The sequence below is a fragment of the Notamacropus eugenii genome, chromosome 5, assembly GCF_028372415.1.
Source record: "Notamacropus eugenii isolate mMacEug1 chromosome 5, mMacEug1.pri_v2, whole genome shotgun sequence".
Lineage (NCBI taxonomy): Eukaryota > Metazoa > Chordata > Mammalia > Diprotodontia > Macropodidae > Notamacropus > Notamacropus eugenii.
The window spans coordinates 106,131,558-106,419,915 of record NC_092876.1 but is presented as its reverse complement, the minus strand read 5'-3'; the positions used below and the strand labels follow the sequence as shown (position 1 = coordinate 106,419,915).

The following is a 288,358-nucleotide window of genomic DNA, read 5'->3' as shown; positions in this document are numbered from 1 at the left end:
TAAACGAAGAGACAGAAACCTGGAGAAGGTAAGGGGCTAACAAAGTCTGGACTTGAATCCAGGTGTTTCTAACAGTGCCTCCCTATATCATCCTGCTTCCGTTTTCATACCAAGGATTTTTTTTTAAAAAATCTTGGTAAGTGGGCTAAAGCAAGCAGCCTAAAGGAGCATAATACAGTATTTGAATTCATTTGTTGTCCATATCTATCTTCTCATATCTTTGGTTTAGTCCTGTTGAGGGCCAGATTGGAGTGCGGTTGACAAGATCAGGATAGACCTTCCGGGGAAACTGTTTTTTGAGACTGTTGCTCATTATCATCTGGAATGGCTCTCCATGCCCCCCAGATGTTGCTGTCCCTGTGAGATAAACAAGAGAATTATGGAAAACAAGGGATATGTAAAATAGATGCCCTCTAGGCTCACAGTCTGATTAAATCAGTCTTATCAGACTGATTAAATCACTAGGGCAGGAGACAAGCAGAATGTCACGTAGGCTTGCTGTTGGACCCTCAGATCAACAAACGGAGTTGGTCCATCTTCTCCCGCCTCCCGTGTCTTTCTTCTAAACCACATCACCAAGCCGTGTAGGGACGCAGGCCATCTGCTACATAGTCCCCATAAGAAAAATTAGAAAATAAATCAGTTGTGAGTTATGTAGCACATATGGATGTGAACTCAAATGTGTGTTTGCTTGCTAGGAAAAATTCCCTAGATCCACAATTCACCCAATCAATCTTCCCTTTTTTTTTTGCTTTCCAAAGCCCATATTACCATGATAGCAAATCTCTGATCTACCATGTCTGATCAAGTCTCTGCAGGTATGGGGAGGTGCTTAACTTTGTTCTCATTAGTTAGTGGTATGATTTTATAAGGTCTCGCAGTCAGAAAAAGGGTTGGAGTCCAGGCTCTCACACCTTCTAGTTATGTGATCCTGGGCAAGTCACTTTGAGTGTTTATTTGTAAAATGGGGAGTTCCAACTTTTAATTTGTGATTCCAAATCACTCCACCTCTCTTCATATTAAAAATAGGAAGTGATGCAAAACATTTCTACATTAGTCACATTAAAAAAAAAAAGCAAGAGAATTAAAGGAAAAAATATGGTACAATCTACTCTGAATCTGTCAGTTCTCTATGTGGATAGAATTTTTCATAATGAGTCCTTTGAAGCTGTGCCCTCTTCCCTAGTGATGTGGCACCCTGGAGGAGAATGTACCCCATTTATGGGGGCATACTGTTATTTTATTTGCTATGATGATCAATTATTTTTAAAAAACATTATTGGATCCTCTGCTTGGCTTGGTAAAAGTAAACATAGCATTAGAAGCTTTCAAATTATGGTTTTGAGTGGATGCTTATCCACAAAGTACCTAGGTGGTTTTCTGGGGTGCCATTGTGAAAGGAGGTTTGGGTTGCTACATTAAGATGGTCATTAGGGAAGAAAACATTTTTTTTAAATTTTTTAACAAAATAAGTTAATTTGTGCATTTGCAAGCACTTCTAGTCAAATGTTTAGGAAAAGAGGTGCTGTTATGCAAAATTAGGTTTTATATTTTCTCTGAATTTCAACAACCATAGTCTCATTACCCCTGTTTCCATTATCATGCATAAACAAGAAATGACTTGGGGGTATTCTTGATGCTGGGACCCTTAAAAATGATACCTAACAATAGAACTGTGGCTCTCATGGAGAAAGAGAAATATCCTTTGCCAAAAAGAAGTAATGTACATCAATCATATGGGCTTGACCTAGTTCTCATTCGGTTTCACTCTCCCATTCAGCTGGTACAGATCCACCTTGGTTTGGAGTCTGTCACAGAATGTGAACACTGTCAAATCTGTTTGAATCTAAACTTATGCTTAGCAATACTGTGGGAAGTATTGTCAGTCCTTTTGAAAGGTGCGTTGGATATGTAATATGCTGACAGGCTGAAGGCAGTATTATTCCTCAGCAGAGGAATCAACCTGGCATTCATGGTCAAGGCTTTTTTTTTTATTACTTTGTCTGGAAAAGTTCTCCTTTCATGTGACAAGTAAATTTAGAACTCCTGCTTTATAAGTTTTTATTGTCTCAGGAATCTGTACATATTGAAGGCACATGCATGAGCACACATATACACACAGAAGAAAATAAAAAGACAACTGGGGACAACTTACTGGTCATAAAAATGATTTGGTTTTAAAAATCATTCCAGACATTGCAATGGGGGAGAACAGGCTTCAGATGATGGCAAAAAGCAAAAAGTATTTCCAGACAAATGGAGGCCGTAACTTTTTCAATATGACATGAATATAAATCACATAAGACAGGGAAATGTGAATGGATGGTGACCTGCATTCCTGATGATAATATTCTCATTGATGAGACCTACTAGAGGCCTGGAGTATGACAAAGCCCATCCTCTATGATAGAAATCCATCATGGAAATAGCCACAACTTATTTGTGATGTTGTTTTCCAGTGACTAGAAGTTCTGCTAGAAATGTCACAGGTCACCCCCCTGTTAGGGAGCTTCCCTTCTCTATCAGAGAAGTGCCCAACCTAGAGAACTTTTCCCCAATATGCCCATAGCAAAGTCCATGCTTAGCAGGTATGCTGAAGTCACACTGGGTCATACTACCGTATGAAGCCCCATGGAATGAGGACAGGGAAAACAATGGCAACCTTGGGCACTGGAAACACTTCCTCATCAAAGGGCACCAGTGAAGGCCCCATGGTAATCTGCTGCTCCTGGTTTACCACAGCATAAGTGACCCTTCCCTGCAATTCCTGTAGCTGTTCATCTAGCCTATGTATTATTTCTATCAGGTTCTTTTAGAACTCTGAGATGGGGAGAGAGTTAAGAGTTCACAGTGGAGGTATTACAGTCAGGATCCCATGATCTCTGAGAAAGCCATCTGAATGAGAACAAAGAAAGGCTTAGGAGGATTGCCGTAAATGCAGCTGCTGCTGACGTTATGATACAGTGACATCCTCGCAAAGCTCTTTAAAGTGCCTAAGATCTCAAACAACTTTATCCCATACCCTGGCATACAGATGCACCCACTACAGGGGAATAAAACCCACAGGGAATGTCACTCATGACTCAGCCCTTGAGGCTGCAAAGCCTAGCCACAAAGAGGTCCCATTCTCTTGTTCTCCCTCTCCCCACAAAAATGCAGTATTACCATCACAGCATGACGGATCAGTCTAAAAAACTGCCCAGAAATTCTGCCTAGGTTTCTCCTTCTTTTATTTCTTGTCTGCAGGCATCTTCAGCATTGAGGCAGATACTGGTGTCTTTGCTAAAACTACTGGCAACAGCTACTGTCTTCCCTGTCTCACAAACCAGCTGCTCTGATTTCCAAACTGTGAAAAAATTAACATCAAATTGTGCTCTTTCCATGAAAGTTTTAATTTAAAATTTTGTCTCTTTATTAATTGAAAAATAAATGTAAATCACTGGAGAAGAAACCCTTCCTTTTTGGGTATCCCTGGAATGCAGGAGCTTCTTGGGAAGTACTTCCAATTTTGATCATCCTTTAATAATTTTTATTCTTCAATTTTAGGGCAAATATGAAATAACAGGAGAGCCATATACCATCGTATGACATGAAATAATCAACTTTAATAACATGTCATTTATAAAAATTAAGTTACTACACTTATTTGAACTAGCAACATTAATCCTATTTTTACCCCAGGAAACTAATTTTTGTTTGGATCTCTCTGTTAGGTTTAAACAGTAGAGAAGAATCAGAGAAATAAAATAATTATTCAGGTAATTGGCTACTACAGAAGCTGAATTTTTATATGAAATCTCCAGGGAATTGTGCCTGAGTAGAGTTCTGTTTTGTGGGCTTTAAATCTTTTTATATTTCAAATAATTCAGTGGCATAGATTTCTGGACCACTAGTTTTCAAAATGTAATTCTGTAGTTGGAAAAAAAAATAATAGCCCTTCAAACTAAACCCTGACTTAAATAATACAAATTTCTAACACTGAAGTGAGAAAAAAATCAACCATAAATCTTCTAATGGAATTTATTATTATATAATTCTATATTATTATGTAGAATTATTTATATAATTCTATATTATTATACAGAATTATAATTGTATTAGAATAGACTTTGAACCTGCTTTAATCTCTTCTACTCTTTGGCTATTCATAAAGCCTCACAGAAAAGCTATACATATATGTATATATATATGATTTTCTCAACTCCCATATCCACCAAGGAATCATAAAACATATAGTATATAGGATTGAGACTTTGATGGGCTACTGAGTTTCTTCAAGCAAAATTCTACTGTTCATCTAACTGAATCTACATTCACCCATCAAGATTCTCGAAGGTCGCAAGTGAATCAATGTTACCGACCCACTCACTTCTCTTATTTTCCAAGATGCGGGTCTGTTTTTCCTCCAGATGTGGAGACTATTGGGGGCTCAACCGTACCACTCAGGCATAGAAAATGCCAGGACTGTTTTCCCATTGCTTCCCAAAAGATGATATTGGGGAGGGAAGGGCACCAAAACCCAGATTCAAGGATCAAAGCCACAGAAGAACATATAGTATATAGACAGGATTGAGACTTCGATAGGCCACTGAGTTTCTTCCAACAAGATGTCAACATGTCATCCACAAGGTCACAAAACAAGGCTCACTCTAGGTTCAATTCTTTAGGAATCACAACCCATATCCACTTCAAAACTACTGGGCATGTCTATCTGGCTCTACCTATAAATCACTCTCACTGAGTCACCACCATGCTATATTATCCCTCATCCATTATCTCATCACTCATGACTCATCCTAATACACTTGCCTCATAATGCTCAGTCACTGACAACAATGCTAACTCTTCAAACTGATGAAAACACTTATCTATCTCATCCATGCTCTGTTCTCCATATACTCCAGATTCTATTCGTAATATGCTCAATCACAAATATGACGGGTCAGATCTCTCACTGCTAATTCTTTCCTCCAACATGTCTTCTCTTTGTATGCTATGGTCATGCCTGAAAAGTGCAACCACTGATAGAACATTATTCAACAATCCTCAAGCACCAGAAGGTGTGATTTATGCCTAAGGAGGGAAGTATATACTCAATGAAGAGATTTAGGTAGGAGGGGAATTTCACCCAAAGTTTAAATGGAAGAAGAAATTCCCTGACACATCACTCAACTGAAATTGCTATCTCCGGAGTTACTAATGTTCTCTTAAATGTCAGTCACACACAGAGCTGAGACAATCTCAGATAATTATCATTTGGGGCAGTGACTGAAGTGATAGATGTATGACATTTAGTCACAGAGAGATTACACTGCATGACTATGAGTCAGGTCTGAGTGCGTGAGCATGTACTTGGGTGTGGAGCCTCAGAAATGACTCTGGATTTGAGGGGGAGAACGAATAATTGGGGGTTGGAAGCCAGGGGTGTAGGACCCCTATAAGAAAAGAAGAATCCTTAAAGTAGGGGGCTTGAAACTTGATCTATGAGAGTATGGAACAAGAGGGTACAGGCTATTGTGTTCCATACGTCCCTCAAGCCTTGAGATTGGATGTGGTTCTGCACCCAGCACCATGCCACACATTCTGTTCTCCAGGGAGCAATGAGGAAAGAACCTGTCTACATCAAAACTGTAGTTTTGTCTCATTAATGATAGTCTCCAAATTGGAAAAAAAATAATAGTACCGAGCTGTGTGGATGCAGACTCAGTGAATAGCTAGGGAGCAAGGGATTAAGACCTGAGTTCAAAATCCAGCCTCAGTTACTTATCAATTGTGTCACCCTGGGCCATTCACTGTCTGCCTCAGTTTGCCCACATGTAAAGTGGGGAAATAAAAGCATCTCCCCCTACAGGGCTGCTCTAAGACTCAATAACTTGAAAGCTACTTTGCAAACCTTAAACACTATTATAAATGGTATTATTAAAGAGCACATTCAAAATCAAAATTTAAGCCCTCTGATTCCAAGCAATGTTCTTCTCATCAGCCTGCCTTTTCAGGGTCCTTTTTGTTCTAAAATGCTACATGACTGTTTAGTTTTAGAGTTGGTAAATGGATTTTTATGAAATATCCTTCACACAATATATAAAGATGGAGTTAACAAGCAACAAAAATATATTAAACTTGACACCCATACAGCTGGAAAAAAAAAAACTTTAATTTCCTAAAATGAATGTGCACTTACCTCTCCCATTACCACTAAACATTTAAGTTTATGAGATTATGCCAAAAAAATTTCTTTGCTCATCTAAGGGAGTGTTTCATTTTTAAGTTATCTCAAGTGTTCCCTGGGAAAGAATGGGAATCTAGAAGTTGAGAAAACTCTGATACAAAGTGTCATTTTCAGTACTGCATGTTTGGTGGAAGATAGTTTTGAGAAATTTTTGAGGGAAGGTTTTCAAAAGGATGCTTTTTATAACTGAGAGTAACATTGTAAAGAAAGAAGATGTAGACAGACACAAAGTGGCACAGTACAAGCCTTGGGTCACCTCTGGGGGCCTCTTTAAGAAGCTGTGACTGCTTTTGTGCGAACTACTTCACAGGCTTGTTGGTTAGCTCAAGTGACATGATTACAAAGGGACCTTCTAGCAATAAAACACTACATAAGTGAAAGCTAAGACAACTTTCAAATGTGACTTTCTACCTTTTCCCTCTCATCACCGAAGAGGCAGGAGATTATGGATTGCAAAAATTGTCAGACACAGTTTAGCTTTGCTGAACTGCTTTTTAAATTTTTGTTACAAGGCATTAATTAGCTTCACTGGACAAAAAAGAGGGGAGGGATATAATGGAAAGTAAACTGATGTAAGAAGTATAGACAATTTTTCTTAAAATGAATATGCCCTTTATGTATTAATAATATGAAGTCACAAATTAATATGTGAACTGAGTTCAACTCCTTCATAAATTTTCTATAGTATATTTAAGATTTTAGAAGACCTCAAATTATTAACACTGCAGTATTGGTGCTTAATAAACATTTTGCCAGATTTTCCCATCAAATGAATCAAAGTCCTATTATAAACCTTCAGCACTAGGTTATATTAAGTGGTATATATGTGTGCATGTACAGAATTCTGCTCTCTGCTTTGTCAGAGCAAAAGCAAGTAGTGGCATGGATAGTCCCATTTTACAGTCCCAAGGTTCCCCATCCCCTTGGGACAGTCAGTACTATGCAGAGAAGAGTGTTGATGCTCTAGGATTCTGGAGACCTGGAATCTAATATTAGCTCCGCCTGAGCTCTTACAGGCTGGTGCAAACTACTTCTACCACTCTGGGTCTCCATATCTTCATTTGTGAAAGGTAGGAGACCAAAAAAGGTGACTACCATTTTTCTTTAACCTACTCTGCATCTAGTTTGTTAAACCACAGTGATTTTGCCTTAGAGAGCAAAGAACAAAATCTAGGTGGCATCAGGAAAGACTCACTTCCCTCTACTATAAAGATATAGGATTAGAGCTGGGGCAAGGGACTTGATGCTATAGATGAAGACTGTAGACTAGAGAAATGAAACAACTTCATGAAAACCATCCAGCTAATCAGGGGCAGAGGCAGGATTCAAACGTGGGGTACTTTGACTTCACTCAGTGCTCTTTCCATTGTACCAACCTATACCAAACTCTTGGATAAATGTCTCCTAGCACACAAGGGAAAACTGGGTTCGTCATATGTATCTCACAAATTAAAAAGAATATGTTTTCAGCAGTGAGTTGTGATACTGAATTTCACCTTATCCATTATTCATTTTATTGTTCATTGCAGAAAAACAAGACATTGAAATAAAATATTCCAGAAGAGGTCACTACGATTTACAGTTCAAGTGTAAAGCTTCATCCTAATTTTCTGTTGTGTTTTGCCAGTGTGCACTACATCATTGATCAATCCATAATTACTCTGAGAATAGAATAATGCAGCACGGTGGTCTTCATAAATATTTCTTGTGTTCAGTTCTGCTTTTTCACATTCAACATAATAATGTTTGACAGTCATTAAAAATATATAATTCTATTATCTCTTACATAAAGCAAATACAAAGCAGTGAAACACACAAATTAAACATAAATTTAACATTCATGAAAAAGAGTAACTTTTATACTGAATAGACATGCTGGAAAAAACTAGGGATTAATGTGACATATTTGTTACTTCATTCTGTACACAAAAAGGATACTATAAAAGAAGGTGAGATGACTGCAGACAAGACAGTACTTCTCTTTTTAACAAGGTACAAACTTCCGAATGAATAAAATCACAACTGACTTAATCCCTATGACTCAAGCCAAGCATTTCAGGTAAGAAATAAATTTCCTTTCTAAATGTCATGAGCATCCAAATTTTCATTTAATCCTGTCTGTGAATTTCCATTTATACATATAAGAATCAAAATGTCCAAAATGCAGATTTTTCACATCACAAAACACAACCTAGTATTTTAAAATCACAATTCTGTTGTTGTGTTTAAGTTATTGGTTCCTTAGATAACTTCACAAACATTTATTAAAAACAGAGAATGTACTTCCTATGGATCAAGTGAGGCTTTATTAAGATGGTAGTAAATGTTTTGGGGGGATATCGTAGGGGTAGAAGTTTTCAATGCAAGTATATTCAGAAGATTTGCTGTTCAAATAATATTTTTTCAAAACCAGTTGGAGGAATATGATAAAAGTCACTGAACTGGCAATCCAAAATTGCACTGTCATCAACTAAAGGAAAGAAACAGATATTAAATTAGAACAGTTTATTTTACTATAGTTTAAACGTAATACAGTATAAATAACTGACATAAAATATTATTTCCTATGATGACAATATTAGCAGGAAACAAAAGGTATGGGATCTGTTTTGATTTGGAGATAATCTTTAGGAACATATAAGAGCAGAACCACAAAACCTTTGCACATACCAATTAATATTCTAATCTGTAGTATCAAATAAACTTATAAACTTAACTTTCTTAAACATTTTTAAACCCTTTAATTGATATCTTTTTTATATCACCATCATTTCCCAAAATATAAACTTATTTTCAAAAATCATGTTTAAACTGGCTGTGGCTAGTGGTGGCTAAAAACAAAAGGATTCTCCTTTGTGGACTGTAGCTGAGTGAGTCTAATTTTATAACATCTATGGTAATGAAAAGACAAAACAAGGATAAAGGTGCAATAGGGAAAGTGACATAAAAGTGGGCAGGAGAGGTTGGTAAGCATTTTCAACCGCAGGAAAAGGTATATGGTTTGCACACAGGAAAACCTGCCTTCAGCATAAGTTAGAATTGAATATATGACAAAGTCATGTGCATCCTGGTGGAGTTCTAAGACCCAAGATTACATTTTCTACGTGGTCCCTTTTGATATCTTCCCACACTTCCAACACTTGAAATGAAGTTCAGGAGTGCACATGGTTTATACTACTTCTATTACTCAGAATGAAATGTCAGTGGAAACAACTGAGATGAATTATATATTATATAAATTACACTATACATGTGTTAAAAATACTTCTAAGCATTCACTTGTAAGCCACAGATGTTCACACAATTGAGAGGGTAATCCACCTCTTTCTAAAAATTGAAATAACTTGTAAATTTTTAAAAAATTTCTACTACTACATAAATTACTGTCACAAGTTACAGCTGTGTCATGTTCACTGAGTTAGAGCAGTCCTAGAATGCGAAAAGACCTTAAATAATCCCTGTCCGTTTGCCTTTGACACACATTCTAGATGGAGAGGCTGAGAAAGTTTACTTTCAAAAGCAAAGGTTTGAGTTTTATGATAGAGAGTAGTTAGGAAGAAGCAATTACATATTTTTCCCTGGGACAGAAATCTACATTTCAATGAACATGGATGGCACATAAAAAAAAAAAGGAACATGGTGAAGCGGCTAAGTTCAAGTCCTGACTGACATATCAGAGCTATGTGGCCCTAAGCAAGTCATTGAGCCTTCCAATCAATCAATTAATCAGCACTTATTAATGTTTACTGTGTACCACAGAGGAGGCAGCTGGGTGGCTCAGCGAATAGAGCTCAGGGTTGGGAGTCAGGAAGACCTGAGTTCAAATCTGGCATGAGACCCTTACTACTTTTAAAGTTTTCAGTGTCATGATCCCAGTACAAAGAGTGCATACTTTAAAAGAAGTCTTCTTAAAAAAAAAGGCAGGGGGGGTGTCTATGGGGAGAGTTTTGTTTTGGATGAAGGTTCGTTTTTCTCTAATAAGTGGGCTATTGTAATTTTTAAAACCTCACACATTAACAAAGCACAGTGCCTGGCATATAAGTAGGTGCTTCATAAACGCTTGTTGGCTGATTCACCTACTACCCAACTTGTTGTTTTCTTTTTAATTAATTTGTTTTCAGTTTTCAACAATCACTTCCATAAGTTTTGAATTTTCTCCTCCTCCCTCCCCAAGATGGCATGTAATCTTATATGGATTCTACACATACATTTTTATTAAACACATTTTCACATTAGTCATGTTGCACAGAAGAATTAAAATGAATGGGAAAAACCACAAGAAAAAAAAACAAAACATAACACAGGAGAAAAGAGTCTGCTTTATTCTGCATTCTGATTCCATGTTTCTTTCTCTGGATGTGGATGGCATTTTGCCTCAAGAGTCCTTTGGGAATGTTTTAGGTCCTTGCATTACTGTGAAGGGCTAAGTCTACCAGAAAAATTCCTCGCACCCAGCTTGTTTATGCAGGGGTCAACTGATATTTAATTAGTTGCATACAACTGTTTCATAGGTTCTTACACAGAATTAGAGCTGGAAGGGATTTCAGAAGCCATAGAACACAATCCTCTCATTTTACAAATGAGGAAACAGGTCCAGGAGGGTTAAATGACTTGCCCAGTGTCATTAAGCTAGTCTGAGAAAAGGTTTGAATACAGGTCTTCCTGCCTCCAATTCCAGAGCTGTAGCCACTCCAAACTGTGTCTCTTTGTGACCATTTTGGGTAAGATTAAGAATTCTGAAATATTACCAGGCCAATAACATAAATGTAAACTCTTTGCCTTTAGGGAAAACTTTGCAAAGGGATTTTCATTTAATCTACTCCTCTCTTAAAATACCCATTGAGACAACACTGACAATACGAAGGGGACTCATAGAGCAGAAATTATATCTAAGACAAACCCCCTCCCCCCCAAAAAACCCAACAAAACCCTCCACGTCTCTTTTCAAGATGAAAGCTTGGGCTAAATTACTAATAGAGTAGGTCACTGCTCTTCAAATCAGAAGGTTCCAGGGAGAATGCTGAGGGATCATTAATTATACTAATTTAATCTAATGAAGTAAAACTCCTTGTGAAGCACTGCATGCTTACACTATGATTTTGTTCCATCATGCTAAGGCAAAGATTTATTTTTTTCCCATCGATTCTCTTGGCACCCCCTACTTCCTTGTCTAGATTGCTGCCCTCCTCCCTCCCCATCTTTTCTTCCATTGTATTCGCACACACACTTTAGAGCCCAACAGAACATCGCTCCATCCTGGGAGTCTTCCTTGAGCTTCCTTGTGGATAATGACTTCAAAGAATCACAGACCTGGAGTCTGGAAAGGGACCTCAGAGGCCACTGAGATGAGAAAGCTGAGGTCCGGTGAGGGTGACAGGCCCAACTTCACACATGTACTAAGGATCAGAGGTAGGATTTGAACCCTGCTCAGCCGGTTTGTTTTGTAAAATATTATGTATGTGTCATATGTTGCTGCTAGACTTAAGTTCCACAAGGGCAGGGGCCAGAGGCTAGAAAACCCTTTGTATTTCACCAAGCATCCAGGGTAACACTGCTTACACTTTACAGTATATAAAAGTTTGTTAATTTCTGAAATGGGAACAGCAGCATAATTCATATGAGAACATGATAGTTCATGTCAGAAACATTATGATAAACATGAATTTCCTGAGGATTATATTTTAGTGTTAATTCAATTAACACTTAGTGAGAAAGGCATTGTGTCATGTCCCTCCTGAGCTGCAAGATGAACCAGACACTGTCTCTGTGCTCAAGAAGTCTGTGGTCTGCTCAGGAGATATGGACCATGGACCAGAAGAGAGGCATGAACAAAGTGCTGGGGAAGGCCACAGAAGACAGAGATGTTTCCAGTGAGATGGTCTGGGAAAGGTTTTATGCAGGAGTTAGGATTCAAAAAATTGAATGAATAGGATTTAATAGGCAGAAACAAAATGGACATTTCTGAGGAAAGAAGTAAGTAAAGGCAAAGATATGGGGAAATACTGAGTGTGTTCAGGGAAGGCCAAGTAATTGGCTAAAATACAAGTTATATGAAAAAGTGTGAACTGATGCTGAAAAGTTAGGTTGAGCCCAGTAGCAGAATGAATGTCACTGTAAAGAGTATGAACTTAAATCGCCAATTATCAACTGGAAGTCACTGATGATTTTTGAGTAGAGAAATGACTTGGCCAGAGCTGCAGATGAAGAACTTCAATGTAGCAGTGGTATATATGATCAGCTGAGAGGGAAAGACTAGTTAGGAGGTGAAAGCAATGGTCCAAGTGAGAGCTGATGAGGTCTAAACTGCAGTTCAGGCAATGTTACAGAAAAGTGAAGAGGGAGCAAGTGACCAAAGAGACGCATCCCAGGATATGGGCTATCTGGATGTAGAGACCACAGCTGTTAGTGAATGAAAACTATGAGGTTTCTGAGCCTGAGGACTGGGAAAATGTCTTGTCTTGGTCAGGTAAGTAACAATAATATTAACCTTCATTATTATTATTAAAGTGCCTAAGATAAGACATTAAACACTGGCGAACTTTCACTTACACTGTTTCATTTGATCCTCAAAAAAGTCCTGTGAGGCAGGTGGGGGAAAACATGGCAATTTTACAAAGAGTGTGACAGTGAAGTGCAGAGGAGTCTGGTGAATTGTCCAAGGTTATACAACTAGCTGTGGCATAACAGGATGTGAAGCCCAGACTCATCTATGCTATGAATTCATATAGCACATGGGAAAACATTATGTACCTTTGCTGAAAAACTGTTACATTCTTTAAAATTAAGTTTAACTTGTATGAATTTCAACTTGTGCATCTGAACTTGGCTTTATTAATATTCACTGTCATGCCTTTTTCATAACTGGTCATGAAAAAAATACTTGGAATCAGTCCAAGGGGTTCAAGACGGCTTCCACCTTCTGAGATAACAAATAAGAGTGCAAAAAAATGGATGATGTGAAGCTCGTGTACTAACTGAAGTTGGTTAGGAGGAGAGGCCCAACATCCGGAAAGGGGGCTAGAACAGAGCTATGTTCACAGCTGATAGAGCACTGATAGCCATGCTTTAATAAGATAAGAAGCAATTTAATTCGAGCCAACGATGACAAATAAGTCAAACACAGAATTAGAGTGATTTAAAGTTAGAAAGGACAGTAGATATCATTAAATTGAATTCCTTCATTTTACAGATCAGAAAATTGAGGCCCCCCCAAAATTCAGTGACTTATCCAAGGTCAGAGGAACAGACTGACTCTCAAACAAGAGCTCCTTCCACTACTCTTTATTACCTTGGGTTGGAAAACAGGGACAAAAACTAAACACTCAAATAGTTTACTCACAGCACACTTTTGTTTCCTCCAGATGGCCCACTACAATATCTGTTTTAGCTTTCATAACTAAGCCAAGAATCATGGCTTCAAAATGACAGTCATCAAGACTCTTGCAATTCTAAGAACTGCCCTTCAATGTCATAAGAAATAACATATCACTAAGTGGTCCATTCTTCCCATTCTCAAGCAGACAATGGCACCAAAGAACATTCAGGGAACATGAGAGGGGAAGGAATGAGGAGCATGGTAGGTTTCTCCCATTATTTTAACCTCAGAAGGTTAGGAACTCTCAGTCTTTCCGATGCTTACTTAATCTGCCATAATGCTAAAATCTGTGTTTCTAAAACCTTTTGGAACCTATTTGAATTCTAAGTTCCACAAGGTACAGTCCCTCCAATTTCATGATAACCTCAATTGATGCTGTTTAATTAATGACTACAATTCATTTTTAAAATATTACCCATTTAAAGCTATGGTTTCTATAACAAGGTTCCATCTTTAGTGCTGAATGGAAGGAAGGAATGAGGAAGAGGCAAAGAGGCAGTTTTCCTAGTCAGTGATTTAAAAAAAATTCTGAGGTGCATATCTATACAGTCTATCTGTATTTTCCATCAGTAACTCAGTGAAAGAACAGATGTGACACTAAAGTTTTAAACTATAGAGGAGAAGTCACTTCAAGAGGGATAGAGATTCCTAGGAAATAGATTTCTGAAAACTCAATAACAAATGATTCCAATGAATTCTGGGTAGTATATTTTTCGAAAGACAATGATAAGATGGAATGACAAGACTGATGTGAATACATCTATCTGGGTGTCTTGCAAATCTAATAAAATGGCAAGGATAGGAGAAGGAGAAAGCTAGGCCCAAGAGAAGAGATGTAATGAAGAATGAAGAGTAGTTGGGACACCTAGAAGTTCATTAAAGAGAAAGAATCCCAGAAATTAGTCAGTAGTTAAACAGTCTGTCTCAAATGTCTACACAGAAATGCAACAAGAGAAAGCAGGTCCTAAAGGAGTCAGATTTTATTTCACAAGTTCCACTTGAGTCAGCGGAGTGAAACCCATGACTGCACTACATATGCTTCTGAGTAAATGCACCTTATTCAAAAGAAAAAAGGCAGGGGTATCATATATTTGAAATGCATATTAAATATATATTAAAGGACATTTAACTAAACCCAGGAACCAGAAAGGGGGAAACTTGGTGGAGAGCACTTGGGTAAAGCTCAACGGAGGGAGAAACAGAAGCAATTTTGTCTTCACAGTATTCTACAGACTACCAGGACATAAAAGAGAAATAAAGAAATTATTCAGAAAACAGATCACATGTCTGACACAGAGGCATGATATAACAGTGATGGGGGTGGGGAGCGTCAGACATATTTTGGAGCTCTAACTCTGCTAAAAGTATTTTTATTGATAGACTTTTATCTTTCAAAAAGCAGAGGAAGAAACAAGGGGTAATCCTATTTTGGATCTAATACTCACCAAAATGGAGAAATTGGATGGCTCTATAGGATGAAGAAAGGGAAAATGATAGAGGGGAAAATTCAGGCAATGTAGAAGCAAAAGACATTAATTTTAAAAAGAAATTGTTGCTAATCTACAAATAATAGGAGGGTAATCATTCCATCCTAAAGTTTGTGATGGAGAAAAAAATCAGGCATAGTCTTACATGTACTCAACATTTTAGGGAAATGGATTTCATAGGTTAAGAGGAAGAACAGAGACTAAATGGACTAAAATTCAACAAGAGAAATTAGTGTAGGAGGGATGGGAAACTCAAGAATGAAATTTTGAAGACACAATGTGAAAATTCTGAGGAGGAAAAATGGGAGTTTGTCTGAAGATACAAATATGGATGTATAGGAAACTCATCAATCATATTAGACTTTTAAAAGAAATATACATCAGATAGAAGCTAAAGCAGATATCAGATAAACATAATTTATAAAATTATGATTGATATGGCTCTGTAAAAATAGTGCTAGGAATGCCACCACTCAGAATGAATTGAACCTGGTGGGGAAAGCTGAGGATAATAAAAGGACAGGTTTTTTGTTTTTAAGCCATAATGGGGTAAAGAGAAGGATCAGAAAAGGGACAGGTCTGATTCTTGGTGTGCTAACTGATAATAAGACAGAAAAGGCAGAGCTGTTCAATTCCTTATTTGTTGTTTCTAGAGGCGGCAGCCAGAATTGGTTGAGTCCAGGGTAGATGAAAGATTGGAAAGAAATGGGGATATTTCACCTGGAAGAGAGAAGACTGGGGACACACACAAGATAGCTGTCCTCAAATATTTAAATTTATCTTGTGGTAGAGAGACTACAGTCGTTCTGTGTGGCCTCAGAGGGTAGTATTAGGAAATGCAAGGAAATTTCAAAGATGCGAAGTTTGGCTTGAGGTCTAACAACTTCCTAACAATCAGAGCTATCCAAAAGTAAAATGGGCTGCCTTGGGAGGCGGCAAATTGCCTCTCATTGGAAGTCTTCAAGTAAAGACTTGACCACTTGTTTGACTGTAGTGGAGATTCATTTGATGGGTATAGGATCAGTTGGAGGAATTTGGAAACACTTGAAAAGTTGTTGCAAAGAAAGGGAACTTAGACTTAACTAGTTCAGTCTCAGAAGACAGAATGAGGGCTAATGAACAGAACTGCGGAGAGGAAAATTTCAGCTCAGTAAAAGGATGAATGTGTCCAGTAGAAATGTTTAAAACAGAAATAGGATGCCTCAGGAACAGTATGCACCCTGACACTGGAAGCTTTGAAGCTGAAGCTGGCTGACCACTTGTTAGTGACAGAGTTCATACTTCAGGAAAGAGGTTATGATTCTAAAGCAAAAGAATTTTACAGTATCCCGAGGTGCCTTTTTTCTTTATGTCTCTCCCCCCTTATGTCCTCCAGTGTAAGTAAGAGGGAAAGGGAAAGAGGTGGGAGATGGAGAAAGGGAGAGGGATGAGGGGGGAAAAGGGGGGAAAGAGGGAGGGGATAGGAAAGGGAGAGCATGAAGAGAGAATGAGGAGGGGGAAGGGAAAAGGGAGAGGATAAAAAAGAAGGAGAAAGGAGAAAAGAAAAGAATCCTTCACTCTGAGCACACTCAGGTCAATGGAAGGACCATAAATGCCTGAAGTGATGACAATGTTCCTGCATGCGTGAAGTCTAGATAAGTAAGAAAGCCACAGACAGTACATGGACAACCACATTCGTAGAAATAGTGAACTTTGTCACCTAAATTCACTACTGCCTGTCACCTCCTGATCTACTGAAGTGAACCAAGAATCCAACAAGCTAAGCACAAAAACCAATTTCCCTTGCTGTCCAATACAAAATAACAATGTAATCTAACATTCAATTTCATAGTTGCTCCAAGAAAAATTTATATACAGTGTCCCAAAAGTCTTAGTGAAGTTAAAGAACTAAGATTTTTGGGATGCCCTATATTTACTCTCAAGGAGATTATTTGGTAATTACAGCTTGTCTATGTGAAAATTCCACCCCCAGTTCCAAAAAAAAAATCCTTTGTTCTGAGCTTGGCCCAAATTACTGTGCAAAACTAGGTCCTATTAAACAGCTATTCTATTCTTCCTAATAATTTAATAAAATGTCTTTAAACTCTAAAAATAAGAAAAGACTATTAGGTATTAAGTATGGGGATCTGATTATAAATTTAAGCACAATTATTATACTTGGCAAATATTATGAGAATTATTTATTTTTAATCTACAGAGAAAACAAATTCAGAAAAAATGAAATCCTTTAAATGCTTATCAACATGTTCTACTGAATATTCTACACAACTCATACATATTAAATACAACTGTTGTGAAAATTAATGTGACTGCTAAACAAAAGGGGCAGGTAGGTGACACAGCAGACAGAGCACCAAGGCTAGAATCAGGAAGATCTAATTTCAAATCTGGTCTCAGACACTTACTGCATGACCCTGGGCAAGTCACTTAACTGTCTGCCGCAGTTTCCTTACCTGTAAAATGAGCTGGAGAAGGAAATGGCAAACCACTCCAGTATTTTTACCAAGAAAACCCCAAATGGGTCATGAAGAGCTGGACATGATTGAAATGACTCAACAACAACAAAATGCTGAAAGAAAATTTAAATTCTTAGCTTACCATATACAACAGGATATACTGTCCCTCGTATACCTGATGCTGGACAGTGCATATTCTTTCCGTTCAAATAAACATTCAATTCTACATGGTCATACGTAATACCCTAGAGAGTAAAGAAGAAATTTTTAAAGTCTTTTAATGCACAATAGTTAATAAACAATAGATCTAACAAGCATATCCTTTATAATCAAGCTGAAAATGGTGGAATATATTTTCCCATCATCACCACAAAAAATGCATGTTCCAGAAAACACACTAGATCCTTTGTTGGAGGGAGGCACAGAAATACAAAAACTAGGCAAGAAAGAGTCACATGACCAAAGGGTTTATCACTAATGCTTTCATTAAGGATTAAAAAGTCTGAGAATAAATTTAGCTACTTGAATACAACAACTTGATTACATTAAAACTGGTTTAAAATACAAAACAACCATAATAGTTATCAAATATCCAATTTAAATTGTAGCAAAGTAGCTATATAAAGTGAATTTTTAGTGCTTTTTACTCTTAAAAAATGACACAAGTAATAAACAAGTAAATTTAATTCAAGCTGAAAATTATTGCTTTCCATAAATAAAAACTGACTTCCAGCGGGCAATGCTCATTGTGGCTGTCACCACTGTAGTTTATCAACTCAGTGTTTTCAAAGTGTTACAAATGCTTCTGTGCTCCTCAATTTGTTATACTAGTATACACATTGATGGTTCTTTTTGCTTAGAGGCAATGTAGAGTAGTGGAAAGTGAAGGGCACTAAGACCTAGGGGAGATAGCTAAAATTCAACTTCAGGCATTTCCTACCTGTGTAGCCCAAGGCAAATCACTGACACAATTTTCTCCTATATAAAATTTGGTTGATAATAATTGAATAATTTTCCTCAAAAGGTGATCATGAAAAAAGTACTTTGTAAAATTTAAGACATCATGTGAAAATGAATTAAAATTATGAACAAAGGATCACAGTTTTAGAACTGGAAGGCATCTTATAGGACATCTAGTCCAACATTTTATGTTGATAAGGAAAATGAGGCCAAGGGAGATACCTAGAGTCACACAGGTAGTAACTATCAGAGCTGGAATTTGAACTCAGGTCTTTTGAAATTAGTATTCGTTTCAAAGAGGTCAGCTATATTACAAAGCTTATGTAGATCAAAGTAAGCTGGGATAATTCTAAAGTTATGAAAAGAGAAAAAACAGGAATAGTTCAGAAGATGAAAGGAAAAAATTAAACTTTATCTTAAACCTTATTTCCAGAAAAACTATAGTCATAGGAGTAACTAAAAAGTATTTTCTAAGTAAATTCATTTCAAATGACGTACATAAAAAAGATATTTTTATTGACCTGATAAATGTAGATTAAGTACATTTGTGGAAAAAAGTTTTAGCTTTTTTCAAAACCCTTATGCTTCTTAAATGTTTCTTTTATTAAAAGAAAAGTTTTACAAGTTATGTTTTTATTAGCACGAATTTCTTGTAATTGGAAAGAGGTGCTGTTCCTTTTAAAAGAAAAAGGTATGTTCCCCTTTAAAAACAAGTCATTTATCTCCTCTGGAGAGAAGAACTAATTGATAAAAGGACCAACTGTCTTCAGAATACAAATACCAGATGGGAGTCGGGGCAGGAATGGAAATCTGCTTGGCAAACCACGAGGAAGAATCCTCACCATGGGGCCTCACAGCCTTTCTCTCCAAATTACACATTGGCAGTTGTCTTGTGTATGGAAGGTACCCTACAGCACCAAGAGCTGATGCCATGGCCTCACCAACCTTCTGCCTAATCCAGACCTTATACCAAGGACTAGCAGCCAGAGGAAAAGGGATCTGTGATTTATGCCACCCGTGGAATCTAACTCCAAGTGAAGAGACTCAAGATACTCAAAAGTATGGTAGAAAGAAGTGTTATTATTCATATCTTGGAGTAGGCAGTGCCTGCTTAGTGAAAAATGAATTGTCTCAGTACTATAATGAGAAAGTATTAAATTTTGCTCTATATTGCGTATGATCTATTTTAATGTGATTCATTAGTACTAGTAATTAGTGATATCCAGTCACACAACTTTTTTTTAAGTAAAGCATTCTACTTTTATATAAAAATCACAATTGAATGGAAAAGTACACTATTCTTTTAACATGTATAAGAAGCATAACTGTTTAGAATGAGGCCATAACAAAAACCACTGCCCACATGGTGGCAGCACTGCCTAACTGTAGGCAAAGTAACTAAGAAGAAATAAACACAATCAGGAGGGCTGGCCTCACAAACTCAAATTTATAAAGTGAGAACAGATACTACACCACCAAAGGAAAAAGGGGAATAAGGATGTGAGAAACATACTTCTGAGTCGAAGCCAATTCTTTTAAAAAACATTATGATTATTTTTCAATTAACAAGCATTTATTTACTCTCACTTCTCTCCAAAATAAAAACAAAACCTTTCTATTTATCTAAACCAGTTCTCTGTCTATAAGCATTATGACACTGACATCACTGACAAAAATGAGTTCCACTTGATATGCTTCAGATTCATCAATTACATAGAAATTTTGGGTGAAAATTTTACAAAAATACACATTATAAATAAAATTCTCTAAACTAAAACTGAAAACACATTTTTAGAATAAAACTTACACCTTCAAAAATTATACATAAGACAGAAAACAATAAGCCTAAGGAACTTCACCTTGAGTACCTATAGCAGAGTACTTCAGATTGAACACTGTAGAAATAAATTTCTGAAATTCACTTGGACAGATACAAAAAGCTGTTTTCTTGAACTTGATGCAGAACAAAGTATAAAAGCTAAAACATCATCCACATATGAAAATGTTTTTCTGGCCCTGCAATCCATTCTACTTTTCCTATGCTACTGTTCGCAATTTGGTAAAATTTGTTCTTAACTATTACAAATGTCTAGGCTATGAAGATGAAGTTACCATAACATGGAAGGATAACAAGTAACAAATGTTTTAGTCTTCTAATTCCTTGACTCTTCATATACTTCATCTTCATTGCCCCTCCTTTTATCCAAACTGGCACAAAAGCTCAAGGTCTGATTTGATCATGTTGACTAGCTCATTAATAGTTGGCTAAATCTGGCAGTTTGTGATGTCAGTCAGCACAACTTCAGAACTTGACTTTCATGGCAAGGGAGTAAGGACAGGAGGGCAAGACTAAGTTAAGGATGAGGTTCAATGAGTCAACAAAGAAAAACATTTGTTACTTGTTATCCTTTCTTATGTTTTAACTTCATCTTTGTAGTCTAAACAGGTTGACAGTATCCATTTAACTTCAAGATTGTCTCCTAAAAAATAACCAATTGAGAAAGGATGTTCCATGCTGTGGACATCTGGCAATGATCTAAATAAATGAAACCCAAACACAGGGCCAATTACTGTTTAACATTTAAATGGGGAAACTGGGAAAAGCAGATATTTAGAAATGGTTAAAACCTTCAATCTCTTTAAAAAAAAATCTTTTTCTATCTTTTTTTCCTTAAAAAAAAAAAAAAGAATTTGAAAGCCTTTACAAGACTTAAAAACAGCTTTTAAAAACAGCAAAATGGAGGCAACAGCATCTACTTTAAACTGGTTTCCATACTTTGTTCTATTTCTGATTCTTTCTTAGATTTATTTTACTGGTAAACTTTGTCTCATTTACTAAATGTTTCTATCAAGCTAATATTTATGACTTTAGTAGAGCACAAAATACAAAGCTCTTAAATCTTTCCTAAACAAGTGTTCCTGTTCTGGAAGTCTGCACCTAAGAGCTCCAAACTAGAAAATAATCTATGCCAAATATTAAGAAGAATAGCTGTAAAGGAGAGACAACAGTAATAATACTTTATAGTGTGAGCTTGCATTTGGAACAAAACAATTGTAAATATAGTCAAGTTTTGAAATCACAATTCTGTCTTTACACAATTCTGAAAATTTGATGAAGGGAATTTTAATCCCATGAATATCAATTTCTCTGGTAAGCTGGTATGATTCTCTAAAAGATGTTGATTAAGTAAAATCTTGTAGATAGAAATTAAGCAAAATCATTTATTTCTTACACAAGTTCCCAGTCTCGGAAGTACTTCTGATGACACCCTAAGCCAAGGGTCAGTAACTTCTGTAAAATCTTATGGCAAGGTTCTGCTCCTTTCCTTCAAGAACGCCAGAGATAGGACTATTTAATACATGTCAGAGACTGCCACTGATCCTCTCAATCACCCACGGCCAGGAGTGATCTTAAAGGCAACAGGGAGCTTATCAGGGAAAGAACCAACAGGACAGTGACTATTTTTGGCACAGGTGCCATAGGCTGCTAGACTCTATCACTGACATTCAAATATAATCTCCTCAGACAAAAACATGAACTGTCTTAAAAGTGATCCAAATATAACTACTTAGAAAACAAATTTCATAAGGAAACTCACCACCACATCTCCCTCCTGTGGAAGACTGTTTGCAGGCAACCTATTCTTCTCCTCATTGTTGTGGTAGAGGGCTCCGTCATTCCTCATCACAAGGCTATGAACGTCTCGGCCAAGTGGAATCTGATTCAAATTAACTTTCTGAGTTGCAACTCCAATGCCCCAGATCCCTAAGGATATAATATTGAAATTATCTCAATGAACTGAAGAATAAAGATGTGGAAATGGGTCAAATTTTCAGGTGCATTCATTTTGAAAGAAATAATATCTTGAAAAATTAAACAATATATTATCTCAAATACCAATAAACATATTCACTAAAAAAAATTAGAAAAGAAAAACCTTTGTATTATGGTTGAAAACAATGATTTTCAACCTTTCAGTTTAAAATAATTTCGCAAATTTCCATGATAGTACCTGCACCTACATTATATATAATATTAGAATTAAAATGAAGACCAAAATGATGATGCTTAACTTTTTACAGGAGCAAAGAACTGGAAACAGTGGATGTTCATTGACTGAGAAATGGTTAAAAAGTTTTTTGGCATATAGATATGATAGAATTGTGCTGAACTGTAAGAAATTATGAATATGTAGAATACAGAGAATTATATTAATTGAAATAATTACAGAAGCAGAAAGAAACAATGCACACAGTGATTCAATGAATACAGTAATATTGTCAACGTAAAGAACAACAAAATATTTAAAAAGAATACTGTCAATTTATAATGACCAAGAAGCTTAACTCTACAGAACAGACAGAAAGCTGCATTTCCCTTCTTTCTTTGTAAAGGCAGGGGGCTGTGAGTGTCAAACACTGCACATAATGTCGACATTTTTGCTGAAGTTTTTTTTTCCTCTTTTCTTCTTCTTTTTTTTTAACCAGGGATAGCTTTCTGGGAGATGGGAAGAAATGTACCAGGAAATGAAGCAGACAGAAAAATAAACTGTATCCTTGACAATTTAAGTAAAAATAAATGACAATGCCTAGTTCTTACATGGCTTTGAAAACTCCTCACAATAATTCTGAAGGCCCCACAGGTCCATGGTCAACAGAGTCGGAATCAATGGTTTAGTAAATGTAAAGAACCAAGCACTCAGATCAATTAAAAAAAACCGGAATTGTTTCAAGTTCTGCCCCCTCTGATCCTCAGTTCCCATCTCACCTTCTCCTACTGTACACAGAAAAATAATATTGGCCACCCATCAATATCACCTCACCACTGAAATCTGACCCCAATGCTTCACTGCATTAGAGAGGAGCTGAATTCTTACAACATTAAGTACATACTCTCTTAGCAGGGTCTATCAAACTGTCAAGGGCCAGAAAAGGATCCTTTATGTCTAAAATCTAAGAATAAATCTCAATTTGGAGAGGTTCGATAGGCCAGAGGCTGGAGACAGGTTGTTTACAGCTACAGCAATTCACAAAGAGAATCTACTGCAATTTGTGAGCAGTTACACTTCTGTCAGGGCAGAGCACTCAGTGAACAAAACCACAAATGCTTAGAGTATCAAAATAAGCATTAATATACCAGGAGGAAGAAAGTGAATGACAAAGTTCATGACACAGAATTATACCTATTATATGTATTATCTTGAACGTAACTGAGTTTAAAAATATTTTATCAGTTACATGCTATCTGAATACATACTGAATGTTTCCAAAATAAGTGTTGGCTTCAAGTAAGTAAAAGGTATTTTGGAGTTAGGAGGAGCCAAGATGGTAAAGGCAAAGACTAGCCTGAGCTCTCCCAAATTACCCTCCAAACAACTTTAAAATAACATATTAAAATGAATTCTGGAGTAGCAGAACTAACAAAAAGACTGAGTGAAAACAATTTTCTAGCCTAAGACAACTTGGAAAGTCAGAAGGAAAGGTCTTTTCACTGAGGTGAGAGTGGAGGAAAGTCCAGCACAAGCCACCCTTGGCAAGCCAGCAGTAGACTCTGGGAGCAACTAAGCCCTAGAGCCCTCAACCCATAGACAATAAGGGGGACCAACAATCGATCAGAAGGAGATTACAGGGGACCCTTTGCTGGTACTGGGTATGAAACTGTTGCATTGCCCATATACAGTTCCAGATCACAGTCCCAGAACAAGGAGGGGCAAGAGTGAAACTCCTGGACACAGTTCCAGGCCAGAAAAGAGGTCATTGCTTGCAGACCAAAGTGCAGGTCGGAATAGCAGTGAGCAAACCTCTCCTTAGATCACACTACTTTGGAGAAATCAAAAAATTATAGGCCCCCCAAAAATAACTCTGAAAATAGCAGTACAAAAAACCTGAAATTTGGGATAATGCCCCCTACACACTGGGAGCAGAGTCCAACTTTAAAATAAAGCTCAAAGTCAAGAGAAAGGCTGGAAAAATGACCAAAAAACAAAAAAAGGAACATGACCATCGAAAGTTACTGTGGCAATAAGGAAGATCAAGACACAAACTTAATAGAAAACAATGAAGTCAAAACAGCAACATGCAAAGCCTCAAAGAAAAATATGGATTGGTCATGGGCCCAAAAGGAATTCCAGAAAGAGCTCAAAAAGATTTTAAAAATCAAATAAGAGACACAGGAAAAACTGGGAAAAGAAATGAGTGATGCAAGAAAGTTATGAAAAGAAAGTCAACAGCTTGGAAGAACAAGAAAATGCTGAAGAAAATAATACATAAAAAGTAGAATTGGCCAAATGGTAAAAGAGGTATAAAAATTCACTGAAGACAAGAACTCCTTAAAAAGTAGAATTGCCAAATGGAAAAAGAGAAAGAAGTACAAAAGCTCAATGAAGAAAATAGCTCCTTAAAATGTACAACTAGGTAACTGGAAACTAATGACTCCACAACTCCAGGAGACACCAAGAAACAATAAAACAAAATCAAAAGAATTGCAAAATATTAGAAAATGTGAACTCTCCCATTTGAAAAACAAATGGAAAATAGATTGAGGAGAGATACTTTAAGAATTATTGAACTACCTGAAAGCCATGATAAAAAAATAAAGCACCTAGACATCATCTTTTAAGAACCTGTCAAGGAGAACTACCCAAATATCCTTGAACCAAAGGGTAAAACAGAATTGAAAGAATCCACCAATCGCTTCCTGAAAGAAGTCCCAAAAGGAAAATTCCCAGAAACATTATAGTCCAAATTCCAGGAGCCAAATTCCTCCCAGAACAAGGAGAAAATACTGCAAGCAACCAAAAAGAAATAATTCAAATACTGTGGAGCCACAGTCAGGATAACACAACATTTAGCAGCTTCTGCATTAAAGGATCATATTCTGGAAGGTAAAGGAGCTAGAATTACAACCAAGAATCATCTACCCAGTAGTAGATTTACCCAGTAAAAGGTTAAAATGTTTGCATTCCCTTATAGGAAGATGATACTTGTAACCCCTAAGAACTTTATCATTATTAGGACAGTTAGGAGTACATGTAGACAGAGGGTAGAGAAATAAGTTGATTATGATAGCACGAAATACAGAAACACAGAATTAAGGGGAAAGAAAGAGGAATATGCTGGGAGAAGAGGGAAGAGAGAGGTAGAATGGGGTAAATTATTGCACATAAAGGAAATACCAAAGAGCTTTTACAATGGAAGGGAAGATTGGGAGAGGGGGCATGCTTGAAACTTACTCTCATCAGAATTATCTGAAAGAGGAAATGATATACACAATCACACTCAGATCTGGAAATCTATCTTACCTTACAGGGAAGCAGGAGGAGAGGAGGAAAAGAAAAGAAGAGTAGCTGATAGAAGGGAAGGTGGACAGAAGTCAAACACTTTTGTGGAGAGACAGGGCAAAAGTAAAAAGAGAAGCATACGCTGGGGAGGGGGGAACAGGATGGAGGGAAATACAGTTAGTAATCATAACTGTGAAAGATGAATGGGATGAACTCACCCATAAAACAGAAGCAGATAGCAGAGAGGATTAAAAACCAGAATCCTACAATATGTTGTTTAAAATCCCCCCTAAACCACTCCCCCCCCCCACCTTAACACAGAAAGACAGAGTTAAAATAATGGGCTAGAGCAGAATCTATTTTGCTTCAGCTGAAGCAAAAAAAAGTAGAGGTAGTGATCATTATTTTTGACAAAGCAAAAGTAAAAATGGATCTAATTAAAAGAGATAAGCAGGGAAGTAAAAGGCATAATGGTACAAGTGTATGTTCATCCTTCATTACCAAAGAAGATCATGCCATCAGAGAAATGATGATGTGACTTGCACTTGACTTTGAGGGAGGGCTGTGCAGGCCACCAGCCTCACTTCTCCTCCACAGCCATCTGAATCCAGTGACCAGATATTCATCAGGATGACTGGAGATGACCCAGGATGAGGCAATTGGGCTTAAGTGACTTGCCCAACTTCATACAGCTAGTGAGTGTCAAGAGCAGACTGAGGTGAGATATGAACTCAGGTCCTCCTGACTCCTGCACTGGTGCTCTATCCACTGCACCACCTAGCTGCCTACTTATAGTACAAGTAGCCAACTGATGAAAGAAAACCTAAAAAATAAATGATGTCTAGATTTAGAATTATTTTATACACACTAAGAATTCCATATTTTATTGTGACACAAATGCACTGCTAACAGAGTTGTGAACTGATTCAAACATTCCAGAGCAATTCAGAACTATGCCTATAGGGCTATGAAACTGTATATACCCTCTGACCCAGAAATATCACTAGGTCTATATCCCAAAAAGATAAAAATTTTTCTTAAAAAAAGGAAAATGACCTATATGTACAAAAATATTTACAGCCAATTTTTGTGTGGTGGCTGAGATTTGGAAATTGAGGAAATTGGAAATAATCAACTGGGGAATAGCTAAACAATTTTTGGTATATGATTGTCATGGAATTCTATTGTGCTATAAGAAATAATGAGTAGGATCCTTTCAAAAAAACCTGGAAAGACTTATATAAACTGATGCAATATAAAGGGAAGAGAGCCAGGAGACCAGTCTACATAGTAAAAACAATATTGTACAGAGATCAACCATGAAAGACTTAGCCATTCTCAGCAATACAAAGATCCAAGATAATCCCAAAAGACTTATGATGAAAAATGTTATCCACCTCCAGAGAAAGAACTTACAGAACTTAAATTCAAACTAAATTCAAAGCACACTTTTTTACTTCACTTTTTGTGCATTTGGAGGGCGGGGTCTGTATTTATTTTTTCACACCATGACTAATATTTCAGAAATGTTTTACATGACTGCACATGTATAACCTATATCAATTTGCTTGCCTTTTCAATGAGGTAGGATGGGAGAGAGGGAGAGAATCTGCAACTTAAAATCTGCAAAAAAAGAATGTTAAAAATTGTTTTTACATGTAATTGGAAAAAAAAACTTTTAAAATTAAAAAAAGAATTCCATATTTTAAAATAACTTTTGAAAACAAACATCAGAGAAATACTCTCTCTTTATATATGCAGTTTGTGACTGGGAGCAGAATTATGTAACATGTGATCAAAGATCTAATTCAAATGTATAAAAGAGGTTGAAGAGAACTTAAAGACTAATAGAAAAAAAAATAATCATGCTGCCTTTCTCCAAGTACAATACTGTTGTAAGTCACTGTAGCCACAATGAAAATTATTTGGGTAAAAGCTGTTATAAATTTTAAAAAGCTGTACCCTAGATTGAGAAATGAGGTTGAAGTTTTCCAAATTCTGTCATAACCCTAAACTGACCATGTAGGGTATTTTAACAAAAGAGTTGCAGCAAGTTAAGTCCCACTTAGGTTCACAAGAGTCATTTTATTCAGTGACAGAACTGTGACATTACCTCATCTGTAAAAGAGGACTATTTCATACCCTATGGTTGTGAAGAAATCATTTTGTAAATCTGATGTCCCTTTCCTTTACCACATGCCTAATCAAAGAAAATGATCAATGTATTCACCCTATAGCCCCCCCAATCCTCTATTGCCTATATTGATAATTACTGTCAGTATGTAGGGTCTTTCATGTAATACAACTTAACCAACCTGTGGACTGGATTTTGAATTCAAAGTAGCTTTTGTTCTGATGCAAAGGTGCATTGGCTAAACAACCTCCTGTCCCACATATCCTTCTTCCATTTTTGACAATGACAACATCTGTTCCTAAATAAAAGTACAAACTTGTTAGTCATTTAAAAACATTAAACAATTATGCTTTCCATTTCAATCAGCCATTAGAAAAAACAATTCTATGTTTTGAAAAGATAGAAAACACACCCATTTGAAATTTTATATGTAAGTCACTTGATAGAAACTAAAATATTATTTAATTTTGATCACATAAAATAAATGAGATTCTCCCTAAATTATATTAATACTTAGAAACTCTTCTGGAGTAAAAATAACCTATATAAACCCAGTTGTTGGCCAATCTTTTAACTAATTTAATTTAAACTAATACATGTAGCTTAGAAAAAACAATGCTAAGGCTTGTGCTGTTAATGAGCCTAATTTTTCAAGCCAATAGTTACACTGGATAGTTTAGAGACAAATATGCTTTAGACATCTGTGCCACTAAACATTCAAAGAAAATCATATCACTCAGCAAATTTTCATTAAGCTAGCTGTTAATTACAGAATATAGCAAATGAGCAGCTGAACATCCTGGTAATTCCATCATTAAATGTACTTTGCTCTTTTAAAAATATGTATTTTAGCTTAAAATATATCATGTAGAAGGTGGATCTGGACAACATTAAATTCTGGTAATGAAGCTTTTTCATTGTTAAACGATGTAAATTCTTTAAATCTTGATTGAGAAAAGCATGTATATCAGGGAATAAGAAGAGAATTGATCAAAAAAATTGATTAAAAAAACAATTTTTTTAATTAAAAAAATTGATAAAACTACTTTTAAAAATGTGACACTGGCAACCATAGTGTGCGAGGAAGTTTTCTGGTAGACTCAGTACTTCACTGAAATGCAAGGACTTAAAAAACTTCCCATGGACTCTTGAGGCAAAACACCTTCCACATGCAGAGAAAGAACTATGGAATTGGATTTTCTTTTGTATTATGTTTTATTTTGTTTTATGGTTTCTCCCATTCATTTTAATTCTTCTATGCAACATGTATTTAATAGGAATGTACGTGTAGAACCTATACAAGATTGTACGCTGTCTCAGGAAAGGAGTGGGGAGACGGGGGATTGAGGGGGAGGGAAGGGAGAAAAATCTAAGATATATGGAAGTGATTGTTGAACAATGAAAACAAATTTAAAAAATTTAATTTTTTTAAAAAAATGTGATGCTGCTGATGTGAGGAGAAAATGGACACCACTCAATGTCGACGGAATGTTGCCACAATTTTGGATCTGGTAATATCGTTACATTATCACTAGCTTAGCAGGATTTGGACATGTCAATTCTTGATGTGACTCCTCCTAAAAACTAGCAGGGCGAAGTAGGCAACAATGCTAATAACAAAAACAGAATCAGCTCTCTGAGTCATTACAGAGGCAGTATGGTACAGTGGAAACAAGGGACTGAGAGTCAGAGGATCTGGGTTCAAATCTTGTTTCTGTAACTATTATCTTATTTTACCATGGATAAGTCACTTAACCTCTGTAGGCCCTAGTTTCCTTATCAGTAAAATTTTGGTGAGGGAGATTGATATATTATTTAAGAGAGTTTGTCAAAGATTATATCATTTTTATCACAAACAACGGCTAACTGCTTTCTAGTGAGCAACATTCTAAGTTTTACTTTAATAGCTAGATGACTTTAGATTGCTAAAATCTCTTCTATCTCTTAAATCAATGAACCTATGAATACTTAAATATTTGGAACTGTGATGTCATACTTTCCCCTCCAATGATGCACACCCAAACTTCTGCATGCCTTCTCATCCTATGAACATCTTATGTGGGTATCCTCCATACATCTCAGGAAACTCATCAGGCGTCCTCCAGCTAGTTCTTCTGGTACTCCATGGATACCAGTGTATACACAAAGGATGCTCACATATCAACAAAAATGCACAGGACAGTGATGGCAGAGGTACTACTCTCTTTTAAATTATACAAAACTAAGAACAGTGTTTACTAGAGATACATTAGCACCTATTGTCTCCAATAAACATTCTAAAAATTCCAGTATCACTGACAAATTCTCCAGTAAACAGCTGGTTGTTCTAAATGTTTCTTGTTTCAGATGAGTATCTCACCCCCACTCCCAATATGGGATGCTATACTGGCACTTTAAAGAATACCTCAAAAGAAACTGCCTAGCATAGATCCAATGAGGACTCCATTTTATGGCATTTCTTTCCTTGAAGTAATAAAAAGATCTAATTACAACATGGTCTCTCCTATATATTTCAAAGCATAAACTCTAGGAAAGGTGAGTTAATATTGATGTTCCAGTGGCAAACATCATCAGACATTTCAGTGCCTAGTGGGGGGAAGTAAGGGAGAAAAATATCAACAAGACTGGGAAATAAGCAGAAGACTTCTAAATTACTTTTAAGAGTAACTGACAAAGACTTGTTGGAAATTAAGAATTTTGTCTCTGTAATGTTTAATTTAAGGAGTCGGATATCTCATAGGTCTACTGTAGATAGTGAGATATGTAGTTCTATATAAGATGTAGTAAATCTAAGATGCAGAAATATATTTAGTTAAATCCACATAAAGATAACTGCATTTGAATTCATGAAAGTGGATAAACTACTTAAGGGATTAAATAGAAAACTATAAAAGAGCTGAACATAAAGGATGGAGTCTTGAGATACAACCACAACAACAGCTATGGGTAAGCTTCCATCGGTAATGGCTCAGAGAAAGATGAGCTATTTCAAAGGGTGCATTAAGAGAAAGGTGAAGCGAGGTTTAGTGGATACAACGTTACAAAAACCTTAAGAGTGGGAGAATTAAATTAAAAGATGTGGGGAGAAGGTTGCATGAAGACAGTCAAAGTAAACAGGGAAAAAGGAAGCTATGAGAATGAACAGAGTGGAAAATAAATGGAGGGCTCTGAAGAAAGGCTAATAGTAAAGAAATCAGGTAGGAAAATGGTTTCTATTATGAATACACCAATTTTTTCAGCTTTCCACATTAAAATCCTTAGAAGGAAAGAACACCATCTTCTGGGATTATTCTGCATATTCCAAAAACTCTAATTTTCTTGTATATATCTTGGTTGTTTGCATTCTGTCTCCCATGAGACAGTAAGCTTCCTGCGGGCAGGGAGGATTTACAAGTGCCTTCTCTTCACTGATTGTCGTGTGTGTCTGTGTGTCTGTGTGTGTGTGTCTGTGTGTGTGTGTGTCTGTGTGTGTGTGTGTCTGTGTGTGTGTGTGTGTGTGTCTGTGTGTGTCTGTGTATGAGCAAGCACTGTCCTGTGCGCAGCTCACTCCACACACAGGTAAGGCCACCTGACCGGCAGGGCAAAGACTATTAACCCTTTGAAAGCCCGCCCCCAGGTCTCGGTCCCAGCCCCGACCTCCGACCCCCACACCTGCCACCAGCGCCGGACCCCGGGGGACAACCGGGAGCCTTTCCCGACCGCAGGCGGGGGGCGCACGGAGCACCTGGGGGAGGGGGGACAGGGCCAGCCCCCCGACCCAAAAAGGAGATGGGGGCAGGAGCGCGGGCCGGCCTTCCTTACCCATGTGCTGCGTGTCCAGCTGCACGGCCGGCATCTCCTTCAGCGGGATGTGGCCGGTCCCGGAGTCGCCGCAGCAGCGCAGGCAGCAGAAGACCGAGGCCGCCATCGCGCCGGGGCCGCCTCCGCAGGGGGCCGGGGCCAGGGCCGCCGCCCGGGCCGGGTGCAGGAGCAGGCGCAGGTTCAAGCTCCGGCTCAAGCTCCGGCTCTGGCTCAGGCACCGGAGACGCCGCCCCCCCTTCCCGACCCCCGCCCGCCAATCACTTCGCCAGGGACTCCCTCCTCGCACCGCGGGACAGCGACCCCGCGGGCTCGGAGGAAGCAGCGCAGACGACGCTCAGAAGGGAGATTCGCCCAGCGGCCGCGCCCACACGCACGGGAGCGCGTTGGAATGGGAAGGGCGGGCCAACGCGAGGAGGGGCGGGGCCGCGGAGGGGCGGGGCCGCGGAGGGATCTGTCAGCCAGTAGGCCGAAGCCGCGGAGGGCTGACGGAGCGGACCCTTTCGCGCAGCCGCCCAGTCACTGCGCGCCCTGGCGCATTAATTGTTGGGGATTCGTGGGCCGGCGGCGCGCGCTCCTTAGGGGTTGGGCGGTGCGTGGGCGGGCCACGCGTGCCCGCTCCCCTCCCCCCACCCTGTATATGGGTGGGCTTCATTGCCCGAAGGGTTGCTCCTCTTGGTCTAATCTCCCTGGGGTAGCACGTAAAATCTCATTAAAATTTATTCGTGGGAAGCCTGAGGATAAGGACGGACGGACGGAGACGGGGTTTCTCTTAAAGCCCACCTGTCCTCTCCCCCTTCCCACTCCTCTTCCCAGGGGTGGAGCCCCCCAAAGCGGGGGAGAGACATGCGAGATGTTGCCTCTCCTAACCTCCCCGCAAAAGCCCCAGGGGGGGCGGAAGCCTAGAAAGGCAAGGGGAGGAAGGCAAGCCTGCGTCCAGCTCCCTGCGTGTGCCCAGCACGCCCCGACCGGATAGCGCCCACCTTCACGTACGGCGGAGCGAAGGGTCCGGTTAGAGAGAAAGAGCGCCGGTTAATCAGTTAGGAAATGGTAAACCAAAGGAAGGTCCGGAGACCGGGAGCGACGGGACAAACCGCGGAACCGCGGCTGCGCTTGGTGAAACGAGCCCGGAATGCCGCCTTGTCCGAACCGGTGAAACCGGGCGCGAAGTGAACAGCAGGGGTTCTGGGGAGTGGCGGGGGGACGCTGAGCGGGAAGGCAGGATGGGGACTCAGAAGAAGGAGTATTTGGAGTGGAGGCGGGGGCGTGAATCCCCGTGACCGTGGGCCAGAGCCTGATAAACCCTGTGTAAAATGGAGGGCCCGGGCTAGGTGCAGAGCAGCGCCGAGGGGACCCAGATCCGTGTCTCCGAGGGGGGCGAGCCCTCCGTCACTGACAGCAGTACGCAGCCACCCACCCAGCCGTGGGCAAGCTGGGCTTCAAGATAAATCGCGAATCGCCTTCGGAGAGTCGCCTTTCCTTCGTGGCAACCCTCCACGCGCTGCTCCCGGATTTGCCCTTGGGGGCCAAGCGGACCGAGAAGAGGTCGCCCCATTCGGAGCCCCAGCTTCATCCTACTCTGTAGAGAAAACTCCTGCTAGTCGGTTAGAGGGCGTTTGTGTGCCAGTGTAGACCTTCCTTCTCATGGTTTCTGAAAACTCGCCCCCAGCCCCAGTCTCAGGCAGGAAGTCTCTCGCGTGGAGACCTCGACACCTTGACCTAGGACAAGGCTAGACCAGAGCAGCCAGCCGAGATGACGACACCCCAAACTAACTGGCAGCTACGTGAGGAGGAGAGGTGCTTGGGTTTGTTTTAACTGCTTTTTATTCCTGGAAGAGATTTTCCCCTGTCCTCCCATCTGTCTGTTTTGCAGGATGTCTGCAAGAGGGAGATAAGCCGCGTAGGACCCCTCCCATCAGCACACCTGGGAGCTGACGGTTCCTGACTGCTGGGTCTGTCGGGCTTGGCAGCGTAGAAGAAGCAGCCGCCCACTGAGAGAGCTCAGAGTTTCCTAACTCCCATCCTCCACATCTAGAGGAGCTGGTTCCGACAGCGACGTCACCACGTCTGCTTTTCCTGGATGAATCTCCAGGGTCTCTGGGATCAAGGGTCTGTTGGCTACTTGCTATGGTCAAAGTGGACCTTAAAGATTAATCAGGTCTGCCCCCTGAGCCCTGGTACATTCAAATGAGTCTGAACTTAAAGGAGAGGAGGGGATTAAGGAAGCAGCGTTTCCTTGCAAGGACCTATTTCATCTTATCATTTATGGGTACTGAAGGAACTTTCTTGAGAATAAGAGAATTTTTCTTAGAGTTAAGTTTATTCTGCCTGTTCCCTGGTCTATTATTATCTCTTTATGCATATGTTGAGCTACTGAAAATGATTCAAAAAAGCTTTGACTTTTTTTGCTGGCCTTTAGAGCTGTCAGATTCCATAGACTTAGTCATCAAAACAAGTTATTAGGTAAACAAGCGGTTAGGAAATTAGTCTGCCCCCCAAAAACTCCATTCAGGGTAATCAGTGCCCTTGTATTGGGGACGTTACTGTTACAGAAAGCCTTGGAATTACTGCTTTTTCAGAATTAGATTAATTGTGCTGAATGTTTTCACCAGGTAACCTAATTCCAAGCATTTGACTTTTGCAACATTAGTGCACTCTCTTAAAAGTGTCCTTGGCTCAAAATGAAAGCTTACATTTTTAAACTCTCCCTCTGATTTACCCCACATATCCACTCTGTTACAGTATCTTAGTTGTTTCTATCTTACAGCTTCTCTCCTATAAGTCACCTTTCTTCAAATGCAACCCTATTCCTGGTTGCTCATGACTTTTCAACTGGATTTATGCAATAGTCTTCTAACTGTTCTCCAGGTCTCAATCCCTTACCCACTCCAATCCATTTTCCACTCACTGCCAATGTGGTTTTTCTAAAATACAGAGCTGTCCACGTAACCCTACCCCACCCCTTAATGAGTTCCAGTGGCTCCCTATTGTCTCCAAGACAAACTTCTTTGGCATTTTAAGCTCTCTGTAACCTGGACCCTTCTTACTTTTCCAGCCTTTTTAACACTTTATTGTCTCTCATTTTCCAGTAACACTGGCTTACTTTCTTCCTGAGACAAGACACATTCCATCCCCCATCTCCAAATCTTTGATGTTCCTCCTGCAGAAAATGTTCTTCCCTGACTCTTCTGCCTCTTAGTCTCCCTGACTTCCTTCAAGACTTAGCTGAAATCCCACCTGCTGCAAGAGGCCTTTCACAGTCCTCCCAAGAAGCTAAAGCTAATGCCTTTCCTTCTGAGTTCTTTTCATTAACTCCATAATGTATCTTATAACCATCTAGTTTATATCAAAGGTGTTAAATTCAACAATAGGGGTTATCTGTGACTGCAAAACTCCCTGATGAACCAGATTAAAATATAATTGGAAAAGTTTAACAAAATAAATAAAAATCCAACAGATAATGTTAATTTGTGGTTTTCCAAGTTGATATACAGCCTGCAGGGTTCAGTTTCTATATGATTTCACTGGTTGGCATGGTATAGATACCACTGTTATGTGTTGTCTATGCCATCAAAATGTGTTCCTGGACAGCAGGTATTGTGTTTTTACCTTTATGTCCCCAGTGCCAGTACATAGGAAATTCTTAGTAAATGCTTCTTGATTTAAACTAATTTACCCAATGCATCAAAGATGACCCGATTTAAAGAGTAATAAGATGAAACAAATCATTACAACTACCAATATTTGTACCAAACAAAGCACATTCTCACATTGAATGTTTCTGAAAATTCATGTCTTATTTTGTATCTTGAGTCCATCCCCTCTGTGTCTATAGCATACTTCATCATCAGTCCTGTAAAATCACAGTTGGTCATTGCTTTGATAAGTTTTTAAGCCTTAACATTTTGTTATGTTATATAACTTGTTCTCCTGGTTCTGATCATTTTACTGTGCATAAGGTCATATAGGTCTCCCTAGGTTCTTCTGAAAATGCCTATTTTGTGATTTGTTACGGCACAACAACATTCCATTCCATTAATGTGCCATGATTTGTAAGCCATTCCCCACTGGATGACACCCATTAGTTTCCAGTTATCTGCTGCTGCAAAAATATAATAAATCTGTACCTAAGGGTCCTTTTCTTGATGTCCTTGGGGGTACAAACCTAGTAGTGTTACTTTGGGGATGAAAGAAAATGTACAGTTTAATGACTTTGGGTCATAGTTCCAAACTGCTTTCTGGAATGGCTGGACCAAATTACAGTTCCACCAGTAATGCATTAGAACTCCTGTTTTTCCACAGTCCTTTAATATATGGTATTATCCTTTACTATCCATCTCTACCAATCTGATAGATATGACCTGTCATAGAGTTTCATAAATTTAGACTTGGAAGGAACCTCAAAAGTAATCTAGTCCAATCACTTCATTTTATAGATGTGAAAGGTGTGGTTGGAGGGAGTAAGTGACTTTGCCTAATGGTCCACAAGTAGCAAGTGACAGAACTGGAACTGGAACCTGCATCCTCTGACTCCTAAGCCAACTCTCTTTTCCATTGTACCATGTTGTACAGAAGTGCCATAACCTCCTCTGGTTAGAAAAAGCAATTGGCAACATTTTTGGTGGCAAAGCACAATAAACAAAATTAGTATCTAAAGAGTAGGAAATGGCTACATGAACGATAGAATACAATTGTGGTAGACTGTTATTGCTCTATATGAAATGACAAAAGAAAGACGGAAAGTCTAGTATGAACTGATGCAAAACAAAGTAAGCACAAACAGGAAAATGGTATAAACAAGGACTACAGTAATGTCATAAAGAGCAATAACAAAAGACAACTGAACTCCAAATAAATGCAGTAATCACAAACTAATCCAGAAGAGATAAAAATTAATCTGGAGATCAAAGTATGCTGCTTATGACAGATGTAAACAGATGGCTATGGAACTGGTTTGTTTTGTTTGTTTTTCTTTGTTAAAAGGGATGACAAGACTATTGTTGTGATAAAAAAAAGACATTAAAAAACTTTTAAAAATAATAACCATCAAGACATTACCTTCCTAAGCTCTATCTTCACTGTAGCAACTAAGGTGTACTGTGAAAGTATGAAGCAAACAAAATGAATTAGCTTTTGAAAATGGCATCCTGATTTTTAGTAGACACATAGTCAATGATCGCTTAAGTTTCATATATTCATAATATTTTATTCTCTAACCCCTTTATTATTATTGTCAGAACAACTGTCTTCTCTCATAAAAATGCAGAGTTAAATTCACAGTCTATCACAGCTATCACCTTCCATAAGAGTAAAAAATAAGGCCAGTGAAGACTTGCTCCCTAATAGCTAAGTAAACCACTGCTTTACACTCTGCTCATTTATGTTAAATGCAATAGCAGCCTATGACTATTAAAATAAAGAATATAATCTTGCTTGCCTTTGTGACATGTACTAGGAACCTGAGAATCGATCAAGCAACAATGAGGAGCGTGTGTTTCAAATGTTAACATCTTACTCATTATTTTCTCTTCTGCTTTTTGTCATTTTTGGTAGATGACAGACATCTTTTGATGAACTTTTAACAACAGTATGCTTGAGTCATCCAAAAAATGGATTCTTTCTTAGAAATTCACTTAGAAATTCAATTCATATTATTAAACCAAATTTGTTCTTCAGAATAATCAGAACCGAAATTTTGATCCCACCAGAAGGAATCCTGGAGGTATTCATGTAGTTGTGCTTTACAGTGTGGACATCAGAAATGCACAAGATAAGAAAAAAATTCATAATTTTCACTGCTTTGAAATAATTCCTGTATTGTTAGGAGTTGCCAGATCTCATAGTTTCTACCTCCTCAATGTCTTTTGCTTCTATTCATGCTTCTCACACAATTGTCACCCTCGTTCAGGTCCTCATGGCCTCTCATCTAAACGATTGTTATGACCTCATAATGTAATGCCAGTTTGATACCCATAGCAGCTGCTATGAATATGCATACGTATTTCCAGGGTAGATTCACAAAATATAATAAACTCTCTTCTTCAAAGGCAAAGCCAAAATGTTTATTTAGAACATCCTTGTTCTAAGGTATTCATCACCAATCCAGAGAGCAGCTGGTATCTTAAGCATTCTCTCTGTTAGGCCTCCCCTCAAGTCCCCTAGGCAAGATTCCTCCCTCAGACCATTCTCGCTTTCTTCTCTCTTCCCAACATTGTATTTAAATTAAAAATTCCTTTGGGCAACCTCCTCTCACAATGGGCTCCATTTGACTCAGGATATATCACAGCTGCGAGCTAGGCCAGAGCTCAAAGCAGGTCATATAGGCCTATTAATGGACAGGGAAGATCTTCCTATTCCATTAACATTACACATAATTGGTCTCCCTGCCTCAAGCCCCTCCCCTGTCCAAACCATCCTCCACATAGATGCCAAAGTAAATTTCCTTAAATGCAAGAACTTTTCCCCTAGACACCCCCATACCCCCTCAATAAACTCTAGTATGAATCTCATTACTCTAGAATCAAATACGAACTCCTGTTTGGCATGGAAAAGCCTTTCACGAACTGACACTAATATACCATTCCAGACTTATTAATATTACTCTTTTTCACTTACTCCACAGTACAGCCAAATTGTTTTTCTTACTGTTGTAAGAAACTCCATCTCTCATCTCTGTGTCTTTTCATTGGCTGTCACCAGCCCTTCTATGTTATCTTTATCTCTGTTACCTAATCTCTTGTTTTCTTTATGGCTGAACTCCATTGCCACCTTTTAACATGAAGTCTCTCCTGATTACCCTAGCTACAAATATCTTTGTTCTCCCAAATTATCTTGTATTTATTTGTACATTCATATATATGTAATATACATTCACACACACATTTGTGTGAGAGAGATCTCCCTTTATAGTATATAAACTCTTTGAGGGATGGGCTTTCACTTTTGACTTTGTATCTCTAGCACCTAGTACAGTGACTGGTACAGTTAAGTGATCAATTACTATTGTTTTGAATTGCTTATGAATTCCATATTCCTTTATTAGTGGGTTTTTGTTTTTGCTTTTGAGATCACAGGATAAAAGTGTAACGTCTTCTCCAGGACTACTTTCCCTACCTGCACTTGAATTGGCCAGCCTGGTCTCCAGAGGGCAGCTGCTACTATAACTAGGGTTTTAAGGTAACTTTGAGGATATAGGCTTCTAGAACTGTGGCTCATGAGCCCCCTTTAGTACACTTGCCACTAATAATCAGCCAGACTTCGGCAAGAACAGTAGATACAAAAATATTCCTCGCAGAAGCCTGAAGCACATTCATTCACAAATATACACAGGGCCCAAAGGGAAGGTAAGAACATAGAAGGTATAAAAGTAGCGAGGAACATGTCTGAAGAACAGATGGTGACAAAGGGGTAATCCATAACTTCTTGTTATAGAAGTTATTTTTTCCCTTAATGAAGTTTCCCTTATGTGTAGCTCTCTGTTAGGTTTTGGGGATTGGTGCCTTTGTAGAATTCATAGCTGGGACTTCCATTTGCCACAAGAGGTCATTCTTCCTGAAGCTGCCTTTCCTTGAATGTCTAAAGCCAAATTAAAAAACAAACCAAACTCACACAGTACCTTTAGCACAAGCTGTTAGAAAAAAATCTAACATTCTAAAGATCTACCTTGGTTTCTATTCTTTCACTGTTGGGGTCCCTTATGTCTACCCTTAACTGCCTGGTTTTATTCATAAATAGTTACAGAACTGAGTATCATTTGCTCAGTTACGTTGTCATTTCCAAGAAGCCATTCAATACCCAGTAGTTCTTTTTCCATCTTTTCTCCACATGCATAAAATTGGATGACCAGAGGATGCCCAGTCAACTTGGGGTTTACTAGCTAGATCCTCTTCTTTCTTCTCCTCTCCTCGCTTCCCCTCTCCTCTCCTCGCCTCCCCTCCCTCCTTTTTCCCCTCCCTTCCTTCCTTCCTTCCTTCTTTCTTTCCTTCCTTCCTTCCTTCCCTTCCCTTCCCAATAGGCCTTGGCCTAAAGGGGCCAAGGTCTCCCATTGCATCCTGGGCCAACTCCAGCCATCCCAATGAATATCTGGTCACTGGATCCAGATGGCTCTGGAGGAGAAGTGAGGCTGGTGACCTTGCATAGCCCTTCCTCACTCAAAGCAAAGTCAGGTGCAAGTCATGTCATCATTTCTCTGCTGGCATGGTCTTCTTCAAAAACAAAGGATGAATATAATCACTCCCAGATGGATTACTAGTTTCTTCTAATCCAGTCTCTCAGATAAAGTGGTCAGTAAGAGGGAGATGAAGAGGGCTCTGTCTCCCCCTCTTTCCTTTTGTCTGTGTCTCTGTCTCTTGTCACTCTCTTTCTGTGGGAGGAGTAATTGAGCTAAGAGGCAACCTGAGATTTACATTTTTAATTATGGCTTCTTAAACCTCATTACTTTATTAAGTACAATGAAGCCTAGATTAACTAGTGTTCAAGAGAGAAAGAGATACTTCAGTGAAGTAAATATTTTGATTTAATTACATTTAACAAGAACACTTTTTGTATCAATTTCTAAAATTGTAAACTTTTCTAAAATATATTAGTGTACTTTCCTGGCCTAGTAAATAAATGTTTATTTTTTCCTTGATGTCTCAGGATCTTACAGTGCTTTGTGAGTAATGGCTCTATATAGACAATAATTCTTATCTCCCCATATTATAAGCATTCTATAAATGTGCAGTAAGGACTAAATATTCCCTGCCACCACAACTTAGTTTAGTCTGCTTCTAACTAAAACACTGGTTTCTTATCCAGGGTCTCTTTCTACTTAAAATGAGTACAGTTAGTTGAACTATAGATTTTGATCTGGGTATGACTTCAAAGGTGATCTACTCTAATACCTTCATTTTATGGATGAAGAAACAAAAGTACAGGAAAGTTAGGACACTTGCCCAAATTCACATAGATAGTAACTAACAGATCTAGCATTCCAACCTGCGTTTTATGATTCCAAATTCAACACTCTATTATATGCTACATTGTTGTATTTTCTATTTGTATTTTCTACTCTATTTTGTACTTTTCTTGTATTTTCTAATTCAATCAATAAACAATTATTGAAGGTCTGCTGTATACAAGGCACTATATTTGATGTTAAAGGGAGCATATAACCCCTTTCTGCCCTAAAACACACTTTCCAATATACTATATTTCATAAATTCATCTAGAAATTTGAGATTAGCTCTTAGATACAAAGCAATTCTATCAAAGGGTGCCCTGAACATGGACATTCTCCACAACCAAGCTCTTGATTTTCTGCTCTTACTACCAAGGCTTCAACTTTCAACCTCTAAGCAGATGATTCTCAAGACTCTATGTGTGTATGTATAAAATGTTTAGGCATAGCTTGATCTGGATAATTTCACTACCTAAATGGGCTAACTCTATTAACTGAAAATTTTATTTATCATCAATTTACAAATATGTACTATTGAGTGAAAAGCTATTGGGTGAAAGCTATTGGTTAAAATAATATAGGGATTCTCAAAAGTCTTAGTCTGGTTTTAAGCTAGTAGAGCTTTAAAAAGACTCACTAGCTAATCTTTTTTTAGTAATAATGCTTAAAATGGCTAGTGATGCATAAAACTGCACTAAGACTTTTGGGATATCCTTGTATTATTCACCAGAGAGTAGATCTCAGGTCTCAGGTATTTGGCTACCTGGTGGCATGTTGCATAAAGTACTGAACTTGGAGTCAGGAATACCTGAATCCAAATTCTGCCACAGACACTTATTGGCTGTGGGACCCTGGGCAAGTCACCTTAATCTTACTAAACCTCAGTTTTCCCATCTCTAAAATCAGATAATAAAAATAGCACCTACCTCACAGAGCTATTGTGAGGATAATATGAGATTTTATCAAAAAGCACTTTGTAAAATTTAAATGCTACTGGGAGTTATGCTGTGCAGAGTCTAATGGTGTCTGTATCATACTTCAAGGAGGCAGCATCATCCTGCTTACAGAGATGGGAACCTTCGAGTAACAGTGCCATAGATAAGTTGGTCTCCCAGTGTTCCCAGAAGTTTTCAAGGAAAGACTTGTCAGAAAGTTATGGGGGAGGGGGGATGTCTTCAGATGGCCTTTTATATCCCTTCTAAATCTGAGATCCTGTGATTCACATGGGAGAAGCTTCATAACAAAGTAATATAGAAGTACATTAAAGCTCAACATAAGGAAAAACTTTCTAACAATTAGAGCTGCTTATAAGTACAATGAGTTTCCTTAGGAGGCAAAGAGTTCCTCCTTGATGAAGGTCTTCAAGCAAAGTCTGGATAACAAATCTGAATGTCCAACATACTGTAGAAGGAATTCTTTCTCAATTCTTTGTCTCCTTGAACCAAAGAGTCAATGGAATTTCTTCTAACTCTGAGACAGTATGAGCAAGTGTATACTTGAATTTATGGGATTCTCTGAGAATACTCCTGTTGGGACTTGGACTTGAATAGATCTGGGATATATCAGATAGAAAACAGATGAGATATGGAAACTAAGATAGAATTGCTGAGGCAGGGCAGGTGATCAAGAAAGGTTCCAGAAGTTGGCACTATGAGGCAGTATTCAGATAAGCAGGTACAACATAGCACTGGAGTCTGGTAGCAGGCAATAATCAGGGGTCCAGGGAGTTCTAGCCATAGGGAACAGGGAAATGTGACAACAAACAAGTGGAGCACAGTGTCAGAGAAGTGCGGAAGAAGACAGCCATTGAGGCTATAGTTCAGTGAATTATCATTCCCAGGACGACTACGATGTGTCCTTTATCCTGAAAGAGTTAGAAAACTAAGCTAGGACCCAATTACTGTAAGTAAGTTATAAGGACGGAATTTGTTCATAAGGAATAAGGCAAAAACTTGGTTCCTGGAATGGGGATACAGAGTCAGAGGAGAACCAACAATTAGGCAGATTTGAAGCTGAGGTGTCTCCTACTATGGATCCCAGAATTCTTACACTTGTCTCTCCTTAAGGCTATATTGGTGCCAAAACCTATGACAGGTTTTCATCCTGAAAGTAGGAATTGAGTAGCTAAAATTATGCGGAGGGGTGGAGAGAAGAAGCCAGACTAATCATTACATTTCTGTTAACAAGGATGTCAGTGTGGCACAGAAATGATGGCCCATTTAGCCACAACACCTCCCAGAACATGAGAGCCTTATTAATTTTCTTCGTAGTAAAGTTTTAATGCTCTATGGGTTAAATGCAGATTCTGTTGATCATTTAAATGATTATATTTGTGAGAGTCTTTGACTTGCCTAACTCCTAGCTTCTTCTCAAATCTTGGATCCATGTTTTGCTCAGACTTCTACTCATTGCAAAAAGAAATCCTAAATGGCTGGTAAAAGTACAGTGACGTAGTGGTAACTGGAAGATCTAATGCCTTCTCTGCTGCTACCTACTGCTAGCTATGTGGGCAAGTTACTTCACAACAGCAGGCCTCAGTTTCCTCTTCTATAAAATAAAGAGATTAGCTTATAGCATCTCTGAAGTTTCCCTCTAACTTGAAGTTCCATGAAAATTATAATTTGTATCTGAAATGGCTGCTCAGTTGAAACAGTACATTAAATAAGAACTCTGAAGCTTCTACTTTATAGCACCTATGTGAGAGATTCAAGCAGATGCTGTTCTAGAGTTCAATAGTTTGAGAATGTCTTTGACGTTCAAACATATGATTGGTTTTCTGGGACTGTTTTAAAAGGCTCTTGGGAGAAAGAAATTGGATTATCCCTCCTTCTGGGACACCACCACAGGAGAGGAAATACATGAGCAAGGTCTAGGAATTTGGGATATTCATTACTCACCTACCAGTTTTCTCTGCAACCCTGTAAACTTACGTCAGGAAACATGCTAAGCTTAGGAGTGACCTTTTACCCTGGAAAAGGATTGACAGTACATGGTGGTGAGATTGAAGATCAGTTGCAGAGGGTGGAGATGGAGATTTGCTTCTTTTTTTCCTCTCCCACTCAACTGTTAAAGGGAGCTCAATGCCAAGCTTTTATTTCTGTCAAGCTGACGGACAATTTCTTCCTAGTCCTTCCTCCCTTTGGGAGAGGGTGGAGATTAGGAGAAAATGGTTTTATTCCTATTGCACAAAGCTGGGTTGTTGTTTTTTTTGTGAACTCTTTCCTCAATTGTTTATTATTATTACTATTGCTTATAAATGTTCCTTTCTCCTTTATATAAAAGAAAAATAAGGTGTCCAGCTTGTCTGGTGTCAGCCATTGTCTGGTATGCTTAATGACAGCAGTAGGCAGATATTTCAGAAGAGGTTTAGATCTCTCTAGAGAACCAGAAAATATATACCTACTTCAACATGCCTGAGGCATGGGGGCTAGGGTGGGGGTGAAGAGAGAAGAGCAAACACTGATGCCATGGAAATTCTAGAGCTTACTGATATCAAACTCCTAGGCAAGTATAATTTTCCATAAACAGGACAACCTAAAATCAGAGAGAGAATAAAATAGATATATGCCTTTAGATTTAACCGAGATAAGCCCTTGAGGCTAAAGGAATCTAAACCTAAGCAGGACCAGCCCACCTAAAAGAGTGATTGTGCTATTTGTGGAGAAGCCATTCCTTAAATATGCTATTAGAGACACAAAACCCTATAAGAAGGAACCAACCAAAATCCTTATAAACCTTATGAGGAATGACATCTGTGATTCAGCCTACAGTCATTTTCTTAAATTAACTTTGGTTTTGGCTTACAGTTCCTTTGGAAATTGGCACATCTAATGGGGGTCTCTAAAGATATGCTAAAAAATTTATGGCAAACAGATTCTGAATAGAGAATTTCTGAAGTCTATACCTTTCCTCAAAATTCTTCTTTACCTCAAAAGTCACAGTTTTATGGAACCTTTTCATGATTTTCAATTAACATGTCATGTTATGACACACAATCTCGTGTCTGTCTCATTTTGTTAACTAAGGTGACTAATAAGTTCCATGTGGTGTACCACAGTGTTATACATTAATCTTTTTAAAAAAACTGAACAATTTTCCAAACTGTGATTGAAACAACACTGCATAACAGTGATGGAGGCATTCTAAGATAGTATGTCAGTTATATATAGCACTAACTAAAACAGTGGCAGAAATATTCCAAGGACTTCAGTTAAAACTATTCATTATTTTTTGTTAACTGTCAAAGATGCTTTTAGGATCCTGCCTGCTCAGCTGTTCTTGACATCATAATTAAGAGCTGACAACTTCTTGCTATTTGAAATGGAGGGCTGGGATAGAATAATACCTCTTTTTTTCCCCTCCCTTGGATTCAGTCTATTAAACAGATCTCCAGAAAGAGTAACTCCATTGGATTGAGAAGGTAGCTTTCTATTGTGAATAGGGCAGGACTCGCTTGCTGGCTTGTCCTTTGGAAGTTAAGAAACTTTTACTGACTTTCAGGTCAAGGAAGAGCTTGGAATGTGAAAAAATAAGGTATTATTTCCTTACCTCAGTGGGGAGGAGCTTAGGACCTGAATTCTAGCATATGAATTGATTTGACTTAACATATGAAGGTATAAGACACAGGTCTTCTGGAATCATCACAGCTAACTCTTTCCTCTTGGTTGGTCACAGGTATCTCTTGACTTAGCGATCATTCATTTTTCTGTTTGGTGGTTAGAAGCTTTTTAGATCATTTTCTTTACTTCTGGTGGGCTAGGAGAGCAGAGCTTTTTTTCTTTGTCCTGGTTAGCTACTTTTTTTTCTTTCTAGTGAGCCAAAAAGTATTTCTTGCTTCTGACTGTTCCACGCTTATCAGGTGGCTGCATCGCAGTCTCCTCTGGGCCTTGAACAAATAGATCAATTGCTAAGCCATTTCTATTCACCTCTCAAGAATAATTGTCTTATATTTTTTGTATTAGTTAAGAATCTTTACTCATTATGAGTCATTTCTGATCAGTTTGGATGTTTGTACCAAGCAGAAAATTTGAACATTTTGAGGTCTCTAGTAATTCTGTTTTGGGAAATATATACTGAAAGTAGTATCAACACTCCTCTCCCCACTGAGAAGAACTCTCAGTTAAAATGCTTTCACTGAATATAAATTCTTCGAGCATTTGCATTGTTTTGCCTTTGTATTTATGTCCCTGGTACCTACCATAGTGCCCAACACATAGTGGACACTTAATAAGTTTATAATCCTTTTACCTATTATTATAAACATCTGAGAACAACTTAAATTTCCAATAGTGGGGAAAATGGTTGAATAATTTGTGGTGCATTAATATAATGAAATACAAATGTAGTGGGGCATTGGAGAACAATGGCTATGGATATAAATAAAGTCCCTGATGCCCGTGTCTACATAAGCCCCTTGGAGCTGTGGTAACTAACAATCTGTACCTGAAAAGGCACAGGTCCCTTCCTTTCATTCTAGAATCAATCCATCAGCATACTTTTAATAAGTATCTGTTATGTGTCAGACACTATGCCAAGTGTTAGAGATACATATACAAAGAATGAAACAATCCCTACTGTCAAGAAGCTTACATTCTCCTTCAGTGGAGATAAATGTATACATATATACATACATAGAAAATAGAGAAAAATCCACAAATAATAGTTAATTAATTGGTTCAATTCAAGGTAATTAGGGAGGGAGGACAATAGCAGTTGGGAAGGGCAGGAAAGACTTCATGTGGAAGGTAATAAATGAGTTGTGTCTTGAATGAAGAAAGGGAATATATGAAATAAAGGTTAATAGGAAGTGCCTACCAGGCATGGGGGTCACCTGTTACAAAGGCATGGAGTTGGGAAATGATGTGTCATGTGTGAGGAACAGAAAGAATGCCAATCTGACTGGGTCATGCAATGGCAAGCCTGGGTGACTGAAATTTTAATGGTGCTCCTAATAGAACTGAGAACAGAAGTCACTTTGGGTTTGAAGGATAATGAAATTATTTTTTTTATACAAGTAGAATTTAAGAAGCCTATGAGACATCTAGTTTGAAATATCTATTAGGAAACTGGTGATTTAGAAGGTGGATTTAGGAGCTCAGGAGAGAGACTAGGGTTGACTGTATAGACCTGCGAGTCATTTATGTAGATATGATGAATAAACCCTTGGGAGCAGTTGAGTCATTAAGCAAAATCCTGTAGAGAGAGGAAAGGTCCCAGGATGGAGTCACAGTTAGGAGCACGATATGGATGATGAGTTAGCAAAGTAGACAGAAGAGAGGTCAGATGGGTAGGAAGAAAATGAGAAGGGTGTAGTACCATGAAAACCCAGAGAGGAGTGAGTATCCTAGAGGAAAAGGTGATTTACATTGATAACCGCAATCAAGAAGTCAAGAAGCATGAGAACAGTTGAGTTGGGTGATGAGGTCAGAAATCAGATTGTAAATTGTTGAGGAGTCAAGTGAGAGGACAGTGGAGGCAACAAGTGTAGATTACTTTTTCTTGGGAATATGTCCAAAATGGAAAGGGGAGTTAGAGGATGGTAGCTTGAGGGGAAGGTAGGCTCTGCTAAGGTATTTTTTTTTTTTTTAAGATGGAAGAGGCATGGCCTTGTTTAAAGGCCAAGGAGCTGGTAGAAAGGGAGTGACTAAAAATATGAGAGATCATAGATTCTTAGCTAGAAGGGTCCTCACATATCTACTCTTCCACCTCCTTCATTTTACAGATGAAAAAACTAAAAGAGAGAGATTAAATTACTTGTCCACAGTCAAACAGATAGGATGTAAACACCAGTCTTCTGATTCCAGATCCAGAGCTCTGTCTATAGCACAAGGTTGCCTCTGAGATCTGGAAACCATGAGAATACCAGCACTGTATTTAAAAGATATTATTATTTTATTTCCTAGACCTACAAGTAAACCTTCCACAACAGTTTTTGAAGTAACTCTTAAGAGAGGCTCATTTCAAAGAGAATTCCCAAATGCTGAGTTTGACACATTAGAAGACTGTTTCCAAGTTACAATAATTCCCATTAGCTTTACCATCTCAAATTTTAAACTTGAGCTCTTTGAACTTAGAGCAGCCAGATGGCACAGTGGATAGAGTGCTGGACCTCCAATCAGGAAGACTCATCTTCCTGAATCCAAATCTGGCCTCAGACACTTACTAGCTGTGTGACCCTGGAAAAGTCATTTAACCCTCTTTACCTCAGTTCCTGTAAAATGAGTTGGAGAAGGAAATGGCAAACCATTCTAGTATGTTTGCCAAGAAAACCCCAAAATGGGGTCACAGAGAGTTGGACACAAGTGAAAAAAATGACAACTCAGAACTTAACCACGGGGCCCTGTTATTTCAGCTCTATGTCTAGATTACACTACAAATTTCACTTAGTCTATCTTCCTTTGACTAATTCTTTCTGACTGTGTTAGAATATACTCAGGACTGATGAATGTGAGGTAAGCCCAGAAGTTGGTTTTCTCTGCAGGTCTCATCTTTTTCTGTCCAAAATCAACACCTTCATCTGTTCACACACAGCAAGGGAGCATAAAATCAGAACAGAGGACAAAATAGCATACATTCGGAGCTGAGGTTATAAAAATGTTTACTAGCACTAAATTGTTAAATCCTTTATACTTTCTTACTTTTTTTTAGGTTTTTTTTTTTGTTGTTCTGGTTCAGCATGGATTTTATTTCTTTTGAATTATAACAAGAATAAAGTGAAAATACTTGCTCACAGAAATATGTGGTAGAAAATTGTAGAATAATGCTTATTCACTGATGAAGTCAGTGTTGTGAGAAAGTCTAAGCTTTTAGGAGTTAAAATCAACCAATCTTTCTGGACTTTCTGGTCCTTCCAGGACCATTCCTTTTTTTAAGTCTTGCAGGCCACTAGACAAAATACCTTTGTCTTTATCTTCCACTTTGCTGACCAAGCTCCCTAGAAAAAAAATCATATCTAACTATGACACCAGTTTTTTGTTTTGGTCTCATAGCTATACTGCTCCAATCCAACATAACATTTTAGGTTTTTATAAAAATTACTCAATTAGACAGTAAGTCATTATTACGTAATGGAAAGATCATTAATATTGGAGTCAGAAACCATGGGTTTTAATCTGGACTCTGCCAGCAATAGGTTATGTATAATTTACCTTTTGACATCTCACACCCTTCACTGGTAAAGTGAGAACGTTAGACTCAGGGATTCTTCAAGTTTTTTTTTGGTGTCAGGGACACTTTTGGCATTCTAATGATGCCTATAGACACCTTCTCAGCATAATGTTTTAAGATGTATAAACATAAAATACATATGAATGTAAAGGAAATAAATTATATTGTAATACAAGTATTAAAATTAAAAGAAATAAATACATAGGTTCAGAAATCCTAATTCTATTATTTCCTACTCTTATTTTGTTTAATTCAGGACATAGTCCTGACCTCCTTCTCCCCATTTCTTACCTTCCTATTTTTGTCCAGCCCAGAAAGAGCAAGCACTGTCATTGGTTATTATTTGACTGAATATTGGAAAGAGTAAAGTCAAATTGATGAGAGTAGCAACATGATTTGGGGCATCAGAGAAATATTTAAAGGGACTCCAGATGTCGTCTAGGTAGGCCAGCTCATGACTGAACAGGAATTCCCTCTAAAACATATTTGACAAGTGACCATTCCTCCTTCACTTGCAGACCTCAAATGAGGTCTTCTCAAAAGAGAGGGAACCCAATGACTCCCATGATAGATTATTTCTCTTGGATAGCCTTAATTGCTAGGAAAATTCCTCTGATATTTTTTTGACCACCACCTCCCTCCGTCTTCCCTCCCTTCTTTCAGCCCCCTTCCCTTTTAATCCCCTTTTCCCTTCTACTTCTTCCCTTCCTTTTATCCTCCCTTTCCTTTTCTTTCCCACTTCCTCTCCTACTGCCTATAGAGCTAGTTGTATTTCTATACTTAACTGAGTTTGTTGTAACCTCCTTGAATCCAATCAGATGAGAGTGCCTCTCAAACAATGCTTATCTCCCTCCCCTCTTTCCTTCTACTCTAATATACTTTTGTGCCTCTTCCTGTGATAGAACTTATTTTTTTCTGCCTCCTCCTTTTCACATCTCCCATTACAATCCCTTCACACCCTTAAATCACATTTGTTATCACACCATTTAATTTATACCCATTCCCTCTATCTATGTATATCCCTTTTATATTTCATAATAAATATACAATTCTCAAGATTAACAAGTATCATCTTCTCTTATAGGAATGTAAACAGTTTGCCCATATTGTGTAACAAGTTTCCTTTCCCCCCTGTTTACCTTTCCATGTCTCTCTTGAGACCTGCATTTGAAGATCGAATTTTCTATTGAGTTCTGGCCTTTTTATCAGGAAGATCTGGAAATCCCTTATTTCATTGAATGTCCATCTCCTTAACTGAAATATTATGCTCAACTTTGCTGGGTAATTGATCCTTGGTTGTAGTCCCAGCTCCTTTGCCTTATGGAATATTGTATTCCAATTCCTTCTGTCTTTTCATATAGAAGCTGCAAGGTCCTGTGTGATCCTGATTGTAACTCCTCGATATTTGAATTGTTTCTTTCTGGCTGCCTGCAGTATTTTCTCCTTCACTTGATATTTCTGGAATTTAGCTATGATATTCCTCGGTGTTTTTAGTTTGTGGTCCCTTTCAGAAGGTGAACAGTGGATTCTTTCGATGATGTTTTGCCCACTAGGTCTAGGACTTCTGGGCAATTTTCCTTGATGATTTCTTGGATAATATTGTCCAGGCTCTTTTTGTCATCATGACTTTCTGGTGGACCAATAATCCTTAGATTTTCTCTCTTGGATCTATTTTCCAGGTCAGTTGTTTTTCCAGTTAGATATTTTACATTTTCTTTTATCTTTTCATTCTTTAGTTTCTGTTTGACTGATTCTTGATGTCTCATAGATTCATTAGCTTCTACTTGCCCAATTCTAATTTTTATCAAATTGTTTTCTTCAGTTAACTTTTGCATCTCCATTTCTATCTGTCCAGTTGTTCCTTTTAAGGGATTATTTTCTCCAGTTGGGTTTTGTACTTCCTTTTCCACTTGTCCAGTTGTCCTTTTAAATTCTTCTGTGATTTCTTTTTCCATATTTTTAAAGTCATTGGTCAATTTTTCTTCTATTTTTCTAACTTGACTTTTAAAATCCTTCTTGAGCTCTTGCAAGGATGCTCTTTGTGCTTCAGACCAGTTCATATTCCCTTCCGAAGTTTTAGGTGAGAGTACAGTCTCTTTGACCTCTTTGGTATTTGTGCTTTGGTCCTTGTTCCCATAGAAAGATTCTATGGTCTTTTCTTTTCTGCTTTGCTTTTTACTCAAGACAGTCACCCTTTTCCTGGCTTTTAAAGTAGATCTCTGCATCTTGGGCTCTGTTCCACAGTTCTTGTGCTTTAAACTTGAGACTTTGTGTGTTGTGGCCTCTGGTTCTTTCAGCTAGAAGCTAAAATGCTGCAGCTTACCTGGTGCTGAGCTGGCTGGTGTTAGAAAGCAGAGGCCAAGTGAGGTCTTTTGGGGTTTCCCCAAAATTACCTTGGAGCTAGCTCATTAAGTGTGGGGGAGGGGTGGTCTGGCCACAGGAGGTCTCCTCTGCTGAGCTAGAGCATAGGCAAGCTCAGCGCTTGGTGATCCCGTCTGTGCTAGTGTCTTCCCAATTCCCCTGGGGTGCTGAAGCACACCTAGGGTCCCAGTGTTGGCAGTTGCTGGCTTCACCTGCCTGGGGCTCAGGATCTTCTCCTAGTTTGTTGAGGTGGGGCTGTCTGGGACAGCTGTGATCCTGCACTGGGCCACTTCAGCCACAGCAAGAGGGATGCTCCTTAGTGATCTTCTTAGCCTCACGGGCTAAGATTCTGTTTACCCCTTCTCCTGCTCCCACTGTTCCAGGGTTTTTCCCAGGGAGATATTCTCTGGGCTCGTAAAGGTAAACAAGGGGAGGGAGGTAGCAATTACCAATCACTCCACCATCTTGGCTCCCAGAACCGAAAGTCCTATACTTCCTTATTTTTGATAACTGACTGTCCCTCATGCCTAGAATTCTTTTCCTCATCTCTATATCTTGGCTTCCCTAACTTCCTTCACATCACAGGAAAAAAACAAACAACCCAACATAGCCTTTTCCTGATCCCCCTTAATGCTAGGACCTACCTCTGTTGCTTCCCTCCAATTTACCCAGTATATATCCTATTTGTATATAGTTATTTGCATATCATCTCCCCCATTAGTCTGTGAGCTCCTTGGGAAGAGGAATTGTCCTTTGCTTTTCTTTGTATTTCCAGTGCCTACTACATGGTTGGTGATTAATAAATGCTTGCCTGACTAATCTCCTAGGCTCTTTCTTTCCTGGATCTGTTTAGTTATTTTGACCAACCACTTGTAGTCCTTTGCTTTCCCAGGTCATTGCTGTCTATTGGATGTGTCTAGATCAGCTAATCTCCCTATCCAAGCCCCTCCTGCTGGTATATATATTCCTGTCTTTTAAGTCTCAGCTCACAGTGGGAGTTGGATCCTTTTACAAAAATTTATAAACCACTTTAACTCAACGTCTGGCAGGCAAATAATCATTTGATGATGCACTGCAGCTTGCTTTTGAGTCTTCTTGGCTTGTATTCCATGATTCACAGTCATGTATTATCACTTGGTGAATAATTGGCACTAAAAAAAAGATGAGTTTTTATTAGTCATTTGACAATTTCCTAAATGTAATCCAGCCATGTCTCTTCTTCTTACTTAATTCTGGGCTATTTTATAATCTGTCTGAAGGATTTGTCCAAGTTACATTTATTGATGTGACAGGCTAGTTGTCTAGCCCTGCTCTAGATCTTTTTTGGGGGGAGTGGGGAGATATTATGGTATGTTCTAGAATTAGTATGACATAATTAGTTCTACAATTAGTATGATACTAATAATAGCTTTTACATAGGACTTTAGAGTTCACAAAGCATTTCACAAACATTATATCATTTTACTCTCTCAACAGCCCTGAGACGTAGGTGCTATTGTTATTCCCATTTGACAGATGAGAAAACTGAGGCAGACAGAGTTTAAGTGACTTCCCTCAGGTTCCTCAACTGTAAAATAGGGATAACAGTAGTAACTACCTCCCAGGTTGTTGTGAGGATAAAATTTACCAAAAAAATTTGTAAAGCACAAGGTAGAGTGCCTATTACATAGTCAAAGTTTAATGAATACTTATTTTCTTTCTTTCTTTTCTCTCTCCCTCCCTCCCTTTTTTCCTGTTATTACTCAGTAGATTGTTGAACAAATGTTTCCATGATCATATATCTTGTCATAAAGATTTTTATGTATTAACGTATACAAGGGGAATATCTTATCTGAGGAAAGCCTTTAAGTCTTCATTTTGTTATATATTCACTCAGTAGTCAAATGCTTGCTTACTTTGTTTCTAATATTTTTATCTATATCTTATTCTAACAAGAATTTCCTCCCTCTACTTCCTCTCTACTCATCTCTTTGCAATATGACTGTACCCACTACTCTGCTGAAACAGTTTTCCCCAAGGTCAGTAATATCTTCCTTATCAGGAAATTCAATGTCCATTTTCTTATACTTATTCTCCTTGACCTCTCTGTAGTATTTGATACTGTTGACCAATCCTTCCTTCTCAGATATTTTTTCTTCCCTCAGGTTCTGTGAAATTACACTCTCATGAGATTGTTTCTATTTTCTATTTGTTGCCTAATTATCTTTTTCTCACCCTTTAAATTTCTGAGTCTACAATTTGTCATTTTATCTTCCATCCTTCTGATTCTCCCCCTTAGTGATCTCATCTACCACATTAATTATCATCTTTGTAAAGTGAATCTAACATCTATATTTCTACCAACAATATCTGCCCAGAGTTCCATCTTCATATGTCCAACTGTCTCCATTTCTATGTGGTTGCCTTGGGGTATCTTAAATTCAACATATCTAAGGTACCCACATGAACAGCTCATGTCACCCTCCTACAACCTCTCTATTTCTGTTCACGAGCGCAGTTAGTCTCCCAGGCTCATCTCTGGGGCTTCGATTGTTCTTCCTTCTTTAACCTACCAGATCTAACCCACTGCTTATTGTTTTAATCTACCTCATAAATCTTCCCTTCTGCTTTCATTTCCATCTCCTTAAAGCCAATGACTAGATGAACCTTCAATTGGCAGTGGGATTCATTTGCATTCCAAAAGGCTTAAAAGCATTAATCTAGTTAATCCCCTTTAAGTGTTTAGGTACAGTAAAAGAGATGTGGCATAGGGTTCCGTGTTCCAATTACAGAAGCAGTACCTGATATAAAGCAAAATTAAGGGCTTGCCAAATGGAGATCAAATATTGATTACAAAATCCTTAAATTAATAATAATAACTTTAAGATTTACAAAGCATTTTTTCATTATATTACATCATTTTATTCTTATAGCAACACTATGGGAATAGATAATACACATATTATTAGTGATTAGTAATATGAATAATTAGTAATTAATAATATGAAAAAATTTCAAAACTTCCATTTTGAGGAAAGGCCCAGGCCAGTTTTCCAGCATTTCTCTTCTGACTCTCTGAACTTCACCACCGTGCCCTCACATAGGTGTCCCTTCCCCCAGCCTTTTCATCTTCCTTTTAAATATTTTCTCCTGTCAGAACATAGGCTGATTGAGGGCAGGGACTGCTTTTATTTATTTATTTATTTTTTGTTTTGGCTTACATTTGTGTCCTCAGAGTTCATCACAGTGCTGGCACATAGCAAGTGCTTAATGTTTATTGACTGAAAGAACAGGTAAATAAAAGGGAATTTCTCCCCTTCCCCATAATCCACACTGTTTGTACATTTGTGAATGAGGAATACGGGGTGGAAAGGGCTTTTGCTGGGAGCTGTGCATTTAGATTTTGGTTTAAGAATAATCTGGGTGCAGAGATATGCACCTAAGTAATTAATTACTCTCATGCATAAAGTCATAAACCCAAGGGAGGGGCTCTTGAGGCTCTTGAGAGGGAATCTGGCTAGTCATGTTTTCTGAGATATTATTTACTTTCAAGCAGAAGGAACGAACTAGTCTCTGAAGTCATCTGTATATTCCCAACTCTCTTACTCTTGCCAATCAAAACACATCTACAGCTATAATTCTTATTCTGCAGGAAACTGGAATTCTTATATTCACCTATAAGCCAAGACCCACCCACACTAAATACCAATGATAAAAGATGCCAAAGAACAAGCTCCCAGGATGGTCTTCATATTTAAATTGCTGGTGCTATTGTCTTGTCACACAACCTAATAATATTCTCAGTGTTGAAAAGGACCTTAGAGGCGGTTTGTCCAAATCTGTAACTCATGAGTCATCCACTCTATAATATTCAGTCATTTAGACTCCTCCTGAAGACCTGCTGTGAGGAAGAAGCTTCTCCTTCCCAAGGCAGCCCATTCCCTTGGGAAATTATTGCTAGTGAGCAAATGAACTTAAAAATAAAAATCTAAAAGTGAGACAGTTCTTATATTCAGGGTATATTCAAGGATACAACACAAAAAGGACTGTTCAGGGAAGGGATGTTTGGTCTGGGGAGTCACAGGGATTTTGAGAAAATTCTAAGACTACAGATAGTCATGTCCTTTCCAGTAGCAGTTGTAGTACTGATAAGGTTAGTTCTTAGAGCAGGAGAAAAAGGGAAAAGGGGGAGCATTGCCCAGAGCAAATGGCAAGATGTCAGGTTGGTCCCAGTTTCAAGATAGGTGGATGGATAAGACATAAAGCATGGTCTGAGACTGGCTAGGTATAATAGATTAGGTGAATTTTCACCTATCCACCAATCAAAACAGCTTAACCCCAGATAGGCCACAACTCTGAAACTGAGTAGATTAAGGAGATAGGGAAAATAGTCTCTATAGGTGAGATTCCAGATGGAGAATGTTCCAGTTAGGGAGATGGGAATTAGAAACATTTTGGGGAGTTACACATTACAATAATAAAAGCTGGCACTGATATTACACTTAAAGGTTTATAAAGCAGTTTACATGCATTATTATCTCACTTGACTTTATTACAAGATCACAGATTTAAAGTTGGAAGGGGTCTCAGAGGCAATGGAGTCCAACCTCCTCATTTTATAGATAAGGAAACTGAAGTTCAGAAAGGTTCAGTGACTTGCCCAAGGTGATACTGGTAGCCAAGTCAAGTCAGCACTCACTGAAGTGCCTCCTGTGTGCTAGGCACTGTGTGCTAAGAGCTCAGGATGCAAAGAAAGGCAAAAAACAGCCCTGACTCTCAAGGAGCTCATAGTCTAATGGGGAAACAACTATGTACCAACAAGTTATTGAGAGTATAAATGGAGATAATCTTGGAAGAAAGCATTAAAGGGGGATCAGAAAAAGCTTCCTGTAGAGGATGGGATTTTAGCTGGGATGCAAAGGAATCCAGGGAGACCAAGAGGCAGAAATGAGGGGGGACAGAATGCCAGGCATGGAGGCTAGTCAGCGAAAATGCCCAGAGTTGAGATATTGGAGTGGTTTGATTAAAGCACAGCAAGAAGGTCAGTGTTTCTGGATCAGAGTACATCATGGGCTGGGGGAAGGGAGTTTGAGAAGTATTAAAAAAACATGCACACACATATGTAGGTGTGACCTAGGTATGAAAGTCTTTGGATGCCAAATAGAAGATTTTATGTTTGATCATGAGGATGATATGGAGTCATCGAAGTCTGTTGAATGGAGAAGTGGCACGGTCTGACCTGTGCTTTAGGGAGATCATCTGCAGCTGACTGGAGTTGGGAGAGACTCGAGGCGGGGAGACTAACTGGAAGGCTATTGTAATAGTGCAGGAATGAGGTTATGAGAACATGGACGGGGAGGGGGGATTGGGAGGGTGGAAGACAACATATACAAAAGTAATTTACTATTATCACTACTATAATTTACTATTACTAAGGGAGAATGAACAGGATTTGGCAATAGATTGGATATAGGAGATGAAAGAATCCAAGATGACCTAGGTTGAAAACTTGGTTGACCAGGTGGATGATAGGTCTATTGACAATAAGAGGAAGGTCTGGGAGGAAGGATAATAAGTTCAGTTTGGGATTTTTAATTTAAAATGTCTACAGGAAATTCAACTCAAGATTTCCAATAGGCAGTTGGAGATACGAGACTGGAGGTTAGAACTGGATAAGCAGATTTGGGGATCGTCAGCACAGAGGTCATAGTGAGAGGAAGAATTTAAACTCAGATGGTCTGATTCCAAATCCAGCACTCTTTCTGCTATACCACGCTGCCTCCCTAAAAAGTTTCTGGAAGAAGGCCGTTGGGGCATGGAGGTTGTTTAAAGCTCACCTGCTGTACTTAACTTCTGGTTCTGGAACACTGACTTGTGAAACTTGGTTTTACTTCACTCTCTGTTATAACTTCTGGCTCCCCTGATTTGCTTATTCTTGTCAAGGCTTTGCCTTGTCCTCTTAGTTCTTATGCCAAAGCCTACCTTTGAGCATGGTTTTGAAACTCCTAGTTTCAGCTTTGACCTCCTGATTTCAACAGTGTTGGCTGTCTTCTTAATCTTTGATTGGTGATAAATTCTGGGGAACAACTCCTACATAACTGGTCTTATATGCAGATCTCTGCCCAAACTATCCTATCATCTTGAATCTCATCCTCTATCCAATTCCCCACCACCATGGACTAATCTGATGATCTTCTTGGCATTTAGCACCTGATGTAGCATACTCAGAATTCTAGAGTGTTGATATAAGGATGAGACAATGGTGCCGGAAAGAAGGGTTTAGATTTTTAGAGAACTGGGCATCTTTAGGGTTAATGTTGAATCTATACAAAAATTATGGGCTTCATTTGAACCAAAAGGTTTTTTGGAATGAATAGTTTCAAAGGTGATAGCAATTTTAAAATTAAAAAGAAAAATCAGGTAAGAGCTGATGAGTTCAAAATGCCAGACCTTGAAAAAAATGGTCAGAACAGAATTCAGATACACTCAAGGAAAATAAGGATGATAAAGCAACTTATTCATCAAATTGCATTTTTAAAAACTGTGTGGGAAGTAGCAGAAAAGACAAGTCAGAACATAAGCTGTTTATAGATAGATAGAGGCATATCTGCATATAACTGCACATTTACCTATTGAGAAACAGAGTGCCAAGAAAGAGACAGATACAAAGAAAATTCAATAGAAATCTGGCTTCTAAGTGAGAGGTGGAGAAGGAGGGAGTAGAGAAGAGAGAGGGAAAGGGAAAGGGAGAAGAAGAGGAAAAGGGAGGAGAGAGAGAGAAGGAGAAGGAGACACAGAAAGACAGACAGAGAGAGAGAAAAAGAGAGAGAGAGAGAGAGACAGAGAGAGAGAGAGATTTTCAGGTATCAAAAATGTGAGAATTGATTTTGCCAGCATGATGCATATTTATGATCAGATTCAATTAATTAGTTTTATTTACTAGGGGTGGACTATAAGAATAGATTATGAATACATATAAAATACTTTTTTTTAAAGGAGAGGTGCTCTTCAAAGTAGGAAATCCTTGGTTCAAGTCTTGCCTCTGACACATATTGTCCCTGGGCAATTCATTTAATCTCTTAGTGTTCTAGGTAATTCTCTAAGATGATTCGTTATTTCAAGAAAGTGCTGACTTGCATTGGTAGAGGTGCTCCCTGCACCAATAATATCACAGGTCTTTCTCTTTGTCTCTCTTATGCACACACACATACACACACACACACAATGGGTGACCTGAGATACTTGATGCATATATGGTTGTTACTGAGGAATAACTAGGTGACACAGTGTATAGAGTGCTGTGCCTGGAGTCAGAAAGACCTGAGTTCCAATCTAGCCTCAGACACTTCCTAGCTGTGTGACCCTGGAAAAGTCACTTACCCCTGTCTGCCTCAGTTTCCTCATCTGTAAAATGAGCTAGAGAAGGAAATGGCAAACCTCTCCAGTGTCTTTGACAACAAAACCCTAAATGGGGTCAAGAAGAATCAGATATGCCTGACCAACAATAAACACCTTGAGGAAGAAATAGAGCCAAAGAAGTCTCAGAGAAAAGGCAACTAATATAAAGGGATAGGAGGGTCTCTATTAAAAAAAAAAAAAAAGTTAAACCTCTTCAGTCCAGAATGTGACAGTGCATAAAATCACAGATAGAATTATTCACTAAATTATTCATTAAAAATCCCCAGAATACTCTTAGGGAGCACATTAGATGACTGAAAGATGGGAATTGAGGATATGAAATGACAAGATATTTCTAGCCTTGCTTAAGGTATAATAAACAATGAAAGCCTACGGAACCAATTATTATGCTTTTATACTTAGTGTTATGAAGTGGAAAGCGTCAGAGCTGGAGTCAAGAATCGCTTGGTTCAAATTCTAGCTCTAAAAATGGTTAGACTGTGATCATAGGAAAGTGATCTAATATATATGAGCCTCAGGCAACTCTTTCTATTAAGTTGAGAAAGAGAATATGAAGACCAACAAAGTCACAGATTTTTTTAAGCATTACCACTAAAATATAAGTTGCCATAGATTAATCTATTTATAGGCTATTAATTAACAAAGCTACCATCACATCTGGAGTTAACAATAGAAAGCAAGAATCCTAGAAATCAAACTGCAAAAAAGATACTAACAGCATCATAAAATATTTAATTTTTATACTGTCAGTGATGCCTGGGTGATTCATAGCATTATTATACCATTCATTTTATATTTTGTTTATTACTCCCCCAAGAAATCCTTTCCCCTTCAAATTTATTATATTTTAACTAATGTACTTGTGCTTTCTGGTCCACACCCCATTATGTAATTACAACACTGTAAAAATAAATAAAAGCTAAAGCGATTTATTATTTTAACTGTAGATTATTGATTTCCAGGGAAGAACAGTGTATGTGTTCTCTTTCCCCTTGGGGAGCCAAAATAAATAAATGCTGTTCTGTGAAAGACTTGGTTTTAGTTACTAGCTTCCCTAGTCTTTATATCTCTTATATTTTGCTTTGTTTAATGAACAACTCTAAAATAAAAGTTTAAAGTTAATTTTAGTCCTCACTGACGCCTTATGGATACCAACTTTTTGTATCAGAATACACCGCATGGTCTACTCCCATTCCAGATCTCAGGTGACAGATAAATGACTTTTCTTTGTCCAAGTGTTTGTGCCTGTCTCTTGTCTTTGTTTTTCTCTCTTTTGCATAAATATTGTGAAAGTCTATGACACATATATATTATGACAAATTCTCTGACTATCTAGTATCACCTCAGAAACTGTCTGGAAAGCAATAGTTGAACATTTAATCATTTGCTGCATAGTTACAAATGTTATTATTTCTATTGACAGTGAGACCAAACAGTTGTCAAAAAATCCTGTTGCCCCACCCTTCACTGAGTTATTTCAATTCTACATAACTGGTTTAGTGATTTTGAATTATATGTGTTTGGTATAATTCAAATGTATTCTTTTAAAGATTACAGTCACTAACATTCACAAACACACACGCTGTACACACATGTTTTAACTAAAGAGCAAGCTGTGGTGTATATCCCTAGCAAAGATCCATGAGTAAAATCATACATTAGAACTCAACTGGAAATTATGTTCTGAAACCACTCTTTAAAGCAGAAGTTTTTACATTTTTGTGTGTGCCCTGGACCCCTTTGGCAGTCTAGTGAAGCCTGTGGACATTTTCTCAGAATAATGGCTTGGGGTTTTTTATAGGTAATTAAGGTTAAGTGACTTACTCGTCCAGGGTCACAAAGCTAGAAAGTGTCTGAGGCCAGATTTGAACTCAGTTCCTACTGACTTTGGGGTCCGGTGCTCTACCTACTATGCCACCTACCTGCCCCTGGATAAGTTTTAAATGAATACAATAGAATACATAGAATTACAGAGGAAACCAAAGTTTGGTAAAAATAAGATGCAATTTTTTCCTGTCCAAGTTCACAAATCCTCTGAAATCTATCTATGGACCCCCAGATTAAGAACTTGTGCCTTAAATCAGGATGTGAAAGTGCTATCTAAGCTTCTTGTAATATGAAACATTCTAGTACACTAATGGCAGTTCATCAGAAACCTATATTTGGAACTTGAAGGGTCCTGAGAAACATATTCTGCCCTCCTCATCCTCTTCATTTTACAAGTGGGTTCTTGGAGGTTTAGAGGGTTGAAGTGACTCAACTTTATACAAGAGCAGAGCCATAATTCAAACCTGCGTCATCTGAGAAGAAATCTAGCACTGTACCAAGCCATTCAAACACTGATATTCACTGACAGGCACAGGTTTTTGTTTGTTAAAAGCCTGGAATAATTAAAATTATCAGTAGAAGTGTAGTCTGGAGGCCCATTAATAAATTGACTACGTGGGATTCCCTGAGGCTCATTAGTCAAACGCTGTGCTAAGTTATTGACAAAAAGCCAAATAAGTACTTAAGTAGTAAAGGCAGGATTTGAACTCAGGTCTTAGGACTCCATACCCAATACCCTTTCCACAGTACCACACTACCACACACATCACCTCTCACCTGGGCCTGCATTTTGTGCTTATCTGGACTTGTATCATCTTCTTGGACTTTAAATTGCACAAGCTTTGTGTCTTTAATGTTGACTGTTATTTAACACTTGGGCCAGTGCTCTACAAAGAAAACACCAAGTGATGGATGATTGCATTGAATTAGTCTGACTTCTTGATCTTTATGAACAGAAAACTGAACCACTTTGAGCTGAAAGTGACTTTCTCAGGATCATGTGGCAATCTGGTGGCCTGGCTGACTCTTAGACTGGTACTCTTTCCAATTTTTGTTGCCTTTTGGGGGTATCTTCTAAGATTGTTTTCCTTCATGATTTCCTCCTCTCTTACATTTTGCCCCATCATATATTTGAAATCGAGGGAGTATTTTCCTTGTATAATCTCAAGCACTTCCCCTCCCCGCTCTTTCTGCCCAGACAGCAACTGGGCAGCTAGCAGGAAATGTTCTAAATGGAAATGGTTTTGTCTTCACTGGAGCAGACAAAGGGTTAATTTAAAGAAGACACTGCCAGTGTCTGAAATAGAAGAGGCAGAAAGAGTCTGACTGGAACTGTGAACTGACCCAGCTATTGTGGAGATCAATCTGGAATTATGCCTAAACTGCTGTAAAATTATGTATACTCTGACCCAGAAATACACTAGTAAGTCTGTTTCCCAAGGTGCTCAGGGAAAAAGGAAAATCACTTATATGTTCTAAAATATTTATATCAAATCTCTTCCTGGTGGGAAAGAACTGGAAATTGCAGGAATGCCCATCATTTGGGGAATGACTAAACAAGCTGTGGTATATGCTTGCGATGGAATACTACTACGTTGATTTTAGAAAAACATGGAAAGACTTTCATGAAATAGTGCAGAGTCAAGTGAGCAGAACCCAGAAAATGTCATATACAGTAACAGCAATATTGGAAATAATTGTGAACCACCAAGATATTCTGAGTACTATAAATACTCAAATCAACTGCAAAGGACCTAAGAAGGAAGACACCATCTGTCTCTAGAGAAAGAATTGATAAATAGAACTATGTATAGTATGGTTTTACATATATTTATAAATGCATCAAATAGTGGCCTTCTCTAATGCAGGGTGGGGAAGGAGGGAAGGAGACAGTTTGGAACTTAAAATGTAGCAAAATAAATCAAATTAATTTAAAAAAAAAGAACCTATCTACAAAAATAAGAAAAGAAATCTGGCTCAATTTGAAAACCATTAATATGAAAATCATTTGATGGATAAATTCAATTAAGAAATCTAACAAAAGCTGGTGAACAATCAAATTGTGGTCAGTCCTATTGCCAAAGTACCCAAGGTCATGAAGGTACGTTTATTCCTTCCTTCATCCATCCATCCATTTATTTTATTTATTCATTCATGTATCTTTCAATCTATTTATCTTTCTACTTTGAATAAGTTGTATCATAAAATATCTGAACTGCAAGAAATTTTAGATAGCATCCAATCTAGTACTTTCATTTTATAGATGAAAAACACTGAGACCCAGAGCATTGCCGCAAGAGAAGGGCTACGAGTGCAACCCAGCACTCTTTCCTTTGGGGGAGGAGATATTAACAATGTCCAAAGGTCGAAATGCAGATGTTGTCGGAGTCATTTTTCTTTGCTGATTCCTGAAAGCTTTTCTCAAATGCTTCTGTGATATCTGTTGTATCTGTCTTGCAAAATGTATTCCTCCTTGGCCTATTGGTACCTAGGTTGCAATTTGACAGTCAAATATTAATAATTTATGAAGTACCACTTCTGTCATGATGGTGATGACCACTACTATTACTGAATACTCAAAAACCTAAAGTGAGTTACAATTTATCTTTTTTCACCCAAAGTCCTTTCAGCTTAGTAAACTGTAGCTCAGTTTTTTCCACTGCTAATAACCAAGCCCTCAGAGAAACAAATGGGGAGGATGGCATTGAGGGAAGGGAAAAGAAAATATTTACAGCTAAGTGAGAGTAACCATGCACTTGACACCAAACAAATGGCCAGCAGAGGCCACTCTTGCATCAACAGAAATTGGTCTTTCCTCCTCCAGTGGTTTTCTTGATCTTTGCCCTTTGCCAGGAAATATAAGAAGGTTTAAACTCAGACTTGGATAAACCAGGTGGGAACTATAAATTGTACAGGGAGGATATTTACTCAAACAAATGAGAACAACCAATAATTTACTTAAAGAATTCTAAACCATGACCACTCTTAAAGTCAAATCAAATTCTTCAGAGACCTAACTAGTCTTTCATACAATGTCAAGTAGACTCCTCAAATGGGTAGGGTGTGTGTTCATGGAAATTATTTTTTCCTTTGTAAAGAAATGGATTTATGTGACTTGATAGTTATTATGGAAATTGTACTCTTCATGGATCAGATCTTGACCTTTAAGCTTATATAATTTTCCTTAAAGGAAAAAAAAACCAAATTTTAATAATGAATGTTTATGATTCAGAATTTACTAACAACAAAAACAAAAAACCAAAAAAAAAAAAAACCCCAATGCCTTAAGTGTAGTTTTTAAATGTATGGATTTTTGTAAAATAAATGAATCAATTCTGTGATACTAACAATGGTATTAGAATAGAATAGAAAAGAATAGAAAATAGAAAAATAATTGAAAAAATAGGGGAAAAAAAGAATAGAAAATAGAAAACAATGCAATAAACTAACCTTGGCATAGACCTGAGAGCCAGAAAGCCCCAAGTTGTGATTTTGGCACAGTTTCTGATTCCCAACATGCTGTGCAACTTGCCTTGTCTATCTCATTTTATTTTAAAAAATCAGACCAAAGAAAGAAAAAAGAAAAGAAAAAAAGAGGAAAGGAAAAAAAGACATATCAGTGTTTATAGGGATTTCAACAAAATGAAAAGTTATCTTAATGTTCAATGTATTTGCTAAAACATAGGAAAGTCATGTCAGGCAGTCAAGAATCATTTATTGTGTTTACTAAATGCTAGGCACTGTGTTAAGCAATGGGGATACAAAAAAAGAGGCAAAAACAGTCCTTACCAAAGGAGCTCAGATTCTAATGGGTCACAGAAACATGAAAATAACCAAGTATATACATACAAGATTTAGACCAAATAGACAGAAGTTAATCTCAGACGAAGAAGGCACCAGCAGTTGGGGTAGGCAGACTGAAAAATGCCTCTTGCAGGAGGTAGGACTTGAGTAGAATTTTGAAGGAAACCTGGGAAATTAAGAGGTATAGATGAGGAAGGAGAATATGAGGGATCACCAGGGCGAAGGCACAGATAAGAAGGATGGAGGGTGGAACAGGAATAGTGGCTGGATCAGAGAGTTCATGAAGGGTAGGAGAAAGAAAAGAAGGGACTAAGTGGTGAAGAAATTGAAATGCCAAACACAGAACTTGATACTTGATCACAGAGCCAATAGGAAGGCACTGGAGCTTACTAATAGTCGGATGACATGGTAAGACCTGTACTTTAGAAAAATGACTTTGGCAGCTGATAAGAGGAGGGATTGGAGGCAGACAGTCTTGGGACAGAGAAACCAAGTAGGAGGCTGTTGCAATAGTTCAGAGAAGGGGTAATGAAGGCCTGAACTAGTGGTTGCCTATGTGTGAATGAACTAGAAGGTATCTTAGAGGTTATCCACTACTATTTTAATTTTATTTAGAAATTCCCTCTAAAAATCATTGGCAAGTGATTATCTGACTTCTGCTTAAGCACTTCCAGTGGTGGTGAGCTCCCTAATTCACAAGGCAAGTCATTCCATTTCTAGATATATTTAATTGTTGGATGTGTATAAAATTCTCACAAGAAGAGAAAGAGACAGATGGAGGGAATGTCCACTATTCATTGTGCACATTGTTAGTATATGAGTTTCTGAGCATCACCAGTATCTTTGGATCTTGGGTTGAAATCCACCTTTCTGTAATTTCAGTCTATTATGAGTCTATTTAATTTTGCTCTCTAATATTATAATAAATGCTTAAGCCCTCTTTTAGGTGACATCTTGAAATACTTGAAAACTGCTATTGTATCTTCCCTACGCTTTCTCTATTATTACTTTTTCACAGCAAACACAAGCAAAAACATGTGTGCAAAACAGTCAACTTTTGTTGTGAATTTAATTTATAAATGTACCTAGACAGACCTTTTCAACCCTGTAGAAAAAAAATTTTTAAGTGAAGAATTTTGGCCCACATGTAAACCACAACTAGTGAGATAGCAATCAATAGAATTTCTGAAATTCTCTTTGAATCTTTAATGTTTGTCTCATTAAAATGGAGTTTAAGGAAGCTACTATTTCAAGTGTTTTAAGCCCCAGTGCACACTGGTAAACAACAGTTGATTCTTCAGAAGTTTAAAATGATAGGAAACACAAGATGAACTGTTCTGAATCAAGGATCCTTAAAAGACAGAACTCTGAGTCCCCAGAGATTGCTTCAGTTCCAATATCACAGTGATCATGAAAAAAAAGCTGTGTGACTGCTCTGTTCCTCTCTGTGTTCCATTAATAGAACACATAACACAGAATTTCTCTGGTCAAGTTTTTGTACAGTCCATTTCCCCTAGCCTTTTCCAGGGGAAGTGAAAAAAAGGAGAAAATTAGCTCACTCTTTATACTTTACACATTTAATAGTTTTATCTGAATATTTACACATGTTCATGAATAATTCTAAAGTATGTTGGCATCATACAATTTTTTTTACCTGGTTTGTACACAATAAATCTTTAATATGTATATATGTCCCACTTCTAGACCTATGTCCCAAAGAGATCAAAGAAAGAGGAAAAAGATAGACATACAAAAATGCTTTTAGCAGCTCTTTTTGTAGCAGCAAAACATCAGGAAGCTAAGGGTTTTATTGTTGAGACTTTTTCAACTGTGTTCGAGTCTTCATGACCCCATTTGGGGTTTTCTTGGCAAAGATACTGCTGGAGTGGTTTGCCATTTCCTCCTCCAGCTCATTGAGAAACTGAGGCAAACTGGGTGAAGTGACTTGTCCAGGGTCACACAGCTGGTGAGTGTCTGAGGCCAGATTTGAACTCGGGAAGATGAGTCTTCCTGACTACCAGGCATGATACTCTATGTACTATGGCACCACCTAGCTGCCCTGGAAACTAAGGGAGTGCCTACCCATTGGGGAGTGGCTAAACAAATTATTGTATATGAATAGACTGGCATATTCCTATGCCATCAGACATGACTAAATGAGCAGTTTTACAGGCAAATGGGAAGAATTCTATAAACTGCTAAGAGTAAAGTGAGCAGGATGAGGAGAAAAAATGTCACCATGACAACACTGCAAATAAAAACTACTTTGAAAGGCCTGAGAACTGATCAATGCAGTGGTAAACCTTGATTGCAGAGGAAACAACCACCCCATCTCCTGCCAAAGGGGCCATGGATTCGAAATGCAGAATGAAATATATATTTTTGGAGATGGTCAGTGAAGAATTTGTTTTAGGGTATATTGTTCATGTGTGTGGGGGGGTGAAGAGTGGGAGGGAGAAGAAATAGAAAAAAATAATAAAATTAAATTTTGTGGGAAAACATTGTCAGCATTTATATCAGCCTGTAGGCTGCTTTATAGTGTTAACCCCTAGAAGCCTGGGACCAAGGCTCTTTAAATCACTTTGTGTAGCACCTAGTAAATACAAATGGGAGTTCATATTTGATGGTGGTAGTGGTGATAGGGATGACAGTGACCAAAACCAGCTCTGGAAAATCTACAGAGTAGACAGTGCTCATTTTTAGCATTTGTCCCTATTCCCACCCTACTTGTAGAACCTCCCCTACCTTTAGCAGCAAGTTTACTAGAACCCCTTTATCCCATTTATAAACAGTCCTCCACCAGACTTGTACTTTACTGGTAATATTCCCTACCTTATCAGTTCTAATGACTCATTTCTAGAAGGTGTTTCATTAGATAATCTGATAAACTATAGTCAATAAACTAATGCGTGTAAACAAGGATGGTTTTAGGATAAGAATTTCAGAACCATGGGGAAGACAAGTTTATTGACGTTTCAATCTCTTTTAAATGCAGTTATTCACTTTAAGCTACTTCTGGTCATGAAGTATGAAGTAGTTTTAATTTCTGTTTTCAACTAGGTTTTGTTGGAAGAGAGGGAGAGACCGATCCCTACTGAAAGCCTCTGAGGAATCCCAGGTTGAAGGGGTGAGCAGGAAGAATGAAGAACAGGGAAACTAACGAGAATGTTTCCTAGTTTTGTCTTTGGGCAGAACAAGCCAGTCCAAAGTGAAACCAATTTGTGCATATAAACTTGTATTGGTCTTATTCAAGGATTTATACATTTGAGTCCTTTGATTAAAATTGTCTTCTTGCTTCCATGCTCTATACTTGCTACATAGCAGACTAGCTAGTTTGGATCTAAATCATAAAATTTGGAGCTGCAAGAGGCTTTAGAGGCTATTTAATCTAACCCCCTCATATTACTATTACTATTTATTTGCAAGTTTTACTGATGTTTTGCCATCACAGTCATTTCCAGATATTCCTTCACCTGTCAACAGTGAGCTTTCCTTTAAAAAAAAAAAAAAAAGGAAACCAGTTAAGGAAAAGTAACGAACAGAGCAACTGAATCTAATACCATTCCTTCCTCTTTACAGTCAAAAGCAGTGGTGTATTTTCTTATTTCTTCCTCAGGGTCAGGATTGGTCATTAAAATTGTGTCTGTCCTTCCTTCTTGAAGAGGACCATGACATCAAGGAGATGACAACATGACTTGCAATTGACTTTGAGGAAGGAGGGCTGTGCAAGGTCACCAGCCTCACTTACTCTTCTGCAGCCATCTGGGTCCAGGTATTTATTCATCAGGACGAGTAGAGATGGCCCAGGATGCAAACGGGACACTCTGAAGACCCTGGCGTTTTTAGACCAAGGTCTTTTCAGGTTTCTACTTTTTAGTGAGCCTTAAGCCCAATTCACTCTGAAGCTCAAAGGTTGGACAATAGGTCCCTGCCCCTCCTAGCATAGAATAAATGTAAATGCTAAATAGTAACTATTTCTCTTTTGGCCAGGAACCCTGAGGGTCTTCCCCTCCCAGTTTGATTTTTTTTTTTATTAAAGGGGCCATCCCTTGCTTAACTACTTAAAGATGCCTATTTGTTAAAATTATGTAGTAATCCAAACCCCTCATTTTACAAAAGAAAAGACTGAGGCCCAGAGAAGTTAAATTACTCACTTAAGATCACATAGGTAGCAACTAATAGAAGTGAGATTTTCATTCACATTCTCTGTTTTCACCACTCCTTTCTGATCATCCTTGCTTCCATTTGCTCAAGGTATGACACAACGTTTCTTCTCCGTCAACGCAGTACAGTAATGATAAGACTGATATTATAAGAGTCTGGCACATCTCTTCTCTAATGGGCATTGCTTATCCATATTGGTTCAGTGCAAAGCATAGGTGTTCAGTTTTATGTGCAAAAGTACACAAAACATTTGTTGAATCAATAGAATATTATAAATTATACTATGAAGAAGTGTTATGTGTCATAACAGAAGGCAATGAAGCGAAAAAGCACATTTTTCTTTGTGTAATGCATTTAGGTACCTGTAATATCTAGCCACTCAGAATCAAATATCGCTAAGAAGTACTACTATATTTTATGTAAATTAATGCTTTCCCATTAAAAGACAGTGTTCAACATTTCAGCATCTCCCAGCCACTAAGAACCATAGAGAATCTTGAGGGCCCAATCAATTTAAACAAGATATACAAAGGGAAGACAAAGTTTAAAAAAAAAATTTATTTACATAAATTGAATCCTAGAAAACATGCATAAGAGCAGCATAAAAATGGTTTTTTAAACTGTGGAGTTATTTACAAGAATTCATCAACATTACTGTCTTTGGAGATCAAAGGGAACAATGACAGTGAACTCAAAGACAGAAAGACCTTAAAACAAGTTACATAGTCTTCTCTTTAACCAATGCAGCTACACAGTGTTTATTCTTTAGTATCTGGATATATCAGTCAGTCAACAAGCATTATGTTAAGTAACTACTATGTGCCTGGCACTATGCTCTACCCTGGAGATACAAGGAAAGGTAAAAAGCAGTCAGTCTTTGCTCTCAAGGAGCTCACACTCTATTGGAGCAAACGATACGCATACAACTACATTCAGACAGGATATATACAAGATAAATGGGAGATAATCAGAACAGGAAAGGCACTAGTGTTAAGGGGATCAAGAAAGATTTCTTATAGCAGGTCCTTTCGGTCAAACTAGCATTGATTTGGGAGTCAGAAAACCTAAGTTTAAGTCCGGGCTTGGACACTTAATAGATGTTTGACCCCAGGTAGATTCTTGAATCCCCCATGCCCGATTTTCCTTATCTGTAAAATGGGTCTAATAATACTTGCATTTTCTGCCTCACATGGTGTTGTGAGGAAAGCTCTTTGTAAACCTTAAAGCTCCATGTAAACATGAGTAATTGTTGCTGTTGCTGGGAAACCCACAAAGTTCTATCAATGGAAGTGTTCAGTAGCTGGCTGAAGGAAGTCTCTTTCCCCAAAGTGAGAAGTTCAATCACTGTCAGTAACTTTATCTAGGTCATCTGAAATGCAATTTCCAGAAGACTGGAGTAATTGACATTGCTGAATATTCTCAGAACTGTAATTAGTCACTATTAAAAGGACTAAATGGAGAGATTATAGATTGCAGAAGACAGTTGGGTTTCACAGCTCCAAAGGCATATACTTTTAAGACATAGTTAATAATACCTGATCATTGTACAGTGGTTTGTAGTTGATGAAGAGCTTTATTTAGCACAGAGTATTTTATCTAAGCCTTACATTTGAACTAAGCTGAGTAAGTAGATCACACAGTACTTTATAAATAGGGAAACTGAGGTTCCAATTGGTTTTTGAATGACCTGTCCAAAGTTACACAATAAGTAAAGTCGGGACTAGAAAACTCAAGTCTTCAGACTCTTAGTTTAGTGGTTTTTCTAGGACGTATTAATTCATGTGCAGTGTAAGCACTAATATGATACAAAAACTGAGGTTTTCTGGAACTTAAGTTTTCCATAATAACAAAAAATTTATACACATTTTCTATTGGAGAAATTTAAGGACACATGCAATCCTCCATTAAAGTTTTTATATAAATTCACAATTTTTTGAACAACATCTTTAAGGTGCTAAACAATTTAATGTAATTTATCATATATTTTCAAAATCAAGTAAAAGAAGTTTCCTTATTTAAATACTGTACACTGTCATCAGGTTTATTTTTCCTAAAATTTTACTTTCATCATGCCATTACCATGTCAAGTCAAGAAGCATTTAAGTCCTACTATGGGTCAGGAACTGTTCTAAATACTGGGTATTTAAGGAAAAGCAAAACCAGTCCCAGTCCTCAAGGAACTCAAAATCAGAGACAGTACACAAAAAACAAAAAAACAAATAAAAAAACTCAAAGCAACTAGGTACAAAAAAGATAAGTATATATGGGATAAATGAGAGATAATGAACAAAGGGAAGGGAAATTCAGAAAGACTTCTTGGAAAAGGGAAGGAAGATTTTAGCTAAGACTTGAAGGAAGCTTGGAAATCTGGGAGGTGAGTGACTTCTCTAAATTCAACGCTTTAGCTTGTCATTCAAATTCTTTTATAATTTGACTTCAACCCAATTTCCCCAATTAAGAACCTTCATCTATAGCTAGGGTTCTCATCATTTAGGGCTTTGTCATTTTCCAGAATATGTTGAGCTCATTCCTGCCTCTTGAGTCTTTGCTCCTGCTGTGTTCCCTGTCTGGTACACTCTCCCTTTTCCCATTCTGTGGTGGTGGGAACAGAAAAATAGGAATGGTTTCCCCTGTACAGAAGTGCTATCATTCAGTATAACTATTCTGTATATCATTCTGTATATATTTCATTCTGTTCTACTTCACCTCCAGATTTGCTGGCCCAGGCAAAAGTCTTAACAAAAGTGACCAGCAGACACCAACTTTCTAGTAGTTTCAGTGCCTTCGGTGGTCAGGAGGATTTTGTGACTTGTACTTTCTGCTTTGGAGAGCTTCTGGTCACAACATAAAAGTTAAACTTGCAATTTCCAAACCTAGGGCAAAATCTTCATTCACCATCTTCCCCCTGCTCCATACTCTAGGGAAGGAATCAGATGTTACTTATTCTATAAATTTCCATTTCTGGCTCACTTCTGTTCTTATTATTCCATTTAAGCCTCTCTATAACGTTGTAAGTTGCAGGTATTACAGGTATTATTATCTCCATTTAAGAGATTAGAAAAATTGAGGCTCAGAGAGGTTAAGTAGCACTCATGCCTACACACACACAAACAAATGTTACCAGTAGGATTTGAATTCAAGTCCAGTTTGCTAGGCTGTAGTCTATACCATATCTGCTAATCTGCTTTCTCTTTCAACTATGCTACTGGAAATAGGCTGTACATCCAAATGTATGTAATCAGCTCACTTTCCTACTTATACAACACATGGAAATCTTCTCTGGCCATCCTCCTGAATATTCGGTAGAAGCCAGAGAACATAGGAGAAGAGAGTTCTTCCTTCCACCTGTTCCTAGGCTTGATAAGCAGTCCCCATCCAACAGCATATGTACTCTTGGATTCTGTTTCCAGTAAATGCTATGTATTTTGTTTAGTAGTTTTCTAGGGATTTTTAGTACAGCTCATATTTCTTTAGAAAAAGATAATTATCTGAATTTAGGCTAGTCTCTGGAATACAATTTAGGTCCCCCATATGAATCAATACCTAGCTATTATCAGTAGTAGCAGCAGATTTGATTGAGGTAAAAGTTCATTAGTTACTTAATCATTTAACAAATATTTACTAAGACCCTATCACATACTAGGGGCTACAGATAATACAATGACAAAACAAAAGAATTCCTGCTCTTGAACAGCTCCTATTCCATGGGAGACAGAGGAAGGGAAATAAAATATGTTACGTGTATAAGTAAATTTTTAAAATGTATGAAATAAATTAAAGGTAATTAAAAGGAAAGCACTAGCAGCTTGAGGACCATTCTTTAACCAAGACTTGAAAGAAGCTGGGGATTCTAAGAGGCAGATGTGAGGAAGGAGTTCATTCTGCGCATGGATGACAACTGTGCAAAAGAATGGAGATAGGAGATGGCTGTGTGTGAGACACAGTGAGTAGAGGCCAGTTTCGACTGGACCATAGTGGTCAGCATATAACAAGTCTGTACAGCAGGCTGGAGAGATTCTGGCAATCTGGAATCAGGGAGATAGATGCATTCAAAGTCAACCTCAGATTTCCTAGGTAAGTCACTCTGTCTGCCTCAATTTCCTTATCTATAAAATGGGAATCATAATAGCACCTACATCTCAGGGTTGTTGTGAGGGTCAAATTAGTATTTGTAAAGTGCTCCGTAAACCTTAAAGTGCTAGATAAATGCTAGTTATTATTTTAGAAGAGACAGATGTGATGTTGTAGAAGACAAACACGTAAGACCAGTCTCTGACACACTCTGGCTGGATGACCTTTGGTCAGTCTCTTAACCTCACAATGCCAGAGAAAGTTAGTTCTCTATGACCACGAGTTATAGAGCTGATGTGGTTGGTAAAGGGGGTTCTAATTGTTATGAGAGATATCTCCTCTCTGAGTTCTTGTGGTGCGTAAATGCTACCAAATGTTTTTTTACTACAATGCAGAAATTATGAAAGTAAAAACCTAGGTTTTCATATTATGCTCAAGCATAGATTCAGGCTTCAGAGAAAACCTGAAGAATCATGAGGGTTCCGACAAGGCTTCTTATAGGCAAAATTACATAAGAATGACAGGGAAAGAATTCTTTTGCATCTTGCAATCTTGTGTATTCCTCTTAAACCATAAAAGTTAAAGAAAAGATAGAATCATAATCTTATGCTTTCCTCAATGTCATGAAAGTTGAATAAACTTGGTTAAATAGAGTCATAATCTTATTCATCCCCTAAAGAAACAAATGTCAGCAAACAAATTCGATAGGTAAACTAAGTCAGGTTACAGATTAAATAAAATTTAGAGGATTTATAAATAGATTAAGGAGGAGGATTTACATACATGTTGCCAAGGAGTCAGATATAATTGAGATTCTTCCTCTGCTTCTTATCTAAAGAATATTTTAGGCTCTTAATTTATATATCCCATAGGACAGCTTTTGTTTAGGTGAGGTTAATATTAAAACAAACTTATAGTTAACCAAAAATACAGGAGGATTGGCCTCGTATCCCAAATAATAATAAAGGGAAATAAATTCCCATAACATAATCTAGTTGCTTAATCTAGTTCTTTATATCAATGAAATCACAGATCTGATCCCCAAACTTCATTTTAAACTTAAAAGTATTTTTAAATGTTTCTTTTGTTTTTATTTTCTATGAGTGATATTTCATTTAAGATGAACACTTAGAAATTCAATTGAGTCTCCATTAAGCATTACTGTACATAAGGTGGAGGGCTAGGAGCTGAGACTAGATAAGAAGCGAAGACACAGGCTGTTGGGACTGGAAGCTCAATTCCGTGTGGACAGTCTCGGGCAGGTAAAAGTGGGACTTCTAAATCTTAGAGTCTTACGAGGCCCTCCATGAACAGCGGGGGTTCGAGAAGGTCAGACCGAGCTAGCTCGGCTAGCTCGGGTATTTCCGCCTCTCCCCCGGAGATACCTGATGGGTGGAGTCTCCCTGCCCTCGAGGTCGTCCCGGATTGGAGCACACCTAGTTACCTAACAGCACGGTATTGAGATGCAAACTGTGTGGCTGAAGATTAAGTAGGATTGAGGAAACCTAAAAGGCTCTCTTAGCACGTGTGGAGCCAAAGAGAAAAGTAGGGCTCCGCTTCTTTTCTTTCCTCTCTCCCCTCCCCCTCTCTCCCCGCTTGTACTTCTACTTCCATTCCCTTAAGCTTAGCCTTCTTAGGAAATCTCCCCCTCTTCGTCCTAAGAAAGAAGACCCCCTGCACTTGTAACCGAAACCCTGTAATAAAGCTCAACCCCTGTTTGACTCTGGAACGTCCTTTCTCTCATATGTGCATCCGGCGTGGCCAGCCGAAGACCTGGACAGGTAAGAAAGACTCGGGTAGCCCAATACAGGCCTCTAGGCTTGCCAACAGGCCCCATTTATAATCTAATAGAGGGGAAAATAAGCATCTAAATGACTGATTAAAGGGAGAGTTTGATAAGTGCAAAGGGAGAAATGCAAGAAAAGTACAATGAGTCATTTGAAGAGAAAAGATCATTTTTACCTAGGAGAATTAGAGAAGTCAGGCTTCCGAGAGTAACGTTGAAGATGGGCCTTGAAGGAAAGAGGAGTTTGGAACTGTATCAACTATGCTACGGGGAAGTAGGCTGCAAAAGCAAACTTTAAATGTATGTAAGATTGGATTGTGGGCAGGGAAGGGGAGAGGCTGTGCATGGAGTGGTAGGGTAAACAAAAAAAGGCCTGGAGAAAGGGGAAGGCAGAATAAGAATGGGGAATGAAGAGGTATCCCCATTCTGGTTAGAACATAGAGTACATCAGGGGGCCCTACCTGGAGATAAGGCCATTGTTACTTTGGAACCAGACTGTCCTACCCCTGAAAGCTCTGCAGCAGAGGAATGACTTGATTCTCTGAGTGTTAGGAATGTGACTCTGGCATTGGCATGCAGGAGGAATTGGAAAAGGGACATACTGATGATAGGAAGACTATTTGGGAAGCTATTCAGGTCAATTCTTTGTTACAAGAGAGTGTTCTAATCAGGGAAGGAGAGGAGTCACTAGAAAGTAATAATGATGTTTGAAAAAACAAAGCATCAGAACATTTAAAAAGTAACAGTAAAGAGAAAATGAGGACTGTGAAATAAGGTGCTAAAGATGGGAGTGTAGAGGAGGGGTCAGATGCAAGAGGTATTGCATTGATGGGATTAGGTATGGGGATCAATCAATCAGCTAGCATTTATTAAGCACTGACCTAAACATTAAAATTATTTTAAAAAAACATTACATTATTAAACACTGATTTGTACCAGGCACTGCTCTAAACACTAGGGAAACAAGAAAGTCAAAAAACAGTTCCTGCTTTCAAGGAGCTTACAGTCTAAGTGGAGAGACAATAAACAAAGAATTATGCATAAACATACAAGATAAACTGAGGATAGTCTCAGAGGTAAATCACTAAAATTAAGGACTGGCAAAGTTTCTTGCAGAAGTTGGGACCCAAGGGAAGCTAGAAAGCAGGAAATGATGAAGGAGAGAGTTTAAGGAATGTGAAACAGACTATGAAAGCATGAGAGGAATAGTAAGGAAGTCGGTGTCACTGGATCTCAGAATACATATGGAGGAGTAAAGTATAAGTGTAGTGTAGTGTAGTGTAGTATAGTGTAGCATAGTATATAGTACGGTACGATACAGTATAGTATAGTATAAGAAGATGGGAAAAGTAGGAAGGAGCCAAAGGATTTTAAAGCCAAACAGGATTTTGTATTTGATCCTGAAGATAATAAGGAGCCACTAGAGTTTATTGAATAGAGGTGTCACATGGTCAGGTTAGGAAGATCAGTTTGATAGCTGGGATGGAAGTTGAATTTGAGTGGGAGAGAGACTTGAGACAGGAGACTACTCAAGAGGCTATTTCAATAGTCCAGATGTGACATAATGACGGCCTGCACCAGGGTGGTGGCAGTGCCAGAGGGGAGAAGGGGGCATATATGAGAGATGTTATGAAGGTAGAAACCACAGAACTTGATAGATGATTGAATATTAGGGATGAGTGAGGAGTCAAAGGTGACACATAGGTTGTGAGTGTGGGTGCCTGGGAAAATGATTACTAGAAAATGAGGAAAAGGGAAGAGTTTAAGAGAGAAAGATAATGGAAATGCTGGAAATGTTGAACTTAAGATGTCTGTGGGACTTCTGGTTTGTGATATCCAGTAGGCAGTTGGAGATATGAGACTGCAGGCCAGCTGAAAGGTTAAGGCTAGACAATTAGATCTGAGAATCATCTGAATAGGGATGATAAGTGAAAACATGAGAACTTCTGAGGTTACCAAGGAAACAATGTGGTGAAGAGGGTCCAGAACAGAGCCTTGGGAGAAACCCAGGGTTAGTTGGTGTAATATGGATGAAGATTTAGCAAAAAACAGAGAAGGAATGGTGATACAGGTACGAGGAGAACTTAGAAAGGGCAGCTTCACAAAAACCTAAAGAGACTCATCAAAGGTTGCAGAGAGGTCAAGAAGGATGAGGACTGAGAAAAGGTCATTAGATTTGACAAGAGCACATTAGTAACTTTGGAGGGAACCATTTTAGTTGAATGATGAGGTTGGAAACCAGACTTCAAAAAGTTAAAGAGTGAGAAGGGGGGAAAATGGAGGTACCTATTATAGATGGCCTCAAGTTTATACACAAAAGGGAGGAGAGATATAGGATAGTAGAGATGGAAGAATCAAGTGAACATTTTTTGACGATAGGGAGACATGGGCATGCTTGTAGGCAATAGAAAAGCAACCAGAAGACAGAGATTGAAGATTCATGAGAGAGAAGGAATGATAGAGGGGGCAATCTGTAGGAGAATGAGAAGCCAGCAAGATACATGATTGCTTTTGGGGAAATAGGAGGAGAATACAATAGGAATTGAGAATACAATGTTACTGAAACCAAGGGAAGAAAGTTTCTGGAAGAAGGGAGTGGTGTACTGTATCAAATGGTGCAGAGAAGTCAAAGGGACATTGGACTTGTCCTTGGCTTGTCCTCAACCTCTCTGCAGCCTGTGATGCTTTGATCCCCATCTTCTCTCTGGGTTTTTGAAACACTACTCTCTCCTGGTTCTCTTCCTATCTATGAGCTCACTCCTCAATCTCCTTTGCTGGATCTTAATCCAGGTCAGGCTGTTTAACTATAGGTGGAAAGGAATTCAATTCACTCCAAACTACTAAAATTCAGTCTTCTGTAGAAAGCCTTTTCCAGTCCCTCTTAATTCTAGTGCCTTCCCTCTTTTAACCATTCCCTCTTTTTTCTTTATGTAGCTTGTTATTACACATGTGTGCATTTCTCTCCCATTAGACTGTGAGTTTCTTGAGGGCAGGGACCAACGTTTGCTTCTTTTTTGGAACCTCAGCATTTAGCATAGGGTCTGATCATACATAGCAGGTGCTTAATAAGTGTTTATTGATTGACTGCTAGTGACCTTAGAACTATTTTAGTAGGACTAGGAATGGAATTCAGGTTACAAGGGGTGGAGGAACGAGTGGTAAGGATATGGAATGCATAAACGCAAATTACTCTCTCAATGACAATTTTCACTGATATCAAGGATACTTTTAAGCAGTTGTAAAAGGTAAGATAACTGGTCTTCAGACATTATAGTTCTATAGTGTTCCTCCCCTACAGAAATTCTACTCATCCTTTCAGGATCATATCAAATAATACGTCCTTTGTTATCTCTTTTGTGTACCTTTCCAACGGCACTTGTCACATTTTGCCTTCTTCCATCTCTGGAAGTCGGGGGGAAGGAGAATCATCCCCCCCTCCCCTCCTTAAATGAAGACTAGTCCCTACCATGGAAGTCAGACGTCAGAACCAAGAAAGGGGGGGATGCAGGACGGGGGCTTCGCGCGGAGTTAGGGGGGCTTAGGCAGCTCGTCTCTTGCTTCCTCTGTCCCTTTCCTCCCCTTTCAAGAGTACCATCCGTTCATTCCCGAGAAGGAATTTTACTGTTTCTGCTCCTTGGACCTCACTCTGCCCTGGGGAGTGACTGGCTCGGGGGACCGAGCTTCCCCCCAGTTGTCAGCCGGATCAGCCTCCCCGTAGACTGGGCGGACCCTCCTCTGCGGGGCCCAGCCCGGCGGCTTCTCCTCGGATGGGGGCGCCGCAGTGAGGGCGGGGCGCCCCCTGCCCGCTCCCGGGTGGTCTGGAGAGATGCGGGGGAAGCGGCGTGAAGGGTTGGGCTTTTTTTTTTGTTCCTAAAAATAAAACGAACAAAAAAAAAAGTACAACAATCCAAACCCGACCGTCTCGGAGCCGTCGTCTGATGGGGAGACTCTTTCTGCGCCTCCTCTTCAAGGGATCTCGATGCCCGGCCTCATCGTGCCCGGCCCCTTCATGCCCGGCCTCGGGGCCCGGGGGTGTCCTCCCCCGTCTCCCAGCCCAGGAGGGCCCAGGTACCTTCCCTCTCCTAGCTCGGCACGGCGGCGGCCCGAGCACCCGGGCTGGCCCCGGGACAGAGAAGGGGGGAGGGGAGGGAGCGGGGAGGGAGGAGGGGAAGGGGGAGGGGAAGAGGAAGGGGGGAGGGAGCGGGGAGGGGAAGAGGAAGGGGGTAGGGAGCGGGGAGGGAGGAGGGGAAGGGGGAGGGGAGGGGGGAGGGGAAGGGGGAGGGGAGGGGGGAGGGGAAGGGGGAGGGGAGGGGGGAGGGGAAGGGGGAGGGGAGAGGGAGCGGGCAGGGGGAGGAGGAGGGCGAGGCCCGGAGAGGCACCCGCCCCGCCCCCCACGGCCCTCCCACCCTCGGGACTGGCGAGGGAGGCGGAACAAAGGCGAGGAGCCTGGGCTGTGGCGGCTGGGGCTGCGGAGCCAGAGGAGGGAGGCCGAAGGGCGGGCCGGCCACCAGGCCGGAGGGCGGGCCGGCCACCGGGCCAGCCTCCCCGCGAGTCCATTTTGTGACTGAAGCAGCCCCGTGCCGGGGAAGTGCGGCCGCGCCACTCGGGCAGCTCGAGCCCCGGCCGCTGCTGCAGCCGCCGACACACGCACCCCACAGGCAGCCGCAGGTCGGTCCGGGGAGAAGGGCCGGGTTCGGGCGTGGGCCTCCAAGACCGGGACAGGGCGGGGGGGGGGGGGGGGGGGGGGGGGGGGGGGGGCTGTGGCCAGGGCCCGGGGGCTTAGCCTGGCGCCTGGCCCGCCCCCGGCAGCGCCCCTCCACATAGCCGAACAGGGCCTGGGAGGGCCGAGGCTGGCCAGGGCACGGGCAGGGCGGTCGGATACAGAAGGAAGGGCTGGAAAACCTGTGGAGGTGGGAGAACACCAATGGAGAGCAAGTCCGGCGTCTGGCTCTGCCTGCGTCCCGGCTCCAACAGGCTGCCTGTCTGCGGAGCGGGCTGAGTACCCCCGGGGCTTAGTGGAGGGCCCGGGCGCCCTTCCTCGCGGGACGCCCTCCTGGGAATGGCTGGCCGGCCGCCTGGGAATGGGGTCGGGCCGCTCTCCGAGGTGGCGGGTGTGCCGGCTTTGGAAAGAACAAAAGTAGCCGCTCTCCCAGGCCCAGGCCCCCACTCTTCCCTCCTCCCACCCGCAGCCCCGGCCCTTTCCGCCCGGGTCACTCCTGCCGGGTGCCTGTCCGCGGCCCTTTCTGCTCTTCTCGTTTTGTGATTCGAGCAGCGGACTGCTCCTGTTTCTTGCCTTTTGGATGCAGAGGGAGAGAGCTTCGGTTAACAGTAACTGGAATCATAGATTTAAAGGTGAAAGAGAGCTTAGAAGCCATCTCATCCAACCCTTCATTTTACACATGAGGAAACTGAAGCACATTCAGTTAATTGTCACATGGAGAGCTTGGACCTCGGACTACAAATTTAGTGCTTTTTGAGACCTGTCCTCCTAAGATACTTTTTACAGCTTATCTGGGCTTTCTTGTACAGCAGATTCTAAAACACTCCAAGTGTCTCGAATAAGATTGGCTTTGTAGCTGTTTTTTTTGTTTTTTTTAACTTTCTCCGACTTCCAGGTTTACCTTTCTTATCTCCTTCCTCCACTGCATCTTAGTTCTGGGTTGATCTGTGGTCATTATAATAATATTAGCTTACCCTCAACATGGGTACAAAACACTTTGCAAGGTTACTAATATCATTAATAATAATGCTAATAATAACTATATTTTCATAGTATATATGGATAAAAGCACCTTATACATACAGTAGTTCATTTGATCCTTATAATAACCTTATATACTAGGTTAGACCAGACCTTGTGTGGTTTAGGGAAGGTTTTGAATTTGCAATCACTACACCCTCTTTCCTATATACTTGAAGATATAATTATTGTTCGTTAGAAGACACGTATCACTATTATCCATATGTCACTGAACATAATTTTCAAACCTTAAAAGTATGGACATTTGTAAAATTAATGGTAAACATTCTTTTTTCCTTCCTCCCTTGCATTTTGTGGAGGAGCAGTTAAGTCTTCTATCCTCGGTCCAGTGCTCTGAGTAGTTACTGCCATAATTTATCCTTTACTTAGGCACATTTCTCTCTGTCTGGCTTTGGAGAACTTGTCAATTAACTGGTTATGTTGCTTTTTTCTTTTTCACTCTTTCTTTCTTATTAATTTCCCTTGCCCTCCCCTTAAAAAAAAAAAAAGGGTTCCTATCAGCTGACTGGATTCACCCTACCTGTCTACCTGCTCTTATTTTCTGCTGTAATACCAGGTTGTTCTCTTTAGTTTCCACCCACTGTTATTTTCTTCTGTCGCTGGTCTTTTTATCACAGAACTTTTCCCCAAAATGTCTCATAGTCATTTCTGCCCTCTACTATAGTGCCCATTTTTGTCCCTTCTGTAAATCACAGCTCAAGAGTAAATTTTCTAGAACTGTACCTTAAATAATGCTTCCCATTCTCCAAGTCATCCTAAAGTCACATAAGTTTAAAGCTGGAAGGGACCTTAGAGATAATCTGTAGAGTCCAGTGATCTGAGTGCCTAGTCCATTTGCGATATGCCAGTAACAGTGCTGAACTAGCTGGCAAGTTGTAGAACCTAGATTCATAGGATCTCAACATTGGAAAACTGGAAGGGATTTTAGGAGCAATCCTGACCCAAAGAAGCAAGAATCCTCTCTCCATTAAACTGATAAATGGTCACTCAGTCTTTGAAGACTTTCAATGAGAGGGAATCCACCAACTTCCTGGGGTAGTCCATCAGTTTGGAGTAAATAAAAGTTTTTCCTTATAGTAAGGCTGAATTTGCTTCATTCAGCTTCTCCTTATTCCTAGTTTTATCCTTTGGGGCCAAGAAAGACTAATCCTATCCCTCTACCAGCAGATTGTAAGCTCCTTAAAGACAGGAACATTTTTTTTTTTAAATTCTAGGGCCAAGAATGTAGTTGGTGCTTAATAAATTATTGAATTGAATTAAATTCTTTGACAATTCTTCAAAAACATGAAGACAGCTATTTCTCTTCTGCACTCCCCTGCCAGGGTCTTGTCTTCTATAGGCTAATCCAGAGGTGGGGAACCTTCAGCCTTGTGGCCACATTTTAAGGCCTTTTGACAGAGTCTAAGTTTCATAAAACAAATCCTTTTATTAAGAAGATTTGTTCTGTGAAATTTGAATTCAGCCTTACTAAAATGAGGCAGCCAGAGCTGATGAGATCCATTCAGGGTAGAATTCAGCAGGATGGTCACATCACTAGTCCTGGGCATCATGCCTCTTAATGCAGTGCAAAATCACATTATAATTTTTTTTTGCTGTTATATATGTTGACAATAGAGCTTATAGTCAGATTGGCCAATATTATCTGGCTTCTTTTCCCTCATCTTATTTTATGAAACTGACTTTTTCTTAAATTCAAGAGTAGGACTTTATATTTATCCCTACTAAATTTCATGTTACTAGGTTTGGTCAAAAGCTATAGAGTGACTGTCAAGATCTTTACAAGTTTTGACTCTGGTCCGTTGTATTATATAAATTATATATCAAATATATCTTAGCTCCTTGTTGTCTTCAAATGTTTAAGTATATCCTCCAAGCCTTTATCTAAGACATTGACAGAAAAGTTAAATGGCATAGGGCCAAATACAGCTTTCTGAGTTCCAGCTTATCTGTAACTAATTTTTCCTTGGGTAAGTCACTTGACCTATCAAAAAATAAAATGAAATTTATTGCACCTTTAAAAAAATCAGATCTTTTATTTCATTGGTGTTGGGAACTCATACTAATGCAGTTTACAAGTACTCCATAGCTTTTAGTTTTAGAAACTTCCTTAGGGGCACTGAGAGGTTAAGGACATGTCACACAACTAATATGTGTTAAGAGACAGGACTGGAACTTAGGTCTTCCCTCCTCCAAAGATAGTGCTCTAGCCAATACATTGGAGTTCATAAGTTACCGTTTTTGAATTGGATTTGATCATAAGATCATAAATGTAGGTCTAGAGAGGGATTGAGTTGTCTAGTTCAGCTCTCTCATTTTGTAGATGAGGACACTGAAGTACTGAGGTTAAGGGAATTACCTGAGGTTCCATAGGTAGTAAGTACCTGAGCTGAGGTTTGAATTCAGTTCTTCAACTCCAGATCTTGTGCACACTGTAGTATGCCACACCCCCTGCCTCGCTTTGAGCACTGGATCTGCCAGAATACCAAATTGTCTGATTTTGATTTTCATGCTACAAAGATTTGATAGTTTTTGTCATATTGTTTTAGAAGGGTGATCCTCTCATCTAAGAGATGTGAAACAAGAACTCAAATTTTGTGTATAGCCTTGCACTTCTTCAATATTTAACTAATGATAGATATTCCTTGCCTGCAGAATAGTCGCCTTAGCTGAGTGCTTTGTACATGATAGATGTTTAATAAATAATTGATTGATTACAGTTGGTCATAAAGCCATTCTTTGTAGTGTGAACTTTCTTTTTCCATCGACTTTAATTATAGTGTTAGATACATTTCTAGGGAAAAGCTGAGTTGGAAGTTGTGGGTAAGGACAGTTTAACAGAGCACAGTAAAGCCTGTCGATTAGTAAACCACTTCTCCTTTCTTGCATTTTGCTGTGCCTTCCCAATACTGGTCTCAGGTCTGTCTCTCTGTCTCTCTCTCTCCCTCCCTTTTCTCTCTCTCTTTTCCTTTTCTCTCTCTCTTTTCTTCTTTTCTCTCTCTCTCTTTCCCTTTTCTCTCTCTTTCCCTTTTCTCTCCCTTCCCTCCCCCCCCCCGCTCTCTTTGTCTCTCTCTCTTTTTCCTCCCTCTCTTCCTCATTCCTTATACGTCTCCCTCTGTCTTTGTGTGTTTATACACACATGTAAATGTAAATATACACATGTCCATATACATTTCTGTGTATTTGTATATGTATACATATAGAAATGCTTCAGAATTTACAAAGTGCTTTCCTCATAGCTATGAGGCAGGTTATATTATATAACCATTATATTTGGAGGCTACGGAAGGTTAAGTGGCTTGTCATCTAGCCGTAAAGTTGAGACATAAATGGATATCTGCTCATGCTAACTCTAGCTATCTTGCATTGAACTACACTACTGTCCTGATAGATATATTGACTAGTATTTTACAAAGAGCTTATACACATTTGCTTGCCATGCCAAAGTTACCTCAAATGTTAGGTGTAATTTTGGTGGTTAATACTTCTCTGTATCCTAAAATGTCTATTAAGCATTTATTTACAATAAGGACCAAGATGGTAACAAAGGAAGCTGTTAATCTACTGTAATAATAACTGTTAGTTATAAGTATTTTTGAAAGCTATCTTATCTGCCTCACATCTGAGTTTATAGTACTTAATCATCTTATCTACTTGTTATAATTTATTTGTATTTTATTTATCTCTGTTAATGTCTTATCTCTTAGCAAGTTGTAAACTCATTGCAAAGGACTGTTTCTTATTTGCTTTTCTATCTTTCATGGCTTCTGTCACTCTGAGTTGCACATAGTGTTTAATACATGTTTGTGGAATGAATAAATGAATGGTTGCTTCAAATGCAAAGCAAGCCCATGGAAACCACAACATCATAGGTTAAAATTGGTTACATGGATTCCTCTCTTATCAAAAAAATTATAATATAGTCATGGGGAAGAAAATGTATTTGCCTGTTTTACCTTAACCCATTTAAACTTTAATTGCAAGAAAAAAAGTAACTGGAAAATATAGAACTCTATTCATAAAACCTTTGTGGAAATCTGTAATTTTAACCTGAATTCATAGTAAACAAGCTAAAACTTTAGACATTCTCTATGAGCAGGTTAGGATAAAGATTTAGTGGTTAGTTGATAAGGGTTATGGGGTGTGGAGAAGTGAAAATATCTTTGTTATAGCCTGTCATTTTGTCTATGTATGCTTTCCATGGACTGGATCAATAATTTCTTCAGACTTTACACATCTTGACAGGACTGTAAAACCTTTTTCTCTTTCTCACAAATCTCATAACGTATATGTAAATTATTAGAGACACCTGACCCATTTGATACCTTTACCCTGAGCCTCCTTTTCTAGATTCATAGGATAACATTCTGAATGACTTTTATCAAGTTACACTGGAAAAGGAAGAGAAAAGAAATAAAGGAAGGGAAGAAAGATTTAAGAAGCAAAGTAGAGGAAGGTTGGGAATGGGAGAAAAGCAAAAGACTAAATGAAGCTGCCCTGGAAGAATGAGGCAATAGGATTGTGAAAAACAGGAAGATAGGGGATAAAAAGGGATAGACAAGAAAAGAGAGGAACTGAGCAGCAAATCCTAGGAGATGAGACCTATCAGTTGAGTGTTTACATAGTCAGAAAAAGTTAGTTTTATTGTTATTTTTAAATAACATTCCCAAGTGTTAATGAACTCTTAACCATAAATCATTTTCTCTCTCCATGCTTACCAGTTACTGACTTTATTCCTAAATCATCTGATTAAACTCAGCCTGTTTAGGGAGATCTTTTTAAGTATTCTAGATATTAGTATTCAGTTTGAAACAAGTTACTAGACTGTGAATGCAGAGACAGAAACAAGTGTTAAAGTGCTTACTTTGTAAAGTAACCCTAAAAATCATTATTTAGAGTAGGATCATAGCTTCAGAGCTGAAAGAGATCCTTATTTTACAGAGTAGTTATGACTTGCCAAGGTCACTTAGGGACTAAGTGAAAGAGTCAGATTTGAGCTAAAGTGCTCAGACTCCAAATTTAGTGGGATTTTTTTCCTCTTTCCATTATACCAGCTTGTAAAATACATCTAGAATTCTCTAGCCCAGTCATATTGTATTTCTGGAACTTAAGAGTAGGTGATTCTTCCATGTTACCTTTTCCTTAGCCCTTTGTATTTGAATTTTGTCAGAAATGTCTTGGTAATGTTAACTAGTATTCATTCTGGGAGAGGCCGTGTGGTGGAGTGGATAGAGAATTGGCCTAAAGCCAGGAAGACCTTAGTTCTTGCAAGTCCTACCTTTGACACATACTGTCTGTGTTTCCTGGGTCAAGTCACTTAAATCTCTCAGTGCTCACTTACCTAAGATTATTAAGATTATTACCTAAGAGAAGGTGGTAAAGGTACAATAGTAGAGGAATGTTTTCATTGGCAGTTCCTGGTACCAATGAAGTCACAAGTTTGGTTTCTATCCCAGGTACTATATTTTCACTCTAAAACTATACTAGAAAAAAAATGAAGTGAGCAGCTATCTGGCATAGATGTATATGCAGAACTTTTAGCGACTATTTGCACTGGATATTTAAAAAAATCAGTGCTGTACTCTAACATGCTCTTCTGATTCCTTTTAATGAAATGAACTTTTGAGTTGTGACCTCCTCTGACACTTGATAACTCACTCTTTGTTCAGTTTTTATTTGTATTTGTACCTTTCTTTTAAATTTAATTAAACTATTTGACAAACATATTACTCTTTTCTCCAGGCTGTTCAATAAAAATTTTGATTTTATCTGAGCTAATAATATTTTTGAAGACATTTTGGAGGTTGGAGGAGGCTATGCCAGCCAGGTCTTCCCAAAATGGAAAAGCTCTGTGTGTGAACATGTAATGTGGATTGTGTATTTGTCACCTGGCAACTGAATTATTTAAAATTTGAGAAGTTCATCATTTGAAAGTTGGGCACAAGGTCTTATTTTGGCTTTATCAACTTACAAAGACTGTTTAATGTGGTTTGGAGAGGTTGTGAATCAGTTGAGGGAATAGTATTTTGAAGAACTTAAGTATTGAAGTGTTAATAACATAACCTTTTTAGAAGCTAAAGCACTATCATATTCTATAATACCATTTTATTCTTTAAAGAATCAAGTTGGGTGTGTTTTATTGCCATGTTTCCATTTTGTGGAAAAGGAAATTCAGAGTATAAATGGCTTGTTACATAGGTAGTTAACTATTACAGCCAAGACTAGAACTCAAATCTTAATCTATAATTTTGTTTTATTTAAGACAATATAGTCTTAAAGTAAAAATGTAACCTGAAAAAAGGCAGCACTTCTACAGTTTGTGAAGCCATTATGCTTCACTAGTACTCATCATGGTTGGCTCACATTTTTTATGATTTTACTTTTTTGGGGGTTACGGGGGCGGGAGTGGGGGATGCTGCAGCATAGAAGCTAGTGGATAGAGGGCTGGACCTGGAGTTAGGAAGACTTGAGTTCAAATATGACCTCAGGCTTTATTAGCTGTGACTGTGGGCAACTCACTTAATCTCTGTCTCTCTGTTTCCTCATCTGTAAAATGGGGATAATAATAGCATTGCCTCATAGAGTTGTGGAGATCAAATGAGATAATCATGAGACACTTGGTATGGTATCTGGCATATAGTAAGCACTATATAAATATAAGGAAATTGTTATTAGCCTCTTAACGGTGATGAAAAGTGTTTTTAATAATCATTATGAATAAATCTAACCCTAAAGTAGAGTAAGCTGAGCCCTGCTTCCAAATAAGATTGATTAGGATGCCTGGAAATAGTGTTAGATAAAAAGAGAGGTGGAAATTTAGAATTATGCTAAAAGGTTATTTAAGTGATCATACCTTTTGATTCAGAGATTTCCCTATGAGGCACATATCTCAAGAAGGACAAATATAAAAAGGCCTGTGTACACCAAAATATTTCTAGAAGCATTTTTTGTGGTACCAATGAATTGTAGACAAGTTGGTATCCATTAATTGGTGAATGGCTAAACAAATTAAAGCACATGCATGTAATGGAATATAAGAAATAACAACTAATGAAGATTTCAGAGAAACATGGGAAGGTTTATAAGAACTCATGCAGAATGAAGTAGGCAGAACCAGGAAAATATTATGAATTGACGACAACATTCTAAATGGAAAGAATAGAACAAAAACTGAACACTATAATTATTATAACCAAGCTTGACCCCAGAAATTAGGACCTCTCCCCTTCATTGTAGAGGTGAGGGAATTCGGGTGTAGACTCTTTTACATATTATTAGACATTTGATATACTGGTTGGTTGTACTGATTTTCTCTTTTTAAATCTTTGTTACAAGAGTTGGCTCTCTGAGCAGAGGACAGGGAAGGTATATATTTGGAAGTGAGTATGGGATAAAAACAAGGCATCAGTAAATTTTTTTTTTTTAAATCAGAATAGTTTCCTCATCTGCAAAAGAGAGATCATAATCCTTGTTACCAGATTGTTGGACAGGTGTTGGAGAAGTAGTTTAAGATCCTTGAATTAAGGAAATGGGCACTTGAAGTACAGAATATCTTAATGGCCTAGAAATCTTTGCAAACTGAATCTAAGCAAGGATGAATCTCTTATGATTTCATTTTTAGTCTTCAAACATTTACCAAGCACTTGCTATGTGTGAAGCATTGACTTGGGCTTTTTAAAGAAAAACAACAGTAATATCTAGCAGTTACAGTTCTTTAAAATTTGTAAAGCATCTTGAAAATATTTCATTTTTATCACAAAAATGCTTGCAGGTGATCCTGACCATTGTACAGATGAGGAAACTGAGGCTGACAAAAGTTAAAAAGACGTGTCCAGGATTATAGTGTATGATGTCTGGGGTAAGATTTGAACTCGGTCTTATAACTCCAGATCCAGAGCTCTAGACAATGTACCATCTAGATGCCTCTTTTATTTTCCTAATGATAGGAGAAAATTACGGATGATATGCGACTTTATAATGCTGTCATTCTACTTAAGATAGTAATTGTTTTTATAGTGGTATTAAATCTCTTCTGTAGATAAAGAGAAAAATCAACTACTCTTATAATTAATATGAGTAATCTTGACTGGATATATGCTTGTTTCTATTATGAGTTAAATTAGTTTTAAAAATCACCAATAAAATAAGGAAATAACTATCCTAGCAGGCCCAGGTCTGGTACTGGCATTTACTTCTCTTCTACTTTTCTATCCCGTTCTACCCCCAAGGGGAATTTTGATTCATGACTTGATTGTGGTATTAAGTCAAGTCAAGGAAATGTAAAGCATTGTTTCTTGGGAACTATAGTGCGTTTATATTCATATTCAATATACAGAGACACTTATTCTATTAGCACTTCTTTGGTGCTAACAACTTTCTATAAAATCTTAATTTTTTCTTGAAAATAACAGTAGCAAGGAATTGAGATTAAAATTTTCTGTAAAGAAGTAGTAGGCATATGGGTAAATTCTATTCAGCTTTTTGAATTACTGATGCAAAGAAGGTTAAAAAAATTTGTAATGGGTGGTTAAATATTACATTTATATGTGTGTATACTAAGTAGAGCTGTGGAGTTATCTTCCCAATAGTAATAATAAAACTATGGTTGATTAAGGCCTCTTGTTTTTCATTCTTATATTTTTCTTTCTGGCAGCTTTCTCACTCGTAAACACCAGATTTTCTTGAGTTTTCTTTGTTCACAATGTAATTTAATTTCCTTTGGTTAAAGTGCCTCTCTATGCCTTATTTGTATGCTGAGAGTAACTCCTGTTTCCTTGGCTAAGTACAGAGTTCTTTTCTTCTCTATACCTCATTTAATTTGTACACCTGGATGTAACCCTTGGGAAATACTGGACTGGCTAGTGGGAATGATGACCAAGGAAAGATTCTTTTTCATCTATAACAGTTCTCATTCCATTATTCCCAACCCCTCTATAACCATAGTTTTAGTGCCATGTTTGGAGACTATCTTCTCATAATAAAGGAACAGAATCCCAACTGAACCAGAACTGTGGACAAGATGACAGGGCCTGTAGTGGCTGGGAGAATTGTGCGTGTCTGTGTCTGTGTCTGTGTGTGTGTATGGGGGGGGTGAGGACGGAAGATAAGGCTTGGGTGCTACCAAACCTCAGAGCTGCTTTGCTACCTTTCTGGGGAACATTTTGATTTCTGTCCTAAGCACATTTTGATTTCTGTCCTAAGCACAAACTCCTAGTTCTGTTCAGAATGCTTTTCTTTTCTAATTGAGGCTCACTTCTCCATATGATGGCCTAATTTTTTTTTTTACATTAGTTGATCACAGCTTTTGGCAATGTCAGGTAGTGCAGTCCTCTCAGAAATTGAAGATCTTTTCTTGACCTAATCTATCAGATGCATTTTATAACTTATACAGAACCACATGAAATAGGTCTGCAGGTCTCCCTTTTATGAGTACCTGTTTATGAGTACTTTTATGAGTACCTGTTTTTTCACCTTTCAAATAGTTGACACACCTATCATTTTATTTTCAGCTTTTCCTTTGGTACTTTATAGTTCTCCTCAAATGATCTAATTTAAAAATTACATGTTTTTTTTCCTTGATTACTTACATGACTTTTAAAAAGGGCCCAAGGATTGCTTTTTTAGGTTTTGTTGATATTTGCTTTGGTCTATACTTCCAAAGCCAACTGAATTTGGTAAAGTTATTTGTTTTAAATGATAATTTATTAATTTAATACAGGCTGTCCACCTTGGTGAGAGTGGCAGGATTTGGAGTGTGTTATCCTCAAGATGGGGAAAGATAAGGAAATCTTGAAAGTTTACTTTGTAGGAGGGAGAAGAGGGAGGATGGAGATGTTTACTTGCCCAAATAAGCCTAGCAAAGAAGCAGCAAATAATAAGGTTAAGTGATTTGCCATAATATCAGTGTCAGTTTTACCTGTAATTCCCAAAGATGACTATTCTTTTTCCTTGGAACCACCTGTCTTGGAAGACAAGATGCTGTGGAGACCTGGCCTGCGTTTGTATTACTGCACTCCTTATTTCTAAAGTAGCCCTACAGTGCTTTTTTTTAATGAGCCGACAGTTCAGTTTTGTTCTTTGGGCTCAGAGTAAAGGGCTTGTTCTGTTCAAACACTGAGTAGCTTTGTTCCTGACAGCTAGTGGTCAGCTCCCTGTTTTAAAACAATCAGTTGGGTGCCACAAGCTTAACTTGCAATTGTCTCCTAGTCCTTCCTCAGCTTCAGCCAACACTTCTGTTGGGGAGCCCACACAGAGGCCTTGTGTCCTGGGCCTTTTAACAAGGAGGATTTAACAGTCCCAGTGGGATGCCTGTATAGTTTTGCCTATCAGTGAGTTTGATAGCACCTAGGAGGCAGACTTTAATACAGTGTTCTCCTGATGGCTCCTTGCTGTCCCAACCTGTCATTCTGATGTGCAGAATCTGGACCAGTAGTATAGTCAAAGAGTGGGATAGAGTAGAGAAGAGAAACTTTGAGACACGGCAATACTGAGCCATGACCATTTTAACCTGAGAGTCTCCAGAGAAAAGACTTAGCACTTTGTGAGTAGGAATATACAAGTGTTATTCAGACCGTCATGTTAGATTAAGGAGCATAGGATTCTTCTAATTGTGCCCAGCCCTTAATGGAGACCACTGATAAAGTAGAATCAATAAAATGTTTTTCTCTCTTTTTGACAGGATATGATGGAGCTGCTGGAGGAAGACCTCACATGCCCTATTTGTTGCAGCTTGTTTGATGATCCCCGGGTTTTGCCCTGCTCTCACAATTTCTGCAAAAAATGCCTGGAAGGTATTTTGGAGGGCAATGTCCGGAATATGCTGTGGAGACAATCCCCTTTCAAGTGCCCTACTTGCCGGAAGGAAACTTCAGCTACAGGAGTCAATAGCCTGCAAGTCAATTACTCCCTGAAGGGAATTGTGGAAAAATACAACAAGATCAAAGTTTCTCCTAAAATGCCTGTGTGTAAGGGTCACGTAGGACAGCCCCTCAACATCTTCTGCTTAACAGACATGCAGCTGATCTGTGGGATATGTGCCACTCGTGGCAGTCATACAAAACACGTCTTCTGCTCTATTGAAGATGCCTACGCTCAGGAAAGGAGTGCCTTTGAATCACTGTTTCAAAGTTTTGAGACCTGGCGGAGAGGAGATGCTCTTTCTCGTCTGGACATTTTAGAGACAAGCAAGAGGAAATCACTGCAGCTCCTGACTAAGGATTCAGATAAGGTGAAGGAGTTCTTTGAAAAATTGCAGCACACTTTAGAGCAGAAGAAGAATGAGATCCTGTCTGACTTTGAGACCATGAAGCTAGCAGTCATGCAGACCTATGACCCAGAGATCAATAAGCTCAATACAATCTTGCAGGAGCAACGAATGGCTTTTAACATTGCAGAAGCCTTCAAGGATGTATCAGAACCCATTGTATTCCTACAGCAGATGCAGGAATTCAGGGAAAAAATCAAAGTCATCAAGGAGACCCCTTTACCTTCCTCTAATTTGCCTATAAACCCTGTATTTAAAAACTTTGATACTAGTCAGTGGGAGGGAATAAAACTAGTAGATGTGGACAAGATGTCATTGCCTCAAGAACCTATCCCATTCACCAGCAAGATTCCTTGGAGCTTTTTTCAGATATTTGTGGTGCTTTGTCTTGTTGGCCTTCTTGTTTACTTCACTCCTACAGTGTCCCTGGATGGGTCTTTATTGGATGATTTCTCAGTTTGGAAAGCCCATTTCTCCAGCTTCAGCTCCTCTTATCTGACAGAATCAGCAGAAATTGCAGATCAAGCAGTTTTGTACTGGGAACAGGCGGTGGATGGGGTTTTTGTTTTCAGCGAAAGGTTCAAGAATTACACTTTGGTGTTGCTGAATGGTGTGGCTGAATTTGTTTGCAAATATAAACTATTATAAAAATCTGTCACAAGTACACAATCCTATTTCTGTCTTTTGTCCCTAACTGACAGGACTAACTTACAACCTGTGAAAAAGATTTTTTAAAATGCTTGTTAAACAACACATGTTTTAAACTAGTGGCTCAGTTGGAATAGCTTCTGGTAGAGAGATCTTTATACAGAAGCATTCCCATGGAACCAACATCCTATGCATGTGTATAGTGTTCACATTAAAAAACTAAGGGTAAAAGTGAAACATGATGGGATCCTGAAGTACCATTTCTCCTTCTAAATGGTTTTTGTAAGCAGGTCTCTCCCTCCCCCAATTTGGTTTTATCCAGGCTGTGACAAGAAAAAAGGAAAACAGTGAAAAAATACGTGATCTATAACATTTTGTACAAATTGCACTACAGTAGTATAAACTAATTATTTCACAGTCATGCAGTAGAGATTGTGCTTGGAAAGTGGTATTTTTTTCTATTGATGAGACCTCTCCAGAACAAGACATTGTGAAGAGCTGACTGAACTCATTTGATTTTCTTTCTTTTTTTTTTTTTTTTGTATCTAGTGATGGTCCATTTATTGCTGAATCTTTGTGTTGACTAAAATAACTAGTTTACATTTTTTTGGGGGGGGGGTTGTGAATTAATATTTTCAGTTTGATTTTTTTCCACCTTAATAATGTAATTTAGCCTTGATATACTCTGCCCTATTATATTCTTTTTTAAAATTTTTAAAGAAAATTTTTTTTATACTTTTTATTTTTGGAGGGGGGCAATTGGAGTTAAGTAACTTGCCCAAGGCCACACAGCTAGTAAGTGTCAAGTGTCTGAGGCCACATTTGAACTCAGATCCTCTTGACTCCAGGGTAAGTGCTCTATTCACTGTGCCACCTACCTGTCTCTGCCCTATTATATTCTTAAATAATTTCTAAATATCTTAAAATACCAGAGCCTGTGTAGTTTAGAACTACACTCAATAATGTTAGTTTTTTGATATATCAATTTTAGATTTTTGTTTTAAAAAGTCCTTTTACCTTTGCTGTGACCTGCAGTGCTTAAAAAAAGAGTTGCAGGTTTATGTAGTTAAATATGGGAAATTGTTTTTACTCTCTGTCCCTTGGATCAGAACTCTGCAGATATAGATGAAGGTAAGAAATAGGCCCGACATATGGCAGGAGCAGCTCTCTCTCCTGGATGTCACCAGCAGGTAAATGCTGTGTTTCAACTGGAGCTAAAGTATCAAGGCATCTGAACTACTAAGTGTATCCTTATACTTTGGGGTAAAGCTTTGTTTTTTTTGTTTGTTTGTTTTTAAGAAGAAGGATAAACCTGGTTAGTCACTTGCTGTGACAGATGAAACGTAACCTGTCAGCAGGTGTTGTAAAACAGTTAGCAGGCAAACGCTGCCATTCCGGCTGGCATGAAAACATTGTGGCCTGTGTTCTGCAAAGCACATCCTTATTATTTCTCTCACTTGGCCAGTTCCCCAGAGGAATAAAAAGTGGATCTTATCTTGAAACTGCTTTGCTCTCTACCTGAGAAGTAGTGATGGAAATTAATTTTATTTTTAATAACCAGAGAATTTCATGAAAATGAGTAGGACAGCTTGGTTCCCTTTCTTCACTGGAAGTAGAGGAAGGTAATGACTTGAAGGACTTTTCTATCTAAAATTCTGTGGTTCTGGACAGGAGAGTGAGAAGAAAGGGAAGCCAATTCAAGAAGCTGGTTAAGATACAGAATTTTCTTTAGGATGTAGTTTAAAGTTTCAGGGATTAAAATCTGGGTGAAACACTGGCTGCATCACACCTAAATATCATGGTCTAACACTATGACTTTAATTAGAAGACATCGGATTATTTTATACTGAATGGATTATAAACAATTACATAGACTTCTTACTCCTTCATCTTTACTGTTCTTCATTGCATCAATGAGAAGTTTTTTATACATAGAAATACGAATCCGAATTTATTTTTTAACAAAAGTGATTTAGAATTTTATTTTGGATTTGTTAATTATTTGAAACTAAAATCTTTTCATTAAATCATACTTTTAATATTTCATATTACTTTGAAGATAATCTTTGATCAGCATTTTCTTTAATAGTGTGAAGGACAAAGGGTTACTGAGTTCAGGTTGAAATTTCTTCTCTAAAGTATCTATCTTGACAGCATTCCAAAAGTACTCAGCCTTTCTACCTTTCATTTCCTATACTGGCAGTTACCAAGCAACCTGATCCTGCAAACAAAGTTGCTGGAGACAGTATTTACTTTGCTACTGTTACCTGGGAATCCAATCCAATCTTCCCCTCACTTAGATACAACCAATATCTCTGATTATAGATTTGCTTTACAGTTTAGAAATAACAAGTTAAGAAAGTCCAATTTTCAGCCTTTGGTTGTAAGTTATTAAGGAGAATGAGTGGTCAGGAAGTGGTCACTTTGAATGTGGGAGGAAAGACATTCACAACACGGCTTTCTACTATACGACAGTTCCCCATGTCTCGGCTGGCACGAATGTTAGATGGTCGGGACCAAGAATCCAAGCTGGTGAATGGCCAAATTTTTGTGGACAGAGATGGGTTACTGTTCAGTTACGTCCTGGAATTCCTGAGAACTCGGCTGCTTTCTTTACCCACTGACTTTAAAGATTATCCAAGGCTCCGAAGGGAGGCTAATTTCTATGAACTTGATCCTTTGGTTGAGCTTCTTGATCAAGAACTGCTGAAGTCCAAGCCAGAAATTTTAGAGGTACGTTTTACGTGCCAGGACACTCGAGCCTTTTTCCGGGTCTTTGGCTCCTGTAGCAGCACAGTTGAGATGTTAACTGGGCGGATTACAGTGTTTATAGAGCAGTCTTCTACCCAAACCTGGAGCAGTAGCTCTTTCCCTGCTCAGACGACCTTACTTCCATTTCCACCACAAAGACCATCGTACCATGACCTGGTTTTCCAGTGTGGCTCTGATAATACTACTGGTAGCCAGGTCGAAGCCAGGTATTCTGTTCTATTTCAATATGGCTCCTTGTCTTCTCCTCTCTCTTACTTTTTGTCCAAATCTTTGCTGTTTTTATAAAAACAAAATTTCTAATGCCTAAGATAATTATTTTCTTAGAAAATTTTTGTTGTTCAAAATGGTGCTTTGGGACTAAGTGGGGTCAGTTGTTCCATTGCCAATGAAACTGGCTTTTATTCATTGGAAAATTTTATTTTCTTAATAGAAATTCTTTCAATTTGACTCGTTCCTTTATGGTCTGTCTCTCCCCGCCACCCCAACAAGGGGTTTCTTCCCTTTTTTTCTTTAAACACTTCCAAGGAAAGATGTTTCTATCCCAGTGGCCATTTTTCCATGTTTCATCTTCAGCATTTAGCTTCTCATTCATCTCAGAATATATTAATGATGGTATGTCAACATATTAAAGGTGGTTTTGTGACAACGTATTTTAATGCTTGGTTCTTTGGCTTCCAGTAAGTTGCTATATAGAGGTTATTTAATAACCATATTAATGTTTAATGTGATTATAAAAGCTTACCTAAAGTTCTTAGTACTTTTCATTCCCCTGTGTTACTAAAGGTGTAAGATGGCATTTCTTTGTGGGAAACTATGATGTGTACTTAATTAAGTTTAAAAATGTGTATAATAAGAGACTACTAGTGTGTTTTGGAGTGTTGTCCTAAGCTTTAAAAGTTAATATGGAAGGACAGCCATACTTAGCACATAGGTTAGTGATACTTTCTTAATCATGAGTGGGTGGCTAATGACTACACTGAGAATGGGATATGTTAAACTTTTTTTATTTTGTGGAGGGATTAATAGCTATTTTGGAATCTTTTTTTTAAAAATTAGAGAATTTAAAAATGAGGAGAAAATTAAAGAGTATTTTAGTAGAAATATTCCAGGAGGGCAAAAAAGAGTTTGAACAAACTATAGGTTTTGGGTACACATATGCACAACACAGAGATTTTTGGGGGATAAACTGTAATGAAAATCTGACAGGCAAAATAAAGAAACTTAAGATGGGAACCAGGGATGGTCAGGCATTGCCAAGTAACATACTTCTGCTTTTTGGTTGTTTTTTAGGAGCTGGGCTAATTTTTAAATCTTAATGTGAGAATAGCATTAGTATCTTTAAATCTTGTTATTTTAGTAGTTACACCACCAGCATCAATTGAACAAATGTATTGATTAGTTGAGCTTATGAATTTCTTTTTAGCCAAGTAACATAGGATCTTTTAAATACTATTTGATATTCTGTTCCAAGCAACAAGTAGAAGGCAGAATGGTAGAGTGAAAAGATTGCTAGATTGGTACCAAGGGACCAGATTTTAAAAAGTCAATGATTCTGGGCCTCAGTTTCCTCATCTGTAAAATGAAAGTATTAGGCTAGATGACCTCAAAGATTCCTTCTAGTTAAAAATAGGCACCTATAATACCATATAAGTGTTTTTTGATCTAACTACAGACAAGGTAGATAACCTAAATAAATGAACATATTGGGATCTTTGATGCTAGAATGAAAAAAGGACTTTCGAACCTGATCATCTGTTCATAAGAATCTATTCTTAACCTCTGTGTACTTTCTGCAAGTTAGAGGGGATGCTTGAGGGCCTGGGTCTTTCTTTCGGCACCCTGAATCAAAATGCCTGGTGAAGGCCAGGAAAGAAAAGGGTCAGTTTTGGTTTGACTTTTCTGGCTCTGAATGAGAAACCCTATTGTGTTTGGTAGCCATCAGCCTAGCTAGTATATAATCTAGATGCATAAGTATCTGTTACTACAGTGATCAATAATCATGTCCACATCATGTGTTGGGTTAAGTCTTTTGAAAGCATCAGTATTTATTTCCGTTAGCACCAGAAATATTTGGATTTGCTGTTTCCTTGCAGCTGCACCTCATTTGATTAAGTCCAAACTAATTTCACAGGATCTTAGGTATTTTCTTCTGTAGCATTTGTCCTCTTGCATCTGGTTTCATGAATTTGTTTTAATTCTAGCTCAATGCGAAAATGTGTAAACCTTTTTTTTTTTTTAAATTGCAAATTGTTTTTGTTTTATTCTACAGAATATACCTCTTTATTTTTCTTATGGTGCCTTGGAATCTTTTTACCTCTGGCTTGGGGTTGGGAGGGCGGGGCAGGGAGGGTGCCTCACATGGAATTATGTTTTTGATTCAACTTTTCTTAGTAATGTATACTACTTTGTAATTGTTTACCCTGTATTGTATATATTATATAGAATCTAGTTCTTTTAGATGTTCTAGTAAATTGTTTTATTTCTCAATGTGTTTTTTTATGTTTTAAATATGCACCAGGTTATATTTTGGACTTTGGGAGTAGAGGTAAATACTTTTACTAACATTAAGGGGGAAATTTAATTTTTTCAATAAACAGATTTCTTTTTTTTGGGTAGAGAAATGTGTTTTGTAATTTTTCTGTATCCTGGTCCAGTACTAGATATTAATAATTTGAGAAACAGCTGCACCCAGCATTGAGCACAAGGTTCAGTTAACCTCTTGTTTTTAAAAAAAAGTTGGAGATGTCTTCCATGTCTTTTTACTCTACAAACCTACAAAAAATTCAGGTTTTCACATGGAACTAGTGAAGATCAGTTTCCTTTCAGAGTGGCTTCCTTGAATGTTATACACCAACTGCCTTTATTGTGGGTCTTGGCACATCTGACTGTAATGTAGTAAAGAGGATGTACATATAAAGATAAAATTTTCTTGATGTTCTACACAGGAGTAGGAAACGCTACTCATTATTTTGTCACATTACACATTTACTATGTTAGCAATAACAACAAATTTAAATGGTTCTGGCAAAGACAGAGGCTTTATTTTTCTCTGGATTTTCCTGACTTCACCAGATGATTGTGGGAACACCCCCTACTCCCCTAGTTTGGGCTGTATAAATAAAATATTTAAAAAATTTTGCTTCTCTGGGAAACCAGATTTAAAAATACATTATTATTTAGTAAGTATCATTCCTATTTTAAATAAAGGGTGTAGATAGTTATCATAGAGCTAGTTGTATGTGTGGTTTTGGTAGAGGTTGGGAGTATGCTTAAAAAACAAAACATTAATCATTTCTTCTGCTTTAGGTATGTTTCTATAAAGCCTGATAATCGAAAACTGGCCAATGGAACTAATGTACTAGGACTACTTTTGGACACTTTGCTAAAAGAGGGCTTCCACCTGGTGAGCACTAGGACTGTGTCGTCTGAAGAGAATGTCGAATGCTACAGTTTTGAAAGGATGAATAGGCCCGAAGACCCTACCATTAGTGAAAGAGTGGAACCAGAACACATCACTGCAACTCAGCTGATGCCAGTACAGTCTCAGAAAAAGAAATGAAGTGCCTGGTCCTCATCTAGACTAAAAAGGGGCATTTCCTTTTAAAAGAGCAACATTTCAAAGGAAAAAAAATGTATATACGTATGTGGACACATATATATCATATATATATTTTTTGATGGAGGGTCAGGAATTTCACGTTTTGGGTATGGTGTACTGATGTGCTAAATTCTGGGATAAAAACACTAGGTCTCTCCTTCACTCATTTCATAAGCAGTGAGAGCTTCCTCTGAGCAAGGATGTGCAGAACAAAGTATATTACATTGCTTTAGGTATCAGATTTTGAATATGTTGAAGGAGGATGAGGTGGGCTGGAGTGGTTGTTACAGTGTTTGTTTTTTTTCTGTTTGGTGTGAGTATTATCCTAAAAATTTGGGTTTTTTGTTGGTTTTTTTTTCATTTTTTCTTCTAAAAAGAAAACTGCAGCAAAATCCAGAATATTTCTTCAACCAAATCTTTAAAAGACCTTGGAGATCTGTTTCTGAATGCACTATAGACCTTCCTTACAGTATTTTAAAATTTACACATAAATAGGAAAGATATTAAAATGCTCTAAAGACATTATAGTCACTATATATATAAATCAGTGGGATGGGTAACAAAACTACCACTTCTGTTTTGTTCACTTAACCAACAGTGGGACTAAGCCCATATCATCATTGGGGTGATAGTGTTGGAAAGTAGTGTTAGTGAAGGAAGAAGGAAAAGGGTGCTAATAATATGCACGTCATATTCTACAATTTGACATAAGTAGTCCCATCTCCTTTCCCCCAGGATACAGGGTTGAGGTGTTCTTGCTTTCCCTTCTGTCCTGGAGAGCTCAGTGGACACTGACCATTTCACTATCTCTGCATTTGTCTCAGAGGAGGTGTTCTCTCTCAGACCTTTCTCTCAGAGGTCTGAAAGACTAGGAAGATTTTTGCTATTTTCCATCTAAGCAGGGGTTTCAATTAACCACAGGAGTGGTCAAATGAGTTTGAGAGAGGTGTCTAGGGCATTCAGTCCTGTCATTCTCAAGGTAATTTCCTTGCAAGTTGCAGCCTTCATGGCCATCTTCAATTTTCTACACGTGTGTGCTCATGAGTTTTCTTATAAATGTGGTTAATCTGCCTTCTCCTAAGTGAGAGTAGTTTTAGAAGTTTAAAGGCTAAGTTCCTCATAGAGATAGTCATCTAATTGAGATATTTCCCATTTTGATGAACAATGATTTGCATATTTGTCTTCTAGCTAAAGCTTCCTACAATGATGAATGTATAATTTTGTAAACTTAATAAATTCCATTCTTGTTTTCAAAGAAGGAACTGTGAGAATGTGACTTGTGGGATATAGTCACCTACTATCTGTGTGACCTTGGGCAAACTATTGTCTGTGACTCAGTTTCCTCATACGTTAAAGGAGAGGGTTGGATTACATGGCTTCTAAGGTCACTTCCAGCTCCTTATAATTGGCAGAAAAAGATTCTGTAAGCATCTACTCAGAATAATTTCTGCCAAAGCTAAAAGCTTTTAAGTTCAAAGGATTCTTGGAACATGTTTTAAAAAAGCAAATATTTACAAAAGGAAGCCCCCAGTAGTTCTGTTGGAGTATGTAAACATTGGACCTGTGAATTTCTAGGTGTGGGAACTTTTGGGTGAGGAAACCCTTCTGACTGAGGCAGCATGGCATAGGACAAGGGACAAGATTTAGATTCAGTGAGACCTTACATTCAAATCCTGGGGACAGCTAGGTGGTACAGTGCACAGACCACTGGCCCTGGAGTAAGGAGGACTTAACTGCAAATTAAGACAGTTACCACATGACCCTAGGCAAATCACAACCCCAGTTGCCTTCAAAATAAACAAAAACAAAAAGTCCTGTCTCATATACTTATTAGCTATATAATCCTGGACAGGTCCTTTAACCTCTATGGGCTTCAGCATCATCATTTGTAAATTAGCAGGATTGTCTTAGAGGCTTCTTAGGTACCTTTCAATTTAAAATCCATGATCCTATAAAAATGCTACCAATGCAGGTTAGCCCCTTTGTAACTTAGTTGCTTAGACTGAGCAAAGATCTCAGTCTGACATGTGACACACTGTATGTCTTAGCGGATGTTGCTTCTATCTGAGTTGGACACCATTGGCCTAGAGCACTGAGAAGGGTTAAAATGACTTGCCCAGGGCTGTGCAGCCCAGCCCCTAAGGGAGGACTTGAACCCAGATTGCCCTGGCTTCCAGGCCAGCTCTCTTATCTACTATATTACATTACATAGTGGGCAAAGGATGAAGAACAAAATAAAATACAAACATTACACAATTATTTCAGGTTTACAGGAAAGTTTTCTGTCAACTCTGTGAGCCAGTCAAGAAATTAAAGTGCTCATGGTCACAACACTAATATCAAGGCTATAGGATTTAGATAATAAATCTGATACTAGGACTGTGACTCTCTCCACTGTTCTCCCAGTTGGAAATGCTTGAGGAAGCCTAGGGTGGTAACAATGAGGCCATCCTCACCTAAGGTAAGTAGGGATTTCCTTTGCTAATAATGCTTTACATCTTTCATCTGATTCTTTTGACACCTCATAAGGCTGTAACAGATGAGTGACAATCATTTATTTCATTCATTTCACCTTTTTATTCATCCCTTCTTCCCCATCTTATATGACTCTCGTTCATACTTTATGCCCCTGCCAAACTGTAGCACTAACTGTTCAACAAATTAAATGTGCCTGCCAACTCCCCAGGGATACCAAAGTACATTCTTTCCTCATCTTTGCTGTTAAAATCTTCCAGTTCTTCCAAGACTAAGTTGTTTTTATTTTTGTTAGCTATGTTATTTTCTTTACCACAGAAACCAATTTTTATAATCTATCATTCATTCTATACTGTTATATTGAGTATTCCTTTATTGATTATTAAAAACTGACATCTATGGTGAAGAAAATAATGCAGATGAATGTTGCCAAAGATATTTCAATTCAGGAGATGTTTGGACTCCCTACTAGTATGTTTTTAGTCCATTTATGTTTACAGGAAAGAACAATTATAGGAATGGCAATAATACTTGGTGAGCTAGAATGTATAAGATACCACTGCATTTGGAAACCTAAGATGTAGCATGAAATGCAGCAATTACACCTTACAAAAATAAAACGGGGTTTTAAACTTTGACGCTATTACAAAGCTAACATTACATCAAAGTTTTTTTGGTTAGGGAGAAACCACAATTTAATGTTAAAAATACACATTATTCTTCAAGGAAAAACTTTCAAAATGTGTCAGAAAAATTTCTTGTTTTAGTAAAATTTCCTGAATTCTCCTGATTCCTGAAGTATACCTACAGATATGATTTCATCAATCCCCCAAAGATCCAAACTGTAAGGATGGAACATGGAATGGGTATAAAACTAAGTTGTGACATTGTCAAAGGAAGCAGGGATAAGTAAATGTTAAATATCCAAATATCCAAAAGTGAATGTTTGCACATGATCAAGGGGCTTTTTGTTTCTTGGCTGAATTGGTTCTTGTCTCTTATTTAAAATCATAAGCAAACAATGGTGAGAGTTCATGCTATAGACTTGTTCATGTAGTTTTTACAACTGCCTGCCACCACCCTGTCTCCTTTGCTCAAGAAAGCAGTGGCTTGTTTCAGTTCACTAGATTAAGAGGAACTGCTCAAGTTGGTGCTTTTTGTGGTTCAAGAGGGTTCGTTTCAATTTTGCTGCAGTTCCAGGGTTTTTACTTTAGATTTTGTAAGGGTCAACAGCTTATATTTCTATATGCCTAGAAGGTTTCTTTGTGGGTTAAGATTTTCTGAAAAGCAAGCACATCCCTGGTGTCAGGTTCAGCTTTTGTGTGTGATTATGATTTGCTAATTAATAATTGTTCCCAGGTCTTTGCTAAAATTAGAACCAGTTTGGGCTCCTGCCCGTTATCTATCGTGGACTAGAGACTTGAGATATGTTAACGTTGAAATGGTCACTGGAAAGCAACCTGGGAACTATGTCATAGACTCTCTCACGTCCACCTACTCAGTGTTTGTCGCTTGTGTATTGTGATTGCCATTTGCCATAATCTAGTGTAGCTTTGTAACCTTTATTTGTATTTATTTTCAATAATAAATTATAAAAATGCCCACATTAAAATCAACGAATATCATAAGGGATTTTGCTAAAAAAGAAACAGGAGCACTCAAAAGAGAGTTAATGCCTCAGTTACATTCTATTCTGTGATTCCTCCTGGGTGCAATTGAAGCCAGATCTGTAAAAGCCAGTGTAAAAAAGGTTTAAAGGTTTGGGGGTGGGTGGAAGGCTTAAATAAAGTTCTAGAACTGTAAGGGAAGAGGTTGCTAAGGTATTTTGGAGCTTCTGGAGCTTCACTGACTCAGTCAAAGTAAAATTTTCTCCCATGAATTGGCCCATCAAGAACTATCCAGCTTTCTATTAGGTCTACGAGTCCCTTGACTACAGCTGATATGAGAAACTGCTTTGTTACTGAAATGTTACCTTCCTTCTTAGAATGGAGACATAGGAAATAAGTGAGCCTACCAACACAAATCTTGAGGGTTGATAAGAAAAGCAAAAACTCTGTGAGTGGGTGGGAGAGGAATCAGCAAGCAAGATAACTTCAAAAATTCAAATACTAAATAAGAGGTGGAATATATGGAACTTTTGCTTATAAAGCTGAAATGTCACTTGTGTGGTGATGGCCCTTTTCCTATCAAACCCAGCCCTTAGGCTGGCTGTCTCACCCCAACATAGGCCACCTGGCAGTTCCTAAAGTAGACTATTCTTGAGATTTCATATGTACTTACTGATGAGTTCACCAGTTTCATAGTTTTTTTCTTTTTATTAAATCATTTTAGCTGCTTCTTGTTATTCTGTGGATTTCTTTCCGTACTCAAAGGGAAATTTAAACCATCACTGGTTCAGTACCTAAGTTCTTATTTCAGCCGATTCCAACAGAAACCTGAATTGAACTGGAACTGAACACTCAAGATCAAGACTATGTCTTGCATGGCTTTTGTGTCCTTCATGGTGCCTTTCATAATTCTGGGTACATTACAGGAGCCTATGCCCTCCTGGTGAACTGAATAAAAAGGAGAAGCCTTATTTTCACTGTGTTCAGGATCTGAGGGAAACCAGATTATTTTCTCCAGACCTTACTGCAAGAATTAGTGTGAAAATAACCTGCCAGTCTGTTTCCTCATCTGTAAAATGGGGGTAATAATAGCATTGACCTTCTAGTGTTGTTGCAAGGATCAAACGAATTCATATTTGTAAAGTATTTTGCAAAACTATATAAATGCCTGCCTTCATCATCATCCTCATCATTTACTAATACTAGCATTAGTACTAGCACTATTGCTGATACTACACAAAACAGGATAAGGACAGGGTTCACTGCAGGTCAGCACCTTCTTTCCAACTTATTATCTTAAGAGTCACTCAGGGCACTGATAGGTTAAGCAACTTCTCCAGGCTAATATGGCCAGTGTGGGTCAAAAGTGCATCTTCACCGTTGAGGTCTTACCAATTGAGACCTGCTATCTGCTACAGCCCAGGGTGCCTCTTCCAATTAAATCCTCTCAAACACTTGCAGGAAGAAGCAAGGTAGGGTAGTGCTATTCATGGAATCAAGGCCTCAGTTCAAATGCTGGCCCATGACAATTACTAGACAAGTCATGTAACCTCAATGTACCTGAGGTAACTTATTATCTATTAAGTTATAGAAAGGTTGCAATCTGCTGGTGGAGGAAGTTACAGTATTAAAAGTTCTGTAACCCAGGAAATGACAGATCCTTCCTGCATATATTCATATATTGAGGATCTAGCTTCATATATTCAAGGGAGTTCTTTTCATATATCTATAAAACACCTCATACAGAATTTTTTATCAGTCAAAACTTAGTAGGATTATAGTACTTAGAATAAAAGAGAGACAATACCAAATCTTCAATTAAAGGTCAAGAATGTAAGAGGCAGTATGGTATAACTGGAAAATACCCCTGCATCTAGACTAGGGTAGAAGACCTGTATTTGAATCCTGGTATTGCCAATTTCTATTAGCAAATTGCTGGGCTTCAGTTTCCTGATCTGAGAAATGAAGGGGTTGGACGATAAGAGGATTCTATTTGGGATGGAGACATTGCTGGGAAGTCCTTGGGTTATAAAAACAAAAAACACTATAAAAAACATTACATTAACAAGTAAGTCCTATGATCCTATAAACTTTTATAAACTACAGATTCAATATGGTTTACTTTCACAAATTACATGTCCTAAAGATAGAAAATTTCACTTACCTCCCCAATCTGAATGCAGTGGACAGCTGGCCAAGTATGTGGGACAGCTGTACTAGGTGGGAAACAACAGTGGTAAGTATTTTCCTACGGCAGGTAACTGAATTTGGAGTTCTCAGAAATAGAACGCAAGGGTTCGTGGCCCCAGACATCCAAAGGATACCTTGAAGATACATACTACTGAGGTTTTAAAAGCATATGTTAAGTTTCAAGGTTCTTTGTACTACAATATAAATTTAACTTAACATACAGCATAAAGTGAGATCTCTCTCTGGAAATGGACGATCACTTTGCTTAGTAGTTAGCAATAAAACAGCCTGAGAAAACGCTTTCGAATGGTCTTAATGGGTAAAATGTGGTTCTAGAACTCAAAGTTGCTCACTTTTAGTAAAGAAATTTTGCTTTTCTCTCCTGAAACTCAGACCTCCTTGTCATGTTTGAAAAAAAATCAACAATTTCCTAAAGTAATTTCCTTTTAAAATGTTACATTTCTCCACCATTTTATTTCGCTTAATGCTTACTTTTAGAAGCCTGAGTACCTGGAGAATGAATTGATGAAGAAAGTCCACTAAGTTAGAGACTTGAGATATAACTTTCAGCAACTCCCTCTCTGTACCTCCACTGACCCTATCTATGAATGTTAACCAATCTTGTCCAGCTCCTTTCTAAATTTCTGTTCGCCCCACTTCATACACTTATTTTTGTTCAGCAAAAGAAAATTCTATCTTCCTCATAATGTCAGTTTCACTTTTGGGAAGTTTTTTCCGATTGATGTTTTCAATTATGTTTATTTCTCCTACAATTCAGTTTAGCATGCTAAGTATTTTTGCCTTGCTGTTTTCTTAAGTAAGTGGAACTGGAATCTTGCATATTTTGGCTACATGCTTCTCACTTCAGATCTAAAGCTACGTCGTCCTGCAAAGTTTTATCTGATGGAATTGTCTGGACTTTCTCCTCTCTATCCCATCCTTCCAACAGTAACGAGGAAGGACCATGTGATTTGGTTAATACATTTTCCATTTGGTAGACAACATCCCTTGTATTTGTAAGTCTAACTGTATAAATGATATTACTGTAGGAATTTTCCAGAAGGCACAAGCTGCAAAAATATGATGTTAAGAAAAAAGGGGGAAAATCTTAATTCAGATTTGGCTTATATGGTATTCCCAATTGGCCGTTTATATTTCAGCTACTAAGCCCCTTTTCCCACCCTCTTTTTGGAGAAAGGGAGCAATTGTCCCTAGTTGGTAACCTTCAATGAAACTTCAATTTCTGTGGATGTAATTTCCAAATGAGCATCTACAGCTGTTTGCCTTTTAATCTGTGCTCTACATTTTCTAATATCTACAAAATAACTCTTCTTGTGTGTTTTGCCATCACCTTAAACTCAGTATCTAAAACTGAACTCATCCTCTTTTCCCTCCCTAAAGCTAGATCCTCTTGCTAACTGGGACATTTCTTTCAGAGGCACAGGATATTCCTGGTCTCCAAGTCTAGACACCTGGGAGTCCTTCCCCTATGTCCAGTCTATTAATGAGTCACGTCTTTTCTTAGATAATTTTACTGAATCCTTGTCATTTCTTCTCTTGCATTCTTTCCATTTCTAAGACTCTTAGTGCTCAAAACTTCATTCTAGCATTCCTACAACAGACTCCTACCTGGTCTGTATATCTCCATCTTTTTTCCTACCTAGTCAATCTTGTTTTACCCTTGAAACAGAAACAGTTGTGGCACCGAGGACCTGAGTCACTTTTGAGAATTATCACCTTTTACTTAACCTACACTTATACACCCAGAAACCTAAGGAATCTACCCAATTGGACAAATGTGACATTAATCTAATTACATGCATCCTGATCAGAAGGTATCAAGCAAATTTTTATTAAACAGGTGTGCAGGTGATGCAGAAGCATCACAAGTCCAGTACCCCACTCAAAGTCCCCGGTCACTTACTGTTTTGGGATCAGCAATCTACTGCCTGCTTCATTGTCCTCCGAGGACATGAATCTGCTGCAGCTGCACCCTCCACTGGCATGAGCTACCTCACACCTCTTACTGGTGGGAGACGCTCTCACAAATTCTGCTGGATGCTGTTGCCTTCTCCAGAGGTCTGCAGCTTTCCCCAGCAACGTAGGGGAGCACAAGCAGAACTGTGTTCCTGGAAACCGCGTTGTAAAGTGGATCATCATAATTGTAAATGGTATTTTCCCATAAGAACAATGTTAAAAATTAGGAGTTATAATTGAAGGTCTGGCATAAAGTAAACCATGGCTATGATTAATAATATAATAAAACAAGGAGACAACTATATGCATTTATAATCATGTAAAAAGCTAAGTTATGTTCTGGATCCTATAAAATGGAAATTAATGTCCTATATACACTGTTTATACAAAAAAATCCCAATGTGTATAACATAAAAGATACAACTATGCTGTATCATTAACTTGACATTAGAAATGCTTATTAGAGTGATTAAATATTTAATTTGCAATGTATTATTATGCCTTTCCCTCTTAATAAATTTCTATATGAAGCAAAATCATTCAAAAATCATTCCATAGACCAGAGAAGAGGGGTTCTTGAATTTTTTTTCATGAACCCCTTCTTTAAATGACTTTTAAATATTGAAGATGCTAAATTTCAATTACAGGTTAGTGAAAATAAAGATGTAGTTTTTTGTTTTTTCCCCATTCAAGGCTACAGACCCCCCTGAAATCTATTCACAGTTATCAGGCTAACAACTTTTACTTTAGAGTTACTCTTAAGGACTATAGAAGGTGATCAATATATGTTTGGACTCTTCTCCAGTGTACCTTCCAGAACTCCTTGGAAGGCAGTATTCCTTTCTCATTATGTTGTTTCCTCCTGCTGAAACAGCATTTTTAGTAATAAGGGCTGACCTAATGGTTCTTCCTTTCACCTATTCTACCTTCTTAGCTATTCAAAGTGGGTTGGGTAAAGGCCACCAAGAAGCAGTAAGTAATATTTTAAAGAACTTTACTTTGTTGGAAGTTACCATTAGGGATTACATTCATATAGTATTTTAACAGCTGTAATATATTTTACTATCTTATTTGACTCTAATTTTATGAGGTAGGGAAGTTGCAAGTCTTATACCATTTTATAGACAAGAAAACTGAGGCTCAGAGAGCTTATATGACTTGTCCAAGGTCAGCCAGCTAATAAGTGGCAGAATGGAACTCACTCAACCTTTTGACTCCAAGTTCAGAGAACTTTCACCAGTTACACTCAGTTTAAAAACAAAGCCTACAGAATTGTTAAAACAAGGATTCTAATTAGGCATGCGCCTCTGTGCCAGAGCAAACTGCCAACAAGGGATAATGGAGGTAAGTAGTAAGATACTGATGACTATTAGGTGGCACTGAATGAGTACAGCAGAGATGCGGAAGAAGTGAGAGAGCCTGTGTTAGCAAAAATGAACTTGAGAAACTGAATTATGATATGAGCCAAGAGTGAGCAGTTAGCTGTTGGAGCAAAGTGTATAGCCCCTGCTGTAAAAACAGATCAGGAGCCTTCTCTTCCAAAGGCTGTTCCATTGATGCTAGAGCTCAGTCATTTCACAGGGGTAAGCTTAACCACATTCTGGATACGGAAAATCAGAGAGCATAGTCTTGGTGCCCTTCTCTCATTTCTTAGTGTGTGTGTGTGTGCATGTGTGTGCACATGCATACATGTACATTTGTGTGTAGGGGTATGTATGTGAAATGTCATAGTGACAATACCATATAGAGGTGAGTTCTGCTTTTTCCCTCAATACACCTTCCAAAATTCCTCAGAAAGCTGTATTCCTTTCTCATGATGACATCCTAACTTTCAAGGTCTATCAAGCCACTTTACTTTTTCCTCAGCTTTGTCCCAAGAGGCACCAGAATATCTAGATTAAAAACAGGCATCTTTCTCTCCCCATCCTCTTCTCTTCCAGCCCATGTCACACTTATTTTTCATTTTTGTTTTAAACATGTACCTTCTGTCCTATTGAGACCAGTCTCCTCCTTGGCATATCCCCAAACCATGCTCATTTCCACCTTTGTCTTTTGCTTATGTTGTTTCCCCAGCCTTGAATACTTTTCTTTCACCCATCCTACCTCTTCAAGTCTTACCATTTTTTAAAGTCCAGGTAAGTCTGACATCCTCTGACTATTATAACCCACAATGATTGTCCTTTTTTCAGTAACACACTGTTTAGCACTTAATTATTGTCTAATTGTTTCAAGGGTATGAATTTTATTTTCTCAAGTGCTAACATTTTTTGTAACCTCCACAGTTTTTAGCACAGCATTGAGCACACAGTACACACTCAATGATTATTTGTTGACTGCCTCATTTCTACTAAAAATGCAGTCTTTTTAAAGGCCTTTCAGAACATAATTTTTAAAAATGTGTATGATTAAAATTGTTTTACTTGTAAAACCTCAAAATCACTGGTTAATTCAAACCATATCACTCACAAATGACTGAAATGAATCTGAATGTGAGCAAAACTCTGCCACCCAACTGCTATCAGCATATTCTAAAGCCAAAAGTATTATCATTTTTGGCATATCATAACAGGGTTAGCAATAGCTGCATCCCCTCAGGCTTCAGAAGCAGAAGGTTTACGAACGCATCAACTACGTGGCTTTGTATGTAGCAAACAAATGCATTTGAAAGAAGTCACATCTTAATGTATTTATAACTGATTCTAACCCTAACCCTAAATGCCTCCCATTTTATCCAATTCTAACCCTAAACTGTGTTACTAAGTAATGAACACATGATATGACTGTTTCAGACCTATCCAGGGAAGCTTTGACTAACAATAACCAGAACTCAATTGATTTGAATTGAGGAAAAGACAATTAATATGAATTTTTTTTCTTACATCATGCTTTTAGTGGAAAGGATAAATTCTAAGAAAAACTATTATGAATTTTGTAGAAACAAAAATTGACCATAGCAGACACACTAAAAGGCACAATTTCTAGGGAAATGTTGGGGACAATGTCCTGATTCCAATCTCCTAAACTTTCCACACATATTAGCACATTCTGAAGTAGTATTACAGAACAAGAGTCCATGTTCAGATCTTTGGTCATTGAAGGACTGGATTATACTCACTATCCTCTGATTTACTGAAGCAAGAATGTGTATTCATACCTTTTAGAAAAATTTCCAGCCAGGGCCAAAGAAAAAAAAAGTTAACCTTGAATAAGCCAAAACATTTCACAATCAAAATACTCCATTTCCCCAAATACTCTAGTTGACCAATATTTTCCAGCAAAAATGAGATTGGTTTTATAATTATATTTATGCATATATTATATTTTTTTGCATTTATATTTCTAATTCTTTTTCATTTGCAGGTCTACTTTCTCTCCAGAACCCAGGTGCTTGGCTTGTTTTCCTATACTTATGCCCAGCTTTTCACACATCAAGAGGATCTTTAATGAAAAAACAAGGGTAGGAGAAATAAGTGAGGCTTTTTATAACACTGGAAAAATTAAATACGTTATTTACAACTCTAAGTAACATTTTGCTTCTATAGTGGTACTGTGAATTATTTATAAATTAAAACAAAACAAAAAACCAAACTACTCTTCTCTTTTTTTACAAGTAATATGCTGATTTAACCAATAATTTGGAATCCAACACTTTAGTACTTGTAATACATGTGAGGAAGTAGAAAGAGTACCTAAGAAGGTGAGAAGAGCTGGAAAAGATCAACCTGTAATTGAAGGTGGAAAATGCTGGTCTAAAAAGCACAAATTTGTCAGTTTTTTTTTTTCAAAAATTAAATGAGCTATTTCATCAGCACAAGAAAAGTCTATCCTTCTGAGTAAACTGTCCTTATGAATCAAGGAGTCTCCTTAGCACATGAGGTACAACTATGAAGTTGAGAATGCTGCTGTATCTCTCGATTTTTATTCTGCCTCATTCCATGGCCTTTTCTAACTCAGTGGGAAGGCTTATCTTCTCATTCATACCCTATTGTTATCTTAATAAATTACATTTTGATCATATTAGAAAGGTTCTTTATCAAAGGAAATTGCTTCAGAACGAAGTGAATTGGGGACAAGATGAATGGCTGTTTGATGAAGGTTAAGTCACAGCAGTTTCATCCCATGAGACATTTAAAATGTTACTAAACAAAGCAGGAAAAAATAAATCATAGGCCACACGTTCTTCAGTATCTTCAAGTTGATCTGATTTAATTGTCTTATTTTGCAACTGCATTGAACAGTATCTTAAAGCTTCCAGTTTTTAACTATTATTAATTTGAAACGGAGGCAGCCTAGCACTGTGCATAAGACAGAAGATCTGGTCTCTGACACTAATTGTGTGACCTTGGGAATCAAAGGTTTCCTTAACCTATCAAGTTCAGGCAACTTCCTAGGACTCCCTTAAGAACCTGTAGACTGGTTGTGATCTCTCCTGGTGTTGTAAGTTCTCCACACTGGAAATCAGCTGTTTCAGATAGCTGTATAATTTTAAATAATTTTATTAAAGCCAATTAACTAAAGTCCTACTCTGCTGCCTCATCATGGTGTAGAGATGGCTCTGGGGTTTCAGAGGCAATGTCAATGGAGTACAAGATCTGATAAGCCATACCAAAGTAAAAATAGTTTCATGTGTGGGCTAAGTGATGGATGTTTGATTGTCACCTAAGAATTAGTTTAGCTAAGTTTGGAGAGTGTCTTCACTAGATGGCTGACCACTATGTCATGAATGTTTGGGGGCACAGCAACTCATGAACACTGTATTCAAACATGTAGGGGGAGGGGGAGGGTATGATCTATGTTGATTAAGGGAAAACCCATTATTAATGAAAAAATGAATGATTTAAGTACGTGGGAGCCAGTTTTTCAGGAATTTAGAATAAAAAGTACTATGTAAAACAGGATTATTCACTATATAAAACCAATTCATTAGCTTCATAGTTTTATCCATGAAGAATTAAATATAGACATGAAAAATAAAAAGAAATGTATATAATAATTACTATTTTGGCAACAGATATTATAAATATTACTGACTCATCTTCTAAATTGAAAACATTAAATAACAGGCTAATTCTAAAGCTTCCTTTTTATAAAGAAATTAATCTTAATTAAAAAATAAATTATACATTAGAATAAATACATAATAAACATTTATTAAACACAGTAATTCAAGGCACTGTGCCAGGGATTAGGAATACAAAGATGAACTAAGACAGAGTCTCTTACCTCAAATAAAGTACAACAATAAATGGACATAAACATTTTATGAAGACAAGGTATGTGATAAATACGGAAATCAAAGAACATGAATAAATAAAAATTCTTCATAACTGTCATACAGAAACATTTACATTTTCATCAAAGGGCATGATGGTATTAAAAGCATAATAAGAAATGTGGCTTGAATAGTAAAAGGTAACACATGATTTTCATTCACATTTGGCTCTGTCTGTTTAATCCCAGAGGCAATTCCAGGAAAGATTTAAAGTTGAGATTAGACTACAACCCATCACACCTCACCCTTCTATCTCCTTGAACAGGTCCCTACTTCAATTCCAATGAACTTGTACCATATTTATCAGAATATAGGCTATACTCAAATAAAGACTACATTCCTAAAATGAGATTTTAAAAAAAGAATTGGCAAAAACTGAAAAACTATACAAAATTATTGTATTAAAATATTTACTGTTAAAGTTTTAAAAAGTATTTCCTTCTACTCAAAAACAACTATTTATCTACTTTGCTCATCTTTATTTTCCCCCTGTCTTTGTCACTTTTATTAAATTCTCTTACTAACAACAGTTGGGTATAGTGGATAGTGAACTATCCTTGATGCCAGGAAAACCCAGGTTCAAGTCTTGTCTCTCATACATACTGGCTGTGGAATGGTCACAGACTTAATCTCTCAGTTGTCTAGTTGCAGAGGCAAACCTGCATTTAATATAGGGAGTTCCCTTACCAGGGAGTTCCCAATACCTATGAAATTATAAAACCAGCCTAGATTTCTTACTAATAATATTTTTTTCACTAAGATATAAACTACATTCAGGTTTTGTGAGAAAGTACAACTTATATTCAGACCAAAGTGGTATTTATTGAAAATCTCCTAATGTGTTAATATTGTGCATTGTAGGATATATAATGGAAGACTAAGACATGAACTCTGACCCTCTAGAAAGCCTCATGGCTTCCTATTATAGAATCCTGCTCAAAACATATCTTATGCTATCCACTTGAGGAGGGGGCAACTAAAAGTCATATTAGGAGATCTAGTAAATTTTAGGGAGATTTAAAAATAATGAATTTAAGCTTTAAAAATTAAATGAATTCTATAATGCCAGGCGCTTTTCTTATATTTATTTTTTAAGAAAGCCAATAAATCACTGCCATGCAGAGGGGTTTGGATGTCATGGAATGTGGTAGACAGGAGAGGGCAGGGAAGGGTATTCAGTTAATCCACAGGCATTTGCTAGATACCAAAAGTATAGGCAGGCAAGGGGTTAAGGACAGAGTAGGGTCAATTAATATAGGGAGGAGCGAATCAGTTCCAGTAGAAAAACAAAAGTCCAGAATCCAGATCAGCAAAGGCAGGGAGGAACAAGCAGGTACCATGGATCCATGTAGACAGGCAAAGTCCAGGAGATCAGCAAAGGCAGGGAAGATCAAGCAGGTACTGTATGTAGATCCAGGCAGGCAGGGCTCAGGGTCCAGAAGATCAGCAAAAGTGAGGAAGAACAAGGAGATCAACAAGCCCAGTACAAGTGAACATTTTAATAATCTCTGATCCTAGGATATGGACTGTTTTGTACTGCCCTGATTTTTTGCCTCTTGCTGAGTTTGAAAAAAATGTTGATTTTGGCCAGAAAGGGGATAGGAGCTTACTGGTGAAACCTATTTCTGGGCTTATTTCATATCAACCAGTACTGGGGTGATTCTAACATATAGAATGTGTCTTTGTAGCACAAATGAACCAAAGTATGACTGATTTGGAGTCTGGGGCTATGTTGATGTAATTTATTAAACTATTATAAGGTAATCCAAATCAGCCATAAAGATAGCTGAAATTACAGGGCGATTTTGGTTAAGTTCAGATACTTACTTGAAACTTTAAGCTTAGGAAGGTAGCAATGCCAACAAGAATCTTGTAATTCTCTGAAATATTTCCTTGTAATGTTGGAGACTCAGTATCCAGAAATCCTTTTCAGTGAGCCAAAGAGGAACCAAGCTCTCTTAAGAGTTACTTCAGAAATATTGTGAAGTCCCACCTGGAGCCCTAGGAGGTAAAGTGAGAATCACTTCATATGTGGTAATGGGATAAGCAAAGGTTTCCAAATCCTTCAATATCCTTTGGTAGCATACTGTCCTCAGAAGCCAGGTCTACATCTCAACTATGACTGAATACAAAGAAGAAAGCTCTTGCAAAGCATCATCTTACTTAAAAACATTATTACTTTAACAATACATTAGTGGACACATTTTGGTCCACAATAAAGTCTAACATTAAAGGCTACCCTGTGCAACATTAAGCTTTGTGTATTATATTTTCTCAACTTTCTCCTTATTCCCATGTCATCTGTAAACTGGATGATGCTTGAGGCTCTCTGGCCCTGAAAGAGTTTGGGGGTGATTATATAGCAAAATGAAACTTGATCCTGGCTATGAGAAATGACTGGCTACCGGTGGATTTAATTTTTGCTACTGATGCAAGAGTTTAACTTAGTTAATGGAATTATACCAATGCTTCATATGTTTTTAATTAACCATATAGCAGCTGTTTTTAGCCGACTTCTCTCAGAGTAAGATACTTAGAAAGTAATCGATATATATGTATGTTATGTATATGTATGTATGTATGCATATATGAATGGAATGAAAAAGGATTGTGCTGCATGAAATTCCAAATAAGAATTCAGAGAAAACAGATGAAGACTTGTATATAATGATGCAAAATGAAAAAGGCAGATCCAGAAAAGCAAATATACACAATTAATTGTGTAAACAAAAAGAGCATTCAAACACACCTGGACGCTATGCAACTGTAGTGACCAAACTTGGCTGTGGAGAAAAGGAATGTGTCCCATTCCTTTCCTTGGAGAGTTGGAGGGTTATAGCTGTGGATGTCACATTATGATGGCTGGTTTTACTTCATTTTTTTTCTGTTTCAAGGGAAGGCTCACTGGAGTTGGGAGGGATGTCTGGAAATGACTGTGATGTAAAAACACAAGGCATCAATAAAGTACACAAACGACAAAAGATCACTGTTTTACCCCTCCAAATCAACCAACCAAAAGAGATGACTGCACAAAAACATCAGCCAGATCCCTATGTGGGTCAGTCTGCTTTGTTTTAAACCATATACTCTGTGTTTCGAGCCCGGATGGAAAGACTTATAGCAATCTAACACACAGGGGGAGATGTTTCTAACTCTGTGTCTACTGACAATCAGCTTACTCATACTGCTCTTTATATCAGAATTGTTTTCCTACTTTCTTCTGCCTAATTCTCACATCTTCTTTGGTCCAGTTCAAGTCTTATCTCTGACATGAGATCTCCTAGTTAATATTCTCTTCAGCAAATTCCTATCTCAGCAGAGAAACCACAGCATATTATAAACAATGATGGATCAATAGTCAGAATTACATTGGAATTTCAGCTCAAATGAAAATTTTAGTCCACACGTTAAGTTGTATGATCTTAGCCAAATCACTTAACCTTTCCAGGTCTCAATTTGAGGAAAGTATCTGTTCAACCCATGTTTGTGAACTATAAAAAATTAGGGATTATCATCATTGCATTTGGTATCACAACATTTGGCATTTAACTGTGTTCACTTCTCAAGTTTATCAGTCTTATTTCTTCAACTGGATCATCAATTCTTTGAGGAAGTAATTCTTTTGTAATCTCCCCCAATATACCTAGTACAAAGCTGAGTATGGATTCGTAGTAGGTACTCAACAAAAACTTCCAATTTGAATTAAGGATTTCACAATTAAACTTCACTTCTTACTAGCACGCTTGTACCTGTCTCAGACAATCAATCCAGTATAACTGGTTATCCAAAGCTATTACACACTACTTTACCAAGTCACAGAAAGACTTGTGAAGAGTTAATAAATATTGATGGCAGTGTAAGTTTCTGAGTCTCCCAAGGTTTCAGAGTGAAGTCCAATCTTATAAGTCATTTTCGACTTATGAGTCAAGCAGGGACTATGCACATGGTACTCCATCAAAAACCAGAATGTCCAATAACTATTCCTCCTTATCAAGATGGACAAGGGAGTCAAGAATCTTGTCTACAGGTTGGAAGAGAGCTGGAATTATACCCTCAAAGGCCCTTGAGCTATGAAAACCAAAGCACCAACACTGAAAGGTGAAATTAAATGTGTTATCATGGAAAATCAGCCAAGTCCAAGGATGGATGTTCAATAATTATGATTCTGCATCTGAATTGTGGGGACTTGCAAAAGGGTTCAAATGGAATTAAGATTTGCCTGCATAATGTACTAAGGTAGGCAGACTTGGCTCATTTCAGATGGGTGTGGAGTTTGGTCCCTGGTTGAATGTAAACCCCTCGTGGGCAGTGACTTGTTTTTGTCTTTGTATCCTCATAGCATCTTGCATGGTACCTGGCAAATAGTAGGTATTTGGTAAATGAGCATTTCTTCTAGGCCCCAGAAATGGTCATGCAGTCTGAATGACAAACTTTCAAATATTCTGGAAGGTCAGGCATTTACAATTTTTGGCCTTTATCCCTCCAGAATGGTTAAGACTGTGGACTTTGTGGAATTGTATAATTTCTGTAGCCCTTCCATTCCACTCTGTGCTTAAATCTTTTAAATGTCAGATTTAAAGATGTATAAGCAACTGAGGCTCAAATTTCACCCTACTATAATCTGTTCAAATAGTTTACCTTTTTACTTCTATACACTGGTTCAAAACACAAGTGCTTCCTAAATCTTACAGCTCCGTATAAAGGTAAGCTATTAATATTATTATCTGACGTTATTGGTCATAATCCTTAGAGGCACCAGGAGCTCCTTTGCAGAATCCATACTTCAAACAGAAGCATTTTTACAATTTTAAAGATAAGATGCACATCACTAGTGTTGCCTATTTCATCATTTCAGAGGTTTCAAACAACTGGCACGTTATCCGGGAACCATACTGCTCTTCAGTCTTAAGCTACCCATAACATCTTCCTTAGATCTGTAGTCTAATTTCCAGTAAAAAGAGCACTAGGGATAGAGATTTTCCTATCTCGTTCTATATTTGAGTATGTGGCAAATAATGAATTTCAACTCTTCAAGATTTTGCCACTCTTTTTGTGTGTTGCTCAGTAGTTCACAAGAATGTTGATCTTGTGTATAATATACTGCCATTTAAATAACTGATTAATAATCTTAATCCATGTTTTCCAGTTGATTAAAAAATTTCCAATATTTAGTCAAACTTTCTAGTTCCTGAACTAAAATTGGTGGTTAGTTTGAATATCTTCTTTTCAAAAGATATACTTTTAAAATTTAGGGAAACAAAAGATTTTATCAGTTCAATCTCATTGGTCTGAATTTTTTCTTATCTCTTGTCAAGTTTCAAAGAATGAAGTTGGTAGGACCGTTAGTGATCACCTAGTCCAGAACCATCATTTCACAGAACTGAGATTTAATGAGGTTATATGACTCTCCCCAAGGTCTCACAGCTGACAAATGTCAGAACACAAATCTCTTATTCTGGTATTTCTTTGACTTAAAATAAAGTCAATGACAATACAGCTGATTTCAAAGAGCTTGGGGTCTTTTCACTTTTGGTGTTATTTTCAAACACCTTTACATACTTTTTCTCTTTGTCTTTTAATACATCCTTCATCCAAGTCACATTCTGATGTCTCAGGGTTTATAAACCCTGGGTTCTAAAAGTCTATGACAGTAAAACAAAAGGTCATGTATCCAATGATGGATTGTACATCTGTCACATAAGGACTAATTTCTAAGTTTCAAAAAGCTTATTACAAATAGGTTGGCCACATTAGTTTTTTTCAATGAGCATTAGTAAAATTGTCAAAATTCTTAGTAGCCCTGAAACCATGATCAGTGAAAATATTTTGACCAAATTAATGGGTACCAAATCACTCATTTTACATTTTTTTTCTTCTTTAGAAATGCCTTAGGCCACTACTCAATAAGATTCAGTGGTTCCTTATTTCCTCCAGCATCAAATATCCCTTCACAACCTGGCCCCTTCCTCCTTTTCCAATCTTCTTACACATTCCCTCATACATATCTTACACTTGACTCTTTCTCACATACTCCAAAATCTCTCTACAGGCCCACTTACTATACCTTCAACACAATATGCCATCTCCCAACTCCGTTATTCTATCAGTTTATACTCCCTATGTTTGGAATGCTCTTCCTTCTTATCTTCTCTGGCTTCTTTCAAATTTCAGTCCTATCTGGGGGACAAAATTATCTTGGAATCCTTTCTTTGCCTATCTTCTCTGATGACTCCCATATTCTTGGTCAGTTGAAAAGGAACTAGGAATTAGGAGAAAAGCAATCTAACTAAACTAATTCATTAATATTAAGTATAAAGGGACTATCCTCAACCTCCAAGGAATACCTGCATTTTTTAAAAGATGCTTATTAATTCAAATGCATTTCTAGTTTGGTAGAAAGAAATGACTCCAAAAAGAATAGAAACCTTAAGGGCACAGTGTAAAGTATTTTGATGCGAGAAGGGGTCCTCTCAATTAGGGAAGCTGGATTGCTACACATGTTCTCTCACAGCTCCAAATTAATCTACAAATCTGCCCTATCCCTATTAAAAATCATCCCTGGTCTGTAGAATCTAATTTACTTCTATTTTGCAATTTAACTATAAAACAAGTTACATGATTTTTTGCAGTTTTTAATATGGAAAAATAACTCCATACAAAATCTTTTTTTTTGGTCCTCAAAATACTTGCTTATATGGTTTTTCCACGAGTGAAATGGCCACGCAACAGATTTCCAAGAAACTTAAGAATTTTCTTGTTGGAGAAGAAAAGACTCAAAAGACTTCTAAACTTCATGGGATAAACTTGTTTTACTATTTGAACTTGAAACTTTTACCACTGTTGTATTTCTACTTTTCCTAATGTTTCAAAGTATGCAATGTTCACCAAATGTTTGCACAGGTAAAAATAACAGAAATTTACAATGACAAAAGTATTTGGTCTATATTATCTGATTTCAGAATCAGCCTGTCTCAAAATCTTCACTGTATATTTCTGCCTACCTGATGGGACTCTGAGGTTGAACATAACCCAGATTTTTGACCTTTAAAACCCTGTAATAACGATGACCACATTCGTCCTGTCATCCATTACACTGCAAAATAGTTCAAGTTGACCTGAACTACTTAGATTTTAGCTACTTTAAAAAAATTTTGGGATTTGAAGCAAGTAATGTCACCTCCAAACAAGATCATCTGGAGAATCTAACCACCTACATGCCCTCCTTTACCTAGAATCTGTACTGGTTCTTAGGTACTAAGAGTTTATTTTTTTTAATTTTTTTTTTTTTTTTTTTTTTTTTTTTTTACCAAGCATATTTTCTGCTTTGCACAATGTTTGGGTCAGTTAAATGGTGTAGTGGATAGAACTGGGCTAGGAGTCAGGAAGATCTGAGATCAGATCCTATATCTCAGACTTACCAGCTATTTGATCCTGAGCAAATCACTTTTACCTCCATTTGCCTTATCCACGGGAGAAGGAAATGGCAAACCACTCCAGTATCTTTGTCAAGAAAAATCAAGGACAGCATGGTCCAAAGGATGATGAAGAGTCAGCCACAACTGAATATTTATAATCAGGATCACTGAATAGTATTATTTCTGTTATACTTTACAAGGAATCTTGAATTTTCTTGACATGAAAGGGATGGGACCTATTTTGTGGTTAAAAAAAAAAAGCCTGTAAGATATTTTATTCTATTCAGCCAATGTTTTTCTATAATCAACAAATAAGTGCAATGGGTCTAACGTTCTCTCCATCTTTTGGGCACTTGTGGTAAGAAGAGTCCATTACTGAAAACTTTGCAAAAGTCTGTGTATTTCCTACTAATACGCTCAAGAGGATGCTTGTAATTGGTGCCTAGATAACCCTCAAAGATTTTGTAAGTTGGTAGTTTTTTCTTGGGTAAGGGTTAAGATATATATAATTTTTCTAGTACTGGTTCCCTTGCTACTCAATTATCTTACTACTTTTCTGTTTGTTGTAACTTCTGATCTTAGCTCTGAAGCTGCTGGTTTAACTATGCAGTCAAATGATTTGGGGTTAACTCTTGTCATTTCTTGTCAATTTAATTCTTTGTCTGATGTCTGTTGTCTGATGCTTGCCATGTCCAGAGTCCGCCAAACTTTTAAAGTTTATGATATACAATGCCTACCTGATTGTAGAATCTACTGTACATTCTATATAATCTACACATCTCTCCTAAATCACTTTCTCATAACTTTCCTTCCTTTTGGACCATATTGTTTACCAATATTTTTAAAAAATTAACCTAGATCATCCTTATTAAAATAGGTCTACTTATGAAAAAAATTTAAATACTGGGGGCATGTCTAGGAACTAGACCTCTGAAAAGCAACCATGGGGGAATAACTATTTATAAATGAATTACAATTTTTACATTTTAAGGAACAAATATAATTTTATTTTAAACTGATGTAACCACAGCCCATATTATCTTTACTACCAATTAATAAAATATAAACTTTACAAGTACATGTGAATTACATACTTGTATTTATAGTAAGGCTCAAGCTTAACGGTTTCTGCTTTCACTTGTGACGCAGTCTTCACATAGCTGTGATCAGTCTTACAAGTTTGAGCATATTTTATTGCTCAAAACCGTTGAGCAGCTCCCTCTTATCTCTGAGGCAAAATGCAAACTTCTTAGAGTGAAATTTAAATTTTTTTTTTCTGGTCTGGTTCCAATCTATCTTCCCAGATTTATTTTATATTACTTTATTTCAAGTACTCAGGTTTTCATCAAACTGGACTATTTTCTATACTCAGCATTCTACCTCTTACTACATGTCTGGGATATACTCTTTCCTCTTCTGCTTTCCACAATTCTAATTTTTGTCAAGGCTCAGTTCTTTTGCTACCTACTTGATTTTGCCATATTAATGTTCCCTTTCTCTCAACTTACCTTGTAATAACTTTGACTGTGCAAGGTTACATCCCCTCAATAGACTGCAAATTCAATCTATTTTCTCATATGCAAAAGGGGCATACTTAACACTTTCTACTTCACTGAATTGTGCTAGGTGAAATTTAAAATATCTTATTAGACAGTAACTGTTTATGCAGTAAATAGGTTTCCTTTACCATGTCCCACTTTTTTTTTTTACTCTTCTACATATATGCTTCTTTCTCATTCAGAGTAAAATCTCTCCTTATTCTAAAACTAGGGGGCATCTTGTTCTGCTCTAGTTCCTGGTTTTCTATTAAATTACCTAGATATTTTTGATTTTACTCTGAAGTTGAATAAAACTGTATTCATTGTATTTCTTCATACCTTAGACAAGGTTACCAGTTTTATCTCCTTTCCCAGGTACAAAATGGCCAATGAAAAGGCACCAAGACAGGAGATGAAATGTTATGTATGAAGAATAGAGACCAGTTTGTCTGGACTGGAGAGTGTGGGGAACAAGCACAAAGAACCACCTATGTGTTAGGCATTGTCCTAAGTGCTTTAAAAATATCTCATTTAATCTTTACAACAACCTTCTGAGAGAGGTACTATTATTAAACTTTTTATGCTTAAGGAAACTGGCAAAGGTTAAATGACTTGTCTACAGTTCCAAAGCTAATGGCTCAGACTAGGGTTGAACTCTGCTTCCTGATTCTAGGCCCAACTAACTATCTGCCTCAAAGGAGAGTATAAATATCCAATGAAAACTGGAAAGATGGGTTGGGACCAAGTTGTAAAAGGATTTAAAAGCTGAAAAAGTTCATACTTTATCATAAATAACAGGAAGTCAATGGGATTGCTTTCTTAGAGAAGTCATATGGTTAGATCTGTGCTTAACGAAATTGCTTTGGCAGCAGTATGAAGGATAGAATGGAATGGGAGAGAACTGAGGAGATTAATTAGGAAACTATTGGTGAGAGGTGATCAGGGCCCCTTAACTAAGGTGGCAGCTGTATGAGTGGTTGTATCTGTGTATTTTTTCTTCTTTTGAATTTTATGCTCTTCGAGTACAGAGACCAACTATTCATCTTTGGATTGTTTCTTGTAAAATTAATTTAGATCATGTTTAACTGAATTAAAGCTTAGAGCACTCTTACTATCCTTTCATTAAATATTTATAACTTTCCCTTTAACAATGAGATTTCCTCAAGTTTTCATTTATACATTACTTTAATAGAGACTAAGAATCAAAAAATAAAAAGGACTACCTTTCCTTATTCTCTATACTTTCATTACCAGGTTTTGGGGGTGTGTGAGGGTAACAAACTTTGCTTAAAGTTCTCCAATTAGGTACTTGAAGGGTATCTCCATGATAGATTAAGTTGAAGACAAAAATCTTAGTGACTTGCACTTGGCTGGGGGAAAATAGTTTAGATAAGATTAGTTCCTTCTCAAGCAACTTGTTCTTCAAATAATAATCACTTAATAAACGTCTGTGGAATGGAGACTGGACTTATTTCGGCTCCAGGAATCAGAAAGCAACGGATAGAAGCTAAAGAGAAACATATTTGTGGAGTGAAAGAACTTCCTATAACTTGTCAAAAGTGGAATGGGTCGCCTCATGAAGTATTAACACCCTCTAAGGTCTTTAAGAAGAGTTTGGATAATGAATGGCTGGTTAGTGATGTTGTAGATCAGTTCCCACATATGGACTAAAGTAGATTACTTCTGAGGTACTTTTGAACATGAAGATTTTTTATCACCAGAGTACATAATAACCATTTTTTACCCAAGATAGCACATGAAGCTCAGAGGCCAAAAGGCTAATTCTATCCCTGAATTTTCTACTCTGTCACCCTTCCTTCCCCCACTTTCTTTTTTTCCCTCCAAAGAAAATCACAACTATTAGTTTCAGAGAGATTCAAATAAAACTAAAAAAGTCTAATCCTGTTTTTAACAGTTTATTTACTCACTTCCTATGGTGGCTAACATCTTTAGTCTTACCTCTATAAAGATAACCCATCCATTCCTCAGATGCTCAGGGCCCCCTCCCCTCCCTCCCCCCCAGCCATTTGGTCATTTTTCAACAAATCTGAATTGTTTTAGAATCTATATTAAATGGCTGACCAGTTTTCTATGACTGCCTGAACTTACTTATTTTTTAATGGTTTTTAAAAAAAGTTAGCTTAGCTAATCTTACTCTAAAGAGAAAGAATTTTACCACATTCAGTTTTAATGTATTAAAATCTTTATTTAAAGCATCTCTACTAAAAGAATAGATTTGATTAATGGAGGAAAAATGGTAATATTTGTCTGAAGATCACAATTCACATCTCTGAACAAACAGAATCAACTGTACCCCTACAGCAGTATCAAATTCATATGTACAGTCCAGGGCCTCATTGACCTAGGTTTTTTAAAGGAAGGTTAAGATAAAACTTTCTTGTCCACTCTTTCTGATATTCTTATTCAAAAATAATTACAGTAGGATAAGTCAGATATCAGTAAATTCTGTCCAAAACCTATCATTATGAAATGCTTTAAATTTTCATCAATTATGATTAAATGGATGTAGGTCTGAGTCTATTACTATAAAAATGCAAAACAATTATTCCAGTTATATGTACAAACACACACTCTCACACATCCAGGTTTATCTACATTGAAAATATTTAAAGTAAAAAATAATGTATTATTTCCAATACTCCCTACATTTAAAATGCTGTTTCCTATAAGCTTATTTCATATACTCTGTAAATTCATGAATGCTGAAGTTTATTTGATAAGCCTGTTTATGCAAGAACAAACAAATTATCCTAGGGAGAACCTATGACTCTGGTATCAGCTTTTTATATTTTAATAATAACACTAGACAATTTAACTATTCAGAAGGCTGTCAGCTAAATAAAATTGGATGCTCCCTCCAACATAATCCAAGCACTCACCTCCACATAGGTAACACTTGTCTAAGTTTCCTCAGTTTGCAACAGAGGGTTCACCTAATGTGCTAGGATCTTTCCTTGCTTTCTCCTAACACCAAAAGGATACCAGTGGTGTGCTTGGGCTCTGTACTTCTTACATTTCACCTTGGCCATAAAAACATCTAATTTTATTTTATTTTTTTTTTAGCATACATCTTCCTGATGACATCCTTTACACTTAGGTTCTTCAAATTCCCTATTCATCATATTACTGACTGGTTAGATAATATGAATATTTCAACAATTGCATAAATATGTTGTCTCTAGCATGTTAACATAACATACACTTCATCCAATCTTGCTGCTTTCCCCCACCTTTGGCACTGGTAACAGCTAGTGAAACATTTGGTGGAGAAAGGATAAAATCCTGGACTTGAAGTCAGACACCCAAGTTTAAATCTAGCCTCAGATGCTTACTAGCTCTACCTTGGGCAAATTACTTAACCTAAGTTTTCTCACTGTAAAACAAGGATAACAGCACCTACCTTGCAGGATTGTTATGAAGATCAAGTGAAATATTTATAAAAGTACTAGCACAATACCTGGTACATAGTAGATACTATATAAAAATGTTTATTACTTATTTGCACCCATCTTACAAACAAGTAGTTCTATTGTCCTTGATAAGAATATAGAATGTCCTATAAAATTTTTTGGAGATCTCTATATTCCTTCTGTTCATTGTCCTCTTTCCATGTTTAATGCTGTAATGTCACCAGGATAACTGCTTGGTTGCATCTCTCACCCAGGTTTCTTTTAAATTAATTTAAATCTCCATTCCTTTCTGCTTTATGAGCTCATAATTTTCCATTATCCTTCTATGATTTCTTAGAACAAGCCTTAAGTTCTAAAATGGTGTTCTTCTGGACTGCCAACTTTCGTTAGGCAAATACATTAGATGTTTTCTGATGAAGTTGCTTTTTAGGCTCTATTGTTCTCTGATATGGCAGTCGATTCACATTAGCTAAACCTTTTTAACTATATTGGTTATACCACTGGTCTTTCAAAGTTATCTTCACAATATTGCTGTCCTTGTATAAATTGTTTTGGTTCTGCTCATTTCTTTTTGTCATTAATTCATACAAATTTTCCCAGATTTTTCTTACCAATAAATTGTTCAAATATAACACAATTGAGTTGTTTCAACTGAACTATCTTTTCAATAATTTTAATTATTCTAGTTTTGTAATGATTTTGATCTTTGCTCTAAGCCAGTGGTAGGACTGTATAGACAGGAATCACTACAACATCAGTTATGAGTCATTTTTTTCTGGTAAAATAAAATCAATTTCATTTCTTTGTGATGTTATTTGAGTGCTTGCCAAGTCCAAAAAATTAACCAATTATTTATTCAAAGATGTATAGGCATGAGTAATCTGTGCAGTCTACAACATTTGCTCTCTTTTTAAATCATTAACATACCTTATCAATATACTTCTTGTCATCCTCCTCTATTCTCACTTTTGCTCACCAGTACTGACCTACATGTATTTAATTTAGAGTTCTTCACATAATTTCTCTAATTTATCCTTTGCAAGAATATTGGTACACATGCTGCAATTATTTTTATGGCAGACTTTTAAACAAATACTTATCATGAGCACTACAGTGCCAGACAACTCTGTTCTATGAACCTGTGGATGTATAAAACTAGTGTTACAAATTTCTTCATTTCCCTCGAGAACCTGCATTCTTCCATTTAGCATCAACTTCCTTCTTCTGGTTTAATTTATAGTAGGACTATCAAGATTGATAAGAGTGAACTTCTGTCAGTGGAATATTCATCTACTGGTCACTGAACTAGGATATCACCTTAAGAATACCAGGAGCCAAGATAGATGATCTCAAAAATGTGTGAGTTTTAGCATCTTCTGGGCCCTGTTCTGACAATAGCATTGTTAGGACAGGAATAGTGGGGGATTGAGTGACATTTTGCGTTTTTCTTTATTTCCTAGGTTGCCACAGATGGTCAAGTGATATGTCTTTCTCTGCTTAGTTTGCAATAGAGTATAAGTGCGCTCCAAAAAATACTAGATACAAAGTATGCTATACTGACTGTATTATAAATACACGCTATATAGTTAACTAATATCCAATTCATTTCATAAGTGTTTCTTCTGGGATATGAAAACTTCTTCCTTACAATAAAACTGATTTTATTCCTTGAAAATCTTATAAAGTAAAATATTACCACCAATGTTTAGAAAGGTTCACATACTGAAAACATTTGAGACAATACTAACAAAATTCAGTTAAAAATTCTTCTGACAAAGTACTCTCTAGATTTAATAATTTCAATTAAAGAGCAAAATGTTAGTAAAAAAGAAATCTTACCAATTGTGACTTAGGTCATGCAAAGTTAACTTTTTTTTTGTAATTTCAAATAATCAAAGGACTTTAGAGAGGAAAGAAAGTTTACTTAAGAGACTGATCCCTTAGTAAAATTGTAGTTTTAACACCCTAATTTTAGAAATGAATAACTGACATGTCCTTGCTTATTTTATCTCTAGTTCAAATGAATGTTAGATTGCTAATCAATTGCCTACTGAATAAAGGCAGTGTGGTATAGTATGAAGAATACTGGATATGGAATTAGAGAACCTATGTTTAAATTTGAGCTCTGCTGCTCACTGTCTATGGTGTTAATATACCTATACCTTAGGCATTCTTGCCCCTGATACTTAATAGCTAAATGACCAGTTACTTATTTCTCTTGAGCATCTCTAAAAGAAGAGGTATTGGTGATAGTGATGGCTATGACCAGGTAACATACACAGTAATATCAAATTATAAGGACAATTTTTCCATATATAACACAGAACATCAGGAAGATATAATCTTATCTTGGAAGCCAGAATTACTTCCAATTTCCAATTCAATTGTTATATATTTATTTACTGACTTATACCCTGTTGATAAACTTCTCACATTTTAAGAAGATACTGACAAACTGGAACACAACCAGGAGTAAGAGGAAGCAGAAAAAGGCACTAGATTTAGAGTCAGAGAACCTCACTCTGAAGCTATGCTCAGACTCTGGCCAAGTCATTTCACCTCTCTTGGCTCCAGTTTCCCCATTAAAATTCAAAACCAAAACAGCTAAAGGAACTAGCAATGCAAGGAGGAAAAAAAATGTGCAGGGAGAAACGATAAGGAAGATGTATTATAATAGTAATAGGTAACTTTGATATAGCACTTACTCTTTGCCAGGCACTGTGCTAAGCACTTTACAATGTTCTTAATTGATCCTCACAACAACTTTGGGAGGTAGGTGCTATTATTACCCGAATTTTACCGATGAGGAAATTGAGGCAAAGAGAGGTTAAGTGACTTGCTTAGCATCATACAGCCAGTAAACATCTCAAGATAGATTTGAACTCAGGTCTTCAACAACTCTAAACCTGACACTCTATCCACTGCAGCACTTAACTACCTTCAAGAGGTGTTTTCTGGAAAATGAGTTAGTTTTATACAGTGTAAATATAAGTAACAACATCTAAGAATGAAATTACAAGAAAGCACACTTTATTTTTGGTCACTATAAGAACTAAAGATTAAAAATGTCCCAGAACAAACTGCTTTGTAATATTATTATCTTTCCCTTCTCAGATATGTTTAAGCTAATGCTACCTACTTGGTAGGGATATGATGCGTGCTGATTTTTGCATGAGGTAGTTATTCCAGATAAGGTTCACTCCAGCTGTAATTATGACAGTTCTTAATTTCCTGAAAATGATAGATTCTGAGATTTAGAGCTTGCAGGCTTTAGAGAAACTGGGAGTTTTATGGTTTAGATGACTTGTCCCAGGTCACACAATTAAGTACTAGAGGAGATCTAAAACTATAACTTCTGACTCCAGATTCAACACATCATGCTACCTCTCTCAAACCTTTTAATTCTTAGTTGCACATTAGGCAAATTTAACATAAACGTCTAGCCACTTAGTTGGCAGAAGAGCTTTTAAAAAAGTGACTTCTAAAGTAGTCATAATATTGTAAATGGAATAAAATGCTCATAATAGTTTATTCATACTAAGAATGATTATTTTCCTCATTCAAGTGTTATTTTTTTAAGAAAGTAACATGAAAAATGTGCATGCTGTTACTCAACTAGAAGTACCTGGATAAAAAACTCCTACCAAGTCTTTCCCACCCATGAATAGTGGTGGCATGTATTCAGAACAGGAAAGTCCTTCCTTCTTTGAATAACCAGTCATACAACCTCCTCTTAACAATCATTCTCCAGCCCATTTGTCCATCCTTCAGGGGACCTAAAAAAAAGATAATCAGAGAATGGCATATCTGGGTTGTGTCAAGAATATAGTAGCACAGTTCATTTGAGCAATGTGTATCCTTGAACAAATCATTAAATCTTTGTGGACCTTTTTCCTCACGTGTAAAATGAAACAATGTTTTCTAAGTGCTTTTCTAGCTCACAAATTCTATGATTTTTCAAGTGTGTTTTACATAAAATATTAGATAGTACTTACTGGTTTTGTGGACATAGGTTTTCCCTAAATCTTATAAATATGGGGTTATATGATTCCTGACACATAGCATGTACTTAAATAGCTATATGTTGACTATAGCCCTGAATTTCTTCATCACTGTTTAGGATTTGCTAGGTTAGGTCATTCCTTTAGATTTAAAATGCTATCTATGTCTGCTTTTCAAAGTCAGGAATCATAAGTAATTCTTAATTTAGACTAAAAAATTTAAAGAAAAATGCCTTCTAGTTTAGTGTTTTGGGAACAAGTATCACCCAATCTATAATAGGTATTTTTCTAAAAAACTTCTTTTATGCAGTCAACTTTTGAGAAACATCTTGCAACAAGAAAGGTTATAAAATGGAAGTTAGGTTCCTACGACAGCTTTATGACATTCTACTTTGTAAAATAGCTGAACAAAGAACTAGCCTAAATTCAAGGTCCTAGAAGCAAGGGGCATGTGGAACAAAAGGAAAAGAAAATCTAAAATAGGTTGTGACCACCTTTGTCACTCTGGTCTCCATTTCTAAATCCTTCCCTACTTATAAGTTTTCCTTTCTCTAGGTCTCAAGTCTACACATATACTGACCTGCCCCTAAAGTACCTCACTCTGAAATTAAGGATATTCTCTCCCTTTTCTTTATTCCAACTAATTCAATGCGGCCTATCAAAGTTAAAGAACTATTTCATAGTAAAGTGTTTTTAAAAAGAGCTCTTTAATCCTTTCAAGTTAGTTGCATTAAAAAAGGGGATGGTAGCTAATCCAAATAAAGTGGTAAAATTTCAGGTAGTTTAACCAAGTTAAGAGGAAAAAAATTTAGGAGCTGGAGGCACAGTAGCTGTTGTAAGCAATACAGGATCTCTCCCTTGCATAAGCAGAGTGCTAGACACACAGTAAGCACGTAATAATGCTCGTTTATGCATTCTAAATTTAGTTTATGTATGCTATTCTTTTAAGAAGTCTTTGAAATTATTGTGTACCCTTCTTTCCTTTCCTGAAACTCTTTAGTTCCTGTGACATTATACTATTCTGGTCCTGATCACTGTAGTAATAGCAATTTCTTCCACATTTTTACATCTTTGGCATTTATAGCCTATAACATCATTTAAAATGATACATTTTCTTGTTCTATTAGCCAAAATTCACCTAGGAACAAATAAAAATTAAAATACAAGATAAAATATAATTCAACAGAGATTAAGTGCTTATTATGTGCAAAGTCCTGGGAATGCAAACACAAAAAATAAGTCTTTACCTTAAAAAAACATATTCTAATAGGAGGTATAAGTTAAACTGATTATGTATTTAACGTAAAAAGAACAAACAATTAAGGGCATCAGGAAAGTTTCTTTCAGATGGTGGTACCTGAATATACATTTGGAAGGAAACTAAAGTCTCTAAGAGGCAAAAATGAAAACGAAAGTCCATTCTGGGCCTCGGTGACACACACACAAAGTAAAAATTGAAGGAGATGGACACTATATGTGGAGCAAGATAATTTAACTGAACTGTTTGTTGGGAAGGTTGACTGAAATTATACTGTGAAAGATCATAGAAGTTAGTGAAATGGATATTCTAATTGTTCTCCTGATCCACTCCCAGTCAACAAATGAAGTAAGCGTATATAGCCAGACTACTTTGTGTCCATCAGTAATGCTCTATAGGTTCCCCCATTCCTGATATACATTTTTTAACATTCATCAGTGGCTGTTATGTTAGGTTAAATATTATTTTTTAAAGCAAAAACAAAATTATTTTAGTCATCAACTCTTGAGTGAGTTGCCCTGTGCCAAAATGGTTTATAGGATGTCAGCGTGGCAACACTGAAAAAATACTAATGTCAATAGAGAGCATCTGGATTCAAATTCTATCTGCTGCTCCCTGTGTGACCATGAGCTGCATATATGAACCTATGAACTCACAAAAAGCAGCTCATTTTATTTTTGGCTAATTTCATTCAAAAAGAAGTTTTTTCTTAAATTTGTGAGTACACTGAGGATTATTTTGGCTTTACTACAATGTAGAAATACATGGTCAGTAGTAAAAGGAAATAAGGCGTTTTATTCAATTAATATTTAAGCATACAAAGTACTATGAGAACTGGCAAAAATATATCTTAGACATTTCTCTAGCTCTTAAGGAGCTCAAAATCTAGTAAGGAAGAAATCACATGAATAGGTTAAGTATAACAAAAAGCATGAGCTTAATTAAGTTCCCTGAAAGCAGAGACTGTTTAATGAAAAATGGGTAGTTTAGTGCATTGTTGAATGCCACACAGGCCAAAGGGGTTTGGGTAAAAAGGCATCTTCGACATCATCTAGTCCAATCCTCTCATTTTAGACCTTAAGAGCTTGTGACTTGCTCCTAATCACAAAAGCAGAGTAAATAAAAGAGCTGGAGTGCTCATGTAGGTTTTCTGACACAAAATCCAGTTTCTGTCCCCAACACACATAGACTATTCTTAGCATAATCTTGTCGTAGTTTGGATAGAGATCATACAACAGGGTCATCAGAGACAATAACAGGAAGGGGAAATTTTGAATATTAAATTAAATATTAAATAGGTACAATTTTCCATAATGTTCATGTTATACATGAGTCATCAATCTGCTTTTGAATGGCATAAAACACAATTTACTGTATACAGTTAATTCTGGGCTAGTTTGATTTTATTTCTATTAAGCTTGTGCCACGTAGCAAAAGAAGGATATGCATGAGGGAGCTGTTAGGGGTTACTGAGCAGCAATGTCCAAATAGGCTCTGCCCTAAGTCCAGAGAGTTCCAAGTTCTCACAGCTTTACTATTTTCTAAATACCTTCTCACAGGTTTATTTTTGTTTCTTCTTCATTTCGAATAATCCTAAGTAATTCTCTAAACTTACAAATAGTGTAAATGGATGGTACTCCTAGCATACCTATAGAATGACAGGATTCCAAAAACGTGTTACCATCAAAATATTAAAAATTTTCCTGAGAAAAATTAACCAAGTCTAAGGTTAGTTCCCACAGAAATAAAGACTTCATGTTTTTAATATGGCATATATTATACATATATGTGCATATACATATACTGGTATTCTAAATAGAGAATGACAAATGGAATGAGCTGTGTTACATACTGTTGGAAGCATTCTTAACAATGTCTAAACATTTTTTGTTTTATGCATACTTTTGATACTAAGGATATTTCTTAATAAAACCTAATGCATTTTAGAGAAATCATCAAAGTGATTAACTGGTTGTCTCACCATAAGTAGAAAAGTGACTCCATCAATGTAAAGTTGAAAAACTAAGTTTTCACTATGAAAACATATAAAAATCTAGTTAAGAGATCTCTAAAAAAAGTTTCAATTTTCCTTGCAAAATGAACATGAGAATTCCCCATATGGTTTTACTGCCTTTAATTAGTCATAAATAGCAATTAACTGAAGGAAAAATGTATGATATATAGAAAGACACAGAAGAGAATAAGTAAAATAACATATATAATGTAGGTCAAACATACTTTTTTTTTTTTTTAAATGCCTGAGTTAGGAATAGTTTTCATTATAAAAACACTGTAAAAGCTTCTGGATCTACTCCCATCCTCTCCCCATCACCCCACCCTGGTCACGTATTAATGTTGCTGAAAAGTGAAGGCTTCTAAAGGTTAAATTCCACAACAAATAAACAATGAAAATCTCTATACTAAGAAAAGTATTCCCAAGTATTAGACAAAAAATATCCATTAATTCCAAGTTAAAACCAGATGCAAAATAATTTACATAGTCCTTTAAAATTTGTTGTAAGATCATGTAAGATCACTTTCCCTTTATTTACATGTAGATTTGACAGAAAGATTGTAGCTTATGAAAAAAATTGTTAAAATATGCTGTGTTTAATTTTTATTTAACTGACAAGAATGGAAATGCCACAAAAATATAGATAACATAATATTTTAAAATAATATTCAGAGATATGCCTAGACTCTGAAAAGATGAGTTTCTCTTCAGTTTGAAAAAATAGTGAATTAGAGTTATCTAGAAGTTTAGTCTACAAAATGTGTTAAAATAAATTTAGTTCTGTATAAAATCACCTTTATTAATAAAAATTTCAGGGAAAAATATTCAAAGAATATGGAAGGAAAAAATTTGACCAATAAATGACAAAAGTATTTCTAAGTACCATCCTTGATTTTAAAAGAAAAATTCTCTCTTGAAAATGGCACCATAACTTTTGCATCTGAATTCATGTAATTACAAAGCAGTTGGTGAGTGACTGAATTTAGACTTCAATTTAAAAGCAATTATTTTAGATAGACTGCTGGGCCTAAATTCAGGAAGATGCACCTTCCTGAGGTCAAATCTGGCTTCAGACACTTCCTAGCTGTGTGATTCTGAGTAATTCTTTTCACCCTGTTTGCCTCTGTTCCTCATCTGTAAAATGAGCTGGCAAACTACTCCAGTATCTTTAACTTCTCAAGAAAACCTCAAATGGGGTCATGAAGTTGGACATGACTGAAATCATTAAGCAACAACAAATTTTTCTTGTTAATCTTAAAATGTTAAGTGATTAATTTCTCAAATGGAAATAACCATTTTAAAATAAACAAGCAAAGAAAGATTAAATGCTAGTAGCAAAAAAGACCAAATAAAAAAAGATGTGTATGGCTTATAAATGTATGTAAAATACTTAAATTTTGAGAGAACAAAACAAAATTTGTGAATTATTTCAGGATATTTTTTAATCTCATTGTCTTGGATACTAAAACAAATAAACATTTTGTAGAATGAAATTGGGAAGCCTACAATTTAAAATAATCTTTTTGTAGTCCTCTATAAAAAAAATTATTTGCATGTCCCTTGCTTTCATGTCACTTGCTATCTTATTGGAAGCTGAACAGTTATAGCCTAATTTTAATTGACATTTTATAAAGTACAAATTAATAAAATTCTAATATATTTTGAAATCTTTTATTTCTGAAAATTCTCCTATTCTTGTACAGTACTTTTTCTGTTAAAGAATGGGTTTGTGTAGCACTAAGTGGAAGACGTCTAACTATATAACTACAAATCAAGAAATAATTTAGTTAGAATATGCAGCCAGATCATTTTACAATTTGTAATCCCTGAAAGCCTCTATTATGCATTTCATTCAATATATTAAACTAAAGGGATCTATTATTCATTTCAGACTAGGTTTCCTTGGTACATAATAAGACTTTTTGAAAGAACTACAAATATTTTGAATTAAATTTCAGAATATTTTTTAGTAGAATTACAAATTAATAAGGTATAAGTCACTGAGGATAATCCTTACTTTGCCAATTCCTTGAATTAAACAAAACAAAAACATAGCATTAAAAAAAGGCAAAAGTCATAGGATACTAAGCCATTTTCTTATAGGAGGATGAGTTATTTTATTATATGCTCATTTATTAATCAGAACTCTTCATCAATTATAAATAATTTAAGCAACCTCTGTGAAAGTAGTAGATAAGAATTACTGAACACAATTTGTACTTCATTTCCAGTAAGTGCATTAATCTACCTAAATGTTCAAAAGAGTCAAAGCTCTCTCAAAACAGTGGGATGCTAATTTTTACTTTCTTTAATCAATGAGATACTGAAAACACTCGAGACAAGGCTTTTTTTCCATCAGGATGGTAATATCCACCTGCAAAAGGCAAGAAATGTAATTAAGATTTAGAATGCAGGCTTAAATGAAGATATTAATGTATAGAGAAGTCATGAGTTATAGAACAAAATCCCAGTATCACAAAAGTAGGTGTAAACTTAATGATATTGACAGCCCTGAGTAGAAAATACTGTTGTATATATACTCCAAGAAAACCTCATTCCATGATCATTTAATTATGTACAAAATATATTAAAAATAATGTGAAGCATGTCTTTTAGTTTACTGAGAATTTTTCTATTTTGTTACTTGTTACTTAACTTTTATTTAGCTTTTAAACTCATCAAAAGATGAATAATGGCTATATTTTAGTAAAAGATCTTATTTTTTTCTTAATATACTAAACCATTTTTTTTCACTATTCTCTATGTACTTGCCTGAATTGTTTTGTTTTAATTCCATAGTCCAACTAATGTACTGGAGAAACTGTCAACAATGTAATTACTCAGCACCAACTTAAGAAAACCTGAAAGACACTGGGAATTTATCGAAGGAAGAAGCAAAAAAGTTGAAATTTACACTGATAAGCACCTATATTACCTTTACAGGTGAAGTTTTGCAAACTATGGAATTAAGATTAAAGCTGAAGTTTTAACACATGAAAAAAAATCATCTTAAAAGTTCCAAAAAGATTTGACATAGAAACATGACTACTAAATGAAATGCGTTTCCATTTTTATTCTGATGAGCTGCTATATAGCATATACTTAGTATATGCTACCTTTAGATGCTTCTAATAGAGACGGCTACAAATTCAAGTTTTTGATTTTTACTCTCTCTGTATGTATGCTTCACTGTTTATTTTTCCGAAGTTCATCTTCTCTCTCAAGTGACAGATTTTATAGTAATCTTTAAAAAGAGAAGCTATGATCTAGCTATAAACAGCGACATAAATTGATCTTAATCACATGTGGAATATGAATATTAAACACAGGATTTCTTTGGTTATAAAAGACATACTGGTATTTTAAAAGCAAATTATTAACCCTAATTTGAAATAATCTGACATTCAGGTTAAAAAAAAGCAAGAAACAAAAAAACAAAACTCCCCAAACCAAACACTCTCCCCTCCCCTTCAACAAACAAAACCCATCAAGTACTTAGGAAACAAGCTACCAGTTGAATAACTGGCACGTTAGACAAAGTTTGGAATAATACAATTTCAACTTAAATTGTTCACAAAATATTTAGAAGACTACTATGAAGGTATTATAAATGTAGAACTGAATCAATATGTAACTAGAAGGTAACTACAGTTTTAAGGTGACTGTTAGAAAACATTTAAAAAAATGAGATTATTTCCTCTCCTCAATTAGATATTTCAAAATAAAGATCATTTTTGAATATTACCTGGATCACAGAAAGCTAAGTCAATATCTTATTTCTTTACAAGGCTTGTTATCAAGCTGATGCAGCCAGATTTCCCTAGAGATGGGTTTTTAAATGGTTTAATCACCCTATAAAAGATACTATTTTAAACTGTCTTCTCTTTAGTTTCCCAACTTTAATGTAACTATTTAACTTACATCTGAAGTGGAACAACTTATTTTAAGTTCCTCAAATGGGTAATTACAATTTCTGGAAATAATTCATTGTACTTTTTGCTTATATTTTGCTGAGTATTTTTTTTTTTTAACAATCATTGGCTTTATTGAAAATAAACTTTAACTGCTATCAATTTTAATTCAATAATTTGATGGAGTAACAAAAGTTTACTAGTTCACAAGAAGAGAATCTGAAGAAGACACCTTTTCTAACTGTCACTGCATCTAAAGGTATAATCATAAAAATTGAGACCCTCTATGGAACTAGTTACATCTGAAAAAGCAAAGACATTCATTAAGTTTTAGCAAATAAAGTAGCCCAAGACACTTATGGGGGGAAAAACCCTAAACATTTTATGGCTGGCAATTTCACATCACTTTAAATATCTAAATGCTCACCTTTTCATTCCCACAGAGTTTATACTTGAGACTTATTTTAAAAATAGTATTAAAAAATTGGCTTTCTCTAACTTCTGAAATGATGGACAAATATTTATAGACCAAATGTCTTCAGTTTACTTTACAAAACAGAAATTCACTATGAAATTTAACACAACTATTATTTCTTAAAAGTAAATTGATATTGAAATACATGTAAACACTAATTTCTCAAATGTTTCTACACAATAAGTTAGGATTATATATCTTATTTAAAGTAAAAACCAAGGTGTTTTTTTGCGGAGAGGTGCCAACCTTACTTCAGCAGCACAGTTAATACTGGAGATACTTTTAAAATCTTAACGCCAATATTTACGTGCTGCTAAGGCACTGTTGACATTGATGTCACACAATGAAGCTTTGGCTATCAAGCAACAGAGTTTCTTCAGAAGATCAGATCCTTGTATTTTTGAGGCAGCACAATATGGCCTGCACCTTTTCAAAACCAACAAACCATTATGTGCTGCTACTTTACCCCAAGGTGTCTACACACTAGTTCCTAAAGAAGAATATAAGATACAGCTTTTAGAAAAGGAATGAAATATACATTAACTAGGTTTTTATTTTTTAAACAGACTTAATAAGTTCACAGTTACTTTTACATAGTATAAATACTTTAAGTGTAGCACAACATAAGAATAAGCTAGGTCTTTTCCTCTAATATTTCTGAAAAAAAAAATCAATATTGTGTTGACAACAAACTCAAATTACTTTAATCTGAAAAAAATGAATATAATTTTACTCATACTTTGGATAATAGCAGGGTTAACACATGATATTTTATACTTAAACATAATCCCCTTCAAAAGTAATCTTGCTTTTTTAGCCAAATGTTAAAAGATCATGTAACTGATACAAAGTCAATTAAGAAGATAATACGCACAAATATAAAGAATTACAAATCAATTAAAAAGGCAATAGATAAAATGAACCCTCCCCACTTCTTTGCAGGGCATAGGAAAATAGAGAAAGTGTTACAGGTGTGAAATACTACACGGAGATTTCTTCAAAATATGGTTTTACCAAACTGTTCCCTCTCCCACCATTATAAGTGCTGACTCACTGAGAGGTGATAGTTAGTATTTTTTGCTAAAAACATTATCTCATTTGATCCTCACAATAACCTTGTGACCTAAGAGCTATTACTATTTTGATTTTGCAGATAAGGAAACTGAAGAAAGCACAGAGTTTCAAGTGATCCATTCAGAATTTGAACTTGAGTCTTCCTGATTCCAAGTGTAATCCTCTATAATATTTCACCATGTAGGGAAACGTGGTTGATGTAAAATATTAGGTATCAAGAAAAAAATTCAAGAGTCCACTGAGGGAGAATTTAGAGTGAAGTAATATGAACATGCCTTCAGCGGGAAAGGACATGGGGCTTACATTCAGGAAAAGTTATAAAACAACTAAATCTTTCACTGCTCAGAAAAGTTAATTTTTTTTCTGACTCAAAATCTAAGTGACTATGCTATCAATTAATGGTTTGTAACTTCAAGTTTTTGAGTTGGAAGACAGAAAATCTGTGAGATAAGAGAAATATGTGTTCTGTTAGAAACAATGCTGGACTATGGACAGGACATTATCTTTTATGATAAACAGTTGTTCAACCCTGGACAAATCACTAAATGCCTTCACCTTCTTTCTTCAGTGAATTGTAAGATCTGAAATGAAATTAAACTCTCAAAAAACAAAAACAACCTCTTATTGCTGACAACCAGTGCCAGGGTTGTCAATCTCATCAAGTATAGGAGGCAAAACTCACCAGTGTCACTGTTAAATATGTCTTACACGTGTAACAGATGCTTAATCAGCATGATGAGTTCAAAGGACTACGCTAATTCTTTTCCCTCTGTTTAACTTCTGTACCCAACTGATTCATGATAATGAAGAGAAATTAATGTTATTATTAAATCACCCAATTATTCATTTGTATACGAAAGTGGATTTTTTGCATTTTTATTTTATTGAAAATACAAAAAATTTTTTTGCGTAGTAACCATCCTGAGCAATCTATATTTTCCCTAATTATTTACTCTACACCCTCTTCTCTTTCTGTCTCTAAATATATTCCCACATAAAATGGAGGCCAATCTGTTATCAATGACCTAAAAAAAACCTGACTTGCAAAAACAGTATTTAGTTTGTATTTATAAAGTATATTCATAAATTATACTTCCATTGTCTACCTTTTAGAAAACAAGACAAAAAAGCATATTTTCCACACAAAATTAATGTAATCAGAATTATTACAACCACGTATGTTCAGTTTAAAGTATGTAAATATTGCTGTATTTCAAGTACTTAAAAATATTTTTATACCTGAATTTAAAGCTCAGTGTGACTGTGAATACACTTTCCTTCCTAATAAAATCTTTAACTCTAGTTTAAATCGGTTGTGCTAAGATGCAGCAGTTCTTTGATGCAGGCACTCTTCTGGTACCAATTTTTATCGAATATTCTGAGAAATCCAATCATTTATTTAAGCTATAATTAATGGCTAAAGGAAACACTGGACAATTGATTTCAGTCTTAAAAAGACAGAAACTAACCTAGAGTTTCAACAAATGCACAGTAAAATCTACCTCATTATTCTATCTATACTCTATTTCAAAACATTGCTGGCTTCATATTTTGACATGGAGTAAAGTTTAATCATATAAAACATTAGCTTTCTCCTGCGCATTTGCCTTTCAAACACCTCATTTTTCATTACAAATGCAGTAATACACTTTCTTAAAAATCTGTTATTTTATTTTCTCCTTAAATCTAGTTTGACCAAATAATGTAGCACTCTTACAAAAAATGCTAAATTTAGAAACTATCAAGAGTTTGAGAACTTTGGATAAATCTTGTCCTAGTCTACAAAAAACTTCCCCAGATCTCGCAGCTTTGAAAAAATAATAACAACTTTTAAAAGCCACTCTACTGATCACAGCAAATTACCTAGTTGACTGGGAGGTCATCATTCAGTTCTTTGATCTGAACTTTAGAATTTTCAGGGATCCAGTGTAATCATGCAAATAAAGTCGTTTTTTTTTTTTTAAATTTCAACACCAATTTCATGATGTAATATAATTTTTGGATAATTCTGAGATAAACTGCTCCAGTGAAACATCCCAAATACTGAGAATGTTATCAAATCTTAAAAGAATGTTATCAAATCTAATCACTCCAATTGCAAAAAAAACCCCAAAAATCTGCTTAGTCATTATTTGTTCCACGAACATTAATGCTTCTTTTATATATATTTGAATGTCAGAATTTTAAAGGCCTATAATCTCACAGTGTTAATGTCTGACTAAATGAACAAACAACACCGACTTAAGTTTGTCTTCTGTTACAAATCACACTGCTATGTTTAAGAAATGACTGCAGAAGCTATTATTATTGCTAACATGTAATAAGATTCTCATTAGAAATCTGATTATTACTGCTGTTCTGAATAGTTAGATTTGTAGGGTCTGTTATTTTGTAGCCTAAAAGGATGTAACTTTCTGGTGATAATATTAAAATCACAATGAAAAAATTAATTCTCAGGGTGGGATTATTCCACATGTTAGGTTCCATATCTCATGAGAGAGTAAAAGTTATCATTTTAAGGTTATTTGGAAAAATAGTTAAATATTTGTATGTGTTCTGTCACCATGCCTCCCCCAAGCTGTTCAGTTTATATTTAGATGTACATAGGTGAACTTCTTGAGCGGTAAGTAGAACAATATTGTTGAAGTTGCAAAAATTTCAGATGAATAAAGCCTGTTTGGTAGAGAAGGGAATTATGGCTTTGCTGTTAAATCAACTTTTAAAATCCCTTTGTTTTATTTTCTACTTTATTTTGCAATTCAATTGGTTTACCTCAGTAAAGAAAGGAATAAGTAGTGCCTATTCTGCCTTACCCACAGTTTTGTACTCTCAAAAAACTATCCTTTTGACCTATAAACCTGAATGATTCATTTGTAGGCGAACTATGTTTAGGCCTTGAAATGGTACAATCACCACAAAACAGGAATGTTATAATACAGATCTCTCAGTATGGCTATGAAAATGTCTTTCTTCTCTCTGTTATTGGTTTGTTAGAGAATACTGATGTGTCACTGTTGTAATAATTTTAAATACAGTGTAAATACAACTTGTAATGGTAGGGTTTTTCTTCATGTAGGCAGGCTTTAAGGGGCATTATCAGCCCTTGATCCCTACTGCTCTACTACTACACTAGTGGTTTGGTATGCCATTATGATCTGGAGGAAAATTAAAGAACAAATGCATTTTCAAAGGCTTCAGCAAGGCACTACACAGCTAACAAAACCTTAAAGGGACAGGACTATTATGACTAATAAAACTGATCTTCTCCCTGGCATTTAATGCAAACAAAATTATACAAATATATATAAATACAGACATTTATATCTCGATTACACAACAATCAGAAATTTGGTATTATTTGATCAGTTTTGGCTGCATGGTGCCGAAATAGACAGCTAAAAATAAAACCTCAAAAATTGAACCACAAGTTAAAAAAAAATTCAGTTAACTCTGCATGATCAATGTTGAAGAATAATATAGACACAATACATAAATATAATCAAAAAACTATTTTAGAGTACAGTTTCATAATTTTCTTTCAGATTTCAAAGTCTTGAGTAGAGCTGCCAAATTGACTAATATAGGTTTTGCTTCCCCTACTTTCTACTGAATTCCTCTGATAGAAAAACTAATGAATAATTAAATGATTCAAAACCTGGAAGTATAAGGGAAAAAGCAATGAGGGGGTCTAAATAATTCTCTCCAGAATAACCAAAATCTGAGTATAATCATAGTGGAGGAGTAGCAGGGTATAATTTCATATCATCAGTTAAATTTTACAAATTTTCTTATATTAATTTAATACTTTACTCTGGAAGATTTTGTTGAAATACTTAGTTGGTATTACATATCTAATGATTTCCATTTTAATTACATAATACCATTAAGGAAATTGATACTTAAATAAAAATAAATTTTATCTAAAGGTTGCAATTTGTATGAAACTCTTATGCATAGAAAACAAAGAAGAAAATTTCCCAACATCTACATACAAACTGATAAGCATGCATATCTTGTATCCAGAGTATTCCTCACAGTGAATTACAAAGTAAAAACCAAATCACATCAGTAAATTTTTGCTTAATTTGATCACAAATATGTTGTCAAGAAATTAGTTAAAAGTTCCAAGATTTAATAGTACCCCTTCCATCTGTCATTACTATAACGATATTTTGGGTTAGAGAAAAGCAGAAAAAATTTCTTAGAGGCAATCTTTAAAAAGTTTCTTTGCTACAGTCATTTACAAATTCATTTTTGAATTGTTTTGATATAATTGTATGGAAATATAGCATACAATTTTTAAATAACAAAAATTAAACTGGCTCAATTTTAAGTACAAACATTATTGCAATACCAATGATATATTCCATTTTGCAAAATAACCTACACTCTCACAGTGAACAAATCAAAATGCAATTAATCTTAGGAGAACTTTAAGTATCAACATTTACCCCATGGACTCAAGTACAGAAATGGTAATTAGGTACCAAAAAATACTAGTGACCTACATTAATATTCACAAATCTTACAAGGCTAAAAAGACCCCCCACTCATTTTATATCCTTCCATGTCCCCTTGATACTATCTTTTAAAAATAAATGCTTTCTGTAACTCACCCTGCCCATTAGAAATACTTTTGGCAACCCTCCTTTTTCTTGACTAAAAAAAAAGTTTTGATATTTTTTTCCCCACCCCACTGACTTTCCCAACTTTGATCCTCTGACTCTCTCAGTCTCTCCACCCCTTTTTCTTTTTCCTCCATCTCTAGGACCTCTTCCTTTTCCTATCCCCTAAGGTTCAATCCTTCAATTTCACTTTACCTCTTTTAACAACTACTGTGCCCTTAGAGTAAGTTCTTAACCTTTTGTGTGTCAGAGACCCCTTCACTGAATATTTTTAAATGCATAAAATAAAATACTGCATCTATATTCAGATTTGGTAATTAAAGATGAATAATAATTTTTACATGGTACTTTAGGGCTTACAAAGTAATTTCTAACAATCACTTAAGTTAGTGAAAGTAGTATTATTTACATTTTTGCAGACAAGAAATGGCTCAGAAGGGAGTAACTTGCTCAGGGTTACAAAGTTACAAGTCTAACAGCCTAGCCTGAGACTATAATCTAGGTCTTCTAAAATCTGCACCCCTTCTACTCACCATATCACAAAGAAAATACAAACTAGAAAATAAACATTTTACTGTTTATTAGGGAAACTAGTTTGTAACCTTATTTAATTCCATAAGCCTTATTCTGATTTAGAAATCTATGATTTCTAAGTATTACAAAGAGATATAAGGGCAAATTTAAAAGGAATAGGGAATAGATAAAACAGGGATCAATGACTGTAGTTTTATGTTCCAATTACCTTGACCACTATTATGGTTCTTACTTTCAGATGCATACTAAACCATTTATGATCTAGTGCTAATGTAAAATCCTGGCACACACTACTGCCAAGGAGACCCCAGTAAAGTACTGCAATCCTAAAATATGGCAAATACCTTTTGTTTAAAAAAAAAAAAAAAAAAGATGCTACAGAACATCCAGAAAGATTGCTTGCTTTGAAATTTATGAAGTAGTTAGAAAGAGGTTAAGAATGTATTAACCTTTCTCATAAAAGTGTCTGATGTGAACAGACGCTGAAGTCGGCATGAAAATGGATAGCCTTCTATCCATTGGTAGGGGCACAATACCCCGTCCAGGAGATTCTTCTTTTTGGTAAAAAAAAAAAAAAAAATGAAGAATGAGAGAGTTAAGTTGGCTTCCAAGAAGCCAATTAAGAAAGCCAAGTGTGGATTATACAAGTTCTAATAAAAGAAAAGAAAAAAAAGAAAGTAAGATAATGTGGGATTTCTGGCTATCAGTCTGAGAAGTACTAGTTTATTATTATGGGCCCTGAAAAGTTACTTTAATTTTCATTTAGAAGTCTTTCTACCACCAATCATTGAATCTAATACTCTGGTCTAGAGCTTTACCTTTTAAGTGTAGAACAATAATCTGACCTTACTTAATGAGTCATCAAAACAAAGGTACACTGAGAAAACATACCTAAGTAATGGATAAAGTAATCTGATATTTGGGTTTAATTTAAAGATTTACAATTCACTCAAAGGTTATGTGAAGAGGAGATAACACTGAGATTAATTTGATAAGTGGTTAACAAAAATTTATTTCTATACTGGGTGGTATTGATATTTAGTAAACTTTTGTCTGGAATGATTCCAGCATAATTCACAAGTCTCTCAAAAACTAAGGGAACTGTAAAAGAGGTCTGTTTCTTATCCTGTAGGAGGATATGTGCATATATGGGGAAGGAAAAAAGACAGATTCTTCCTGTTTTCCCTCCCACCTCTTGGTCCTTAACCAAGACATCTACTTTCTAGTGACATGCATAATAAAATTATAAAGTGGCTACATCACTCTAAGTGACAGAAGCACAAGATAATTATTAAACTTATGTTAGTAAATATTTCAATAAAATTGATTTAAAAAAACCAAAACAAATACTACATACAACTTTTCCCTTAAAATCACTATCATTTCTATACTTGAAGAAGATGGGAAAGAAGTCAAAACTATGTTAAATAATTTTTGAAGATGAATTATCTTTCATAATCAAAAATACTTACCAAGTATTGATTTGGCCCCCCCCTTTAAATTGTGAGTCAGTCAGCAGCTAACTTTTAAAAGGTTTAAAAGAAAAAGAAAGGCTGATAATCTATGACCAAAGCTCTTTTAAGGGTAAATTTCACAAATCAGAAGTTGAAACATAATATACCTCTTTTTTATAGAATGATAAAGGGCTGAGGGGATCACAGAATACTTACAAGAAAAATGCTTGTTCAATTGAGGCCAACAAGTTGTTATCACATAGTACCAGTACAGTCTATCTTAATTTGTTATAACCTAAGAAAAAATAGAAAAGATTAAATTAAAGTTTCATAGAAAATGGATCATTTAAAATCTTGTTTATGCTACAGTTTGATCGATATTCTAAAAGCTTTAACACAAATCTCTATTTTAGAGTCCTCATAAATCACAGTATAATTAATAAAAAATTATTAATTTTCTTGTATCACTCCCCAAATTACTCGTATTAAATTTGGAAGAGACCATTTTTCTATTAATCGTATCTTCTGTAAAACTAAAAGCAAATTACAAAGATATCTAAAATTTACAAATTAAGGTTGAAGCCTGGCAGCAACTAGAAATTGGTCTACTAACAATTTGGAAGGAAAGGAAAAAAAGGAAAAGATCTAACCTTGAAGATAACAAAAGGCAGACGTTCAATTACCATTTTGTGTGATACCCAATAAATATAAATTAGATTATATTGGACACATACAAAACATTTTGTTAAGTTAATCACAGTCAACATATCTGAAATCTGCAAATACCCCCCAATCTACATATTATGTGGTCCTAAAGTTATGACCTACAATACTAGATAAAATTGGGATTTAGCTTTCAATCTGTGATTAAGATATTTAAGATACTGCAGATATGAGGGTGCAGTAACAAGTAAATTGTTTCATTTTTCATCTTCTACCTACAATAATGAAAAAGGACTGTCACTATATCTAGGCAGAAAATTTCACTTGTCTTCAGGATTAAAAAAAAATTAAAGAACTTCTGAATTAGCAAGTCAACAAGGACACGGTTATAGCTTGATTTCTGTACAGTTCAGTTAGTTTTACTTTTCCAGTGCTAGGCTTTTCAATACTCCTCATAAAGAGCTATCCTATAAACATATACAACAGAATAGAAAGTGGAGGGATTAGAGTAGATCTGTTCACATCCCAAGTATGTTATTTCATTTTTGGGAGACCTCAGTTTCCTTATCTGTAAAATAAGAGCATCAGACTGGATGATATTTAAGGTCCCTACTAATTCTACATCTTATAATGCTGCCTTATGGCTCTTTTATAAAACATCAATATATTAAAATAAAAATATTTTATTTTACGAAAAGAAAAACACCAAATAAAATGGAAAAAGTTTGGTGTTTCAAAATGTGAAGCACTTAAATAACTGATTCCACCCTGCAGTTTACATTGTACTGTGTGGCACTGTTTAGGCATGGGTACAAATATACTAAAATGTTCCAAATAACAAGGATGGCAGGGAATTTGGCCTAAGGCATATTCACTCCTGCAGGGGGGAAAAACTGATTAAAAACAACCACAACACTTCTTTCAAATTATATAAAATAAACTGCAAAATGTTTGATTTTTTACAAGTGGCTTATGGCACAGCACAACATTTAAATCTGTTTAGGTATTTAAAAAAAAAGACCTAGAGAAAAAAAAGAAAAAAGTGATTGACGTTTATTATATAGAAAAATCTTCCTTTTAAACTGGAAAAAACATAGAAACAATGCGGTTTTATTTAAAGAAAAAAAAAGACTCAATTTTATAGTAAAGATCACTAGCTTTGAAGCCAGAAGTAACTTCAGAGATCATCTAAGTCTAATTTCCTCATTCTATTGATAAGGGATAATAAAGGAAATACAAAAACTGCATCTCTGAATGTCCTTTAACATTTTTATTTTCCTATTCTAGTTTTAAGACAGTTTTGTGTGTACAAATGCAACTTAATAGCCTCAAGAATTTATAGCCAAACTTCGTATTCTTACAATTCTACCAAATATTGAGTTTATCAGAAAAGTTTTTTGTATTTTTCCAAGGAACTTTATGATTTGAATTCATCTTGAAAATAATATAGTGTTAATGAACAACATGAAGAAATCACTGTAATTTTTTGAAAAACATGCTATTTTAAATAACAAGACTTTAAATTGTGTCTTAAAGCAGGCTATGTTAGCATTACAAAATTTTATTTGTACTTTGTCCCTAATCATTTTTTACCCTACATCAAAAAATATACAAGAAGTCCCATACTTTTTAGAAACTGCATTCAATTTACTATAATGGAAATCTCTATGATTTAGTGGAAAAATTTTATGAAACTATTTATTGAGATATAAATGATTATTTATATAAATTCCAGGTGCTACTGAATTATTAACCAGCCAAAAGATTAAGAATTCTAAAACTTTTACACCAGAAATTTAGATAAAAATTCTGCTTAGACATTAAAATTTATCTTCTTTTTTACACTATAATTCTTACCCATGTCTTGAGGCAAATAACTTTGTGAGATTCTACCTATTGTGCTGAAGACATTTTTTTCTTTTAGAAATTTTTTTTTCCAGTGTCAGGTATTACTAGAAAAGGAGGTAGGCTTGTTATGTAGTAATGAAGAAAAAGGGAAAGTTCTTATTTGAGTGTTGCACTTTATATGTTCTATCAATATTGAGGCAAAATGCAGGCATTCAAAAATCAAGTATCCAGGTTTCTACTTGTAAAAGTATTAACCTATTCTTCTTCATCTGGTTTATTACACCACTTGGTTTTCTTTAACTCCCTTGGTTCTGTGAGGCTGGTACACATGTTAGCAAGTATATGAATACTGGGCGCTACTTCTGCAGTTAAGATGGTAAATGAAATCAGGGAAGATGTATCAGAATTCAAAGTGAGATGCAAAGTTGGTCACTATGGCACTTAGGCTAACGGTAGAAAAGATTGCTATGTGATGTTATCCCCCTCTCCCCGCACCTGTCCCCTTCTTTTCTGACAGAACCTAAATTTGAGTATCAACATAACATATATTAATTTTTTTCTCCAACAATTTCTTAACATCAATGCAAAGTAGTTGTAAAAAGGCACAAAAGAAATTAAAAGTCACACAACAAATTATACAAAGAAAGCAATTTAATTACTAAAGTTCTTGTCTCTTGTATTTAAGTGGAAAAATACCTTTACACAGAGATCATTTATCATTTATGGTAATGAATAAGCTACCAATAGTACCACCACGGTGTATAATAGTATTTTTTTGTGAAGAATAATTTCCTTTAAGTTAGTATAATCTGCATATGCCTATAGGTATCTGATTCCCTCTCAGGTTCTCAGCAGTTAGTGGGTAGAGAGCCCCCTATACCATCACTCCTGCACACTAATGTTTTTAATGTTCAGCAGTTGACAAAAAGCAGAGATTCCCCAGACCTTGTTCCCAGCTTCAAGGGGGCAGAAACAAGAACTGGGATGATGCACCCAATAGCAGCTGCGTAAGCAGTGGGCTGGGGTACATTACTGTAAGCAAAGCATCTGCTCATTGAGGGAGGAAAATACGATTATATTTTTCTGAGTTTTCATTTCCTTTTAACGATATAACATGACCTTGAATCACCAAATTTATACCCAATTACTAATTCAACTACCTAAACTCCTTCAAATTTAGCTTATGAGATGAAGAACTAATATGTACTATACTGGTGATTTTACCAAGTCTTTCTGTATCTCATCTAGTTCAGGTATCTCATCAAGATTCACCTATAAAATATGAATTAAGAGTACCATACAAGAAGAAAAAACAGCAGGTCCCTGGCCCTACAACTTCAAACTGTGATATAGAAAGAAAAAGCAAATTTTGGCCTGCTCTTCTGAAAAAGACATAGCTGTTTTAAAAATTAGCTTCAAAATGACATTTCCACTTTTTAATAAGATAGAAACTTAGCTGATAACTCAATAGATATTTGTCTATATATAAATATGAGAATTAGCGTATTACCCACATCATTTAACAACAACAAATATTGCCTATCTGAAAAGGTTTTATGGTATTAGAAGAAAAATGTGCAATAATAAATCTTATTCAAGCATTTACATAATTTAAAGTTGTTCTTAAAGAATATTAAATATAATTTTGGCCAGAACTAAGCAATTTCTCTGGTCCACTAATAAAAAGCAAATAATGTTCAAATTCACTATAAAAGTATTATGTGTAAAGACCATTAGAAGATAACAGTCTAATTTTGTCCATGTCCCCAAGAAATTACACTCCTTATGTTTATTTTCACAGGAGTCATGCATCAAAAATACAAACACCCCAAAATCACACACAGAGAAAACCCCAAACTAAAACAAAAATCTAGTCACATTCATAGTAAAGAAAAAAACTACAGTAAACATGTAAGTATGATTTTTAAAAATTTCTAAAAACATATTTCAAAACATTAATGGATTACCCAAACTTTAACTAGTGGATTAATCAGATGTCTCAGCAACCACATTATGAAACATGCTGTTTCTTCTCCAAACAATGATCTAGCCCCAAAAAAAGCAAAACCAACTCCCCGTAATGTACACATGAATAAAATATCAGAGTAGTATGTTAGCTAGGAATAGCCTTAATTGTGTAAGAAATACTACTTTACAAACACTTAAAATATTTTCAGTTTATTTTACATTAATCTTTTCTAAAGAACAAAAACAAAATTTGCCCAAAGTACCACTTAATAATACTAATGCTTTAGGTGTTAAATTATAGGATGCTTTTTCCTTTAAAAAACAGACATTACAAATATAATTTAAATATGTTTGGTACTGAGATAAAAATAAAAACATGAAACTAAATGCTTAAAAATAACAATGAATTTGCCACCAAAAGCTCCCCTGGGGGAAAAAATTACCCTTAACACTTTAAAGTTTTATAATAGATGCAACTATCTAAAATCAAAGTAACTTTGCTAACACACCACATACATAGTATTATGATTTATTTGTATTTCTAGTTTGTTACTGAAATGCTCAGTAAAAGCAATAGTTCTGAAAATTATAAAAATTCTAATAAAATGCAAGCATTTTGACAGGATAACCTCACTTTGCAACCAGTTATGATCTTCTCTGCAAAAGCATATATATATTGAGAATTCTGAAAACATATGGAATATAAATAATGAAAAAAAAGAAATGACAAGTATTAGCATTAAAATAAAAATGCCACCAAAAATGTTGACAAATTGTTAGCTAAATAAAACTTATCTAGTCAAGCAATTTCCAAACAATTTTATAAAATATCGCCTCATCCCTTTTAAAAGGAGTATATTATAACCAGCTATATATCCTTCTAATGGCCTTTAATCTCCTAAATAAGAGGTATTATCTATTTGAAGTTTTTCAGTCAGGCAAAATTACCCAGAACTAAAAAGAAAAAAGAAAAAGCAAATACACCTATATAGTTTTTAAAGATCTAGGTAAATTATTAAACTTAAGGTTTTGAAATGTGTGTGCATCAGTGGATTAAGTATGGAAAACGCAATTCTATGAAGTGGCCCTCGAAGAGCATACAATCACTAAAATAGCAATGAACTTATTTATTTACAAACACAGGGCAGAAATGTACATTTCCTCCAGTTGTTACATTTGATATAGCAGTCACTCAAAGGTTCTAAATATTTTGAATTTAAAAGTGATGTATTAAATCTGGTTGATTCTAAATAGTTAGATGATTATAAAAAATTTTACCTTTCTTTTAGATGTTCTTATTCTGATAAGAGAAAATATTTATCTGACTTAAGTTTATCATTTGGGAAAATAAATGAAAATAAAACCAAGTAGTTACACCTATACATTTATAGTAAATAAAAAAAAAAAATCTAAGCATGGTATGCTAATGCTTAATTGTTTTATAATTGTATGGTGGGAGGGGAGGAGAAAAATTACTCATCCTTATCAACTGTCCTCTAATCAAAGACACAACTTTATATTTATTTTAATAATCATACATTTTCTATAGCTTATGTGTTTACTACTACAAGTTCAGATAAAAAACAATTATGAATTAGTCATAAAAGTACCTTTATATGTTTACACTGATTTCATTTACTCCAAACATTAAAAGATTGCTTTTCCTGGACTTAGGGGACTAATATATTTGAAAAGAGATAACACTCAACAGGGAAAAAAACCACAAAAAAAACTTATTAATACTAAAAATCAAACTTAAATTTTTCACAGTTTAAAAGTGACCAAACAATAAGTTTTGTATGAATGAATTATACTTCAGTTATCTTAAAATTCAAATTACACTATTTATGAAAATCTAGTTTGTGGATTTCATGCAAAATAAGGTAATAAAGAAACTACTAGTAAGGGATATTAAAATAAGATGACATTATTTGAAAATGTTACTACTTTTGATATTATTTTAACTGTATTGTTTAGTATGTTTAAATTAAGAGACTAAAAGTTCCTATTTATGAAAACCCTCATTATTAATTCAAATTTCCAAATGTGCTAAACAGAAAGGAGATTTCAGAAAAATAAAAATTATTATTTAAAAGTTGACTATTAATCATTTTCCACAAAATTAAAGACACTAAAAGGCATGCTATTCTAAGATTTAGCACATAAAATTAGCACTAATTACAATTTGTGATTGGAGCAATTTAAACATCTTGCTCCATGTAACACTATTATTGCTTAAATGAAAGTGGGGTTTTCAGTTTCAACCAAACTGGCATTGTTTAGATCAGGACTTAATATTAATTTCATATCCATTTCTTTTAACATTATTCTGTTAATTATACCAATGAATGTTTCTTGAAAATTAATTTGCAGGTTATCTAGAACCCACCTCTCAAAACTACCCCAATATTAATTCCGTTCAACAAAAATATGCTGTAAACCACAAATAGCCTTATTTACAATAGAATAAATCCAAACAAACAAACCACTTTAATTATGCATCCTTCCCTGCTTCTCACCCCTATTAAAATTTCAGCTGGAGAAATTATCCATAAGAGAATCACTCTGTGGTCAATTTAATTCCAAAAACTGCTTTACAAAGTCAGTTTTTTTACACATAAGTTGGCTCCTCACTGAATCTTTTAATGGAGAGGCTGATTTAAAATTTTCTTCACAAATGAAAAGTTAGTCTGCCTAACTTTAACTAAAATCCCAAACTACATCAAAATGTAATCATATATCAAAAGTCAAACATAAAATCTTGAGTTTTTAAATATGAAACCACAGAAGCAATAAATTCATTAATCTACCTTAATCTCCCATCTCTTTTCACATAGAATATAGAGGTTTTCAATCACAGAAGTTAAGTTGTTCTCCAGAATCAGTTCTCCTCTACAGAAAGGTCAAAACCTGCAATAAAAATGTCATGTATTATAGTTCGAAGACACTCAACAGATTTCCGACACCCACAGTTCTGCAGTCGATCCTTAAACATAGATGTAGGGTCATCAAAATGACCCTCACCTTGCTTATGTTCCGGGGAAGTCCGAACGTGAAAATATTGCTCTTTTTAAAGACTGGCTGATTAGAAACACCTGTGATATGCTTTTTTTATCATCAGAAGCCTCTTCAAATCAGATATATGTTTCTGCTTTCATTTCTTCCTACAACATTCATTTCAGAAAATAGGAAGGGTGGGAAGAGATAGGAGGAATCTATAATAACTACTGTATGGCTAAATGGGGGTACTTCCACAACTCTAATAATCAGAGTTGTAAATAGGGATAATTGGAATTACTTCCTAAGACACAATACTCTTGAAAATGTTAGTTTACACCTTTTAAAAAAAGTTTGATAATTTCAGAGTGGCTAAACAGCTCTTCCTAAAATACACCACCCCTTAAACTGATAAAAAGGATGGTGGTGTATCTGGATAAATTGTTTAATCAACTTTATCCCAAAATTATGAAACTTTTAAATAATGAAATGAATATAAACAAATATTATCAAAAGTAGCACCTACTATGTAGTTTTCTGTAACAGGCCTTAATATCCAATTTTGAAATAAACTTTAGGTAACAGAAAAACATAAAGGAAAGACCATAGTATGAGTCCATTCAATCAAAATTTATGCAAAAAAGGATACTCTCATTTACAAGCAAGAAACAGATCTGAAACAGTTATTTGGCCAAACTATTTTGGTATGTCTCATGCTAAGAATGATGTGACCAAATGTACTTAACATTATTTAGCTTTCTGATGTCCCAGTGATATACAGATTTAAAATGCTATTTTTATATTATCAACGAATGACGGTAAATATTAGTTAACTAATTACAGTAAACTTTAGTACTTGAAGTTTTTTGGCTTAAAAAAAAATTTAAAACCACCTTTATTTCTTAAGATTTTTTAAACCTTCCTTCAAATGCAACATTTGTCCAAAAGATAATCCAAAAGTATTCCTTTAACATGCAAAATTCTCCAAAGACCAACTAAAATATTTGAATCTACTTGTTACCTATACATGTATTATACACTTTGACACATTTTCTTAAGTGAATTTAAAATTATATAAAGCATGCTATTTTTAAAGCAGAATAATCCAAGAAAAAAAAATGTTAGAGTGTTAAATGAGACAGTATTACTTTGACAGGGGCAATGAAAGTAGAAGATTAAGCACATTATAAACCAAATATTAATGTCACATGTATAGGGCAAGGAGAAAAGGTGGAGAAGGAATTCTAAAACATCAGGAATCAAATTTCAAGTGTAGTACAAGAATATTGTGTAATTCTACATTCTGTTAGGAAATCATGCATTATTTTGTTAAGAAAACACTCTTAAATAACTTCTTACTGTTAAAAAAACACTTTCACAGAGTACAAGTATAAAGTTTTCTGTTTAACTTTTATTTCTATTGGGAAGACTTTATTTCTAAGTGATATTTTGGGATTTGCTTCTGAACAAATGAAGCAGTAATGGGGGAGATCAAAATTTTGAGCAACTGTATGATAAGACAAATAAATATTTTCTCTGCTTGTTTCCTGGATGTTAAATATCCTGAAGCTTTATAAAAAATACTACAATAGAGTCCAGAACTTTTTTACTAGACATATTTGAACCCTGCAAATTCAAATATCTGTGACTTGTCCTTCAAAAGGTTGATATTATTTTAGATTATTAAAGCAACTTAATGAAGGGCCATATCCCCCTCATTATTAGAAAACGTAGTGATTGAAAAAAAAATCCTCAGAGATAAATACAATAAACCAGACTGAAATATGAATGTGCACGAACATAAATTATTAATACTGATAAACCTAGTATTAATGTGTTCCTTCTCCAAAATAAGAACTAATTGTAAATGGACTTAATAAAGTAAAATTAAATAGAAACACTGCTTGAAAATTCAAAATTGTAATACCTGAATAAAAGTATAGTTTTGCTTTGGAACTCTTTTGGTCCTAAAAGACTGGGAGTAGGGGAGGAATGTAGGGGAGAAACTTACTAAAGAAATAGATAAAAATCTATATCACAATTACTTCTAAAAACCACATTTCCATTAAATCTCTAACAAGACATGGTTATCTAACATGTTTCTTCAGTAAAATCAGACAAAGTCATATTGTTCTTTCTAGAAAGGGTTAAACAAATCAATACATGTGTGGATTTAAGCTCCATTAAACAAAGACAGAAGTCTTGACACAAGGGCCAATTTCAAGTAACAACCTAAAACAATTCGACAAATAAAGTGACAAAATTTTGTAAACTCATGTTTTTTAATTAAAAAAAAAAAAGTAAAGAAAAAAAGGAAATTGGCTACTTAATCTTAATTTGCTATAAATTATTGAATGCAAAAATAAAGTAAGTTTACACTAGGTTTTTTAGCACATTCTTCCTTTCGGTAAATATAGCTATTCTACAAAAATTTTATTTTGTTAAGTTACATTTTATTATGACTGAAGTCAACAATAGAAAAAAAACTCTAAACAAAAGGCTTCACAAGACCCTAAATGGAGGCAGTTAAAAATATAACAAAAGGAAAAAGTCTGAAAAATGAAGCGTTTTTGGTATTGCCATAGGCTGTATAATATTAAGTATTTAAAAATCTATTATTAAGGTGACTAGAAAAATATACAATGTTTTAATACAGAAGTCTACATACATAAAATGCTAATATTGTAGCAAAAGAATTACATTTTTTCAATGAAAAAATAATTTTTTTTAAGATCTTGCATAACATTAGGATTTGGGGGGGGGGGGGAGGCCTTTCTTTGCATGCCCACTGATTACCACAGTACCTGGCAAATAGTAGGCACTCAAATCAATGTTTGTTGCTTGACTGAATATGATTAACAAACTAAAAATACACTTTTTATAAATAAAAATATCTTAATTATAGTTATATATTCTGATAACCCACATGATACCAAGCAAGTACCCTAATAATTTACTCCCACTACAAGTAAACAGAACATTAAATAAAAAGTAAAACCACCCTATTATCACAATATATAATAACCACGATTATTGGCAAAGTACTGTGTTCATGTTTAGTAACTAATAAAACACTATTTTATATAGAAATAAAGGTGAATAAGTACACACTTTTAATTTACACCTGTTGGAATATATATCTACTTATCACAAAAACCGAATCAAGTTTCACTGTTAGCTAGAAATCACATTAAATAATCTAGTTATTTTTATTATCATTATCAATTAGCACCCATTCATATATCAATTTCAAAACGATGTATTTGTTGCATCTGAATTCAAGAAATTATTCCCTTTTTCATGTGAAGAATTTTCTAAGCACAAAATAAATTTAAAATAATGGCACTTTAAGGTAAAATTTGACCAACAATATTATTAAATCCAACATTTCCTTTTTTCTGAAAACCCTTATAATAGCTTTAAAGAAAATGAGAAGTAAAAAAACAAAATTATGACCCACATTCAGTTCTAGTTAAGTGATCATTTAATACTTTCATTACCTAAAAATATTTTGAAGGTAACACCTCTTTCAATGAGATATTCTTTAAACTACACAACTTAGAAATGAAATATATACAAGATTCTATTTACAAGCAACGCTATTAATCCGATCACAAGATAGTTTAAATTCATCAATACGGATGTCACAAAAATTACTTCATTTTGAATATTTTATTTAAAAATTGCTTGCATGTTTTCTAAGAACATATCCTTTACCTAATGCGAGAATTTAAGAACAAAATGAAAATGTTCCCTCATGAGTCAAAATATGAAGAAAATCTACCTAAGAAATACAAAAAATTATCTGCACAGTATCTACAGCCACCTAATTTATTAGTCCTTACTACTTTTCTTGGAAAACCACACCCACCTTTCTTTTATCATGCCCAACTGAAATGAGAATGACAGTCTCAGATACACATCGGAAAATAATCTATTTCTAATAGTATTGAAACAAGCACAAATTACAAAAAAATAAAGTTACAGACGTGAAAGGGACGTTTCTAGGTAGTGCACCCACCAAAAGAATTAAATGAGATGTACACCACATGCGTAACGTTCACCTATTGTGTGATTTAAAGCATGAAGCAGCATAAATTTGTTGAACATTAATGGCAGACTGACCAAATCTTGTGTTTTCTCATGTTTTTATGAAATACCTTTATTAAAGTTTTATTTCCCACCCACGAAAACCTGTAGGAAAAGCTTTTCAGTTTAAAATTTGGTTAAAATGCATGTGTCCATACATGTATGTGTGTGAATACATATATAAAAATTAAAATTTGCGTATTCACTCACACAAACAGGATGTTTTTCTTTCAAAGAAAAAAGATCTAAATAAAAGTAAATAAAGTCCAACTTTAACATTTATAATTCTTAAAAAGAATGCCTACTTGCTTCATTAACCAATGAAAACTAACGTTTTCAGAATAAGAAAGTTTTAAATGTGTTGCCTAAGATGACCATTTTGTAAAGTCACGGTCTCTACTGTTTTACTTTAAAATCATCATCTTTAGAGAGCTGAAAAATCTTTTTAAAAACGATTTTAAACTTTCACAGCCTTTTTCGCTGCTCACCTTGCATTAATTAGTTATTTCCAAGTCACAGGAGTTTTAAAGCAAAACGTACAGATTCTCAGCATTTAATTAGCCCAAGGACAGGGGGAAATCGAAAATACCACCATCCAGTTCAACCTTCAAACTCGCGAACCGCTTCTCGCCAGCCAATCAGGGGGGCAAGAGACAGCTATGCCCTCCAGTCCCGTGCTTTTGGGGTCCGATACCACCCCAAATTTGAAAAGCATCAGCCTGCTTTCCCCCTACGCTGGGTTCTTCTTTTGAGAAGCCCGGTTAGCAAGGCTCGTGACCCCCCGCCCCCCGGGAACTTACGCCCCAGTCCCCCCGGAATGCGCCCAGGCTGCGCCAGCAGCGCGCGGACCGTTCCTCCCCTCGTGAGCAGCCCCAGAACTGCAGCACTCCCAGCTCCCGGGGCGAGCGCCCCACGCGCCAAGTGCTCGCCAGGGAGGGCCAGGCGGGCGACGGAGGAAGCCCGGATCGGCACCGCACGCACAAGGCACCGCACGCGAGGCGAGCAGCGAGCCGCCCGCGGCCACAAGTCACCCTTCCTCCCCCCGGACACGAGCGGCGGAGCCGGAGGAATCCCCCGACTGCCCGAGGGAAGACTTTTCGGGGGAACGAACGCTTGGCACGTCGCCTTTTTCGGCGACGTGTCTGAGGAGCGCCACCAAACCAGGTCCGAAGGGACCCTCACCGCTCCCGGGACCGACAAACTCGCAGGAGGGAACCAGAGGCCAGAGCGGGGCTGCCCCCCACCCCCCAGGAGAAATCAGGCGCCGTTACAAGTCCCCTCCCTGCTGGCTCCCAGAGCTGGGCCGGGGGCAGCGGCTGGGGGGGGGGGGGGGGGAGCGGCTAGCCCTCCTTTCCGGACGTCCCGAGCCAGGGTCGCCAGGAGGACCAAGTGTCCACCTGGGGGGCGGGCGGTCAAGCGCGGCCCGCTGCCGGGCCCCCCCAAGTTTCCCGTGTCGAGGAAGAGTGGGTCAGAAGCCCAAGAGAAGGGCGCGAGGCGCCAGCTCCTGGGAACTCCGAAATGCGGAGTCCAGGCGGGTGCGCGGCGGGAGAAGCGCCGAGGCACACCCCGCCGGCCGCTGTCAGAGAGCGCGACCCCCCGGACCTGCCGCCCCCCGCCCCAGCTCCCCCTCCCTTCAGCCCTCGCGAGGGGCAGGGATGACAGATCCCGCGGCGGCCTCCGCGCGGCTCAGCCGGGTCCCGCTCAAACTAGGCTCCCCTCCCCCACTGCTCCCTCTCCCGCCACATCCCACCGGCCGCCGCCCTATCCCTCCCGCCCAGGTTAGCCCCGGTCCCCAGACTGGGGGAATTTTCCCGTCCTGGGTGCGGGTGGATTCTGCGCTCTTTCCCCAGAGCCCCCTCCCCCTCTGTCGCCGCTGCCGCCTCCCTAGTGGCGTTCCACCGTGTCCTCAGCTTCCTTACCGATGGCGCTGGCCCCAAAGAAGCTCCCCGAACCGCCTCCATCTACAGAAAATTTTTAAAAATTTTTTGGTGATTTTTCGGCGGGTTATCAATGGGGTTCTCCACCCGGATCAGAGTGACCAGTCTCTCCCGCTGAATTGATGCGATCAGGCATCACTCGAAAATGGCGCCGAAAGCGCAGGGGCTCCTCATTCAAATTCGTTAGAGCCAACCCCGCCGCCCCGGGGCATGCCGGGAACGCGGGCATCTACTACTGTCAATACCTCTCCCCGCTCCACTTTCCCAACAACTTTTGCACATGCGCAAAACCCCACCCAACTCTCCACCCCCCCTCCCTCAAGGCTTGTACACATGCGCGTCAAACTTCGCGCCCCCCCACTTCAACAGCCTTTAGCCGCTGTGACAGCGCATGCGTCTTCTCTCCCTCCCTCCCTCCCTCTCCTCTGTTTCGCCTCTCAACCGCAGACATCTAGCTAACTGCTACAGAAAACAGCAACGGTCTGTAGGTAGTTTGCCGTTTAATGAACTGATTGGAGTAAACAAGTGTGGTTTAGGATAAACGTAAAAGAAAACGGCGGGCAACCGACCCTTCACAAACACCCGGAGCCAGAGAACGCTCGTAAGACTGCCTGTGCGCCCAGGCGGGGAGCGCGATGCCGTCCGTGTACGCGCTGCGGCCGCTCGGACGGACGCGCGCCGCCGAGGCCACGGTCCGAGCGGGGACTGGGGGCACCTCGAGAGACGAGGTGGGGAGGGGAGAAGGCTGGGAGGCCCAAGCGGCCCCCCTCCAGGCCGCCCCTGGCCAGGGCCAATCCCTCCCTCGGTCCTGCGGACTACACCGAGAGAAGTCCAAGTGTGCGGTCCGTTGTAGGCGTCCGGTGGGGTAGCTCCTCTCATTGGCCTCGTCTGTGCCGCTCAGTTCGGACGCAGGGGAGCCTCCCTGGGTCCGGCTCCAGCGCTTATCACCTGCCTCAGTTTCCACATGTGTAAATGAGGCGTTGGCCACCGAGAGGCTGTCCAGCGCTCCGACTGTGACCACTTGGACAAGGAGTGTCTGCCCACGCCCGTGCAAGGCCCGGCGGAGGTGGTGGCAGCTGCGTCTGGCTCCCTCCGGGCTCTGAAGGTTGCCCCGACCTCCGGTTCTGTCTGAGCCTCACGCTCCGCGTTTCTTTCCCACGCTGCCCTACCACCGCCACCCTCGTCACTCTGGCTCTCCCACGGGCATCCTCTTCTCTCTGGTGCCCAGCCCAGCCCACTGGAGGCTGTCCTCTGCGCGTGCCTCCTTGCCTCGTCCTCCTGATTCTCTCCACTTCTGCTTCCAAGTCTATGCTTCACAAAACAGTGAATTTGTCTTCTTAAGATAGAGGTCTGAATATATCCTTCCCCTCAAATCTCAAATGGCCCCTTGTTTGTTCAAGAATACGCTAGTTCCTCACCTCCCCTTGGACTCATTTCCCTTTATTCCAAATCCTTTACAAGCTCTACACGTTGGCTAGCTGGCTTACTGGCTGTCTCCAGAACTGTCCTCCAGGCTTGAATGCATTTCTTCCTCCCCGTGGTCTCTCCTTCGAGCTCGCCTTCAGCCTCCAAGAAGAAGCCTTCCCTCATGGTCACCACTTGCTAGTACAGGCTTCCTGAAATTACTTTGTCTGCAGCCGATACGCATTTATTAAGTGCCTGCTGTGCACCAGGCATCGTGCTAGGTACTGGGACACAAAAACAAAAAAGAAAGTCACAGCGTTCAAGAACTAGTGGGCTTTGTACTTCGCTGTGTAGTTACAGACTCGGGGAGGATAGAAGTTTCTTGAGGAAGCAACTGTCTTTTTTGAGAATACCCTTCAAATAGGAGGCAGTTAAATGCTTACTGAACTGCACTGTTATTTTACCCACCAGCTTCCATGAAATGACTACCTCTCCCTGTGCTAGGTTCTTGAAGACTATCTAATGGAACACACTCTGGGGAAGGTCCTATCAAGCTGGAAATAGCTCTGGTCCTGGCTCTGGAATGGAGACATTGTGCCTGTTTGAAAGACTAGCATAACTAAGTTTGTGGGGTCATCAGGATGATGAGTAACTCTTTAGGGTTCTTAATCTTTTCTGTGTCATGGATCCTGTTCCTAACCTGATGAATCCTGTAGAATCCTTCTCAGAATATTTTAAATGAATTGAAGGAATGCCAAATTTCAGTCAGAAGTTAGTGCAAATGAAGATGTAAACTTTTTTTTTCTGTCCAAGTTTATGGACCTGATGAAATCTATCCATTGACTTAGGGGGCCTGTGGATCTCAAAGTAGAGTGTGTACCCACACAAAATAAATTCTGAATCCTTTAGAATACTGAAATATATTTCATAGTGATACCAGGATGTTCTGAAAACTGCTAAATTCATCACCAGTAAGTTATTAGTATTCCAACTTGTAAGACAGATGCTTAGGTCAATAAGCTTGTTTAAAAAGAGAGCAATCTTTAAAATTATTCGCCAAAGGTAGGTTTTATTTTTTTACCTATATCAGAATATCTTTGCTGAGAAAATCCCAGATGGGGTCACAAAGAGTCAGAAACAACTCCACAATAACATCAGAGTAGAGCATACTGTTTATAAAGTGGTGAAAATCCTAAGGAGAGTAGTATGCTCTTGGTACTTATTGTAAGACTAGGGCTTACTCAATTATCATAGAACCTTTGACCTAGTGCCTTTCAGATCTGTTCTGTAATACAGTCTGAGTGTTGGCTGACTCAATTTATTTGAAGGTGTGTAAAGTGCAGAAGCAAAAAAATATGTGTTGGATTTTTTTTCTAAATTTAATTAGGATCAATACTTTTAAGTTTATTTTATTTCCCAAACTGCTGTTCATGGCTAAAACTAATTAGTTTCCTCAACTGCAAAATTAGGATAATAACAGAATCTAGCTCATGGAAAAAGGTAAGCCAGTGTAGTGTGTAGAACCAGGATTTGCCTGGTTCCACTTGATTCCATGTCAGTTTTTGTCAGACTTAGAGAATCCTTGAGGATTTCCTTTGAAGTGGTGTATCTGTGCTACCAATCCTAAAGGGTATAAATAATTGTCTTTTGCTAATGGTAGTTAGGTTTTAGTAGGATTTTATAGAATATCATTTTGTCACAATGACAAAAAAAATCCAAAAATTTTTATGATAATAGTTTATATTTATACTATATATGTTAAAAGAAACAATATTTTGCTGGTTTAAATCAATATTTTTCCTTTTTGTGTGTGTGTATGTAGAGACTGGGTCTTCCTATGTCACCCAGGCTAGAGATGTGAGAGCCATTCACAGGCTTGACTTCAGTGCAGATTGGCACAAAGCTTTGATCTATTCCATTTCTAACCTGGGCTAGCTTATCCCTCCATAGACAACCTGGTGAGCCCCTTTGAGGGAATCATCATATTGGTGCTAGATTTAGACAGTTTTATTTCTACTGCAGCTCATAACTCCAGTAGCAAGGGCTATACAAGTGTTCTGATGCCTAATACTGGTTTAAATCCAATGAACAAATATTGATTATCTGCTATGTGCAAGACACCTAAATAGGTGCTACTTAATATGGAATTTCTATACTTATTTACTCTGGTCTCCTAGTCCATTACTGGTCTATACTGTGCAATAATTGAGTTCTACTCTTTTTAAATGAATATTATAAGTAGTAAAGATGATAATATTTGACTGTATTTTCAAATAAATGTCACAGATCCTTAGCTATATCCTTTTTCCAGTAATTTTCTAACATTTTTGTCTTTAATGTACAGAATATGGCTTCAGACACTTAGGAGCTGTGTGACCCCGGGCAACTTGCTTTAACCTGTTTACCTCAGTTTCCTCAACTGTACAATGGGGACAAAAATAGCACCTACCTTTAAGAGTTGTGAGGATCAAATGAGATAATAGGTCTAAAAATCACTTAGTACAGTACCTTGCACATAGTAGGAGCTTCCATAAATGCTATTTCCCTTCCTCATCCTCACAAAAAATTAAAATTATTTGTTCCATGACAAAGCTGTTCCCCATTCTACCTAAGTACCCTAAGATATGCTGCCTAAGTATTGTTGCAAATGCTTAATTTAACTGTGAAGTTAAAAATATATTCTTTTTTCAATACTTATTCACAGTGGTCAACACCTGTTCAGTATGACATAGTATACACACAATCTGCTGGTGGAAACTTACACACAGAATATTGTTCAAACTTGCGAATATGGCAATTTTTTTTCACAAATCCATTATATTTAAGACATTTTAAAACTGCCTTATTTATATGATTTATGATTTTTAGACTATTGTTAAATAACTAATAGGAACCCTCAATATTAAATTTCTTCCTCTCTTTTAGTACTTTGGACCACCAAAGATGTGGTTAGTATCTTTGATCCTTTTATCCCTTCCTTAACTTCTCTGGACAATGCCTACCCCAGAGGAACAATCTCCTATGAAATTTAAGGTCTTACATGCTACTTTACAAACAACACTGCATTTCAAACTCTCCTTCTCCACTTGGTCTCTACCAAAAAAACATGCTCAGGTCTTCCCTTGTGAGAACAAACTAAAAATTCCATCTTTTTTCCTTTTTTTTTTTTTTTTGCTGCTGAACTTCTAGAAAGCAACATTATACATTCATTACTTACCATTCTTCATCATTTAATTTTTCTTCAACCCCTCATAATATGGTTTCTGTCCCCAGTACTAAACTATCAGGAATGATTGCCTGATTGCTAAATCTAATGGTCTCTTACCAGGTTTAATCTTCTAAATCCTCTGACACTGCTGAATGTACCATCACTCCCTTGATAATTTATCCTTTCTATGCTTCCATGACATAGAACTTTGATTCAAATTCTGTTTCTCCTTCTGTCCCTTAGATACAGATTTAATTCTGAGGTCTTGCAAGCAACTGTCTTCTCTCTATACACATTAGTGGTATCATTCACTTCAGTGTCTTCAAATTATCACCCTTATTGACCTGTAATTCCAGCTTTATGCTTGTCTTTAGTTCCAGTCCTATATTTTAAATGAACAAACAGCAATGTGAACTAAGCACTTCATACATCTTCTCTTATTTTTATAGAAACGTTGTGAGTTAGATCCTGATGATTATCCCCATTTTATAGAAGGAGAATGAAAGGGTTAGAGAGTGTCTAAGGCAGGATGCAAACCCAGGCCTTTTTGACTTCATTTTAATGCTAAAGAACTCATTCTCTTTTCCCAGAACCCTCTCCTCTTGTAATTTCCCTGTTACCATCAAGAGCACCACCCTGGCTTTCACTCTGGCTAGCAACTGAAATGAATCATGCTTGATTCCTCACACCCCCAAAACTTAATCACTTCACAATGCCTGCTGATTTTATCTTTGTAGTATCTTTTCATATGCCTCCTTCTCTCCTCTAATACCATCACCAGACTCTCATCATCTCATACTGAAGGCAACAACTTTCTGGCTGGTCTCTCTGCTTGATCTCCCTACTCTCATCCAGCCTCCACTGAATATGTCACCTCCTACTCAATAGTGGCTTCCTATTATCATCTCTAGGATCAAATATAAAATCCTTCGGTTTGATTTTTAGAGTGCTTTATAACTTAGCCTCCTGATGCCTTTCCACATTAATTCCATCCACATAACTTTAGGATCCAGTGATACCGGCTTCCTTACTGTTCATTTCATAAGATACCTCCTCTCCACATTGAGCATTGTCACTGGTTGTCCTAGACACCTATAATTCTTACTTCCTTGGTCTCCTTCAAGCCTAAGCTAAATTCCTATCTTCTGTGAGAAGCCTTTCCCAAGCCCCTCTTAATACTAGTACCTTTCCCCAAAGATGAGTTCCAATTTATCCTTTATGTATCTTTTTGTATAAAGTTGTCTGCATATTGTCTATCCCATTAGACTATGAGTTACTTGAAATCAGGGAATGTTTCTGCTTTTTGTTGTATCCCCGGTGCTTAGTACAATACCTGTTACATGGTAGGTGCTTGTTTAATAAATACCTGATGGCTGGTTGACTGACTAATGTCATCTACTGCATCACTCACCTATATCCAGATCAGGGTTTAAGGTATGATATGGTCTTTTGCCATGCTATTTTTCCTGTTTCTAGCACCCTTGGATGTAAATTTAGTCCTATTATGATCTCAGACTCTAACTTTCCAAAAACTTAACTCATTATCTTCTCCTTGCCAACAATTCTTTCTGACTTCACTGTTTCTATGAGTAGGGCCATTATTTTTCTAGTAATCCAGGTCTGAAATTTCACATCCTTTGGTCATTTTCAATCATCTCTTCCCTATTTAATTTTCAAAGTCCTGATTTGGTCTTGCCTCCATAGTACCTGTAGCATCTGTCTCCTCTTTTCCTTCTCTACCACCACCTCCAACCCCCAATAAAAGATGAGGGTTTTCTAATTCCAGTTTATCCTCCTCCTCATTCATCCTAAATGCTGCTGCCAATGCACAACTCTGCTCACAGCATTCCATTCCTCAAAAATCTTCAGTGGCTCCTATTACTTAGCAAATAAAAACAACAAAACAAACATGTATTAGTGTCCGGAAAAAAATATATTAGATGCTTGGGAAGATTCAAAATCCTACTCCTAAGGAAGGGACTTACTACTGTGCTTTCTGGTCTCTGCCATTGTTCACACAATTTCTCTAGGCTTGGAAAGTGTGAGGAGCACCGTACAAAGGGTCTGCCTCCCTAAATAATCTTTACTTATTGGCTCTAATTTTATTCTCTGGAGCTACCTACAGAGGATATTATTATTATTCCAAATCACAATCCCTCAAATATTTGGAATTAATGTAGTTCTCCACTACTATCTTAACTCCCATTCATTCATTCATTCATTTATTTATTAAAAAAATATAAATGACTACTGTTAGAGACATTTGAGGGGAGATACAAAGTTTGAGTAAGACTCTCCCTCCTAAAGCTTAAAGGAGGATATGATGCAAATATAAATAACTATAATGTCATGTTACATTGGGCACCTAGGTAGCATCTTCAATAGAGTGCCAGGCCTTAAGTCAGGAAGACTCATCTTCATAAGTTCAAATCTGACCCCAGGACACTTGCTAGCTGTGTGACCCTGGGGAAGTCACTTTAACCTGTTTGCCTTGGTTTATTCATCTATAAAATGAGCTGAAGAGGAAATGATAAACCAATCTAGTATCTTTGCCAAGAAAACCTCAAGTGGGATCACAGAAAGTTGGACACAATTGAAAAATGACTGAACAACGATGGAAAATGTTGTGTAAGTGCATTGGTGACTTATTAAACAAAAAACTAATGTGAAGTCAAATAAGACCAGGGAGGGGATGGCAATGGAGTTTGGTTTTTAAAAGAATGGTTAAGATATTAAATAAGGTCAAACTGGAGATAGGAGGACTTTCTCAGCATAGGAATTAAGTGCACCAGCCTGAAGGCCTTGTCAGGAAAGGGTACAGTGTATTTTTTGAGGGGGGCAGGGAGGTGAGTATAGGGAGTAGTTCACTTTGAATGGCAGGTAGAGGTTATGGAGGGGTTAATATGAAATAAGGTTGGAGAGGGAGGGTAGTACCTTGAAAACAGCTAAAGAAGTCTGGACTTTATTCAATGGCAGAAGCCATGGAAATTTTTTTCAGCAGAGGAGTAACATAATAAAATGTAAGAAATAAAATTGTGGAAAAAATATGAACAAAGTCTGAAGTAGGCAGAGTATAGCAGTGCTGTGTCCAAGCAGGTGATAATGGAAGGACAACATCAGAACGGTGGCACAGAGAGGGAAAGGATGAATTTGAAAGAGATCTTAGAGATAGCAGGGACCTTAGAGATCATCTAATCCAACTCTTTCATTTCATATGGGAGGAAACTAAGAATTAGGAAAGAGAAGTAATCTTTCCGAAGACAGTAAGAATATAACTTCAAGTCCAGATCTTTTGCCTGCAAATCTAGTATTCTCACACCACAAGAAATCGAGATGGACTTGGCACGTCTCTTGGTAACTGGATAGCACAGTGCTTCCCACACAGTAGGTGTTTAATAAATGGTAGCTGACAGTGAACAAAAGGGAAGAATCAAAGATTATATGCCTAAAGTTGTGTATCAATGAATCAAGTAATATTTATCAAACCCCTGATATGCAATAAGCACTGTGCTATGTCATAGGGGATACAGATATGAAAGTGAAGTAATCCCTGCCCTCAAGAAGCTCACATTCTATTGGGCAGGATACGACATGCCCACAGTTAAGTAAATACAGGATAAATGCAAATCAGTTTGAGGAACCAGGAAAAGCTTAGGTTTCCTCTCTCTCCTACAATTATCAAATTCTAATTTCTATTAGTCCTATGGATGCCAAGAATAGTGTTTATAACCCAACTCTAGTTATAATAATGTGAAATCCTCTTATGACAACTTTATATGATAAACCATCACTCAGAACAGATTTAACGACTGGTAACTATCTAAGCTAACTCTTGAGCCCCAGTGGTAATTCCCTCAAATTTACTAGCTTATTATTTCCATACTGATTACTATGCACGTATAAACACTGTTCCTTGGAACTAATTATGCCCCCTTAATATTTTCTCAGAACTAATTATGCTAAGTGGAAAGATGTCTGTTATTTGTGTATACATATTATTTTTGCCTTTAGATCATAAGCTCCTTAAAGTCTAGAATGTCTCATTTCAGTCTATGCATCCTTAGTATTTACCCTCTAGGCCTTTTTGTTCAGCAGGTGCTCAGCCAATGTTTGTTAAATTGTCTACTGATCTAACAAACTGTCTTTATTTAAATTCAACTACTGTGGAATACTACATTTTAAGGTGAAGAATCTGTGTGGTTCTTCAATTGTATAATGTCCTTGTTTCTCTCGATATTAACATTTTCTCTAGCTAATGTTAATCATACAGTTCTCGTAAATCAAGATTTAATAGAAATAACTACAATTCAAAAATTCTCCCTGGAATTTGATTCTTGAAAAAAACTATAGATAGAGTATCTTATGTGTGTTGATTTGAGCATGTTACGTTGTTTACAAGTTCAGGCTTACAATTCATATGGTGGAACTTCCTTCAGAGGACGGAGAAATAAAACATGTTCAACTTTCTGTACGCACACAGATGACTCGCTTGGTTTAGAGTCTATATATTTTATGTGAACATTGAAGCATATTAATATGAGCCATACAAAGGGAGAAGTTCAAAAATAGATCAGGAAATATAATACTGCCAGTATACATGATTGTAAACACTTAGCGTTTCCAGTGTCTGGCATGTTCTAAGATGGACCAGGTTAAGTAACATTTTCACCTCTTATTTGAACTTTCTCAAGTTACTAAACATGTATTTTCTGATTTTCTTTCGTAAGAATCTGGTTTACTTTATGATATCCTTGTTAACAATTTAAGGATGTTAAGATTCTTTGAGAGAGTGAGTTAATGACTTGGAAAACAGGCCATGCTTTAGTAGCTATTAGCTTTGTTGTTCACTGTATCATAGAGCTGGAAGGAATCTTAAAACAATCTAATCCACCCCTCTATATTTTATAGATGAGGAAAGAAAGGCTTAGAGAGGTGAACTGACTTGACCCAGGGTCACACAGCTAGTCAGTATCTGAGGAAGGATTTGAACCCACTTCTTTTTGACTAATCCTAGCACTCCATCCACTGTACTGTATTGTAATTCTTTCAACTTTTTCAAAAACCAATCAGAATACCTATTTTCAAGTATCCTTAGTATGATTCTATCAGTTACCTATTTTTTTGAAGGAGAGCAAAAATGCTTCACTTGAACTTAAAAGATGTAATGAGTGACTTAATCTTTCCCCTGTTGGTCAAATAAATTCTAGAGAAGTTTATAAGAGATTGTAGAACACCTAGAGTAAAATGAATCCCAGATTCTTAGAGTTCTCTCTAAGGGACCTCTAGGGGTCATTTATTCTGACCTTTCAATGCAGAAATCTTTAACAACAATCTCTGACAACCTCTACTTAAAAACTTCCAGAAACTTCCAGGAACAGAGAGTTCCCTCTTTAAACAGCCCATTCCATTTTAGGCAGCTCTAATTAGTAAATTAAGCCAAAATCCACCTCCCTTTGATTTAACTTCTGTCCTTTAGTACAATTCAAAATGTCGTAATACTATCATATGACAGTCTTTTATATACTGAAGACAGTATCATACCTCTTCTTGCCTACCCCAAATGCTCCTAGTCTTATCTTCACCATTTTTCTAATCCCTCAGGTTCATAACTAAGGCATCATCCTTAGCTTTCATTCTCATCTCACCATCCAATCAGTTTTTCATTCTGTCTCCTCCATTATCTCTTGCAGTCTTCTTCTCTCCACTCATATCACTATGAACTTAGTCCTCCACACCTCTCACCTGGGTTGCTGCCATAACCTCCAAATTGATCTTTCTGCAACCTGTCTTTATCCTCTCTAGAACCCACCATCCATATTCCTGGTACACTAGTATTTCAAAAACACAGTTCTATGGAACGTTTTCTGCTCAAGAATTGTCTGTGGCTCCCTGTTACCTCTAAGATAAAATACAAACTCTTCTGTTGAGAATTTAAAAGCCTTCACAATTTGGCTTTATCCCATTTTTCTGGGTTAATTACACATTACTCCCCATCATGTACTCAATAGTCCAGCTAAACAGGCCTACTTTCCATATGGGCTTTGGTATCCCAAAGTTTTTGAAAATGTAGAATGCATAACTGAACTCAGTATTTCAAATATTATTTTGCCAACTTAGAATAAAATAGGAATCCTTGCATATGCTATACCATCTTCCTCTTGGACACCTCAAATTTGATGTCCTGAAAACATCTCAAACTTAATTATGTCCACAGCTATTCCTCCTCTTTCCCTTTAAACTCTCCCCTCTTTCAAACTTCCCTAGCAATGGGTACCACCATCTTCCCAGTCACCCAGGTATGCAACCTAGGTGTTAATCTTCAACTCATTCACACTCACCCCCTATCAGATCTGTTGCCAAGCATTATGACTTCTACCTTCACAAAGTTTCTTGTATACTTCTCTTTTTCTCAATTCACATATTGCAGCACAGGCCCTTATCACCTCATGGCTTGACTCCTGCAATAGACTTCTGGCTGATATCCCTGCCTCTATTCTCTTCCCCAATCCAAGTCATGTTCCATTTAGCTCCCAAAGTGATTTCCCTAAAGGGCAGGCCTGACCATGTTGCTTCTCTGTTTGATAAACTCCAGTGGATCCCTATTACCTTCATAACCTTGCCCCTTCCTACTTTTCCAGCACACTACTTTTCTTATACTTTACTCCCCTCCGATAACACTGACTTCACTGTTCTGGAATATAGCACTTTCTCTTCTGGTTCTCTGCCTTTTCACTGGCTGTCTCCCCAGCCTACACTGGGGAGACAATCAGTCTTCCTCACCTCCACTTTCTGGTTTCCCTAGCTTTCCTTTAGAAAAGAAACCCACCTCTGAAAGAAACGTTTCTTGGTCATTTCCCCTGACCTCTCTAATGCTAGTGCCTTTCCTCTGGATTCCCTCCCATTTGTATTACACATATCTTAGATATACATAAATTGTTTTCATGTTGTCTCTCCTGTTAAAATGTGGCCTTTGGGACTGTTTATAGGGTGCGAAGTAATTGCCTAATTGCTTAATAAATGCTTGCTGATGGACATATTGTCAGAATCACAGGATCTGAGATGGAAGGAACCTTGGAAAATATCTCTAGCCCAATTCATTCCTGATCAAGAATCCCTCTACAACACTCCCAAGAGATGGTCATCCCAATTTTGCTTGATTATCACATCATCTCAAAGTCTGACCCATTTCACTTTTGGATAGCTGAACTTGTAAGAAAAAATGATCCCATATCAAGCCTAAGTATGCTTTTCTTCAACTTTCCCCCATGGTTCCTAGTTTTGCCCTTTCAGCCCAGTCAGAACAAGTCTTCCACGTGAGAATTTTTCAAAGACTTGAAGGCAACTTTAATGACCCATCTGAAGAGACTATGTAGCCATAATTCTTTCTCATTTGGCATGATCTAGGTCCTTCATTCTTGTTCTCCTCATCTAGATTCCTCTCAGTCTATCAATGTCCTTCCTAAAATGTGACACCCAGTACTGAATACAACATTCCAGACTTGATATAGCAGGGGAGCCATATGTGTTGAATTGTTTTGTTTTGGCTCTTGCTTAGATGATGTTAACAGAAGGTTACATGTGGTTTTGTGTACAGGTTCCCCACTCTGTTGGCACCTACTGAGCATGCAATGACCTCATACCCTTAGGTCATTTAAAAAAATTTTTAAAATAACTTTTTTCCAAATCTCCTACTCACAAATTTTCACATTAAAAAAAAATTAAAAATTAAAATGCAAATTATATGGACCTAAAAAAATCTCTTTTCAGGAAACAAGTTAATACCATTTAATAAAAGGACTCTTGAGGCAAAATGCCATCCACATCCAGAGAAAGAACTATAGAATTGGAAAGCAGAATGAAGCAGACTATTTTCTCTTGGGTTATGTTTTGTTTTGTTTTGTTTTTTCTCATGGTGTCTCCCATTCATTTTAATTCTTCTATACAACATAACTAATGTGAAAATGTGTTTAATAAGAATGTATGTGTAGAACCCATATAAGATTGCATGCCTTCTCGGGGATGGAAGGGGAGAAAATTCAAGACTTAAGAAGGGATTACTGAAAACTGAAAACAAATAAATTAATTTAAAAATTAAAAAAAGGAACTATTAAACATGTAAAATGGATCTGTTTTTACTGTTAACTAAAAGAAATTAGAGAAGTTACAATATAATAAAATCCAAAGTGTCCCTGGATTTTTAGAAAATTTTTTACAAGTAGCATTTAAGACTTAAGAAGTTTCTGAGGGGTTTTCTATATTAATGTGGACACTGTCAAGGAAGTATAAAGGATAAGGGGCTCAAAGATATCTGCTAGCCATGTCCTAGTTTCTCTGCTCATCACCTGATTCCATAACTCTAGGCAAGTCACTTCGCTTTATATATCTGTTTGTTCATGCTGGAAAATCAAAATAATTACTTTGCATGTGGCTGACAGGAAAGTACTCTGAGTTGTTGGTGATGAACACTAAGAAAAATGGAACACTGTATCAAAGCCTCCCTGAGGAACTATGGTTGGTTTTTTTACATCATTTCAACCTCAAGTAACTCAATGGGATCACAGTGTTTTTTGCTTTTATATCTGGGAAGGGACCTTAGATATTATCTGTCAGTTAGATTAGGCTATGCTGTCTGTCTAGCCTTTTTTTTTTTTATAATTCACAAAACAGGACTAATTCTGTAGTTAAATAAGTGGAATAAAATAAAGTATGCTGCCTCTTGGATGCATAATACTCATGTACTTAGGCCAAATTACCCTTTTCAGGCTGCTCTTGAAGAAATAGTTCATTTAAAATAGTTGAGCAGTTTATAGCTCTTGAGGGAACACTTTTTACTTACATCACTCCATTAAAGGATTAGACTTCTCATATTCTATATTTAAATACTTAAATTTTTTTTCAATTAACTTCATATTATAAAATAGTACCCTACAGTATTAATGTTAGTGATATGATGATCTAGCAGCAGCATGGGGAAAAGAACTGGGACTGGATCTGTGTTTTAATTGGTATAAGGAACTTACTTACACCTACTGCTAATTCTCCCCTGTAGGCCAAATAGAACAAGTCTGTTCCCTTTTTCTCACTGCAGCCCTTTAAGGTTTCAAATATAACTTTCTACATCTCCTGTAAGTCTTCTATTCTTCAAGATAAATATCCCTAGTTTCTTCAACCAAGTCTTTTATGTCCCTGTACCCCCCTGGCTGACATCCACATGAATGCCACCTTGTGTTAACTGTACAGTTTAGGATAGCTAAGTGGTGTAGTGGATAGAGTGCTAGGCCTGGAGAAGAGAAAATCTGAATTAAAACTGGCCTTAGACACTTACTAGGCTTTGTGAACCTAGGCAAGTCACTTAACTTCTGTTTGCTTCGAAAAGGAAAGTGTGAAATAAAATATGGGATTTTAGTTGGTACTTAAAGGAAGCCAGAGAAGTCAACAGGCACAGCAGAGGAGGGAGAGTATTTCAGGAGGGGGAAGAGCCAAAGAAAATGTCTCAAAAATGAACCAAGAGATGGAATGTCTTGTTCATGGAACCGCCAGAGGCCAATGTCACTGGATCAAAGCATACATGGAGGTGCGTAAGAAGACTAGAAAGATAAGAGGGGGCTGTGAAGAACTTTGAACGCCAAATAAAGCATTTTTTTAATTTGATCCTGGAGGTAATAGGGAGCGAACAGGGAGGGTAACATGATGGATGTGTACTTTAGGAAAATCACTTTGGTGGCTTAATGAAGAATGGACTGGAGTAGGGAGACACTTGAGGCAGGGTGGCCCACAAGCAGGCAATTGAAACAGTCCAGGCATTAGGTGTTAAGAGCATGGATGGTGGCAGTGTCAGCAGAAAGGAGCATATTTGAGAGATTCTGTGAAGGTGAAATCAATAGTACTTGGTAACAGATTGGATATGGATGGTGAGAGAGTGAAGAATTCAGAATGACTTCCAGGTTGTGAGCCCTAGAGACTAGGGGCATGGTTGTTACCCTTTACAGTTACAGGGAAAGTAAAAGGGGAGGAGGGCTTTGGACAAAAGCTACTGAACTCTATTTTGGATATATTGAGTTTAAAATGTCTGCTGGACAGTCATTTTAAGATGACTTAAAGGCAGGTGTAGATGACATCAGTAGAGAGGCTGAGACAGCAGAGGTAGTTTGTCAGAAATTAGGCATGGATCATCCTCTCAAACCACATACCAAGATAAAGGTCAAGATGTGAAAATGATTTAGACATGATGGGTGATATAAGTAAACTAGGGGAGAATGGGAAAATATACCTGTCCAAACTATGGCTAAATGAAGAGTTTATTATCAAACAAGAGATAGAATCACAGGAAGTAAAATAAGATAATTTTCATTACGTGAAATTAAAAAGCGTTTGCACAAACAAAACTCATACAGCCAAATAGAAAACTGGAAAAAACATTTTACAGCAAGTTTTTCTGATAAAGGCCTCATTTCTCAAATTTACATGAAATAAATCCAAACTTATAAACATGAGTCATTCCCCCGTCGATAAAAAAATCAAAGGATATAAAGAAGCAGCTTTTGGAAGAAGAAATCAAAACTAGTAATAGTCACATGAAAAAATGCTCTAAATCACTACTGATTAGAGAAATGCAAATTAAAACAAATTTGAGACATTACATCATCTGTTTAAATTGGCTAATATGACAGAAAAAGAAAATGACAAATGCTGGAGGGGACGTAGAAAAATTGGAACATTAATGCATTGTTGGTGGAATTGTGAAATAGTCCAGCCATTCTGGAAAACAATTTGGACTTATGTCCAAAGGGCTATAAAACTGTGCATACTCTTTGACCCAGCATTACCACTACTAGGTCTGTATCCCCAAAAGAACAAAGATTAGGGAAAAAAACCTACTTGTCCAAAAATATTTACAGCAACTCTTTTTTTTTTTTTTTGTGGTGAGAACAAATTGGAAATCAAGGGGACGTCCACCAACTGGGGAATGGCTGAAAAAGTTGTATATGGTTGTAATGGAATACTATTGTGCTGTAAGAAATGCTGAGCAGGATGGTTTCAGAAAAACCTAGAAACTCTTATATGAACTGATGCAAAGTGAAGTCAGAAGAGTGAGGAGAACTCTGTACACAGTAACAGCAGCATTGTAAGGATGATAAAACCATGGAAGATTTAGCTACTCTGAACATGATAATAATGATCCAAGATAATTCCAAAGGCCCCATAATGAAAAATGTTGTCTACCTCCAGAGACAGAACTGATGAACTCTGAATGAAAATTGAGGCATACTATTTTAAAACCTTATTTTTCTTCTTTTATTTTTCTGTTTTCTTTCACAACATAATTAATATGGAAATATGTTTAGCATGACTCTTCACATGTACAATTGATATCAAATTGTTTGTCATGTCATGGAAAGGGGAGGGTGCAAGAAGGAGGGAGAAAATTTGAAACTCAAATTTTTAAAAGGTGATTACTAAAATATTTTTACATGTAATTGGGAAACACTTAACAAAATAAATAAAAATATATTAAAATAACAAAGTCAAAATACTTAAAAAAAGGAAAAAATTTGGTACCCCAACTGAATAGAATACACTTAGATGTGTTCAGACTAGAGCAGAGCACAATAATACTATCATCAACTCTGCTCTGGACATTATGCCTCTAGTAAAGCAGTCTTAAGTTTGTATTAGTTTTTTGGTTGCTAGCTCACCCTATTCAGACTTTTGTTCCCAGATCTTTTTTTATGTGAACTTCTGTCTAGTCACACTGACCCTGATGTTTCTGAAGTCAAGTATAAGGATTTTAAATTTATCCTTACTAAATTTTCTCTTGTTAGATTTCACCAATCATTTCAACTTGCAAAGTTAAATTATTAAAAATTTAAGTTGAAAGTCTACCTGAGGATTTATGCCTAGTACTGTAATCTCTGAATGGAAGGGTATGGATATTTTAGTCACTTCCTTACCATAACACCAAACTGTTTCCAGAAGAGTTAGATCACTTTATAGCTTTACAAACAGTGTACTAATTTGCCTGTCTTTCCACAACCTCTCCAATATTGATTATTCCCATGATATCCTTGCCAGTTTACAGGGCACAAGTTCTGAATTACTTGGATTTGCGTTTCTTATAGTATTAATGAGTTGGAAAATTCTTCCATATGATTGTTAATACTTTGCAATTTTTCTTTTGAGAGTCATTTGTTCAAAGTTGCTGTGTATTTATCTATTGGAAAATGGCTTTTTGTCTTACATCTCTTTTACAACTTTGAAACTCCCACCCTAGAATTGAGTTGTCCCAGTTAATGACTAAGTGACCACAAACTCACCTAAGCCCATTATCTAGTTGGTCCCATACCAGGCTACATTTCAAATTCCATCCATCTGGCCATGTTCTTGCTATCCATTCTATAACTATGAGTGCTCACTCACCTCCTCCATCCCTCTTTTCCACTAACAGTAAGAACATAAATGCATCCTTGTGCTGTTGCAGCTATTGGGGCCAGGCCTCTCTTCCACGATGACTGTTAGCTCAGCCCCACCTGGTGCTTTATATGTACACCTGATGGCTTGAATCATAAAGGGATTAGTTTCCAGTAGACAGAGTTCTTTTTAGGTCTTTTGCTGAGCCACCACCTAAGTCTCTTTTTTGAGTTTTGCATCTGGTGACTGCAGAAGGGACATTTTATTTAAAATCCTTTTCATTCTTGGATTTTGAGCTTTAATGTTTAATCAATAAAGTAATTATTAATTGGATTTTAAGCTTCATAAATGCCAGCTGTAGCTCAGAAACTTTGAACCTGCACAAAGTACGCCAAAACTAGATATAGCCCACAAAATGACTTCTTGAGTCCAGAACAAAAATCAAACAGCCAGTGTTTGTCTTATAACTGATGTACAATATTTGAGGACTGCATACTCTATATTCATCTCTCTCCTTGAGTGGAATATTGTTTTTCTCTTAAATTAGTAACCAGTTTTCCTTTCTTCTTTCTTTATTTTATGTCATATATACTGGCTGGAAATTGCCTGTAATCAGAATCCTTACTGACAGGAAACTATGAATTAACAGTTCTCCCTGTAATTGCTGTAATAACATTAAAAAAGTATCTAACAGATTTAAAATAAAAATGTAAACTGATGCTTGTTTCTCTCACAACTAAAAAGAAATTCAAATGCAATTTTTTTCCTATTATCCCATCATATTGCTTTCAGAATGGAATAAACATAAAGTCCAAACTAACCAAAGCATTTGAATTAAGATTTGTGTGTGGACTTAGTTTGTATGTGTATGTGTGTGGACTTTGTATGTGTATGTGTGTGTGTGTATTAAGTCATAAAAAGAAAGTTCTAGTACAAGTAGCTATCCTACTATTGTTGTTTTTTAAAAAAAATATGTGACAACTATTAAGCAAGTAGATGAAATAACTGACATTTTGTAATTGAATGTAGGTGCGGGGATGCAAGTTTATCCTCTACAGACTCAAAGAATTTTGGGGATGATGCCAGTAGCTGACTAGACAGTGGAGATGATAGGTAATTCCTCTTTTTACATGATTTTGAATTCTTTTATGAAGTCTTTATATTGTGAGTGCATAGTTTGTCCACATAGCTTGAAATTGGTTATAATTTTTTTGATATCTACAAATGAAATCTATGAGAAACTTTTTTCTTGACTGTTTTTAGGGTCAATGATATGCCTAGACAATTATGGATGACAGTTTTGGCTATGATAACATTCCAGTTCTGGTACAGTTCACTTATTGAATTTTCAAGGCCATTTGGGGGGTTTGCACTTATAGTATGGGAATTCATTGTCTGTTAGTTTTAAAATAAGAGCAAGCTTCTTATAGTTCTGGCTATATGATCGTATCTTTCCAGATATTCAGTAGGTGCTAAACTTTTAGAAACTGAAGTTAGATATTATCAGTTTTTATTGTTTCCTACTAAAATCTGCATCAATCTGTATTTGTCTAAGCTTCTTAAGAATTAACCTCCTATAGGTTTTGCTAGCCTTGTGTGTGTGTGCACATGCATGTGCACATTTTAGGTGGGAAGAGAGGAGGTAGACCTGTCCGAAAATTCTCTCCACCAATGCTGACTCGTAATCCATCTGTAATTTATATTTTAGAAAGCTGTCTGGGACAGCCAGAGGTTCAGGTAACTTGTCCATTGTCATACAAACGATAGGTGTCAGAGGCAGATCCAAGCCTTCCTCATTTCTAGGCCAGCCCTCTACAGTCTTGGGCTCCGTCCTGGGCTCTCTTTTCTTTTCCCCCATACTATCTCATATAGTGATCTTATCAGCTTCTACAGTGTCAATTATCATCTCTATGTTGCTTATTCTCAAATCTACTTATCTAGCCCTTTCTCCTGACCTCTGGACTCATATCTCCAACTACCTTGTAGACATCTCAAATTGTATGTCCCATAGGCATCTTCAATTCCACATGTCCAAAACTGAACTCATCATCTTTCTCCTGAAAGCCTCCACCTTTCTGAACTCCCCTATTTCTGTCAAGGATACACCCATCCTCCTGGTCATCCAAGTCTGCTAGGTTTCAAGACCTGTTGATTTTACCTTTTCAATATCTCTGAAATGCACCCCATTTTTCACACTGCTGCGACACTGGTTCAGGCTCCCATTACTTCATGTGATTTCAATAGCCTGCTGGTTTTTCTTCTTTTCTCAAGTCTCTCCCTATCCCAATCCATCCTCCACTCAGCTGTACAATTACTCTTCCTAAAGCACAGATCTTATATGGCCATTCCTATTCCAATAATCTCAAGCAGATCCCTATCCTCTCAAGAATCAAATAAAAAAAATCCCATGGCTTGGCTTTTAAAGCCCTTCACAACTTCTCCACCTCCTACCTTTGTGGCCTTCTCACATCTTACTGCCTGTCACATATCCTCCAATCCAGTGATTCCGGTCACCCTGCTGATCCTCACACAGGAAGCTCTCTCTCCAGACCCCAGGCATTATCATTAGCTGTTATCAGTGACTAGAATATGACCTCTCTTCATCTTTACCTGACTTCAAGTCCTAGCTAAAATTACATCTTCCACTAAAAGCCTTTCCTGATCTTTTCAATACTAGTTGATTATCTCCTGTATGTAGCTCATACAGGATTAGATCCCTGTATATATGACATCTACAGAACTAGTACAGTTACTTGCATGTTGTCTGCCCCATTAGACTCTGAACTCCTTGAAAGCCTTTCTTTGATTCCGAACACTTAGCACAGTGTCAGGTACATAGTAGGTGCTTAATAAATGCTTACTGACTAACTGTGCCACACTGTCACTCATATCTGAATATAACAAGTAAAATAATTTTCTTATATTATACTTTTAGCTCTTCTATGTCTCTTCTCTTGATAACACCCAATTTCCTTTCCCCCAATCATATCTTCTTTCTTTTTACAATTTCCTACTCATTTGGATCTGTCAGCTCCCTTTTTCCCCATCCCAATGCATACATGCAAACCCTCACTCACTCATTATGTATGTTATTTATATATTTACATGACGTGATGTAATGAGATAGCAGAGTCTCATGATTTCAAACTCAAGAACATATATCCAGAAAAAAATTTAAATAAGGTGATAAATATATTTGTTAAATTTGGGGTCTTACTATTTAAAGGTATATGGGGAAGAAGGCTAAAAACACTAATGAAGTATTTACAGAGTTGGCTAATTTCATTCCTGGAGATGAACTTATAGTAGCAGTAGCTGAGGCCAGCTAAGACTGTGAACTGTCGCATGGCTGAATTAAAAGAGGTCTTTGATGTAAGTAGGTGAAAGGGTATCATATGAATCCTCCATGGCTCTGGAGAGTTGTCTGGAGATTGGCTGTAAAAATTAAAGCCTTGGTCCAGGTCCTGTAATGGGATATTTACAGCTTACATTTATACGATGCTTTGTGGTGTGCTAACTACTTTACATGCCTAGTCTCATTTACCTTCAGTACTAGTCTGTGAAGCGGTATAAATTTTATTATTCCAGATGAGAAAAGGCAGCATACAAATGTTATAGACCTTGTTTCAGGTGACACATATTAAGTAGTATAGTCAGGATTCAAACACAGATCTTCTGCCTATTTCTGTCTAGCACTGTTTCCACTACACCATACTCCTAGGGATCCTGTATTATCTGTACAATTAAAGTATCGTCTCTGACATACTGACTTAATTTAGTAGACTTTGTTACAAGAACAGAATTTTAATTCTGAAAACTATTTGGTTTTCTTATCTTAAAGGCTATTTAATCATAGGCAAGTCTCTAAAGTATATACTCCTCATAGGGAAATAAGTTTCTGGATGTAGACTACTTACTGTCTTCATTTTCCACCTGACCCCAATCTGCCTTCCCCCCCAAACATTATAAAGTATGAAAGCAAACAAGATTTTATTACCTGATTATCTCATTTGGCCTTCTACTAAAGTCTTTTTATGTCCCAATGGGTCATAAAGGTGAACTTAATTCCTGACAGTTATGTCAGTGTAAAAAACAAAGAAATAAAAAACTTTCAGTTTCGTCCTACCAATATGGAAAGGTTTAAAGTTAAAGTATGAAGTAGGTAAACTTGACGTCACTTAGACATCTTGTCTGTTGTCTAGGAACCAACTTTGCCAAGTCTGTAGACTGGTTATAAACTGATACATTTTTTCTGACCCAAAAGCTCTTGAACCCATTTGCTAAAACATTCAAGGGCTGTGCTCTGCATCAGTGGAGAAGACCTATACTGATAAAAAACACAGGTATTTTCAATTGTTTTGGTATGTAGTTCAATGGATAACCAAAGAAGTTACTGACTGAGTAGAAGAATTTCTGGTTCCTTTGCAAGTTACATAGATCCCAAAGATGAATTTATTGGTCTCCTGAACAGGAAGAGTTGATTATAACACTTCATGATTTATAAAGTACTTCACAAACATTAATGTATTTTGCACTCCTTGGGGAATCTATAACCACACTTGCCATAAAAGATCCTGTTGCACCATTTTAAACACACTTCATGAGTTGTTCTGGTGCAGCTAAGTAGTTTCAGGACCATCTAAAACTGATATAAATACTGAGAGGACAGATAAGAGGAATGATTAAAAGAAAATCCCCATACCTAAACAACTGTACATTGTGGCACCTTTAGTTAAGTGTTATCATTCCAGTATTTTTCAGGATAGTGGTTTTGGCTAACCATCACTTGCCTGACATCTCACTGCTCAGACTACTGGTCAAATTAGGTTGTGGGATTATCTGTGGATTTCATTAATGCTGGTAGTCTTTTCCTCTTAATTACAAATTCAGCTTGGAAAAACTTTAATTTTACAATTAATTTCCTAATACATGGCAGTACTGTGCCATATTCTAATATAGTTAAATATAAAAATGTAATCCCTTCCCTCAAGGGGGTTGTAGTCTAGTTGGAGAGATAATTAGGCTGGTAAGGGAAGGTTTCATGGAATTGATAAAATATGTATGTGTATGTGTGCGTATGTGTGTGTGAAAGAGAGAGAGAGAGAAAAAGAGAGAGAGAGAGATTAAAGGAAAAGCAACTTTTCAATTCTGTTTTCTTCTGAGTTGAATACAAAATACCTAAGAGGAGTGGGGAACCTGAGGCCTTCTAGGAACATATGGTCTTGTAGGTCCTTGGGTGCAGCTTTTTGACTGAGTCCAAGTTTTACAGAACAAATCTTTTTATTAAGGGGATTTGTTCTGTGAAGTTAGGATTCAGTCAAAGCACTTGAGTACCTAGATGGTCACATGTCGTCTTGGGGCCACAGGTTCCTCACCCCTACTACAATACAGTTTTGAGCTCTCTAACCTCTACCCCTTTTTTCCAGTTATATTTCTAGTTCCCTCTTCTACTACTAACCCTTCTTCCTCCCCTCCCTCATAAGCCTAAAGCAGCAGACTGGTGCTAGTACCACTATTCCCATTTACTTTTTTCCTTCTTCAACCCCATGTATAACAAGTAGTCTTTAAAATACAGAATTTTAGTAGAAAGAGTACTGTGTATAGTTTATTGATTTCTCTAGTAAAGTTGGAAAATTAAGGGAAAGGACCTGATTTAATTAATATGCTATTAAATATTAATACCAGTTAATTTAGAAAGCTTAGTAATTTAAATAGGCTAAACAGAGCACTTAAGAAAATGCCTTGCACATAGTAGGTACTGAATCTGTGGATCCATCTGTGGATGTGATACAAATTCATTTTTAATGGTTTAAGTAGAATTTTGTCTGAAGTTTGCAAATGGATTTTTTAAAACTGTAACGTGAGTTTATTATTTTTGGTAACAATAATTCCTGACTTTGGGAGTCACATATGCAAAAAGTCAGATACAATGGAGAAAGTAGTATATAAGGCCATGGGTTGATATCATCCATTTACTACTTATTACTTACCTGTATGACTTTAGGCAAGTTACTTAGTTTCTTTAGACTTGTTTCCTTATGTGTGAAAATAAAAAGGAAACTCCAGAATGTATCAAACTTGATCTTGGACTTTCTCATACTTAAAGAAATAAGTAAGCTATCTGAGCTACTCTAAAGCAAAAACCCTGTAATATCAGTTTTCTACTTAGCGCTTTCATAGGCCCCTATATTGCCAAGCGTTGGGACTGAAAATGTAATGTTAACCCTAAAATAAAGTTTTACATTAGGTAATAGAAGTATTACCTAATATAATAATGGTGATAATCAATACTGAAGAGTTAAACAATACAAATGCTGATTTTTAAAAAATATTACTTTTAATACTATATTATTTTAAAATGGTCATAAAGGAATTCGTTGCACCTATCACATTTGTGTTGTATGAAAGTATACCCACATCTCTTAAATTCTAGGGGCCCACACAATATGAAGTTTAAAATATTAAAGAAGAAAGAAAGAAGAAGCCATCTTTGTCAGCTATTTTCTCTGAAGTTGTTCCCATCCTCTAAGGGACAGCCAAAATAAAAATGTAGATGTCAAGTATGTCAGCCCCCAAAAATACAGTATTCCAATGCTGAACACAATCCCAAAACCTCTAATGGTGACACCCCTATATGATATATTATCTTAGAATTGTCAAAGGTTAGGCAAAGGTCACATATTAACCTTCTGATTTTCTCAGTTATTTAACGATAGCAGCTAATAGATTTCACTCAATACCTATGGACATATGACTCCCACATTTTTATTTCCAGTTAGACTTTTTTCAGTACTATCTTTAATAGACTCTAAGGCATTTTTTTGGATGCATCCATTTAAACCTCAAACTAAACTTGTTAGCTTTTTCAAGTCACTTTTCTCCCACCCAATTCCTCTCTTATTTTCAATGGCACTATCATCCTTCTTATCTCCTGAGCCTATAACCTTGTATTTATTTTTTACTCCTATCTTCCATATATTATCTATCACCAAGAGTTTCCAAGTTTACCTCTTAGATCTATTATTTTCCTTCCCTTTAGTATGCTCTCATTCTCATGCCTAGACTATAGTATGCTACTAACTTTTTTTCTGTTTCCAGCTTCTTTTTGCCTCAATCTTCAAATATTTTTCAACCTTTCACTCCCTCTTCATTAGAAATTCCTTATTCTATAAGGTCTTTAAAAAGCCTCCATAAGGTAACCTACTATCTCTTCAACTTAATTTCTCTCATGGAGATACCATCTGGCAACTGTCTCTGCAGGTACTTGAGCCTTCACTTTCTCAAAATCTGCAGCTACTAAAGACCCAGAAAACAGTTATTAGCACCACAGCCCTTGGAACTATCAAATGGATCTATTTTAAATGGGTATGGTTTTGCCAATGGAAATGCCACTAAAGAAGATATATTATAGTGTGTTTGCCACTGTACTTTAAGGACCACTAGGCCTTTTCCCTATGATTTGTAGCTGGAACCAGTTTGTACTATCTTCCCTTATCACAGGGGTTCATAACCTGGGTTCTCTGAACTTTTTAAATGATATTTTGATAAGTATATCTCCATATAATTGGCATCCTTTATAATCCTATGTATTCTACTTTATGTATCTTAAGACATTTTTCTGAGAAGTCCATAGGTTTCAACAGTCTGTCAAAGGGGTCTATGATACAAAGAAGGTTAGGAACTCCAACACTATTAGGAAGTGAGCTCCTTGAGAGCAGGAACTCATTTTGCTATTCTATTTGTAACCCCAGCGCTTAGCACAATGCCTTTTTTTTTTTTTTTTGCACAGAGTATACACGTGAACAGAAAAAGAAACAGAGAATTTAAACAATTCAATCTTTGAGAAATTGAGATTCCTTAAACACTTTAGCCCTAGGTAGACCTACAAGTAGATTATATAAAACATTCAGAGAACAGTCAACAATTGTCAAATTATCCACAAAAAATATAGATTGAAAGGTACTACATCAAATTCTGAGACCAATAAGATCCTATAGCCCAAACCAGAGGAAGATAAAGCAAAGAGGGGAGAAACATAGCACAGCATAACTAATAAATACTGATGCACAACAATGAATAAACTCGTAGCAAATAAGCTGAAGTAATATACTCAAAAGGTAATTTGCTATGGCCAGACTGGATTTATACTAGGAATGCAAGGATAGGTTCAACATTAGGAAAACTGAACAAAAACCAGATGACATATAATAATGATGCATATTTAGATAAATAGATACAGAAAAATTCTTTAACACAATAGCACTCACTCATGTTAAAAACAGTAAAAAATACTGGAATAAGTAGACCATTTCTTAATACATTTTGTTGTTCAGCTTTTTTTAGTCATGTCTAACTCTTCTTGACACCCCCCACACACTTTGGGGTTTTTCTTGGCAAAGATACTGGAGTAGTTTACCATTTCTTTCTCCAGCTCATTTTAGACTTGAGGAAACAGGTAAATTGGAGTTAAGTAACTTGTCCAGGATAACACAGCTAGTAAGTGTCTGAAGCCAGATTTGAACTCACAAAGACCAGTCTTCCTGACTCCAGGCCCAACACTCTAGCCACTTTATCACTTTGCTGGCCTATGGTTAAAAAAAGTAGCTATCTAAAACCAAGATCTAGCATTACTTGTAACAGAAACACTAAAAGTCTTATAATAACATCAGGAGTAAAGGATGTCCATTATCATCACCATTATCTGACAAATTTTAAAATGCTAGCCATAAGAATAAGACAAAAGAAAGAAACTGAAGAATAAATATGCAAAATTATCTCAATTTGAAGGGATAAAATGTTGGTTTACTTAGAGAAACCTAGACAATCAATGAAAAATTAAGTGAAACAATAACTTCAGTAAAATAGGACATGAAATAAACCCACAGAAGAAATCACCAGCCTTTTTCATATTACTAACAAAACCCAGTGGGAAACATGAATTCATTATCTTCCCCTAGTCTCCAAATCACCCCTCTTCCCAAACCTCCCGATTTCTATTGAAGGCACTACCATCCTTCTAGTCTTCCAAGTTTATAACATGGGCATTAGCTCCTTACTTCTCAATCTCTATGTCCTATCAGGTGTCCAGTCTTACCATTTCTACCTTCCCCACCATCTCTTCATTTGACTCCCTCTTGCCACTCTCAAAGATATCACTTTTATTGAGGTCATCTCTCGCCTTTATTATAGAAGCAAACAATCTCCTAATTAGTTTCCCTGCCTCAAATCTCTCACCACTCAAGCCCATCCTATACACTACTATGAAAATAATTTTCTAGCGGTGTGCCTACTAGTACCCTTGCTCTCAAACTACTTTGTATTTATCCTCTGTATATTTATGCTGTATATATTCATATACATATTTATTGTGTTCCTCATCAGAATGTAAACTCCTTGCAAGTAATCATCTTTAGTTCCTGGCACAGTTCCTGTTACATGGTAGGTACTTAATAAATATTTCTTGATTGACAGATGGTATAGTGAAAAGAAAAATAATAGTAACAACAGTTAGCACTTTTATAGTGCTTCAAGATTAGGGTTTGCAAGGTGTTTTACAAATATCTCTTTCTATCCTCAATCCTGGGAGGTAGATACTATTATTTGCATTTTACAGATGAAAAAACTGAGGGAAAGAGAGGTTAAGTGACTTGCTCAGAGTCATAGAGAAAAGATAATAAATGTCTGAGGTTGGATTCGAACTCAGATTATCCTGATTCCATGGCCAATACTCTGGAAGAAAATTGGCTCTTGAGTCAGCAGCCTGAGTTGGAATCTTGCCTATTATTCACCACAATGGGCCTTAGTTTTCCCATCTATGAAATGAATGAGTTGGGCTAGATGGCTTCATTTTAAACTCTCGATCTAAGCTCCTATGAGTCTGTGACCTAGGTTATTTTGTAGAAAAATGATGAAATACATCTGGAGAAACAAAAGGTTGAGACTGTCTACAGAAATAATGAAGAAAGATAGGAACTAATGGGGTCCAGCAGTATCAGATGTCACACTATAGTACAGTAGAGTAACATCAAAACTATTTGCTACTGGTTAGAAGAAAAGTTGATCAATGAAACAGATGAAAACAATGAAACACCAACCAGTTCCTGGAATAAAAACTCCTTCTTTGACAAAAATTAAGCAAAAAAAAAAAAAATCCCCCAAATTTGGGGAAAATGAGAAAGCATTTTGGCAGAAATTGGATTTAGACCAACATTTTATACCATGTACCATGATAAGTTTCAGTGGATACATGACCTAATTATGTAAAATAATGTAATTTTTAAAATAAAATAAAGGAGAATAGAAAGAGATACCTTATGCAAATATGACTTGGAAGATAATTCCTAACTAAACAAGGGATGAAGGTATTCATACAAAATGGAGGACAGTTTTGATTATGCAAAGTTGAAAAACTCTTGCATGAACATAATCACTGCATCTAATCAGAAGAGAAGCAGTTAATTAAAGAAATATTTACAGTAAATGCCTCTGAAGAAAGGCTAATATTTTTATATTTATATCACTATATCTCACATAGGAACCATTCTCCAGACAAGTGGTTAAAGAATATAAACAGGCATTTTTCAAAAGATGAAATATAAACCATGTGAAAGAATGCTCTAAATCACTAATACTTAAGAGAAATACAAATTCAAGTTCAGAGATTTTTCCTTTCAAAATCAGCAGTATTGCATAGTACATAGTAAGCCTTCCTTGGATTCAAGAAAAACAAGTTTTAAATTAAGTCTTGCTTCTGACAGAGGCTGGCTATGTGACCTTGGGCAAGTCACTTTTAACCTCATAGAGTCCCAGGCAATTTTCTAAGCCTGTAAGTTGCAGTAAAAGTACTATGCTGCACAGGTAGAAGGAATTTCCCTATTTGAAACATTAACAGTAAAAGCATAAGTGAAGTCACATTTCACACCACCTATAAGATTGGCAAAGACGACAAAAAGTGATATGTGCTGCAGAGGCAATGGAAAGATAGGCACACTAATGGACCGTTAATGGAGCTATAAACAGTTCTGGAAAGCAGTACTGGAATTATATTTATAAAGGCACTTATCTGTAATACTCACTGATATAAGTATTAGGTATATGCCCCAAGAAGGTTACAACCCCATTAACACTAAAATATAATGTTCTTTTTTGTAGTCACAAAGAATTGCAAAGAAAGTAAGTACCTATCAATTATGGAATGGTTGAACAACTTACGGTACTTGGCATGTGGAACAAAATATGGTATCTGAAGTAAGAATGTTAGAGAGGCAGTGTGGTCTCACAGAAAAGACCTGGCTTCAAATTCTACTTTTGGTCACATTATTGGTATGATCTGGTAGCTGGGTTCTTATGACTAGACATCTTTAAGAATGAGGGGAGCTGGACTAGCTGGCCCTCTAAGATCACTTTCAGCTCGACATCTATTGTCCTATCACTATTGTGCCATAAGTAATGATAGCTATTAAAATACAGAGGAACTTCAGAAAACTTTTTAGCAGTGGATGAAGAATGAAATAGAACCAACAGTGTACATGACGTCCACAGTCATGAGAAAGAAAATATACAGAAAGATTTTCAGATCTCTGATAAATGCAATGACTTCAGGGAAACTGATCCATATCAACTTTCCCCATCTCCGCCCACCACACACACAGTAAGATCCAACCCCCACTAGCAGCAAAGAAGACATGGGGCTGCAGAATGAGGCACAAAACTGTAGATGTGGCCCAATGTGTGGATTGGTTTTTACTTGACTATATTTATTTGTTACAGAAGTTTTACCAAATGGCTAGAATGGAACCTCAGAGAAAAGACAGTGATGTAAAAATATAGTATCATTAAAACTTTAATAAAAAAATGAAACCAAATTCAATCTTGCTCTTAGAACATAGAAAATGAAACAACTCCCCTTCATCTAAAAGAAAGGTAAGGATTTACAGGGTAGTAGTATTGAATGCATTGTCACAGATACAGTGATAGTATTGGCTGTTTTTGCTTAATTGTTTTTCTTTATTAAAAGGGGTAATTCTTGAGAGATTGTAGGGTACAAATCCAGAAATTACTATCATATAAAAAAATGATATACGGCTTTAAAAAAACTGAAGGAAAAGACGTTGCAAAAGTAGAAAATAAGATGACTAATTTTTTAATAAAAGACACTTATTTTGCTCTACTTGAAATTCTATTTCTATTACAAAAATTATTCAAAACTGTCTAGAACATTAAAATTATTAATAGATGCTTATGAGCCAATACTTAACTACTGTTGAATTCAGTTATCCTGTGGAAAATGCCCTTTGATCACAGACTCAGTATTCTGTACCCCCTTACTGTACCCTCTATCCCATACTTCTCAAATTCTTCTGCTAAAGTACTATTTTAATCCACATTGTGGCATGTTGTTAAAGTGCACTCTGAATTTTGAGAGGTCTATGAGTTTGGGTGAAGACTAACCTAGCTAAGGGTAGAAGTTCATCATCAGAAGCTTGGCTATTATTGGAATATTCGCACTGATGAAATTATGGGTCTTTTGAAGAACTGAATGAAAAAACGAATTGTGATATTAGCAAAACTCATGCATGCAAATTTGAATTTTTCTCTGAATTGATTCTGTTGTTTACAGGTCTTATTCTATAGGTTACAGAGATCATGTTTTTATGTCTTTTTTGCTGAATACTCTATAAACAAGAATCGTAAGTGAAAAGGGCATCCTTAGAATACGAATTATCACATTTCCTTCTTGTGTTTAAATGGAATAGGAGATATTTTTTTTTTCCTTTTTCATAATGTTCAGGATGAATATTCTCCTTGCAAAACATTAATTCTCTCCTACGGGTAGCTAACAAACTTTTTTTTGTTATTGGATAGAAACTTCAGTGCTTTCTTTTACACAATTTCCTCAGGTAAATTTGAAATGAATACAAAGAAGTCTCCTCTTTCCCCAAATACAAATACTTAAGACTGTGAGATGAGTGGAAATTAATGGAATTCTTTACTCTTTGGAAATTCCAGTAATTCCAGATTTTATTTAGGTGGGTATAGAAGCCATCGATGTTAATCCTTACCTTGATATCAATTTTGATGGCACATAGATATGACAAAAAGTCATCAAATAAGATAGCACATCACATACCTTTACTAAGAGTTAAATTCCTAAATTGTTCTGTCATGAGTATATATTTATACCTTTGCTATAAGTACATACATGTCAATAAATAAATAAACATTCATTATTCAAGATGTATAAGTAGTAATTAAATATGTTGACACTAAGTTCTTACTCAAAATGATAACTAAATATCATAGTTCAAACAATTTTTTAGTGAACTAATGCTCTAATAACATTTATACGTTTGAATACAATCAGTGATGGAGATAATCTGCAAAATGTTTTGCTAGTTAAGTTAAAAACTATTAAGTAGAAAACCTAAGTTAAAAACAAAATATCCCATTTCAAAGACTCTTATCTATATATGGAGTTTTCTTAATCTACTTATTATATTGGATGTACCTGTTGGGCTGATGAACAATTAGGAATGTTACCTGTAGAAATGTGGCACCTGCTCCATGTTGGTACTGTTGCTTGCTATTTTGGAGGTAGATGATCAACTTTGGTCCATCTCTATTAAATATTTCTCCAACTTGGGAAAAAGCAGTACGTAAGCTAGAATAGATAGAAGAGAAAAGTCATCCTTACTATGCGTACAGTACTTGGCTAGGCACTAGGGGAGTGACAAAGTTTAGTTGAGATAGCTCTGCCTACTGGAGTTTAACTAACTAGAGGCAGTCTAAAATATGTTCATACTATACCACCTTTAATAGATATTTTTAAATGTTCCACTGAATCAAAAATAAGATTAAAATATTCTGTTGAGTATAAATGACTTTAGAACGGTACTATTAGATAGTACTTAATATCACATAAAATAAAACCTTTCTTGAACAATAGAATTCAGCAGTACCTACTGTGCCACTGTCAATGTATAAAGAGGGTAATATCCTATATATTAAGTATTGCTAGTGAATAGAGTATTTCATGTAATGGAAGATTTGAGATAACTGAAGTTCTAAAACCTTCTTTATTTTAGTCATTTTAATAGAAATCTTGCTAAAATGCTTAACCTCCCAGCTTCCTTTTAGGTGTTTTCTACCCCCATTAGACAAGTTCTTTGAGGGCAGGCAAGGACTTTTTTCCTTTCCACTTGTATTCTACTTGCTGACTTGGTGATGGGCATCCCAAAAGTGAGCTAGGACAATCTTTGGAGGACATATCATCTATCATTCAGGCCCATATTTGAAACTTTTTCAGGGAGGCTGGACTTTCCATGGCTCATACAGGACTACGATAACCTCCAAAAATTGAGGATCACGCTCATGTCTCATAAGATTTTGGAGTAGGACTTTAGTGGAGAGGATATACACTAAACATGCTTTTCTGGGTGACTCAGGGTTGTCATTACAAATGCCAATGATCATTTCCAATGACGTATGGATGTCTTTAACACATACTGAGGCATGAAGAACAATTTGTCCTTACTATAAGCAGTCAATTCTACCGATTCCGTGTCTACTCTTTACTGTCCTTGTGTTTCTTCCCTTACTATCAGCTTTTTGCCTTCTTATTTGTTGCTTCTAATAATACCTTAAATTTCTAAAGTGATTTAAAGTTTGCAAAGCACCTTCTTTACAACAACCCTTTAGTACATTAGTGATCTGAGTTAAGAGTAATAACAAAAAAGAAAATATCTCTAAATTTTGTTCATTTGAAAACAATATTATGCAAGTGGTAAAACTAGACCAGTAACATGAAACCAAAATCCTGAAATGATAATAGTTCTGCTTATTCTATATTTTTCTGGTTGTTAAATTGCACAAAGATCTTCCTGGGAGATTAGATGAGAGAGATAAAATGCTATTAAACTACTTTTTACTTGAAATGTGAGTCTAGATGTCTTGAAAAAAAATTCATTCATCCCAACTTTACAATGGTTTACAACTTCAAAGAAAATAATATGTCTACTTTGTTATTGTCCTAAATTTATGGGTAATTTTAATTCACTAAATAGTTAATAAAGAAATAGAAATGTCCAATTTCAACTACTCAACTATTGAACTATTCAGTAGTTCAAATTGAACTATTCAATTTCTATTTCTTCATTAACTATATTACTAAAATAAGTGAAACTGGTTGAGACTTATTAAATAAAAATGCTTCAAATTTGTTAAATAGTTACTCTGTTTAAAAATAATAAAAACAAGAATATTCCATTTTTATTGGGCATTTGGTTTTTTAATATCTTAATTTACAATCTCATAACTTGCATAGTCAGTTACATTCAAGCCTGGGATGGCAAGTCCCCTTAGCTCATTTTAGAGTGAATAATTTCTGGAATTAAAGCACAGCTCAGAAAAATCATATATAGCTTGTTTTCAGGTGTAAACTGAATTCATATCTTCTATGCAAGCCATAGGCTCAAAGGGAAAGGTGGACCTAAAGCATGTCAACATAATATATACAGTATATATTTGATGAGCCTTTAGTTGACATCTATAATACCACCACATGTGTATATCAATAAAACCTCTTGTGAGGTTTGCTTTTAAAGGTCAGAGGAACTTCAGATCAAGATTCTATTTGAGAGTACCAGCATTTCAAATGGAGAAGAGGCTCTCTTTAGTTCAACAGACTGTATTTCAGTAAACTTAACAACCTTACACAAAGCTGGCTGGGAACATAGTTTTTGTTCAATAAATACTCATTTATTTAATTTCTTCATCTATTATATAGAACAAATCTGTCTAGGGAGGTTGATTTTTGTCAGCTTCCCAAGTTCAATCCATGTAGACCAGTATCAATAACAGCTCAAAAGTTAACATGCTATACTTTATGTGGCAGCAAAAAGAAAGGGGAAAAAAGTGGGTGTTCATAATCATTTTGATTGGGATTTCACTATAGTACTTCCTGGGTTGTGTTTTTCCTAAATGTAGTATATAGTGGAAATTTTTATGAATTTATTTTATATCCTTCTACTTTACTAAAGCTATTAATCATTTCAATTTTTTTTTCTTCTCTGCTGTTTGAAAAATTTAATTTCTTTCCCTTGTCATACTGCTACCAATAGCATTTCTAAAACTCTTGTCAAATAATGTGACAATGTGGTATCCTTGCTTTATCACCTTTATTTATTGGGAAAGGTTTTAGTACTTCCCCACTGCAACTAAGGCACTTACACAGGCAGCTGGTAGTGCCATGGATAGAGTGATAGCAATGAACCTGGAATCAGGGAAACTTAAATTCAAATCCAGCCTCAGAAAGGTACTACTATCTGTGTGTGCCTGGACAACGTAACCTCTGTTTGCCTTAGTTTACTCCACTGTAAAATGAGGATCTTAATAGCATCTGCCTTACAGGGTTGTTGTGAGATCAAATGAGATAATTGTAAAAAAAAAAAAAAGTGTTTAGCATAGTGCCTGATACCTGGTAGGCTCCACATAAATACTAATTCCCTTCCCCTTCCCTTTCCAGGAAAATAAGGGATAGTGCCACAACTTGAAGGAGATAGTTTGATTGAAAGTAGGCAGCACTAAATTTCTTTTTGCTTCAGTCTTTTCTATCATGGATCATAAATTTAGAGATGCAGGAACAAAATCTGCAAACTAGAAATCGAATGAATAAATGTAACAATTGAGGACTAAGTTAAGAAATGAGAGAAAGGGCACCCAGCTCCTTTTAGGTAAGCCCTCAAGGACTAGATAAATTATTTTTTAGGTTATTGAATAAACGTGCAGATTTAATTTGAGCATTACTGCTACTGATCTCTTAAAAATCATGAGAAGATGATGCTGAGTGAAGTGAGCAGAACCAGGAGGACATTGTACACAGTAACAGTAACAGCCCAGTGTGTGAGGACTGATTTTCATAGACTTAGCCCTTCTCAGCAATCCAAGGTCCTAAACAATTCCAAAGGACTTATGATGGAAAATTCCATCCCCATCCAGAGAACTATGGCATATGAATGCAGAGGGAAGCAGATGACGTTTTTGCATTGTTGTTTTCTTTCTCATGGTTCTTCCTGTTCATTCTAACTCTTCTATAAAACATGACTAATGTGAAAATATGTTTAATAGGAATATATACGTTGAGCACATTGCTCAGATTGCATGCTGTCTTGGGGAGGAGGGAAGGAAGGGAGGAGAAAATTTAAAACTTATGGAAGTGGATGGTGAAAACTAAAAATAAATTAACTTTAAAAAAAGAATCATGAGAAGAAAAATAGGACCAAAAGACTAGAACAGGTAGGTATCATAATTTTCAAAAAAAGGGAAGAAAAGGTAGGTTCTAGAAAACAGACTAGTAAGACTGAGACCAGTCCCTGAAAAACTATAAAACAGATGGATTATAAACATAAAAAAAAGAAATCAGACTCCTGTGTTCTCTAAGACTAAATCCTATCAACACAAATTGTGCGATCTGTTTCTTTCTATTAGATGGGCAGGTTAAGAGAATGGCATAAACCATCTACCTTAGCATTATTAAGGTATCTGACAAAATTTCTCATGATATTTTTGTGAAGATGTAAGAATATGGGCTGAATGGCAGTATCTTTCAGTGAATTTATGCATGACTGAAGAGCTGTACCCAAAGAGCATTGTAATGGATTATCCTGGAGATAATCTCTAAAACTTTGTATGTTTGATCCTGTTCCATTCAGCATTTTAATCAGTAATTTGGATGGAGACACAGGAGTCACAGTTATCAGCTTTGCATATGGTCCACTGATAGGTGTAATGGCTAATGTGTTAACTTTACTATTGTGAAAGGCACAACTCAAGTAGTCTTGTGAAAGGCACAACTCAAGTAGTCTTCTATGTTCCAAATGGTGTTATATTTGAGTAGCTCATCAGTTCTGCCTCTATGATCTCTCACATTCATCTTCTATTTTCCCAGTGCCATCATCCAAATACATGCCTTATTACCACCACCTCCCTGGACTTGTGAAAGCTTTCTAAATGATATTCCTACCACCAAACCATCTTCATTGCTATCACTTGTTTTCCACAGACATAGATCTAGTCATGACAAAGTCTCCTATTGAAAACCCTCCAATCATGCTTTATTCATCATTTAAAACATTTCATCTAGAATTTTATACTGTTCACAAGCTACTGTGTCATTCTCTGTCTCTAGCCATATCTCCTCCTACTTTTCCCTCTCCTTTCCATGTACTCCCTGTACACTTAAGCTATACTGGACTACTGGCTTTGCCCCTTATATATACACCCCATGCTTTTCTGCTTCTGAGTCAATCAATCAAGAAATATTTATTAAGGAGGGCGGAACCAAGATGGCGGAGTAGAAAGATGCACATATACTAGCTCTTCACCCACAGCCCATAAAATGCCTGCAAAGAAAGACTTCCAGCAAATTCTAGAGCAGCAGAAGCCACAGAACAATAGAGTGGAGGAGATTTCCAGCCCAAGGTGACCTGAAAGGCCAACAGGAAACATCTGTCGCACCAGACGCAGAGCGGAGCCTAGCTTAACCTTGGCCTTGGCAAGCCTCTGAGAGAAGGACCACAGCAGGCCTCGGGGGCAGAATCCCCAGACACAGTAGCAGCAATTCATAGATTCCCTCAACCCACAGGTGACAAAGGTCAGTGACAGGGTTTTTTCAGCTGGCCAAAAAGGGAGAAGGGCCTTCCCACAGCTCCAGTCTCAGGCAGCGGCTGCAGAGGCTGCACTGGGTGGGTGGCAGCAGTTTCCACAGCAGCCCCTACAGCAGCCCACATCCATCGTTGGATCGCAAAACCCCTGGGGGCACTGAGCAGCTGATTCTTACCTCAGCCCTGTGTAGACGCCCTACCCCCACCTAATGCTCCCAGGGGACTTGAACAGCTGATCTTTATCTCACACTGAATGACAGCCCTGCCCCTGAAGCTTATCTGAATCTCAGCCTGCAGTGCTGGCTTGGCAGAACTGGAGGCAAGGTGGTTGTGAAGAGGAAACTCTATTACTCAGATTCTGGGCACAAAAATTTCTGCTTTCTCCCAGACCAGTGTACATGCTTGACTGGGCCACCTTGGAGGAACTGAGATCTTACAGACTCCCAGAGTATACCCTACTCTTGACAAAGGACTCAAAAGTCAAGTAACTGGTTGGGAAAATGCCCAAAAACGGGGGAAAAAAATAAGACTATAGAAGGTTACTTTCTTGGTGAACAGATATCTTCTCCCATCCTTTTGGATGAGGAAGAATAATGCTTACCATCAGGGAAAAACATAAAAGTCAAGGCTTCTGTATCCCAAACATCCAAAATAAATATTAAATGGTCTTAGTCCATGAAGAGCTCAAAAAGGATTTTGAAAAATCAAGTAAGGGAGGTGGAGGAAAAATTGGGAAGAGAAATGAGAGAGATGCGAGAAAATCATGAAAAGTGGGTCAACAACTTGCTAAAGGAGACTCAAAAAAATGCTGAAGAAAATAACACCTTTGAAAATAGGCTAACTCAACTGGCAAAAGAGACTCAAAAAGCCAATGAGGAGAAGGATGTTTTAAAAAGCAGAATTAGCAAAATGGAAAAGGAGGTTCAAAAACTCACTGAAGAAAATAGTTCGTTAAAAATTAGAATGGAACAAATGGAGGCTAATGACTTTATGAGAAACCAAGAAATCACAAAACAAAACCAAAAGAATGAAAAAATGGAAGATAATGTGAAATATCTCATTGGAAAAACAATTGACCTGGAAAAAGAGATCCAGGAGAGACAATTTAAAAATTATAGGACTATCTGAAAGCCATGATCAAAAAAAGACCCTAGACGTCATCTTTCATGAAATTATCAAGGAAAACTGCCCTGATATTCTGGAACAAGAGGGCAAAATAAATATTGAAAGAATCCACCAATCACCTCCTGAAAGAGATCCAAAAAGAGAAACTCCTAGGAACATTGTAGCCAAATTCCAGAGTTCCCAGGTCAAGGAGAAAATATTGCAAGCAGCTAGAAAGAAACAATTCAAGTATTGTGGAACTACAATCAGGATAACACAAGATCTAGCAGCTTCTACATTAAGGGATGGAAGGGCATGGAATAGGATATTCCAGAAGTCAAAGGAACTAGGACTAAAACCAAGAATCATCTACACAGTAAAACTGAGTATAATACTTCAGGGGAAAAAATGGTCTTTCAATGAAATAGGGGACTTTCAAGCATTCTTGATGAAAAGACCAGAGCTAAAAAGAAAATATGACTTTCAAACACAAGAATCAAGAGAAGCATGAAAAGGTAAACAGCAAAGAGAAGTCATAAGGGACTTACTAAAGTTGAACTGTTTACATTCCCACATGGAAAGAAAATATTTGTAACTCTTGAAACCTTTCAGTATCTGGGTAGTTGGTCGGATTACCCCCCCCCACACACACATACATACATACACACACACAGAGAGAGCACAGGGTGAGTTGAATAGGATGGGATCATATCTAAAACAATGAAATTAAAGGGTGAGAAAGGAATATACTGGGAGGCGAAAGGGAGAAATGGAATGGGGTAAATTATCTCTCATAAAAGAGGCAAGGAAAAGACTTTTCAGTGGAGGGAAAAAGGGGGGAGGTGAGAGAGAAAACATGAAGCTTACTCTCATCACATTAGACTCAAGGAAGGAATAAAATGCACACTCATTTTGGTATGAAAACCTATCTTACAATACAGGAAAGTGGAGGAGAAGGGGATAAGCAGGGTGGGGGGGATGATGGAAGGGAGGGCAATGGGAGGAGGGAGCAATTAGAAGTCAACACTCTTGGGAAGGGACAAGGTCAAAAGAGGAAACAGAAGAAATGGAGGGAGGGAATGGATGAGAAAAGGATGGAGGGAAATATAGTTAGTCTTACACAATACGACTATTATGGTAGTCATTTGCAAAACTACACAGATATGGCCTGTATTGAATTGCTTGCCTTCCCAATGGGGATGGGTGGGGAGGGAGGGAGGAAGAGAAGTTAGAACTCAGAATTTTAGGACCAACTGTTGAGTATTGTTCTTGCATACAACTAGGAAATAAGAGATACAGGTAATGGGGTATAGAAATTTATCGTGTTCTACAGGACAAAAGAGAAGATGGGGATAGGGGAAGGTAGGGATGTTAGAAGGGAGGGCAGATTGGTGCTAGGGGTAATTAGAATGCTCAGCGTTTTGGGGTGGCAGAAGGGAGAAAATGGGGAGAAAATTTGGAACTCAAAATTTTGTGGAGATGAATGGTGAAAACTTAAATTTAAAAAAAAGAAATATTTATTAAGCACTTGCAATGTGCTCAGCACCGTGCTAAATGCTAGGGATACAAAGAAAGGCAAAAAATTGGTCCTGCCCTCAAGGAGAATGCATTATAATGGAGGAGACAACATGTAAATAAATAGGTATGCATAAAATATAAACAGAATAGATAAAGGGGAAAAAATTAGCAACCAGAAGGGGCCAGGAGACGCTTCCTGCAGAAGTGGGATCTGAACTGAGTCTTGAAAGAAGCCAGGGGTGAGCCAGAATGGTGGAGTAAAAGCAGGGACTTCCCTGAGCTCCCCCCCAGCATCCTTCAAATACCTGTAAAAATGACTAAACAAATTCCAGAACCCACAAAATGACAGAGTGAAACAAATCCTCAGCCCAAGACAACTTGCAAAGTCAACAGGGTCTTTTGCACCGGGCATGGAGTGGAGCACAGTCTGGAGTGGGCTGCACTGGCACAGACTGGCCAGAGCAGGCCTCAGGGGACTGAAGCGTTGGCAACTGTGGCAGTTTCCAGACTTCTCAAACCACAAAAGACGAAAAGGTCAGTGAAGAGCACAATCTGGCCAGGTGTTGCCTGAGCCACAGGGTTGTGGGGGTGGAGGTGGAGGCTTCTGTGGCACCAGCAGCAGTAGCAGCTGCTTCCAGAGCTCTGGGCCCACAGACAGTGCGGGATTAAGCAGCCGATACAAAATCCCTGAAGCCTGCAACAGTACATCCACCCCAACCCCCACCCCCAGTGGAAGCAGAGACCTACCTTGACAAAGAGCTAGAAAGTCAAGTATTTGGCTAGGAAGATGAGCAAATATTGTAAAAGAACTTGGACTATAGAATTTTACTTTGGTGACAAGGAAGATCAGGGCATACAACCAGAGGACGGCAGATGGTCAAAGCTCCTACATCAAAAACCTCCAAGAGGAATGTGAATTGGTCACAGGCCATGGAGGAACTCAAAAAGGATTTTGAAAATCAAGTAAGAGAAGTAGAGGAAAAATTGGGAAGAGAAATGAGAGTGATCCAAGAAAATCATGAAAAACAAGTCATTAGCTTGCTAAAAGAGACCTAAAAAAAAATCTGCAGAAAATAACCCAAAGGGCAAAAGAGGTCCAAAAAGCAAATGAGAAGAATGACTTAAAAAAGCACAACTGGACAAATGGAAAAGGAGATTCAAAAGCTCACTGAAGAAAATAATTCCTTCAAAATTAGAATGGAGCAAATGAAAGTTAATGACTTTATGAGAAATCAAGAAATTATAAAACAAAACCAAAAGAATGAAAAAATAGAAGACAATGTGAAATATCTCACTGGAAGAACAACTAAACTGGAAAATAGATCCAGGAGAGATAATTTAAAAATTACTGGGCTGCCTGAAAGCCATGATCATCAAAAAAGCCTAGACATCATCTTTCAAGAAATCATCAAGGAAAATTGCCCTGATATTCTAAAATCAGAAAGTAAAATAAAAATGGAAAGAATCCACCAATTGCTTCTGGAAAGAGATCCTAAAAGGAAAACTCCTAGGAATCTTGTAGACAAATTCCTGAGTTTCAAGGTCAAAGAGAAAATACTGCAAGCAACCAGAAAGAAACAATTTGAGTATTGTGGAAATACAATCAGGATAACACAACATCTAGCAGCTTCTACATTAAGAGAATGAAGGGCTTGAAATATGATATTCTGGAGGTCAGGGAAGCTAGGATTGAAACCAAGAATCACCTACCCAGCAAAACTCAGTATAATCCTTCAGAAGAAAAAATGGACATTCAATGAAATAGAGGACTTTCAAGCATTTTGAAAAGATCAGAGCTGAAGAGAAAATCTGACTTTCAAATATAAGAATCAAGAGAAGCATGAAGAGGTAAACAAGAAAGGGAAATCATAAGAGACTTACTAAAGTTGAATTGTTTACATTCCTACATGGAAGATGAAATTTGTAACTCATGAGACTTTTCTCAGTATTAGTGTTGTGAAATAGATAGATAGAGAGACTGATAGATAGATAGACAGATAAAGAGCACAGGGTAAGTTGAATATTAAGGGATGATATCTAAAAAATAAAATTAAGGGATGAGAGAGGAATATATTGGGAAAAGGAGATAGGAAGAAACAGAATGGGATAAATTATCTCATAAAGAAAAGCAAGAAAAAGGTTTTACAATGGAGGGGAAGAAAGGGGAGGTGAGAAGGAATAAGTGAACCTTACTCTCATTAGTTTTGGCTTAAGGAGGTAATAACATATACACTCAATTGGGTATTTGCCCTGCAAGAAAGTAGGAGGGAGGGTGATAAGAGGGGTGGGGATAATAGAGGAGAGGGCAGACTGGGGGACAGGGTGGTTGGAAGCAAACACTTTGGAAAAGGGACAGGGTCAGAGGAGAAGGTGGAATAACTGGGGGGCAGGATAGGATGGAGGGAAATATGGTTAGTCTTTAACAACATGACTATTAAGGAGGTGTTTTCCATAACTACACATGTATAACCTATACTGAATTGCTTGCCTTCTTAATGGGGGAGGGTCAGGAGGGAAGAAGGGAGAGAATTTGGAACTCATTAAAAACAAACGTTAAAAACATTGTTTTTACATGCAACTGGGAAATGGGATGTGAAGGCAATGGGGATATGTGCCCTTCAAGAAAGTAAAGGGTAAGGAGATAGAAGGTGGGGGATAACAGAAAGAAGGCCAGACTAGGGGAAGGAGTAATCAGAATGCATGCCATCTCAGGGTAGGGAGAGAGGAAAGATGGGGAGAAAATCTGGAACTCAAAATCTTGTAGAGTAGAAAGACACACATACACTACCTCCGAACCCACTGCCCATAAAATATCTGTAAAAAAAGAACCACCGGCGAATTCTGGAGCAGCAGAAGCCACAGAACAACGGAGCAGAGGAGATTTCTGCTCCAGAGAGCCTGAAAACCTCTCGCAAAAGGTCCCTCGCGCCCCGGACCCAGAGCAGAGCCCAACCCTGCCTCAGTGGCGCGGTGCGGAAAGGAGCGGATCCGAGCAGGCTTCAGGGACGAAATCTCCAGCGGCCTCGCGGGACCCGCACCCACAGGTGACACGGGTCGGTGAGAGGGTCTCTTTGGTGGGTTGAGAGGGGTGTGGGGTGCCCCCATAACTCAGGCCCCCTCGGAAGGCAGCAGCAGAGGCGGGAGCAGACCAGGGCTCCCCAAGCAGGCAGGAGCCTGGATCCATTGTTGAAGGTGTCTGCATAAACCCCTGAGGGAACAGAGCCTATGAGGTGGCCCTGCCCCCACCTGAGCACCTGAACTTAATCTCACACTGAATAGCAGCCCTGCCCCCGCCCAAAGCCCTGAGGCTGGGAAGCAGCATTTGAATCTCAGACCCCAAGTGCTAGCTGGGCAGATCTGGAGGCGAGGTGGGGGTGGAGAGGACACTCAGAAGTCAAGTCACTGGCTGGGAAAATGCCCAGAAAAGGGAAAAAAAATAAGACTATAGAAGGTTACTTTCTTGGTGAACAGGCATTTCCTCCCTTCCTTTCTGATGAGGAAGAACAATGCTTACCATCAGGGAAAGACACAGAAGTCAAGGCATCTGTATCCCAGCCCACTCAATGGGCTCAGGCCATGGAAGAGCTCAAAAAGGATTTTGAAAATCAAGTTAGAGAGGTGGAGGAAAAGCTGGGAAGAGAAATGAGTGACATGCAAGCAAAACATGAACAGCAGGTCAGCACCCTGCTTAAGGAGACCCAAAAAAATGCTGAAGAAAATAACACCTTGAAAAATAGGCTAACTCAATTGGCAAAAGAGGTTCAAAAAGCCAATGAGGAGAAGAATGCTTTCAAAAGCAGAATTAGCCAAATGGAAAAGGAGATTCAAAAGCTCACTGAAGAAAATAGTTCTTTCAAAATTAGAATGGAACAGATGGAGGCTAATGACTTTATGAGAAAGCAAGTAATCACAAAACAAAATCTTGTAGAAATGAATGTTGAAAACTAAAAATAAATAAATTAATTTAAATCTTAAAAAAAAAAAAAAAGAAGCCAGGGCAGTAAGAGACAGAAATGAGGTCAGAGCATTGCTGGCATGGGCAACAAGTAGTGTAGAGTGCTTAAGACGGGGAGAATGGTGTGAAGGAAAAAAGAGATGACAAGAAATCCAAGGAAACCAATCCCTTATAGCCACCTCACCTGCTAAATTCTTACCAATCACTGAGTCATAATAATGTATATAAAGCACATAATAATGTATTATCCTACATCTTGAGTATGTATAATATTCACCATATTACTCTGTAAACTCTATGGGGAAAGCAACTGTCATTTAAATGCTTTATTTGGGAATATATATCAAAGTGTTGAACATATTCAATACCAGAATCAATATTTTAAAATATCAGCATAGGTTGGAAAAAATAAGACCAAACGAAATAGGTTGCTTTGGAATTTCAAATTCTATGTTCAGGTTAAAAAAAAAAAGCAACATAAATACATGATTGGGAATAAACGGTTTGATAATTTATATAAAATGATTCAGCGATTATAGTTGGGCCAGAAGTTCAATTAAGACTATCATAGTATGATATGATATGCAACTAGAGTAACTTTAGTCTTTATTATTATTACAAAATAATTTATCCAAGTCAAGCCATGAAGTACTTTTAGACATGAACTATATTTATGAAACCTATAAATTCTGACCTTGGGGAATGTTATGCCTCTGAGAAAGAGAGGGATGGTGGTGGTTTATTTTAGCATAAAATAGATGAAATAAGTGTTTTCATTCAAAAAAGTAACATTTATTTTGCTATGATATATGACTTAATAGTTAATATATTATAGTATAATATATCTGATATATTATACTATAATATATTTGGTACCCCTGGAATACATACGCAATGACATTTTCTCATGGAACTCCTATGCATGTCACAAGTAACAAAAGGATTATGTAGAACATGGCTTGGGATATATAGTAGCAGTCCAGGTCAAGGCAGTAACAGTTCCCTGTATTCTGTATTAGTCGGATGACATGTAAAATGTGTTAACATCTGGGCACCTTTTAAAAGAGACACTAACAAACTAGAGTGAAACCAATACAACATAACCAGGATGATGGAAGGAGTCTGGAAAACATGTCACATGAGAACTAGTTAAAGGATCCTGGTAGAAGGATGGAAGAGATACACCTAACAGGAGACAAGATAGCTATCTTCAAATATCTGAAGAACTGCCATCCAACCTTTGCTTGAAGAGCTCTAATGTGTGGAAACCTATCTTGTCCCAGGACAGTCTCTCCTATTTTTTGGTGGGTCAGCTAAGTGTCACAGTGGATAGGGTGCTGAACCTGAAGTCAGGAAGACCCATCTTAGTGAGTTCAAATGTGGCCCCAGACATTTATAACCTTGGGGAAGTCACATAACCCTGTTTGCCTCACTTTCCTTATCTGTAAAATGAACAGGAGAAGAAAATGACGAAGCACTCTTGTATCTTTGCCAAGAAAACCCCAGATGGGGTCATGAAAATCAGATATGACTAAAATGTCTAAATAACATTTTCCTTGTATTGTTTAAACTGCAACTGCTGCTAGTTCTGCCTTTTGAAGTCAATTAGAACAAGATCAGTCCCTTTTCAACAGGACAGCTATCATGTTCCCTTTGCCCCAAGTCTTCTCAGGACAAAGATTCCTACTTCCTAGAAGATGGTCTCAATGATCCTGGTAGTCTTCCTATATAGAGTATTTCAACATTCTTAAAATAGTGCCCAGAAATGACTATCAATTCTCCATCCATGCAACCTGACCAGGATGCAGCATAGAAGACATTCTCTTCCTGGGCTCTGGATGCTATGGCTCTTTTAAGAAGGCCTAAAATTACCTTAGTTTATTTGGCTGTGGTTCAGCTAATTATCAATAACCCTAAAACACTGAGAAGGTATATGTACTCTCATTCCCCTGATGATATCGAATTGTTGCTGTTTCTGAAAGGAGTTCTTCATTGTTGGTTATTTATACTCAGGTATAGAATAGCAAGTCGTCCTTTCAAGGTGTGACATTTTCATGAAGGTAAATTGACAAAGTCTGCTTTGTGCATGGCACACTGGGTAATTGAAATTCTTTGCCATTCCTGTCTGATGCCTTCTCACCAAGCTTGGCCATCGATTTCTTCTCCCTCTCTGTCATGGAGATCTGTAGTAACTACCATACCAATATAGCTTTTTTGTCTCTTTTCATTGATTTTTACTCAAATGTTCTTCACCATGCTTCTGACTTCTGGTTTCTAGATTTCCTTGCATGACTATAATTTTTTAATATATAAGGCTATTTGCTTTACCATCTTTTTTCTTCCACTCCTCATTTTAGTTCTTCTGTTCTTTATGATTAAAGTATATAATTAAAACTCTACTGCTGAGAGTGCAACACCTATGGGCTGGCCACATTATTCAAAGGGCAAACATACATTTGCCCAAAAGACTATTCTATGGAGAATTCACACAAGGCAAGCATTCTCATGGAGTTCAGAAGAAGCAATACAAGGATATTCTCAAAGTTTCTCTCAAGAACTCTGGAATCAATTGCATGACACTGGCAAAGAACTGCTCAGCATGATGTGCCTGCATCAAAGAAAGCACTGTGCTCCATGAGCAAAGCAGAATTACAGTTGCTCAAAAGAAAAATGAGATGCGCAAATTTAAAGACATCTCCACTCCAAATGTTCATGTGGATTATTTGTACCCAACTTGTGGTAGAGCTTTCCCAGATTCAGTTGGTCTGACCAGCCACAGATGGACACTCCAACACAGTGATATCATTTTGGTCCTCTTCAAGAACAAAAGACAATAACAATATAATTCTGGAGCTCTATTCTAGTCATTAAATGTTAGTATACATTCATGAGGTCAAGTCTGAGTCTTTACTCTAAGAGATCTAGTTCATTTTGTTACTACCTATATTGTATGCATTTATGTAGACATATGATGCCATGTAATGTTACTATTCTTGGCTCCTTTCTTGAATTTGTCTAGTGGGCATTTCTACTGTTCTGTCTACATTCTAGCTGGTACGCTCTACAGTATGTAGTTTTAGAAACAAAAAATAGTTTTCTTCTCTCTCATTATTATGATTCTGCTAATATTTTAAAAGATCATTAGAAATCAAATGAAACTTTTATAACATGGTATGATAAATTTGCCAAAAAAAAAGTTATTATTCATTGGTAATTTAGACAATTATCATACTTAGTTTAGACAGAGCCTTAGTCTATAATTATATTTCAATAATACATGCTTAAACTTATTCCCAAAAACTAATGGTAAAAATGTGAATCTGAATTGAAGATTCAGGAGGCAGCTGTGTTTGGGTGAATGTGGCTTGAAATAGGAAATATAATTATAACAATTTGAAAGCAAAAGCCATGATTTTAAAACATGCATTAAGACTTTCTTTGCCCTTCATTGCAGAGGTTGGAGAAAATAGGCACGTAATATTATATATGCTATCAGGCAGAGTGGATGTATAGATTAGTTTTGCTGAACTACTTCTGGAAGGGATATGCTCAAAAATGAATCTGATGCAAGAACAAAAGACATTCAAGTAAAAGATGTAAAAAAATCAAAGCACCAGATTTAAACTTTGATTCTCACATTAAGTTCCTTAACAAAAAATTATAAATATCTTCCCCCAAGGAAACAGCTTAAAAATGTAAAACAAAAAACCCCAAATTATTGTGAAATAGTACATTTAATTATGTAACACTGAGTTTTTGCACTGGAGAAACTAAGTCACTAAGTCAGATTAATTTTTTTATTTATTTTTAATTTTTTGTTCAGATTAAATAGTAATGATTTTTTTCTGTGATTTGCTAAATATCTCATAGGCAATCAGGATAAAGTCTACCTCTGGTAGGCTTTATATAAATGTTAGCTGATAATGTTGGTAAGTAGAAACATACTTCACCCTTCAATTTGGAAGTCCCTTGACTTTCATGATTCATTATGCAATTTATTATGTAACTGAATTTAAAACTGAATTAAATGAAATTAAATTGAAATGAATGTAATTGAATTAAGTTAATTGAAATAAATGAATTATTAATTCATTATGTAATCTCTTCATTTTAAGTGGCTACAATCATGCAGCAGTCTTGACCTCACAGTCATTAAGCAGAAGATCACTTTAACTGCCCCTTTTTTCCTTGTTTGTAGTATACATTTTGCAAATTAGTTAATACTTTAGTTTCAAATAATATAGAAGCTTAATACTATTAATACTGTTTTGTGACAAACATAAAAAAGAATATGTTCTTACCTTACTTATTTTTAGCCAACTGCAAACTCCAGTGGAAGTTCTGTGATCTGACATCACCATCCCAGAACATGGTTAATCAGGGTCACTTGGAACAGTAACTGGCAAAAGAAAGAGAAGAGGGAGAGTGGTCAAGGATGTGTGCTTTGATGCATGGGAGGGGAGGGAGTCGAGTTTACTTCAAAGAACTATTACAGAAACTTTCAAAGGTCTGGCACTCCACAGGTCAGGGATATAGACTTGAGAATTATCTACTACATTGAGGGTACAGATGAAACAAACCATAGGAGCAAATGATACTGCCAAGAAGGAAGAGAGACTACTGAAAGATAAAAGGATTAGGGACAGAACCTTAGGGAACCTTCATCTTAAGAGATATGTTAGAGAGGAGAATCAAGAGAATAGAAGTCACAGAAGGAGAAGAATATCCAGAAGGAAAAGGTGGGTGATAATGTCAAATGCTACATCAAGGAGGAAAGAAGGCCTGATAAGGTAATTTAGTAGGTCACTGATGATTTTTGAAAGAACTGTTTCAAGAGGGGTAGGGATGGAGGCCATTTTGTAAGATAGTCTATGAAGGAGTGCAGATGATAGGTAGCTAGATCATAGAATGGTCAAAGGAAGGTACTTTTAGGAATAGTAAAATAGCTCATTTGTAAACATGTGAAAGAAGTAATGGAGAGTGAGAAGCTTAAGATATGTGAGAAAGAAGGATGATTTGCTGGGAGAAGAAATGTGGAGAAAGGATAAAAACTGAAGGTAAAGGGATTGGTTTTAGAGAGTATGCACTCCCTCAAAGATATAAAGGATAAGGATACTGTTAAGTTTTAGACGGTGCAGGAGACTCCGAGGAATTTTCCATTTTCTATTGAGCCTCAATGGCCTATAAGGACCATTCCATGGAACATGTGCCCAGAGTCAGAGCTCCCCTGGAAACTTCTGAGCACCCTAAGGACATGGTGACTCATTGCTTGGGCCTTTTAAGGATGATGAACTTTTTTCCAGCTGCTTCTGGCCATTCATGTTGCTTTTTAATATGACTTAGTAAATAAATCCTGAGTAGTCCCTTCACCATCTCCCTACCCCTTGACAGTGATAGCAGGACTGGGGGCTGAAATTGTTGAAAAAAGAGACAATTGCTGACAGTTACGTGACTTTCAGCTTCCACTCTCCAGATGCACAATGTAACTCCCCTTTGAGGAGGGGAGAAAAAAAGGACACATCTCCCCTCCACCCCAATGACTGAAAGAATGTCCTCCTCATGGCAGCTAGGATCAGAGGTCACAAAAGAAGCAAGCTGGCACTTGAGCACCTGGCCACTTCTGTTAACTTTTGTGTTTATTCTTAATCTTAGACAAATGACCATCCTGAGTTGAACTTGTAAATCACTGCATGCAATGTTGTCTGAAAGGTCTGGAAGTTCCACTGGCAGTTGGAATTGAATGGTAGCTGAGGAGGAATCACCAGTGAGTACTCCAGCACATTTGGAGAGAATAGCTATTAATGAGAAGATGCCTCAAGTCTAGCTGCATCCTTTTGGATATGTCAAGCCAAGGTGAAATATAAAATGCCTGATCAGTAGACCTGCAAACTACTTTAAATTCAGATGAGGTTTAAGTATCTGCCTTATGACAGGTTTTTTTTTTTTTACAATAGTTGAAAGTTAATATGAATCAAGTGGATTTTATATTAATCATGATGTTAATACGTACCATTTTTCTTTTATGCTTAGCATTACTTCATATGCAGAAATAAAGTTCTTATCCCATATTGTGCTTCATATTGTGCACTGAATACCTCTTAAGACTTCCCCCCCTTTTTTTGTGAGACCTAAGTCATGGGCTCCAGGGTGGGTAGCATTATTGGATGAAACATGTGAGAAACAAGTCTACTCCTCATCAGAGGCTGAGTCCTCCAGATCAGACTTTGATCCAAACTGAATGTCTACATTCAGGACCAAGAGGAACAAGTGTCCTCACTTATTCAGGGTTAGAAGTGGATTATCTCAATCTTCTCCATGAAATAAGAAAACTACATTATCTGCTCTAAGTTAGTAGGAGAGGGAATGGGGTAAAAAGTGGAAAGGGAAGAAGGTAAGATTGTGATTAGAATCTGAAAGGAAAAATTTACAACAGTCACTTTGAGAATAAAATTGATTCAGTAAACATTGGAGACAACAGCCCAATTGAGCTATAAATTTATCCTAAGTTTGTGAGGCAGCTAGATAGCTCAGTGGATAGAGCACTGGGCCTAGAGTCAGGAAGACGTAAATTCAAATCTAGCCTTCAAATCCACTAGCTGAGTGACCCTGCGCAACTTACTTAACTTCTGTTTGCCTTAATCCACTGGAGAAGGAAATGGTAAACCAGTAACTTTGCCAAGCAAACCCCATGGCTGGTATTGGTGGGCTTTGGTCCACAGGGTCACGGAACAGTGGGGCACACCTAAACAATAAGCTTATGAAATCAGCATGACTTCCTAACTTTGTTTTAGCTAGTAGGAGCATACACGATCTGATAGTGAGGGTTATCCAGGATTAAAGATGAGATTAATAGATTAGGAGTAAAAAGCTCTCTAAGAACATAAAATGGCAGATTTGAGGGTCAGATTTCAGTGCAGAGCCAAGTGAAATCACAAAAAGGAAAATGAGCAGGGAGAGAAGGACCTAGAGGTCAAAATAAGGAGAAGGAGCTTGTTTAATATGTGAGTAAGAGGGTGGTAAATTATGGTATACGGGTGGAATTATAAAGTTTAGGATTGGCCATAGCAGAAGAATAGTGGAATTGGAGGTTGCTAGAAGCAAGGAGGTTGAAGAATCTCATCATCCAAGTATTATTCAAGGAAGCCAACATAACGATTAAAATTCCAAAGGATAATGATAGTAGAGTCTGGAAGGGGAGTAAAATCTAAGAAAACTGGAAAGGTAGGAAGGGTCCAGGTTGTTAAGGTATTTAAATGCCAAACAAAGAATTTTATATCTGAGAGAGCAACTAGAGTTTATGGAGAAGGGTGACATGGGCAGACCTGAACTTTAGGAAGCTGAGCTGCAGGATCAGCTGCCAGCTGTGTGGGGAGAAACAAGGCAGGGAGACCAATCAGCAGGCTACTGTCCAAGCATCAGGTGATGAGAACCTATACCAGGGTGGCAACTGAATGAACAGAGGGCAGGGGACATATATGAGAGACAGTGAAAAGGGTAGAAAGTATGACTTGGCAACATTGGATATTCAGAGTGAGCTCCAGAGAGGACATAAGGGTGACAGTAAGGTTGAGTTTTCATATGAAATGTCCATTCTTTTGTTACTTCTCTAAATGAAAGCTCAACCAGATAATCAAAATAACTTTATTTAATAGGAGCACATGAGAAATGAATAATTTCAGTAACTGGTTATTATAAGTAGGATATTAAGAATCAAATAAAGCTTAACATATGTAGAGAGTAAAGGACAAAACATTTCATAGAATGTCAAGGCTGAATTGTGAGGATATGAGCTCTAAAAGAATGAAATTTTGCCATGAAACTATACTGTTACTTATTTTCTCCTTTTATTATTGTTACTACGTTATGAAATACAATTTTGGAATCTCTTTTTTGCTTAACCAGTTATTTAAAGCATATGTATTGCCACAGGAAGTATGCTCAAAATTTTGCAGTTATTCTCATACCAGTAGAAGCAAATATGCACTGAAATAATAACCCTGCGATGAATTTAAATTTCTACCAACATGTAATCATTTCATTATCTAGACCACCTCATGGACTATCTTATATACTGCTATACAGTGCTTGGCACAATGTGTGGCACACAGCAAGAAGTTAATAAATACTTGTTGCCTCAACTATACACTATACTTCCTTGTACATAAATAAAAGGTACTCAAAATATTTTTACCTTCTTTCAAAATCCATTTTATATTAAACTATTAAAGACAGTAGATGAGGTAAAGAAAAATAGCATTATACAGAATTCTGAAAAGATACTAGTTTTAATTATTAAAAAAGTAAGGTTGTATTCTGGTCTTAAGACACTAGCTTTACTGAAATGTCTTTATTAAACAGACTAAATATACCATTTTCATTTTGCTATTCTTCTAAAGTGCTTCTATTTATGTGCAATAATTTTAATGGTATAGAAGGGTAAGAATAGCATTCATCATAAAACTAATTTGAAACTTATTTTGCCAACCCTGCCATCATTTTAGATCCCTCAAAATAAGTTGGCTCAATGACAATATGTAACTGTCATCATTACAGTCATGATACCCTTCTACAATGCATAAATAGCATGGCGTGGTTTGGTAACAGTTGTTCTCTCTTCAATACCACACTGAAAATGCCATTTACCCAAGTTCCTATGAACTGGCTCCATGGCAGTTATTAAGTCAAAAAATTAGGAACAGTACTACTTGAGGCCTGATCTATAAGGTTTTTAAAAATAATTGTTGATGACAGCTTTTATTTTTACATCATGTTTCCCACTGTATTACCCCTGAATCCCTCCAAAAGAACCATCCATCATAAGAAAAAGTTCAGAGAAACTAACAGTTTGAAAAAGTCTGATGTTACATGTAGTGTTCCATACCCATATTCCCCTACTTCTGCAGAGAATTAGGGGGAGGTGACTTCTCATGTCACTTCTTTGGGGTCAAACTTGGTCATTCTAATTTCACAGCATTGTTTCGTTGCTATTGCTGTTTTTCCCCTTCTAGTTATGTTGTTGGGAGTCCTTGTGCATAGTTTTCCTGGTTCTGCTTACTTAACCTGGCTTCAATTCTTCTAAGTCTTAGCACGCTTCTTTGTATTCATCATATGGTTTCTTGTAGCTCAGTAATATTCCACTGCATTCATGGACTACAACTTGTTTATCCATACCTTAATGGACAGGTATCAATTTTTGTTTCTAGGTCTGTTATTAAAAAAAGGGCAGATATAACCATTTTGATGTGTACATATATATATATATATATATATATATATATATATATATATATATATATATATATATATATATATATATATGATAGAGCCTTTCATTTTTGTCACTGACCGTCTTGGGAGATATGCATAACAATAGCAAAGGGTATGGATATTTTAGTTGCTTTCTTTGAATAATTCCAAATTGCTTTCTAGAATGGTTACATTAATTCACAGCTCTGCCAACAAAACAACAATATTTAATATTCAGGTCATGCATCCATTTTAAATTTATTATAGAACATGTCTTAAGATGTTGGTCTAAACTCACCTGTTTGTTTAAACTGAATGGCATGTACCTTTTGTATATCCTTGCTATACAGAAAACACCAAAGACATTATTTATTCATAAAAAGCAATATACTTTTTCCTTTTATAAAAGATCACTAAGATATACTGTTATATAGGCTTTCATAAATGTGTGTTCAGATACATGAATTACATCTAAATTTTTCATTTTAAAAAATCTACATTCTAAATCTATTCAGATTCACAACATGATTTTGATGACACGCACAAGAGTTTAGCATATTACATTAATTTGCAATCACTTTCAAAAAAACATGCCCTTGTACAAAAATATTTATAGCAGCACTCTATGTAGTTGCCAAAAACTGGAAGTCAAGGGGATGTCCATCAATTGGGGAATGGCTGAATAAATTATGGTATATGAATGTAATGGAGTACTATTGTGCCATAAGAAATGATGAACAAGAAGACTTCAGAGAGGCCTGGAAGGACTTATATGACCTGATGCTGAGTGAAAGGAGCAGAACCAGGAGAACTTTATGCACAGCAACAACCACAGTGTGTGAGAGTTTTTTCTGGTAGACTTAGATTTTTGTAATAACACAAGAACTTCTGAAAAAAAAAAAAAAAATCCCAATGGTGGACCTCAAGGCAAAAAGCCTTCCACACTCAGAGAGAGAAATATGGAAGTCACTCACATAATGTAGCAGATCATGTTTGTGTATGTGTATCTGTTTGTGTATCATGTTCTGATTTGTTATACGGATTCTTTCATTTATCTTAGTCTGACTACACAGCATGACGATAGTGAAAATATACTCAATAGGAAAGTATATGTAGAATCTATACAGAATTGTATGCAGTCGTGGGGAGGGAGGGAGGTAGTGGGGGGTGGGTGGGGAGGGATAAAATCGCAATTGTATGGCAGTGATTGTTAAACATTAAAAAAAATAAAAAAATTAATAAAAAAAAAAAAAAAAAAAAAAAAAAAACAACATGCCCTTCCGCATTTTGGTCAAACTGCCGGCTGTTCTCCATACATAGAACTCATCATCCCTCTTAATTCCTTCTGTGTACAGCTGTTGTGCTCCATGCCTGGAATGGACCTTCTCTTCACCTCTGCTTCTTAATATGAGCTCCTTGAGGGCAAAGACAATGTTTTTGGTTTTCTTTGTTTAGCTGCCTTAGAGGCAGTTAAGTAGGGCAGTGGTTAAAGCATAGGGCCTGGTCCTGAAGATCAGAGTTCAAATCCAGCCTCAGACACTTAATAGTTATGTAACACTAGATAAGTCCTTAACCTCAGTTTCCTCAACTGTAAAATGGGAGAAATAACACCTACCTCCCAGGATTTTTGTGAAGACAAAGTAAAACAGTATTTATAAAATGCTTAGTACACTGCCTGAAAAATAGTGGATATATGTGCTTATTCCATTCAAGAAAAGGCAATTTTTGGACCATTAATGAATGGCAGATGAAGTTTCTACTTATGAGAATGGAAGTACTGTGGACATTTTGTCACAATAGTGAGATAGGCAGTGTGAGAGTGGCAAGGAGGCTGGCTCTGGAGTCATAAGGTCTGGATTCAAATTCTATGATACTTCCAGTATGAACTTAGGCCCATCCCTTAACTACCTTAAACCTCAGTTTCTTCATCTGTAAAATGATGAGGCTAATCTGGATGGTCTCTGATCTTTGATCTCATGGAAATAACAGTGCTAGAAGCAGCATGGCACAACAGAGTGCATCTTGACTCTGTAGTCTGAGAAACTCTGGTCAATTTCCGCCTCCAAGTATTATTACTTGTGAGACCCTGGGCACGTCCCCTGGCCCCTCCCTGGGCCTCAGTTTTCCTTATTAAACGAGAAGGCTGAATAAGATGGCTTCTTAAGTCTCTCATAGCTCTAAAGTTGTGGTCCTACTATCTCACTAGCACTAACAGTCAAATCTAAAAAGTCCACAATGTTCTGACGAAAGCAATGTCTGCTAACACCAAGGTGGACAGATAGCTGTGATAGAAGTGAGTCTTTCAAATCAGAGGATTTGCCTTTGCAAATGACAATCTGCTTAAACAGTTCCCTAACGGAGGATTTACAAGTCCTCATTTTGCTTGGGAAGTTGTTTTTTTTGGAGGGGGGGGAGGGAATTATTTTGTTTTTTGAAATAATACATTGAAGATGTGGGGAAAATGTTGCTCAAGGCCCTGGAATTGACTCTAGCTAGACCCAGCCCTTGAATCTCAAAAAGTGTAGTACTGTATAGTACAGTGGGAAGTGCTGGACTTGGCTCAAGGCTTGGTTCAAATTCTGGCTGTGTGTGGCCCTGGGTAAATCATTTAACCACTGTGGACCCAGTTTCTTAATTTGGAAAATGAAGTGTTCAGATACCACTTTTCTTTATGAGTTCTCTTCATTTCTCCCAACTGCTAGGACTCTCTCTCCCTAAGTAACCTTATACTTATGTGCATTAATTTTATATTTATGTAGTTGTCTCTCCCATCAAAATGAAGACTCATTTCAAACATTCTTTGTACCCATATCCTCAGTACCTGACTTAAGGGAGGCACAACTGCTTGACTGAGAAAAGGCGCAGGCTAGATGACTTTTAAGTTCAAAATTTATGATCCAATGACTAATGAAGTACTATTTTACATATTGGACAGTATATTTTTCCAGTTTTTAAATTCAACAGGCATTTATATGGCACTTAAAAGTTTGCAACGTGCTTAACGTATATTTTCATTTGAGGCAGAAACATAAATATCAGCCCATTTTATGGATGAGAAAACTGAGATTCCAGACAAACCCTCCAGTAGTATTAGTGGAAAATATAAACGATCTCAAAAAGGTTTGAATTCTATAGCAGCATTTTTTTGTAGGTGCTCAAGTGGCAAAAGGCTAAATACTGTGGCAAACAAATGCAATGACAAGCTATTTCACTGTAAGAAAAGACAGAAAAGAAGAATACAGAGAAGCATGGGAAAACTTAGGAATGGATTTAAAGTGAATTGGAACCCAAACATCCTAGAAAATGAAGGGAACTATGTAAGTATGATATCTAGACCTAGCCTTTGAAAAGAGGGAAGAATGCGTCTTCCACCACTCTTTGCTGCATCAAGAAACATTGCATAATATCCTCACCTCAGTTGATGTGTTGATTATTTTTGCTAAACTGCTTTTTTCCACCCCTCTTTTTGTTTTAGAAGATGGGTTTGTGGGTATTGGGAAATGAAAGCTACATAAAGACAAAAGATAGAATTTTTTAAGAACATGAATTCATGGTGATAAAAGAAATGTGTTTGGGGCATGTTTAGAGATTAACAAGATAGACAAACCATTCCATTACCCAAAGTATTGGTAGTGCTGCATCAGAGTATTGTACTCAATAGATCACACATAGATTTGACCAAGTATGAAAGTTCCATCTTTTAACAGGTCCCTTACTTAGGTCTTAATTTGGAAGGAGCATGGTGGTAACTGTTTAACAACTGGCTCTCCCAGGAAGAATATACTTAAGTTTAGTCTGCAATATTAATAATTTCTCTATCACCTTCTTAAGTCTAGAAAATCAACAAAACCAATAAATCAAGCCCTGATTTGCCAATAGTTAGATAGTTTCTGAGGTGTATAAGCACTCACTGGAAACAGAACAATTCAGATTCAAGCTATCTCTGTCTAGCACATCTCTGTAAGTATGAATGTGGGTACAATCTCCAAGTAGAGGAGAGTAATACCGTGATCACAGAAAATACTAGGAATGTAGTAGTGCTCATCAACTACTAAGCAGCTCATATAAAAAGCTAAACCCCTAGTTCAGAGTGCGGGGAGAAGGAGTACCTAAAAACCTCAACTTCAGTTAGTTTTGAAAGTACATTAAGAATCTTGGCATATACCCAATTAGGGACTATTTTATTGTTTCATAAAGTACGGTTCATTTATTTGTACATTTTGCTGAAATAAAAATTTTTATCAAGCTACTTCTCTATCATTTTTAGTTTAGACTCTATATTTCAGCAGATTAAAAAAAAAAATCCTCATCCAGAAAAGCATTTCCCTTTTCTTTCCCAAGAACATCTTTAAATCCCACGTCCTAAAGGAAAACAAGCTGAGAAATTTGGAAGAAGACCCCTGTCTCTCTCTACACCAGCTTCTACTTCCTTATGTTGCAGCTAGGTGACACTGCAGAGTGCTGGGCCTCCAGTCCGTAGGACCTGAATTCAAATTGTGCTGGATGCTGGCTGCATGACCCATTTAACATGTTTGCCTCCGTTTTTTTCAACTGTAAAATAGGGGAGAACACCACCACCCACCTCACAGGGCTGTTGTGCCTACTCAGTACAGCACTGACCCCTAGTCGTGTCTTCCCCTCCCCACTCCCTCCTTTCCTTCCTATAAAGAAAATAAAATGAAATAAAATAAAATAAAAAACTGATTTAAAAAACCCACCCAGTTACTAAGTATCTGCAACTTTCTCCGTACTTCTGAAAACCCCTGGAAGTGATAGGCTTATTCCTACAAATCCTCAAAGAATTTCCTGTCCTATCTTTCGCAACAACGACGAGGTTTGCATTATGTTTTTCAAATACGCTACAGGAATTAAACCCAGCTACTCTGTACCTAGGCACCACATGGTAACGTTTAAAAAATATATTTTACAAATTCCGTAATTAGCCTCTGACCCCAGATCTGGATTTCATTGTCTCCCGGCTGACAAATTTGGTGCAACGAGGCCGTAAATCTGCGAGCCTCCTTCGGAAGACCGCTGGCTTCTCCCCGGCTTGTATCGGGGCGCGCACCGAGCGTCCGCCGCCTCCCCCCGAATTCACCTCTCCCCGGAAACGTCTCAAAAAGTGACATTTCGGAGAAAGACAGCGGCGGCCAAACGCCGGCTTTGAAGTTCAACCGTTCGGTTCTCGCGAAGGGAGCTATTTCGCACCGAACGGACGGATTTGGGCGAAGTCCCCTCGGTCCACCACGTACCGACCTATAAATAGCTACCGCGGCGCTGAGTCACCCCGAGCCCAGCTTCCCCCCTCCCCCCGGGGCCCGGGACAAGCCCGTGCAACACCTCCAGGAGGCGGGACCCCCGAGGGGGGAGAGGAACTCCTCCGGGCCCGCCCCAGCCCCCGGCCGCCGGCAATAGCGCCGAGCGGCGGCGGAACGCGGGGCGGCTGGGAGTAGGCCGCCGGAGTGCGGTGGGGCCGGGCGGGACGCGGAGCCGCAGGGGGCCGGCTCCGGTCTCCGCCCCGAACGGCCGCTCACACAATGGGGAGGCGGGAACGAGAGCGGGCCTGCTCCGCAGGGGAGAGGGTTAAAAAAAAAATGCCCTGGCTTCGGGCCAAGCGGGGACACGGAGCTGGGAACGGAGGCTGGTGGGGCGGTTAGTCGTTACGGTCGCGTCCGCCTTCGGGGACCCCATTTTGGGGCGTTCTTGGCAAAAGTAACTGGAGTAGTCTGCCATTTCCTTCTCCTGGGGTAAGGTGTAGAGAGAAATGTGCTCGTCTCTAAACACCCAGCGAAGCAGTGGCAGCCGACCCGGGTAGCGCTATCAAGTAGCGGAGGAGATGGAGAAGGGGGACGGAAGTGCCGCCTCCCGTTGTTAGGGGCCATTACGTCATCCTACCGTTGTCAGCCTGTGGCGGGGGCGTCTGCCCGTCACGTGTCCTCTCCTCTCCCTCCCATTACCCCCACACCCCATTGCGCGCGCGCTTGTGGGCTCCCCACCCCCACCTCCGTCTCCCACCTCCGCCCTCCCATCACTGGCTCGGCTGTCAACAGCGCCCGCCCCGCCTCCGTCCCCCCCTTCCCCCTTCTCTCTTCCCCCTCCTCCCCCCTCCCCCCCCTCCCCCCCCGCTCCGAAGCAACTGCCACAGCTGCGCGTCCCGGCGCTCGGCGGGCAGGTCCCCCGCCCCCTCCGCCCCCAACGGCGGGCGCTCGGGGTGAAGAAGCTCCGGAGCTCGGGCGTGTGCGGCTAGGCGGCTCTACCGCCGCTCCCGCCGCTCCAGTCTCCGCGGGGCGTAGGGGAGCTCCTGGGCGAGCTCGGAACAGGGCAGAGGCGGCCCGACACCTTCGGCTCCCCTCCGAGCCGGGCCGCGGGGCGGGGCTGGGCTCCCCGGCGCGCCGACCTTGCAGCCGTGCGGCTCCCGGGCCCCAGCCCCCGCACGGCGCGAGCTGCCTGCGTCCCTCCCCGCCGCCCTGGGCTCGCCGTGCGTGCGGATGGAGGCGCTTTTCCCGTCCTCTCATCCCCTCGGTCCTCCCTTCCCCCGAGGCTGGGCGCGCAGGACACGGGAGCGGGAGGCACCTACTGACCTGTCAGCCGAGGAAGACGGAGATCGCGGGCGGGCGGGCGAGGGAGGGAGGCAGCGGCGGAGCTCCTGGCCGCGAGACCCGAGCTAGCGCTCGCACAAAGCGAGGCGGCGGCAGCGCCTGCAGCCAGGTGTCCCCCGCGGCCCGCGTCGGGCCCGCGCCCGGCTCTGCCCGCCCTACCGCCCCGCTGGAGGGAACCCCCCGACGGTATTTTTTTGTGCAGTTTCAGCAAAGCTCCGAGGAAGTTGGTCCTTTTGTTCCACTATTTATAGATTGCGTCAACATTGCGAAAAGGAGAAGGCGGAGCAGCGGCCCCTCCCCCCTCCTCTCCCCTTCTCTGCTCCTAGGAGAGAAAAGCCCCAGCACACGACCTAAGTACACAACAGGACAGCCCCCCACCCCTCCGCCCCCTCGCCGCCTCCTCCTCCTGCAGCCCCGGGAGCAATCCGGCCAAACCCCGTCACGTGCCTGCCAGGGAAAACCAGCTTGCCAGAGCCCCAGCGCTCCCGCGCCGCCTGCCAGCCGCGGTAGCGGCGGCAAAGAGAAACTACCTCCCCCCCTCCCCTCCCCTCCCGCACCGGTCCCGGGTACCCGAACGGCCCCCTGCTGCCCGACTCCGCAGCGTCTCAGCGAGCCCGACGGCTTCCCGGGTGGGTTGGCACCTTGCTTCCGTGTATTTGTGCGTTCCCATGTCTCCTTGTTTCCACCCCTCCTGAGAACCACCGTCCCCACCCCAGGGTATATTCATGTTCGTGCGTTTAGCTCCGACCTAAGCCGGTGCACTGCATGTGCATACATTTGTGGACGGCCCAAACCTTCCTGGTTCTTTCTCGTACTCTTGGCCGAATGTCTGCGTAGCGCAAGGGGGAGGAAGACCCCAGCCGCGTCTGGGTCGTGATCGCGACACGCCCCGCATGATCGGGACAGGGCGATCGCACGTAAGGCGGCAGGCTCCACCATTAAAAAGACACTCGGAGAAGAGGCGTCTTCACAGGTGCGGTGACCATTTGCCATAGTTACTTCCACCTCCTGGGAACTGAAACTCTTGTTGCTGGAAGACCTTTGGAGCCGGCAGGTGTGGAAGGAGTAGGCTTATAAGAAAAATATTTGAACCTTCTATTTATACCTGGTCACGAAATTGTAGACTCCCCCATGCCCCCAAATGAAACTGAGCCCTTGTTTGGATGAATGCCAAAGTCTGCCGAGTGTAAATAAGGAATACTACAGACACGAGGGGCGGCCTTACAGTGGAGCTCAGTAAAATTAACTTCTCAGTGTTACTTACTTACAATCTGAGCTTCCAGCCTCTCCCTGCTCATTTACTTCTGACTTTCTTAGAGTTGTCCTGCAATGATTTCGTAAGCCAGACCCCGATAGGAAACAGGGATGAGCTGGACACGTGGGGAGGGTCAGGAAACACATAGGACCTCTTTGCCCCTCTCTGGGCAGTGGGGCAGTAGAGTAAACAACTTGCTGAAAGGCTTACGTGATTTTAAGGTCGTTTCTGGAAGGTGTTTTTATCAAGCCCTCCTTGCCCTGGTGTAGAGAGGACCAGAACATGCCCTTGAGAGGAAGGAGCACCATACTCAACTGTGTCCGAGAGGGTTACGGGTCGTAAAGCGATACGAGGCGAGCTGGGCAACTGGGCTTGTCTGAACCTGCAGTGCCCTTCCTGTTCCAGGCTGAGGTCTGGACTTCACAGATCCGAGAAGTGGCTGTTGTGCTTTGTTAGATTTTGTGTAACTTTTCTAACTGTGTGAACTGAAAAAAAAAATTTAGGGGGAAAACCTGAAACGTTGGTTTGGAGTGTTTCTTTTTATAGCGAGGTATGTTATAAAAATGGAGATTATGAGGTGGGGTACTTTACACTTGAACCCTTTTCACTTGAGATTTCAAAGTCAGGCTCAGTGGAACCTGTTGCAAATGAGTCAGAATTCTGAGCAGATTTTAATCCTAACTGTTGGTTTGATGATTTTCCCCCTGCTGCAGGAGGAAGATGGTTCTAACAGGGTGTTTACCTCCTTTCTGTCCTGGTTTCTAAGTAATTAGCAAATAGGCCTCAGTTGGACCTTTCTAGTATCACTTTCTCCCTTATCCCATTCCTTTTATTTTACAGTTCACCCTTAGGCTCTATGGAGGACACATTTTCGTTGCTGTGCGGTCGCATTTACATCTCACAAAACATTTGTTCTTCCATTAAAAAGTGGAGTTTTATTTTTCTTTGTCACAAAAGAAACAATGGCTTTATGACACACCCTCCGGGGTCAGCCAGTCTTTACAATCAGCTCTAGCGATTTAGACCAACTCCGCCAACCTCACGCTTCCTGGCTCCCTCCCCACATTTTCCTCTCCTGATGCCCCTCGCCTCCCCTCCCCCACCCCGACATCAGAGTTACTTTATTGCAGCCAAAGAACACTTTTCTTCACTCTCCATTTACCACCCCCTCCCTCTTGCGCTTTTCCGCGGCTTTCCAAACTGCTGAGCGAAAGGAGCGAAAGGAAAACGAAAGCACCCGGCTCCCAGAGCCCCGAGCCGACCAGGACCAGCGGCTTTCCCCGAGCTCTCGCCAAGGCTAGGGGAAGGAGGGTCGCGGGTGGGGGACGGAGGGGCTGGGGAAGTGCCGGTAGCTTGCCCGCCTTCGTCTCCTCCAGGGAAAAGCACACAAATGCCTTATCCTAGCAAGAGTCTGGAGTAGGTACGCTTGGAAAACTTTGGCCTCTGGCTGGTGTAAAAATAAAGTAACTGTCATTAGGGACGTGCCGTGGGGTAGGGATGGTGGCAGTGGCGGAGGAGGAGGAGGCGAAATGTTCCCGACGTCTTTCTAAAAACAGATTCGCCCAGGCTAGCCAACTGCCCAGAGAACGTGGCAGGCTAGCAGCGAGATGCTGATACGGGCACAGGAAGAGGGGGCCAGCGCAAGCAGCCGTGCGGAAAACAGTAGGCAAAGCTGCAGCAGACCTCGGCTAACCACAGGGCAACCGGCAGTTCAGCTGGGATCCAGACCGAGCGAAAAAGCCTCGGTCCTGCAGAGTTTGGGCAACATGGGAGCTGGAGAAGACCCAGCAGAAAGCCTCTCAGTTCTTGTGATCACTTCATGAAACGTGTGGGGAACTCATTTCTTTAACTTGATTCAGCCACTGAGTTAGGGACAGATGAACCCTGGACAGATCTGTATTAAGTACAATTCCTGTGGGTAAGGCCCTCTGGGCAGGGGAGGATTTCCTGGGTGGAGCTGTTTCCAGTTATGTATATGAAAACCCTTAGAGAGATGGCGTCTTGTCCAAGGCTGGGCTCACCACTTAAAACGGCGACTTTTCTCCCTAACAAGTTTGCCTTCAGGTTGTTTACTTTGTCAGGATTGTAGATTGGTGCGAAAACCCGACCAGATGTGGTCCCAGTAAAACTCTAATGGGTTACCCTAATGGGAACTCTGTATTTAATGTTTGCAGCAGGGGCAGGTTTTGTCAGTTGTTTAAAAACTGTATTGTATATCTATCTATCTGTCTGTCTATCTATCTATCTATCTATCTGTCTGTCTGTCTGTCTGTCTGTCTGTCTGTCTGTCTGTCTAATCGTCTATCCATCTAAATGGCCGAGCAAAATGTAGCAACTATCTCACATAACAAGTGCTTCATTCTCAGATGGGCAGGCGAATTGAGTGTTTCAGGTGTTCTTATTCCGCACATAGCAGTAGAAAAATCCTTAGGCAGACGCCTCTTCTATTGCTCCTTAAAAATGGCTGGGTTTATTTTTTTTCCAAGAAGACTTGCGCAGCTAAATTTGTCCACCTTTTGTTTTTCTAGAATATGAATTGAGGATTAAGAACCCTCAATACTCCAAAAAACGATCCCTATTTTTAATGATTCTGGATGAAGTTTTGGAAGATGAGCTATTTTAGCTGAGCTCCCTGGAACAGAATAATGTTTCAAGGCGGTGTTTGGCTAAAATGACCAACACTTCTAGATGTGAAAAAAAAAATCTCCTTAGCCATATATCTGTAACTACACCAGGGTCTAAAAACATAAGACTGACTAGCCCATTTTTTTTTTTTTGCAAGGACATAAGAAAAATCTTGAGAAGAAATGGCACCCCGAATTCCACTTTATAAAAGGAAATGCTTTGGATTTCTTTGAAAAATAATTTATTGAAAACTTTCATGGCCCAGATAGTGAGATGGCTCATTTCAGAGAAGCCCAGCTCTTTGAATTTCCTGTGATTTACTTGTGGCCAATGATCTGTCGTTTCCCTAGATTTCTTTTGCCAATTCCAGTCCCTTTTAACTTCTCTTGGGAAAAATACATATAATAAAATCTGATTGCAAATGGAGGCGTCGAGAATAATCACAGTCTACTGTTAAGATCTGGGATATTTCTTGCTCTTTTTTAATCCTTAAAAAGTAGAAGTAACAAAAGTATTTTTAAATCCTTAAGTTGTCTTCACTCTGTAATTCCACTATTTTCTATCCCTGGCGTTTTAAAAAATGTTTTGCCTGAAAAGAAATGCTTTAGACTCCTTTCTTTAAGAAGTAATCGGCTCATGCTGCCCTATTCCCCAGAGCCATCGAAAGCTTTGGCCTTGCTCACACCACCTGAACCCGAACCAAAGACCTCGATTTGGATTCTACATCGGAAACAAATCTATTTTTCGCGGGGAAATGGGGACTTGCCCTGGTGATGGGTCTGGCTTTAGGTTTTATGGGGAATATGATCTGGAAATGGGAACGCCTGCTTCTGCAGCGGCAACACACCCTGCGCCTGTTCTCCTGGGCTCTTTCTAGCTTCCAAAGAGCTCGTCAACTTGTACCCCTTTGGGACCAACCTCTGAGGTCAGACCCTTCTTGGACTTGGGAAGAAGCTAACCCCAAACCCGGGTTATCCTCCTCCCTTCCTTCACCTCCCCCCCCTCCCCCTCTCTTCCGGGCTGCCTCTCAACCTCCACAACAAAGTTTTTACACTGAAGGAGAAAGTTGGTTTGGGGATAACGATAAATTCTTCAACAAGGAAGGAGTGGGGCGTTTCCTTTTTCTTAATGCACGCAGTGGCATTTAGTAAGGCGGAGTAACTTGTCCCGGATTTAGACGAGTGTCTGAGATTTTCCCTAATTCGTCCCCTCCCCCCGAGCCTCCAGAGATAGTCTACTGGACCCCTAACCTTTTTCGCCCCCTCCGTTATTTCATCATCCCCTTTAGCCTCCAGGGATCTGGTCAGCTTGCGAAAGGAATTCTCCCCCGCCTTTCCCCTAAGCATCGGAAATGTCTAAAGGGTTAAAAGAATTCTGGAGAAACCAAACTGCCCGGTAAAGGGAAGGTAGCGGTTGGGAGGCGGCACCGTACAAGGTAAAGAGACTGAAGTCAGAGAACCTGGAGTTCCAGTCTTCCCTCCCAAGTTTACTTCCCTGGGTGACTTTAGGCAAGTCACTTAGTCACTTTAGGCCTCAGTTTCCTGATCTGTAAAAGGACTAGATAGTCTCTAAAGTTCATTCTGTCACTGTTTCTATGATCCTCTGTTACAAAGTTACCAAATTAACCAAATTGACCAAACTGGCTGGAGAAACCAGATTAGTGTAACGGGATTGGCGATAGCAAAAAGAGAAAGGTATAAAATGAGAGAAAACCAACACCTGCAATTGAAGGGGATGGTCTTAAGTGAGAAGCTGCAAGGATGGGGATGCCTAGAGGGAAAACAAAGTAATAGCAGTTAACTGCATTTCTCAGTGCTCGAGGACAGGGTTATGCCAGAAGTTTTTCTGTCTCCAAGCTTCACCTACAGCCGGGGTCCAGACTTACGAAGTAACTATGAACACCCCCTTTTCTCTCCAAAGAACCAGAGTCAAGCCCCGGAGAACGTGGTCTGATGTCTCCAAAATTCTTAAAGCTGCTGAGGAGATTAAACATGATTTTCAAGGGTCCTTTGTGTTTTGTTTTGTCCCTGGAAAGTTTTGGAAAATTTCACTACAAAATAAAATAAGCCCATCCCCTCACAGCACCTTGAAGGATAATAAAATAACTTTACGTTGTTTATGTGAAATAGAGTAAGACACCAGAAGTCTTTAATCATTAGACTCCTTTTTCCTTTTCTGTCCCCAGCTTACTTACTTTCCTGAGCTCTGACACTTGGGAGTGTTAGCTTAAGTGCGTTCGGACCGTCTTTGCAGAGAACAGTGCTCACAGCTGCTTCAGGTCTGAGCGCTTTAGAGAAATACCACAGCTACCCTTGAAGTTAAGAGAATCAGAAATAGGTGGTGATGAACAATTCAATGTGTCAGCTCCAGCTATTCTTGGGAGCTACCATTCACACCTTACTCTTCATTATTTGCGAACTTAAAATTATCTCGTGCCTGAGAAGCCCTCTTTTAACATACTGAAGAACCCGAGCTGCACCAGCTAATTCCAATATCACCAATACCCTGGGCAGCATAGACTGTACCAGGCTGGGATCCCATTTTCGTTCTTTCTGGCAAGCGTTTGAGCAAATAACTAAATAACTACTCTATGGGCAGTCTGAAAGACACCACCAGAAATATGCACGCCTTTAGGTTTCATCCCAGACAAGCACTTTCCGTGCAACAGAATAATGCTTTTTCCATGCAAAAGTATGATGACCAAAATGTTAATGACTTTTCTTCCAGAGAATCAAGTCCCCCTCTCTCCCTCTTCCTTCCCTCCTCTTAACTGCCATGAAGTTTTCCTTAGTTTCTCCCTCTCATCTTCAGTTTCAGCTACTCAACTCCAGTATAATAACATTATATTTTACAGCTAGTACAATATCAATGTTGTAAAAATCAATGTGTACCACATAGTTAGCATGTCCTTTACAAAATGAGTAATGTTTTCGATATCCACCCACAGCGGTGGAATGGGTTTTTGCTTTTACATCTTATTATCACATCCCGAGGGCAGCAATTGTGCTATGTTTTTAATGAAAATAAAAATAGTTACTGGTACCTTTATTTCTTCCCTCACTCCCCTCCCTCACCCCCTCAGCCTTTCCAGGATTTTTTTTTTTAATGTTCCTAAAGAATTGGGGATGTTTTCATCTGTGCCGAGTTGCTTTGGATTTTTCAGATAAGGGGCTAACACCTTGATAGAACAGTCTGCTTTTAAAATGGCATTAACAAGAAATCTCATTGACAGAACACATTTCTCTTTTCGTTTTAGTGTCAACTATGTACCTTCGATGGGGGAAGTAACATACTTAGCAACGGAATTCTTGAACAAAAGTATTCAAAAGCAAAGACACTTACCTGACTTTGTAGGTGCAAATGAAGGAGAATTAGCCTTGAGAATGACGTGTTATTATCCCAAACTTCAGCAGGTGACACAGACTTACAAGTGTTTTTAAGGCAATTGTGTTGGAATTTCTCTTGCTGTTCATATACAGACTTTACTCACTTTAAAAAAATGTCCAAATTGCTCTCTCTTGTGACTTTTGTGGTTTATTGCCTTACTAAACATCCGCAGAGAAAATTAAAATCATCTATGACGGGTATGCATAGACGCGAAATTGATCAAAATAAGTCACTCTTGCCATGTAAATCGCCTGTCATTATTTGCTTCCATTTTTACAAGCTGCTTAGAGTAAAAACGAAATTTGTGGGTTCTTGACTCCCAAATTTCACTTCTGACAGAGCTGCCTTTCCATTGAGAAGCTTACAGGACATGTGTTCATTTATTTACCTTTAAAGCATACCTCAGTCTCCACGGCATCATTACCGGGGCTAGTGCCTTTTGCGTGGAATGTTTCGGTTTTTGGAAAGAAAATAGGTGGAAGGAGGAGTTTGTAGCGTTTATGGTTTGAGAAAATTCACCCTGGCTCCTTTCCCTCCCCCTTTCTAACTTATGCTTGAGGTGAGAGCAAAGCAACGGGCTGCTTGTAGAATCACTCCGGATCACCTAGACCAAGAATATTTTCTTTGGGGCCCATTCTCGGGGACTAAACAGACACTTGTGAGTGGAGTTTCCTCAGCAACACGTTAGCACTGCTCTAGAAAAGGAAAAATAAAATAAAACGACGAGGACTTTCCAGGACCATCGCCTCCTGTGACTTCTTTCCGAGCTCCAGGAAAATAAAAAAGAAATGAGTCACGTTTCACACTTACCTTTTTCATGACATACATGACCACGCAGGGGGGTAAGGCTCAAGTTGGTTTCCCTCCTGCCTTTTAGCCGAGATCCCTCTGGATAAGACTTAGGAAGCAGCGGAGCACCACTTTATACCCGCGCGTATAGTAAGTGAATAACTTGCCTTTGGGAAAGCCCTTCAGGGTGGTGGGGACAGCAGCCTCTCCCGAGCCCGGGATTTTCTTCCCCACTTCCAGAGCTGCCACTCTTTCCCTAAACAGCTTTGGATGTTAAGCGAGGCAAAGTGCTTTTCTTGGTCTCTTTGCAAACGAGGAGGGAAGGGAAAGGAGGTTCCTATAAATTAAGCATCTCCAAACTCAGGTCTGAGTGGTGGACAAGCGCTCACGTTCGCCTTGACATCTTTGCTCAAATCCGCTAACCCCTCCGAATCCTTCTTCACCCTAAGGATTTGCTACAGGGTTGTTGTTTTAACCTCCTCAGCTAAACAGGAAAACACTCCATTAGTCTTCCCCATATTATCTAATGATTGCCTTCACGTTGTTGTGGTGGTAAACAAAAACTTGTCACTTTTTTTTCAAGTTCTGAGCAATCAGACATGGCAGCGAAATTCCTTGTCTCTTTATCCCAATAAATTCCAAGGCGCGCATATCTGGTTTATTAAATTCGTTGCTGGTCCGCGAGATGAGAGTGGCTCTGCTGAAGCAGAGAGGGTCACTAAGGGGCCTTGCTTAACTATGCTGCCAAACTGTTTTTGCAGCTCATTTTGGTTTCCATCACCTGCTCCTGGTCAGGCAGCAATAGAAAAAGGTGTAGGTTAAGAAAGTAGCTGGAGAAGGCTCAGGGGATAGGAGAAGACTGTCAGTTGGGGAAAATCCCACAAGGATCTGGTGTCTGACCCCTAAGCAGCAGATGAATTAGTGAGAATCCAGGACTGGTTTGGCCCATGGGGCCAGAGACAGAATATTCCAGGTCAAAGGGAAAGGCTGGTGCCTCTGCTAGGAAGCTTCCCTGACCTCTGCAGATCTGAGCAAGTCCCAGTGGACAGTGAAGGAGGCCTGTTCTTATACCTTGCAAGGTCTCATTCCTAAGAGACCAGACAAAAACTGGGGAGAGGTAGTTATATCAGAGCATAAACATAGAGGTTTACATAGAGAGAAACTAGTGACTTGCAGACATACACAAGGATCTTCTGTTAATGTCCGGTAAGGCAAACTCAGCGAAAATTGGGTTTGAAATGATCCAGCTCTCTCCTTGAGGTTAGGCCTCTAAGACCCTGAGTCACTTCAGTTCCAAGGCCTCAAGAGAAATCACAAGGGCATCTCCATACATCTGTTGACTTGTAGTAGGGGTTAGTACTGCCTTTTTCTTTCAGTGAGCTATCCTGAAATGAAATTAGAAAATGAAAGCCCAAGAGAGACTCCCCTCCTATGGTCACTTAGGTTTTCTGGCCTCCAAGGATGTACTGAAGATATTTTTTCCCTTTTTAAAGTCCAGGTTCCACAGTCAAAAATTCAGTTGGCAGGACCTAGTAACACATACACAAAGTTTCTAAATACCCAACCCCATTCTGTGTAATATCCCAGTAATTTAAAAACCAATACTAAACAATTGAGAACAGCCAACAACTAAGTTGCAGAGCACCTTTTAGGGAACATTTTAAAATGATTTCTCAGTTATAATTATCTTACTCTAAAGTACATACTAATGGCACAATACAATCTCAGACCCCAAGATTTATCTCTTGATAAGGTTGAGTGGGAAATTAGGAGGAAGAGGATATTTAGATTATTCTCCATAGTGAAGTTTGACTTCTGAAATCAGGGTAACCTCTTATTTAGGAAAGAACATACTCTTCCTCCCAGCTCCCTCCCTGTCAAATTTCAAATGGAAATGTTTTCCTCTTCCTTTAGACTTTGTGATGATTTACTTTCTTCTGTTTGGGAAAACAGCCCTTTTGCAATGGTCTCAGTTTTATTATCATTGCAGTACTTTAGGAGCCCTACTGTGGGAATGAATGTTGGATACCTACTGTATGTCTGAGATTGCAGCATGAGATGAGATTGACTGCTGAGGTGGGAAAAGAACAGAGTGCCTACTAGTTAACTGATCAAAGACCTTTTTTTTTCCCTCTAGAGAAACTTCCCACTTATTAAATGCTGTGATATAGTTTTTGTAAGGCACATGAAACACAAATGTTCTAAGAGAAGCTGAATGATCTCTCCAGGTAAAATATCATCTAATTTATGCTCTTGTGTTATCCTGAAGATAAATAGTGATGCACTATAATTTTACTTTGTTCTGCTAGTTTGAAAACTTCATGATTTTGTCAGTGTGTGTACTTTCTCCACAGGTAAAAAGAGCATGCCTTCTCCTCTTTTGGAGTTTCTGTGGCTGAACTTTTCATCCATTACCTGGTAGAAATAATTCTCTCTTTTCACTCAAAGTTAAGCAGGAGGTCCTTAGATAACAGATGCACAGAATTTGTGCCCAGACTTGAAGTTTTTCCAACTCAATAAACCTCTCTGGAACTTGTGCTCTGCTACTCTAATCACCTCCAAGTCAAAAGGAAGAGGGATTCTTTAGTTGAATACTACAATCTCCAGGTAGATAAAAGGTGACCCATGGAGAGAAAAAAAACTTATTTATTCAAGAATCATTTAGAGCCAGTCCAAACTGCTCATTTTATAGGCAAGGAAACGGATGACCAGAAATGATTGTCTCAAGATCACATAGGCAGTAAATAGTGAAGTTGCGGTTCAAACCCAAGTCCTCTGATTCCAAATCTTTCCCCCTTTTTCTATAGTAGAAAGCTAGATGGGGCAGTAGGTAGAGTACCAGGCCTGGAATCACAAAGACTTGAGTTCAAATTTGACCTTAGACACTTAAATTTGTGTACCCTTGAGCAAAACACTCAACTTGTTTGCCTCGGTTTCTTCAATTCACCTAATTCCCAAGATTGTTTTGAAGATTAAATGAGATAAATACGTAAGCTGCCTTGTACAGATCAAGTGCTGTAGAAATACTAACTTATTATTATTTACTATTATAGCCCAAAATTGTCTTTCAGATTAATAACATTGTTTCAAATGCAATCCTTAATTGCATGTTGGAAGAACAGTAATAGAAGTAAATACTTAATAGGTATCTAGTCCTTTCAACAACAAATCACCAACCCTTTCACTAGCCCAGGTCCAGGGCTGGATGTCTTTGTCCTAGATTATTCTGTATTAAGAACAACAGCAACAACAACTTGAAGGAGCCACTTTTTTCATTAATGTGTATATTCCCTTTACTGGTACAGATTGCGACCCACCAGACCCTTATAATTTTTTTTCACTTCTTTGTCATTCCGTGCTTGAGAAACATCAATACATCCAATTGCCTCTAAGATAAAATTCTTTGGCTTGGCATTTAAAGCCTTATACAATCTGGCTCCCACCAATTTTTCCAGATTGATTTTACTTTCCTTCCTCTCATCTGCCCTACATTCCAAGCAAACAGTTCTATTTGCTGTGTTCTGTGTGCATGACTCTCTCTCTCTCTCTCTCTCTCTCTCTCTCTCTCTCTCTCTCCTGCTCTCTCTGTCTCTCTTTTTGTCCTCTCTCTGTCTCTCTCTCTGTCTCTCTGTTTCTCTGTCTCTCTCTCTGTCTCTCTTTCTCTCTGTCTGTCTGTCTGTCTGTCTGTCTCTCTCTCTCTCTCCTCTCTCTCCCAGGCCTTTGCATCCTGCCCTCTTCTCTTTTGTCCCTGAAACACTGACTTCCTTCAAAACTCAGATCAAATACAGCCTTCTCCATGAGGTGTAATGTGTGTCTTATTCCCCTCACCCCCAAATTATTTTAAATTTACTTTCTATTTATGTCTCCATGAACATTTTTTTCCCCACAGTGGAACATATGTCCTTTTGGAGTAGAAGCCTTTTTAATTTTGTCTTTTATCCCTAGTCTAGCAATAAGGATAAAGGCAGGGAATAGATCTGTGATTAAATTGCTATGAAGAATTTTCTCTCTGCCAATGCAGGTTAACGATTTCTCTACAACTTTCAGTTTTGGGCAGTTTTTTTGAGAGGTTAAGAGGCAGGACTTGAACCCAGATCTTTCTGGCTCTACAGCAAGCGCTCTCTCCACTGTGCCACATTGTCTCTCAGTCATTGTAAGTGTTCAATAAATGTTCGTTGAATTAAATTCCATAAATCCTCTGTAGATGATCTACCCAAGTTGTTGGAGGCCTTCCTCTATGGTTTTACTTATTGCATGGATTTCATCACCATACTAGGGCTGTTGATATGTGCATGAGCAGCCTACATTCTTTTCTGGTCACATATAGTTTCTTGATGATGTGGCTAGGTAGTATAGTGGCAATACTGGTAGACCTGGAGTCAGCAAGACTTGAGTTTGAATCCTGTCACAGACACTTAATGTGATTCTGGACAAAACTTTTAATTTTCATCAGCCTCAGTTTTCTCATTTGTAAAATATGGATAATAATAACATCTACCTTACAGGGTGGTTATAAGAATCAAATCAGATATATAAAACACTTTGTAAACCTTAAAGCACCATACAAATGTTAGCTATCATCATCATTATCACTTTAGTTCTTGTCTCCAAATTATGATTAGTAGTATGCTGCAGACTACTTTAAGCAATGGGGGAACTGCCAATGAAGGCCTAGTCTTAAGAGTATACTCAGATTTGTCCTTCCTGGCTGTTTATACAGAGTATGTGCAGATACTCCCTGATGGTTATAATTCAACACAGAGGTCAACAAACTATGGTCCATGGGCCAACTCTAATCTGATGCCTGTGTGTGTGTTGTTTTTTTAAAGCTATTTTTTTTACATTTTCAAATGAAGTTTTATTGCATTTAAAAATAAATAAGTTATTTTAGCTCACTGGTCATACAAAAATAGGTGGGGGGTTGAATTTGGCCATCTAGCTGTAGTTTGCCAGTTTTTGATCTAATAGATGGAGACTTGGTGAGTCTTCTTGCAGCCTTGAGTAAGGCAGAGGCTAATACTGTGTGGTAACAAAGAGTTTTCTGGTTGCCTAAGGATCTGAAAGGAATGATGACTCATGAGATGCTGAACTGGAACTGATTTTACAGCCAAGAAGAACAATCTGCCCTTTTGCTTCTTTTCCTTCCTGGTGCTGAATGAGAGGAACCCCTGGGAGTTGTGAGTAGGAGATAGTAGCTGCCCTTTTCTCATCTGTTTGCCATGTGTCTATGAACACATTTTACCTCAGTTTCTTTTGTGTTTATTCACTCCTGATCTTCCATGACTCTGGAAGAGAGAGTAAGGCTGACATCTTTGCACAACTTTGCCTCATTTAATCCAAAGCACAAGTCAATCATCCTCTTTGAAAACCAAGGATGTCCAACAATAACAACAAAAAGCTTCAGTTTTTTGTATGTTTATTCTTTCCTAATCTTAGGTGAGTGAGTATTATAAGAAAAGAGTGTGCAATGGTCTGTGAAATCCATTAGAGCCATCAGAGGGGATTACTCTGACAAGTGGAGTTGGAAGGGAATCCTCTGGAATAGTAGTGGCCAATAAGGACACAGGAAGTGACTTCAGATGGAGGTGGAAAGACAGTCCTCCAAGGATGGAAGGATGGGACTTTTTGTGATGGAGAGTAATGCTGCCTAGGGACTTTAGAAAGGCACCAATCCTCAGGGCCCAGAAGAAAGCTACCCATAAGGGGAACTTTGTGAAGCCTTTATGAAAGGAGAAGATCTCCAGGGCTGTGAACCAGCAGGTATCTTTTGGCCACATGTGTTCTTCACATGTGTCACTACCATGGTTCTTTGTATCCAACCTGACTTGTGCAAAGGGAAAGCAAAGTCCTGCTTTGTGGGGAGAGGGGATATTTTTGAAATTATGATTCTAGCTATACCTTCTCAGTAATACCCCTTCTAAGAGCTAGTAGCATTTTACTGCTTAATTGAAAATGGAAAGTCATGGGATGGGGGCTTGAGAGTGACAATATGATGCTCTCAGGAATATTCGTTGTAGTTAGCCATTCTCTGGAAACCCAACCTGTAATTGTGAGTGGGCTTTTGAGAGTGAGCCCAGGGGAAATGCTCTGTCTCTGTCTCTGTCTCTGTCTCTCTTTCTCTCCCTCTCTCTCTCCCATACACTTTTGTACATCATTTTTCTTTAGATCACTTTTAATTCTAAGAGCTGTCACTTGCTTAACATTTGTTATCTTATTCCATCCTCCCCAAAACCTTGTGAGGTAAGCAGTACAGGCATTATTACTCCCAGCTATAGATAATATCAGTGCATTTTTATGTAGTACTTAGAATTTTACAGTGTTTTCCAACCCATAACTTCTGTGAGGTAAATATTGTATAAGTGCCCCCTCTCCCCACCCCCCATTTTACAGATGAGGAAATTGAAGCACAAAGAAGGTGTGGGATTTTTCCCATCATCACACAGCTAACAAGTGACAGAAAAGGGGATTCAAATGTGGGTCTTTTGATTTCAAAGCCAGGATCTTTCCACTATACTAAAGCTGCCTTAATGAGGAATGGAGCAAAATAACTGACATATTGAGGGAAATCCATGATTTATCCAGCCTGGAATTCTGTTGCTGCCAGGGATGCCAAACACCTTAGCTTTCCTTAATAACCATTTATGACAATAGATCTGTACCTTTTGCTACAGTATTTGTGTTTTTGACTTATACCACTTTGCATTCCATAAGCTCATTACTTTCTTTAAGTCATACTCCATTTGTTGGCTCTAAACTCTTTCCAAGTTTCAGAGTTATCTAGTATGCCAGGATGGTGAATAAATTGGTGTTCAGCTTAACTATCCCAACTTAACTTTTGATTTTTCATAGATTCTAGTCATATCCTTTTGTGATTTTTACCTTTCCAGGCTAAATAGTCCTAATTATTTCTGTTTGTTCTTGCACAGAGGTCCTTTGATCTTTCTTCGGAATTTAAAGATGCTAGATGTACAATCAGGAGATCTGGGTTTAGATTTTGCTTTAGATATTAACTGATGGTATTGTTATGGGTCAATTCACTTACCTTCTTACATATTCTATTTCATAATCTCAAAAATGGAGACAATAATACTTGCAATACTTGTCTGACAAGGTTGTTATAAGGAAAGCATTTGACAAATCTTGAAGCAGTATATCAATGTGAATTATTGGTATAACAACCAGAATGATATGTATTTCAGAGACAGAAGCACAATTTTGTATAAAGAAAATATCATATAATATTTATATGTGTGCATATAAAAGGAAATAGGTATGTGTATATCAGTACACATATGTAGAAGCAATTGCATATATCATATTGGATTATATCTAAATATATACAGCATATCTCAAAAATCTTAATGTAGTTTTAAGTTTTCAAAACTTCAGAAGTATAAGTGCAACAAACTTAGAATCATTTGAAAGTTTAATTATTTAAATTTCTTTATATTTATTTAGTTTTATAAAATTTGTATAACAAAGTTTTAATTTTAATTTAATTTTTGAATAATACTTCTTCATATCAGTGGAGACACAGAAGAGGTTCTCTTGCTTAGCCACCTTGGTCACTTGATTACTCTTCATTAGACTTTTTCTTGTGGGATCACGTCAAAACTGTCATGTGCATTAAAACCTTATTCTGTGGATGATCTTAAGGTAAGGAATATAAATGCCATCCTTTCAGTCATTGAGCAGTAGTTGATGAAAATTTTTACAAAAGTCAAAAAATTGACTACAGCCTAGATGTAGATATACATATGTGTGTGTGTATTCATGCACACACAGTCATATATATATATATATATATGAGAGAGAGAGAGCACAAGATGATGGGTGATATCAAATTTTAATTAAACATATCAGTATTTTAAAATTTTAAATAATTAACCTTTCAAATGTTTTCCTGTTTGTAGCCTTTATGTTTCTGAAGTTTTTAAAATTTAAAACTGCACTAAGACTTTTGGGACTATAGATAAATAAATAGATATGCATGTAGAAAGATTAAAGATCTCACTCTCCATCTAGATGAAGCTCTGTGTCTACAGTTCTCTAGATATGGATATATTCTTCCCAGTGGTGCCCTACTTTTTTTGGTCTTTTTAGCTGTCAGTGTCTTCAGGTAACAATCTACATTATCTCTCAGGTCCTTTTCCTGGGTCATGTCCCTTTATAGTTTAGAGTCTATTTATCCTAAAAGTATAGTTTGGATTATTTCTCTATTTCATTGGATTTTATGATCTTCTTGATATGGATACATTCTCCTACCATGCAGGATGCAACCCATACAAATGTATTCATTCTGTTCTACTCTTGTCCATATTTTCTCAGATATACTACACAGGGCTTGGGCCGACCAACATTCCGGGAAGGGGCTTCCTCTAGATCTCAACATTTTGCGGGAGCAAATGGAGCTATCCCTCAAATGACTTGCCCAAACAGATCTGCCCAGAATTTGGGTTATTTATATTGACTATTATAAAAAGCAGCATGGCATAGTGTATAGAACTGGACCTGCAGCCCAGAATATATGGGTTCCAGTACTGGCTGAGTCTGGGCAAGTCACTTAACAACTCAGGGTTCTAGTCATCTGTTTTCCAATGTTCTCTTCTGTACTTACTGTGATCTCTTTCAATATTTTCCAACTGTTGACCCATGACAATTTTTTAAAATGTCAAAGGTCTTTATATGTTAAAATCTTTAAACTTTACATATTTATTCCTTCTGTCTAAGATTGTGAGTTATAGAAAACCTAATGACCTGCATTAATGAAGGGGATTTCCAATTTCTGGAGTTCCCTATATTAAAAATAACAGGTCCAGTCCTTATCCCTGTTATTTCACATCATGTAGTTTTATTCAAATCAAGACAGGTCTGCAAGTTTTTATTAAGAGCTGACTCTGTGCCAGGCATGATGCTAAGCACTCGGAAAAGAGCCAAGTAAGTCTCAGAACCCTCCGCTGGTTCTCTATTGCCACTAGGATACAAATACAAGCAGAAAGACCAGCCCTGACTTCCAAGTGCTTACATTTTGAAAGGAGAAGACAACACGTTAAAGACAGTTGAAATGGGTTAGAGGAAGGAATAAGGGAAAGGGTATTGTAGAGAAAGTCTTGGAAAGTCAGGAGGTCAGATAAAAAGAAATGAAAATGTGGCTGACTGGGGCCTCCTCCTTAAAATGGAGGTTCTGGTAGGAACGAATCAGTCAGAGGGAGAGGCCACAGGGATGGCAGTCAGTCAACAAGCACTTATTAAGTACTTATTATGTTCTAGGCATTGTGCTAAGTGTTGGAAATACAAATACAAGCAGAGAGAAAGAACATCCCTGCCCTCTAGCTTACCTTCTAATAGTAGAAGATGACACTTAAAAGGAAGAGCTATGCCATGGTAGAGTATCAATCAGTCAATAAACGTTTATTACCCCTACTATGTGCTAGTCACTATGCCAAGTGGAGAAAGTCAGGAACTCAGTTTGGAGGGGAAGGAGACATGGCCATCCTGAATGTCCTCTTTAAATGGAGGTTTGGGGGAGAGCCATGCAATCAGAGGGAGAGGCTGCAGGTACAGAGGATACTTCCAACGTGTAAAGTCCTGGGGTAAAGTTGTTGTTGTGTTTGTCCTTCATTTTTGAAGGAGACTGTGACATCAGAGAAATGATGACATGACTTGCACTTGACTTTGTTTTGAGTGAGGGAGGGCTGTGCAAGGTCATCAGCCTCACTTTCCACTCCTGAGCCATGGTCCAGTCAACAGATATTCATGCTTTCAGGGAAAGTCCAGGAGAATCAGGAGTATAGCCTAGAAAGGAATGGAAAGACTGAAAGTCACCTCCCCCTTCTCTGACCTAGATTGATCCTACCTCTATGTCTTACATTTGTTCCTTTTGCCAATTTATTCCACAGCTACCCTTCCTCAAGATCTCATCGCATGTTTCCCCTGGACTGTTGCAATCGCTTGCTAATTTTTTGACTGGCTCCAAATCTCTGCTCTTTCCCACATGTCCTCTACATTGCTGCCTAAGTGATATTTATAAATTATATCAGGCTTGGTCATGTCACTTCTCAGCTCTGTTGAGGTTCAGGATGCTGGGGACCCCAAAATACCAACATGCCAGGTCCTGCTAGAATGCATTCAACTCAAGCCTTCTTTCAGCCAAAGTAAAAATGTTTATTAAAGATATGCCATTTTGGGCTGACTCTTTAGGAGCCTAAGCATTTGTAACCCTTGTATTAACAAGTGGGCCATATAGAATCTCAGCTAGACAGAATCATAGCTGAATTGAATCTGAGAGCCTTCATGGAGGCGAGATGGATCTTATATACAGAAAGACTGTGGGAGGGATCTGGGAGTGGTCAGTACCCTGGAGTGTCTAGAGGTCTGGTTGGGAATGCCCAGTACTGTGAGGTGAATAAAGATGGAATCTAGGGAGGATCTTGATGGGAGTGGCCTGGAGAATGGGATTTTGATAGAATCAAGGATGGGAAGTATAACAGAGAGTGCCAGATCAAGTGTGTTCAAGGAGGTTCCCATTATCTGCACCCCATCAATTCCACCCTTCCCATCATCCCCCAGCTCCTTTTAGTGGTCCTTTATTTATTATATCTATATATCTATGTCTTACACTTACTTATATATGTGCATATTCCAAATATTTCTCAAGCTCAGGACCTGTTTCATTTTTGTCTTTATCTCCCCATTACCTAGCACAGTGTCTGACTTATAGTAGACACTTAACAAATGTTAATTTATTAATTGAGTAATTGATTTCTTGTCACATTTTTCCTTTTGGTTTAACATTTCATTACCTAGAATAGCTTTGTCTTCTGCAAACCTGAGATGCTGACCATATATTTCTTTTCCCAGATGATTTATGAAAATTATGAAAAAATTTATATAAAACCAGTAGCCATACTTTAAGAGAGTTCACTGTTTAAATTCCTCTACCTCAAAAGGTATCTGTTAATTTCTCTCCTTTCCCCTTTGTCCTAAATTCCTTTTCCTGTCTGTGAAAAAGTCATTCTAACCCATGGTGACTATTTTTTAAATGGCCTTTCATTTGAAATCTGGTAGAAAATATCTTGAAAAGTCACATTTATTTAGTTGTTTAGTCATCCTACCAGGTACTCTAGATTCTCTCATGCTCTCTAGCAGAGAAAGAAATGAGATTAACCAGCCTATAATTCTTAGTTACCTCCTAAACCCTTCTCATTCCTGAAAGTGATGCTGGCTATCTGCCAGTCTTCTGGCATGATGGCTATATGTAATATTAGATTACTCATTTTGGCTAATAGTTCAATAATGTAACCTTCACATTCTTTCAAACCTATCAAATAGATGTCCTGGGCCACGCCCCCCCCCCCCCCCCCCCCCAAACTCTGTCCCTTCCCAGGGGCCTTAGTGAATTATGTTCATCTGATTGGTCTGTTATACTAGGTCTAGAGTATTCTGGACTTTTATTACCTGTTTCAAAAGATGATTTGAGAGTGCATATTTGTTAGTTGTGAGTCTGGACAATAAGAATCTATTATTCTGCTTAGAGGCTTTGCAATAATGGTCTCGAGACTTATGATTAACATTAGTTACTTCTTTTTTAAACTGAGAGCTCACAATCTTTCTAACTTTGTCCTGTGTGAATTCAAAGTGTGTGAGGGAGGTCCAGGCCCTGCCAGATTTAGCTATATTCCAAAGTTTAAATTAAAAAAATTCTTAAAAAAAGATACAAAATGTTTTGCTTTGTTTTTTTATAAGCAAAAAACCCTCTAAGGTTGAAGGAGACTCAATTATACTGATCCATTGCAGGGCATGTTGAGAGGTTTCCTCGTTTGCTATTTTTTTAAGCCTCTTTTAGTCATAAAATATTCCCCCAGCACCACTCACACCACTGCCTTCACCACCTCTCAGTTGGAGACGCTCTTTGGTTGTGAATTGGCTCGGGGACCCTTTTCAGTGTTTCATATTACTTGTGTGGAGGCTGAAAGTAGTCAGTTCACCACATTTGTGATTTGAGTAACAGCAGAATATATGTTTAGAAGGGTGAAAGTTAGTTTTCAGCTGAATTGCAGTAACGTTCATAACTGGAGCATAATGTGGCGATCATCATGACACTATGAACTATGCATCTTCTGTTATCTCTCCAAGCTCCCCAACTCGGCTCATGGTCCTTGAATTGACATTTTCTTTTGTTCTGTTTACAAAGGATATTCATATGGGTGTGAGGAGATATGTTGTATGTGTACAGACATACACTTATGTGAAATTTTAGAACAAAAGAGTCTCATATATTTTTGAATTACCCAGAGGTGAAAAATATACTTTACCCACTTAGGAAAAACACTTTAGAAAAAAATTGGCTATCTTTTGTAGACTTTAAACTTGGCAGTTTTGTAGACTGTATACAGGGAAGAAAAACAAGCCAAGTATGAAGAAAATTGATTAAGAATCTTCAGAGTTACAGATATTTAAAATCACATGACCAGACATGTATGCTAGAATATTTTCTGCTCAATTTTTCAGGCCATATCACTCAGAACTGCCAGAGTTAAAAACCCCACCCTGTGAAGGCTATATTGGGAGCTGGGGGGAAGTCTTATGATTAAGGGCAATTACAGTTAACATCATCACTTCCATGATGTTATAGTATTTTAATTTTAATTGGTTAATAAAGTATTTTTAGGAATACTAAATATACCTTAAAATATATTTTACTACTTCCTTTTGTCTTGACATCATAGTTATTTCCCACCCCATTTGACTGAACTCTACTTAGGGAAAAAGAAAACCATTAAAGGCATTATAGTATAGTGTGGAGAGAACCTCTTTACTAGCCCGGAAGACCTGAGTTCAAGATATTTGTTATATGACAAGTCACTTGAACAAGTCACTTGACTTAGGGCTCCAGGTTAACTCTCTAAGGCAATAATTTGCAAAGAAGGTGCAATTCTACATTGGGAGAAAAAGCTCCCTCAAGCTAGAATTTCCTATAGTAATGAAATCCTAGGTCAAAGAAGAAAACCCCTTAGGGGAAAAGATCTGATCCAGAGACTGTGTCCCCAGTATATTTAACATTCTGTTTTATTAGTGCCCTACCTCTCTGCTATAAGGGAGTATCAATTTTCTAAGATTTTTTCCATTCCTCAGAGTATTTTGGTGGCTTAATGGAGGATGGATTGCAGTGGGGAGAGACTTGAGGCAGGCTGACCCACCAGCAACCTATTGCAGTTATTATTAGTGATCAGAGCCTGCACCAGAGGGGTGGTGGTGTCAGAGGAGAGAAGGGAGCATATTCCAGAAATATTGCAAAGGTGAAATCAACAGGCCTTGTCAACATATTGGATATGGGGAGAGAGAAGAATTCCCCAAGTGTGAGGGCAGGATTTGAGGAAGACAGACAAATTTTGAACTGTGTATTGAACTCAATGAGGAAGGAAGGGGAGTGACTTGGAAGTCTGTAGTAAGCAGCTCCCAGGATTTTGTTTGGGCAGTAGATGTGAATTTCATGAACCTCAAAGGAGGAGAGGTAAGGAAGTGGTGGAGGTAGGGGGAGAACCTGGAAGGGGCAGTGGGGAATAAGGAGTATTCCAGCTTCTTTGCTTTGATTAGTATGGGGAGGGAAATGAGTAAAGGTGCAGCCAGTACTAGAAAGGGTGACCAGGGAGGCTATGTCATCAGTAGGGAGACAGGTCTCATTAATAGCTAGAAGACAGAAGGAGTGGGAGAGAAAAAGACCTAGAATGAAGGGAAGAGAATTTGTGATAATCCAGTTGACAATTCCATGAACAATAAATTTAATGTGCCTATTGTCCCAAAGTTCCTCCAATAATAAGATTGTCCATCTTTTACCACTTTTTGCTAATTTAATGGATATGAGGCAATGTCTCAGGGAGGTTACATCTTTAATTTTATTTCATATTACTCCCCTTACTACATTCTTTGCTTATGGTTTTATGGAGGTCTAACCTTCTTAAATGATTTCTTTTTTAAAAAATTATTTCTTAATATATTTTGCAGCTTATTTGTTTTTTGGTAATAGGTATCTTATGTTGTCTACTGTTTTTTCAATCTGTGTTTTAATCTTTCTTCTTATCTTATGGAGTTATTGAATTTGTTTTGTTCTACTATTTCAGGGTTTCCAGTAATGGTTAAGATTTTCCACTAGTAATTCTCAGCAGTTTATTCTCCTTCAATTCTCCCCACCCCATATCTTCTTTTACTTATATTTTCATTTGTTATCTCTTGCTTCATTTATTCCAGCCACTCTTGGAGTCCTTGTGGCTAACCCATATTTTCCCCCTTGAGGCTCTACTTGTATTTATTGGGGACTTACCTTCTTCTTATGAATTTGTTTACCTCTGGAGCTTCTCTTAACCCATAATATTTCTTCATTATGTTTTCTTCTGTGTACTCCTATTTCCAGCCACAGTTCTTGCTTTGGGACTTTATGTGAAGGCCAGGATCTATCTCTTCCCACAGTCTTGGATAGGGTCAACTGGTCCTGTTTAATTCTATCTCCTACTTCTGCGATTCCTGCCATTGGCTTCCACCTTCTCTGGAGTGTCTGGGTACAGAATACTCATAGCCTTCAAATACTATGGGGTGACACCGTGTAGGTGCAGGCTTCAGGCCCCCGAGAGCATCTCTGATCACTGTACTATCAGGCTTCAGGCCTATTGACTTAACTCATACTGACTTCTTTGGCAGGACCTTTATTCAAGCAGTCCTAGGCTGGATCCTAGAGCTCACTATTGTTTTTCTTTTAATTTCTTGATTGTTTCTTGATCTGGTGCTTTTTTTTCCTAATCTTTACCAGAGTATATGTGTGAGAATTGTGGATGTGATCCCTCACCATACTTTACTGAAAAATTTGATGCCGTTCATAGAAAACTCCCTTTTTCTCCCTTTCTTATCTCACCACTCCTGATATTATCCCCCACCATTTTCTCCTTTTTGTAGATCTCTGTTGAAGAAGTGACCAACTTCTCTGTATGTACCTTTGACCCCATCCCCTTCCTTCTTCTCCAAAAGATTGCTCTCACTATTGTCCTTTTTTATCTTTAATCTTTCTCTATCTATTGGTTCCTTCCGCACTGCTTACAAATATACCTGTCTTTCCTATCCTTAAAAACACCCTCACTGGATACTCCCACTCCTGCTAACTTTATCTTACATCTTGCCCCCCATTTTCCAGCCAAATGCCTAGAAAAAAGTTTAGTCTACACTTTGTGCTTACACCTCCTTCCTCTTCACTCTCAATTCCATGCAGTTTGACTTTCAAATTCATATTCTTTTAAAACTGCCCTCTACCAATGATATGCCAATTGCCAATCTAATCCTTCTCAATTTTCATCCTTTCTGACTTCTCTGTTGCATTTGCTGCTATTGCCTCCCTTCTCCTTTTGGATATTTCTCCTCTGGGTTGTTATAATACTTCTCTCTCCTGGTTCTTAATTGATCTGATGACTTCTCTTTAATCTCCTTTGCTGATTTATTCACACCACACTCACTAATTGTGGGTGTGTGCTACAACTCTGTCCTTGGTCTTCTTCTTTTTTCTTTCAACACTCTCTACTTTGTCCTCTTCAGTTTCCATGGATTCAATTACCATTTATATGCAGATGATTCCCAGATCTAGACCTTGAATTATAGTCTCTCTCTTGACTTACAATCCCATATTACCAAGTGACTATCTTACATTTCAAATCGTTAAGTCCTGTGGGCACCTAAAACTCAACAAATGCAAAACAAAACACAGATTATATTTCCTCCAAATTCATTCCTCTTCCAAACTTTCCTTTTAATATCAAAGGCACCAAGGTCCTTCCGGTGACTCAAGTTCACATAACTTTGATATCATCACAGATTTCTCATTTTACTCCATCCAGTCTATTACCAGATCTCATAATTTTTTGCAACATTTCTCCCACAAATCCCCTCCTCTCTATTCATGCATCCATGTCCCTAGTTCTCTTGCCTGTGATATTGTAATAACCTTTTCATTGATCTCTTTCAATTGACTTAACTCATCTCCACTCAAATACATTCTTCACATAGCCACCAAAAAAATTTTCCTAAATTACAGGTCTGATCATATTACCTTCCTCATTCTATAAATACAAGTGACTACTACTTCTAGGATAAAATGTAAGCTCTTTGACATTTAAATTTCTTTACAACCTGCCCTATTCCTACCTTTCCAGTATTCTTATGCATCACTCCCCTTGCCATATTCTGAGATCCAGTTATACTGGACTACGTGATGTTCTACACATGTAATGTTTCATCTCTTGCTTTTACACCTTTGCAAATACATTGAGACAGTCACTCTGTTCTCTCTAAGTCTACTTTCCAGGCCATGCATTCCAAGTCCTTTAAACATTTCTCACAAAGTATAATTCAATGTTTTTTCACCTGGATGTACTCATCATTTAACTCATCGATGTTATTCCTAAAAAAAGGTGCTAAATGTTATTTCTGCACTATTGTGCTAAAGACCTGAGCATAATGTAGAGTCTATGTCATATGTAGAGTCTACAGCAGAATGCCATATCTGGAGTAGAATACCATGGGACTTTCACTTCCATTGTCCTGAACATCACTTTTCTCTCAATGCAACCCAAGATTGTGTTAATCTTTTTAACTGCTATCTTTCTCACAATTATTAGCTTGTATTAAACTTGTAATTTGACTAACTGAGAAGGATGTAACTGAGGATAGAGCTCTGGTCTTGGAGTCAGGCACAGTGGAAAATATACTGGATTTGAAATAAAAAGATCAGGGTTTGAAACTTATGGCCTCAAGGTCACTTTATGACCTTAGTCAAGTTAACTTCCTCTCTCTGGGACTCAGCTGCCTCATCAATAAAGTGGATGAGGTAGGGGAAACTAAATGATTGCTAAAGGCCCTTCTAGCTCTAAATCTATGATCCTTTTGAAGAATAAATTGTCAAGAAATTATTAACTGCTCTACTTTTGGTGGGGGGAGACCAATAGAGATAGACAGAGACACTGAAACAGAGATTCGCAGAGACAGAGAGATAGACAAAGGCAGAGAGAGAGACAAAGATATACAGAGGACAGACAGAGGAGAGAGACAGAGACAGATGGAGACAGAAACACACAAAGAGACAGAGACAGAGAGAGATATACACACAGAGGACAGATAGAGGAGAGAAAAGATAGAAACAGAGAAAAGATTCAGCTCTAAAGGTATCTTGAGTTAAATACATCAGATGTCTAATGTATTCTTTCATTATTTTTGCATACTTCTATGTTGGGCTTATTATATTTCCTAAGCTCTTCCTCTATTTCTTCTGAAGGGCCCAGGTAACCTGGAGTATATACTATGATGACAATATTGTTTTTCTTTCTTCCCCTTTGATCTTCATCCAAATATTCTCCCCTATGATTTTCTGCTCTTCCTCCTGCATTTCTTCACATGTGCATATCTTTTTTATGTACAGTATGATTTTGCCATTTCTTTAACCAGTCCTATACCTTTTGGATGAATTATTCCCTTCCATTGCCATATTTCAATCAGCTAGGTAGCATGGTGGATGGAATGTAGACCTGGAGTCAGGAAGATCTGAGTTCAGATCTGACTCAGGCACTAGATGTGCAACCCTGGGCAAGCCACTTAAAAAACAAACAAACCTCAGTTTGTCTCAGTTTCTCCATCTGTAAAATGGGAATAATAATAGCATCTGCCTTCCAAGATTGCTCTGAGATAAGAGTTGTTAAGTGTCTGACATATAGTAAAAGCCATAGAAGTGTTAGCTAAAAAAAAAAAAAAAAGATCAGTGATACTTATGAGGTCAGATTGGCCTCTTTGCATTTATATTTCTAATTAGAGTCCAGTTCATCTTATTTGTGACTCATACTCAGTACACTGTGTTCAGATACTTATCTGAAGCCATGGGTTTCATTACTATTTTCTTTCTTGTATTTTGTATCTACTGAATATGACAGTGTATGAATGATTCAGGGTAGAATGTCATGACTGTTTCTTCACTTTAATTCTGCTCCCTGTCTATAAACTCTTCTCCTTCCCTAGTCCCCAAACCCCAAGTCACAGAATTATAAGGAAATGTAGTGAGGATAAAAAACAGGAAGTAGGAGAAAATATACTGGTTCCTTTGTTCCTCATGTCAAACCCCACATTTAGAAATCTGGAAGATGATGGTGTTGCTCTTTCTATTATAGGGACATAAGATCTGTATCCACTGTTGTTTTCAATTTCCGGATACATTTAAAACATAGTTGGTGATACTTTACTTAACATTACATTACTATATTCTATTTCTAACTTCTCAAGAGCAAGAAGGAGCTCCTACCTAAAACATGCATCTCCCCTAACATCCAACAGAGTATTCTTCATACAAGGAAGCTCTTAATAAATTTTTTTATTGCTTGGTAGTTTTTCTGGTCGTTTCTCCTCCTCTCTTCTCCTATCCTCTCCTTTTCTGTCCTCTCTTGTCCTCTCCTATCCTCTCCTGTCCTCCACGCCATCCCCACCCCCCATTAGTGTCCCCCTTTCCTTTCTTTCCTTTTTTTTTTTTAACTAAGTACAGCTTTCAAAAGAATTCCCATTGATTCAAATTAGACCCCATTGCCTTAAAGTAGAAACATTTCAGTCTGTCATTTAAAGCCTCCCACAATCTGGCTTCGTTCATTCATTTGACGAACATTTATTAAATGCCTATTGTGGACAGATAAGTCTGCTAAATGCTGAGGGAAGTTCAGAGATAAGACACAAGCCCAACCCTACAGGGCCTATAGTCTAGCACAGGGATAAAGGACAAACAGACACAACAACGACAAAAATGACAACTACAACAATAATTTGGAAGTTTGGAAGAGGTTGAGGAGTTGGGGAAGAGAATGTAATGATGGGTGAGATGCAGTTTACAATATGTCTATGCCTGCTTATCCTGTGCGACTGGCTCTGTTACACCCAAAATGAAGAAGGGTGAGGTGGCACTAAGTAAAGGATTCTAATAGAAACCCATTTAATATTAACAAAACACAAGGCCACCATCCTAATGCAGCTTTAGAAAGATTAACCTTTCCTTGCCAAAAATGAGGAAGAGGGCTGACGTCCTCAGACACATGAAAAACTGGTCAAAAACCTATAGGAACAAGCAGACATTGCTTTACTGAACAAGAATAAAGGTGGATAACAGGTAGACAGCACTGAATTTGTTGAATGTAACAAAAAAATAGATTAACTCCTGGTGGAGCCTTCCAAATAGCCAGGATCCAAGAGTGAAATCAAAAGACCCTCTGTGGGTGACATCTACATGAACTCCACCAAAAATATGTAGACAATGAAGAGCCAAACCGAAGACTGAGTCATGTGGATTTGTTTGTGGAAATGAAAGGGTTTATGTTGGCAATTCATAACCAGGTCATTGCCACCAGAAATTACATAAGAATCATCTGTAAGGAGACCAAAGAATCACTGTAGAAACTATGCCCTACATTGCTGCAGATTGACAAAGTTTAACACCTACTGAATATATAAAAAGATATGACCTGATGGTTAATATTTTTTACATCAGAAGCTTACTATCTCAAATGGATTGACCGAAAATAAAGTCTTTTATTACAAATAAAGACCATAAAATATCCCGGAGAATTTAACCTTATAAACTACTGAAATCAGGCTGTTGTCACTGACTGAAGTGTTACCCACAATAGTACAGAAAACATTTAATCCCATAAAAACTTAGGAACAGTATTTTAAAAAATAGATGTTGACATGCCAAATACTCAGTCTCTATGCTACATGGCATAAAAAGTTTTCAATTTATAGAGACCTAGCAGAGGAAAGAAAAATCAATTGGAAATAGGAAGAAGAAAATATCCTCCCCATTATCCTATCTGCTACTACCAAATATGATAATATGTGCAAAGTTTCAGTGCAACAAATTGGTACAAAATAAATACTTCTTCCTTTCCTCCCCTTTCTCCTTCCTAATAGAGTTGTATTAAAAATCCTTTCAATGAATCTAAAGGAAATGAACTTATATCACTATACTCTTATTCAATGACAAAAAGCAGCCATTTTATTCATTTGTACAAGGGTCTATAGAATATTAAGTAGAATAATAGTAGGATAGCAACTTGAACAGTTCTATATGAACTTTATTAAAATAAATTGAAAATGAGATGACAGATATGATGGATAATAATAGCATCTTTGTAGTGTTTTAACATTTATAAAAACACTTTACATATTCTTATTGTATGACATAAATACATTAGAGAAGGGCTGTCTCAGTCCTTTATCACAAGGACAAGACTAGGGTTTTCAACAGGATGAGGATAGATTAGTCTTTAGAGTATGATTGGAGGAGCAAGGATGGTCAACAAATCTTGAGAGAGATGGCTGTCAGACTAGAAACATCAAGGTTGGTTGAGCTTCTCATGATATTTCCTAGTTAGTTTGAAGAATCTAGGTCTCAGTCACCTTCATACCAAAGCAACTTACAAGAGACTTAGGAGCATTGGGTTAGTTTCCAGTTGCTGAGGTTCCAGAGAAGAATACTGCTGGGTAAAGCAAGAAGCCATGGCTAAATAAGATAAAGATGAGTTTTTGGAAGTTTCCAGAAAATGAAATGTTGTGAATGTTAAGCAAGAAGATAAAATATGCCTATCATTCAGGGTTTTTGATCTATCACAGTGCAAAACTAGGTACATAGGTAAGAGTTATTACTGAAGGAAGATTATGGCTTCATGGAAGAGGTAATATTTGAGATGGACAGATTTGTCAGAAATCCAGAATCAGGTGGAGGCAGGAAGGGAAGAAATTCAAGGCATAAAAAATATATAGATCTAAGTATTGAAGTAAAGCATAAGGCCAATTCGAGGGGATAGTGTATTCAAGAGGGGTTGGAGGATAGAGATTGTGTAATGGGGATGGGAAAGATGTTGCATAAGTGGAGTTGACATGACTTATTGAATATGAGAAGTTAAGGAAAGAGCTAAAAGGAGCCAACATAGAACATAGAAGAGAGGGTGAATGGTAGTGCCACAGGCAGAAATAGTAAAGTCAGAAGGAAGAGCACGGCCAAAGGCAGATCATCAGAGAATATCCTATATGGAAAATTGTTACTGAGAGATCAGCAGCAAGATTAAAAAAAAACAACAAACCTGAGAAGCTCTCATTTAGAAATTGGATTTCAATTTGTGTCATATCCTCCTTGGGAATGGAGAGTCTCCAGGGGTTGTTGGGAATACCCAACAACTAAGAACAGGGTTGACCGCAGGTGCTTATAAGAAATAATATTAAATTTGGCAAATTTATTCTTTAACAGAATGAATTATGAAAAATAGAAATCGAAGTAAAGCAAATTTTCACCTGATTTTCATAAAGAAGGGAGAAGAATTGAATTTTCAGAACAGAGAGCTTGACTTCTAATCCTGGAAAAATTCAAGAATACATTATTAAAGGGAATGGTTGGTAACTATTTAACAAAGAGGGCAGTGATCACTTGGAGTCAATAGAGTTCCATCAAGTCTTAACAATTCTTCCTCTTTCTCTTTCATCTGCCTCCTCTTTCTCCTTCTTTTACTCCTTTTCCTCCTCATCCTCTTTCTTCTTCTTGTTAGATTGGAAAATGCCATAGAAATAATATACTTAGATCTCAGCAAAACATTTTGTGACTCTTGTGTTAGCTAGTTCTGTGGACAAAATGGAGGAAATGGACTATGTGATAACCCACTCAGGGGGCTTTAAAATTAGTTGAACAACTGGACCCAAAGGGTATTCATTAATTGGTCTATATCAACTTGGAAGGAAGTCTCTAGTAGATTGACCTTGGCATCTACCTTTGACATCATGCAATTCAACATATTTATAATTGACTTAGCTATACATGGCATGCTTTTTCAAAGTTGCAGATGGCATGAAGCTTGAAGAAGTGGGTGACATGATGGATGACAGACTCAGAATTAAAAAAAATCCCCAAATACTAGAACTATCTCTTGCATTGAATAAAATGAAACTTAATAGGGATAAATATAAAGTCATGCCCCTTGGCTTTTGTAAAAATCAACTTCATAAGTACAGGGTGGGGAGGATGTGGCTTGTTGTTGAGTAGTTATTTAAAAGAGGGGGTGGGGGTTAGTAGACTCCAGGCTCAAAATGAGTCAACAACATGACATGGCAATCAAGATAGCTAATGCTGTCCTAGAAGAGACACTGTCCAGAATGAAGGATGTCATATTTCACAATACCCTTCACAGGTCAGACCACATCTGAAATATTGTGTTCGGTTTAGTACAGATAGAGTAAAACAAAACTGGAGCATATCTTGATGAGGATGATGGCTCTAGGGTTCAGGATGGAAGTCTGCAGATAATGTCATAGAGGTTTGGTTGGAGGATCTAGAAATGTTTAAAATGTAGAAGAAAAGATTGAGGAACATGATGCCAGTGTTCAAATCTTTATAATACTGGTACATGGATTAGTTTTCTGCTTGGTGCAGAAGGCAAAACAAGGAACAAGGTGCTTAAGTTGCTGAGAGACTTAATGTAAAGGAAGACTGCCTTGCAATGAGAATTGTCCAAAAAATTGAATGTAGTACCTTGGGAGCAAGTGGGTTCCTTCTCGTTGAAGGTCTTCATGTAGAGGTTGGATGACCATTTGTTAGAGATGTTGTTGAAAGAATTCTTGGACAACTTGTACAGCTACTACCATAGTTCAGGCTCTTATCACCTCTTGCCTAGACTATTACAAATGTGATTGCCTCTAAATTGGTTTCTGAGGTTCCACTCTGCTCTCACTAATCCAGGAATGGGGAATTTGCAGCTTCGAGGCCACATGTGGCCTTCTAGGTCATTGGGTGCAGCCTTTTGACTGAGTTCAAGTTTTATAGAACAAATCCTTTTATTAAGGGGATTTGTTCTGTAAAGTTTGGATTCAGTCAAAGGGCCACATTTGACCTAGGGAGGCAGAAGGTTCCCCATCCTTGCTTAATCTATCTTCTAAAACCTGGCAGTTAGGTGATAAAGTTCTGGATTAGAAGGTAGGAATAATGGAGTTTAATCCTGCCTCAACTTTGAGGCCTTGAATAATTCATTTATTTAACTTCTCTCAGCCTCAGTTTACTCATCTGTAAAATAGGCATTTGTCCAGAATTTTCCACCTAAAACACTGCAAAAATGCTAGTTTTGTGGCTCATTGTTTAGATTTTGATCGTTTTGAATGAGTGTAAATAGCAGTTATTTTCTGTTCTAGCCAGAAACTTTGAAGGTCTTACCCTCCCAGACTGATATCTTTGTGATGTTAAATTGAGCCATCTTTTGTTTCAGTGCTTACCTTGCCCTTAGTCATTGAATGGGCATGGCCTCAGACAAACTGAGACCTGGGAAAGACCTTAATTTAAAAAGACCAAGGTCACCCACTGCATCCTAGGTCATAGCCAGTCATTTGACCTTTGTCTTGCCACTGGACTTTGATGCCTCTGGAGGAATGAGTGGGGCTGACAACTTTGCACAGCTCTACCTTACTTATAATCAATGCACCAGCAAGGCAAGACATCACCCTTGTGATGTCATTGGTCCTTTTTGAGAATGAAAGATGAACAACCGAGCAGCTTTATTATAAAAAATGGCCAAGTTGATATCCCTAATATACAGATCTCACCATGTTCCCTACTTCAAAATTCTTCAGTGGTTTCCTATTGCCTCTAAGATAAGATACAGAATACTTAGCTTGGCATTTAAAGGCTTTCATAATCTGGCTTCCTCTTACCTTTGTAGTCATATTTGATATAATTCCCCTATATACACTCTCTGTTTACTCTAGAGTTGAGTTTTTAGAACAATGAATTTGACTAATAAACACATTCTAATGAAACTATACCCTCTGTATGCTTTATTCCCTCTCTGGTCTTTATGCTTTTTGTACAAGTAGTCTCCCATGTCTGGAATGCATTCTTTCCTTACCTCCATCTTACAGAATCCCTAGCTTTCTTCAGAACAAAGCTAAGGTGATTCCTCTTCCTATATAAGGGCTTTCCTAGACTTACTCTTCTTCACTCTCATTAACATTGATTAGGTATTTTCTCTGCCTTGCAGTTACTTTGTACTATTTTCTATATATCCTCTATTTAATTGTATTCATGGTGTATCTTTCAGTAGAGTATAAACTCCCTGAAAGCAAGGGCTATTTCATCTTAGTCTTTGTATCTCCAATGATTTATGACAGTACTTTCCTGCTGAATTGTTAAATTGTTCAGGTATGAGTTGGACTGGATGATCTTTGAGGTCCTTTCCAACTCTTAGATGTGGAGGATTCTGTGAAAAGTATGATGGGCCATGAGAGAAGAAAGTATCTAGGAAGAGGGTAGTGGTCAACAGGGTCAAAAGTTAGAGAAGTCAAGGAGGATGAGGATTGAAAAAGACCATTAAGTTTTGTTATTAGGAAAAGAGTAGTTTCAGTTGAGTGGTTGGTTCAGAAACCAGATTTCAGGAGGCTAGTGAGAGAGGAGGTAGTAATGAAGTGGATTGAACCTGAGCCTTTGTAACACTAATGTAAACAGATTAGATAGAATCTGAGCATGTGATTCTTGTATTGACAAGCAGGTCAAAATGACTCTGAGCTCTTGTGATGAGTGCCAGATTGAATCTGAGCCCCTTCATGGAGGAAAGATGGATCTTATATACAGAAAGAATGAGGGAGGATCTAGGGGTAGCCAAGTAGTCTGGGATGACTGGAGGGGGAATCTAGGGAGGATCTTGATGGGAATGTGGTGACTAGAGGTCAGAAGCCAAGAACTAAGAGAATGGGATTTTGATAGGATCAGGGTAGGAAGTAGTGGAAGGAAATCTGGAGGTAACAGAGATTTGGGCACTGCAATAATGAAAATCGTAAGCCATAAGGCCTCAAGCAAATACCAGATCAAGTGAGGAAATCCAAGGAGATTTCAAGGGGGTTCCCAGAGCCTATACCCTATCACCAATATCTCATCCTTTGATGGCAGCATTGGATTAGATTTTGATGTTCATTTATTTCATTTCTTTGACTGTATCAGGACCTGCTGTGGGTCTGGACATCCCATCACTGGGATGGACAATTTGAGCTTCCAATCTCTACTTGTTGAAATCTTTCCAGGTGTAGCTGAGGTGTTACCTCTTCCATTTAGCTTTTTCTGGTCCCTTCAAATGTAAGTAACCTTACCCTCATTAAATCTCTGAAAGAACTTGATAGTTCTTGATAGGGCTGAAGGTCTGAAAAGACCTTTCCAATTCAAATATCATATTTTAATGGGACAGTTAGGTGAGTCAGTGAATATAATATTGGACTTAGCGACCTAGGTTCAAATCCTGCCTCTAACACTTACTAGCTTTTTGACACCATGCAAATCACCTAACCTCTGAGCTTCAGTTTTCCCATCTGTAGAATGGGCATAATAAGAAGGCCTACCTTCCAGGGTTGTTGTGAGGATCAACTAGGGTAATGCATATAAAGTATTACAACCCTAAAGCAGTAAATAAATGCTAGTTGTTATCATTTTTGTTATTATTTTTAATTAGTATGATAGCTTTTTGTGTACTTTGCTACTAGATTGTAAACTCCCTCAGGATTTTATCTGATTTCACTGTATTCCCAGTATCTAGCACTGTGTCTTGCATATAGAAGGGTTTTTTTTAAATTAAATAATCATTTGTTAAACTTGGTCAAATTGAAATCATTGAGGAATGGTGTGCGTTCTGTTTAACTAGACATTCTATCTGGCTTAGTTACCATATGTGCCATATAGTACCATATGTAGATTATGAAGTTTTCAAAGAATTAAGATACAATAAGATAAAACTAAACTGACCAGAGAAGTTTGCCTTTCTCTGATGATTCATGTCTGTCAGTGCCTGCAAAAACACAGCTGTGGCTCAGGAGCAGAATGGGGAAGCTTGGCCAGGGCTGAGTGCTTCCGATCATGGGGGCAAGCCGAATGAAATGTATTGTCTGAGACTACCGAGTTCAGTAATTCCTGCCTTTGATCGTGTACTCTGCATAGTTTTTTCTTTGTTGACCTGTTTCTTTGGATCTAATTCCTCATTTAGCTTTAGCCCCAGTGACTGAACTCTCTGTTATAGACAGCAGACAAGCCACTCTCTCCTACTTCTTTGAATATTGGTTGATCTCTGGCTTTTTGACCCAAGTCACAAATATCTGTTTGGTCAGATATTTGCCTCTCTCCCTTTTGTAATGTTGAAAGACTCTTGCTTTCTTCTTCACACCCCAGGTGGATTCCCATTTTGGAATCATATTGGGGCCAGGTGGGTCAGAACAATACAGAGGACACTTTAATAACTTGCATTTATTATTACAAATATCAGTTATCATTGTGAAATTTATAGATGTGGGAAATGTATGTTTATGATAACATAGAAATGTTTTGTTTTATTTTTTAGTAAAGCTCCATAGTAATGTGTTTCCTTATTTGTTTCTGAATTACAAAAAAACAAAGCAAAGAATATGTAAATATATGTGCTAAATATAGTTATTTTGACACTTCGTAATTAGAAGTATACCTTGCCATATATCACAGGACCATAGATTTAGAACCAGAAGGAGTTTTAGGCACCATGGCGTCAACACTCCCCCCTCCCCCCTTTATTCATTCATTCATTCATTCATTCATTCATTCATTCATTCATTTATTTATTTATTACAAATAAGGAACCTGAGTGAGAGTCATACCAGGGTCATACAAGTAGTAGGAGTCTGAGACAGAATTTGATCTCAAGTCTAGATCTTCCTGATTTTTCACTCAGTCAATAAACATTTTAAAAGTTCCTACTATGTACCAGGCACTGTATTAAGCTCTGGGGACACAAAAGAAGGGGGAGAATGATAATTCCTGTTCTCAAGGACCTCACAGGCTACTGGTGGAGAGAAATAACTATGTACAAAGAAACTATATGCAGAATAACTTTGAAATAGCCAACAGAGGGAAAGCACTAGAAATAAGATGGATTGGGAAAGACTTTAGAAACTGGGATTTTGGCTGGGACTTGAAGGAATCCAGGAAAACCAGGGGGTGGAGGTGAAGAAGGAGAACAGAGAACATCAGGGAGGTCAGTGTCAGTCTATTGAGGAGTATGAGGGTGAGGGAAGGAGTGGTATAAAGTCATTATTGTTTATCCTTTGATCTGGAAGAGGACCATGACATCAGGAAGGTGATGCCGTGACTTGCAAGTGAATTGGATTTAAGTGGGGCCATGCTGTGCGGTTACCAGCCTTACTTTCTCCTCTGGAGCCAACTAGGTCCAGTGGCAAGATATAGATCACCTAAGGAATAAGAAGATTGGAAAGGTGGGGGAAGGGGCAGGTTATGAAAGATTTTGAAGCCAAACTAAGAATTTTATATTTAATCATGGAAGTGAGAGGAAGCCACGGCTTTAGGAAGATCAGTTAGGATTGATTGAAGTGAGGAGAGACATATGGCAAGGAGAATAATCAGCAGGCTATTGCAATAGCCCAGGTATGAATGCTTGTGCCAAGGCAGTGGCAGGGTCAGAGGAGAGAACAGGGTATATGTGAGAGATACTAGGAAGGTAAAATTGATGAGCCTTGGCAGTAGAGTGGATGTGGGTCTTAAACCACTGCACTACATGACTGCCTCACTCCTAATTTTCCCTATTGAGTTACCTTGGAAATTAGCCATTTAGTAATTGCTGGAAAGAGACTGTGACATTGGCTTTGGGGGAAACAATATAGAAAAACATTTTTCCATATAACATTGGATGCAGAGACCAGTAGAATCACTTGGTCCCTCCCAGGTGCTCTGTCCTGTGAACTATGTTTTCTGTTTGGAGTATCCTATTTACATAGAAATATAACTTTATTTCTAAATCTGGCCAAGAGAAAAAAATGAGAGGGGAAAAAAAGGAGATAAATGCATCAAAAGATTTGTCCTGATATACCAGTGTTCCATGAGTTTTGGCAAAGTATGCTGGTAAATGCATGGAACTTACATGTGTGACATCTCATAGTATGTCAAGATGCCTCCTGGCAAAGAATAATACTGTAATAAGAACAAAAGAAGTTTGAGAACCTCTGATCTACAGAGTGGCCTGAGAACCAGCAAAGTGAGAGAATTACCCTCTTCTGTTTGTGTCCAACCATTGGCATTCACTGGGTAAATCAGATCTTCTGGCTTAGATGACGTTCTGCTCCTACATGTGGAAACCCATGCTGTGGTAATGACCCAAGAGGTGGTCAGCAACTTGTGGTTACCATTGGAGGCTTTATTTTATTATCGCTCTTGTTAAGTTTGACATATTAATGTTTTGACTTTTTGAAAGCATGCCCCTAGGTGGCTCATGGGAAATTTCTGCCAGGGAGGAAAGAAGAAAGGGAAAAAAGAGGAAAGAATAAATATAATAAAATGTATTTTAAAATATTAGATTTGTTTAAATATTTTAGCCCTGCACTTAATTTATGTATCCAATATGGCAAGTCCTGCCTAGCATAATGTTATAGGACCATGTCTAAGGTACTTAGTGAAAACAAAGCCAATGCTTTTATTTAAGCCATGAATTATAATACCACCAAAAGAATCAAATTTCTGTGTCTTTATAGATAACACATTCAAAGCTTTTACTTATTAACAGATTCATTCAATAGATAGTCAGCATCTATTACGTGCTTAGCACCATTCTAGGTGTTATACGGGATAGAAGTGAAGAAAATTTGACTCTTACCTTCTAAAATCTTATAGTTCAGTTGTAGAGCTAAAACATGTACAGAGATAACTACAGTACAAAGACTTAAGAAAAGTATAAAGTTCAATGAAGCGCAGAAGACAGGTAAATTGAATAGGCAGCTTCCTGCACAGAGTGATCAGCTTTGTGGGGGAGGTAAGTGCTTTGGCAACTCTAAAGTGGCAACTCTACAGGTCTTAGCTGATGCATCTGTTTTAGGAAAATAATGAAAACTTCCTTGCTCCCTCAGAAAACTCTTGTAACTTTTAATGGATACCAATTATAGATTCATTTCATTCATTTATTTAACGTACCTCCCTACTGAAAGGGTAGCAGCATTGGACTACTTATCCTTTGTCTTGTAGTACAAATGAATGAGCTTTATATGAAGGCAGATTTTCATAGGAACAAGGGATGAGACAGCATTAAGTTATTGGGAGACCAGAAGGGATGTCATCTGAGGGGACATAAAGCAGTCTTGGGACTCTGGGAAACAATCTTTTCCCCAGTTTTATGGAGGGCTAGCTCTACAATACACCAATCTACCAGAACTGTGACCCACACCACTGAGACTAAAAATAGTAGGATTCAGAACTGCAAACAACAGTAGCAATATCAGTTCTAACAAAATTTTATATTTTGTGATTTATTGATATGATATTTATATATTTATTGGTTAATGTAACATAGCACTTTTATTCATATGTCCATAGTTAATTACAGCTATTAAAAGAAAATTTCATTTTCTTCTGATCTTTGATAAAAAGGTATGCTTACCCAGTGATTAATTTTAATTAATGAGCTTTTTGAGTATTATGGATCTGGAGATGTCAAAAAGATTTTTTCATTTATGTATATGTAACCAGTTCTCTTAATCTTTCTAGTGGGATTGTCGTCCCTGACCCTGGGACAATGACCCTGGGGCAAATGAAAGGCCACAAGGAAAGGGAAAGGGAATCTGTGATATGGTAAAAAGAACACATAGTTAGGAGCTAGGAGGTCTGGGTTCTATTTCTGATAACAGACAGACTTAGATTACTTTGGGCAATTAATTTAGGTCAAGTCTGAATGTGCAGCCAAATAAATAGATTACAGTTTGGTGGACTGGTTCAAATAAGGCTCTGAAGGTTCCTTCCAGTTCTCCAGATGACCAGTTTGGCTATAGCTGTCCTAGAAAGCCAGAGGAAATGGATAGCATTGAATTGAATTCTTCCTATGGGTCTGCTTTTGGTTATGTGGATTTGCCCTTTATTGCTCCCTGTCTTAGTTTTTTTGTCTCTAACAACATGTAGATACTGATACAGAATGGGTTTCCAGTGATGAGTTGGAACTTGGAAAAGTTTGCATCCTCACCAGAGTGGGATTGGGACGAAGAGAGGCAGGGCTGGAGAACCCACACAAAATGAGTCATCCATGGACTGTGGGGCCCTGAATTCAGTGTTCTACCCAAATGTGGAGGATGCAGGATGTCTAAAACCTCCTTGTTTGCTGCCGACCACACAACAGTGAGTAATAAGGGCATAAGTGCACCATTATTGCTAGCAGAAAGAACACTTTGCTTTTCTTAGATGAAGACTCTATATTGAAACCTCACAAATTTGGGTTATGTATTTTGTCTCAATACTAACCCTTTCCACACGTTGATCTCAACACATTGTGTGCTGTATTGTAAATAATCTTTAAGTCGTTTATTCTACAGTCAGCAGCACATTTTCCCTAAAACAGCTTTTTTATTGACATCTGTTACTTTTACATTGTTGGCAAATTCTTCTAATGATTGTCTTAGTCTCTTTTAAGTCATCATCCAAAGAAGCTAAGTCTTCCACAAATCAGGATGACAAACCATATAGATGTGTGTTAAATACACACGTACTCACACATGCACATGCCTATGTATGTACATACACGTGTATATATGTACATGTGTATGCATTTATGTCCATACATATACACACATACACATATATTTTCCTCAAGGGAATACCAGGGGCAGTTGGGATATTTATGAATTTGCAGCTATATATGTGTACCATTCCCTCTGGGGCTACATTTTTTTACTACTCCCACTCTAATTGGTAGTAAAATTCTCAGTAGGTAGCTATTTCTATTTCTCTCAAGAATTATCCTTAGATCACTGAAGAGGTTAAGGGTTTTTCTAGTATGGTTGTTCATAAATCCTCATCTAATGTGCTCCTTAATATCAGTTAATCAACTGATATGGTTCCAATATCAATTAACATCAACTCAGTTGAACAAAGAATTATTTGCTGAGAAGGTATAGCAAGGACCAAAACGCAAAATATCTGACCCCCCCCCCCCCCAACAAAAATCAAAGGTGCAATCTCTTCTCTACACACCCACTCAGTCCCTGAGGAGAGAGGACTCAAAGTGGTTGCTACAAGAAACTTCCTCTTTCTCCCTCTTCCAAAGCATGAGTGGGAGGGAGAGAAATGTTTCCTAGTTCTGGGAATCCATTTCTGCCTTCTTGGAGTCATCACCAAGTTTACTTCTGAATGTATAAAGGATAATTTTTTCATCATTCAATTGGGCTGTCTCCTTTTCTAGGCTAAGTCAAGCAGGATCAGACAGGGACCCACTGAAGAGATTCCCCACTTGAGACTTTAGCTCTTAGATATCTTAGTTTCTAGAACCTAGTAGAATAAAATAAACATTTTTTCCCCTCTTTTTATTTTAGGCTTCAGTTGTATAATAGAGAGTTTTCCTGGGAGTTTTCCTTAAAGTTAGACTAGTTTCTTTGAGATAATGTTTTTGCTCATACAAATGCTTGTATAACCATTACATTAATGTAATCAGTATGAGCATTGTAGCCAATATGAGTATCGATTTTATATACCTAAAATTTTGGTGCTTTGTTCCTAAATTCCCTTTCCTTTCCTTTCCTTTCCTTTCCTTTCCTTTCCTTTCCTTTCCTTTCCCCTTTTCTTTTTCCTTTCCTTTCCTCTCTTCCCCTCCTCTCCTCTCCTCTCCATTCCCTCCCTCCCTTCCTCCTTTCCTCCTTTCCTTCCTTCCTTCCTTCCTTCCTTCCTTCCTTCCTTCCTTCCTTCCTTCCTTCCTTCCTTCCTTCCTTCCTTCCTTCCTTCCTTCAAAAAAGTAGTTCTAGATTGCTTGCCTTATTTGTGACATGAGCCCAGGAAGCTTGTCTGGAATCTTCGTGGTCTACAGGGATAAAATTTGCTTGCTGCCCTAGAAACCCTGAACAATCAACCCTAAATGCTCCTTGGGAATTCTATACCTCTTTGAAGGTTTTGTGTGTTTTTTCCTTTTAGAATTACCTGCTTGTCCTTGGGAAAGGTGAGTTAAAACCTTCATTTGGATTGTCCTTGCAGAGGCAGAAATCCACTGAGAAAATTTAGGTGTCCTGTGGTATGGGGACCCAGAAGAAATTTGCCTGGACCTCCAAGGGATTTGCCTATATATAGGTACCTTTTGAGAAATTTTGATATATCTTATGTAGAAAGAGATGTATAGTGATTTTATCTGAACCACAGTTGGATGGCCTTATACCCTAAGGGAATCATGGAATGATCACCCCCAGGACAGTTTGGTTTCTCACTTAAGGATGAAGGGATGATTTCCAGTTGGTCTCAGGTCCTAAAACTCTGTAAGGAGAGTTTCATGTGTTCTGGGAAGCCCCTGTAGGGACCAGGCTTTCACTGGAGGGAGGCTTGATTATCTTTTTCTTGGATTTATTGTTTTGGTGTTGAAAAAGGCCTTTTGCAAGGAACAACACAGATAGTAACATAAGGGATTTTATAAAATAATATGTTTGTTAAATTATTTTAACATGTTTTTGGAAGTATGGAAGATTGTAAATTTCCAGATTTGATTATGAGCTATGCTATGGAAAGTTTTCCTGAGACTCTTTAGTATAAGGCACTGAAGAAGGTATTTAAAAAAGAATATGCTGAACCTACTTAAATCACTAGCCTAATCCAGGAATGGAAGTATAAACTTTGCCACAGCTCTCCAGAAGATTTACTGAGGGCAGAACATGTTAAAAGGGTGTGGGATGGGAGGAGGAAGTATAAGAGGATGAATTTAATTATTATTTTTATAGCTCCACAAAATAATACTTTGATAGTTTTATTGGTAAGAAGCTGAATAAGTAAATTAATTTAGGTGGTATTGTCATTTTTAGAATTTTGGCATGACCTATCCATGAGCAAGTATTATTTCTCCACTTAATTAGGTCTATATTTCTGCAAAGAGTGTTTTTATAATGGTATTCCTATAGTTCCTATGTGTGTCTTAGAAGATAGACTCTCAAATATCTTATAAACTTGATTTTTAATCTGTCTCTTTCTGTCTCTTCCCATGGGATTTTGTTGATGATGTATAGAAATTCTGGTGCTTTATATTAGAATAGTTTTATATTCTCCAACTTTGCTGGTTATTGTTTTAATTACTTTTCAGGTGATTCTTTAAGATCACCTAATTTAATCGTCATATCATTTGCAAAAAAGTGATAATTTTGTTTCCTCTTAGACTACACTTATTCCCTCAATTTCTTTTTCTTATCTTATTGCTTGAACTAGCATTTCTAACACAATGTTAAATAGCAAACATGATAACGTAATAATGTAATATATTATATATATAATAATGTAATAATAATATTTTACCCCTGATCTTATTGGAAAGCACTCTAGCCTTTTTCCAGTAAATATAATGGTGACTTGATCAGGGCTACATAGCTAGTAAGTATCTCACTAGAATTTGACCTATAAAATGAGTGCTGAAAAGTATGTGAAATCCTTTCTATTCCCACTCATTAAGCACTTATATTAAAAAATACAAATTGTTCCATAAAACACAATGTCAATTTCTGGTAGCAGAATTGTAGCTCTTTAAGCAATGAGAAGTTGTAAAATACCATACTCTAGCCTTTTCTATGTGAGTATAATATAGATGACATTTTGCAGTTCAGTGGGCTGAGTCTTACTAATCTTTAACTTTGTCCAAGCCACAAATTGGGGAAAGTCCCATCTCTTATCATGCATGGGCCATTTCTCTTTCTTTGGCATCTTGTTATCTTGCATATTGGAAAGAACATATTTTAATTTGCTAGGGCAGGTTTGAATTCAATTATTCTTGGAGTACTTATTTGGTTTAAAAATCTATTTTATATACACTGGTAAAAACTGCCTTTGTAGATTATATATGTGTGAGAAGCACTTTGGCTCAAATAAGCATGGGACATTTTAAGAAACTCTGCCACTTTTTATGAACTCATTAGTACTGGATTTGAATCAGAATGACTGATTACTTTATGAAAAAAGGTGTTCTTTACATTCACTGATAATATCTCCCCTAGGAAATATTGAGGGTAGTTGGGATTGCTGTGAATGTGCAATAGACTGACTATAAATTTTATTATTTGTTTCTAGCTTTATTAAATTACTGATGAGTTACAGGATTCAAACAACTCCTTGACTCTCCTCCAAGACAGAGAGTGTCAAATATCCATTAGTCTGCCGTCTCAAATTGCACCAAAAGTGCCTTGGAGGATGTACTTTCCAAGAACTGGGAAAGACTGAAGTTCCAGTTCTACCTGATGAATGTTAGTCCTTAAGCTAATATAGTCTCTGAACCCTGTGCTTTGCTTTACTCTGTGAGAAAATTACATCAAGCTCATAGCAGTCCCTGATCTTGGATCCCTCAGACCAACATCAATTTTGTCATATGAAGTAGATAGACTGAGTTGCTTGAGAGCAGATTTTTTGTGTGTGTGTCCTTTCTTTGTATCCCTAACACTTAGCGCAATGCCTAGAACGTAGTAGGTGCTTAATAAATGCTAATTGACTGACAATAAAACTTTGTTTACTTCTGCTTGTTGGCTCCATTACCTGATTTTGCCACTCTGAACCCTTTTTGTCTTCATATCTTCAGACTTGCTCAGGACTCTGTTAATGTTTTCACACCTCAGGTTTCATTTTCAATTGTATAAGACTGCTGCATGATTGGTAGTCTAAAAACTGGAAGGAGCAGGCCCTATTTTTCTTAGTGTCTTAAAACTTACTTAGTTGTTTTTTTGTTGTTACAGTACAATGTCTGGTTTTGGACCAGACAATTAATGCAGATAAATAAAATGAAGATAATTTAGAGTAAATAAATAAAAATGAACAAAGGATTAGAAAATTAGCCTTTTGAGGAAAGTTTAACAGAGCTATGATTATTTATCCTGGAGAAGAGAAAAGTAAAGATGATGGTACACTTTCGACAATATGAAGGGTTGTGATACAGAGGATGACTGATGATCAGTGGTTTTCTACTACTGTGGAGGAGACAGGGAAAAGGGAAAAGCATCTTTTAAGGTCCTAATGAGTTTAGACACCGTACTAAGCCCTTTTCAGACATTATTTCCTTAGATTATTCTAATAGTCCTGGGAGAAAGGCACTATTAATATCACCATTTTACAGATGAAGAACCTGAGGCAGACAGAGGTTGACTTTTTCAAGGTCACACAGCTAGAACTCAGATATTCCTGACTCTGGCCCAGCCTTCTACCCAGGGTCACTCAGCTAGTAAATGTCTGAGGCCAGATTTGAAGTCAGGAAGATGAGTCTTCCTAACTCTAGGTCCAGCACTCTATCCACTGTGCCATTTAGCTGCCATTTATTTATAATATTAATATACTTATAGTTATTTTTACCACTTCATTTGAACACTTTTCTAAAATCACAACTCCAATGAGGGGAATACAAAAGCAGGAGTAGCTGAGTACGATGGGGACCTGTACAAAAAGGATTCCCTTGATGGTCACATCCACACAGAGACAAATCCCTGGACATGGATATGTCTGGGCACTATGAATGGAGGAGTTTCTAGGCCCAGTACCATTTAGCTACTTATAACAGGTTAAGTCCCCTTGGAGTTTAGGTGTTATTTGTTTAATTTGATGTAGAGTCATGACTAGAGAAGCTAAAGAATACAGTCATAAAATAGAATTGAGAGTCCTAGACCTTGTTTCAAAGATTGTTTGGTAGATGAGGAAGCATTCTAGAGCGTCTGAGATCTTTTAAGGTTTCTCTTTGTATTGGGGACAACTCTTGACATCTTGTTATGTCAGTTTGCTAGGGGCAGGTGCTTTGGTGTTAGCTCTCTTCTTCTTTTTGAGTTTCCCTTGAGTTTTTTGTACCCCTTGAGATTCTGTAGTTGTATGTTGCAGGATTTTCTGAGATTTTAGGGGGAGAGGTTGCCCAGAGACTATTTGAAATTATTAAAACACTGCCATATAAAGAGTAGTTTGTGCCTTACCTAAATCAGAATGGCAGTATATACTGATCACCTTAAGCAAAACAATCTTTTAAAATTTTACCTTTGCCAGCATAGAATAGTTTCTCAGAGTTCTCAATGTTCTTTTGCTAAGTACTTTGGGTAATAGGTTTGTGAATTTGGATTTATGTCTAAAAAAGAAGCAAGAAACACATCTTTTCCATCAGAGTCACATCATAGAATTAGAGCTAGAAGAGGACTTGGTGTGGGATCATCTGATTCAACGTAAACATAATAGATTTGATTAATTCACTTCATCAAACATTTATTGAGTCTATTCAAGGTATTGTAATCGACTTTGCAGATAAAAAGATACAAATGAAAAACAATCCCTCTTCTTAAGGTGATTGCAGTCTATTGGAGGGATACAATAGGTGTTTGATTAAGTACTATGTTAGAAAAATGGAGAAAAAGAATACTGACACTTGGAGGTGGGTGGGGAGGGCTTATAGACTTCATAGAGAAGGTGGCATTGGAGAACTTTGACAGACAAAGATTCTGAGTATGAACAGTCAGGTGGGAATGTAGGAATCCAGGCATGATGAATGGAAGGAAATATAATTCCTAATTCAGGGAATAGCTATTAGTTCAGTTTAGCTGGATTGTAGAGCTTGTAAAAGGAAGTAGTATGGAATTAGGCTAGAAAGTAGATGGGAACCATATTGTGGAGGACCTTAAATACCAGGGCATGGAGTTTGCATTTTATGATTAGGGGAGTCTTGTGGTCAGATTTACGCCTTTGGAAGGTCATTTTGGCAGCTGTGTGGAGAGAAATGGAGAGACTATATGCAGGGTGACAAATTAGGAGATTATTATAGTAGTTCAAGGGAAAGGTAATGAGGGTCTAACCCAAAGTGGTGCCTCTGTGAGTACAGAGAAAAGGACAGATGTGAGAAATTTTGTGAAAGTGAAATCAGGCATGTGGTGTCTTGCTGTTGTTCGTCCTTTGTTATTGAAGAGGACCAGTGACATCATGGGTGATGTCTTGATTTCATGTGAATTGGATTTATATGAGGCATAATTGCACAAAATCATCAGTTTCACTCTGTCTTCTAGAGTCATTGAAGTCCAGTGGCAAGACAAAAGTCAGGAACCACATCCTGGTGATGGCCCAGAATGAAGTGGAAGATCTTGGCATCTTTGATGTCTGACCAAGCTCTAAGTGCTCCACAGTGTGTGCTTTAGCCACCTTTGTGTCTGTTAGAAGAGATTGTTTTCATCTGCCCATCCCACCAGAGAAAGTCTTCACATGCTTGGATAGACACCCCACTAACTCACTGCTGGATTTGAGGCCTGTTGGTTACTCTCCGTGTGGTTTAGCCTGTCTGACAAGATGGTTTTACCAGAGTGTGGCCATTATACATTCTACAGTTTCTTGGAGCTACAGGTGAGAGTTGGGTGAGAGATGGTGGATGAGCAGCCCTGAAAAGGGCTCAGCAAGCCCTCTCACCAGGAGTGCTAGTACTTCCTGAACACGCCGTTTGATTGGATATAGACGATGAGGGAAAAAGAAAAGTCAAAGATAACTCTAAGATTACAAATCTGGGTGATTTGGATGATGGTGCTGTCTTCAACAGTAAGAAGGAATATTAGAAAAGGAGCAGTTTGGGGGAGAAAATAATGAATTCCATTTTGGATAAGTTGAGTTGTAATATCATCTGTAAATCTAGGAAAGGATATCCAATAGTTAATTGATGATGCATGGTTAGAATTTAGGAGAGAGATTAGAGCTAAACATGTACGTTTGACATTCATATTTATAGACTTGATTCTTGAACTTCTGAGAACTGATGAGATTCCCCAAAAGAATTTATGTAGAAAGAGAATAAGGTCCAGAGTAAAGCCTTGGGTAATACTCATTTTAGTAGGTCGAGATGGGTGATGATCCAGCAAAGAACACTGAGAAGGAGGAGTAGTGGTCACTTAGGTATGAGGATAACCAGGAGAGAGCAGGGTCATGGAAGCTGAAGGAAGAGAGAATGTCCGTGAGGAAGGAATGGTCAACAATATAAAAAACTCTAGAGAGGCCAAGGACATGAGGAATGAAAAAAACACTGTTTGATTGAATGTTAAGATATTGTTGGTAACCTTGGAGTAATTTCAGTGGAATGGTGGGTTGGAAGTCACATATCAAGGGAATGGAAATAGTGAGAAGAGAGAGTGTTATCAATTATTTCTATGATTTTTCAGTAAAAGGGAGAAGAGAATGGACAGCAAGAATTTGTATTATAATAACCATGATCCCATTATTATACAAATAGCAGTATCGGAGGCAGAAGGATAGACAAAATGCTGGATTTGTATTCAAAAGAATATGAGCTCTATTTCACCTGAGGTAAGTCACTTCACCTCTCTAGGCCTTATTTTCTTAATCTATAAAATAAGAAGTTTGGACCAGATAACTTTGAAGAGCCCTCTACTACGATTGAGAGGTTGGCAGGATCTTAAGGGTTTCTAAAGTGTAATAACAACTCCCTGTTGGGACTGGAAGCTCTTAGCACGTGTGGAGCCAAAGAGAAAAGTAGGGCTCCGCTTCTTTTCTTTCCTCTCTCCCCTCCCCCTCTCTCCCCGCTTGTACTTCTACTTCCATTCCCTTAAGCTTAGCCTTCTTAGGAAATCTCCCCCTCTTCGTCCTAAGAAAGAAGAGCCCCTGCACTTGTAACCGAAACCCTGTAATAAAGCTCAACCCCTGTTTGACTCTGGAACGTCCTTTCTCTCATATGTGCATCCGGCGTGGCCAGCCGAAGACCTGGACAGGTAAGAAAGACTCGGGTAGCCCAATACAGGCCTCTAGGCTTGGCAACTCCCCCACACCAGAGGGAGATGTGGGTGTCAGCCAACCCAACCTTCTTATTTCCCTGCCAGGATCACTGGACAGATGACTGTCAATCATCTATTGGCTCTGCCCCCTGAATTCCTAGTGCCTAGATATGTCCATGTCCAGGGGTTTGTCTCTGTGCGGATGTGACCACAAATCGAATCCTTCAGTACAGGTCCCTACTGCACTGTCAGCTACTCCTGCTATTGCCTTTTGAGCTATACCTCATTGTATTCCCCTCATCAGGGTCATAATTTTCGAAAAGTATTCAAATGGAGTGGTAAAAATAAATGTATTAATACTAAATATTAATATTTAATTAAAGACTCAACTTCCTGAATTCAAATCTGGCCTTAGACACTTAATAGCTGTGTTACCCTGGGCAAGTCACTTAACCCTGTTTGCCTTAGTTTCCTCTTCTATAAAATGAGCTGGGAAGGAAATGGCAAACCTCTTTAGTATTTTTGCCAAGAAGACCCCAAATGGAGTCATGAAGAGTCAGACGCAACTGAAAAACGACTGAATAATAACAAATAAGAAAACTGATTTTTGTTTAAGCCCTGCTTCAGAGTCCTCTGAACAAAAAATTCTAGTGCTGTTGAGATCTGTTTTCCTACTCTTAAATGTTACTTCCCATGCTGAGGTCTAGGTATTGGGATGAAAGGGAATCAATCAGTATATGGTCAGAACCATCTTGGCTCCCAGTAAAACTGACAAATGAGATTATAAAGATATGAAAAAATGGGATATGAAATTAACTCATGGGTCAAATCTTCTGTTTGAAGACATATGGAGAAACATGACAGCATTGTTCTGGCTCCAAGGTTTTAGGTGTTGCTGTTCTTTAGGTTCTGAAACTTCTTTTGTGTTTGCTCCGAAATGGGATATTGATAAAATATGAAAGAGTCTATGCCCAACCAGTAGCAAAGACTGATAGTCATAAAATCTAGTGTCCACAATGGCCTTGGATATTATCAAGTTTCCCTTTATATCACTCCATCTCCCATCTCCTTCAAAAACTTCTGCCATTAATGTCTTCTGTTTGTCGTTGGTTTCAACAACTATGATTCTCAGTAGGGAAATTGAGTAGAATAAAGGCCAGAATTCTAATATCGATGTCCTCAAACATGAGAATGGACTAAGCCCTAGTATGTTTTTAGTTGGCAGGGAAAGAGTCAAGAGATAGACAAAGACTGAGGATGAGGGAGAGAATGACCAATTGGACAATCTCCTCTGGGAAGTAGGAGTGTATGTGATTATGGCCACAGACAGAAAGGTTGACTTTGGCAAGGACAAAGGCCACTCATTCCTTAAAGACGGGAATAAAAAAGGAAGTAATAGATGAAAACGCGTAGAAGTTTTGAGACATGAATTGGGGGGAAAGAAGGAGCTCATAGCAGTTGGCTGCTGATTGATGTCAGAAGTTTGGGCTTTGTTTTTTCAGCAAGGAGGAGGTGACATCGCTGAGTGAGAAGGGTGTGAAGGAGATGCTGGAGGCTTAAGGAAAAGTTTGCTACTTAGAAAAGTGAAAGCCAATTAAGGAAAAACAGAGGGATTGTCCTGTAGTAATGAAGACCTAGCTAAAATTAGAAAATATGAAATTTGTAGGGAACCAATTTAACAATGTTGTGATTCCTTCTCATAAAGGTCTATTCTTGGAAGTGTATGTGGATTTGACTGATGGTGGAGGTGATCTGAGGTTGAAAATTGTCAAGGCATGAATAGTGGCAAAACAAAGTAGCAAGGGATTCAGAGGGGGAATTGAATGCATAGAAAAACAGGTCAACTACTGGGACAGGACTGAAAAAAAAGGAAAGTGAGTCCGAAGAAGGGCTGATAGATTGGGAGAACAAGGAGAGAAGAACTGGAAATTGTGATGAGGATGACAAGCAAATTTAGGTACCCCTTTCAGACGTAGGCAAATCTAAACAAAAGATAAGCAAGAAGAAAGTCAAGGAATTGAATAGAAAGTTAGAAAAATTTCTAGTGATTCCTGAATGGGAATTGAAAGGAATTATGTATCTTTCAGTTGGGTATGATGATATCTTTACAAAAATTGTTCATGTAGTGGGGAATAAAGACCTCATTAAAATTCAAAAAAGAAACACTGCATATATCATTTATTAATCACAATGCGATACAATTATACTTAATGAGTACCTTTGAAGAAAGAATTAAAAATTATTTGGAGACCAAATGGCTTAATTTTAAATAACTGGTGGCTCAGTAAACAAATTACAAAAACAATAGAAAATTTCATCAAAGAAAATCATGAGATAATATGCTGTGGGATAAAGCAGTTCTTATGGAAAATATATATCTTTAAACTTTGTAATCCATGAATTGGGCATACAACTGGAAAAAGACCATAGAACAGAAGATCTCAAATTTATTTGGCTTCCCACCACCTTCTCAAAAAAAATTACTCACTGCCCCCTGGAAATCTACTTTCTTTAACCCTTTAATTTTTTTTGTGAAATTTGCATTATTTCAAAAAACATAATTTAAAAAAGCAATGCATCTTAAATTTACTAATTTATTGTAAGTTAGTGGTATTTTCCTTGCATTGAAATTTTGATGATTCAATATTACATCATGTAACCATATAGTATTGTATGTAAACAAGTCATTAGATGCACATATTGCTGCTGATGCATGCTGGACTTCCTGACAAGGTGTGACACACTTATCTGCCAGTGCTTGCTTGTTAAGACCTGTCAGCGGACTTGACCACTGGTTGGTTATAACTTGCATTTTGTGTGTGTATTTGGAAAATAATGTAATCTCGGACTTGAACTCTGTTACACAACAGATGACGTGTACAAATGGTTTTTCAAAATTTTCTTCTCTTCTTTTCTTATGCTTCCACCACTCCCTTATTTTTATTCAATGCCCACCAATTGTACTTGAGGCACCCCCCTGGATCATTCCAGCACTCCCAGGGGATGATATCTTGTACTATGGGAGCCTGTGCCCTAGAATGATAGTAAATTTAAAAAAACTCAAGTAAAAACAAAGTAGAATTCAAAGTAGAAACTTTGAATATCAAAGAAGGAATAAATAAAATTGAAAAAAATCACTAAATTGATTAATAAAAGTAAGAGCTATACTTCTAAATAAAATAAATAATTAGCTAATCTGGTTTCAAAAAGAGAGGAAAACCAAATTATTTGTGGTAAAAATGAAAAAGAAGAATTCACAATAATTGAAGGTGCAAGAAATTATCAGAAACTATTTTGCCCAGTTACAGACTTACAAAGCTGATATATATTCACAAAATACAAAATTCTCATATTAACAAAAGAATAGGTTACTTAGACAATTCAATATTAGAAATAGAAATTGAACAAACCAGAATGAATTTCCACAAAAAAAGATCTCTAGGACCAGATGGACATATATTCTATTAAACATTCAAAGCATAATTAATTCCAATAACACATAAACTTTTCAAAAATTAGAACCTCTTTCTATGACATAAATTTGGCTTTCATTCCTAAAACAGGGAGAGACAAAGCAAAGAAAGTAAACAAGTAGACCAATAATCCTAGTGAACATTGACCAAAAAAGTTAAAATAGAGAAGTCATATCTGAGACATAGAAAGAATTAATCCAAAATTATAAGAATAAGAGCTGCTCCCCAACAGATTAATGATCAAAAGGTATGAATAGAGATTTCTCAAAGGAATAAATCCAAGCTGTCAACAGCAAAATGAAAAAAATGCTCCAAATCACTAATAATTAGAGAAAAGCTAATTAAAGGAACTTTGAGGTAACTCCTTACACTCCTCAGATTGGTAAAGACAATAAAAGAGAAAAATGGAAAATGTTTGATGGTCTGTGGTAAAACAAGCCACTTATGTACTGTTGGTGGAGTTGTGAATTGGTCTAGACATTTTTGAAAGCATTTTGAAACTGTGCCTGAAATGTCACTAAAGTATCTTTTGATCCAACAATATCATTACTTGGCTTATACCCTAAATAAAGAGTGTGTGTGTGTGTGTGTGTGAGAGAGAGAGAGAGAGAGAGAGAGGATGATGATGATCTTAAAATGCAGAATTCAACATACTTTTTTGGATGTGACCAAGTTGGATATTTGTTTTTATGGGACTATATATATATGTGTGTGTGTGTGTGTGTGTGTGTGTGTGTGTGTGTGTGTGTGTGTGTGTGTGTGTGTGTGTGTGTATGTGTGTGTGTATAGTAAAAGTTTTACTTCCATTTCAAAAAATTTAATTGGGGTAGAGGGGAAGTGGGAAGGACAGATAATAGAATATAGAAAAAGTATGAAAAGAGAAATAGATTTTGTAGGAGTTTGGAAGCGAGATAAAACAACAAAAAACTACTTTCAAAGAGGAGATTTTTGAGTTCAAAATTATGGAGATTGACTAGTTATGGGTGATATTGAAGACTCAGGTATGTGAATGACTGAGACAGAGTGAAATTGTAGGCCACGGGATTAAAGAAGAGGATGATCTGGACATGCTGGAGACATATACACACACATAAATGTGTGTGTATGTGTGTATATGTATATATGTATATATTATATTATACACATATACATTTATATAGAGAGTATATATACATATATGTGTATATATAATATATGTATGTGTACACACATATGTGTATATATGCATATGTATATGTGTATGTGTGTATATATATATATATATATATGCATATATATATACATACATATATATGTATTACCCAAATATGAGGAGTTGTTTTGGAAAGAAAGACTGTGAGTCAGGTTCTGGATTCTTTGAGAAAGAAGGGAAAATTACTTCAGGTTAGTTGATTGTAATGATACAAAAGGTTGGAGTGAACCTCAAAGGAGGAGAGATTGCTGAATGACAATACCAAAGGGAGTGTTTGAAAGAGGCAGCAGAGACCAAGGAATATGCTTTTTCTCTTCCCTTCTCAGCAAGCTGCCTGGGTAAAAAAGTGAAGTCCTGAAGAGGGTAGATTGTGATGCACTATCTTCCAGAGGAAGTCAAAAGGGCAGGAAGATGGAAGAAAGTGGCTGAGAGTTCATACCAGAATTTTGGGTTCCCAGGGATTAGCATGAACTAGTGGTAGTAGTAATACTAGTTGGAATAACTAACATTTATGTAACACTATATGCCAGGCACTATCCTAAGCACTTTATAATTATTATCTCATCTGATCCTCACATCAAACAACCATGAGAGGTGGGTTATATTATTAACCCCTTTTTACAGATTGAGAAATGAAAATTAAGTGACTTGTTCAGTAAGTGTAAGGGATGGATTTGAACTCAGGATTCTCTGACTCCAGGCCTAACACCCTATCCATTGCAACACCTAGCTCCTTCTTATGTGGCACAATCTGAATAGTTATACTCTAAGATGGTGGAGGATGAAATACAACCAGAAAACACCTCACAGATGATGCATGCATTGAGCTCTGCGTTGGGCTTGGCATCTGAGGCGCTGGCTCTTTTAACATTCATTCTGATGTGATGCTACAAGTGAGTGAAGGTTAGGCTTTTGCTGACTGGATGTAGGTGTGGGACCTGAGGCCTGACTCCTGTGGTGATATTAGGTAACTTTGCCTGAATTCACAGGCTTTCTTCCTCCAAGAGGAATCTGAGGTCTGACCTTCCCCTGAGGTCCCAAGAAATCTGCGTTGAATGAGTTTGCCCTAAGAATGTTTAGCAATTGTGATATTGTATTATAATAATTGAGTGGAGTGGACATTTCAAAAGAGATCAAGATTTCATTCTGCTACTTGTGAAACCATGATTATGTCTCTTAAATTCTCAGAGCCTAAATAGAAATAATGATATTAGAATATTAGATATTAAATAATAATAGAAATCATAATAAAATAGAAATAATAATACCTATTCTACTTACCTCACAGGGCTGCTGTAAGGTTCAAAGGAAACAGCCTGAGATGTAGGGAAAAGAATGTTGTATTTGAAGTCAGAGAATCTAGGTTCAAATCTTGATTTTTCCATTCACTGTGCAACCTTGAACAAATGAATGGACCTCTCTAGGGGGTCCTTCTCTGAAAAATTGGGAGCTTTGAAAAGAGGCAGCAAGGTGGTGTTTTGGAGAGAGTGTTGGTCTTGGAATTAGGAAGACTTGAGTTGATATCCTGCCTCAGACTAGTGAGATCCTGGTCAAGTCACTTAACCTTTCTCAGCTTCAGTTTCTTAATTCATAAAATGGGGGTAATATTAACAATGCTGTCTCACAGCACTGTTGTGGGAATCCAATGAGATAATATATGTAAAAGTACTTTGTAAACCTTTAAGTGCTATATAGATGCTAGCTATTAGATAACTGCCAAGGTCTTTGCCAAATAGAAATCTCTTATCCTAGGACTAATCTAGTCAAAAATTATTTTCGAATCTTAGGGCATAAAGGCCAGTTGTGGTGGGGGTTAGGGGTATGATATGACAGAATATAAAGGACTAGTTATAGAAACAATGAGGTTTTAAGAATTTTCCCTTTCTGATTTATAGTAATCATATCTGTATTTTGTAAAGGCTATGAGACCATGAGTGGTTCATACTCTGAGTGGTCTACTCTAAGCCTTGCAAAAGGTGTGAACCTGGTAATGGCCCACGCACAGTAAAGAAGCATTTCTATATGGATGGAGGAGGCAACTTTCAGAGGGGTGTGGTTGAGATTGGGGGTGGGTGGGGGGAGGGTATGAGGGAACTCTTAGAGGAATGAGTGAATTTGGGGGAGATAAGGTAACAGGGACAGGGTTAAAAAAGGGGGTGAGAAAGAAAAGAGTGAATACAAATAAGATGGAGGGAAATTCACAAATAGTAATTATAACTTTAAATGTGAATGGGATGTTTATAACAGCTCTCTTTGTGGTGGCAAAGAACTAGAAATTGCAGGGATCCCCACCAATTGGTGAATGACTGAACAAGTTGTGGTCTATGGTTGTGAAGGAATATTACTGTGCTATAAGAAATGATGAGTTCAACTATCTTAGGAAAAAACTTGCGTGAAATGATAAAGAGTGAAGTAATCAGAACCAAGAGAACACTGTATACAGTAACAGCAATATTGTTTTAAGAATGATTGAGCAATTAAGCCATTTTAACTATTATAAATACACAAATTAAAAATAAAGGACAAATGAAGAAAGATGCCAGCTGCATCCAGAGAAATAACTGATAAATAGAAATACCTGTTTGTATCTAACGGTAGCCATTTCTAGAGTGGGGTGAGGGAGAGAAAAAAAAAGATTTACGTGATAATTTCTGTATTTATTTGGAGGAAATAACAAGTTGTATATGGTAGATTTGTAGTTCCATGTGCAATCATCTTCTTTGTTGTACTGTTATGGAAGTGCTTGTTTTGTTCCATGAATTGAAAATAAAAATGTATTTTTAAAAAGAAGTATTTATACTTTCATGTTCCGTTATGGGATAGAAGTTCTTCAATCAACTTGGAAGAATTGTTTCAGCCATATTCTTAGTAGAGAGCCAGATGGTGCAGTCGATAGAACCCTGTGCTTGGAGTTGGGAAGACCTGAATTTAATCATAGCCTCAAACACTAACTATATGTCCCTGGGCAAGTCACTTAGCCTCCGTTTGTATCAGTCTCATCTATAAAATAAAGTTAATAACAACACCTACCTCCTAGGGTTGTTAGGGGGATCAAATGAGGTAGCAATTGTAAATTATTTCACATATTGCCTGGTACAGAGTAAATGCTATATAAATGTTAGCTATTTTTCTTATTACTAGCCATGTGACCCTCCTCTGTGTACCTCAGTTTCTTCAACTATGAAATGGGGCATAATAACAACATTTACCTCTCAGGGTTGTTGCGAACATCTATTGAGATAATATTTGTAAAGCACTTAGCACAGTGCTTGGCCCATAGTAGTCATTATATAAATTTTTTTTTCCCTGCCCCTTCTTTAAAAAGCACGAGTGAGACTGGATGGACCCATTCTTTAAAGAATCACCCCAGTCAGTCTGAGGAAATGTCTCTAGAAGTTAAGAAGAAAGCCAGTTATAGAGTTCTGGCTGCCAAGAGGTCATCACTTTTCAATTTTTCCTTTGAACCTCTTCTGAAGTCTAGCAAGGGATGGGGGATTTTTTTCTCCTTTCCCCCCACCTCTGCTTCTATTAGCCAATGCATCTTACAGAGGAGAAACTCACAGAATAGGAGCTCCACACTCTGCAGAGGGCAGATCTATTGAGTCCAACTGGGGGAATCAAGTTAAGCTGGGGTAGAGGGGGTAGACCCAAGGAGCCCAGAGGAGTGATCTGACCAGAAGAAATTCAACCCCCCCAGGAATAACAGAAGGACTTCACAAGAAGAGAAAAGACATCAGAAATTTGCAGTGCTAGAAGTGTGACTTGCTGTGGCCACATGTGTTTCCTACGTGGGCGCATTTCTATTAGTATACTGTACATGTGTGTCTACTCTTCCCACTGGCATGGATATATTTGTGAGAGAGTGGGCACATATGTATAGTATACTCCCCAGGTTTATGGGGAGGATGATTTGTGGCTACTGTTTTTATTAATACCACTTCAGCAAATAACTTTGCCTTGAGCTAATTGTGTCCTCTGACTGACTATTAAAAGTAAACACATCAGTGGGGGCTTGTGAACTGTGAACTGTAATTTTGGGAGTGTGGACTCACAAATATGTTGAATTTAAGGCGATCCTCTTCCAGAGGAGTCAACTTGTGAATATGAGTTGGGAAAGAGGGAGAACTCTAGTGGATGCTACATTATTACATAAGTGGGGAACATTCATAGTGGAAAAAAGAGTGCTCATCTCTATCACTTATTACCTGTGACCTTGTCAATGGCTTTTTCCCCCTCATGTATAAAATGAATGAATTTGGCTATATGACCTCCCAGGTCCCTACCATTTCTAAATCTATGATTATGTGATTTTTTAAATCATTAGTAAATATTACAAAAATATTAAACCAGTAATACTAACTCAAAAAATTAATTTAATAAAAGAAAAAATCTGTTATGCTTTTTCCCCCTTCTTCACTGACTTGATTAGTTGTTAGACTGAATTCACTGTCTAGACACTGCCTAATAACTTTGCAAAATAATTGCTTTGATTGAAGGCCATAGAACTCAGCATTCAAAGTTACAAAGCATTCTTGGTTACTTTGCATGCAGTCACTGAAAAAGAATCACTGAAAATGAGGTTAATTCAAGACAAATAATGGTGAAGCTACATTAAAAAAGGGAATCAAATAAAATGTGAATGCTTTGTTCTTTAACAGTTAAGATGAAAGATTAAATGTCTTCAGGTCCTAGTCGAGTGATTTTTCTCCTCCAAATGACTTTGAAAGGCCAAAGATTAAAACTGTGTTTTTAAGTCTACTTCTGACATCATTCTACAAAAATGTCATTAAAGAAAATGAAAATGACCTTTTCCTATGCCACACCAGACTTTCGAACAGGGTGTTTTCTTTCTCTTTTACTCATTTCCTTAATAGTCACTTCACAAAGACACAACGAAGTGAATTCTACAGAAATAGGTTTTGACAGGCAACATGGGAGCTTCTGCTCTTTCTCCCACCCAAAGGCTGAACCTTGACTTCTTGATGCAAAGCTTAGAAAATGAAATATATCTTTTTCATCTACAGGAGAGAAAATGGAATCAGAATATCCTAATCTCATTGGTTGTTCAAAAGCCCATATGTCATTCCGGTACTATTAGTCAAAGGTGAATTAAATTTCTAGATACTGGTGAAATCTATAGGGTAAACAAAATGACTTAGTCAAGTCAAATCAACAAGCAGTTATTAAGTGCTTGCAAAAGGTAAGGTACTGGCCTAAGCACTGGGGGTATAAGAAAGGGCAAAAGACAATCCCTGACCTCAAGGAGCTCATAGTTTGATCAGGAAGACAATGGGGAATGACAGCAAACAAGATACCTGTGGGATAAATTGGGAGTAACCACAGGGGGAGGGCACTGAGAAGACTGGGAAAGAACTTCAGAAGATGGGACTTTAGTTGATACATGAAAAAAAAAACAGGGGATCCAGGAAACAGAGGAGGGGGCAGAGAGTTCCAGGTATGGGGAATAGCCATCAAAAATACCTGGGGCTGAGAGACAGCTGAATAGTCTTGTAGATTATTCTTCAAGGGGCTTTAATTTTATCAGTATTGGTGCTCCCTCCACCAGTGCATATCAGTATCCTTCTGTGATTTAGTAAATGGACTCTGAGAGTTGTGGTCAGATATCACCTCTGGTGTCTGCCTTTGTTATTTGTGTGGGCTTGGGCAATGTCACTTCTCTGACTCTCAGGTTTTTTCACATTTTGTAGAATGAGGTACCTTTCAGCTCTAAATCTCTGACCCTTAGATAGTACACACATAATTACAGTTAGAACCATAGATTTGGAGCCAGAAAAGACCTTAGGGGCCATTAAATCCAACCCCTTTTAAAGATGAGGAAACTTAAAGCCCAGAGAAGTTGAGTAAGTTGCTCATGGTCACACAGGTAGTAAGTTAATGGTGGGATTTGAGGTCAAGTTTGCCTACCTCAAAGCTCAGCCCTCTACTCGTTGTACCATCTAGCTGCCTAACTATCATGGCGCCCACACAGCTTTGCAGGAAAATCAACCAACATTTATTAAGTGCCTACTATGTGCCAAGAACTGTGCTAAGTGCTGGGTTTGCAAAAGAGTCAAAAGACATTCCCTGTCCAGAAGCAGTTTACAATCCAATGGGGGAGACAATACATAAACAAATATAAGCAAAGCAAGTTAAGATAAAGGAGATATAATAGGAAATAATGAACAGAGGGATGAAACTGGGATTAAGAGGGGTTGGAGAAAGCTTCCTATAGAGGTGAGATTTTAGTCAGAACATAAAAGAATCCAGAAAGATTAAAGAGTCAGAACAGAGAAGGATGAGCATTCTATGCTTGGGGGATAGAGTATCTCATTCGAGGAGCAGCCAGGAGGTCACTGTCTAAGCTTGTACTCTGCTGGTATGCCTCTGAGAATATATTGTCACCCTCACTCAAATGAAGTAATAGTATAACTTCATATCTGAAAAATGATTTTTTTTTCTTCTAGAGTGCATTACAAAAAAAGTAAAAACAAGGGCTCTAATCTTTAATCCTGATCAGGGATAACTTGGTGGGACCTTGGTGTGTATGTACTGACAATGGCAACCTGAGGCATGGATTTGGTGAGCGTTCTGTTCAGGTGCCAATTGTCATCAGAATGGTCATTCAGTTTAGAATTTCTTTTGTCTTAACTTTTTAAATCCAAGAAGCAGGTTATACAGATTCAAAAAAAACCATTAAAAAAGGGAGCAAAGCTAAGGATTGGATACCTTTTATGCATCCAGCTTAGAAGTTTGCACATACATATTTCTGTGTCATCAAGAGAACTTGTTCAGCATTCAAAGTTGAACTAATAAAAGGCATCAGACTACAGTACTCACTTTGTTTGCCCTGTTTAGCTGGACCAAAATGTCTTCAAGTTTCATTTTCAATTTTTAATAGTTAAAAAACCTGAACAATATAAACACAACTTTAAAAGTGAGGCATTTGCTGCCTTTGAGTCCCTCTTAAAAGCCTTGAATGGAGGTGGCATACAGATTTTATAATGCTGCCAATTTTGTATAGTTTACACAGTACGGGACAGGAAAATGTGAAGCTACAGTGTCTGGGAATTTTCTCTTAATATGTAGAACTAGCTTAATCCCCTGTCACTCTGCCCTTTCCAGGAGCACAAAGCATGTTGGCAGATAAAAGGTCTGATGTGGTTCTAGGTTTCTTATCTTATTGTCAGCATTGAGTTTGATGTTAGCCTGTCTCTCTTTTGTCCCCTGTCACTCTTTCTACCCATCCCTCCTTTTCTTACTTGTTCTCTCTTTTTTGTCTCCCCTCCTATATATCTACATCTATATCTATATATGTATATATATCTATATCTATATCTATATCTATATCTATATCTATCTATCTATCTATCTATCTATCTATCTATCTATCTATCTATCTATATAAAATTACTGTTGATGGAAGGACTGTGTACTCTTGGCCTATGTTGAAAACTTTATTATACACATCCTGTTGGCCATTCTGAACTTATGGCAGAAAAAGGAAATACCAGTGGATTAAGATAGTGCTATTAACATAGGCTTGAAGCTTTAACTTAGGTAATCGTAAAGCAAAGAACACTTTAGCATTTATTGTAATGTTGATAATATATGTAAGAAGAATTTAACACAGTGCCTGGCACATAGTGCCAAGAAATACTTATATTAATTCAACACTTGTTCTGGTGGCACACTGTCATGGAAGAGTAAGGCATGGAGGGAAATGACTATGATAGATGATCCCTTTTCAAAGATTGAGAAAAAAATTGAATTAAAGAAATACAAACAGCCAGAGAACCAACTTTTCAACACAGAATCCAAGTTGTATAGGAACCATGTGTCTGATATGTTTATTGTTATTAGTTTTTCGGCCCTGCAGTCTTTAGAGGCTTGGCTGACTCACTTGTATAGTTCAGCAAGATAGATACAGCTGCTTTATGCACTTGTCCTCTATGGGACTGCTCTACTTCATCTCTTACTTACCTCATCTTTGTGGGCAAGGGTCTGCTCCGGCATCTTACTTCATAGAGCTGCAGCTGGTTTCTGGAGTTCTGTGGCTGTCTGGTACTCTTCTCCCTGCACATTAATATGCTTTAATTGTACCAGTGGTTTTCTCATGAAAGTAATAGCAGGAATCATATTTTTGTCTAGGTGGAGTCACTCTGTTTTGTTATCCTAAAATCTAGTCTGAAAGTGGAAAAGAAAATTCTTCTCTGCTATGTACTTGAGCAAAAGGCAGTTCCCTACTTAGTCTGAAAGAGAGAGTAGGTAGATTTGGAAAGCCAGCTCAGTTTCATTAGTTATAGTATCTTTTAGCCTAAGACTAGCTGTGGAAGTTTAAGGTGTTTTGTTGTTTTTTTTAAATAGCATGCCAGAGGCTAATTCTTTCTTAACAATGAACAATTGTTCCTCACCATAGTTCTGGCTAGGAAGTGAAGAAGATCATTGAATCTATGTAGCCTCCACCAACTGGATAAAAATGGGAAAGTGTGGCTAATTACTTGGAATTTATCTCCCCCCACCCCGAAAATGTGAGAGGGCATCATGAAGACCAAATATCCAAATGAGAAACTGAATTTTTAAAAAAAACTTTTTCACCTGTTTGGTCCAGTTTCTCTTCAGGCATAGACACAGTTATAATGACACAAATATGTGGAGATATGGAGACCATGGTCATGATCTTCCAAATTGGAATAAAGACAGAACTCCAAAATCTTAATTTTTCCTGCACCAAAGACAATGAAATTACGATTTTCTTATGATTGAGGGTGGCATCTATTGGTGTAGGTTTAAATTCTGCCTCCCTAAGCCAAAATTTTAGAAAAGACTCCCTTATCCTTGGATGACTACAAAGCACACACATTTTCAGCATCAAGAGGTCTCTATGTTTTGTACCTTCTCTCCATCCTCTCACCTCTAAATGCAGACTCTTCTTGGGTAGCATTGGGCTGTATCCTCTGGCAGAGAGATTGGACCACCCATCACTTTGATGATTTTGGATGTTAGATCTACAAAAACTTAAAAAGGAAAGAAGCCTCCTGTACTATTTCTCACATAAGTGGTTGAATCAGTCCCAGTGCTACCTTAAGGAATTTACAGATTATTAATTCCTTCAGGGAGGTAATGTAATCACTTTGCATGCCCTAAGTTTCCTAGCACAGTGTAAATAGTGGGCAATCAATAAATGTGTGCTAAAATGAATGAATGTAATTCATTGCATAACTCAGATTAATCCCATTCTTTGTTAAGGAATTAGCCAACAGAATTCTAACTCTGTGGTTGCTAATATATTGCCTAGTTGGCATAAATTGTATCAAGAGGGATTTAGGCTAGAAATAGGAAAAATTGCCTAAGATTTTTAATATCTGAAAGATATTTCTTGGGGTAGCAATAGGGTGTAGAGGAATGACCAGAGAAGAGCAACTGAGGCTTTGCCCTGAAAGGGGATGGTGGTAATTTAAAAGGCCACTGAAAAAGATTCTACCCCTCTAAAAAAGAAGCAGTCAGGGAGACAAAGCAGTTGTGGTGAAGAGGAGAGGACAGGCTGGTGAGAATAGGTGTATAATAGACTCCCATTTCAGCTAGGGCAGTGATTAGACTTCAATTCTAGGTTAGGTGAGGGGGTAGATAGATAAGAACGGGAGCTCTCACCCTGCCAAGGGGCGAGTAGAAGGCCTTGGCCCTGGCCCAATTAGCTGGTTGCCTCAGTAACAACAACAGCAGCACTTCCGAACCTGCCTGAGACAGGAGCTAACACAAGCAGCCCAGACACCAGCAGTTGCCAATAGGGTGATTCCTCCCCCACCCCCACCCAGCCTCCTTGGATCTCAGATGGTCCAAGGTTAGTGAAAGGAGTCAAAACCCAGAGCCAGAGAAAGCTGGAGAGCCACACAGAAGGCCATCTTGTAAACTAAAACAGGCCTTTGCAAGGCCTCCAGGCTTTGAGAAGAACATGGATCAGCCTGCTTCCAGGAGAGGAAAATGCCTTCCCTAAATTTAGGAATTTCCAGCTGCTTCTGGGCAAGGTCTGCCCTGTGGGAGGGCCAGGTCCTTCAGGCCAGGAAAGGTTGGGGAAAGAAGTCAGCTCATCAACTATAGGGACCTTTCCTCCTTTCCATTTCCTCTAAGTGTGACCTCCCTGAATTCTAAAACTTCCCCACATACTGACTTCCTGGTTTCCTTTAAGTTTCAACCCAAATCTCATCATTAACAGGAAGCCTTTCCCCTCTTAATTCTAGTGTTTTCCCTCTATTAATTATTTCCTATTTATCCTGTATATATTTATCCTTGCTTTGCATGCCTGCATTTTGTTTCTCCTATTAGATTGTAAGCTTCTTGAGGTCTTTTGCCTCCCTTTATATCTCTTACACTTAGTCCAGTGCCTGGCACACAGTAGGCATTTAATATATGCTTATTGATTGATTCCTACCATTCCAGACAAGAGTGGGTGAGCATGGGATCAAGCTGTCCCTAGAAACACTGAGGCCTAACTCCTGGCTCAGCTGCTTATCATGAATCCATACCAGGGATTGCTGTTCAGAAAGTGCTTGGCAGCCCTGGCAGGGCAGATATCCACAGCTCAATGGAGAGCCCTCTAGGCTTTGAGCTGAGGCTCTGCTCTGTCACTTAACTCTAAGCCCCTGTTTCTTCCTCTATAGAATGAGGAGGTTGGGTGTGATAGTTTCTAAAGCCTCTACCAGCTCAAATAGTCTGTACATGTATGAGAATTGGTCTCTGTTTGACACTAGCTCTGCTCAGCCTTAATTTCAGTATGAACTGAATGATCGGTGACCTTTGGCAAGTCACTTCCTCTCTGGGGAGGCTGTTTCCTCCTCTATCAAACGAAGTAGTTGGACCAAATGATTCTTAAGGTCCTTCCAGCCCTAACATTACACTTTGAGGATTTCTTCAGGGGAGCAAGGTGGTGTGGATTGGCTTCAAATTAGAAAATGAGGTAATATTTGTAGAACACTCTGCAAATCTTTAGGTGATGTATAAAGTTTGGGGGTAGTTGGTGGTGCTGTTATTCTCTTTCAATAGCTGTTCCAAAAACATGTTTGCTCTAAGGGTTACCACTCCACCCCATCTCTCAGGCCTCTTAGATGCCAAATATGAAGAAAAAAATAACACCTTTTAAAAAAAAGATGAAAATTTTGTTAAAAGGAAGAAAATGAAGGAGAAATCTATGAACAAGGTAACATTACTTCTCAAAAGACATGTAGCACCCCTTCTGGGTCTACACCCCCAAATGGGCACTTGTATTTGCAAGTTGGGGTTCTCAGAATGGGAGAGAATACTTCTCTCTCCCAGAGTCCAAGAGGGTAAACTTGAGGTGTTGTGGCTTCACATTCTATAGCTCTTGACCTCTCATTTCTACGCTCCTCTGTCCAATTATCAGTCAAGAAATTGAGCACTTTTAGCTTTATATTTTTTTTATTTTTGGGGGGAATTTTTTAAAAAAATTTATTTTAAGTTTCAACATTCATTTCCACAAAATTTTGAGTTCCAAATTTTCTCCTCATCTTTCCCCTCCCCCCACTCCAAAACTCCATGCATTCTGATTACCTCTACCATCAATCTGCCCTCCCTTCTAACACCCTTCCCTTCCCTTATCCCTATCTTCTTTTTTGTCCTGTAGGCAAGATAAATTTCTATACCCTATTACCTGTATTTCTTATTTCCCAGTTGTATGCAAAAACAATTCTCAACATTTATTCCTAAAACTTTGAGTTACAACTTCTCTTCCTTCCTCCCTCTCCACTCATCCCCATTGAGAAGGCAAGTAATTCAATATAGGCTATATATGTGTAGTTTTGCAAATGACTTCTATAATAGTCATGTTGTTTAAGACTATGTTTCCCTCCATCCTATGCTGCCCCCCATTTCTTCTATTTTCTCTTTTGACCTTGTCCCTCCCCAAGAGTGTTTACTTCTAATTAATCCCTCCTCCCATTTGCCTTCCCTTTCATCATCCCCCCCACCCTACTTATCCCCTTCTCCCCCAATTTCCTGTAGTGTAAGATAGGTTTTCATACCAATTTGGGTGTGCATGTTATTCCTTCCTTGAGCCAAATGTGATGAGAGTAAGCTTCACTTTTTCCCTCTCACCTCCCCCTTTTCCCCCTCCATTGGAAAAGCTTTTTCTTGCCTCTTCTACAAGAGATAAGTTGTCCCATTCCATTTCTCCCTTTCTCCTCCCAATATATTCCTCTCCACCTCTTAATTTTATTTTTTTAGTATCATCCCTTCCTATTCAACTCTCTGTGTGTGTGTGTGTATGTGTGTATGTATAATCCCACTAACTATCCAGATACTGAGAAAAATTTCAAGAGTTACAAATATTATCTTTCTATGTAGGAATGTAAACAGTTCAACTTTAGTAAGTCCCTTATGATTTCTCTTTCCTGTTTACCTTTTCATGTTTTTCTTGATTCTTGTGTTTGAAAACCAAATTTTCTTTTCAGCTCTGGTCTTTTCATCAAGAATGCTTGAAAGTCCTCTATTTCACTGAATATCCATTTTTCCCCCTGAAGTATTATACTCAGTTTTGCTGGGTAAGTGATTCTTGGTTTTAATCCTAGTTCCTTTGACTTCTGGAATATCATATTCCAAGCCCTTCAATTCCTTAATGCAGAGCCTTTATCTTTTTAGACAGGGATTTGCTGGAGTCAGGAAGAGTTCAAATCCAGCCTCAGAAATGTATTAACTATGTGACTGTGGGAAAGTCACTTGACCTCTGTTTGCCTAGGTTTCCTCAATAATTAAATGGGGATAATAATTTGTACCTATCTCCCAAGTTTGTTGGGAGGATCAAATGAGATAATAATTGTAACGTGCTTAATAAAGTACCTGGAACAAAGTAAGCACTATATAAAATAAGTTATTGTTAGCTTTTATTAAATCAGGGGCTCATGCAAGCTCCTTAGAGACAGTAGAGACATAGTCACAGATATAGAGAACATGTAAAGGAAATATAAATAAAAATATATAAAAGTAAAGAGGTACTTTCTGACTCATGGTCATGGAAATCCTTTTCTCCCTTTGTGGAGTCTTCTGAAGGTTTTCCTCTGGTCCAAACTCTCGCTCATTCAGTGCTAGGTCAGGCCTCTCAGATGTTGGGTCACTTCACATAGCTACTACTAACATTTTATCCCCAACTTCTACTCAGGTGCCAAGACAGCACCATCCCTGGGCTCAGCTGTTGTTAAGCTAGGTCTCTCGGCTGCTGCTCTGTAATCTTTCCAGACCCTGAAATGCCCACAAGTTTGCTACCTGAACATGGTCACCTCAAGATTGCTACTTGGGCACCTCCTGGTTTTTGTGAGGCTTGCTACTGGTTCCAATGGACTCTGTTACCTACTCTGGGCACTGGTGAAATCTCTGATAGGACCTCTGGATCTCTTGAACCCAGATGGTTATTTGGTCACTCTTCTCTTGGACTATTCATTTATCTAAAATAAGAAAAAGAACAGAAAAATCCAGAACTACTTCATATCAGAGATGGCAGGGACATAGTTTCCTGATGGAGTAACATGGCCAGTTTTCCCACCCCCACTCAGCAACCCAAAGCTGCCCTGTCAGCAAAGAAAGGAGCCTGAGAGATGGGAAGGTAGCATCTTTTATATCTGCGTACGCTCAGCACCTTCTGAATCATCAATTCTTTGAGACCCACACCAAATTAGAAGACTTTACAGCAACATACAGTACCAACTTCTCAGTTACTCAGGGTTGGAAGCAGGCTCACCAAACCTTCCACATGTTGTATTAGAACCCAGGAAGAAGATGTCTATTCATATGTCAAGGACTGGCCCTCACAAGCCAGTCTGCCCATGCTACAGATCTATACATCTCACTTAGCTACTCCCTAAGCAGTGGGGTGCCTTGAATTGTCCTAGGAACTCTACCTCTGAGGCTAATGTTCTCTGATAGAGCCACATTAGGTGTGTAGTCTCTATCCTTAATTCTGTGCCTTTTAGACCCTGTTACAGGTGAAAAAATTCCTAGTTATATTTCAGATGGAATATCTTTTCTTAGAGAGTTTTAAGAAAAGGCTATCTATATGGCAAAGCTTAGATGTATTCTGCCTACTAGATGATGTTTATGATCTTCCCTAGACCCACAACTATTTCTCCAAAAGATACTTGATTTTATTCATGTGGATTTTTTGTCCAAAAATCGTTTATTAGATTAAATAATGAACACTTGTATTGCTTCTTAATTCTTGACCTCAATGCCTAATATGTCTGGCCTTGTCAGTGATTAGGACTGTCTAAAGAAGCAGAGGAGGAGAAACAGGTCCCAAGGGTACTATGGGAAATCCACAAAGCAGATGATTCACCTTATATGTTAACAAATATGGCAGCAGACACAGCTGCTTATACCTATTTGATTTCAGACAATTTCAAGTTCAACATTCAGTTTAAGAATATAATAGAATCATGGAATTTTAGAGCTACGAAGGACCACATATTACAAATCTTTCATTTAAAAAAAGGAAACTGAGACCCAAGAAGCTTGTGACTTGCCCTTGCTCATAAGTGCTAGTTGGTGACAGAGTAGGAACTTCAAACTGGGTCCTCAGATGTCATGAATCCCAACATCGAAGAATGCCTTAGTTGGCATGCTTTATCAATGGTTGTGGCTAAAGGAACTCATCACCTTGGAGAGTAGAGTATAGATAGACATGGTGACCAATCGGCTGGTGATAAACCTCCCCAAATTTGGCTAGGCTGGTACTTGGATGGCAAACATGCATTCTGGTTCTAGGCTCAATCTTGAAACCTTATCAGTGGAAGAGGGCCTGCCAGAGCTTGTGTGCCCCTGGCAGAGCCTTTGAAAAGCAAGGGTCATCTTCTGATGATGATCCTCTGAATAGGTCTTTAGAATATGATTGCATATATTCTTAAAATGTATTTTAGTTCCATGGTTCCAAATAGCTATAATATTATTATATTAAATATATAATATTAGAAAATATGTCATATAATGTATTACATTATGCTATTATTTTTATCATATTAAATATATTATTATTATATTAAAGATGCACCCTAAGCACTAAAGGCTCTTTCCTCCTTCCTTCTTCTCCAAAATCTATATACTCATAAAACTATAGGAATGTTTTTATTATGCAAAACAAGCACCACAAATCCTAATATTAATGCACTGCATAGAAAACTTCAAAGATTTAAGAAACAAGCTATACAAAACTCAGCTGGCTACCCCATTCAATTCAGAGCGCCGAAAGAGAGACTGAACTTGATTCTGTTATGTCCATATGTACAACAGTCCCATTAACTTTAATGGGGAATTAAGTGCATGAAAGGATTCAGTATTGAAAAGGTTAGCTCCACAGGCAGCTGTTTCTGGCTCCAGAAATGAATCCCCTCTCCCCACCCACCCCTTCCATTGACGGTGAAAATGTTCTGTAGTCTCCTTCCCACCTCTGCCCCAGTAGGTTTCTCAAACTTCCCAAAATAAAGATACACAATTCACTTTTTGTGAAAAGGAGAAAAACCAAATAACACCTGAACCATTCCTAGTAGAGACTATGGCAAGGACCCACAGGAAAGAAAAAAATTCCCCAAATCACAGTGACATTGGGACAATTTATCATTTTAAAATGTTAAAATATAGAGCACTTTGTGTCAGAGAGAGATGGAAATTTGCTCAGAGGGGTGTCATTGTGTACCTCTCCAGGCAGAGCAGTGAGATGGGTAAAACTATAAATTAAGTCAGTGGATTTTTGCAACTAACGATTCAGTCTTTAATTGTCCTTTCCTTGACAAAACTAATCTCTGTTGTTCATTTTTGTGTACATGCTTGACCAATATTATCTGATGGTTTGTGAAGTAACCATTTCAAAATACATCAAAAAGAGGAATTGCCTTAGAAAGAATGACAAACTTCTGAGTGAAGCTTGAAATATGAAAAAAAACCAACCAAAAAACATCTCCTGGCTTACTTCTTGAACATCAGAAGTAGTTTTGTAAATGAGTTTTAAAGTTCTCATTTGGCCTCTCCCTTTCCTGAGAATTTGTATGCAGCAGTTTTATGTTGTCTGTTAAACAAGTGTCAAGGACCTTATAGAGTAGCATACCTTCCTGTAGATGGCGTGGGGTGAGGTATGGGGACTGCGGGGTATTTTCCTGTCTCAAATAGAAAGTCAGTAGTATGCCTAGAGTAGTGGGAGTTTGCTCTATCAGTTTAACATGAAACCTGGCAGTTTTGATTCAGCAAGTAGCTTGTGGTGACGTGCTGTTTAGCTGTTCTGTTATGAATACCAGTTACGCATCATTGTTCATTCCTATATTAAGCAATCAAGTGCAGCTTGTTTTATAATCAGAAAACTGATTTTAAATAGTGCCATTTGCAGTTTTGATTTTAAACATCTCTTATTGTATGAAGGCTTGGTGAGCAAGCTGTCTTTACCATTCTCTTGTATTTTCCTAAGATCCGTCTTAACAGAGTTCTTGGAATCAGCCAGAGTAGCTGTAGGCCATAGAATAAATGTTTTCACTTAAGGACTATTGAATTGTATTAGCAACTTTCCACCACACTATTGTAATCCTATAAGTCATTTTCTTGATGCGTTATTGAAAGTGAATGATAATGTACCACAAGAAAATATTACTCATGCAGTTAAAGCTTTTTCATATTAGTTTTAGAAACAACCAGTCCACAGAGATCGGTGCTCCTAAGTCATTCACAAGCAGTGAAAGAAAATTAAAATCCACACCTCCCCCACTCATTTCTTATTGTCTGGGCCTATTCAAGTCTGGTGAAAGCATTAGTCATTTAACTATCTGCAGAGCAGTTTTGCTAATTACTTAAGCTTCTCAAGGTGCTAGGTTAGTGTTGTTGCAGGCTGATTGCTTCTATTTACTTGCAGAACAAGCCTGTTCTGCAAATTAGCATGAGTCCACATGCCCGAGACTAACCGAAATCAGGTGGTGAAAAGTTATGGGATAGGCCTCGCTTCCTCATGAGAATCGTTAGTTCTTTACGGGAGAACTCAGAGTATATTCAGGTTGGCACTGATTAAAAAACACCAGGGTGCAGGGGGCTGTCATAATACTAACACTGAAAGGTTGCCTGGAGAAAATCTGCACTGGGAAGCCATGGCTGGCCAGTCAGTCAGTAAACATTTATTAAATACCTACTGTGTCCCTGACTCTGTACTAACTGCTTGGAAGACAAAAACAGGCAAAAGATAGTACTTGCCCTTGGAAGAGCTCACGATCTTATGAGGGGGACAATATGCAAACTATGTACAGACAAGCTCTATACAGCAGTACTTCTAGGGTCACCATCTGTCTGCCCCAGACTCACATGGTTATATCTGTCAACTTTTCCCATTCCCAGTTTCTTCATAAGCAGAACCATACTATGGTTGTTCCTAGGATTACCTAGTCTCCGTCTTCTGGTAATAGACCAGTCCTCCCTTGTCCTAGTGGGTTATATCCCATCACATGCAAATCTGTAAACAGCTACAACTTTTCCCAACCTCTCCTTTCCTAAAGCGGAGCTTTGACCATGTTATTCCCCCAACCAAAGAAGCTTCAAGGGCTTCCCTATTGCACTTAGGATAAAAGTATAAACTCTTTTCTTTGGTGTTTAAAGCTCCTGTAGTTTGGACTCCAGTTCATCTTTCCAGATTACACATTATTCTACCTCACACACTCTATGCTTTAGCTAAACTTGCCTTTCCTCATATATAACAAAGAAGGTATTTAGTAAATGCCTATTGATTAATAGCAGTGTGGAGGCTGAATTTGACAGGGAGGAGACTACAGTTAGGAGGTAATAATCCTGTTAAGAGATGATGAGACCCTGAACCAGGGTAGTTACAATAGGAATTTAAGGCAGAGGATTAGTGTGAAAAAGGTTACAGATACAAATTTAGCTGGACTTGTCATCCATTTATCAGGTATTGAATCTACATGGCTGGTGAGATAGTATTGCTGGCAACAGAAATGGAAAAATTGGGAGAGGAGGTGGTATTCTAGAACTAGGAATACTGTTCTTGCCCTATAAGAGAAAACAGAGGGGGGATGATAAAAAAAGGGAGGGCAGATTCAGGTCAGAAGCAAAATAGACTTTTCAAGAAGGGTAGGATAAAGAGAGAAGAATAAACAGAAAGAAAATGGGAGGGAAGGAAAAATACAGTAATCAAACTGTGAATGTGAATAGGATGAGCTCACCCGTAAAACAGAAGTAGATAGCAGAATGGATTAGAAATTAGAATCCAATAATGTGTTACAGAAAGACACACCCAGAGTTAAAATAAAGAACTGGAGTCCAATCTAATATGCTTCAGCTAAAGTAAAAAAGCCAGGGATAGCAATCATAATCTCAGATAAAGCAAAAAACAAAAACAGACCTAATTAAAAGAGATAATCAGGAAAACTACATTTTACTAAGAGGTATCATAGGTAATGAAGCAATACCAAAAAATTATATAGCAAGTTTTTCTGAAAAAGACCTCATTTCTCAAGTATATAGTTGGTTGTTGTCCATTTGGAAGAGGACCAAAATGACATCACCATGATAAAGTGAAATTTCAGTGTGTTGGACTGTGGCTGATCAGACCAATACGAGCTCGGAATGCTCTACCACAGGTTGGGCACAGATAGTCTGTATGAATTTTTGGGGTGGATACTCCAAATTTGCACATGCTACATTTACCTTGTGCTGTCTCAATTCTACTTTGCTCATAGAGCCCAACACCCTTTCTGATGTGGGCACACTATGCTGAGTAGTCCTGTGCCAGTGTCTCTCCTATGTTGCACAGTCAAATCTAAAATTCTTGAGAGAGACCTTGAGAGTGTCCTTGTATTGCTTCTTCTGACCACCATGTGATTGCCTGCCCTATGTGAGTTCTCCATGAAATAGTCTTTTTGGCAAGTGTACATTTTGCATTCAAACAATCTGGCCATTCTGTCAGAGTTGCACTCTCTGAAGCATAGTTTGAATGCTTGGCAATTCAGCTTGAGCAAGGACTTCAGTGTCTGGTACCTTAACCTGCCAGGTGATCTTCAGAATCTTCCTAAGACAATTCAAATGGAAGACATTCAGTTTCCTGGCACAGCACTGGTAGACTGTCCATGTTTCACAGGCATACAACAATAAGGTCAGCACAACAGCTCTGTAGACCTTCAGTTTGGTAGTCAGTCTAATACCTCTTCTCTCCCAAACTTTTCTTTAGAGCCTCCCAAGCGCTGAGCTAGCTCTGGCAGCGCATGCATCAACCTCATTGTCAATGTGTATATCCCTGGAAAGTACATTACCAAGGCAAGTGAACTTATCCATAGCATTCAAAACTTCTCCATTTGTTGTAACTGATGGTTCCATGTATGGATGGTGTGGTGGTGGCTGATGGAGCACCTGTGTTTTCTTGGTGTAAATTATTAGGCCAAAATTAGCACAGGCAGCAAAGAATTGATCTATATTTTGTTGCATCTCAGCTTCAGAGGGCTCATTGAGTGCACAATCGTCTGCAAACAGAAACTCATGTACCAACACTCCCACACTTTGGTCTTGGCTTGTAGCCTTTGCAAATTGAAGAACTTACCATCTGTACGGTAGTTGACCTTGATGCCATGTTCATCCTCATTGAAAGAAAACATCATGCTAAAAATCATGGGAGTAAGCACACAGCCCTGTTTCACTCCATTAGTGACTGCGAAGGCACGAGAGCATTGTCCACTATTCAAAACCCAGGCAAACATGCCATCATGAAATTGACATACAATACCGATGAACTTCCCTGGGCAGCCAAGTTTTGACATAATTTTCCATAAACCCTTACGACTAACAGTGTCAGAGACCTTGGTCAGATACACAAACATTGTGTACAGACCTCTGTTCTGCTCCTGGCATTTCTCCTGGAGTTGTTGGGCAGCAAACACCATATTGACTGTTCCTCGGTCCTTTCTGAAGCCACACTGGCTCTCAGGTATATGACCATCTTTTAGGTGAAGGATCAGCCTATTAAGGAGGACTCTAGCAAGAATTCTGCCAGCAATGACTAAGAGAGAGACCCCCCTGTGATTGTTGCAGGACAATCTATTCCCGTTACCTTTATAGAGATGGACAATGGAGGCATCCTTGAACTCCTGGGGGACAACCCCCTCTTGCCATATAACCTGGAAAATTTCAGTCAGCTTTTGTATGAGCAATGGTCCCCCTACCTTGTAAATCTCAGCTGGAATAGAATCAGCACCAGGTGCTTTGCCACATGAAGGGAGCCTAAAGGCCCTCAAAACCTCTTCTTCAGTTGGAAATTCAGCTAAGGAGGGATTGACTTCAACCTGAGATAAATGGTGAATGGCCTCAACATTGATTGATGATGGTCTGTTGAGAACACTATGGAAGTGTTCAGTCCATCTCTCTAGGATCATGTCCTTATCACTAATTAGTCTGGTTCCATCAGCACTGAGTAGTGATATCCCATAGGTTTTTGGTCCATAAATAGCTTTCAGGGAATCAGAAAAGTGCTTTGGATTGTTACTATCAGCATAAAACTGAATATTTAACTTGGAAAGGATGTCTATGATCAGTCCAGCACTCTGCACCACACATTGCCTTTGTCACTCTCACATCTTGTCTGTCCTCTTTACAATTACATAGCCTATTAGATGCCAATGTTTGCTGCAAGGGTGCATTCATGAAGTTTTATTGCATTTAGGTAAACAGAAAACAGTGTTGGTGATAAGAAGATCATGTGATGCACAAGTCTTCAGCAGTAAATGACCACTGCTATTGCTGTTTCCAACTCCATTTCTCCCTAGGACTCCTTGCCAAGTCTGTTAGTCTGAGCCTACTCTAACATTAAAGTCACCCAGAATTATAAGCTTGTCCTCTTTTGGCACATTGATGATAAGAGTCTTTAGGTCTTGTGTTCAGAGAGGACCAGTATCTTGGTATGATGGCTGCTGAGCCCTTTTTGGGGCCCTTTCCACCTTTGGTATTCACCTGTTCCACCCAACTCTCACCTGTGGCTCCAAGAAGCTGCAGCATGCGGTGTCCACACCCCAGTAAACCATTTTGGCAGATGGGCCAAACCAGGTTGAAGGTAACCAAGGGTTCTCAAACCCACTGGTGAGTTGAGGGGTATCTACCCTAAGCATGTGAAGACTTCCTCTGATGGAATGGGCAGATGAGAATAATTTGTTCCAACAGCTATGAAGGCAGCCGAAGCAGGCAATGTGGAGCACTTAGAGCTTGGTTAGACACGGAAGACACCAGGGTCATGCACTGCAGCCTGAGCCATTGCCAACCATCTTGATTCTGATCTGCCACTGGACTATGATGGCTCTGGAGGAGAGAATGAGGCTGATGGTCATCACTCATACCATTTTACTATTATGTTTCAAAGTCCTGTGGCGACAGGCAAGTGATGAAGCAGCAGGTGTGGTACACTGGGAGTTGTAGTCACAACCCTGCACACAGGTGGCTATAGGGTTGTTTCTTACTGGAAGCATCAGTGGGACTTGGCAGTCCCCTGGGTGTCTGAGCAGCCTTTTAAGGATCGCACTGCTCACCTCTTGGTGTGAGGAAGGGGCTAGAAAAGGTGCCCTAAACATTGTTTGTTTACCCAATCCTGGCCTGATTACCACGGCAGGTGGGGAAATCCTACTTTGCGGTCAAAATGCAAAAAAATGTACAAAATGTACAAAAACATCTGCAAAGATGATTCCACTCACCATCGGCACGTGGAATGTGTGCACACTTATAGACAACACAAAA

At 37.8% G+C, this 288,358-nt stretch overlaps 4 protein-coding genes and 3 long non-coding RNA genes across 14 annotated transcripts; 5 read left to right on the top strand and 2 right to left on the bottom strand.

Annotated features, from left to right (window-relative positions):
* Window positions 1-7,719: 7,719 nt before the first annotated feature.
* SPRYD7 (SPRY domain containing 7) lies at window positions 7,720-32,107 on the bottom strand. Its single transcript, XM_072610506.1, has 5 exons — window positions 31,723-32,107; window positions 28,103-28,219; window positions 22,107-22,273; window positions 17,690-17,792; window positions 7,720-8,699 (listed from the first exon to the last, which is right to left on the bottom strand). Exons 1-5 carry the CDS (start codon window positions 31,826-31,828, stop codon window positions 8,602-8,604), a joined length of 591 nt encoding a protein of 196 aa, XP_072466607.1. The 5' UTR covers window positions 31,829-32,107; the 3' UTR covers window positions 7,720-8,601.
* An 82-nt stretch (window positions 32,108-32,189) lies between these two features.
* Window positions 32,190-36,776, top strand: LOC140505000 (uncharacterized). Its single transcript, XR_011967311.1, has 2 exons — window positions 32,190-33,516; window positions 33,593-36,776. It is a non-coding gene; the product is annotated as an uncharacterized lncRNA (long non-coding RNA).
* A 37,061-nt stretch (window positions 36,777-73,837) lies between these two features.
* Window positions 73,838-91,919, top strand: TRIM13 (tripartite motif containing 13). Of its 5 annotated transcripts, none has more exons than XM_072610503.1 (2): window positions 73,838-74,229; window positions 90,671-91,919. In XM_072610503.1, the coding sequence occupies exon 2, from the start codon at window positions 90,674-90,676 to the stop codon at window positions 91,901-91,903; it is 1,230 nt and encodes a 409-aa protein (XP_072466604.1). In that variant the 5' UTR covers window positions 73,838-74,229; window positions 90,671-90,673; the 3' UTR covers window positions 91,904-91,919. The 5 variants fall into 5 exon arrangements, with proteins under 5 accessions (XP_072466604.1, XP_072466603.1, XP_072466602.1 ...); XM_072610502.1 differs by lacking the exon at window positions 73,838-74,229 and adding an exon at window positions 77,686-78,302; XM_072610501.1 differs by lacking the exon at window positions 73,838-74,229 and adding an exon at window positions 78,796-78,902.
* A 1-nt stretch (window position 91,920) lies between these two features.
* KCNRG (potassium channel regulator) lies at window positions 91,921-99,531 on the top strand. Its single transcript, XM_072610505.1, has 2 exons — window positions 91,921-94,881; window positions 97,982-99,531. Exons 1-2 carry the CDS (start codon window positions 94,304-94,306, stop codon window positions 98,232-98,234), a joined length of 831 nt encoding a protein of 276 aa, XP_072466606.1. The 5' UTR covers window positions 91,921-94,303; the 3' UTR covers window positions 98,235-99,531.
* Window positions 99,532-111,652: 12,121 nt separating this feature from the next.
* LOC140504999 (uncharacterized) lies at window positions 111,653-157,311 on the bottom strand. Of its 4 annotated transcripts, none has more exons than XR_011967309.1 (6): window positions 157,009-157,311; window positions 150,814-150,913; window positions 143,741-143,819; window positions 127,318-133,825; window positions 114,544-114,727; window positions 111,653-113,795 (listed from the first exon to the last, which is right to left on the bottom strand). It is a non-coding gene; the product is annotated as an uncharacterized lncRNA (long non-coding RNA). The 4 variants fall into 4 exon arrangements; XR_011967307.1 differs by having other exon boundaries at window positions 127,318-127,954; window positions 157,009-157,303; XR_011967310.1 differs by having other exon boundaries at window positions 127,823-127,954; window positions 157,009-157,295.
* Window positions 157,312-172,114: 14,803 nt separating this feature from the next.
* On the top strand, window positions 172,115-189,316 carry LOC140505001 (uncharacterized). The gene is made up of 3 exons (XR_011967312.1): window positions 172,115-175,159; window positions 183,428-183,484; window positions 185,198-189,316. It is a non-coding gene; the product is annotated as an uncharacterized lncRNA (long non-coding RNA).
* Window positions 189,317-214,065: 24,749 nt separating this feature from the next.
* Window positions 214,066-223,394, top strand: LOC140507654 (uncharacterized). Its single transcript, XM_072615656.1, has 3 exons — window positions 214,066-214,180; window positions 214,281-215,756; window positions 222,264-223,394. The coding sequence occupies exons 1-3, from the start codon at window positions 214,066-214,068 to the stop codon at window positions 222,293-222,295; spliced, it is 1,623 nt and encodes a 540-aa protein (XP_072471757.1). The 3' UTR covers window positions 222,296-223,394.
* Window positions 223,395-288,358: the final 64,964 nt, after the last annotated feature.

Coding starts and splice junctions, on each gene's coding strand:
- KCNRG (XM_072610505.1), top strand. CDS start 94,304: ATGAGTGGTCAGGAAGTGGTCACTTTGAATGTGGGAGGAAAGACATTC. Junction 94,882..97,981: donor GGTAGCCAGGTCGAAGCCAG/GTATTCTGTTCT, acceptor CTTCTGCTTTAG/GTATGTTTCTATAAAGCCTG.
- SPRYD7 (XM_072610506.1), bottom strand. CDS start 31,828: ATGGCGGCCTCGGTCTTCTGCTGCCTGCGCTGCTGCGGCGACTCCGGG. Junction 28,220..31,722: donor GCTGGACACGCAGCACATGG/GTAAGGAAGGCC, acceptor ACTTTTATTTAG/GAACAGATGTTGTCATTGTC. Junction 8,700..17,689: donor AGTATATCCTGTTGTATATG/GTAAGCTAAGAA, acceptor TCTTTCCTTTAG/TTGATGACAGTGCAATTTTG.
- LOC140507654 (XM_072615656.1), top strand. CDS start 214,066: ATGGGGAGGCGGGAACGAGAGCGGGCCTGCTCCGCAGGGGAGAGGGTT. Junction 214,181..214,280: donor GAACGGAGGCTGGTGGGGCG/GTTAGTCGTTAC, acceptor TCCTGGGGTAAG/GTGTAGAGAGAAATGTGCTC. Junction 215,757..222,263: donor CGAGCCCGACGGCTTCCCGG/GTGGGTTGGCAC, acceptor TTTTCGTTTTAG/TGTCAACTATGTACCTTCGA.